The sequence below is a fragment of the Pan paniscus genome, chromosome 7 (genome assembly GCF_029289425.2).
Source record: "Pan paniscus chromosome 7, NHGRI_mPanPan1-v2.0_pri, whole genome shotgun sequence".
Lineage (NCBI taxonomy): Eukaryota > Metazoa > Chordata > Mammalia > Primates > Hominidae > Pan > Pan paniscus.
The window spans coordinates 45,192,091-45,480,448 of NC_073256.2; the positions used below are offsets into that span (position 1 = coordinate 45,192,091).

Consider the following 288,358-nt stretch of genomic DNA (forward strand, 5'->3'; position numbering starts at 1 on the left):
GCGTGATCTCAGCTCACTGCAACCTCTGCCTCATGAGTTCAAGCAATTCTTCTGCCTCAGCCTCCCAAGTAGCTGGAACTACAGGTGTGTGCCAACATGCCCGGCTAATTTTTTTTTAATTTTATTTTTAGGAGAGACGGGGTTTCACCATATTGGCCAGGCTGGTTTCGAACTCCTGACCTCAAGTGATCCACCCGCCTCAGCCTCCTAAAGTGCTGGGATTACAGGCATGAGCCACTGCACCTGGCCTTGCCTCTCACCTTTTATTATGGATTCCAGCAGTTAGTGAGGAAAGCACCGCATGCTAGTCCAGGACTGCGCCATCTCTTGGTTGCATCCAAGACCCTATCTCTCAGGAGAACAAGGAGGAATTGTGAGAATTCATGCCCAGGCCTAGCTGCCTAGAGGCAGAGAGAAGGGCTCTCAGCCCGATCCCCCACTCTGGCCACTTTTCTCGCCCACTCCCTCCCACTGCGCCCACTTTTGACGTCCTGCACCACCAGTCTCTTGTCCTCTCAGTTTTCTGGCCATAAGCCTCCACCTAGCCTGTCCTCCACACCCCACCAGGACCCCATGGCAGGTACTTCAACTCTCTCGCGAGTTCCCTCAGTTTCCTCGAACCCATGTCTTCCCACTGTGAAACCAAGAGGTGAATCTGATGAGGTCCCCCACTGCCAGCCTGCCCTGCTTGATTCGGTCACTTGCATATTGTTACTTTTTTCCCCAGGTAGCTGAAGGCTGCACTGCAGAACGCTGGAACTTAACCCTGCTGGCTTCCTTAAGGATAACATTTATATGTCACCATGGTAATGGCCGCTTAAGTTATTTTTCAGGAATCTGGGGCTGCTCCTGTCCAGTTCAAACCAGCTGAAATCACTTACTGACCCTTCAACTGGGCCTGTGCAAGTGCCCAAGAGGTGGCTTTTTGATGTCAGAAGGACAAAAACTCCATCCTCAGATATGCTAATACCACCGTTTTCTGAACATGTGTTCAGTGAAGTGCCATGAACCCCAACTACACTTGTGCAGAGCACTAATTACTTCATTTCCCCAACTACCAGTCACCTCTGCCTATGCCTTAGACCATCCCACTTTGCTAACCCACACATATCCCTAAGCCTTATTTTGGGGAGGTGAATTTAAGAGCTGTTCTCCCACCTCCTGACTAGGCTGCCTTGTGAATAAATCTTTTCTCCTTTGCCAAACCTGCTGTCACAGTGATTGGTTTACTGCTCAAGGGCAGAAGCAACCTGGTCAGTGTCAACTGTACCTGTACAACAACTCCCCCAGCCATAGTAGGTTGCAGGTCCTGCCTGCTCTGTCTTAATCCAGAGCACCAACTCCAAAGGACAGGGACAGCCTGTACAGCGAAGAATCTTCTGACTCTTGCTTGATTGCTCCCTGGTGCTAGACCTGTTGTGCCAGACCATGAGGAATGGGAATTCATGACCCAGCCCCAGGGCCTGGCCTCCCTCCTGGCCATGGCTAAATTCTGTGAGGCCCCAGTGCCACTGTGCAAAGGGGCTCTGGAAATCCAGTGATTGCACCTTGTCTTCTTTTCTCAGCTGTCATCTACATATTGTCCCTCTGGGCATCTGTCCTCCTCTGTGCTCCTTCCTCTTGACAAAACCTCCCACTCTCAAACTCTATATGTGTGTTTTGTGATCAATAAATGCACTCGTATTATTCAATAAACTTCCATCTTCTCCGTGCATTCTCTCCCACCTCTTTGCCTTAAAAAACCCTGATCTTTTTTTCTAAGACATAATTCATCCTTAGTTCTCTCAGTGGAGGTTTCTCTGCATCTCACTGTCCACATTCTTCAGGGCAGGGGAGGCTGACATGTTGCTCAAGCCTCCATCCTTCCTTTGTCCTCTGCCACCTGGTTACACCACTCTCACACTGCACCCGGCTGTTATCTACTGATGTCGGGGGAGCTGCTGCTCATTCATGGAAGACTTTGGTATCAAACCATGCATAGGTTTCCTCTCCACCATGTCTGTCATCAATTCATCAATAGAAGTTATTAATACTTCAATACCTATTAAAGGGTGGATCACCCAGTCATTAGCCTTTCAATTTTGGGATGCATTCTTTTTTTTTTTTTTTTTGAGATGGAGTTTTGCTCTTGTCACCCAGGCTGGAGTGCAGTGGTGCAATTTTGGCTCACTGCAACCTCCACCTCCCGGGTTCAAGCAATTCTCCTGTCTTAGCCTCCCGAGTTTACAGGGATTACAGGCACAGTAATTACAGGTGAGTTTACAGGGAGTACAGGGCGCCGGGATTACAGGTGCCCGCCACCACACCTGGCTAATTTTTGTAGTTTTTAGTAGAAACGGAGTTTCACTATGTTGGCAAGGCTGGTCCTGAACTCCTGACCTTAGGGAATCCACCCGCCTCGGCCTCCCAAAGTGCTGGGATTACAGGCATGAGCCACTGCGCCCAACCTTTTGTTGTGATGCATTCTCTACGCTGTCTCAGCTATCCACTCCCTGTGTTCTATTCCCCGAGATGTTCTATTTGCTGAAATCACACATGCAGGCACCTTGCTCTCTGTCAATCCACCAGTCCTGTTGGGTTTGTTTGTTCAAGCACTTCCACTATGTCTGTGCTTTGGCAGCCCCAGGACCTCTTGTCACTGTCCCCTCTGTGTTCCCCCTGCTCACCAGCTTCCTCCTGTCTTCCCTTTCTGCCCTCCTTGGATTCCGTGGGATATCATTTCATTCACTCTCATACCAAGAGCCCAATCCCTTGACCCTTTGTCCTTTCATTGTCTCTTCTTTGTCAAACTGCAGTCATAGATGAACCCAACCGTTCTCCACTCTAGCTTGGGCGTGAACCACAGAGTTCTGCTTGAGAAAATGGCAGAACTTGGCAGGTTGTTCTCATGACAAAATAATGGTCACTGACTTCAACTTAACACTGTGCCCTGAACACGTCCCAGGAATCCTACTGTGTTTTCTTCATAGGCTGCAGTTCTACTCTTTATATTTTGAATCTCTGTCCCTCTTTTCCTCATGTCTCCCTCGGGAGATGTCCTTGCCTCCCACTTCACGAGGAATATGTAAACCACCAAGCAGAAATGTCTTCAATACCCCTCGACCAGGGATAAAACTATTTGCAGCAACACCCACCCAACCTGTCCTCTCCAATTCCACCTGTTATCCAAGTCAGAGCCTCCCACCTTCTCAGAAAAATTTCTTATCTCTATCTTCAGTCCATTCAGCCCCTGTCTCTGCTGGCTCCTGGCTAATTTTATCAACACATAAGCATCTTCGAAAATCTTTTTTTTTTTTTTAAATCTTTTTTTTACAAAAAGCTGTCTCCTGAGTCTGCTTTTTTTTTTTTCTTTCTTTTTCCTCTCCTCTTCAGAGCTAGTTTTCATGGCTGAGGTGTTTACATTCACTGGGTCCATTTTTCCACCTCCCGTTTACCACTTAAGCTATTCAAATCCTGAATAACCACAAAATGACCTTCCTGTTACTAAATCCAAAGAACATTTTCCATCTTTATCTTACCTGGCCTTTTAGGGCGCTTGGTACAGTTGACTTCTCGCTTTTTTTTTTGATTTTCACATTACTGGTCATACTTTCTTCCTATCTCTCTGATGATTCGTTAGTGTTCTTTGCCAACCCTTTCCTCTCTAGTAAACTTGATATTTGGAGTCCTTTGGGGCTCTGTCCTTTGGCCCTTCTATTTCACTTCACTCTGCATCTCTTCCTAAGCAATTTCCTCTACTTTCACAGCCCTTTTCATCTGTGCGAATAACTCCCAAGAGGTCACTAGGTGATAATGACCTCTCTTCCAAGGTCAAACCCACATATCCCCAACTGCTACTCAAACCTCAGTTGTGTGGTTTATGGTCACCCCAAACACATGTGAAATATGTAACTCTTTGTCTTCTTTCCTTCACCAATCTGTTTCAACTTTAGTGTTTCATAAAGTGGACAGCACAAGCCATTCAGTTATTCCAAACCGAGAATCTAGTGGTCATCATCAATCCCTAGCTATCCTTCACTCATTCTACGTAAACTATCTCCAAGGTCCATTCATTCTGCCTTTTCACTAGTTCTCAAGTCTATTATCTTTTCTCTGTCCTTACTATTATTGTTCCTTCTGCTCCTCTGCCATTACTTTCAACTACCATTTTCTAGGTAACTAAAGAATCTCTTAAATGGTTTTATTGCACCCATTTGTTTGTTTTGTTTAATTTTTTTTTTTTTGAGACAGAGTCTTGCTCTGTTGCCCAGGCTGGAGTGCAATGGCACAGTCTTGGCTCACTGCAAACTCCACCTCCCGGGTTCAAGCCATTCTCCTCCCTCAGCCTCCCAGGTAACTGGAACTACGGGTGCCCGCCACCATGCCAGGCTAACTTTTTCTTTTTTTGTATTTTTAGTAGAGATGGGGTTTCACTATGCTGGCCAAGCTGGCTTCAAACTCTTGACCTCAAGTGATCTGCTCAGTTCAGCTTACCAAAGTTCTGGGATTATAGACGTGAGCCACTGCACCTGGCCTGTTTTGTTTAAGTTTTATTGGCTGAGGTATAAAGACAAAACATTGTACAGGGTTAAGGGTACAATACAATGAACTTTCTAGATGTATGGACCCACGTAAACAGTACCCCAATTAAGATATAGAACATTTCCATCGCCTAGTAAGTTCCTTGTATGCCTTTCCAGTCAATCTCTGCCACAATAATTCTAGATCCATTCTGGGGTAACCAATTTTCTGATTTCTAGAGCCATAGTTTAGTGTTGTCTGTTCTAGAATTAGCAGTTTATTTTTCACCATGTAAATTCCAGCTTAGGAGGCTCCTCTCCCCTGTGTATCTTTTCTCAAAGTGCTAACCATGACCCTGGCTCCTTCCATTCTCAGAAACCACTGTCCTCAACACATGGCCTTTAGCATTACCAGAAGAGGAAGAGAGAAAGAGATTTTTTAGCACAGGTTTGGAAATATATTCATCATTTTCGCTTACCTTCCATTGGTCAGAACTCACTTCATGATCCACCTACATGCAAATGGCTTGGGAAATATAGGCTTCCTGTGTGCCCAGGAGGACAATGAAATTGGCTGGTTAGCACTGAGCATTGTCTCTATCACAATAGAAGAGGGGTGATTCCCCAAAGGAAAATCAGTGTGAAAGAACTGTCAGAGGCGTTTGAACCAGAGCGACTCCATCTTGAATAGGGGCTGGGTAAAATGAGGCTGAGACCTACTGGGCTGCATTCCCAAGAGTTTAGGCATTCTAAGTCACAGGACGAGACAGGACGTTGGCACAAGGTACAGGTTACAAAGACCTTGTCGATAAAAGGATGTGGTGAAGAAGCCAGCCAAAACCCACCAAAACCAAGAAGGCAACGAAAGTGACCTCTGGTAGTCTTTATTGCTCATTATACGCTAATTATAATGCATTAGCGTGCTAGAAGACACTCTCGCCAGTGCCATGACAGTTTACAAATGCCATGGCAACATCAGGAAGTTACCCTCTATGGTCTAAAAGGGGGAGGAACCATCAGTTCTGAGAATTGCCCAACTCTTTCTCTGAAAACTCATGAGTAATCCACCCCTTGTTTAGCATATAATCAAGGAATATAAAATATAAAAATAGCCAACCAGCAGCCCTCGGGGCTTCTCTGCCTATAGAATAGCCATTCTTTAATCCTTTACTTTCTTTCACTTTATTCTGCGGACTCTCTCCGAATTCTTTTTTTGCGAGAGGTCCAAGAACCCTCTTTTGGGGTCTGGATCTGGACCCCTGTCATAACAGAACCACTGATAGAAGGCAACCCAGAGAATAATAAAGAAAATCTTGCACGAGGTGTATTTATAATGAGATGACTCTGTAAGACTGAGTTACTTCTTAAAATAGACTGAGGCTGAGACGACATTTGTGGGCAGGGTTACGCATCTTTGTATATTTCCACCTCAGCACGCATGGATGCTGGGCAGGAAAACACTACTGATGTCACTACCTTTGTAACTGCCCAATGAGTTCCCCCTGCCCACAGCACAAAGACCACAACACTGCAGTGAAGAGTTTAGTTGATGAAAGCCTGGCCACACTGATACAGGAGCCAGAAAGAAGTTATTTAGGCAGATACTGAGGGTAAAAGAGTCCTTGGCAGGGCTTCCTTTCTAACAAAAAGCAGCCCCCAAAATTATTTTTTCATAATTAAAAGTAACCTGAAAAATCGAGCTGCAAATATAGATAAGCAAGCTGCAAGTTTGCACGGGGAAATGCAGGCAGCTGCGTCAATAGAAAAGGGCTACCTGGGAACCAGGCATATCCAACATGGAGCCTCCATCTTCCCTTTTCTTTGTTACCACGTGTACAGTAAAGAGGGAGGCAACATGGCACCTGCCAGGTAGAGAACCCATCTGCATAATTAAAGATTAGGGTGGAGGCAGCTAGCTTTTCTCGCCCTAGGCGAATGGTACACTTAACCGTAATCAGTTTTTCCCACCCTAAGCAAATACACACATGGTCTAACCAATCTTTCATGCCCTATGTAAATCAGACTCCGCCTCCTCAAGCTCATCTGTAAAACCCCCTGCATTTCACCGCGGACTGGAAAACTCATACAGGATCCCTCTCTCTGCAGCAGAGAGAGCTATTCTCTTTCTTTTGCCTATTAAACATCCTCTCTCGGCTGGGCGTGGTGTCTCACGCCTATAATCCCAACACTTTGGGAGGCCAAGGAGAGCAGATCATGAGGTCAGGAGATCCAGATCATCCTGGCCAACATGGTGAAACCCCATCTCTACTAAAAATACAAAAATTAGCCGGGCGTGGTGGCGTGCCTGTAGTCCCAGCTACTCGGGACGCTGAGGCAGGAGAATGGCTTGAATCCGGGAGGTGGAAGTTGCAGTGAGCCCAGATCGCACCACTGCATTCCAGCCTGGTGACAGAGACTCCATCTCAAAAAACAAACAAACAAACAAACACTTCCGCTCTCAGCCTCACTCTTGGTGTGTCTGCCTCCCAGTTTTCTGTGACTGTGAGACAACGAATCTCGGGTACCACCCCAGACAACGAAGCCGCTTCAACGACATATGGGAGACAGAATTATTACTCAAATTAATCTCATTAAAGGCTTGTAGGTTAGGGGTCTTTCAAAGGCAGCTTGGGGAAAGGGACGGGGGTGGCTAGACAATGGGTGCTTGCTGGTGATTGGTTGGGTTGGAGATAAAATCAGGGAGTCAAAGCTGTCTTCTTGAGCTGAGTTACTTCTGGGTGGGGCCACAGGAGCAGTTGGCAGGTCCAGGTTGAGTCAGGGTGTCAGACATACAAAATACCTGAAAAGACATCTTAAAAGGCCATTCTACAATAGTGATGTTATTTGCAGGAGTAATTGGGGAAGTTACATATCTTGTGACCTCTGGAATAGTGACTGGCAATCCTTTATGTCTACACCTTAGCAGAATTCAGGCTCCTCTCTTCCTCCTAGCCCTGTGGTCTCTCATTAGCTTTACATAGGTGGCTGAGTTCTAGGGAAGGGCTATTATCATTTAAACTATAAACTAAATGTCTCCCAAAGTTAGCTTGGCAGCTTGAAGGCCAAAGGCAAGAGGGGGGCTGGCTAGATCAGATTTCCCTCATTGGCACAGTTTTATCACTGATACGATTTTTGCAAAGGCGGTTTCATCTTCAGATTAATTACAAAATTATGTACAAGGTCCAAGTGTCCCCCCACTAGATGATGATCTTAACACTTTCACCTTATGAAAAATGGGGAATAGATTCCCAAAGTGTTGCAGTTATCTACGCCAGGCTCCATGGATTCTAGCTGCATTTGAGGGCTCCCTGGCTCATGGCCTCAGCTCCTGACTCAATTGTCCTCAGTGTTTCATTGATAAATTCACAAATTTGAGACTGTCTCAAAAAAAAATTCTGATAAGTGTTGTGATAAGCTATAAACCATAAGATACATAATTAGGAGGATGCAGCTAACTGTGGGGATGAGAAAGACTTCCCAAAGAGTTCTCAAGCCTTCGTGAAATTGAATAAAGACAAAAACAGGGAAGTCTGAAACTGCAGCACAATGACCCACAGGCCCGTTCCATATGTGTCTTGGGCCTAGTTCATCTCCAAGGGCACTGATCTGGTCCTTGAACGTCAGCTTTTTATGTAAACTGTTTGAGGACCAAGGTGTGTGTGGACCTGCTGTTCATTCCCTGATGAGCTGATAGTGATAGTGCGTTCTATCAGTTTTTAGTGGCTTATTTGCACATCTGATCTTATTGAAATGTTATAAAGTTCATGGAGGGCTACTCCATTGGGATTATTATTGCTCTTTCTCGCCCTCATTCTTTGTTCTCCATCTTCCCCTCCACGCCCCACCCTGCCATGAGGGTTCCAGCCATTCCCAAATGAGTATTCTGTCCTTCAGGTCCTTATTTAGAAAAACAGTCATTGGCCTGGTTGCCTTTCAATATTTAATTCCACTTTCATAAGTGGAAATAAAGCCTGCTCTTGCCCCTTTCCTCCTAGATGACAGGAGTTAGGATAATATGGTGACCTAATTAATGGTAGTCTTGGTTGACAAAGTATTTGTCAGGTAATTTGGAATGACAGCTGTGGAAAGCTTACCTCTGGCGGCTTAGCTTAGTTTGTCCAGTAGGTGGCAGTAGTGTACAAGCTGTGCGAGAGCAAGTTCTCAAGAAGACAAAATGCAACTTCCGTTCCTGAGCAAGAAAAGGACAGAATGCAGTATCTGTTCCTAAGCAAGCACCCAGCCAGCTGTTTCTGGATGTGGACCTGCATTCTGTCCATGAGGAGACCAACAGGTGACTCTGAGTTTAGAAAGCTACGTATTAAACATAATGGTGTGTAGATTTAGCAAGAGACACTAAAAAAGTTGATTATTAGGGGCCAAAATCTCAGATCCCCTTATTAAGTAAATTGGTTTTCCTGATAGAGGCGTCCTGTGTTCAGATAGCGTTTGTGTGGCAGAGCTGACTGCAAGGAGACAAAGGCTTGCTGGGGCTTTCATAGGATGGTACTGTGCTGGAGTGGGCTATGTACACTACGATCACGCCGAGGCTGCAGGGAGCGAGCTTGCAGGTGTCTGGTGGTATAAGTCGGGCGCAGGAAGATTGTGAGTTATTTACACAGGAGGGCTGTGTGTCCTGGACCATGAAGAAAGGCAGACTTGTAGCTTGTTTGCTTCTTTTTGCTTTCCCCTGCTCCCACCAGCCTGACTTTTTCCCTAATGAGGACTTCACAGTTTGCAGCGTTGTCAAATTAGCTAACCAGATACAATAGGAGTCAGGCTTTCATTCCCTCTTGCAGCCTGTTTCGGTGCTTCATCTTAAAATCCTGTAGTTTCTCTCTCTCTCTCTCTCTCTCTCTCTTTCTCTCCCTTTCTCTCTCTCTCTCTCTCTCTTTCTCTCCCTTTCTCTCTCTCTCTGTCAACAGAGGCACTGTAAATTACCAGTGACTGGTCAAATTTGTCACCATTTTCTATCTTCTTCCCTCCTGTCCCTGAGTTTGGCTCTCGTACCCAAGCCTGGCTTTCGTATCACACTGGATGTATGGGGAATGAGGCTCAGCACTGTCACTGCATTTGTGTTATTTCATCTGATCAGTGTTGTGATGAACTATAAACCACAAGGACTCAAGGGATCCCCCTGCCTCAGCCTCCTGAGTAGCTGGGATTACAGGTATTATGATACCTGAAATAGGTAATATATTAGCTGCCTATATACTATTCATGCTGATTCATTTATCTGTACTAATTAAGACTTAGCACCTTAGGTGAATGGAACAGAGGCCAAACAAGCTTTTTAAAATAATGATTTAAAACAAAAGAAAAGTAATGTATGTTAAATGTAAGAACATATTTAAAAAGTAAAGTATCAGCATAATATTGGCTTCGTATAATGATTTGGGATGTGTTCTTTCTTTTTTAATTTAATGCAAGAATGTATTCAATGTATTATTTCCTCCTTAACTGCTTGACTGGTTGAATTCACCATTGAAACCATTTGGACCTAGAGTTCTCTCTGTGGGAATGTTTTTAAACTACAAATTCAATTTCTTTAATAGGCATAGGGCTATTTAGTTTATCTGTTTCTTCTTGAGTAAGCTTTGGTAGTTTGTGTCTTCCATGGAATTTGTCCATTTCATCTGAGTTGTTGAATTTATTGGCATAGAATTGTTAATCATATTTCCTTATTATCTTTTTAATATTAATAGAATTTTTAGTGATGTCATCCTCTCATTCCCAATGTTAGTAATTTGCATCATCTCTCTTTTTCTCTTTATCACAATGGTTAGTTTATCAATTTCGTTGATCTGAAAAAACTAGCTAATGGTTTAGTTGATTTTCTCTATTGTTTTACTGTTTTGCATTTAATTGATACTTCACTCTGATTTTCATAATTTCTTTTCTTCCATTTAGGACGAATTTAATTTGCTCTCTTTTTTCTAGTTTTCTGAAGTGGAATCTGATGTATTTTTTCTTTTCCAATGAAGGCATTTAGTGCTATAAGTTTCACTGAAGTTACTGTATTTGTTTTCTTTTTACCCATGAGTTATTGAGGAGTATGCTATTAAGCTTCGAAGTATTTGGGAATGATCCAGAGATTTTTCTGTTACTGACTTCTAAATTAAAGTCATTGTAGTTAGAGAACTTACATGGTGTGAACTTAAATAACCTTAAATTTATGGAGACATATTTTATGAGCCTAAATATGATCCATCTTGAAAAATGTTCCAAATGCACTTGAGAAAAATGAGTATTCTGCTGAGAGGGAATGGAGGGTTCTGTAAAAGTCGGTAGGCCAAGTTGGTTGATGGAGTTCTTGAAATATCCTAATGTCCACAGTGATTATTCATCTACTTGTTATATCAAGCCATACCAGCCTATTAGCTGAGAATGACTGGATCTGAAATTTTAGGGCAGCGTCAAAGTGGAGCCAGCAGCATCATTATTTGGTTTTCCACATTGTTGGGAGACCATCCCTGTAACATATTCCAAAGCAAATTTCTATAAAATGCCAGTCTGGGGAGATGCTCTGTGGAAACAATGTGATATAGGTCAAATGTGTATGAAGCACTTGGGGAGTTAGAATACATATATGAAAGCTTGTTTAATTTGGTTAATTATTTCTCAAATTTATTTTATCATAGCATCATTTTTTTACATGACACATAAAATCCTTCAGAACTAAAATTATTTGGGATACATTTAGAGAAATATGTAGATATGGCTAGTATCTAGTAGGTACTAGATACATTTCTGGCTTTTGTGGTCACATAGATACTTTTTATTTATAAAAGTATTATTACATTCCTATTTTAGTAAGTAGTTTTTTTAAAGAGCGGGTACCACATTTTAACAAATCTTAATGGGATGAACTTGTGGTTTTCATTTGCCACTACTGAAGTGACAAATGATATTAATTCATGGATATTATTTTCTAATGAAGCTGATATCAATTTGTGTAGAGTTGTATTTAGAATATTAGATCAATATCTATAGTTGAGACAGGTCAAAGGGTTTTTGAATGTGTATGTTAGTTTTGTCAGGCTTTGACACTTAAGGCTAGGGTAGCTTCTTAAATTAATTAGGATTGTTTCCATGTTTGTGGGCTGCAGAATAGTTTACATAACATAAAAATTATCTGTTTGAAAGCTTAAAAAGACTTGCCCATAAAACTGTCTGAGCCCAGAGCCATAATTAGATTATAAATGAGTGTAATTAAGGGAATGTTTGGTTTGTTTTACGTGTAAAGAGTGGAGGAAAGTTAAATACTTGACATGTGGGAGAGGCTTCCTTAAAGTAATAGAGCCCCTTGACACCAATTACAAGGAAACATGGGCTCCCTCTGTGTTCCCTCCCTCCCTTCCTCCCTCCCCTCCTCCTCCCTCCCATCCTCCTCCTCCTCTTCCTCCTCCTCCTCTTCCTCCTCCTCCTTCTTCTTCTTCTTTTCTCTCCCTCTCTCCCTCTCTCCCTCTCTCTCTCTTTCTTTCTTTCTTTTATCTCACTATGTCATCCAGGCTGGAGGGCACTGGCACGATCTTGGCTCACTGCAACCTCTGCCTCCTGGGTTCAGGTGATTCTCCTGCCTCAGCCTCCCAAGTAGCTGGGATTACAGGTGCCCCCCAACCATGCCTGGCTAATTTTTTGTATTTTTAGTAGAGAAGGGGTTTCACCACATTGGCCAGGCTGGTCTCGAACTCCTGACTTCAGGTGATCCACCCGCCTCGGCCTCCCAAAGTGCTGGGATTACAGGTGTAAGCCACTGCGCCCAGCCTGACTTAGGGTTTTCTTTCACCAGGGAGATAAACACAGGATTGATCAGGTATAGCTTTATGTAATTGATCTAAGCAATACTTTGACCAAGACAGAAGCCCCTGGCTACATCTTTACCAGCAACAGAAGAAATTAAACCCTTCTTAGTCAGGACTAGAGAACTTGACACTGTCACAAAGTGAGTAAAACTGAGAGAGGCTGATGGGAGCAGAGCATCCCATCTATGCAGGAGAATCCCTGTCCCGGAGCAAGCAGGAGGCTGATGGGAACAGAGTATCCCATCTATGCAAGAGAATCCCTGCCTTGAGACAAGCAGGACCAGCATGCGCCAAGGTGCATGAAATTCCTGTGATAAACATCCAGTTATCCATGTTAAGACGAGCACCTTGTCATCACCCAGCCAAGATGTTCTTCTTTACGGGCAAGTCAATTCCTGTTGCCTGTTTCTTTTCTTTCTTTCTTTTTTTTTTTGAGACAGAACTTCACTCCCGTTGCCCTGGCTGGAATGCAATGGCGTGATCTCTGCTCACCACAACCTCTGCCTCCTGGATTCAAGTGATTCTCCTGCCTCAGCCTCCTGAGTAGGGATTACAGGCATGTGCCACCACGCCCAGCTAATTTTGTATTTTTAGCTGAGACAGGGTTTCTCCATGTTGGTCAGGCTGGTCTCGAACTCCGGACCTCAGGTGATCTGCCTGCCTCGGCCTCCCAAAGTGCTGGGATTACAGGCATGAGCCACTGCGCCCGGCCTCCTGTTGCCTGTTTCTTAGGGTCCCCTTTGTGTATTTGAAAATTAAAACATGAACCTGGGGCCTTTCAAGTGAGAATATCTCCTGGCTTCAGGGTTGTGACTTAACCTCTTAGTAGCCATCTCTATTTTATTTTATTTTTAAGCATGTCACCACTTTTAGGTGTGCAGTTCAATGGCATAAAGTATATTCACACTCTTGTACAACCATCTCCACCACCCATTTCCAGAACTTTTTTCATCTTGTAAAACTGAAACTCTGTCCTCATTAAGCACCAGCTCCCCCTTCCCCCTGGCCCCCATTCCTGGTAATCACCACTCCACTTTGTCTGTATGATTTTGACTACTCCAGCTATCTCATATTAGTGGACTCATGCAGCATTGTCCTTCTGTGATTGGCTTATTTAATTTAGCATAATATCTTCAAGGCTCATCCATGTTGTAGTATGTGTCAGAATCTCCTTCTTTATCAAGGCCGAATAACATTTCATTGTGAGTATACACCACATTTTGTTTATCCGTGCGTTGGTCAATAGACACTTGGGTTTCTTCTGCATTTTGGCTATTGTGGGTAATGCTGCTATGAACATGGGTGTATAAGTATCTGTTTGAGTGCCTTCTGTGAAATCTTTTGGGTATATACTTAGATGAAATTGCTGGATCTTATGGTAATCCTACTTTCAATTTTTTGAGGAACCACCATACTGTTTTCCATAGCAGCTGCACCATTTCAAATTCCCACCAATGGCACATAAGGGTTCCAGTTTCTCCACATTCTTGCCAACAGTTGTTATTGTCTTTTTTTTAAAATTTATTATTATTATACTTTAAGTTTTAGGGTACATGTGCACAATGTGCAGGTTAGTTACATACGTATACATGTGCCATGCTGGTGCACTGCACCCACTAACTCGTCATCTAGCATTAGGTATATCTCCCAATGCTATCCCTCCCCCCTCTCCCCACCCCACAACAATCCCCAGAGTGTGATGTTCCCCTTCCTGTGTCCATGTGTTCTCACTGTTCAATTCCCACCTATGAGTGAGAATATGCGGTGTTTGGTTTTTTGTTCTTGCAATAGTTTACTGAGAATGATGATTTCCAATTTCATCCATGTCCCTACAAAGGACGTGAACTCATCATTTTTTATGGCTGCATAGTATTCCATGGTGTATATGTGCCACATTTTCTTAATCCAGTCTATCATTGTTGGACATTTGGGTTGGTTCCAAGTCTTTGCTATTGTGAATAATGCCACAATAAGCATACGTGTGCATGTGTCTTTATAGCAGCATGATTTATAGTCCTTTGGGTATATACCCAGTAATGGGATGGCTGGGTCAAATGGTATTTCTAGTTCTAGATCCCTGAGGAATCGCCGCACTGACTTCCACAATGGTTGAACTAGTTTACAGTCCCACCAACAGTGTAAAAGTGTTCCTATTTCTCCACATCCTCTCCAGCACCTGTTGTTTCCTGAATTTTTAATGATTGCCATTCTAACTGGTGTGAGATGGTATCTCATTGTGGTTTTGATTTGCATTTCTCTGATGGCCAGTGATGATGAGCATTTTTTCATGTGTTTTTTGGCTGCATAAATGTCTTCTTTTGAGAAGTGTCTGTTCATGTCCTTTGCCAAGTCAATCCTAAGCCAAAAGAACAAAGCTGGAGGCATCATACTACCTGACTTCAAACTATACTACAAGGCTGCAGTAACCGAAACAGCATGGTACTGGTACCAAAACAGAGATATAGATCAATGGAACAAAACAGAGCCCTCAGAAATAATGTCACGTATCTACAACTATCTGATCTTTGACAAACCTGAGAAAAACCAGCAATGGGGAAAGGATTCCATATTTAATAAATGGTGCTGGGAAAACTGGCTAGCCATATGTAGAAAACTGATCCCTTCCTTACACCTTACACCTTATACAAAAATCAATTCAAGATGGATTAAAGACTTAAACGTTAGACCTAAAACCATAAAAACCCTAGAAGAAAACCTAGGCATTACCATTCAGGACATAGGCATGGGCAAGGACTTCATGTCTAAAACACCAAAAGCAGTGGCAACCAAAGCCAAAATAGACAAATGGGATCTAATTAAACTAAAGAGCTTCTGCACAGCAAAAGAAACTAACATCAGAGTGAACAGGCAACCTACAAAATGGGAGAAAATTTTCTCAACCTACTCATCTGACAAAGGGCTAATATCCAGAATCTACAATGAACTCAAACAAATTTACAAGAAAAAAAAACAAACAGCCCCATCAAAAAGTGGGGTTATTGTCTTTTATTTACTTATTTATTTATTTATATTTGTGACAATAGCCATCTGAATAGCTATATCCAATGGTATAATTTATTGTAGTTTTTGTTTGCATTTTGTGAATGATTAGTGATTTTGGCATGTTTTCCTGTGCTTATTGGACATTTGTATCATCTCCACATCTTAGAGATGATGTAGATTTCTACCCACTTAGAGGCGAGTCGATTTCTACCCACAATAGCACTCCAAGACCTATGCATGAGGCTCTCCAGAGATAGAAAACCCTGACCAAAATCTGAAAAAAAATCTACTCTTTTTAAAAGACTTTCAAAACTTGAACAGAGAGGCAAAGGGTTTGAAAGTTACTGGAGTTCAGCGATAGCGTACAGGAAACAGTTTGGTATATTCCTGCTTCTTATGCCCCTGGAATTTATCTTTCCTAACGTTTAACTCCATAATTCTTCTTTTGATTCTAAAGTTTGTTTAATATTTCCCAATAAGCTTCTCTGTACTCTTGCTTTGAAAAGTTAATCAGAATGTGTTGCTCACAATAGATGAGCCTTAGCTACTCTAACCTAGGATACATTTCATCCAGGGAGTGTCACTGAAATTGATCACCACCAACAAGCTAGCATCGTTGTTTTTCATGGCTAAGAGTAGGCTGCTGTCCAGATCCAGGCAGATAATTCACACCTGAAACGACTGTGTAAATTGAATACATGCTTCACTAAACAGTGGCTTGAAATAAGCGAGGAAAACTATACTGCAATAGGATATTACTCACGAAAAATTTTGTTGAGATGGGAAGTCTTTTTACCCTATGATGGACAAACACTAAAAATTCAGAAATGACATAAGAATACTCAGCTTTTAAAAGTTATGTTTTAAAAATTCCGTTTTTTTTTAAAGAATTGTGAGAATCAGGAAAAATGAGCAAAAGGATTTCTGAAAATATGTAATTAGCGGAGAAAGACTCAGAAGAGAAAGGAGGTCAAAAGAAAGACACTAAATTATTCTAAGTGTAATGGTTTTATTGAATAGACTGACTGCCACAGGGCCCAAACAGAAAGTAACTTTGTGTTTCCTCCAAGACCGGCTTCAGAGATAGCAGTTCTGAGGGTCTCCTTCCTGCTCTTTGATGGAATCTTCTACATCAGTGGTCCCCAAACTTTTTGGCACCAGGGTCCAGTTTCATGGAAGACAATTTTTCCATGGACAGGAGATGTGGAGAGATGGTTCAGGATGAACTGTTCCACCTCAGATCATCAGGCATGAGATTCTCATAAGGAGTGTGCAACCTGGATCCCTCGCGTGCATAATTCACAATAGGGTTCATGCTCCTGTGAGACTCTAATGCTGCTGCTGATCTGACAGGAGGTGGAGCTCAGGCAATAATGCTTGCCTGCCCACTGCTTACCTCCTGCTGTGTGGCCCAGTTCTTAACAGACCACTGACCAGTACCAGTTTGTGGCCCAGGGATTAGGAACCCTTGTCCTACATGACATGTAACACTTAGGCTGCTTTAAGTACCAAAACCAAATCCCATTTTGATGACTACCACCTAATTTTACAAATGAAAAGACCAGCCCCAAACTCCACATTCAACTCCACATGTTAACTTCCCTCCCAATTCCAGGCTGATCCCCGGCTTGGAAACTGTCTTAGTTTGCTCAGGCTGCCATTACAGAGTGCTGTAGACTGGGTGGCTGAAAATACAGAAATTTGTTTTCTCCCAGTTCTGGAGGCTGGAAGTCCGAGATCAAGGTGCTGGCACGGTTGGTTTCCTCGAGGCCTCTATTCTTGGCTTGCAGATGGCTGCCGTGTTCCTGTGCCCTCACTTGGTCATCCCTCTGTGTGTGCCTGTGACCTAATCTCCTCTTCTTAAAAGGACAGCAGTCATATTGAATTGGGGTCCATCCTAATGCCCTCCTTTTCCATTAGTTAATTCCTTAAAGGCCTTATCTCCAAATGCAGTCACATTCTGAGATACTGGGAGTTAGGATTTCAACAAAGGAATTTTGGGGGACACAATTCAGCCCCATTATAGGATTCACAGTGAGGAAGGCGGCATGGTCACATTCTCTATTTCTTATTTTTTCCCTCACTTCCTTTTGTCTCTGTTGTTTTCAAGGTCAGAGGAAGGGAAAGGGAGGCTAGAAGAAAGGATCAAAAAGTATTTTTTTTTAAACTTAAATGCTATAGTGCTATAGTTTGCTTTTAGCTAACACTGGCTTAGGATGGTGAAGACATTCTCTGTGGCAGGCATTTAAATTCTGGCTCATCCATGGGGTGCAGGTGTGGCTTCTTCAGAGACTGACCTGTGGGCTGGGGGAGATACACTGTTGATGTCCCTGAATGAGGGGTACACTGTGTGGCTGGTATCTTGCACACTCAGCCCCTGTGCTCTGGCGTACACCCTACAGTCTCTTGGCTTGCATCCCCCCATGACAACTGGCCCCTTCTTGGGCTGGGTACCTTCTGCAGTGTCCACTGGAACATAGAAAACTTATATATCCCTGGGCACTGCTCTGTCCTTTGTCCTGCAGCTGTGGACTGCTCCAGAAAGACTCCAACGTCAGAAGTATTTAGGCAAGAAGTATGTGTGTCTCTATGTTTCACGGATCTGTTAAACTTTGAGAGACACCCGTCAGTCACCCCAGGAGTCCCCTACTGTGCTGTGCTCTGATGCAAGCAGATGGGCATCAGATGCAAGAATTGCAAGTTCTCACAGCTTAGCAAGTATCCTAGGCAGTGAGGAGAACCCATTCTCCCCCTACAGGGCATCTGATGTTTGGGAAGTGTTCTGGGTCTCTGCCTTGGTTTGGAAGGGGGTAGAAGGATGGAGCACACAGGAGGAAGGGAGGAAAAATTCCCTGGTGCTCCATTCCAGGCCAACAGCTCACTATTCCTGGGAGCCCTTACTCCAAGGAAGCTGATTTTAAAGCTTATGTTCTCCTAGGACTCCAAGGCAAGGACATAAAATTTGGCTGGGCTTCATGAAAACTGAGACTCTCTTTCTTTCTTTCCTTCTTTCTTTCCTTCCTTCCTTCTTTCTTTCTTTTCTTTCTTTCTTTCTTTCCTTCCTTCTTTCTCTCTTTCCTTCCTTCCTTCTTTCTCTTTCTTTCTTTCTTTCCTTCTTTCTTTCCCTTCCTTCCTTCCCTCCCTCCCCCTCCCTCCCCTCTTCCTTCTTTCCATCCTTCCTCCCTCCCTTCCTTCTCCTTCCTTCCTTCCTTCTTCCTTTCTTTCTTTCTTTCCTTCTTTCTCTCTCTCTTTCCTTCTTTCTTTCTTTCTTTCTTTCCTTCTTTCTTTCCCTCCCTTCCTTCCTTCTTTCTCTCTCTTTCTTTCTTTACTTCTTTCTTTCCCTTCCTTCCTTCCTTCCCTCCCTCCCCCTCCCTCCCTCCCCTCTTCCTTCCTTCCATCCTTCCTCCCTCCCTCCCTTCCTTCTCCTTCCTTCCTTCCTTCTTCCCTCCTTTCTTTCTTTCTTTCTTTCTTTCTTTCTTTCTTTCTTTCTTTCTTTCTTTCTTTCTTCCTTTCTTTCTTTCTTTTCTTCCTTTCTTTCTTTCTTTTTCTCCCTTTTCTCCTTTTCTCTCTTTTCTTTTCTTTCAAGGTTTAGGGCTTTGCTATGTCTCCCAGGCTGGAATGCCGTGGCACAATTATAGTTCACTGCAGCTTCAAACTCCTCGGCTCAAGCAATCCTCCCACCTCAGCATCCTGAGTAGCTAGCACTACACTTATGTGCCACCAGACCTGGCTAAGTTTTAAACAATTTTTGGTAGAGATAGGGTCTTTCTGTGTTTCCCAGGCTGCTCTCAAACTCCTGGCGCTCAAAAGATCCTCTCACCCTGGCCTCCCACAGTGTTGGGATTATAGGCGTGAGCCACCGTGCTGTGCCTGGCCTAGGGCGGGGACACCTCTCCTGCTCTCAGGAATCATGCATCTCTGGCTCTGCCTCCCTCTCCCCAGGTAGACCATTCTCCTCTCTGAGCCTGGTTTCCTCTGTGACGCACTGGTAGTTTGGTTTGCAGGTGGCTTTGCCTTGGTCTGACACAGACCTCAACTCTTCATGACCTGACTGTTGGATTCCCTTCAGATCAAAGTCTTACTTGATGTGTCCCTAATTCCAGATGCTAAGACCAGGGTTTTATCTGGCCTCACGCGGCCCATATGCTCAGGTGTCCACATGTCCTATCCTCCATGCCCAGGGATGGTGTGTGCTTTGGTCCAAATGTTTGTGTCCCCAGAATCCATATGTTGGAACCACAAAAAGTGATAGTGTTAAGTGGGGCCTTTGTGGGGGCGGGGGTGGGGGCAGTGATTAGGTCATGGGCCCCACCCTCATGAATAGGATTAGTTCCCTTACACAAGAGGCTTGAGGGACCCCTTTTGCCCTTCACCATGTGAGGATGCATCAAGAAGGCACCATCTTCGAAGCACAGAATAAGCCCTCACCAGATGCTGAATCTGCCAGTGTCTTGATCATAGAATTTCCAGCCCCCAGAGAAATACATTTCTGTTGTTTATAAGTCTAAGGTATTTTGTACCCTGTTGTATAGCAGCCTGAATGAACTATTTGTACATCACACAATACAAAGTGATCACCTACTAGATGAAGGATACAGGTCACTGTAGAAAGTTCTCTGTATGCCCCCAAGTCGAGGGTGAGCAGAAGGCTTCTAGTTCAAAAATCTGGAAAAGGAGAAGGAAAGAAAATTGAAATGCCATTGGCATATCAGAAATAGGAGTCCCTCCACCCTCTTCCCACTCCTGCCTGCTTGTCCTAGGATTTGGTTGTGTTGTTCTAGTGCAGGTTCTAGGATTGAGGAAGCCCAAAAAGTGAAGGAACATGGCTCCAGGTGATTAGATTGAGGCCAGAGAGCCTGGAGCAAAGGAAACAGTTCAGGTTCAGGTGAGGTCTTCACATGGAGGATCTCAGCCAGAAATACCCTTTATTCATGCAGCAACCGAGGGCAGCATAATGGTATTTAGAACATTGATATGTGGAGGAAACAGTTTCCTTTTAAGGTTTGCAGACTTCCTATTTGATCTTCCATTTGCTATAATTAAGCCTTCTTATGATGAAAGTTCCTGCATATGGGGAGTGTTAGAAGGGCCATTGTATTTGCCCAGATGTACTGAGAAAGAGACATGTTCATTGATGTATGCTTTTCCCAAGCATAGAACTGGGGTTGTGTGGGATTAAGCCAGCATCCGCATGAGCCTAAACGAGAAAGCCTGACAGTTCTCCTTGTCATAATCCTTAAGTCACTTTGCAGAAGAGACAGTCAAGCCTTTTCCTGGTGAACCCTTTGACATCCCCCGAATGCTGGACAAGCTCTCAGTGGACACACTGATTGCTGTCTATGACCACATTTCCATTTGCTGTATTGATTGCCCAGATCTTTGGCCCTCATGTAACTGAATATCCCCCTACTTCCCCAGACTGTGGGTGTGAAAGAGGTCACTTTAAAATGGACACCCTCATTTTGCCAACTTCATATTCCTCATGTGCTGGTGTGAGACTTTAGCCTCTTCCAGTGCCCCCTCAGTTATTTCTGGGAGTCTCCGAGATTCCTCCCATGGGTTCTGGTGCGAGTCAGCCCCTCTGTCTCTGGTGGAGCTCCATCACCCATACTGGAAACCACCTGTTTTCAGCACCTCTGTCACTGGCTGCCACCTCCAGGACTGCCTGGTGTCAAAGTTGCCCGTGGTGGGGGGGGCACTGTGGGGCTGCAGGTGGAAGAATTACGTTTTTCCCCAACTCCTTCACTCTTGCATGGTGGGAATTTATCAACGAAAATGGCTCTCCACCTCAGCTGCACATTGGAATCACCTGGGAAACTTTTTTTTTTTTTTTTTTTTTTTTTTTTTTAGTATTTATTGATCATTCTTGGGTGTTTCTCGGAGAGGGGAATGTGGCAGGGTCATAGGATAATAGTGGAGAGAAGGTCAGCAGATAAACATGTGATCAAAGGTCTCTGGTTTTCCTAGGCAGAGGTCCTTGCGGCCTTCCGCAGTGTTTGTGTCCCTGAGTACTTGAGATTAGGGAGTGGTGATGACTCTTCACGAGCATGCTGCCTTCAAGCATCTGTTTAACAAAGCACATCTTGCACCGCCCTTAATCCATTTAACCCTGAGTTGACACAGCACATGTTTCAGAGAGCACGGGGTTGGGGGTAAGGTTATAGATTAACAGCATCCCAAGGCAGAAGAATTTTTCTTAGTACAGAACAAAATGGAGTCTCCTATGTCTACTTCTTTCTACACAGACACAGTGACAATCTGATCTCTCTTTCTTTTCCCCACATTTCCCCCTTTTCTTTTTGACAAAACTGCCATCGTCATCATGGCCCGTTCTCGATGGTCGCTGTCTCTTCCGAGCTGTTGGGTACACCTGCAGAAAGGCTGTCACTTCACACTTGGAAGATTGCACAGCGGCCAGGCAGAGGTGCTCCTCACATCCCAGACGGGGCAGCCAGGCAGAGGCGCTCCTCACTTCCCAGATGGGGTGGCCGGGCAGAGGCGCTCCTCACTTCCCAGATGGGGCGGCCGGGCAGAGGCGCTCGTCACATCCCAGACGATGGGCGGGTGGGCAGAGACGCTCCTCACTTCCCAGACGGGGCGGCCGGGCAGAGGTGCTCCACACTTCCCAGATGGGGTGGTCACCTGGGAAACTTTACAGATACTGATGCCTGGGCCCTGGGAATCAGTGTTCTGACTTAGCTGATTTGGTATATTGCTGGACCTCGGGATTTTCAAAAGCCATCCAGATTCTAACATGGCTGGGGTTGAGAACTACTGTCTTGTGTCTTAAAGTATGGTTTGCAGTTCAGCAGTACAGGCATCCCCTGGGAGCTTGTCAGAAATGCAGAGTCTCAGGCCCCACCCTGACCTATGGAATCAGAGTCTGGTGTTCACAAGCTCCCCAAGAGAGTTGCATGCATGTGACAGTGTGAGGAACACTGGCTTCGATCATGAGGACTGTCATCCCAAGTCACAAATCAGCTGACAGCGATCAGATGGGTTCTGTTGGAGTAACATAAACACCTTAATGTGTTTATGCCTTATTGTGTTGAAAAATACCACTCGAGTCTCTCCCCTCTGGAGGAGTGGTGGCTCAAAGCTGAGGGGACTTCCTGAGAATTCTTGGCTCCCCTGACTCTGCACACTTCTGCACTTGTTATGGAGTGAATTGTGTCCACCTCCAAATTCTTATATTGAAGCCCTACCCTCTAGTACTTCAGAATGTGACTATTTGGAGATAGGCTCTTTTTAAAGGGGCAATTAAGGTAAAATGAACTCATTAGGATGGGTCCCAATCCCATATAGCTGGTGTCCTTATAAGAAGAGAAAATTTGGACACAGACACACCTATAGGGAAGACCATGTGAAGAGGCAGAGAGGAGAAGATGCCCATCTACAAGCCATATAGCAACCTCAGAAGAAACCAACCCTACCAGCACCTTGATCTTGGACATCCAGCCCCCAGAATAGTGAGAAAATAAACTCCTGTGGGCCAGGAGCCATGGCTCACACCTGTAATCCCAGCACTTTGGGAGGCCGAGGTGGGTGGATCAAGGTCGGGAGTTTGAGACCAGCCTGGCCAATATGGTGAAACCCTGTCTCTACTAAAAATACAAAAATTAGTCTGTCTCTACTAAAAATACAAAAATTAATCAGGCGTTGTGGCGGGTGCCTGTAGTCCCAGCTACTTAGGAGGCTGAGGTAGAAGAATCGCTTGAACCTGGGAGGTGGAGGTTGCAGTGAGCCAAGATGGAGCCATTGCACTCCAGCCTGAGTGACAACAAGACTCTGTCTCAAAAAAAAAATAAATAAATAAATAATGGAAATAAACTCTTGTGGTCTAAGCTGCCCAGGCTGTGGGCCCTTTGTCACAGCAACCCTAGCAAACAAACACAGGGCCCCTAAGAGCTTCACAAACCCTTCTCTGGCTGTGGCGTCATCTCCTGTTCTCCTTACCACCCTCTTTTTACTTGTTTCCTTACAGCTAAAGTAAGCTTTGTTGGCTCTGCTTGTGCTCTTAGGAGTTCAAGAATTTGCATCCAATCTGACAAAAGTGCAGATTTGCTCTGCTCTGTCACTTGGGCCCCACTTCTTCTGTCTACAAAACTTTCATATTTGGCCTTTGTATCCAGCTTCTTTCACTTTGAAGAAAGTCTTCAGTGTTCTTCTGTGTTGCAGCATCAGTACTTTATTCTGTTTATATCTGAACAATATTTCATTGTATTCATCTATTACATTTTGCCTGTCCATTTATCAATCAATGGGCATTTGTGTTGTTTCCATTTGGGGGCTATTATGAATGAATAATGTTTATTCATGTACAAGGTTTTGTGGGGACATATGTTTTCAACTCTCTTGGGGCATATCTAGTAGTAGGGTTACAGGACCATGGGGAGTGACTGCTAATGGGTGCATGCTTTCTTTTTGGAGTGATGAGAATATTCCAGAATTAGAGGTGATGGTTGCACAACTTTGTAAATATGTTAAAAGCCACTGAATTGTACATTTTAAGGGGTGAATTTTATGGTATGTGAATCATATCTTAAGAAAATGTATGAGAAAAAACAGGTGGAGTAGTGGTGGCAGTGGCTGGGGTTTTATGAGCGTGGGAGTGGTACGCACTATTGCTAGGGCCACTTTGGGAAGACAGGCAAGTGGCTGAGGCTGAGGGGGGCAGGCTATTTTAGTCTGGGCTGGCAGCTCATTTGGAAGTATCACGCTGTATTGGATGCAACAGTACTGTATGTGCTGATAGCCTTCCTCATGGTGCTTTTGTAGGCCCACTTTATTTATTTGTTTATGTGTATCTATTTTCCCCTTCTTTGTTAGGATATAATTGACAAATTAAAGTTGTGTATCTTTACAGTGTACATGTGATATTTTGATACATGTATGCCTCATGAAATGATTAAATCAAGCCAATTACCATATCCATCATCACACACACTTATTTTCTTGTGGTGAGAACACTTAAGATCTAATCTCTTCACAATTTTCAAGTATATAATACAACCTTATTAACTATAGTCACCCTGCTGTACAATGGATCTCCAGAACTTATTCTTCCTGTCTAACTGGAACTTTATACCTTTTAACCAGCACCATTTACCCGTTTCCACCGTGAACGTGATAGCCATACACTTGACTTAGCCCTTGAAGTGAGTTTTAATCAACCCCAGTCACCACAGGATTTTTTAGTTTTAGCTTTTCCTGTTTGAGATTGAAAAGCAATAGGTTTTTTAAAACTCTCTAAGTCCCCAATTTCTGAACTTCCTCTTTTCCCTTTCATGCTTGTAAACAGTCAAATGCTTTCTGCGAGCTCCTCTATTTCTTGCTGTCCATTGTCAGATGAAATGTGCAGAAACCAACATACACAACTAATGCTTTGGTTTCCACCTCTTCTAGACCTTAAAATCCATTAGGCTCATTGTTGGCTTTCCAAGTTATTGAGGGCAATGCCATGTTTCGCTACTGCTGAACATGGATCACTTTCTTTCCACTTTCCATGAACAGTTTCCTTGGTACCAATAATTCGACTGCTAAGTTAGTGCCACATATTTTTAAGTTTTTGTGACGGTAGCAACCCTCTTCTAGGTACCAATTTCTTTATTAATCAAGAGAGGTTTACTGTAGTTGCATTCCAACATTATCAGTATTTTAACACAAAAAATGTTTATTTCTCATGCGTCCATGAGCACCACATATGGCAAATTGTGCCCTTCCTCTTAAAGTGAATGCCTTGAAATGACACACGTCACTTCTGCTTACATTTCACTGGACAAAGCAGGTCATATGACCACACCTAACTTAAAAGAAGTAGAGAGGCAGCACTGCACATCACACGTCTGACTATGTCTTTACCTTGAACCATGATATATATATAATATATATTTATATTTTTATATAAATAAAAATATACTTATATTTTTATATAAATAAAAAAATGTATATTTTTTTGAGACAGAGTCTTACTCTGTTGCCCAGGCTGGAGTGCAGTGGCACAATCTCGGTTCACTGCAGCCTCCACCTCCCGGGTTCAAGTGATTCTCCTGCCTCAGCCTCCTGAGTAACTGGGATCACAGGCGCCTGCCACTACGCCTGGCTGATTTTTGTATTTTTTAGGTAGAGATGGGGTTTCACCATGTTGGCCAGGCTGGTCTCGAACTCCTGACCTCAGGTGATCCACCCGCCTTGGCTTCCCAAAGTGCTGGGATTACAGGCATGAGTGACCGTGCCCAGCCTCATGATTGATATTTTGACTGGTGTATTATTTTGCTGGACTGTGATAACAAAATACCACAGATCAGATGGCATAAAGGAATCCTGGGCATAGAATTCTAGTTTTAAAATGACTTTTCTTCAGCGTTTTGAAGACATCACTCCACTACCTTCTAGTTTTTAGTGTTGGTGTTTTACAGGCTCCAATGCCATGCTGATTACAGATAATTTATCTTAATCGATCCGTCTGGAAGCATAAGATCACTATGTGCCTGGTGTTTTGAAATTCCACAATGATGCAAATCCATTTTCAACCACTGGTCAGGCCTTTCATTCTTGCTTCACGGTTGTAATGCCCTCAAATCTCTTTGAGGGTCTTAATGATTACTTTTTCAGGCTTTCTTCTTCTTGAATAGTATCTGTTTCTTCTATATTGATCTTTTTCAGTTTTTTTTTAATCTTTATCTTCTATGTTAGAGGCTTTTCTCAGATGTTTGGCAATCTTTGCTTTTGGTCATATTTAAGAGGTACTGGAATGTTTGCTAGAAGCTTTGAGGTCATACGTGGGACTTGTCAATCTGAGTGTCACTCTAAAATGACTGAGCCGGGCTGTTTAACTGACGGTGCTCTTATGAGAGTATCTTTAATATTTTCCTCTTTAGCTGCTCAAATTCATGCCTGGAAACTAAGGGGCTGGCTCTTTCCTTAATCTTGCTGGCCTGAATTATGCCTTATGTCCAACAGTACAGAAACACTGTGTCATCTTCTTCAGTCTTTTTCTAAGGAAAGGGAGGGCCAATTGCTCTGCAATGCACAGGGAAGTAAGAAATCAGTATTTTATTGCTTCTTAAATAGATTTTCAACCAGCCCTCCTTTTTCTCTCTCACTTTTTAAAAAATTTACTTTAAGTTCTTGGATACATGTGCAGAACATGCAGGTTTGTGTATATAATTGCCATGGTGGTTTGCTGCACTTATCAAACCATCATCTAGGTTTTAAGCCCTGCATGCATTAGGTATTTGTCCTAATGCTCTCCCTCCCCTTGTCCCCCACCCCTTGACAGGCCCCCGTGTGTGATGTTCCCCTCCCTGTGTCCATGTGTTCTCATTGTTCAACTGCCACTCATGAATGAGAACATGTGGTGTTTGGTTTTCTGTTCCTGTGTAAGTTTGCTGAGGATGATGGTTTCCAGCTCCATCCATGTCCCTGAAAAGGACATGAACTCATTCTTTTTATGGCTGCATAGTATTCCATAGTGTATGTATGCCACATTTGCTTTATCCAGTCTATCATTGATGGGCATTTGGGTTGGTTCCATGTCTTTGCTATTGTAAATAGTGCTGCAATAAACATACCTGTGCATGTTTTTCTTTTCTTTTCTTTTCTTTTTTTTGAGAGACAGAGTCTTGCTCTGTTACCTAGTCTAGAGTAGTTCAATCATAGCTCACTGAAGCCTTGACCTCCCAGGTGCAAGAGATCCTCCCATCTCAGCCTCTTGAGTAGCTGGGACTGCAGGCATGCACTGCCATGCTCGGCTGATTTTGAAATTTTTTGGTGGAGATGGGGTTTCACTATGTTACTCAGGCTAGTCTCTAATTCCTAGCTTCAAGAGATCTTCCCGCCTCAGCCTCCCCAAGTGCTAGGATTGCTGATATGAGTCATTGTTTCTGGCCAGGCCTCTATATATTATTGCCCCCTGAACACACAGCATAAACTTTTCTACCCCGTGGTGCACGGGCTTGTGCACACACACAGGTGTGTACATAAGTCTAGGGCAGTGGTTTTCAACCAGGGAGTAATTTTTGCCCCTTCTTGCTAGGAGCATTTGTGACTTCCGGATATAGTTTTTGGTTGTCATAACTGGGGGTGGACACTTTTGACTCTAGAAGGCAGAGGCCAGGGATGCTGCTAAACATCTTACAAGGCACAGGACAACCTTCCACACAAATAATTATCCAGTCCAAGATGAGAGTAGTGCCTTGGTTGGGAACCCATGATGGAGAAACCATGTATTTGGGGCCTCTTTCACTTCCAGCCAAGGTAGAGTACAGGAACAAGATGTATACTCCCACCTGAAAAAGACTTTCAAACTAGACAAAATATATGAAACACTGGTTTTCTTGCTTTCTTTTTTTTTTTTTTAAAGAGATAATCTTACTCTGTTGTCTAGCTTGGAGTGCAGTCATGTGATCATAGCTCACTGCAACCCTCCCACCTCAGCCATTACTTAGGCCCATGAATTCACTATCAGGAATAATTCTATTCCCATAAAACAGAGTAAAAATCTCATAATTCATATGCCATCAGATAGAATATTCAAAAAATGCAGGTTCACCTCAGTACTGAGACAAAATGTGGTATATACATATGGTAAAATATTATTCAGCCATAAAAGAAATGAAATTCTGATACACGCTACAACATGGATGAACCTTGAAGATAGTCATGAATAATGAGTGCAATAAGCCTGTCACAAAAACATAAATATTGTATGATTCCACTCATACATTATGAATGTAAGGTATACATACCTCATTATGAATTGCATTGCTGAACTTGCAGATGGGGGTAGGGGACACCTACTGAAGGGTGATACAAAGATTATGTCAGTTTCAAAGGTAGGAATCTGCGTAATTACGGGACTTTTTAAAGCTGGGCCCTAGGTTAATCAAGGAAGGTTTCTGGAGAAGGTGACTTTCAATCAGACACCTGCCTTCTCAGCATCTTTTAAGGTAAAGAATTAACATTTATTTAGTGTTAGGTACTGTTCTAAGCACTTTGCATGTATTTACCCATTTAATGATCACAAAACAGTATGAGGTATATAGATTAGGAAACCGAAGCACAGAGAGTTTAAATAATTTGCCTAAGTTTATACAGCTAGAGGGTGACTTTGCTGGGAGTCAAACCCAGGCTGTCTTTAAATCCTGTGTTCCTAGCTACTAGGTTGTTTTTAAATCCTGCATTCCTAGCTACTAGGTTGTCTTTAAATCCTGCGTTCCTATCTACTGGGTTGTCTTTAAATCCTGCATTCCTAGCCATTGTGCTACTTTAATAACATTAAATACACGTAGCAGTAAATTTTGGAATAGATGTAAGTATACCGCATTTTATTAGAGTTTTCAAATGGATTTAATATAGTTTTAAAATAGAGTGTTAAAAAAATTATGATTTCATAGTTTTTAGGGCAGTTTTGCAGACACCAAGAGTCAGCATTCTGTTTGTCCACCAGAGGGCGCCTCCAGCACAAACTCCAAGTCCACGGTTAGCCTCCCCGTGGTTCCCATGGCGGGGGATTGGGTCTTTGCAGGAAGCTATCCATGAGAGTAGCCAACCTCACACACACAGACAACTGTTCATCTTTGACAAAATTCACAGGTACCCAAACATGCACAAAGGAATTGCTACTTCCAAATAGCTTGCATGTGCCAGAGACGCTAGAAAGGAAGGTGTTCTCTCACTAGAGTGTTTTGTTTGTGGCTTTTCTCAAGGGGAGAAAACTGGGCAGGGAAGGGGACCCAACTCTGACCCTCAGTGACGATTGTGTCCTATGTCCAGATGTCCTTCTGTGCTGCCTAAACGGATGTCCTATAGGCAGGCGCACACTCGGCTGGGGTGATGGGGGCCCAGGAGGCAGGCCAGGCAGGGATCTCCCAGCATAAGGAAAATGTCAAGACATATTTGGGGCTAAGAGTGTGCCCCTTGATGAACACCCCCATTTGTTAATAAATCAACCGTCCACGCCTGTGCAGTGCCTCAGGTGGGGAAGGAATTTCCCACGATAAGCTAAAAAGGGTGGGATTTGGAAGGGCTGCCTTACTGTGTTGGAGACTGTTGAAGGAAACCGCGGAGTAGCTATTGTTGGCCTCGCTCTCTCCCTGTCTCTCTCTCTCTGTGTGTGTGTGTGCGTGTGTGTGTGTGTGACTTTATTGTATCACCAGGCAGGAGGCAGTCTGTGAAAAATCTGCTCCAACAATAGTAAAGGAACGTGAAGGAGCTGAAAGAGTAGAATTTGCAATGCTGCAAGCATACAAATCAAAATAAAATAAGGATAGTTCAACAAATATACCTTTTCTGATAATTGTTTATAGCATTGACCATCACTTTATAGGTTTGAAGATATATTATCCAGAGAAAATGAACATTAAGGCAGCTTGGAGAGACTTTAAAATCCCAGTGCATACTTTCTTTCTTTCTTTTTTTGTTTTTTGTTTTTGAGACTGAGTTTCACTCTGTGGCCCAGGCTGGAGCGCAGTGGCGCCATCTCAGCTCACTGAAACCTCTGCTTCCCAGGTTCAAGTGATTCTCCTGCTTCAGCCTCCCGAGTAGCTGGGATTACAGGCACACACCTCTACGCCCAGCTAATTTTTGTATTTTTAGTAGAGATGGGGTTTCACTATATTGGCCAGGCTGGCCTTGAATTCCCGACCTCAGGTGATCTGCCTGCTTCGGCCTCCCAAAATGCCGGGATGACAGGCATGATCCACCATGCCCAGCCTCAGTGCATACTTTCAAAAGTTCTAGGGATTGAAAGGGAGTTTAAAACACACGTTCTCCAATCTCTTTTTGATGCCTGAGTTGTCTCTGTGACAACACCCTCCCATAGATTCTCTGGCCTATGCCTGAGATCTTCGCGGTGCCCACCTGTCATACATACAAGGCATTTCCTTCCATTTTGGGTAACTCCAAACCCTAGAAAATAAAGTCACCTTTCATTTGTATCCACTAGTCTTAGATTTTAAAATAATCATCACTAGTATACACTGAATACCAGGAGCTGGTTCAGGTGTGTTTTATTTAATCCCCTATATATTTACCCCTGTAGGTGCATGAGTCAGATCTGGTTGCCATCCCAAGCTACTATAGACTGGGGGCTTCGACAACAAAGAGTGTATTTTCCCACAGTTCTGGAGGCTGGGAAGTCTGAGATCAATGTTCTGGCTGATTCTATTTCTGAAGGCTTGAAGGGCAATAATCCTATCAGATCAGGCCTCCTCTACCCCAGCCCTCACTTAATCTCATTTCACCTTAATTACTTCCCTAGATGCCCCTTCTCCAAATACAGCCAGACTGGGAGTTAGGGCTTTTTTTCGGGAAGTGCCTGCAAGGGATTGATTTGCCCTCTCATGCAACGAGTGCTGTGGTTAGGACTGAAACCCTATCTGCCTGATTTCCCTGTATGCCAACTGCCCTGTGGTCCTTATTCTTGGAAATAACCTTGGACTTGAGACGACCTGGGGCCAAGTCCTTGCAGTGGGTGCTTTTGTCCAGCCCAGTTCACCAGGACAGGAGACCCGATGGGGATTTGGGGACACAGCCTTATATAGAAACAAAATATCCTTTTTTTTTTTCTGGAGTGGGGTTGCAGCAGGAGGGGCTGTGGCCAAAGTAATCAGGGACTCAGAATATTAGTTTGCTCAGACTGCTATAATAAAGTACCACAGACTGGGTGGCTTAAACAACAGACATTTGTTTTGTCACAGTTCTGGAGGCTGGAAGTCTGAGATCAAGGAGCCAGCAGGGCTGGTTTCTCCTGAGGCCTCTCTCTTTGCTTTATAGATGGCCACCATCTCCCCCTGTCCTCACGAGGTCATCCTTCTGTGCATGTCTGTGTCCTAATCGCTCCTTTTAAGGACGTCTGCCATATTGGATTAGGTTCCATCCGAATAACCCTATTTTAACCTAATTACATATCTAAAGACTTGATCTTCAAATAGAATCACATTCTGAAGTACTGGGGGTTAGGACTTCAACATATGAATTTTTTGGTGAGGGGAGTGGAGGGGGTCACAATTTAGCCTATAACACTTAGGGAGCTGCATTTTCACAGTCTTGGCCAACAGAGGACACCAATGCTTGTATCCCCGCTCCTAGGAAGGGGCAGGTGAGATCTGTCTCCCTTGCAGAATGCTCCTGGATGCACAGCCTGTTCCGCCTGGGTATCCCTGTTTGCTTGTGTATCCCATCTACTTCCATATGGCAGGGAAAGAAAAACAACTTTTAATACAATAAAAGGCTGTGCTCTCTTTGAACCGTGGGGTTGTTTTTCTGTTACCAGAAAACACTTTTTTTTTCTATCCATTAGATAGCATCTTCTCTGTGTGCTATTTACCTTTTCTTCTAGCCCTTGCCTTCTCTCTCCTCCCATCTGGCAATTACCAGTGAAGTTACATAAATTGGTCTCCTTACCCATCATTATACACAGGAGTCGTACCCAGCCTGCCCTGGGTACAAGCTGTCCTCTGAAAAGGAAGTGGACTTACCAAACTGCATCACTACAGGACTTTAGAAATATTTGAAGAGAGATAAACAAGCAGCCATGAACTTGCCACACCAGAACAGATGTCCTCATTTTGCATATTGCTGGCTGTTTCTTAGTTGCATGCTTATAAATAAATTTTGCTTCAATATCTGTGAGGATCCAGTCAGGGAAACAGAAGCTAAACTAGTTGTTTTAACAGAGAAAATTTAATACAGGGAATTGCCCTAACAGGGGCTGGAGAATTGAAACAGCAGAAAGCCATGAAGGGAAGAGGTGAGATGATCAAAACACGGAGCTTGGTGGAGGGTCTCTGTGCAGCTGGGGCTCAGATCTTTGAGAAGGGGGTCCTGCCCAGCAGCTGCTGGTGTCTCTGAGGTGGCACATGAGGCTGGCTCTGGAAGTCTGGAAAGAAGGTAGACGCTGTAGTAACTGCTGCCACCGCAATGGAGTGCCATGTTTTCTTCTGATGCTACGTTCTAGGAATTTTATAGTTTTGCATTTTATATTTGGGTCTATAATCCACTTTGAGTTAATTTTTGTGAAAGATATAAGGTCTGTGCCTTTTTTCTGTAGCATCAGAAAAAAAATGGCACTCCATTGCGGTGGCACTCCATTAAACATGCATTTAATATACATAACCTACTGAACATCACAGCTCAGCCTAGCCTGCCTTAAACACGCTCAGAACACTTACATTAGCCTGCAGCTGGGCAAAACCATCTAACACAAAGCCTACTTTATAATAAAGTGTAACTTTTTTTTAACTTTATTTTTTTCATGTAACTTACTGAATACTGTGGTAAAAGTGAAAAACAGAAGGGTTATATGGGCACTTGGAATACAGTTTCTACTGAATACCTGTCACTTGTGCACCATCATAAAGTTGAAAAATCCTAAGTCAAACCATCATAAGTCAGAGATCGTGTGTGCAGAGCAAGAACTGGGTTGCTGGGAAGGGGGCCAGCTCATATCCACCTAGTTATTAAGAGCCTCCACTGCAGTGGATGTCCTAGAGTGAGCATTCGTACGGGGCATGCATATCTCCACTACCTCTGCTTATTCTCAGAGATCCAGCCACAGATGCCCTTGTCATTAATTTTCCAATCCTGTTCTCTCCAAGTCCCTAACAAACTGCCAAACCACTAGCCACTCCCCATGAGTCAGTGTAACTGTACCTTTGGCTACCTCTTCTAAGATGTACTGATTGAAGTTCCTCCTTCTGTCTTTTGGGGCACTCCTGATTGGGCTACAATAAGCAGCAGTCCACTTCCCATATTGTGCAGAACTAGCTGTAAGAAAGGTCAGAGCCTTCCTCCCTCCTCAATCAATGAGTCGGAAGGAACTCCCCATGAGGTTGTAGGAGTGGACTGAGGGAGAAGATGCAAGAACAGGAGCAGCTGTCAGGGAGTCCGAGATAGATGCTCATGCAGGTCACCTGTGCTTTCTGCACCTGCTTGAGCTTCATTCATTAGCCATTTCTACCTGGAAGTGTCCAGCTCTGGTCCTGTACATCCCCTGCTTTATGAGTCACTGTGTCAGACAGCACCCCATTTGTGATGAGACGCTCAGGCCACATAACCATATGATGTCCCATGGTCAGGTATTCAGTCCCTATCAGGTGTGTTGCAAGGCAGGAGCCACTTCTCAAAAGGAGAATAATTACCTGAAGAAGAGGGCAAGGCTTTGCTCCTAAACCTTAGATCCCTGCATGACAATTGCCCTGCTGCAGTTGTCAGAGGTATCACACTGCATTGCTAGTTTCCATAGAAACTTCAAGCATTGTGGATATTCTGGGTCATAAGGCCCAAGTGACAGTGTGGTTTTCTCTGAAGGCTGAACCTGCTGCAGACACCTTCTCGCCTCTGGTCCCTGTTCAATACTGGAAGCCTAATGGGTAAATGGGTCAAAATAGCACATTTAATGTGATATGTTTCCTCCAAAATTAGAAAAGGAGACCCACCAGATAGCAGCAACTTGTTTTCAGTGATAAGAGGAGAAAGGTACAACAATTTTCACTTTGAATAGGATACCCCAATATGCTCTGTTTGGACTCAGGACTCATCTCCCATCCTCCAGCCTGCATTTGTCTTCTTCCTATGGTATCCAAGGAAGTCACTATTTCCTGTGCGTCAGGTCTCATCTGCATAACACTGCCAATATAGTGGACCAGTATGATTTTTGTAGGATGTAAAGACTGTTAAGATCTCTACTCTGAGGCAAAAAAAAAAAAAAAAAAAAAAAAAAAACCTGGAAAGCATACTGTTGATTCTGCCAGTTAAAACAAATGGCTTCTGATGCTCCTTGGAAATGGGTGGAAAGAGAACTAAGCACCTGGCACATTGGGTGCTACATACCAGATGCAATGAGTTGTGCTGATTTGCTCCAGGAAAGTGTTGGCATCTGGAGCAGCAGCTGCAAGGGAAGGCAGCATCTGCTTAGGTTTACAATAATCCATGTTCTCCAAGATCCGTCTGCTCCTGACAGACTCAACAGATCTGTAAAATGAGCAAAGTGATAAGTATCACCACTTCTTCCTTCGAGTCTTTGATGGTGGCCTTAATTTCTGCAGATTCTCCTAGGGATATAGTAAAGCTTTGGGTTTCTATCCTAGCAGAGGGGATGTTCCAAGGCCTTTCTGCTAAGATAGAAAGTAGTGCTCATCGTAGGGATCAGAGAGCCAACGTGGGCATTCCGCATACCACATTGAGTGTGGTGACTCTGTGCATCCGGGACATGGAGAAGTGATAGTAGGGATGTCCTTGTACCTACTGGGCCTGCTGTGATTTGGACTTGAGCTAAAACTCCATTTGTCAGCTGACTATTAGACCATTCCTTCCACTTTGACTAGTAGATCACATGGATGTTTTGGGTCCCTGGGAGCAAGCACCAGTTCCAAGCTAGGGTCTTGGAATGCACAAAAGGTCCAGAGATTCTTCTTTCTAGTGCATGATCACCATTTCTTAAGGTTGCATACCCTTTGGGAGAAGGCATGGAGCAGCACATACTTGTGACAGGGTTGCAGGGGCCTTCCTTAAGGTGACTTCGTCTCTTCAATGAAGGGTCTGTGAAAGGGCTTGTGTCTAGAAACTGGAGGAAAGTTTTTCCATTGGAGTGATGCAAGACTCCCCATTGTGGCGACTCTGCAGACCAAGAGCTATGTTAGTAGGCTGTCCATGCACTGCATTCCCAGGGACACTGTGATCCATGAGCCACCTTGTACCAAAGATCTGTGCGGATCCCATTCACCAAGTCGCTCCTGCTGCTCATCACTCTAGATGTGCCCACCTTGTCTCTGACAGTTAAGTGCTGCCATTGGCCTCTGTTGGTCATCTTCCTTCCTGAAATCTGGGAGCCCATCTTAGTAGAGGCATCCTACAGGGTCACACTGGGATCCGGGAGATGGGCCCCAGAGAGCTTTGCTAGGACACTGCTGCTTTGCCCACTGCTGTGATTCTCAGTGTCATAGTCAAGAGAATGCCCTCTTAGGGGATGAAGAAGGGGTGAGGCTTGGTGTACAGGTTGCGTATGATAAATCCAGCCCAACATTACCATATCCATAAGCTTTTGAACTCTGTCCTTTACATTATACCAGGAAAGTTCTGGAATCCCAACCTTGGTGAATATAGGCTACCACTAAGTTATAATCTCCCAGCCAAGCAGACCATTAGAACTAATCTCAATTACAGTAGCTAACATGTTCAATCCCACATGTCCAGCGGTTTGGCCCCTATGTACTGATAGGGGTCTTAGTACTACTTAGGGCTACTTAGTACTTAGTACACTTAGCCCTGTCTCATGCTGTGTCCTCTCCCCCTTGGTCCACCATCCCTACAGTTTACTCCTACACACGTTGCAAAGTTTAGAGGAGCACAATTTGCATTCTATTCCTTGGCCAAGAGAAAAAGGCCGGGGAGTCTTAGTTGGAGTCCACGAGGCTGTGGCTGACGACTAATCGAGTAGCATGGTAATCCTTTGTTTTACTGCCTTATATATGTTTTGCATTTATAAGTCCAATTTACAGAAATGCCTCGCAGGGTGAATGAAAGTGAATTTCTTGGAGGTCCCATGAGGACTGAGTGAGCCACCTCCTGCACCTGTGCTTTCTGCCTGGCCAGCGAGAACAATATCTAGAGGCTTCTTTGAAGGCTCACCTTAGTTAGGGCTGTTGGACAAACAAAATATGTCAATGTCTTCATTTGAGAGGGCACAGAACTTTGAAAACAATTTTTTAAGGAGACTTGAATGGAGTAGCTGGTGTGTAGTTTGCAAAGCTTTGGAGAAGCTTTGAAGCTGGCCCTAAACAGTGCAGGCCAACACATTGAAGGCTTCTTTGAATGCTGGGTGTCCAGGGCTGTTAATGCCTTACTTGCACCTGCTATGAGGCTCAAAATAAAAACAACAACAACAAAATGAAAACAAAAAGTAGATCTCTTGATTAAAGGAAAATGGAAGGCCACTGGTGTCAACATGTTGATTTCAGTCCTCATATCTGACAGTAGTATTTGTATACTTCTGTCTATACTTGTTAAATCTCTAATAAATACATTTTCTTGCTAAAAACTTATACATAGCAAATTCTTACCAGTTTATTAGTTATAATTGGACTTTCTGTATGCAAAGGTAAGAATTCTTTGCAATGTCAAGGAGAACTGAGACACTTCACCTCTCAAAATGTGCTATTGCATTAATGCGGATAGGTTGGAAGCATTTGAGAAGCCTATTGCAAACCTCAGCTTGTTTATAAGAATTTTACAGAACTCTAGTTCATACAAGCTCATACAAGTCATACAAGCTCTATTGCTTAATTCACTTCCTAGACAGTGAAAGTGAAGTTTGTAACCATCTGTCAGAAAGTGATACAGTTAGGAAAATGTAGTTATATGTCAGCTAACTCCATTTCACTCAACAAACCGTATAATTAACACAGGTGTGTTCACAGGAAACACAGTGAGTGTTGGTCTTTGCTTAATGGAGTCTCAAGAAGACATTTTCAATGCTACAGGAGGCCTTTTCTTTCCCCTGCTAGAAAATCATAGTCTTATGACATTTTTTGGCAGTATGTGAAAATACAAGGAATTGATGGTGTGGATTCCTTGACACTTTAGGGAGGACTGCAAAGGGTTCAGAGCTTTGCTTCTAGTTTTTGATGGCATGAGATGCCATTTAGAAGCTCCTCTGAATGCTCACTGCAGCCAGCTTTTAAGTACAATGAGTTTGTTTGCTAACTATTATTATTTTGATATTAAAAAAATCAAACGGCTACTATTGGATTGTTTGCTTTTGTGGATCGCTAGGACTTTCAAGTAGAACTTAAATTCCAGTTCTAGAAATCCAGATAAACATTTAGAAGCTTCTGTGCATATTTGTGGAAGTCAGGGATGAGTTCAAGTTAGAGTGCACCAACAAACTCCTCCATTTCTTCAGCCAAAAGCCCCTGCCTTCCTCATAGAAAGTACACCTCCATGGGACACCTGAAATGGATTCCTTTCAACTTGAAGCTCTGTGAAATCAACGTTTGGAAGTGTCTGTGCTTGGTGACTATGCTTATGGCTGAAGTGCCACAAAATATTATAGAAACTGCTTTACTGACACTTACACCTCTGATAGCACTTAGTTTGTGAGAACTGGAGTTGGGGGCTCATTTATAAATATTAACTGTTGGAGGAGAGTTCAGAGTTTCTCTCTACACTCTCTCAGCTTGGTAAGGGCTGATTAGATTTAATGATACAGACGGGGCCACATTTGCTCTCGGGTGGATTTCCTCTATGTTCATAGAGTCTCTCTGGGGTGAATCCTATGACGTGTCTATGAGAACCAGTTGAAAGCACAAGAGATTCCAGTACTAAACATTGATAACAGTGTCAGCAACCTTCCTCTGTCAATGCTGTAAGGCCAGGGTTGAAATTTAGCCAAGTTTTATGCTCGTTGATTCCTGACCCTCACTACTTACTCCAATTTCACTTCTTAAAAATGTGGTCACTATCTAATATTCTTCTTCTTTTTTTTTTTTTGAGATGAATCTCGCCCTGTCCTCCAGGCTGGAGTGCGATGGTGCGATATTGGCTCACTGCAACCTCCACCTCCTGGGTTCAAATGATTCTCCTGCCTCAGCCTTCCCAGTATCTGAGATTACAGGCACCCGCCACCATGCCCAGCTATTTTTTTATTTTTTATTTTTAGTAGAGACGAGGTTTCACCATGTTGGCCGGGCTGGTCTCGAGCTCCTGACCCCATGATCTGCTCGCCTCAGCCTCCCGAGTTGCTTGTGAATTGCCTTTGTTCCTGGTTTAGGTGGCATGAAGCATTGAAGCTGTGCTTTCACTTCCTAAGATTAGAACTAGGACACTGGAGACTGTGTCTTTTGATTCTTCTTTCTGAGAATTCTTTCAAATAGCTTCAGGTCCACTTCCTGTAAGCAAATTAACATTTTGACTGTGAGATTTGCACTGGCCTTAACGAAGTATTCATGATGCAATTGAAAGCAATTTAGCGATTGCTGTAGTGAGTACTGACAGAAATCTTCAAAATGTCTAGCCCTAAACTACAAGAGTTTGTTTGGAATGGTTATCTATAAAATGTCAACGAATCACAACAGCTACTTGTTTCAAGTTTTTGAAAGCAAAGTACAGCAGCCTTGAAAGTCCTGAACTGGAGGAAGAAAAAGGAATCAGAAGAGTCAGTAGAATGACATTTCCTGGCTTTTCTAAAAAAAAATAGGCCTCAAAAAAAATTAGCCGGGTGTGGTGGCGGGCACCTGTAGTCCCAGCTACTTGGGAGGCTGAGGCAAGAGAATGGCATGAACCCGGAAGGCAGAGCTTGCAGTGAGCCAAGATCACGCCACTCACTGCACTCCAGCCTGGGCGACAGAGCAAGACTCAGTGTCCAAAAAAAAAAAAAAGAAAAAGAAGAAATATCCATCCATCATTTTCAATACCTAGGATATGAATTTAATCACATGGGGTGGCTTAGTTCTCCCCAAAACTTGAAGGAATCCTCACCAGCATCTCCTACATGTGTATTTCCTGTGAATAAAATGGTAGCAGCACTTAAGCAGGGAAATGAAGCTTTGATCATGCATCAGCTTCAGTACCAGTGATAGCAAGAAACAACACAGGTACACCCCAATATTTCTCTTGTTGTCTGCTATTGGTTTCTGAATAACAGCATTTAGTTTTTTTTCTCAATCTTGAAAGCCTGAGCAGCAGCTCTGCAATGTGAATCTAGCTCTTAAAGTTTTTGTAAGAAGCAAGAAGTGACTATAACTGATGAAATGTATTTAAGTGTGTAGCAAACTCAAATGCCCTCTAGGTGGAGTATTCACAGACACTGGCAGAAATCTCTAATAGGGCTGACTTTATTTATAAGCAGGCAGTGCATATTGAAACTGATGTCTTGGCTCTCTGTGCATCTTTAGGGAAGCAACACCAGCTGTTCTTTGGAAATTTGCAAACAAACTTGCAGTTGTTCTCAGTAGTTCATAGCAGGTGAAATAAAGGAGATATCACCAATCGGATTTGGGGGAGTTATGTGCTTTGGTTCTGTTGAGCTTGTTGGCAACCCAGTCTCCTGAAATCTTGCAACTAGTACATTTGGAACATACTATACTATTACAGCAATAGTCTCTCTTTTTGATGTTGTAGGCTTTCTTTAGTTGTCTGGTAAACTCTGATTGCTTGTTCATATTTAAATATGAGGCAATAGAAAGACTGACCTGGATCTTGGTGGGAGTGGACGTGGCCTGCTAACTGGGTGAGAGGGCGGGGGACAGTCATCACATAAGTGCCCTCAAACTTTGTCATTGTCCTTACAAGGCTGTAGGCAAGGTAACTTGTGTCCCCTAGTTGATGTTTTTCTTTTTTTTCTTTTGCCTTTCCCTGTCATGTATGTGTGAGAGGAGACTGTAGACATCTAGTTTCTTTGCTGCTTTGTGGTGGGGTGGTGAACTTGGGCATACACAGACCTTCCATTAACGCCCTGTCTCCTGGCCTATCTTTCCTGCTTTCCCTGCACTCTGAGCCCAGAGTCTGCAGGGTAGGTCTGTGGCTTCCAAGGTTGGGTTCAAAGCCATGCATGCTCAGCTTTCCTTCACTGGCCACACCCCTCCATTTGTATCCTGTCCTTCAGAGGTGTATTGAGGTGCCTTATTTACTGGTGAACTTCTCCCATTCTCTTCCTAATGCTTTAAAAATTGGCTGTAAGCCTATTAGTAGCAGGATGGTGAGTTTCTAAGTAAGTAAAATGAAGGATTTATCATTCTGCCACATTTTGGGTGATGGCTCAGTTACTTCAAGGAATCCATGCCAGCTATTAATAGCAAACATAGTTCATTAAAATCAAAGTACAGGCAGGGCATGGTGGCTCAAATCTGTAATTCTAGCACTTTGGGAACCTATGGTGCTTGGGAGGCTGAGGCAGGAGAATTGCTTGAGGTCAGGAGTTCAAGACCAGTCTGGGCAACATAGTGAGACCCTGTATCTTAAAAAAAAAAAAATAGCATAACCTCACCATGGTATAGTTGAAATGGAAAGGTTAGCATGTAGAAGTAGCCTTCCTACTTTTGTTTTTATTATCTTCCTGTAAATTCATTTTTTCCTACTCAATTGTGCAATATAACAACCTTATTTGAAACAGTTCCAGCTGGGATTCTGATGCTTAATAGGTGCTATGCTTTTTTTTCCCCCCAGCAGATAGCCACTAACAGAATTGCAAATTAAAAACTTAAAGTAAGATTAATTATTATCCTCTGTTTTATTCACTTGATTTAGTTATGTTAGTGAATATGAGGGCCTATAGATTTGGAAATTTATGTCTTTAAAAAAAATAAAAATAGATCCCTGACCAGCATTTCTTTTAATATGTTAATTAGCTTAAAAATAAATACCTTTCAGTAAAATATAAGAAGGAATTCTAGACGGCTAAGAAACATATTAAAATATATTTAAGCTCATTAGTAGTAAAATGCAAATTAAAACTAATAATAATGAGGTATCTTTTGCCTATAGAGTTAGCATCAATTTTATAGAATGATAACACTCAGTGCTACAAGGGAGCAGACTGAAAGGAGTGGAAACAGATGTTTCTGGGGGAAACTTTGGCAATAAATATGAAAAGCCTTAATGATGCATATGACTGTATCAAATGATTTTGCATTTAGGAGCTTATCCTAAACAAAGAAACACTCATGTTTGAAAAAGATATAACTGAAAGAATGTTCTAATAGTGCTATTCATTCAGCAGAAGTCGGGACCAACCTAAATATCAAAAAATGGGAAACTGCTATAATCCCTTATGGTATACATAAATGGAAATCAATATAGCCAAAATAATGTAGAATGTTTACTAACTGGAAAAATTCTCATAGTACATAGTTCCAAAAAAAGATAAAGCCTATGGGAGAATATTGCTAATATGATTTCATTTTTGCCTATTTAATTATTCATTTATGCCAAAAAAAATCTGGAAGGTTGTGCAGGCAAAGTTTATTGTCAGAAAGAAAACAAAATTTTGTTGATAGATTTTATGTTTTCAGAGCAGTTTTGGTTTATAGACATGTGAACAGGAAATACAGAATTCCCATATATCTGTTTATCTCCCACCCAGTTTCTCCTATTATTAACATCTTGCTTTAGTGTGGTACATTTGTAATAGCTAATGAGTCAATATTGATATGCTATTATTAAAGTCCTTGGTTTACATTAGTGTTTGTTCTTAGTGTTATATATTTTATGGACTTAATAAATGTATAATGACGTGTATCCACCATGATGGTATCATACAGAGGAGTTTCCCTGCCCTAAAAATTCCTGTGCTCCAACTGTTCATTCCCCACTCTCCCTAAATTTCTGGCAACCACTGGTCTTTTTACTGTCTCCATAGTTGTCTTTTCCAAAATGCCATAAACTTGGAATATGTACCCTTTTCAGACTGGCTTCTTTCACTTAGCAATGTGCATTTACAATTCCTCCATGTCTGTTCATGGCTTGATAGCTCATTTCTTTTAACCACTGGCTAATAATAGTCCATTGTATGGATGTCTCAGTTTGTTTATCTATACACCTGTTGAAGGACATCTTGGTGACGTCCAAGCTTCACAACTATGAATAAAGCTGCTATAAACATTAATGTACACTTTTATGTATGTGGACATGAGTTTTCAACTCATTTGGGTAAATAACCAGGGAGTGTGATTGCTGGATCATATGGTAAGAGTATGCTTTATTTTGTAAGAAACTGCTAAATGTCTTCCAAAGTGGCTGTATCATTTTTTTATTCCCACCAGTAATGAGTGAAATTTCTTACTGCTCCACACCCTTGCCGGCATTTGGTGTTGTAGTATTTTGGATTTTAGCCATTCTAATGTGTTATGTAATGATATCTCATTGTTGTTTTGATTTGCAATTCCCTAATGACATATGATTAAGCATCTCTTTATATACTTATTTGCCATCTGTATATCTTCTTTGGTGAAGCATCTGTTCATATCTGCTGCCTATTATTTGGGTACTTGTTTTCTTATTGTTGAGTTTTATGATTTTTGGGGGTCTATTTTGGATATCAGTTCTTTATCAGATATGAGTTCTGCAAATATTTTCTCCAGGCCTGTGGGCTTTGTTGTTTTATTCTCTGAACAATGTCTTTTGCAGAGCAGTTTTTAATTTTAATGATGTGTAACATAACAATTTTTCTTTTACAGATTGTGCTTTTGGTATTATATTTAATTATCATTGCCAAACCCAAGGTTATCTAGATTTTTTTTCTGATGCTATGTTCTAGGAATTTTATAGTTTTGCATTTTATATTTGGGTCTATAATCCACTTTGAGTTAATGTTTGTGAAAGATATAAGGTCTGTGCCTACATTCATTTTCTTTTCTTGTGCCTGTCCAGTTGTTTCAACATTGTTTGTTGAAAAGACTACTTCTGCTTCATTTTATTGACTTTGTTCCATTATCAAAGATCAGTTGACTATATTTGGATGGGTCTATTTCTGAGCTCTCTATTCTTTTCCATTTATCTGCTTGTCTATTTTTTCACCAATACCACACTGTTTTGATTAGTCTAGCCTTTTAATAAGTCTTGAAGGGTAGTGTCAGTCCCACTTAGTTCTATTTTAATTTTGTGTTGGTTATTCTGGGTCTTTTGCCTTTTCATGTAAACTTTAGAATCAGTTTGTCAAAATAACTTGCTGGGATTTTGATTGGAATTGCATTGAATCTATAGACCTAGGTGGAGAGAACTGACATCTTGACAATATTAAGTCTTCTTATTCATTGCTATGATTTGAATATGTCCATCATATTTTCATGTGTTGGAAACTTAATTGCCATTGTAATAGTTTTATGAGGTGGTGTCTTTCAGAGATGACTAGAATGGATTCATGCTGCTACGTGGGAGCAGGCTCGTTATTGTGGGAGTGGGCTCCTGATAAAATGATAAGTTTGGTCCCACTTCTCTCTCTGTTTCGTGTGCTCACTTGCCATGTGATGCTTTCTGTCATGGCATGCCCCTCACCAGATGCTGGCGCCATGCTCTTGGACTTCCCAGCCTCCAGAACTGTGATCCTAATAAATTTCTGTTCTTTACCAATGGCTCAGTATGTGGTGTTCTGCTATAGCAGCAGAAAATGGACTAAGACATTCATATAAATGGAATATTTTTCCATTTATTTAGATCTTTGAGTTCTTCCACCAGTATTTTGTAGTTTCTTCACATAGATCCTGTACGTTAAAAAATTTATAGCTGTTTCATATTTTGGTGCTAATATAAATAATACTGTCTTTCAAATTTTAAATTCTAATTATTTCTTGCTGGTAACAAACTTATTTCTCAGAGATCATAACCATATCAGAGGATGGGAACAGACATCTTCTCTCTTACCTATCAAGTTGTTAAATAAAATATTTTGTAGTAGTTGAATTAAAATATGTGTCAAAGTTTCATTTTAACATTAATGTAAAGGAAAAAACATTAATATATTAAAAAAACTCACTTTCAGAAGGCACATTTTAGGGGAAAAGAGAATGATCAGATAGTCATTTTTAAATTATATACTAAAAAGTTATAGAAAAAATAAAAGAATATTTGTCCTAAGAATTTATTGTCCCAACTGGCACACCTTTGAGGGAGCAAGGGCACACTATTAATGATTACACTGAGACAAACCTGGGACTGTCCCCTGCACCCAGTGATGTGTGTCCACTAGAATCTTGATGGACAGTCAGTGCAGATCATGATTCATGATTTCCCAGAACAGGTCTTAATCCCATTAAAGTTTATCAGAAAATTGTGTAAGCATTTTTATCAGGAATACTATTTTTCTTTCACGATGAACTGTGAATTACACCATACAAAAAGGTTCTGTCCCATGCTAGGCTTAGCATAATTTTTCTTTGACATTGCCTTTTGATCCTTATGGAGTCAGCTTCTGGTAGGTGTCTAGGAGTCCCTTATCTCTCTGGTTTCTCTTCCTCTCCTTCTTTTCCCCATATCTCTCTGCCCTCTTCCTCAAGTTTCAGATCCTTGCTAGTGGTACTCCATCTTAGGATTTCTTAATAGTATTAGGAATAATAACAGCAAATTCTTATAGAGAGATTAACATATAACAAATATTGTTCTAAATGCTATCCATACACTTACAAGAGTCTTTTGAAGTTGATACTGTACGTATCTCATTTTAGTTAAGGAAACTTACGCACAAAGAGGTTAAACAGCTTGTCTAATGTCACAGAGCTAATAAGTGGTAGATTTAAACATAGCAGCCTGGAGCTCCTACTTGTAACCACTTTGCTATCCAGAGGAGCATCTTTCACACAAACGTTTCTCTTTCTCATATGGAACGCTTCTCACCTGGGCAAGGTAAAAAAGAAAGGTGGGAGTGAAGAGGGATGGAAAACCATTGGTCCACATTTAAAAAGATACACCTATCTTTGTCTGGTTGGGTTGCTAAAACAAAATGCTATGAATTGGGTGACTTGTGAACAACAATAATTCAATTTTCCACAGTTCTAAAAGCTGGGAAGTCTAAGATCAAGGTGTGAGCCGAGTCAGTTCGTGGTGAGGGCCCACTTCCTGGCTTGTAGATGGCAGCCTTCTCTCTGTGTGCGCACATGGCCTCTTCTTTGTGTAGCAAAATTATAAGGGGAGGCTGGACTGGTGGCTCATGCCTGGAATTCCAGCACTTTGGGAGGCCTAAGCAGGCAGATCACTTGAGGTCAGGAGTTTGAGACCAGCCTGGCCAACATGGTGAAACCCCGTATCTACTAATAATACAAAAATTAGCCAGGCATGGTGGCACATGCCTGTAATCTCAGCTTCTTGCAAGGCTGAGGCAGGAGAATCGCTTGAACCTGGGAGGCGGAGGTTTCAGTGAGCCAAGATTGTGCCACCCCACTCCAGCCTGGGTAACAGAGCGAGACTCTGTCTCAAAAAAAAAAAAAAAAAAAAAGTATAAGGGGAGTTCTAGTGTCCTTTCTTTAATTATAGATACAGTAATCCCATGAAAAGAGCTCTACTCTCATGACCTCATTTAATCTACTTATCTCCCAGAGACCCTACATCCCAATACTATCACATGGCAGGTAGGGTTTCAACATATGATTTTGGGGCAACATAAACATTCAATTCGTAACAACACCTTCACATATGATGTATCAAAAGAAGGTATGTGAATAAGTTAGCACTGGTTGTCTCTGTGTAGAAAAACAAAAGTTATATATTTTTGTCCATTTGTATTTGTCTTTAAAAGAGATTTTACTTTTATATAGGAGAACACATGTTATTAGAAGACGTTATAGTTTAATAATTACTTAGAAGTTGCTTCTCTCTCAGTTTTGCATCGAGGTATGAAACATTCTCTCTGAATTCCAGAACAAAGTACTTACAACAAGCACCTTCTTTTAAAATAGGTGAAGTGATATTGTGGCATTCAAATCCACACTGTGTTGGCTGTGGCCTTTAGGGGAATTACAAACCAACTGAGCTAAGCTTTCATCCCAGGCGGGGAAGTTTCCTTCATATGTGCAGAGCATAATTATTGAATGCCCTTGCCATCCATTATTTCAGGTTCACTCCAGGACAAAGCATAGATCATCCCCTCTCCTATTAAAGAACAAGCAGAAGAGGCTTCTGGGAATTGCAATTAAGAGCAGCATAAATCAAACTGGAAAATTGCCCACAATTTCAACCATTTTGTTCAGATACTTTCCCCATCTCTCATTTTTGCTTGCTTTTTCTTAATTCTATTTGTTTTTGTTAACACAGGATTCAATTATGGAGGGATGCTTTATCTTTCTTTTATGAATGTAATAAAAGAAAAGAGAAAAGCTATAGAGCTAAAAAAAAAGCTGCATTAGGAGCCCACATATACCTAAAGAAAAAGACAAGCAATGAGGAAGTTTTCACAGAGGACAACAGCAGAGATGGCTGAAGCTATTCCCCAAAGGTTGCCAATCTCTATGGTGTTATTGGTGTTACCTCAGAGGTTATTGATTTTCCTAGACACTAAGTCACATGAGCTCAGTACACAAAAAGTAGAAGTCTCATTTGGTATTGATTAAGTCTACTTGATATCAAAATAACCATTTACACTTTGGGAGGCTGAGGCAGGCAGATGGCTTGAGTTTAGGAGTTCAAGACCAGCCTGGGCAACGTGGCAAAACTCCATCTCTACAAACAACAAAGAAACAAAAAAACCATATAAATTATTGGAGAATGTAACTCAGCTCTGTGCACAAAACCCAATCCAACTAGTTTTGGGATCTCGACCTTCTGTATCCTATGTTCAGTAATTCTATTTAAGAACTTGGATCTCATGCTTACAGGATGGAAACCAAAGGCCATTTTCCCAAGAGGATCATTTTCTATGTTTTAAAGTCCTCTGTTAATACCTGAGCAGCCATTACATTTCTCCCTGGCTGAAGACCAAAGAAAAAAGAGGACATCTAAGCATTTAACTTCTCCATCAGTAGCACTGGGAATGTGTTGACATAGAATTTAGATCTTTTAGTTGTGACAAGTCTCATCACATGGAGACCTGGAGTTTTCAGGTTTCCCTTTCCTGAAGTGGGGACCTCATGCACAGTAAACAGGATCAGAAAATTATAAATGGTTTCTGGGTCCTAGAGAATCAGGCCCAGTCTTCTCGCCTAGGCTTTTTTTATTCAACTGGCCTTGTTCTACTTCTCAGCTCATTTGTTTGTCCCATCCCTGGAGTCATCACCATTGTTCTGCAGGCCCTCCATGTTCACTTCTGTCTTTACATATTCTGTAAGTGAAGAGGGGAACGGCTGTGTTTCTTGTAGGCATTCCTATAAAATTCTACTATCCTTCAGAATCCAGCAAAAATTCCATAATATGTTTTCTTTTTCTTTTTTTTTGAGATAGGGTCTTGCTCTGCCACCCAGGGTGGAGTGCAGTGGCATGATCACAGCTCACTGTAGCCTCAACCACCTGGGTTAAAGCAGTCTTCCCAGCTCAGCTTCCCAAGTGACTGGGATCACGGGCACACATCACCATGCCTGGCTAATTTTCAATTTTTTTGTAGAGACAGGGTCTTGCTATGTTGCCTGGGCTGATCTTGAACTCCTGGGCTCAAGCGATCCTCTTGCCTTGGCCTTCCAAAGTGCTGGGATTATTATAGGCGTGAGCCACTGCACCTGGCTGCCGTATCATTTTTTTGATCATTCTAGTTTACACAATTCCTTTATTATTCAGAACCATGAAAAATTGTATTTGGGGGTTCATTACTCAGAACAGAATTATTTATTTATTAATTATCTGATTTATTTATTAATCCAAGAAAATGATATAAGCCCCTACTGTCTGCTGTGCTCAAAAGTGGATGCAAAAATGAAAGAGATGTAAATCTTCTCCTCAAGAAGCTTGGAGTCTCACTAAGGAAAGAGGAAAAGACAGAAAAAGGTATAAAGTAGTGTGGGGGTTTATAGGAAGAAGACTTGAGTTTTTTAGGGAATGGGAGGGGCCAAAGATAAATCAGCGGAAGAAAATATGACATCACGACTTTGGGATTTTTATCATGACTCCGCAGCTATCCAGCTACAAGGTATGCCACTTGATGTTTATTTGTGAACTTCTCAGTGCTAGCTAGAAAGTAGCACTTTTATTGTAAAATATAATACACACAGAGAAGAGTACATAAAATGGAACCGCATGGCTTAATGAACTATTGAGGTGAGCATCTATGTAACTACCACCTGGGACAAGTAATTGAATGTTCCTAGCCACCCAAAGGCTCCTACATGCCCCTTCTAGATCATGTTAGTCAGGATTTTCTAGAGAAACAGAACCTATAGGACACACACACACACGCATACACACACACACGCACACACACATGCACACACACAGATCAAGAATAAAAAGAATTGGCTTATGTGATTGTGTAGGCTGGCAACTCTGGAATCTGCAAATAGGCGTGCAGGTTGGAGACTGGCGGAAGAATGCCGCTAGAGTCTGAAGGCAATCTGGAGGCAGAATTCTCTCATCTTCTGGGAAATTCAGTCTTTTTTTTCTCAATGCCTTCGACTGATTGGATGAAGCCCTCCCACATTATGGAAGAGAATCTGGTGCACTCAAAGTCTACTGCTTTAAATGTCAGTCACGTCTGAAAATAGCCTTCACAGCAACACTTAGAATTGTATTTGATCAAATATCTGGGAACTTTGTGGCCTAGCCAAGTTGACCATAAAATTAACCATCACAGAGATCACAATTCCTTCCCTTCTTTCTTTGTTTTGCTCGATGTTTTCTTGAAACACTTTTTTTTTTTTACTTTTTAATTTTTGTGGGTACACTGTAGGTAGATATATTTATGGGGTACACGAGGTATTTTGGTACAGGCATGCCATGGGTAATAATCGCATCATGGAAAGTTGGGTATCTATTCACTCAAATATTTATCCTTTGCGTTACAAACAATCCAAGTATACTCTTTGTTATTTTAAAATATACAATTAAATTATTATTGACTATAGTCCCTCTGTTGTGCTTTCAAATACTAGGTCTTATTCATTTTTTCTAGCTATTTTTTGTGCCCATGCTTTATAGTTTTATCACCTATGTATGCATCCCTAAAATTTGCTTAACTTTTCCTATTTTGACCTTTATATAAATATAATTATTCAGAGTAAATATTTTTGTGTCTGGTTTGTTTTGTTGAAGATTTACTTTTTTTTTTTTAACTCTTTAAAGTCTGGGGGTACATGTGCAATTTGTTATATAGGTAAACATGTGTCATGGGGGCTTGTTTTACAGATCATTTCATCACCCAGGTATTAAGCCTAGTACCCATTAGTTATTTTTCTTGATCCTCTCCCTGCTCCCAGCCACCCCCCTCTAGTAGGCTCCAGTGTCTGTTTGAACATTTAGTTTTTAAGATTCATCCATGTTGCTGTATGTAACAGTAGTTCCTTCATTTTCATTGCTGTATAATATTCCATTGAATGAGCACACCACAGTTTATCCATTTTTTTTGACCAGTCTATCTATTCTTCTGTGGGCATTTTGTTTTCACTTTTGGTCTATCCAACCGTAATGCTACTCTGACCGTATCTTAGAGTGCATAGACATGCATTTCTGTCCAGTAATTACTTAGGAATAGAATTGTTAAGTTATAGGGGGTCTGCATCTAAAACTTGGTGAGATAATGACAGACTATTTTCCAAAATAATGGGATCCATTTACTGTCTCACTGGTGGTATGTGAGAGTTCCTCTTCCTCTCTCTTCTCCTTTTCCTTTTCCTCCCCCTCCTGTTTGCTCACTTGCCTACCGTGAGTCACGTACTGTACCCTCTTACATACTTTATTTCATCTCAAGCAGTAGTGATATTTTTATAATAATGGTCAGTAAATATATTGTCAAACCGATTGAGAGACTGAATTAGTGACTCAAATATTTTTCATGTCCATTAGGGTGGTAGCTTGAAATAAATAAAATATCATCATGCACTTAGTTATTTTGGGGAACGTGAACATTTTCAGGCAGATTTTAATTCTGCTTGAGGATTGCCTAAGAGAATTGCATACGTGTGACAGTGCATGTGTATGTGTTTGTGGGACAAAGTGTGTGCAGCACTAGGTCACGTCCTGTGCCCGGGGCACTCCCATCCCTAGTTTATGGAATGATAACAGAGACACCGCCATCATCTGCAGTGCCCCTTCATCCACCTCTCCTCTCAGCTTCTGAGGCTCCTTCTTCCTTATTGCACAGATCCCATCTGCAGTAAAGCCAGGCTCTTGCTCTCCCCAAGAAGTGCTTCAAAATTTTCCATGTTCTGGAACTCTCTTGGTTCTGCATTTATCCACTTACTTCTCTTTAATTCATCTTGTATCCCACTCTTTCTGGGCCTTGATCTGCACTAATTAATCTGATGAACAATTTGGGTTCCAGTGCTTTGTTTGAGTCTTAAAACTCTACTACAATGATTTAAAAGAAATATGGTCACATATAGGAATTTTTCTGTGTAGTGGAGATTTCCAGTTTTTTTTCTTATTTCCTGAGCACTCATGATGTTAGTTACTGTTGATTAAACTGCTGTAATTTCCATAGAGTAAATGACAGCAAGAAGATTGGCCAATAATTCCATCGTGTATTTTAGGTATTCTTGAGAATGACAGAGAGAAAAATATGTAAATAAATGCAATATTTCATAAAATGAGAAAAAAGCACAGACCACAAATGAACATGGGTACAACATTCAGGGGTTTCAAACATATTAATTTACATTGGTCTTTTTTCAGATGAGTAAGCTGTACTCTTTGAGTTCAAATGACTTGTCCAAAATCATCAGCCAGCAGTTAAGAAAACTAGGTGTTCTAATTCTTTTTTTTTTTTTTTTAATGGAGTCTCACTCTGTCACCCAGGCTGGAGTGCAGTGGCGCGATCTTGGCACACTGCAGCCTCTGCCTCCCAGGTTCAAGCGATTCTCCTGCCTCAGCCTCCTGAGTAGCTGGGATTACAGGCACATGCCGTCATGCCCGGCTAATTTTTGCATTTTTAGTAGAGACAGGCTTTCTCCATGTTGGCCAGGCTGGTCTCGAACTCCTGCCCTCAGGTGATCCGCCCGCCTCGCCTCCCAAAGTGCTGAGTTTACAGGCGTGAGCCACTGTGCCCAGCCTAGGTCTTGTAATTCTAAATCCACCCTCCATTTAATATTCCTTATCTTAGCAAGAAAATGTGAAGAAATAACATTACACTATTGTGATTGTTGAGAAGTAAAGAATTAGAATTAAGGAATTAATTTTTTTGTTTATTCTCAGTGTCAGCTGCTTTACATATGTTTCTTATTGTCACTCAAGCCTTCACAATAACCATGTGAAGGAAGTCTTATTAGCCTCACTCTGTTTTTTATTTTCCTTCATAAACACATTTAATGACTGGTCACGTACTGCATATTGCATATTAAGAGAATTTCTAGTAAGACATGCAGAGACTAATGCTAGATCAAGTCTTGCTCAGCCCAATTCTAGTTTATTATATTATTATTTTTGTTGGATCCCAGGTGCACAGAATTGGGTTAATCATAATCTAGAATCATATTCTTTTTTTTTTTTTTTTTTTGAGACCTGGTCTTACTCTGCTGCCCAGACTGGAGTGCAGTGTCATGATATTGGCTCACTGCAGCCTCGACCTCCCAGGTTCAAGCCATCCTACCACCCCAGCCTCCTGAATAGCTGGGACTACAGGCATGCACCACCATTCCTGGCTAATTTTTAATTTTTTTAGAGATGGGGTTTCGCATGTTGCCCAGGCTGGTCTTGAACTCCTGGGCTCAAGTGATCCAGTCACCTCAGCCTCCCAAAGTGTTGGGATTACAGGCATAAGCCACCACACCCAGCCTAGAATCATAATGCTTATAACTGGACCATACGTGGTCTACTTTTATTTACATGGTTGGCTATGTGATCTTAATGTGATAAACACCCTGAACCCACCACCGAAAACAAAAGCTAAGATCTTGATAATAACTGCATCTAGTGAGAAGGTTTCTACTTCCATCTCCCTAATTCCTCCCCACTGAGGTAGCCCCCATGCTGGATCCTGTGTCCATCATTTCCTTGTGTTCCTTTTTACACCATCTCACTTTTTATAATGAATGTTATTTTGCTAAGATTCATCCATATCGTAGGTTGCTATAGTTCATTGATTTTATCTTCTGTTATATTCCATTGTGCAACTGTGTCAAAGTTGATACACTCTCTAGTTGGTGAGCATTTGGGTTATGTCCAGGATTTTACTTTTGTGATGGTATTGCTATGCACATTGTTGTGTGTGTGTGTGTGTGTATGTGTGTGTATGGTATTGCTTGTGTTTATCTCTTGTACATGAGTACATCTTCTCTTGTATATATTTCTAGGAGTTGAATTTCCAAGTAGTCACAGGTTATATAAATGTGCAACTAACTATAAAAGAAATGCATCCAACAGTTTTTCAATGTAGTTGCACGCATTTATACATCTAGGACTGATTTATAAAAAGTTCCATGGCAATCGCTTGAACCTGGGAGGTGGAGGTTGCAGTGAGCCAAGATCGCTCCACTGCACTCCAGCTTGGGAAACAGAGTGAGACTTCATCTTAAAAAAAAAAAAAAATTCTATGGCTCCACATGCTGTCCAACACTTGCTATTGTAAAACTTCTATATATTTTTTTTCTCACCAAATTGGTGTCAATGGCATCTTATTGTATGGTTTAGATTTCCCTGAACAGGATGATGTTGAACATCTCTGCGTGTTTATTGGTTCTGGGTATTTCCTCTGAGGTGAAGTGTCTCCTCACTTTCATTTTACAGAGGGGGAAACTTAGGCTTAAAGAGGGTAAGGCCAGGTACAGTGGCTCGTGCCTGTAATCCCAGCACTTTGGGAAGCTGAGCAGGTGGATTGCTTGGTCCCAGGAGTTTGAAACCAGACTGGGCAACACAGTGAGATCGTGTCTCCAGAAAAAATTAAAAAATTAGGTGGGCACGGTGGCACATGCCTGTAGTCTCAGCTACTGGAGAGGGTGAGGTGGGAGGGCGTCGAGTCTGCAGTGAGCCATGTTTGTGCCACTGGACTCCAGCTGGGGTGACAGAGTGAGACCTTGTCTACACATAACAACAACAATAATAATAATAATAATAATAATAAATAAATAAATAATAAAATCCACTCCCTCTCCCCAGAAAACCAAAACCAAAACCAAAGAGGTTAAGTACCTTGACTGAAGTTACATTAAGTACCATGTGGTAGACCTGGACTTTAAACTCACGTATGTCAGAATATAAAACATTTGTTTTCTCCAACATCTGATATTGCTTCCTTCCATGGAACTGGTGTTTGTTTGTTTGTTTGTTTGTTTGTTTGTTTGTTTTGACAGTCTCGTTCTTTTGCCCAGGCTGGAGTGCAGTGGCACAATCTTGGCTCACTGCAGCCTCTGCCTCTCAGGTTCAAGAGATTCTCCTGCCTCAGCCTCCTGAGTAGCTGGGATTACAGGTACCTGCCACTGTGCCCATCTAATCTGTGTATTTTTTAGTAGATATGAGGTTTCACCATGTTGGCCAGGCTGATCTCGAACTTCCGACCTCAAGTGATCGTCCGCCTCAGCCTCCCAAAGTGCTGGGATTACAGGTGTGAGCCACTGCACCCGGCCATGGGACTGGTTTTTAAATAAACATATCAGAAGTCACTCACTGAAATAAGTAATTTATCTTAAAGGACCCATTTTAGAAGTCTATCCCATTATTCCCAAAATGAGGTCATTCTTAGAACAATTTATAGTTTTTTTTCACAATTTTTACCATTTCAAACTGTCAGTTTATAAGACTTGTAAGAAAAATAAATTAAAATTTTCTCACTTTCTTTGGAATCCAAATGACAGTTCCCAGATAGTTTATTTGCTTCAGGAACCAGGATCGTTCTGAATAACTATTAGTTGTTTCCAAAAGTCAAACCCACTCTCTATGGATGGATATTTACTACCACTGAAAATACTGAAAACACATGTGCCTCATGGGCTCATTTCAGTGGTTTTCCAGTTGTGTCCCTTGAGGTGCTAGCATTTGTGAACATAACTGAGGGTCCCCATGGGGTAGAAGCAGCTGTGTGCCTCATTTTAACTAGACATTTTTTATTTTCTATATTGGGCTTGCATATATTATTTATTTTGGAGGAAAAGGAGTTGCTAAAAATCAATTTATGAGATGACTTTCTTGAATCCTTCAGCCCCTTCCAGCACTTTCTCCCACTCCTCTGCTTGATGTCTCTTCATAGCATTTATCCACCTAATGCATTTCTTTGGCTGCTCATCAACTCTGTACCCACTAGAATATTACCTCCGTGAGTGGGGAGCTTTGTTTTGCTGTTGCACCCTCACACCTAGAAGGGTGCCAACATAGAGTAGATGTGTAAGAGGTATTCAATGAAAGAAAGAATGAAAGATGTACTGAGTTGCCATTGCTTTTTGAAGCAGTGAGGGGGCTCTTCCACACCCTCATGTCATCTTTGTCAGCTGTTCTGCCTCTACTCACAGGTAGTAAGAGGAAGAGGGATGGTGGCAAGGGAGATTTCACCATAAGACCTTTAACCCACCCCCAACCCCGCCCCCTCTAGATTAAGCATTCTCTGTGGGAGTCAGAGACTAAAAGAACTCGATAGCAGTACATTTTGGGGATTGTAGTTTTATATGTTCTCCATCTATTCCCGCTATCAGAGAGCCAGGTGCTGGAAATAAAATTTTGATGACATTTTAGCTTAACAGAATCACATCGGATAAAAGCTTCCTAGACATGGAAATTGATCCAGAAGCTGAATATATCAACTCCTCACCAGCTGCATATTTGAGAATAAAATTCAGCCAGCACCCCAGTGGAGAGAGTTCAGGGACAAGGACAGTCCACACACCTTAAATCTTAGTAAACATTGAGTCCAGTTGGATATCTTCTCTTTATTGAATAAGTCAATAGCAAATATTTCATCATGGGGCTTATGAAATCCTACTGCAAAAGATGGGAAAGAAAACATCCTCCTGAAGATTCTGATGGAGAGGAAAATCTGAAACAACCTGCTGTAGAAGTAGAACATTTCAGGAAGTAATTTGCATAATAGGATGCAAGAAGACATGGCTTTAGTGACAAAGGGATAGAAATTTATAATGGGAAAACATGCTGCAATGAAAATCTAAGAGGATAAGACAAAAAGACAGGTGGATAAATTAAGGAATTACTGCAAAGAAATTAAAATGCAACAGCTGAATTACAAGCCACACTGAAGGCAGATTGGACACGAAAACAATGGAGCCACTGAAGTGGAGAACACATGTGCTAATCTCTTCTGGAATGCAGAGAAAAAGTACAAGGACTTTTAACCATGACGATGTGGGAGTGGATAATAGCTATCGAGGATAGCAAAGTGAGAGTCAAGCTCAGAAATTTGGATATTCCCAAGGAGGAATCAAACCAACGGAAATGGAAGCAATCATCAACGATTTGAACTAACTCTCCTAAATTTGTTCCAAAGAGGATGTATTTATTATATTTGAGGAAAAATCAGTGAAATGTCTCCCTCCCTCTCCTTATGGTTCTTATGTTTGGAGCAGTGTGATGGAGTGAGGTCCATGTGCTGAGGGTCTCAGGTGGTACCATCTTGGAAGAGGAGTGCATCATAGACAAGGAATGTGAGCCGACCACATTCTCTGTAGTCTTTCTAGAAGGTCCAGTTCAATGGCTTCTTGTTTCTTTCTTCCTTTTTTTTTTTTTTTTTTTAGAGACAGTGTCTCTCTGTCACCCAGGCTGGAGTGCAGTGGTGCGATCATGGGTCACTGCAGACTTGAACTCCTGGACTCAAGTGATCCTCCTGCCTCAGCCTCCTGGACTACAGGCATGTACCACCATGCCCAGCTAATTGTTAAATTATTTGTATTTTTTTTTTGTAGAGATGGGGCCTCACTTTGTTGTCTAGGCTTATCTGGACAAGTGATCCTCCCACCTCAGCCTCCAAAATTCTGGGATTACAGGTGTGAACCACAACACCCAGCCAGTATCTTCTTGTTACCTTTAAACTGCTACAGTTTAGTCCTACCTAAAATTCAGTCGCTACGAATTTTAGGAATCATAGGGTTCTCCAGAGAAATGGAAGCACAAAGTTATGGCTTTATCTATATCATTTATATTATAAGGAATCGACTCATGACATAATAGGAATTGTCAACTGCCAAGATCTGCAGGGTGAGTTGGCAGGCTGGAGACCCAGGAGAGCCAGTGGTGTAGTTCCAGTGTGAAGGTCAGCAGGACCAAGACCCCATGTTTCATTTTGTATCTGAAGACAGGAAACAGCTGATGTCCCAGTGAAGGGTCAGGCTTTTGGCTCTATTTAGGCCTTCAACTGATTGGACAAGACCCACCCACATTAGCAAAGGCAATTTAATTTACTTAGTTTCCTGATTCAAATGCTAATGTCATCCACCCTCACAGTGATACCCAGAATAATGTTTGGGCACCCTGGGGTCCAACCAAGGTGACACATAAAATTAGCTATCATAGAGCCCTTTCCTGTCTCTGATCACATATGCCAATTCTTAATGCCTTTAATCTTCTGTGCTTGGATGAGGGAAGGGACCAGAGTGAATTTGAAATAGCTCAGAAACACAGGGCCCAGGTCTCCTCTATGTCTCAGTGGCTATGAATTTTAAGAATCATAGGGTCCTCCAGAGACATGGAAGCACACATTTGTGATTTTCTCTATATGATATATTATAAGGAATTGGCCCACGACATAATGGAAATTGACAAGTCCCAAGATCTGCAGGGTGAGTCGACAGGCTGGAGACCCAGGAGAGCCAGGGGTATAATTCCAGCCTGGGGGCTGGCAGGCTCAAGACCCTGGGAATTGGCAGGGCCTCTGAGACACTGTTCATAAAGAAAAGCATCCCTTGGAGAATCAAATCATAAAAACCCACCTCCCTTCCAGACTCTGGCAGGTGGGCCCCGACTGATAGAGTTTGCCTCTGGGAAGTGTGGGCTGAGCTTCTGACACAGCAGCAACATTCAGGTCAAACACACAACACTGGCATAGACACCTGTTACTTAGCCTTGACTGCATGCTGAAACTCCTGAGGAGCCTCCGAAAATACAGATACCGGGGTCCCACCCAGAAATTCTGGATTAATTAGTCTAGATATGGCCTGGACATTGGAATTTAAAATAATTATAAACAGTAGTATTCACTTTTGTGAATGTCTATACGTTTTATCATATGCACCGATTCATGTAACACCTGCCACAAACAGGATGCAGAACAATCCCAAGACTCCAAAGTTTTCCCCAGTGCTGACCCTTGGAGCCATTGTAGCTTGTTTCTTCAATAACATGAGGGCTGCTGCTTTCTTAACTGAACAAGAAGGAACATTGGATCAAGACCCAAGGACATTCCAACAGTAGATCCAGAAAGGCGACCCAGTGTGGAAAGAAGATAAATCATTTTTTAAAGAAAAACAGGTAATGCAAATGATTGAAAAGCTAGTCCAGATAGAAAATATCCTAAAATGGGAGTGTTCTACGAGTTTAAAAATAGGGAACAAGACTTTCTTGGCAAAGAGCAACATCCGATGACATGCCAGAGCCTCTAATGGCCGTACTTAAGGGTTTGCACATAGGGGAGGAAATAAGACACCATTCATTCAGTCCAAATGAGTTAAATTATGATTGCTGCCAGATGTCCCTAGGCAAAAACAGGATTTCAAGCAAATGAAGGCTGTCTCTCTCTGTGGCTCTTTTTTTTTTTTTTTTTTTTTTTGTAAAATCATCTCTGAACTAAGACTATTATTACAACAGCAGGATTCTAATTAAGGTGCTGTCGACCACAGAGCCAATTCACCATGGGGGGTTCTCAGAAAGCTCTGAGGGTAAAATTTATGGGACTTTATGGCATTCCTCTGTGTCAGGGCTTGGGGAAAGTTTCTCTTGGACAAATGACAGCCTCATCTCCCTCTTTTGGGAGCTGATTGTGAAGACAGGATTCTCTTCCTTCCCAGGATATGTCCCCCTCTTCCATCTCCTCAGTGCGTATCCTTCTCTTGCTACCAACCCCAGCCCACAGGCAGCACCAGGAAGAGTGCTGAAATTAGGCATGAGTGGAGGATAATTGCTAGAAAGTCACTGGAGCTCATCAGTGTCCACAGCGCCATATGCAAATGCATTTCGGGACAAGATTCATAGTTGAGTATTCTCTAATGGAAGTAGAAGCCTCTCTGGGTAATACTAGGAGGCCAGCAATATGAAAACTAAGCTTCATAATTTAATTTAACTGCCTCTTTTGGACTGCAGAATGCATCAGGGAATTCTGCAATATTACAGTTTTGGGCTCACCTAAAAATAGCCAGACTGGGGACCTGAGACTGCACAAGTATCTTTCTGGCTATGGGGTGCTCGGCTACTTAGCCACCCACATTGTCAGTGGTAGGCTTGGGCAGGTACAGATTCTGTTCAACAGGCTGAGACTAATGTTTTTCCTACTCTCTGAGATCCGCAAACTTGTGTATCAAGAAGCAAGAGAGATTGCAGTCCTAAATGTCTATGATTGATCAAGGTAAAGGAACCGAGATCAAAAGCCAGAGCAAGGCTAAGTGTGGTGGCTCACACCTGTAATCCTAGCACTTTAGGAGGCCGAGGCAGGCGGATCATGAGGTCAAGAGATCGAGGCCATCCTGGCCAACACGGTGAAACCCCGTCTCTACTAAAAACACAAAAATTATCTGGGTTTGGTGGTACACGCCTATAGTCCCAGCTACTTGGGAGGCTGAGGCAGGAGACTTATTTGAACCCGGGAGGTGAAGGCTGCAGTGAGCTGAGATTGCAGCACTGCACTCCAGTCTGGGTGACAGAGCGAGACTCTGTCTCAAAAAAAAAAAAAAAAAAAAAAAAAGCGAGAGCAAGAAAAAACGGATCCGATGTTCTAAAACAGGGTTTGGTGTTCTCAGTTCTGGCACTTTTGGCGTTTTAAGTAGGACTCTCCCTCAGATTGCAAGATATTAGCATACTTGGATCCATGTCCTAAATGCAAATAGAAGCTCCTCCCAGTCCTTTTGACAGCTCAAACCTAACAAACCAAACAACCCCATTCAATCAACCAACCAGCCGCTCAACCAACCAACCAGACAAATTCTGCACCCATATGTTTCCAAAATGCCTTGGTTGGGAATTACTGAATAACAGAGAATTTCTGGGAAGGAAGACTTACAGGGAATGACCCAAAGTGATGATGGGCTTGGGTATCACATCTTCTTACAGGGAAAATAAGCATTTTTACTCATTAGAAATGTTGTATGTTCATTACAAAAATTTAAGCGATACAGGAGTGCATGAAGCAAAAATATCTGTAATTCCCCCGATAACCACATTTGTAACTATAAACAGTGAAAGACATATCTATATTTGAACTCAACAATATCATTTCAAGGACTTACCCTACAGAAATAGTATCACTATTTTGCAATGACAGATGTGTAAGACCATTTGTTTCAGACTGGCTTATAATAGCAAAACAGTGGAAACAACCAAAATGTCCGTTTATAGGGAAGTCATTGAATAAGTTATGGTGTGTGCATGGAATAAACACAGTGTGGCCATTATAAGTGGCCAAAGTTGATGTTCACATCTAAAAATTTATCCTTCATCTATTATTAAATGGAAAAGCAGTCTAACGCAGTGGCTCACACCTGTAATCCCAATTGGTGATACTGTTGGGATGCTGAGGTGGGAGGCTTGCTTGAAGCCAGGAGTTCAAGACCAGCCTGAGCAACATAGCAAGACCCTGTCTCTACAAAAAATTAAAAAATTAGCCAGGCATAGTGGCATGCATCTGTAGTCCCAACTACTTGGGAGGCTGAGGCAAGAGGATTGCTTGAGCCGAAGAGTTTGAGGCTGCAGTGAGCCAAGATTGTGCCACTGCACTCCAGTCTGAGTGACAGAGCTGTCTCAATAAATAAATGCATAAATAAAAATAAGTAAATAAAAAGAAAAAGCAGGATATAGATAATTTCACATAGCAGATTTCCCTTTTCGCTTAAAAATGTGTGTAAATATTTATGTGTGTGTGTTTCTGTGTCAACTTTGGAGTCAGGAAGGAGAGGTAGCAAATGGAAATGGAACTTCCTGGGGTTGGGATTGAATGGGGCACAGAGGCGCATGGGGAAAAAGGATGACTCTTGCCTTAACACACTTTTTAAAAGTAGTAGAATTATTAATAACTTTCATTATTTGTGATTAAAAATATCGTTAATAATATTAATGTTTTTGTTAAATTACGTAATAGCACAGGAAGATGAATTTGTTATAAAGCAAAGTTGAACATAAGTGCTTAGCACATAGTAGATACTCAGTGACGTTTATTCAGTAAGTTAGAAACAGCAGAAATCAAGCTGAGCATTTTACCTGGGGCTCTTAAAAAAGTGACTTTTTAAAGAAATTAAACTTTTTATTTTGGGATAATTGCAGATTCACATGTAGAATCTAAAGAGACATCCCAGATACCCTTCATCCGGTTTCCCCTGGTGGTCCTATCTTGCAAGACTATAGCACAATATCACAACCAGAATATTGACATTGATCAAACTCATTAATCCTATTCAGATTTCCCCAGTTTTACCTGAACTCATGTGCGGGTTTAATTTCGTGTGTAGGTTCCTGTATCCATGACCACATTCCCATCACCACGGGGATCCCTTTGTTGTCCTCTTAAAACCACACCAATGTTCTTAGCAGCTTTGTCTTTAATAGCCTACATTAGAAAAGGCCCAGGTGTCCTTCAGTAGTGAAAGGTTAAACACACCATGGTACATCCATACAATGGGATACTACTCAACTGTAATAGGCAGTGAACTATTGATACATACAAAAACCGGGATGAACCTCAAGGGAATTATGCTGATTTAAAAAAGCCAATGCCAAAAGTTTACACACTGTGTGGTTCCATTCATATAATATTCTTTTTTTTTTTTTTTTTTTCTTTGAGACGAAGTCTTCAGCTCTGTTGCCCAGGCTGGAGTACAATGGTGTGATCTTGGCTCACTGCAACCTCTATCTTCCAGGTTCAAGCGATTCTCCTGCCTCAACCTCCTGAGTAGCTGGGTTTGCAGGCATGCGTCACCAGGCCTGGCTAATTTTTGTATTTTTAGTAGAGACGAGGTTTCACCACATTGGCCAGGCTGGTCTTGAACTCGTGATCTCGTGATCTGCCCACCTCAGCCTCCCAAAGTGCTGGGATTGCAGGTGTGAGCCACTGCACCTTGCCCATACAACATTCTTGAAATGGTCAAATTATAGGGGTGGAGTCCAGAATACTGGTTGTTAGGGGTTAGCAGTAGGGGTAGTGGGAGAGAGGTGAGTGAGATTATAAAAGGACAAAAGGAAGGGTCCCTGTGAGAATGGAACTGTTTTTAAGTATAATTATATTCCCCAGTGGATGTCTGAGACTGGATAGTACTGAACCATATATACATATTATGGTGAATTTCTTTTTCCTTCTTCACAATTTCATGGATAGAAGATTCGTTCTTCCTGTGGGTCTTAGCAACCTCAGTAGATGATTTTTTTTTCTTTTCCTGTGAAGTAGAGAACTTTCACCTTTGCCCTTAAAGGAAGCATTTTATGGCTTCTGTTTGGCATATCCAAATTTCCAGCATCACTACTTTGATGCTTTGGGGCCGCAAGAGCACAAAACAAGTGTAAAATGAGGGTGATTTGACCATGAGCACTATAATGCTGTGACGGTGGTTTCGATAACCTGGACGGCTCCTAAGTGACTGACGGGGGGCACATACAGTGTGGATACACTGGACAAAGCGACAATTCACATCCCAGCAGGATAGAGTGGGACAGGGCAAGATTTTGTGATGTTAATCAGAACGTTGTGAAGTTAAAAAGTTATAAATTTTTTATTTCTGGAATTTTTCATTTAATATTTTCAGACTGAGGTTGACAGTGGGTAACTGAAACCATGGAAAACAAATACATGGATAAGGGAGATGTTATTGTATTTTTAAAATGAGAATTTATAATATATATATTTTTCATAAATTGGATTATATTATATGTATTCTCAGGCAATTTATTTTTCCACTTAATATGTATTAGCTATCCTTTCATGATACAAGGATATCGCCTTTAAAAAATAGTTACATAGCATTTCATAGAAAGGCTGTATCATAACTTTTTTTTTTTTTTTTTGGATAGAGTCTTGCTCTGTCATCCAGGCTAGAGTACAGTGGCGTGATCTCAGATCACTGCAACATCTGCCTCCTGGGTTCAAGAGATTCTCATGCCTCAGCCTCTAGAGTAGCTGGGACTGCAGGCACGTGTCACAATGCCTGGCTAATTTTTGTATTTTCAGTAGAGGCAGGGTTTCACCATGTTGGCCAGGTGGTCTTGAACTCCTGACCTCAAGTGATCTGCCTGCCTCAGCCTCCCAAAGTGCTGGGATTACAGGCATGAGCCACCTCGCCCAGTTCATAACTTATTTAATCAACTCACTATTAATAGATTAGTAGGTTGTTCATATTACAAATAGTGCTGCAATAAGCATCTTTGTAAATATAGTTTTGTGTATTAGAATGACTTTGGGTATAGAATAAAAGTGTATAGAAGTGGAATTGTTGGGTCTGGGGACAAGCACATTTTAGCATTTGATATAAATTTACCAAATCATTATCCAAAGTAGTTATGCTAATTGATGTTCCTACCAATAGTATACACATGTCTACTTCCCCACACTTACATATTAATTTTAAAAGGCTTGTTCATCTACAGAAGCAGCAAACTCTATTTACAAGTAGGAGCATGAATAGGACTATGTTCTTTTATACCGTGCCTTGTTCAATCAGTAGGGTCTTCTCCCAGCTGGATGAACAAAGCCTATGGGAGCCCACCTCCAGCTTCAAGAATGATCCAGATTATGTCAGGCATTTTGTTTGGCAAACCCAGGGAGGTCTCAGTCCCACTGCAGAAGGGAGAGTGTGGCACAGGTAGAGTGGTAAAGTGCAGTGGCTGGCCTCGGTAACTTCCCACACCGCATTCTGCTTGCTTTTGTCTTCTGCTCTGATATGGTTTGGCTGTGTCCCCACCCAAATGTCATCTTGAATAGTAGCTCCCACGATCCCCACGTGTCTTGGGAGGGACCTGGTGGGAGGTAATTGGATCATGGGGATGGGTCTTTCCTGTGCTGTTCTCTTGATAGTGAACAGGTCTCACAAGATCTGATGGTTTTATAAAGGGGAGTTTCCCTGCAGAAGTTCTGTTATTATCTCCTGCTGCCGCCATGAAAGAAGTGCCTTTCACCTTCCGCCATGATTATGAGGCCTCCCCAGCCACATGGAACTGTTAGTCTATTAAACCTCTTTTTTTTTCCCCCAGTTTTGGGTATGTCTTTATCAGCAGTGTGAAAATGGACTAATACATGCTCTGTGCTCTCCTTCCTGGCTCTCCGAGTCCTGGGTCCATGGTCCCTCAGACTCTCAATTGTCCCCTTTCAGATGTGATGACCAACTTCTCTCTCTGACTTACTGGGGTGGAGCCCTTGGCCAAGTCTCCATTCTGCACATCCTCCCAACTTTGGTGTCCCTTGAGCCTTCCTTGGAAAACCCTCTCCAGCCTGCATTGGACACAGACTTTGAGTTTGGCATGACTTAATTGGAGTCCCAGCTGTTCCCTTTGGCAGATAGTGTGAACTTTGCACAAGGTTTGCACAACTGAACAGGTCTCACAAGGTGGTATTTTCTGCAACAAAGAGAAGCTCTGTTTTGAAAATAATTTTGTCCTTCACTGTAAAATGCAGAAATAGCTTCCAGCATTCCCAAGGCCAGCATTGGGGCTTTAAAAATTTGGAGTGCCATTGTTGAGCCCCTGTGCTGACCAACTTCGTGGACTCCTGTGGGGAATGGGGAGGAGACTCAGGCACTGAGCCAAGTAAACCACCCTGGGCTACCTGACCTTCATCAGTACTGAGAGATAAGGAGGTCAGGAATTAGTCGTGTTTCAAAGATGAAGAACTTGAGGTTCAGAGAACTTAAATGAAGGTTGCAAAGCCATTTAGTAGCTGAAGTATGATTAGATTCCAGGACTTCTGAGTCCTAATCCCCCAATCCATCTCATAAATACTACCATTCAAGTCTTCCTCATACTATTTCTGGATTAATGCATTCATTGGCCTCCACGATAACATTTTGGAGATTCAGTTGACATCACCTCCTTTTGACTGATTTCTGAACCAAACGAGAGATGGGGCCCAGGAGTTAGCCAGCCTCAAATGGGTTGGCTCATGGGTCAGTCCCAAATTAGCCAGGTTTGCTCACATAGTCACAGGCAGCCCTGATAACCCCAGGTCCCCCTGTAGGGACCTACCTTTGCAAAATTTAGGGCATGGAGGAGCTGAGCAGAACCCCCACGGAAAGGCTAGAGAAAGAGGTTGAGGCTCCAATGTTGAGCTTCTTGATCCAAATTTACTGTACACTTCTGCAGCCCACAGCGGGGAGTGGTGGAGGAGGCCAGAATATTGCTCTAATGGCTACCCCAACATGGAGTCAGGAAGGAATCCCTTCCACCTCTCAGTAATACAGAACTTTATTGTCAGCTTCTCCCCTGTCCAAATCATTATATTAATGTCAGATTAACCTTTCTGAAGTATCTTTTTTTTTAAGTGTAGAATTTCTCTGAAAACCAAATATACATATTTCCGCATTTTCTCTTACATCAAGCCAAATCTCTCTAGACCCCTCGCTGCCCCACATGCCAATTTACCACTGAATTCCAAGGGAAACCCTCTTCTCCTGCCAGGTCAGGTATCCTACTATCTCCACGTGGGCTCTGCTCATTCTTGCTTTTACATATTTCCTCATTTTTTCACTCCACATGAAGTGCCTGTCTCCTATCTCCTGCCCTATCAGAGTCTTCTTATCTTTAGAACACTAAATGAGGGCCAAGTTTCCCCATGAGACTTCCTGGACTGCCCCAGATCACACTCATCTCTCCCTTCTCTCATACCTCTTTGGTCCTTTTACCTAGTTCTCTAGGGCTAAGGTCATAATTATTATTATTTTTGTTATGGGCTAGTACTAGCATTAAATCACTTTAAAGCAAAATCATTTTTTCGTATCCCACCAATGTGACCATTTGTTATATTTGCCTATCCAATAACTGAATCACTTGCCCTCTTATTTTGGGAGAAACCTTATTATGTGAATCTTAGTGGAGGGCAGGGATCCACCAATGGAAGCTGAAGGGGACAGAAACTCTTATTTTCCTTCTCTCCATGCCTTGCAGACAGAGTGGGCAAACAACATAACCTTAGTCATCCTGGAATTTTGGATTTGCAGAGTGAGCTGTCAAATTGTTCAGGGTGATGGTGGTAGCACTGTCAGTCTAGCACAGGGATGATTATCCACTGATAACCACTGTTAGTGGCAGCAGAGGAATTGGAGCCAGGAGTGGGGTCCTCCTTTGACTGATGTTGTGATGTGACTTCATCTACATTCTCCTCTGGACTCCCTTGATGGATCTGCTCATTTTCTTAGCCTGGTTGTCCAGACTTCCTGCCACTTCTCTGAACTTGGTGATAGCCTTTTAATACATTTTAAGTTAGAGTTGGCTTCTGTTGCTTGCAGTCAAGAATCATGCCTGCTACACTTCACACTGTCTAGCACATGCTGAGCTCAATTAAGATGTATTGACTTTACTTGGACCTGCATCAAATGGTCCAGCCCTATATTAGGAGCTGGAGTGAATTGTCAGAATAAAGTTGTCTAAACCATGGCACAGCAATTATTTGAAAAGTGAGGGATTCGACCAATGAATTCCCTCAAGTTTTCAATTTGTTTGAGGGAGTTTTCTTCTAGAGTTGATGGCATGACTGTAGATGGATAGAAGTGCGGATGGAAGGTACTGATTGTTTAGCATCAGAAATTTTTATTGCATGTTTGACTTTGAAGGTTAGACTTGGGGGGCTGGTGGACTCTATTGCTTTGGGCTGCCCAAGGTCAGCTCTGGGATTCAACTCTTACCTTCCTTATAAGCTAGTAAGTTAGTCTGTTACTGCTTCATGGAATCTGGCAGAAGACACAAGACTTTTGGGTCAGAGACAAGGGACTTTATTACTCATGGCACGTACTTATACTAAAAAATTATTTGGGCCGGGCGCAGTGGCTCACACCTCTAATCCCAGCACTTTGGGAGCCCGAGGTGGGCAGATCACGAGGTCAAGAGATCGAGACCATCCTGGCCAACATGGTGAAACCCCGTCTCTACTAAAAATACAAAAATTAGCCGGGCGTGGTGGCATGCGCCTGTAGTCCCAGCTACTCGGGAGTCTGGGGCAGCAGAATTGCTTGAACCCGGGAGGTGGAGGTTGCAGTGAGCTGAGATTGTGTCACCGCACTCCAGCCTGGCAACAGAGTGAGACTTCATCTCAAAAAAAAAATTATTTGTTGGTTATTGGAAATTAACACTTAACTGGGTATCCTGTACTTTTATTTGCTAAATCTGGCAAATTTAGGCAGAGCATACTACATGTACATCATTATGTTTGTATTAGCTGGTCGTCAGGGCCTCTATCCTCGGCATACCAAGAAAGACAGACAGGAGCACAAGAGACCCAAGGGGCAGTGGTGGTGGCACTTAAGGCAGCTGAGAGACTGCAGGCATCTGTGGGCTATAGCCAAACATGTGCTTTTCATTAGTGGGTGCATAGGCTCCTGGTGACCTGTGCTCAGAGCCAGCAGCAATGGCAATGCCTCCTTTGCACTCAGCACCTACTCTGTGCTTGGGGGTTCTAGGCAGGGATGAAGGCAATTGTCTGATATTTGAGCGACAAATGTCTTCTTTATTTTGGTTCCCCCCACACCTTTCTTTCTTTTGCTCTTCGAGCCATTACAAAACATTTAAAACCAATTCTCTGCATTACATTTCTCCTTGGATTATTTATAGTGACATCTCTTTTCCTGGCTAGACACTGACAGATACAGGTACAGTGGCACATTCTTGATTTATAAGCCTATGAATTGTGGCCCACTTCTCAGCATGTAATGGAAGAATGAGAAATGCTACTTAAAATGAATTAAATTTTTGGTGGAGATTCATAGTTACAGGCACAGGATAAAGTTATCCTAAAATGAATGGGAATCAAAGACACTAGGGGATGTCACAGGAAAACTTTTTTGAGCCAACTGTTAAAAAACTGTGGTATTCAGTGAGACATTATATACAGCTCAGAGAAGAAGGCAGTGGAACATAGATTATTATACCAAAAAAGTTTATTTTATTTTCAGTGCACTTCCATTCATAGTATTAATCACAGTATCAAAGTGTTATTCTCTTCTATAAATCTCCCCAAATGATGAAATGAAATACAATATCACATTCGTAGGAGATGAGTATTTCAGCAGTGTGAGCATAAAAGTAAAAATGAATATTCTACAGTCATTGATTCAACAGTACTTATTATGTGTTATGTGCAAAGCACAGGGTATAAGGCTTGTATTAGTAGAGTTAAAGTGACCTTCCAGATATAGTACATCAGCATAAACATAGTGATTCTCAAGGGAATCTCAAATCTTTTCTTTTAGAATCTATGAGCTTGATCTCTCAGATGCTCTCAAGCATAACTCATAAGAGCTGATTGCATCTGGGAAGTGAGTTGAGAACATAAGACACCAACTGATATTAACATTGCTACCAGGTTGGCTAATAAATATTGCTTCATTCATGGCTCCTGTTTTAGCAGCTGCTAGAGGAAGAGTACTCCCCCCAGCTCACCTTCTGACTACCACCAATACAAAGGGGGATTCTGGAAAAACATCTCACCTAAACTATAGGTAGAGCAAACCTGCTTGAAGATTTAGTGGTTCCAAGTTTCCCAGTCTCTGATTTTAGGGGTCTGTGATTTTAGGGATCTACTCATTTGTAGAGTCAGGGCCAACTGCTACCCCTGTGATGGTTAATTTTATGTGTCAACTTGACTGAGCCACAGGGTGCCTAGACATTTTATCAAACTATCCTGGATGTGTCTATAAGGGTGTTTCTGAATGAAGTTAACATTTGAATCAGTAGACTGACTAAAGCAAATTGCCCTCCCTTGATGTATGTGGATCTCATCTAACCAATTCAAAATATACATAGGACAAAAAGGCTGAATAAGAGGGCACTCCTCCTGCCTGACTGATGAGCTGGGACATAGATGTTTTCTAGCATTCAGACTCTACTGAAACATCAATTCTTTTTGGGTCTCAGGCCTGCTGGCTTTCAGACTGGAACTTAACACCATCAGTTTCCTGGTTCTTAGGTCTTCAGACGTGAACTGCAACTACACATGAGCTTTCTTGGGTCTCCATCTTACAAACTGCAAATCTTGGGACTTCTTAACCTCTGTAATCACATGGCTAATTCCTTGTAATAATTCTTTCTCTTTCTGTATATATGCATCCTATTGGTTCTGTTTCTCTGGAGAACACTGACTAATATACTCCCTAAATCAAAGTAACAGAGGTTCCTTGTAGGGGAGGGAGGATGCAAGGAGTTTATGAAAAGATCATTCTACCTTGAGCTTAAAATATGGAGAGACAAAAAAGAAACATATGAAAAGTTAAATAATATAATTGAAATAATTGCTCAAATACAAATAAAAAAGGTGTTAAATGTCAGTGCAAGAGTCCTTTAAATGGAAGGTACAAACAAGAAATACATGTCCTTCATGCATTTATCATCAGAGAAGGTGGGATTTGGAGAAAGTGGGATTTCAGATGCATCACAAAGAAGGAATAAACAGAGAGATGACATTCTAAGGGTGGATGTCACAGAGGAAATTGTAGCACGGCAATGAGTAGATATTAATAATTCTGGCAGAAGTGTTGATTTGACGTAGGGGGAATAATGTTCACAGATGCCTGCTGTCCCTCAGCCACCTGCTGATTCTGCCCCCACTGCCCCCACAAGTCTCTTATGCTCCTGTCTGCCTTTCTGGGTATGTCCCCAAAACAAGGCCTTGGCCAGGTGTGATGACTCATGCCTGTAATCCCAGCACTTTGGGAGGCTGAGGTGGGCAGATCACTTGAGGAAAGGAGTTCGAGACCTGCCTAACCAACATGGCGAAACCCCATCTCTACTAATATATAAAAATTAGCTGGGCATGGTGGCGTGAGCCTGTAATCCCAGCTACTTGGGAGGCTGAGGCAGGAGAATCACTTGAACCTGGGAGGAGGAGGCTGCAGGGAGCCAAGATCACACCCCTGCACTCCAGCCGGGGTGACAGAGTGAGACCCTGTCAAAAAAAAAAAAAAAAAGGAAAACAAGGCCCTGACTACCAGCTAACACAAGTATGCTGAAGATGTTCCTGCAATGTGCTGGGCCTACATTTGCCAGTTTTAGCAAATAAAATAAAGACTACCCAGTTAAATTTTAATTTCAGATAAACAATATATAATTTTTCTTTTTTAGTAAAACTATGTGCTATGAGTAATAAAGTCCTTTGTCTCTGACCCAAGAGCCTTGTGTATTCTGCCAGATTAAAGATTGAAATGCAGACTGAGGTCAGATTGTGGAGGGCTTTGCAATTAATTGCAAGTGTCTGAAATTAATATGATAGGCTCTATATTACTACTGAAGACTTGCCTTCCAAATGATACTTGAGAGAAATTAGTTTGGTGGATGTAGTGGGTTGATGGTATACCCCTAAAAGATGTCCCCATCTGGAAATTCAGAATATAACCTTATTTAGAATAAAGGTTTTTGCAGATGTTATTAAGTTAGGGAAGGGGTCCCCAGCCCCCAGTTCATGGCCTGTTCAGAACCGGGCTGCACAGCAGGAGGTGAGCGGTGGGCAAGAGAAGCTTCATAATTATTTGCAGCCTCTTCCCCTTACTCACATTACTGTCTGAGCTCCACCTCCTGTCAGATCAGTGGCAGCATTAGACTCTCATAGGAGTGCTGAACCATAATGTGAACTGTGCATGTGAGGGATCTAGGTGGCACACTCCTTATGAGAATCTAATGCTTGATGATCTGTCACTGTTCCCCATCACCCCATCTAGTTGCAGGAAAATAAGCTCAGGGCTCCCACTGATTCTACATTATGGTGAGTTGCATAATAATATATTACAATGTAATAATAATATAAATAAAGTGCACAATACACATAATGTTCTTAAATCATCCCCAAACCATCCTTCACAACCTGTTCTGTAGAAAAGTTGTCTTCTGCAAAACCAGTCCCTTGTGCCAAAAAGGTTGGTGGCCCCTGAGTTAGGGATCTTGAGATAAGATCATAGGTTGGGCCCTAAATCCAATAACAGATGTCTCTATAGGTGACAAAAAAGAAGACACACAGAAACACAGAGGAGAAGGCCACGTGAAGATGGAAGCAGAAGTTAGAGTGATGCAGCCATAAGCCAAGAAATGCCAGGGAGGAAGTTCCTCTACCCAGGAGAGAGGCATAGAACGGATTCTCCCCAAGAGTCTTCAGAAGGAAACAACCCTGCCCACACCTTGACTTTGGACTTCTGGCCTTCAGAACTGTGAGTGAATAAATTTCTGTTGTTTTAAGCTTCCACTTTGGTGATAATTTCTTACAGCAACCACAGGAAATAGACGCAGTGCAGTGTAGGTAGGCTGTACATGGCAATGAGTCTGGTGATGGGCAGATAGTGAAGAGTAGGATATTTTGGCAATCTGAGTTATTTCTGTGAGTTCTATTTGATCAAGGACCATAGTTTCTCTGTGTTGATTTTTCATAAACTCCATCTACATAACATGAACAAGACTGGTTAAAAAATAAAAAAAAAAAAGCGGGGGGTGGGTGCAGTGGCTCAAGCCTGTAATCTCAGCACTTTGGGGGCTGAGGTGGGGGGATCACCTGAGGTCAGGAGTTCGAGACCAGCCTGGCCAACATGGTGAAATCTTGTCTCTACTAAAAATACAAAATTAGCTGGGCATGGTGGCGGGTGCCTGTAATCCCAGCTACTTGGGAGGCTGAGGCAGGAGAATTGCTTGAACCCAGGAGGGAGAGGTTGTAGTGAGCTGAGATCCTGCCACTGCACTCCAGCCTGGGTGACAGAGTAAGACTCTGTCTCAAAAATGAAAAACAACAACAACAACAACAAATTTAAAAAATGCAAATAGTTCGAATTTTAGGTAACATGAAATCCAGATTGTAGTAGAAATTTTTTTTAAAAACTTCAATATTTGTAATTGTTGTGGTTAACTAAATTTATTGAGACTACAGTTGGCCCTTGAACAACATGGGTTTGAACTGCAAGGGTCCGTTCATATGCAGGGATTTATTTCCTCAACCAAATGCAGATTGAAAATACAGCATTTGTCGGATACAGTGGCTCACACCTGTAATCCCAGCACTTTGGGAGGCCAAGGCAGGCAGATTGCCTGAGGTCAGGAGTTCGAGACCAGCTTGGCTAACATGGTGAAAACTCGTCTCTACTAAAAATACAGAAATTAGCCGGGCCTGGTTGCACATGCCTGTAATCCCAGCTACTCGGCAGGTTGAGGCAGGAGAATAACTTGAACCCGGGAGGTGGAGGTTGCAGTGAGCCGAGATCCCACCACTGCACTCCAGCCTAGGCGACAGAGCAAGACTCCATCTAAAACAAACAAACAAACAAACAAACAAACAAACAAACAAAAAGAAAATACAGCATTTGTGGGATGTGAAACCCATGTATAGTGGGTTTTGCAAGGCTGACTGGGTGACTTGAGTATGCATGGATTTGAGTATGCATGGGGTTGGTTGGGGCTGGAACCAATCCCCCACATATATTGAGGGCCGACTGTATCTCTTTAAGTGGATGAATCCCTAAGGCCTAACGCTCCACATTGTCGTATTTTGCCGCCTCTTCCTTCTTAATGTAGCCCACCCCCATGGTCATTCTGGAGGAATCTGTAGAGAGCTTCTGTATGTAACTGATATATAGAACAGAGGAAAGATGCTCTGTTGAGTGGGACAAGGTGATTCAATCTTGTAAGTGAAAATGGCCCAGGCCAGTGATGACACCGATGACATCCACAGTAACTACCTTTTTGAGAACTGGGAACTGTTGTAGACATTCTTATGCACCATTCTGTTTTATTCCCTCAGTGGCCTGTGAGGTATGCTGTCATGCCCTATTGGAGAGGAAGATATGAAGAGGCTTTGAGGGGTTAAGCAACTGGTCAGCATCACACAGCTAGTAAAGGGACTTCTAGAATTTGAACCTCAGTGTCTCTGACTCCAAATCTTTATCTAACTCGTAATCAGCACCCTATTCTCTCTCCTCCTTTGAGTAATCATATAATCACAGACCTGCAGAGCCTTCATGTTGGAAGTGCCATGAGAGATCGCCTAGATTAGGAGTGAGGTTTGTTTACATACCAAGGCCTCACAGTATGATTTTTATCTGATCTGGGGCTGGGATCCAGTGTTTACCATGAAGACACCTTCCACAGCCCTTTAGTTTTGCAGAGGCAAAGATAGCCTCTGGTGATCTGCATGGACAGGATTTAATTGCTTCCATTTTTCTTTTAAGAGCAAAGAGCTTTCTAGGAAAAATAGCAGTATTTCAAAGGTCAAGTCTGATGGCTTGTGGGAAGAGCAGGAGAGATTGATTTATGGGGATTGGAACAGAAAACATGGTGTCCGGATGGCAATGAGACAAATAAAATACCAGGGCTTGGCTGACTGTATTCAAATTCTTGTCTGTGTGAGCCCTGGCTAGGGAGGGCTCCAAATAATGTTCAAGTCATTTAGTTGGAGACTGAGACTGGCATTTGCAAGAAGGATAGAAAAATTTAAAGCTAGAGTGGACAGGAAATAAAGGATACTTTGGTTAGGATTAAAACTGGGACTCTACTTAATTTATTCATGCAGTCAACAGATCTTTTTGAGCCCTTGCTATGTGCCAGGCATTGTACTGGACACAGGAGAAACAATGGGAATTCCAACTTATGTGGTCCTAGCCAGGCTGCACGGAGCTCACAGCCAAGTCAGGGAGACAGATGTTGGCCAAATAAACACAAATTAGTTATTTAATAACAATTTAGTAAGTGCTGCAAAGAAGTACAGGATGCTATAGGAATGCATATGAAGAGGCTGTGACCCAGTCTTGGGGTCAGGGAAGGGGTTGGTGATGCTTAGGCTGCTGTCTGAAGGATGTGTAAAAAAGGCTTAGTGTGTGTGCAGAGGGGGAGCTTTCCAGACAGAGAGGAAGGAGCAGCTAGGTTCAAGGAGTTGGAAGGCAGAGAGGGGTGGAGAGCAAAGAGGAGGGGATGAGAAGCTGGATCAACAGCGGTCTTGTATGGATTTTGGATTGTATCCTGAGAGCAATGAGAAGTCATTGGGGGGTTTTAAGCAGGGACATGATTGATCTGGCAGGAGGCCAGGGAGGGATTTAGGCCAAATGCTCATTGGTAATGATGAGCTGTCACTTGCCAGGCCTTGGACTTTTTGCCTAAAATGGCTTGGATGCCAACAGGGATACCTGTGGACAAAGTAGGATGTGGGGTTTCTGGGTCCTGCCCACCTGCTCAACAGAATTGTAACCAACCCTACCTTATGGGTAGCAGAAGTATCTGCCCCGGGGCCTGGAGTTTGTGCAGCAGAGCTTCTCTAGTTCCTGCCAGGGAGTGATCTGGATACTCTGTCTGTGGCAAGTTCCCATTGGAAGAGACAGGCACTTGTAGTAGAAGTTCTCAGAGGAAGGTCTGGGATTGCTGGAGATGAGCAGCCAATTCTAGGGCCAGGGCAGAATTGGTCTGAGCAAATCACCTACCTGTAGGCAATTTCCCCAGTGAAGCAGGCAAGGGCTGGTCTTGAGTTGAACAGAGGTTTCCTTCAAAGGCCACAGTGGACTCAGCTCAAATAGACAGCCCTTCAGTGCACAGGCTACAGGGTGAGAGATGTTGCTTCATTTCCTTTTGTCCTGTTCCTTAACCCAGCTGGCAGATTGCCGTGGTGCTCCATAAGAAATAGATTTAGGGCCAGGCGCAGTGGCTCACACCTGTAATCCCAGCACTTTGGGAGGCCGAGGTGGGCAGATCACTAGGTCAAGAGATTGAGACCATCCTGGCTAACATGATGAAACTCCGTCTCTACTAAAAATACAAAAATTAGCTGGGCATGGTGGCACACGCCTGTAGTCCCAGCTACTCGGGAGGCTGAGGCAGCAGAATTGCTTGAACCCGGGAGGGGGAGGTTGCAGTGAGCTGAGATTGCACCACTGTACTCCAGCCTGGTAACAGAGTGGGACTCTGTCTCAAAAAAAAAAAAAAAAAAAAAGAAATAGATTATAGATTTAGGTGGAAACTACTGTAATAGGGAACAAAATGCTCATGTTTCTAATAAGCTTGTGATGTTTATCCAAGGACTTGAATCTAGACAGTGGCATGGCTTTCTGAGGAGGCATAATACAGACTACAGATGCTCAAGGCACAGGCTTGGTGGTACCTAGAGCAGCAGAGGCACATAGTTTAGACAGATTTAGGGTTTGTTTTCTACTTAGAGACATAAGGGGAAAAGCACTAACATGCATACAGTGCTTCTTATGTGTGTAAGCCCTTCTCATGTGTGGTTTCATTCACTCTTTCTTTTTCTTTTTTTTTTTTAAAGTCTGGGTTTCACTCTGTTACCCAGGCTGATGGCATGATCACAGCTCATGGCAGCCTCGACCTCCCGGGCTCAAGTGATTCTCCTGCCTCAGCCTCCTGAGAAGCTGGGACAACAGGCATGCACCACCATGCCTGGCTAATTTTTTATTTTTTGTAGAAATGGGTTTTCACTATATTGCCCAGGCTGGTCTCAAACTCCTGAGCTGAAGCAATCCTCCTGGCTTAGCCTCCCAAAGTGCTGGGATTACAGACATGAGCCACTGCACCTGGCCGTGTCATCTCCTTTAATCTCTACAACTACCCTGTAAGGCAGATGCTACCGTAGCATCCTCATTGTACAGATGAGGAAACCACAACAAAGAGTGGATACTTTACTGTGAGTGTCAGAACTGGGATCTGAACCCAGGGGTCTGATGCCAAAGGCCATGAGGTCACCACTCTCTAGAATAAAGAACAGGGCACTGGGCTTGGGGCCACCCATTCTGGAGAGTGCATCGTATAAATGGCAGAGGGACACTGTGTCATTAGCCAGAGCACACACCCTGGCTTTGAGGTACCAGGGACTCAGGGATCAAGAGGAAGATGGAGATTGAAAATGTAATCTTAAAGCCTTTGTTATATTTAGAAGACACAGAATAAGAGATCCTCAGAAATGGCCCGTGAACTAGAAGGGTCACTAAAAATTTTAAGTAATCACAATTATTTCAAATGCCCCTTTATGAGAGAGGAGTTAATTGATAGAGCTTCTGCCGCACACACACAAAACCCAAGCTGGGTACAAATTCACCCTTTATTGTGTGGTATCTCTCAGATAAATTTTAGTTCACAACAGCAACCCTTTTAGATTTGCTGATAGCCTGGAAAGAGGGAAACCATGAATTATTTTCTTTTTTCTTCTCTCCATTTTCTGTCTACTTCCTTCTCTGAGAATCACCAATGGCCAGCTATGCTCTACACCCAAGACTAGATGTGTGCAGACTGGGCCCCACCTATCTGTGGGATCTCCAGCCAAATAAGGGAGGGAGTGCTTGTTTTGGAAGCTGCTGCAGAGGTCACATCTGGTTCTGAAATTGCTTCTGTTTTCCAAATTCTGAGACTGGAAGGAAATGTGGAGCTTTGGAAATGCGTGACTCACGGGCTGCTAGGGCTGACTGGCCCCAGTTTTGGAGGTGCTGAGGGAGCTTCACTGGGTCCAGGGCCCACCTCTCAAGACCCAGGCACCAGGCATCTTCCACTGGGGCCGAGCAGCTGCAGCAGCAGGACACGGGACTGGGAGCTGTTCTGATCCATGCTGTGCAACTTACATGACAAGGATAGAGGGAGATTCATTTTGTAAAGCCTTGATTTCTCTATGAATATAAGGCACTGAATTGATAGAGGAGTGAGTTTAAAATTTTATATGGTGATGAGCTATTTTATATCTGGAGTACATTGAATTAGTTTATCTGCTGCGTCTAGTGAAATGAGACAACTGTGTATAATTGGAAGTGAAAAATAAATGAAGTGGCTTTTTGATTCAGTATTCATTGTGACATTGGGATAAATTTAATTAAAAGATTTCTGGGGACAACAGACAAGACATCTGTAAAAGTTCTAAAGACTGAACTCCTCCCTCATTCATTCCATGTGGATTTATAGAAGCAGTGGCAAGGATTGAAAGTCAGCCACCTGGATTTGCTGGAATAATTAGATATTAAAGAAATTTAGAACTCTAATCTTACATCTTCACCAAACTAAATTTCAGATTGAAGAAAAGCGTTAAATATAACTCGTACACTTACAAGGATGAGACAAAAACAGAAGTAAAAATCACATAACAACCCAGGACTCTAAACATAACCCAAATCAGAAATCATAGAGGAAATATTCACAGATTTGATTTCCAAAAAATTCAAAATAAAGCAAAGCAAAACAAAAGCACATTATGTCAAAAGACAATATAAAGAAAATTCAAGGATAAACAAAACGCTTGGAAAATATTTGCAGCCTATGCAATAAAGGGTTGAATTCTTTAATATATAAAAAGCTCTTACAATATAACAAGGAAAGGCAAACACACAGTGGAAAGAGAGACAAAGGGTGTAAAAAGAATTGAAGATGTACCTATTGTCAATAAGTTTATGAAGTGACGGTCCATTTTGCTAGTAATCAAATATGCTTAAATGGCAAGGTGTCTGTTTAGTCTATCAGAAGACAAAGAAGAAAATAGAATGATAGTATGCAATGATATGAGGATATGGGGACATCTGTACTAATTTCAAACATTGTTATTGGAAAGTTAAATTGACATAGGTTCTTGGGGATGGGGAGAGATTTGTTAAAGGATCCAAAATTACAGCTAAATAGAAAGGGTCTAGTGTTCTATAGCACTCTAGGATGACTATAGTTAACAATAATATTTATCTAGTTCAAGTAGCTAGAAGGAAGATATTGAATGTTCCCAACACAAAGATATGATAAATGTTTGCGATGATGGGTATGCTAATTACCCTGATCTGATCACTAAGCATTGTATGTTTGGAAACATCGCTATGTACCCCATAAGTGTGTACAATTATTATGTGTCAACAAAAAAATATTTATAGTAAAAAAAAAAACCTAACGTGTGTTCTTCTGGAGAGCAATGTGGCCATCTGTATCAAAGCTTACAATATGCGCATGATAAGTTTTACTTTCATTTATTAATCTTAAGGAAGTAGGAGTGGATATATGCAAAGATTTAGCCATGAAGTTATTTATGGAAGTGTTTTATAATAGGCAAACATTGGAAATAGCCTAAATAAGCAACGATGGGCATTGGTTAAGGAACTCATGGTATGAACATATAATAGAAAATTCTATAGCTATTAAGAATTATTTCTGTGTCATTTTTGTTGATTTTACAATATGTGGATAATGATTAGGCATATAAGCTCTGAGGTCAGCCACCTGGTACTGAGCCTAGGCTCCAATTCTTGCTGGCTGTGTGCCCTTGAGCAAGTTACTTAACCTGTCTGTGACTTGGTTTCTTCATCTGTAAATTAGAGGCATGTAGTAGTACCTACATCCTAGGTTGGTTATAAATGTCAATTTAACTAAAGCACTTAGAATAATATTAAGCCTATAACATTAGCCTGAGGAACATTAGCTATTTTTAGACTATTGCTAAGTGAATAAAATAAGCTACATTTTTGTTAAATATACTTTGTGTATGCAGAAGAAATTATTTATTCAGGAGTCTAATTGCTAGAAGAATTTTAAAAATTGCATTGCTCTAAAAGATTTTTTTACATGTTTAACTATGTAATGGAACCATATAAAGTTACAGAGCTTGGGGAAAGAGTGATCCCATGGGCTGCAGATGATAATGGGATGCTGAAGGAATAGCTGTGCTGCAAGAAAAATGTGTGTGTGTGTTCTTAGAGATTACACACACGCATGCACACACAGGCATACACACACCAAACACGGGCCAAAATGTTCATCAAAATCACTGTATCTCTGTATTATTTTGGTATTTTGGAAATAAGATATCTAAACTCCAAAAAACATAAATTTTGAACAATTGGGGTTTGGGTAAGTGCCATTCTTCTCTAATATGTCTATATCTACATCTATATCAAATGACAAAAATACAGAGTTCATATATCCAAAGATTAACAGTGATTATCTCTGCATGGTGCTTTTAGTTTGTGTTTTTCTATGTTTTCTATTTTAGCATTTGTTTTTGCAAAGAAAAGCTATCTGATATGGTTAGGCTTTGTGTGCCCACCCAAATCTCATCTTGAATTATAATCCCCAGGTGTTTACGGAGCGACCTGGTGGGAAGTGATTGGATTGTGGGGGCAGTTTCCCCCATGCTGTTCTTGTGATAGTGAGTGGGCTGTCATGAGATCTGATGGTCTTACAAGCGTCTGGCATTTCCCCCGCTTGCACTCTTTTCTCTCTTGCTGCCTTGTGCGAAGGCCAAATCTTGCTTCCCCTTTGCCTTCCACCATGATTGTAAGTTTCCTGAGGCTTCCCCACCCATGCAGAACTGTGAGTCAATTAAACCTCTTTCCTTTAAAAATTACCCAGTCATATGGTTTGGCTGTGTCCCCACCCAAATCTCATCTTGTAGTTTCCATAATCACTGCGTGTCATGGGAAGGACCAGGTGGAGATAATTAAATCATGGGGGTGGTTTCCCCATCATGTTCTCATGATAGTGAGCTAGTTCTCACAAGATCTGATGGTTTTATAAAAGGCTTCCTCTTTCATTAGGCACTCATTTTCTCCCCTGCCACCCTTTGAAGAGGTGTCTTCTGCCGTGATTGTAAGTTTCCTGAGGCCTCCCCAGCCGTGCAGAATTGTGAGTGAATTAAACTTCTTTCCTTTATAAATTACCCAGTCTCAGGTATTCCATAGCAGCATAAGAATGAACTAATATGCCCAGTCTCGGGCGTTTCTTTATAGCAGTGTGAAAACGGACTAATACACTATCTTTGATAAAAGGGGAGTAACTTTGCAAAAGGTTCAGGTGGGTCTTTAGTGCACCTGTTGACATCTTCCCTCAATGAAAACCACAGCTTCTATCCCTGTTCAATTGGTTGTTTACGGGGCTAGGAGATCCTATTCATGCCTCTCTAACCTTTTACCCCACTCATTCTCTCTCACTCCATCCCCAGCAGGGGAGGCTCTAGTTTGTTCCTAGACCATGTGCCACTGGGTTGGGGGTGGTGGCTCCTCTGGGAGGGGTGGAGGGACTGTGAGCAGAGCTGGGCTGGATGCACAGCTGTTCTGGCTCTGGGCTCTTGGCCCTGCCTGGGTTGCTCTGTGTGGCTTTTCTCTCCCTTCATGAGGCTGGGGTGGTTAAGCATTTGGAAGGATGTCCACTCCACAGATCCCCACTGAAAAAGATGTTCTACAAAGCCTGTGCAGTTCACTTCAGCCTGCCTCCGGTCCTGAGTAAAGAAGAGCTCATTGTTCATGATGCACAGGCTGGGTTACAGGGAAGGAGGTGAGGTAGGAATAGGGACTGAGTCTTTTCTGTCCCTCAGAGCCCAGCAGAGACACCTGTGCCATGGCAGGGGGTGTCCTAAAGCATTCTATAGTCCTGGGTCTTTGTCAGAGACAGATCAAGGTAAGTGTGATGTTAAGGGGACTGGAATTTGGGAGATGGTTCTCTCCCAAATTCCTAAGTAACTGACTGCCTTCAGGAGTACTGTACTGAGCAGCACTAGCACCTAGGCAGTCACTGAGCAGACAGTACCATCCGCCTGCCTTTCAGGGTGTCTCATCACCCACTCATTCCAGAAGCTGGCAGGATGTAGCTCAGGTATCCACTGTGATGGACTTGGTGACCTTCTGGTCTTCTGGCCCCATGAACTTCCCTCCAGTTAAATCTCCCCTATCTCTCACCACTCTCTCACCTTCTGACACAGGGACCTAGGTCTTCTTTCTGACCCTCAAGACCTTGGTCAGAGCAGGCGTGGGCAACTAGAGTGACTTAAGAATGCTTGACTCTTGATGACACCATGGCCAGTTCTGGAATCTGTTGTCCTGGAAAGAGGTGTGAATGGTGCTGTGAAGTCCACTCAGACTCCCAGACCACTTTGTCATGGAGTGAGGGAGAGGGTGGTGTTGATGCTGGCTCCAGGCCACATGCAGGTATGTAGTGTCTTCCCTGCAATGGCCCCTCATCACCTGCATTCGTCGCCTGCATTCCTCTCCTTCTCTGGACTCTGACCCCTTTGACAGCTTGGACCTACTCTCTATTCCCATCCTTATATTCGGATTCAGATTTGTTTCTATAACCTCTTTGTCTTGATGTCTGAAGCTTTCCTTGTGGGCAGTGGTGGTAGATGTCCCTTGTATGGGGACCCACACGTGGATGTGACTCCTGTTCTTGAAACAGCCCCTCCACATCCTTGCCCAGCCCTGGCTCCACCCCCAGCCTTGTCCCCTTGCCCAGGAGGAGAGGCCCAGAGCAGAGATACAAATTCCTCTAAATTAATGTATGAATCTGGCCAGGCATGGTGGCTCACACCTGTAATCCCAGCACTTTGGGAGGCTGAGGTGGATAGATCACCTGAGGTCAGGAGTTCGAGACCAGCGTGGCCAACATGGCAAAACCCTGCCTCTACTAAAAACATTAAAAATTAGTTAGCCAGGTGATGGGTGCCTGTAATTCCAGCTACTTGGGAGGCTGAGGCAGGAGAATCACTTGAACATGGGAGGCAGAAGTTGCAGTGAGCTAAGATTGTGCCACTGCACTCCAGCCTGGGTGACAGAGCAAGGCTCCGTCTCGAAAAAAAAAAAAAATTTATGAATCCAATGCAGTTTGAATCAACATCCTAGTGATTTTTTTTTTCTGGGAATATGGCTAGCTAATTCTAACTTACTAAAATTGATCTAGTAGATGAAGTGATTAAGACTAGTCAAAAGTTTTTCAAGACAAAAAAAGTAATATGAGAACTTGTACTGCAAAGTCAAAATATCCTAGGAAGCCATGGTTTCTTGCTCATAAAATGGAGAAAAAAATGCTTCCCTGCAGGATTTTTTGAAAAGATAATAAGGCATAGTGTGTAAAGTTCATGGGAACTGATAAATGACGGTGGAGATTATTTTATTCTTGATGTAGCTTAGATAAATGTGTGGGGTTGGGGGCACAGTGAAAACAGCACCTGCCTTCTCATGTCTGCTGGTGAACTAGGAAGGACTTCTGGATGGGAAAGGGGAAGCCGTTGGTGTAGGACGCAGATGAGAAAGAAAAAACTCTAAGCACCCTCAGCTGACTTAATGGACCCCCTCTTGGCCAAGAGGACCCCAGATAAACCTTGGAAATTACATTCCCAGCCATGACATGATGAGAGGTTGAACACATCTCGTTGTCCCCCATCCCTCGCTAACCACCATTAGGCTTTCTTCCCCAAGGGCTAAACAGAAACCAGCCCTTTCAAAAGACTGCACCACTGAGTTCAACCAACCACCTGGTGCTGCTCCTCCCTTTTGCAGTTTTGACAAAACAACCCCACATTCCCTCCTGAAGAGAGACCACAGACAACGGGGTGGTTCTGTCCAGTCTAGGGAGGAGTGCAGTGAGAGCTTTCATGTCCTCTGCTTCACCTTTGACATCAGAGGTCCTAAAACTCGCATGACCCTTGCATCATGCTAAGGCTGCATTTTTTTTGAACATAGTCTCACAGGGAAGCATGAAGCTGACTTGCACATGAGCATGCTTCTCCTCTCATAAATATTCATGACTCCTTCTGTAGCTTATTGAATGTGTATATCTGGCCACCTAATTTAGCATGAATCCCTGTCTTATGCGTGTTTGTGGGCTTACGGGGGTTGGTACAGTAAAACACCCTTGAAGTTCCTGTTTCTGGCTTTTGGTTGTAAGCTCTGGTTCTCAGCCTGCATGTTGCAATGTTTTATGAGAATCAAAGCTTTCCTTTCCAAATTTATGAATCTCGTCATTCTTCCACTGACACAGAGCATGACAAAGGTCTAGAATAGCAGCTGGAATTGTACTGCTGATCAAGGACACGTGTGGTTGAGGGCCTAAATCAGACAGGAACTCACTGATAGGTGTTGTATTACAGGGTGGATTCCCTAGCGGTTTGACCCTGAGCAAATTACTTAACCTCTTTAGACCTCTCTTCTCTAATATGGAAAATGTGAATTAATAACTACCACCTATAATATTGCTCCAAACAGCAAATGGTAGTGCATGGAAAGCATTTAGCATTCTGCTTTGGTTTGTTGTTGTTGGTCTTCCAATACTACCAAATTCTCCAACTCTCTGGACACCATCTGGGTGCCCTATAATTTAACTCAATTCTGATGCTACCAGGAGTTAGTGTGGACCCCACAAGACTGCCCCCCATTTCAGATGCCAGTTGCAAGTGGTGGGTCCCCAGGTCACCTACAACTTCTGTCTGACTTGGCAACAAATTGGGAGTTTCCATAACCTCCTTCTTAGATTTGATAATTTGCTATAATGGCTCATAGAACTCAGGGAAACATTTGCCTTATGTTTACCCATTTGTTATAAAGGATACACCTCAGGAACAGCTGAACAGAAGAAATACACAGGGAAGGTGTAGGCCAATGTGCATAGAGCTTCCACAATCTCTCAGGTTACAGCACGCCCCTAGCACCTGGATGTGTTCACACATCCTATCTTGTTGTTTAAGAGTTTTCAACAGAGCTTAGTCTCTAGCACTCTCTCCTTTTTGGAGGTTGACTGGTGAGGCTGAATGTTTCCATCCTCTACCACTTAGTCTTCCTGGCAACCAGCCACATCCTGAGGCTCTCTAGGGGTCCCACCTTAAGTCACCTCGTTAACATGAACTCAGGTGTGACCGAAGACACTCCTCTCACTCTAGAAATTACAAAGGTTTCAGGGGCTCTGTGCTAGGAACCAGGAACAAATACCAAATATATTTCTTATTATCTCACAGAGTATTGCCTGGTATGTAGGGAGTACTCCACGAGTGGCAGCAATGGTTATTTTTGAGGCAGATCATTGGTTTTGCTGTGCTTTGCAGGGAAAGGGTGACTGAACCAGGAAACTGAGGGCTCTTGTGGTCCAGATCTAAAGCAAGAGCTCCAGACTGGGTGAGGAAAGAGGTAAGAACAAGATGGGAGATTCAGAACACACAGGCACCCAGGGAGAGAGGGATGATTTTCTTAATATTTCCAAGTGTGCTAGTAGTCACCTACATGGCCTTCAGTCTATTCTGGAGGCAATCTCAGAACGATCTGGGCAGGAAATTCTGGGCCTAGAATACCTGGGACATGATCTTTAAGGGCAGCTGGGGTGGTTCTCTGGCCTCGTGAGTTCCTTGCCATATCCAAGGTGAGGTTCCTGAATGTCAAGGTACCATGCAGGGCCTTTACTTGCCTGGGCTGAGGACTCTACTGCCTGTCTAGACAGCTTCTAACTGTAGCAAACTAGAAAAGGATGCTTGTCTGTCAGAGTTGTTTTTCTTCATTTTCTGTAGAGTCTTTCTCATGTGATTGCAGTCCAAAGCAGTGCCTGGGGACCTCGTGCCTGAGGCATGAAGGTCTTGTCTTTCTGGCTTTGTCCTCATGTCCTCTTTAGGTTTACAGTGGCAGGCACACTGTGACGATGTGAGGATGTCTCTTCTAAAAATGGATGCGAATTCTTCTCAAACCTCAAAGTTCCCCACGGTCTGCACGGGACTGAGCTTGGAGAGGAGAGCCCCTTTCTTCCCTTAGGAAATCCTTATCATAGAGTGGCAGGATCCCCCCTGCCCTTCATGTGGATGGCAAGCAGCGATTAAATCAGCATCTCTCCAGTCACTGGCTAACAGGGAGCAAGGGGATTAACTGGTGCTCATTTTGCAAGTAATTAAAAAATGTGTTACCATGATGAACTCTGGGAAGAAATTTTCCGGAAGCAATATTTACTATTTGGAGAATTTCAACTCTGAGTCCTAAAAGAGCCTTCCAAGCAGCAAGGCTGGAAGTAGCTGCAAAAGGAATAATAACTTTCAACACTGGTGTCCATGTTTTACTGGGGCTGGGTCTCTCATTGGCTTCCTCATCAGAAAGCAAAAACATCAGATTGTCTCAGCTGTCTTATGGTGTCACAGAATTAGGGGATACTTAATGTCGCTGAGCATAGGAGACTGACAGTGCTTGCTTTGGGAACTGGAGGCTGGTGTAGTGACCAAAACTCTATGTTCAGGGATGCCCTTAGTCTAGATATTCTGTCATGTTTCTAAAACCGTGTACTTTGATTTCAGGATGTTAGAATATTATCAAAGGTGGGTAGTGAATGTGCTTTTGGAGAAAAATCATATGAAACATTTTAATAGGTGCTTTGTTATACAAGATGGAGAATTTGAAAAGCCATGCTCTAATTTAGGGCAGCATTTGAATGTTTCGCATCGTAGCAAGTTTCTCTTCTTTGCAAGAAGTGAGTTTGCTATATGGAGAGAAGAAATATGATGCTGGTCCTGGACAGCTGGAAACAGAGCAGGTGCTTAATTGTGCTATGCCTCAGTTTCCTCATCTGTAAAAGGAACACACTTTGGGCTGTGAAAGCTGACTGTGAAGAATAGATCAGACATTGTGTGTAAAGTGCCTATCCTAAGGAGTTGTTTGAAGCCACCTAATGCATGCCCTGGTTGCTGACCCTTTGCTCAGCTCTTGGGTCCACCTTTCATAGCTTCTTGAATCTCAGGATATCTGCTGGTTTAGACCATTTGCAGGGATCTAGTCTCTCCACTTTGCTTTATTGCTGGCTCTTTGTCCTGTCCTGAATTTTGCTTCCTACCCAACTTTGGGTCACACCATTGCCCTGACCTTTCCTATCTCCCTTTGTGCTCCTTGTTAGGGTGAGTGTGTCCCGCCCACTCCTCAACTTTTCTTCCATCCATCTCATGATGAAGGAGTAGCTTAATTCGATTGGTGAATCTGGAATAAATAAACTGGCAGGCTCAGCTCTAAGACCCCTTTTGTCCTTTTGGGATGAGCTGCTTCCAGGGAGCAGCAGTTTCTTTTAGCTTTCCCAGGCTGTGTCACCCTTGGGCAGACTCCTCCACACCCCACCTGGTATGGGTACCCTGGTTTTGCACTGCTTATAGGGCAGCCCCTCACAAAGCTCATTTGCCCACTGTTATCAGCTGTTTCCTTCAACTTGACTCTTTACTGGGAATAAAACTGAGAGTCTAGTGTCTAGGGAGGCATATTGGTTAATAAATTGGTCTCTGGAGTTAAAGTACCTTGGTTCAAATCCAAGCTCTGCCACTCACTTGGAGTGAACAATTTTTGTGTGTGAAAATTTTGCAAACCCCTAAACCCCACTGACCCTCAGTTTTCCTTCTGTAAGAGGAGGGAAACAATAGAAACTACTTCATAGTTCTGTTGGGAGCATTATACGAGTTAGTATATGTACAATATTTGGAACAATGCCTGCCCCTGGTAACTATAACTGAGTGTTGGCTAACTGTACGTATCAGTGTATTCAGGGCTTGCCCAGGGAAGGTGGAGAAGAGCACCACTTAGGCACTTCAGAGACCCATTCCCAGGTCCTGTTCCTCTACAGGTACCCTCAAGGGTGGCTTCAGAGCCAAGGCCCTCCTGACCACACCCCAGCACCTGCCTTTGTCATGCTTCCCATGTAAGTCCACTTAATCCATGTGGGTTACTTCCCTAGGTTTCAAATCGATTATTATCTCTGCTGGAGGAGTAGGGAGCAAAATGAAAATGGAGCATTTGTCTCCTTCTCTGTCATCAGTTACCATCACCCCATTCCCCTAGACCATGGGCTACCTCCTACTCATTCATGTTGTGAATTCAAAGAGTGCTAGGATGCCCCATCTTTTTTTTACCCCAGCCTTCAAAAACTTCTGTCTGCTCTGGATTTTAACCTTTAGGAAATCGTTCTTGCAGATACAAACCACTGTTTGGTAATGATCTTTGGTAGATCAAGACCAATGGGTCTTCCATTGCTCTTTAGTTGGTTCCTTTAAATGCTGAGCTCTTTTGAGAGCCCCTCACCTTCTACCCCTTCGACAGCGATTTACTACTTGATCCCTTTTCTCATTTGGAAAACCTTTATTAACCAATGGCTATGGGCTGGGTGTCTATGGGAAGGTAAGATAACTGCCACAGAAGAATGTGTAGTCCAGTGGTGCTTAAACCGTGCTCCATGGTGTACTATGTACCCTCTAGAGGCCCCTCACCAGTCACCATGGAGAGAATGTGTGTGTGTGTTGGGGGGGTGGTTCTGAGTGGTTGGGGTCTTACCCCACTCCCAATATCTGTCCAGCCCTGCTGTTTTTCTTTCTTTTGCATATTGAGCTTCTGAGCAAGATTTCATCCACAGAAAGGATTGCACTGTTAAAAAAGATTAAAAAAAAAAAAGTTGGGCTGGGCACGGTGGCTCACGCCTGTAATCCCAGCACTTTGGGAGGCTGAGGCAGGCAGATCATGAGGTCAAGAGATCGAGATCATCCTGGCCAACATGGTGAAACTCCATCTCTACTAAAAATACAAAAATTAGCTGGGCCTGGTGGCGTCGGCCTGGTGGCACATCCCTGTAGTCCTAGCTGCTTGGGAGGCTGAGGCAGGAGAATCTCTTGAACCCGGGAGACGGAGGTTGCAGTGAGCCAAGATCATGCCACTGCACTCCAGCCTGGTGACAGAGCGAGACTCTGTCTAAAAAAAAAAAAAAAAAAAAAAAAAAAAGTTGAAAAACTATTGACCTAATTTTTTCCACTGAATTTATTCAGCATGGCTTTTTATAGTGGTTTCACCCTCCCAGCTTGCATTTGGCCAACAGGATGACCTGGCCAATGTCTTGGCACCAGTCACCTATGGACTCAACCAGAGAGGACCTCTGAAGCTGTCCCCTCAGCAGGTGAGGGTCACCTTTTGTATTGGAGAAAGATGTTTTGTGGTCAAGGTTAGTATTATTTGCAATAATAAGTAAATAAGGAATTTGTTAGGGGAGGTACCACACATAAATTGACTCTGAAGGCAGTCTCAAAACAGTTTCAAAAATGTTTTAGGCAGTGACAACACTACTGAAATACACTCATGGCCCCTAAAAATACTAGAAGCTCTAAAATAAGCTCTCAAAGTTGTTTTGTAGGACTCATAATATCAAACTATAACTTTCCAAAGGACAGGAGACTGGACTTTTCTTTAACTTTGTGGTGTGTTTGTTATGGCAACAACCCACGGATCTAAGATAATCAGGGGCTGATGGCTCAATCACTGATCTATAGAGATGCATCTAATATAACCAATCAATATCTGGCTCATTCTGTTTTTATAAAGATATTTATGCAATCCACATATTTGCATGTTCATAGAGCATTTCTGGAAGATGTTCTAGCATGTTAGCTTCATAGAGTAAGCCTTATGTTTTTCTGTTTTGTTCACTAATGTGGTCAAAGATGATGCCTGGCATGTAATAAATTTTTAATAGCTATGCATTGAATGAGTAAACTCACAATAAAATGGTAAGGGTGGTTACCTTTAGGGATTAGGACTAGAGATTGGTGAAACTATTACTTTTCAATTTATATCCACATATGGCATTTATATGAAGACGGCAGGAAGACTGTCTGCTTTTCTCTTTGTATTTGCTCCTTTACCCACAGAGAGGAAGAAATTTCTGCCTTTGCTTTCACTGCTATCTTTTGGCCTTAAGACTCCTCCATGGCCAGCCCAAACCAAAAAGGAATGCACAGTCTGGCTGGTTGTTCTTGGACCATGTATTCTTAGTGGGCAAGATTCCACTCTTCCTCACTCATTTCCTATCTCCATTGATTTATGATCGGGGCCCCCCTTCCAGAAGAAGACCTGGTCATGATTCTACTCTCAATTTCAGCTTTTCCATTAGTGTTTGGTTCATGGGGCTAGAGGCACATGAGCATTGAAATTTGTCCTTGTCTTAGTTCATGTGGGCTGCTGTAACAAAATAACATAAATAGGTGGCTTATACACAACAGAAATTTATTTCTCTCAGCTCTGGAGGCTGGGAAGTTCAAAAGCAAAGCATTGGCAGGTTTGGTATCTGGTAAAGGCCTGTTTTCTGGTTCATAGGTGGCCGCCTCCTCGCTGGAACCTCAGATAGCAGAAGGGACAAGGAAGCTGTCTGGGCTGGGGTCTCTTCTTTTTCTTTTTTTTTGAGACAGAATCTTGCTCTGTTGCCCAGGCTGGAGTGCAGTGGCATGATCTCCACTCACTGCAGCCTCTGCTTCCTGGGTTCAAGCAATTCCCCTGCCTCAGTCTCCCAAGTAGCTGGGACTACAGACATGTGCCACCATGCCCAACTAATTTTTGTATTTTTAGTAGAGACAGGGTTTCACCATGTTGGCCAGGCTGGTCTCGAACTCCTGAGCTCAAGTGATCCACTGGCCTCAGCCTCCAAACATGCTGGGATTACAGGCATGAGCCACCACACCCAGCTGGGTCTCTTCCTGTAACGACAAAAATCTCATTCATGAAGGCTTTGTCCTCATGACCTAATTACTTCCCAAAGGCCCCACCTCCAAATAGTTTTACAATGGGAAAGATGTTTTAACATATGGATTTTGGAGGGACACAAACTTTCCTTCTGTGGCATTCCTCAAACCTGGATATTTTAAATACAAGCAAGTTGGGTATAGGAAACCCTGAGTGAGACAGAGAAGCTCAGCAGAGATGCTTTAATTTTGGGAACACAGCTCTCCTGGTGATTCATAAAAATTCTAAGTTGTAGGCTAAGTGCAGTGGCTCATGCCTGTAGCCCCAGCACTTTGGGAGGCCAAGGCGGGCAGATCACCTGAGGTCGGGAGTTCGAGACCAGCCTGACCAACATGGAGAAACCCCGTCTCTACTGAAAATACAAAATTAGCCAGGTGCAGTGGCGCATGCCTGTAATCCCAGCTACTCAGCAGGATGAGGCAGGAGAATCACTTGAACCCGGGAGGCGGAGGTTGTGGAGAGCCGAGATTGCGCTATTGCACTCCAGCCTGGGCAACAAGAGCAAAACTCTGTCTCAAAAAAAAAAAAAAAATTGTAAGTTGTTTCCCATTTGGCTCTTGTCCTTCTAGGTACAGTTTCTGCAAATGAGGCCTGCAGTGTGGTATGTGATAGGATTCAGAAACCCAGAGCCCATCCCAACTTCATGATACTGCAGTGTTTTTACTTGTTTAGTTTACCATGTGCAGATGTAATTCTGAAATGAGTATATGGATCAGAACATAATAACATGTGAGGAGTGAGTAGGAACAAAGTATTTTTTCCTCCACCTACACAACAGAATAAAAGAGTTGTTTTTCATAAATTCTGTTGAAGGCAATTTGTATTTATAAACAGGAGAATTAATAATAATAATAGGCTGGCAGGATGATTTGGCATTAAGAGGCCTTTTGTCTAAGAAAACTAGTTCATAGAATCATTAAATACTTTGGTTAAAATTGAAAAGTAAAGGAAGAGAGTTATCCCCAAAGCTTTGGTGTCTGAAGCAGAGACTTAACAAATTCAGTATGGGTGAGTGTAAGGAGTAAGTGCTATGTAATGACCAAAAAAAGGATTGTAATACTGCCACACATATCTCAGAAAAGTTGATCTACTAGGGAATGTGTGTGGATGGACACTTTTGCTGTTCTGAGATGTCTGTGATCTGTGCCAATAGGCATCAGTATTGTGTTAACAATAACAGCAATTGCAACAACAACACCTAAGACTCATTGAATGTTTATTATGAACTACACAGACATTCTTTACATGTATCCGTCCAGTGAGGAAGCTTCTATTATTATCTCGTTTTACAGATAAGGAAATGAACACTGAGGTAGGCTTAGGTCACATGCTGCTAAGGGGCATGGGTGGGATCAGTGGAGTGTTGAAGTTGGCTTGTACAGGCTCTTGAGAGCTGACTGTGCACACCTCTTCCCAACAGTGTGTTCAACAACAACATGTCGCTACCTTGAATTTGGCCATTGTGGGATAATTTACACCTCAAAAATTGACAAAATGCCACACATCATGTGGCAATTTTGTTTTTTTTTTTTTCCAGAGAGCTCATTGGCAAACATTCTAACAAATCACTAGATAGGATTCAAACCCAGGCGGTTTGACTGGAGAGCATTTTGGCAAAGATGCATGTTTTCAGGCCAAAGTATTGATAATGGTATTAACAATTTTCTTATTGTGTGAGCCACTTTTATTGGTTGGTTTTATAGATGAGCTTGAGGAGGCGGTGTCTCATTTACATGGGGCATAGTGGATTGGTTGGACCAGGTGTGCTATTTACATAGTACCAGAGGAGGCTGGCCATCCCACCCTAATCTTTTATTATGCAAATGAGGTCTTTACCTGGCCTGTGCCATGTTTCCTGCACATGTGGCAACAAAGAAAAGGGAAGGGAAAACCTCCATTTTGAATATAACTGGCTTCCAGGTATCCCTTTTTTATTGGTACAGCTGCCGGCATTTACCTATGCAAGCTTCAAGCTTGCTTATCTATGCCTGCAGCTTGATTTTTCAGGCTGCTTTTTGTTAGAAAAGAAATTATTTTGGGGCTGCTTTTTATTAAAAGGAAATTCCACTGAGAGCTCTTTTGCCCTAACTGCCTAAATAATTTCTTTTTAGCTCCTGTATTACTATCAGTTGACTTAGATGCCAAGGACTTTGGGTGGAAAATAATGATCCCTCTTCACCAGGAAGCAGATGCTCACCTTTGTGGATAGTCAAAATGACAGCCACAAAAACCCCCTAGCAAGATCACCGAGAAAAAGAACAACCTGTAATTGCTGAGTGCTAACTATATGGCAGGCATTTCCTTAAATCTTTACCTTCATGGTTTTATTTCATTAGCCCAGAAGCCCTCCAATGATGCGCAGTAGTCATTGTTCTCATTTTTGAGAAGAGGAAATGAGGATTTGGAGATGTTGAAACATTGGCTTGAGATCTTCTAAGTGGCGAGTGGTTGAGGGAATTTGGAGCCTGTAACAGCTGCCAGACAATCTGACTCCAGAGTTCATGTCCCCAAGGAGGAAACCACATTGCTGAGGAGTCCCACTGAGGGAGTGGGGCCGAAAGGGTAGCCCTGAGGCTTCCAGGTTCTGAGCCCATGGCTAGAGAAGAACCTCCATCAAAGAACTCCATCAAAACACAGCTGTGTTGTCTGTGATCTTCTCTGACCTCGGCCCTCATAACCTATTGCCTTGGCTATGGGTAACTTAATATGTCCTGTCTTGAACACATCCAACATTACCATGTGCCTGACTTCTAATACCACCTTCCCCTGCTACCTGCCTCTAAACCTGATGATCCAGGTGTATTCTGGTCCTTGCCCGTATCTTGAATGTGGCCCCTGTACACCCTATGTCCAATCTACCCTATTTATTGTTATTTGTTTTGAAGTATACTTTCTATTTTTTTTTAAGTGAGGATATAAAAATGAGATTCTTGAAGAAAATAATAAAGTGTTATCTTTGGAAGGTAAACTTAAAGGCACCTTATATTTTGCTCTTCCTATACTTATTTACTTATTTCCTACATTTTCTATAATGAATGAGTTATTTCTATCACAAAAAAATGCTACTTACAAACGGATAAATGAAGACAGTCTTAAAATACATCTTAATACCTATTCATCCAAAAAGCAAAAGACAGTTTGCAAATTATTACAATCTACCTCATTTAGCCTGCTGAAGACACCAATTTTCTTTGCACTACCCACTCCATTTCTCAAGAGACATTAACAACACACCATGATTGAAAAACTAGGGTGTTATGTGTTTAAAGAAAGAGGTTTAAAATATTTTATTAGAGAACACATATCAATATTGAACAACACTTAAATAGATGGCATTCATATTAATAAGGACAATATAAATTCTTATAATTTGAACAGTCAGTTTGTTCAACAAATAAAATAAATTCATTTTTATCAGTGGGCATGATCCATGAAGTATATTTTTTCAATAATTTATTCATCTGCTTAGTACTATATACATTCATTTTCTTTGAAAAGAAACATAAAATCAACGTGATTGTTTATCACATCACATCATAAACAGATGGACCTGTAAAAATGGCGTGTAGAAAATTCAGAAACACTTAAACAGCACATTCCAAGGATACTGAGTCCATTTAAGAGAAATTAAACTCTTTGAAGCCATTGTAGTCAGCCTGGGTGTCATATATATTCATTGATACAAAATGTTGCCACAAATTCAAGTATAATGATTCACACACATAAATATATTATTCTGACATAGAAGAGAATGCTCCCTTGAATAGTATAGCGTGCATACCAAACTCTCAGCACGATTCAGATTAACTTTTTTTTTTTTTAAATGGAAGGAAAGGTAATGACATTGTCAACTTAGTCGACCAAATACCAAACCTGGAGAAGGTGGATGTGGTTCACAAACACTGCACAGTTAGAAATTGCACCTTACATGGAATCTTATTTGTCACAACAATTGTTAAAGGTTACAGAAAAACCATAGCAGCTAAAACCAGCCAGTCAGCCCACATTTGCTTCTCTGGCAACGTGGAAATGCTGTGTTTGTATTTTAAACAAATGTAACAAGGAGACAAGCAGAAACGCTGCAGCAAGCCAGGAAATGTCACCGGGTTCATGGTTAAATGGCGTCAGCTTTATTTACTAAAGTATAATTTTAATTTCACAGGCAAAATGAACCTCCAGATTTGTTTTCCTTAGCCCCAGCAAGTCAAGTCCTTCCTAACTGTTAGTTGATTGCAAAAGTGCAGCTTCAAGTCTGTCCCTTTTGCTTTCATTTCCCCCCTGCCCCACCTCTGCTCCATCAGGTTTGTAACACAAGCAGACACTGTTTCATACGCTTCAATGTAGCGTGAGCTGTGACCCTTGGATGGTGTGAAAGCCAGCCTTTGGGGATATTATAGTGATTCAGTTATTTTCTGTTTTTTCTTTTTGTTGCTGTTGTTGGAAAAACTTGTTTTTTAAAAACATGCTGCATAACATCTTCTTGCTAAAAACAATTTCTCAATTAGTAGGAACACTGAATTGCTTTGTATATGATTTGCTTGTTAAGACGTCCAAAGCATTTGGTTATTCTTAAGAATTAAGCACTTCCCTTCTTGAGCAAATATTTATTCGTATGAAGAGAAAGAAATAGACGTCCTTTTTTTTTTTTTTTTTTTTTTTCTGTTTAGCCATCCCACTGTAATGCTGCACTAAGCCTTTAGAACAAAGAGAATCACACAACTGGGAAACCAAGGCTTTGTGATTTTCAGCCAAGCCAAACATGGTCACTCTGTCAGGAAAGCCTTGGACTCATCCCTGACTGGCTGTTTCAGTGAGTTCTTTCTTGGCTTAAAAAAAAAGAGTGAGAAGAAGAGCAGTTGTGTGGTTTGCCTGTGGGGACTTGGGCAATGGGGGTTTGTAGAGCCAAGTGGCCACCATGATAAGCGAGACTGACTTCCCTGTGCCCCGACATTTGGGAGGAGGCAGCACCCCCAGCACACGCCTGAGGTTCACCAGCCCCTGGGCCTTGGCACAGATTCCTCCCTTCTTTGCCTGGAACAACTGTTTCTGTTCCCCACCCCATTGTGTCCTCCAGGATTCACCGTAGAGATCACCACTTTTGATAAGCCTAACTCTGCAGCCGGCTGAGGCCCTTCACCAAGCTCCCATGGCACTGTATTACCATCACAGGTGCTTGGAGGGCAAGGACTATGTCTCTGCCCTTGTTATTCTCCACCCCCTGGACTTGGCGCTGGAGCACAGTAAGCCCACACTGAATATTATAGAGTGAATAAAGAAATGAGAGAGCAGAGACTGCAACAGCAGCTCTCTTTGAACGAAGGGGATTTTGTTTTGCAGCGTGATTTTCATGTCTATGAATGTTCTAGAATTTGAGGGACACTAACTTTTACAAGTTAAATGTGCCTAACTTTTTTTTTCTTTTAAAATATTTGATTCTGAAAAATTTCAAACATGCACAAACATGGAAGAACGGCATGTGGCCTTGCCTGCCATTCTTATTTCATCTATCACACTTGCTTCCCCACTTTTGGCAATACAACTTTAAAGCAAATTGCAAACATACTTCGATATGCACTTACCAGTTAAGGACAATGCCATTATCACATCCAACAAAATTTAAAATAACGATCTAATTATCTAACATCTAATAGGACACAGCCTATGCTTAATTTTCTCCAATTACTTCAAAAATGCCTTTTTACACTTTGTTTCCATCTAAATGAACAAGGCTTGTACAGTACACTTGATGAAAACATCTCTTAAGAATATTTTAACCCATAAAAGTTCCCCTTTTTAAAATCCCATTTACTTATTGAAGAAACTGGGGTGCCTTATGGAATTCTTCACACCCTACACGTGGCTGATGATTCTCAATTAACTTTTAAGAATGAAATGGGGGAGGGAGGTTGTATGAAACTGATTTACAAAAAAATTGAGCTATTTGTCCCTGAAGGCTGTTTTCCTCTTTCCCTTTGCATTCATGATCATTCCTTAAGTTACTGTTTTTCCTGTATCAATAACAGTAACATGTTGGATTTGTGCCTTAGTCAGATGGATGCTTGATAAAGAAGTAAATCCAAGTGTCAGGCAAGGCTCCTGGGCTCCTGGGGTGGATTCCAAAGACAGTGGGTCGCAGGACCAGTGGTGGGTTTCATGCTCCCCTTCCTTGGGCAGTAAGGACAACAGTTGTGGACGGGAAGCTGGCTTCATGTCATGGGTGTGTGTCCCTTTAAAACACAAGGTAGACTAACATTTAATTAATCATGCATTTTTAATATCCTAGGCATCATGCATCAATGTGATCACAATTTTATCCTTTTGTAGAGTAAGAATTCTTACTCCAAACCCAATGTGTCCATTTTTCCAAGTTCAGACTTCAGTAGAGCGGGTTCTCAAGTTGAGGATCCCTCTCATTTCCTCATTAGCCAGGCTGGTCACATTCTGCTCCCTGTGAGATGATGCTTTTGGTCTTCTTTCTCCAAACACTGAAAGAACTGAACGCTCTTCTTTTTAATTTGGGCCAACACCAATCCGTTCATCCTTGCAGCTGCTTCTCAAAATCCAGAAGACTGAAATAGCCATAGACTGTGTTTATATAAAGCAGAGTTGGGCCAAGAACCTCATCCCCGAAAGTGACTTTTTTCCTCTCTTTAAAATAAGTTTGAGATTCTGAGTCACGAGAGACCATTTGGCAGGGAGATGGCAGCAAGTCCCTGCCAAATTCAGCCTCCAAGCATGGCTGACTACCCCGTCAGCCTGAGTCGTGGTGAGCTGAGCTTGCAGTGTGGACTTCCCTGTGAAGCCACCTGCCTAGAAGGCTGCTGGAGACCACTTAAAGGGTGCCCCAGAGATGTCTAGACTCGACTGGCAGAACCTGAAATTAGAACTAAGATTGTGACCTGGAGCTTCCATGAGAGTCTGGAAGTACAGCTTCAAGTCTGTCCCCTTTGCTTCCATTCCCCCCACCCCCCACCTCTGCTCCATCAGGTTTGTAACACAAGCAGACACTCTTTCATATGCTTCAATGTAGTATGAGATGTGACCTTTGGATGATGTGAAAGCCAGCCTTTGGGGGTATTATAGTGATCTTCAATTTGCAGTGAAGTCAAAACGACCTCTGTTCATGATTGGGAATTTGTGGTTTTGGCTTGTAAACATTTACTTCCAGTAGTTGCCCAAGCCAAGAGGTGTTCATCCCATATTTCCTTAGATGATGTTACATCTTAGTTTTGCTTCAAATGCTGTACGGTCTTCCAGTGGTCAAAACTACTTCTCTTTCCCATAACATCATTTATATAAGCACATGCACGCACACACACACAGGCAGACACTCACACCTTTTCTATAATGACTGCATTTTATGTAGCATCTTTCATAGGACAACTATGATAACTTAATATACTTTCTATTGCTAAGTAAGTAGCCAATGTGAGGAAGATGACAAACGCCAGCCTTGGATACTCTTGTTCTGGGCTGTCTACAATTCAGAGAGCTTGGTGGAAATCTTCAAAGTAGTGTAGTTTGCTTGATTTTTAAAAGCTAAGACAAATTTTCCAGGTGGGGATATTTCCAACCCAAAGAAAATAGTGTGGTGTGGGGAATAACTGAGAGTTGGGATTTGGTGCCTAGCACTTTGAATGTAGGAATGACAGGACCCGAGCCGCGGTGCAGCAGGTGGTTTGTGACCTGCTTTCTAATTACAGAGAAATGAATGTCTTCAGGTGGGGATGACCAGCTCCTGGAAATGTAAACCTGAAGTGAGATAAAGAGCAAAGGAAAGTGAAGGGCTTATTTTCTCTCTTCCTGCACATGGCACTTTCAGTGCTTGAAGATACTTTAAAGGTGATCTAATTTGTAGTTGCGTCTTATTTAGATGGCATTTGAGAGGGGAAATGAAGATGGGAAAAGAGTGCTAGCATTTATAGGGGGCCTACTATGATTTTATAGCTTTATCAGCTCATAAGGCATTTCATGTACACAATTGTTTCTGCTAATCCCATTTCACAGGTGAGGAAAATGGCTCAGGAGAGGTCACGTGATTTGTTCAGGGCCACTTAAATAGGTACAGAGATGGGAACTGCAATGAAGCCCAGGCCCGTGGCTCCCAGTCCATCATCGGTCTTCTCTCAACACCATTTTCCAGGTCCTTCCAGTGCCCTTCCTAGCATGGGCTTTGGGGTGGAGTTGGGAAGGTCACGTTTAGCAAGCTAAGAGGTGAGCACAGGAGAACGCCAGGAGAACACACAAGAGAGCGCAGCTCTTTCCAGTATTTCTCTTTTTCAAAACTCCCTGCAGACTTGACTTACTTTCCTCTTCTCATATCCATAATGTTGTATTTATTCTCTGGGAAAATTTTTTTTGTAATGTGATTATGAAATCTCATACCTTACCATATCATGTGCAAAAAGCTTGGCATGTAGTGGATACTCTGAAAATACAATTTTTACTATTTAAACTTTATCTTTGTAAATCATCATGGATGCATTATAGGCAGCAAAATGATTTCGTTGTCAGGAATATTGGGTTAAGTTTCTGTGTTAATACTGGAGAGTGAATTGCTTGTGACTTGTTATACCCAGAGATAAAAATAGTTTGTTTTCCCTCACATCTGATGAAGAAAGCATGTGTTTTTGATTCAGCTTTAAATACTGAGGCAGAATTTCTGTTGCACAAATGTCAGCTCTCACTTGTTGAAGTTTAGGTATCAGGGTTGCATATGGTATTCAGAAGAGGAAGACGGGGCCAGACAAGCCGCTGGGAATGGAGATGAAAGCAAGCAAGGGACCTCAGTTTTTATTCAATTACTTCCCAATAAAAGTATGACTCTTTTTTTTTAAAGTATGTAGAAAACTAGCAATGGATTGTTATTTAAATATTTGTAATGCTTGCTTTGATCTTCAAAATACTTCACGGAAGTACTTTTTAATAGCCTTCCTACTTGTCGGATTGAATTTGGGCATCCTTATTTGTAGATTCAAGCTGTCATTCAGCACCACATTCATCAAGGTCTCCTCCTTCTCTGCTCTTTACAACCACTGTCACCTCTGTTATGACTCCAGGACTGACTCGGGGAGGCACTGTGGGGCACGAAGTACTCTGCCCGATGCTCAGCTTTTGATTAATGGGCCACAGCCCTCCCATCCCTTGAGACTTCAGTTAGCCGAACTCTTTTCCTTAAGAAAGATAAGGCTGCATTTAGCAACAGGAATGAAGACAGGGGAGGAGAAGAAACGCAATTTTTAAAGATAAATCAATAAGCCATTGCTACAGTTATTCAAACTTGGTTTTGGATGGCTTTTGGGCTTGAATAGACAGAATACTTTTGTAGGCTTTGCCTTTTGAGGTGATTTTCCCCCTGTCGTTTCTAGATTGGACTGAAGCTGGTGCATCACGTGACTCTAGATAGCAAGGATGTTCTGATGTGATTGATATTGTGGAACCAGACATACTTGCAACCTGAGAGTCCCCAGGGAGGAAGGAGGCAGATAGGAGGCCACAGCGGCATGGCGTCTTGCCCAGAAAACACAACAGTAGGTACTATGCAGTTAGAACAGTCCTGATTCTTCCAAATGAGGATAAATGCTCCTCGCTTCTCAGCAGGAACCGGGACAGAAGAGAATATATCACTCTGTGTCTGTCAGGGAACACTGTGAGGCAATACAAGGGTCTTGGGTTGGGTGATTAAGTGGAAATGGCATGGGATTTTTCAAGAGGCACAAGGTGTCCAGGCCAGGATGCCCTGAGACCAGGCAGAGTGGGTGGCAGGGCAGCAGGACCGTCTCATTGTGCTCATGAAGGCTTAGGCTTTAAGAGTGGGAGGTGGTCTTCAGAAGGTCGAAATTAAGAGAGCTTTTAGCAGGGCCTGGCTGTCTACATCCTCATATCAAATCCAAACAGTGCAGCTTCCTTTCCTCTTTTCTGTCTTTCTTAGACTATGAGAAGAGTAGAGGAAAACTACATGAGGCTCCTTGGCACCCATTTTTCAAGCCAGTCATGATACAGGGCAGACAGCACTGACATACCCTTAACCCACCTATCACTGGCACGGGTGCCCCAGGGTGATCACAGGGCTCTCATGTGGTCCTCAATGCCCCAGTTCCCAAGATTGGGCTCTGCTGTTGGTTCTTATCCCATCTTGTTCTGCCTCACCCTCCTCTCAGAGTCTAGGGTCTGTCCTATTTAATGATGGGGCTCTGCTTCCTCAGGTGCAAATGTCTCTGGGTAAGCATATGCTCACCTGACTCGAGATGGCTGTGATTCCCCACTGCTGACCTGGGGTTCCCCACTGCTGTGCTCTGCACCCCTAACTGGGATCTTACTGTCCCTTAGAATCCTCAGGGTCATCAACTTGAGCCTTTCTGGGTGGATCTTCTGATGTTTCCAGGTCCCTGGGGACTGGCCTCCCAGCTGCTATCTGTAACTAGTGGTTGGATCTTATTACTTGTTCTTCTGTGCACCCCTCTCTCCATGCCTGCTTAGGGGCTGGAGTACTCTCATGGGCATGCTAAGTGACAGACCATTGCTGCCATCCAGGAGTTCTCCTCTAGTTGAGAAGACAGAACTTATATAAGTACAGTATATACAAGGTACCCTTTAAAATACTTTAAATAGATACTTTAAATAGATATAGACTTTTAAAAACAACAGAAAAACAACAGAGTACAGAATTAGTTGCCAAATACATTCTACAGACAATTGCTGTAAGAACTTGGAGAGAAGTTGGGATGATCAGAAAGGGTCGAATTTAAACTTCTAATCTGGGAAAAGAATTATGGATAACATTTTGTATGGGCAGAAATGAGAGAGTGAGGAGGGAGTCCTTGTGGGCTCAAATGAGTCTCCCACAGATTCCTATGTTGAAGTCCCCAGGACCTCAGAATGTGACTGTATTCGGCGATAGTGCCTTTTAAGGCATGGTGTGGTTAAATAAGGTGATGAGGGTGGACCCAAATCCAATAAAACCGGTGTCCTTATAAGAAGAAGAAATTGGGACAGAGAAATGCAGAGGAAAGACCAAGTGAAGACACAGGGAGAAGATATCTATCTACAAGTCAAGGAGAGATGCCTCACAGGAAACAACCAGCCAACGCCTTAATCTTGGATTTTCCAACCCCAGAATGGTGAGGCAATGCATTTCTCTTTTTGAAGCCACCCCATTTGTTATGATTGGCTAGGACACTGATATGGCAGGGCTACAAATGCATGGAGCTGTGCTGTATCTGCAAATGCAGGAGCATACTCGTTGGGAGAAGATCCTTTACTTAAAGCAGAAAAGTTCCTGGAACAAGAATATGATAAGTTGGCAGAAGGACTCTGTGAACAAGTTCCAGTAGCAGATGGGCTGCTGGGGACAGGGACGAAGAGCAGAGCGCCAGAAGAGAAAGAACACCCTTTGCCTGGTTGACAGTTTTGCTTAGGGTATACATTCCGATGGGTTAAGCATTGCTCAATGCTAACATAAAACCAGGTTTACTTTATGGGATTAATCAAGGCCTTGAAGGCCCTCAGGCACTCCTAAGGGGGAAAGTCAAAAAGAAAGGAACAATAAAGGAAAGAGACAGAAGATGCAGAAGAAGAGAAAGAGAAGGTTACTTTGCTGGGCTCAGTAGAGACTTTTGAACCATCAGAGAGTGGTAAGAGGTGCACACCAGGGAGGCTCATAGAAATACTGCAGCCACCCACTCTGACCACCAGCTCTTTTCTAAAATGTGGCTGCACGTTGTTTGTACCTTTCACTTGGAAGTCATTGTGTAAGAACAGGAAGGCAGCACTGCAAGCAGAGAGTAAAAGTCACTGGGGGCCTTCAGAATGTCCTTATCCTCCTGGCACTGTCTCCTGCCCTGGGCTCTCTGGAAGCTGTGGGCCTGGAGCTCACAGAATCAGGCTGACCTGGGAAGAGGATGGAGTTGCTGAGAGCAGCCCCATCTCGTCACTCAGAGCTATGCGTGGAGCATGGATTCCATGGGAAATGGCACCCTCTGGAGCAAGGGCACCCACCCCAGCTTCTTTCACTGTTTGTAAGTTTAGCAAGAAGGGGAGAGTGGAATAATGGAGAGGATGGGATCAAGAAAGGAGATGGGAAAGATGAAAGGGCACAGGACCAAGACCAAACAGGGGACGAAGAAGGGAAGGGAGGGAAAGCTGCCACGAAGCATCAGCCAAAGGTCGCAGATTACTTAATGGCCTCAGTATTTCCAGGTTCTTCCATATCAGTTCTGCACCCACCACCATCCACGCCCCATCTCAGAGCTCTGCTGTGGAGCCTCCTCTCTCAACACTGTGAACACCGTGCCCTTGGCTGCAGGAACTGCACCTTATTTCTGATTGGGAGAGTCTTTCTCTTCCTCGTTGCCCATTAGGACTGGAGAGAGGAAGGAAAAAGAGGTCCCTCCAACAAGTGTGTCAGCTCAGGGAAACATGAATCTGGTATTCCCAGGGGAGGGCTAAATATGCTTCCCCATAGTAATATCATTTCTATTCCAGTTAGTCAAAGGAAAAGGAAAAATAAGAAAAGAAGGAAGAAGTAGAGGAGGAGGAGGAGGAGGAGGAAGAGAAAAAAGAAGAGAGAAATTCTGCATCCTGTCATTTGGAAATGCCCCTCATACCCAGCCTGCTTTCTGAACCCCATGGCTCTTCTTGGTGAGCTCCAGGCAGGCCCTCAAATGCCCTGGTGTGGGGTGCCATGTCCAGGAGGCCTTCCCAAGGAGCCAAGTGTGGCCCTGAAATTCTCTTGGGGTCCTCTGGGGACTTCCACTTGGGCAGGTCCCAAGGGTCTGGGAGAAATTTCAGGTTGGCCTTGGTCAGGAGGTGTGTATTTATTGTTGCTACTCTTAGGGTCAGCCAGATTGTGCTGTGGGGGGTTCCCTGATGAGGTGAGGAGCTGAATGATATTGAGGCTACCTGGGCCCCAGTGGACCTTTCTGCTCTACAGACGACAGCAGTGGGGGTGGCGGACGCTCACCTCTTATCCTGATACCGGCTTGGAAGGTCACAACAATTCATGGAGTGGGGCCACTTTGAATATGGACTTGCCACTTTATCCAATGACTCATGAAGGTTGAGAACATGAATTTAGCCAAGTGGAGTTGTGTCAATGGCATATGAAAAAAATATTTGTATGTGGAACACCGAAACCCATTGTTTAGCATCATCTGTACTACACTGTTAGCTAGTAACGGCATAGATCATGACGGCAAATTACGGCCCATGAGCTCACTCCAGCCTGCAGCCTGTGTTTTTGTTTGTTTTGTTTTGTTTGAGAGAAGAAGGGTTTTTACATTTTAGAGGGTTGTCCCCCTCCCTGCAAAAAGTCAAAACAGATAAGAATGTGTGATAGAGACTGTATGACCCCACAATGCCTAAAATATTTACTATCTAGTCACATACAGAAAAGGTTTGCAAACTCCTAATATACATTAAATAGATTTTTATTTTTTGGTTAATCTGGGAACATCCTCCCCCTCCCCCATTTATAACAATGCCTCTTGGAAAAATGCATTCTTGACTTTGAAACAGATGAACTTGAACTCTATCCAGCTTATAAGCTGGGGACTCTCTGTGCCTCTCTGTGTTTTTCATGCCAAGTGCAGGGCGGGGTGCAGGAGAGGTTGTTTGCTGCTGCTGATGACCAGTGGGTATGCAATGACCCACAGGCTGACCGGGAAAAGAATTATTTCCCAAACTCCCTTTGGGACCTCTACGTTCCTGAGGACATTAAGGTGGCAATCACTGCCTTACATGTCACCCTGTGGAGCAAACCAAGAGCCTCCTGCCCTGCCTATTTCCTTGGCTCTGCTGCTGCCATCTAGGGAGAAAGAACAGAATCACATGTGCTTGTCTGTCAGTCAATGACAGAAGCATAGACAAATTTGCCCTCAGCCCCTAGAACAGTGGCATGCTGCCCAGCCATGGCAGAGATAAGGCAGGAGAGAAAGTGCCAATAGAGCTGGAATTATAGGTCAGGGACAAATGAGTGAGATATGAACGTCAAGAGTGTCGAGAAACACAGTGGACCTGGGAAACATTGAGGTGTCATGGAAAAAGGAGTCGGAGGCTGGATTTGGGGATATTCAAAGAAACCCTTAAATCTCCCACCTCCTCTTTTCTTTATATGCTAAAGTGTAGGTAATAATCTCTTCCTTCTCCTTCTACTGCACAGGGATGACTTAAGATAGGCACAATTACTTTGACAAACATAAAGTGCTATATAAACGGACAGAAACATTAAACTCAAGTTGGGATTTTCTGTCTTAGCTTTCTCTCTACTGCATTTGAATGCACCTACAGGATCCGGCTTTTGAAGAAGCCAGTGCCATCATTTTTTTCTCAAAATACAGTGTACATTTGCTCTTAGATTTTCTGCCTAATTAAGTCTGTAGTTTTTATAGTTTAGTAATAATCATTTCCAGTTTATAACGTGGCTGCACTGAATATGATACAGAGAAAAAGTAAAGTAATAACTTCTGAGCCACACGAAAAGGAAAGGCAATTATTTTGTCTTTTGAAATGAATAAGCCACAGTCTTTAGGGCAGTTCCTTGCTTATCAGTTGCAGCAAGCCATGACTCAACCATCCTGCTTTAAGCGATGTCTATGGCAAATCTTCCTGCTCCTAAACCCCTCTAACCCCAAACCCCACAACCTTCCTTTTAGGTGGGAGAACCAGTAATCCATGTTGCAGCAGCAAAGCAGAAATGACAATTTCCTGAATAGAGCAGATAAGGCCCATTCTCAACCCCTCCTCCACATTTGGGTCTGGGAAGCATGAATGAGCTAATGCTGATGGGAGCAGGGCTGGTGTCCTCCACTGAAATCCTAACTTGCTTTTGTCAGCCCAGCCCCACAATGATCATCTCCACTCATTCTGCTCCCAGGAGTTCTGGAGGGCCAGGAGGCCACAGCTGCCATTGCTTTCTGAAGATGGTTGGCACCACAGCAGCCTGGCTCAGCCCAGCTCCCCAGCACAGTCTGCAGATACGGGGCAGGTGCAAACAGTGTTCCAACTGGGCTCCACTGGAGCTGTGCGCAGGTGGTTTCATAGTTAAAAGTCCTAGTAGGGTAAAAAAATCAGAGTAACTGGTAAGCATACCTCTGATGTCTCCATATTTGCCTCCTCTGCTTTCTTTTCACTTGGTTTTTCCTTGGAGAGTTTACCTCCCATCTGCTTCAGTGCCCTTTGCTAATGAGCAGAGCTCTTTCTTTAATTAAGTCAACAAGTATTCATACACAGAGGCAGCATCTTTTTTGGCCAAAGGACCTGAGCAGACCAGACCCAGAAGCAATTGAGAAAGTTTGTCAAGCTCTGATTAAGTAGCTGTGATCAGAGTGAAAAATTACCTGCCCAAGCAAATAGTTCCTAAAATGTTCTCACTCCCAGGTCTTAACCATGAAACCTACTGGGCCAGAAGGTTGGGATATCCAGTTTTCACTTGTGAAAAGAAATTAGGAACAAGTGATGTCACATAATACATAGCCATAGCTTCCAGCTGACTCCTCATTTGCAGACTGCCTAGGTCTCCAGCTACCTGGAGATCAGCATTCTGAACCCTTTCTCCACGGTGGCATCATAAAATTCACATGCTTGATATGCTGTCTGTAATTCTTGGTGAAATATCTACAATCCATTCCCCTCTGTCCAAACAAAAAAAAGTTGGAATACAGGTGAGTGAGAGTGAGTTATGTTGTATTTGCTTTCATTTATTTTTAAAACGGATGTACTTCCCAAAAGTGTTTCTATGAACTGTGGTTGGTCATCAATAACTTCAATACAACACCCGATAGGTGTCCTGTCAGCAACTGCATTTTACTGTTCTTGGCCAATGTGGCCCCTTCTGCATTCTCTTCTATGCCCATCTTCCCCCAGCGTGCCATAGTATGTACTCCTTGCAAGGCCTTAATCACATTCCAGGCCATTAACTCCTAAAAATGTGATGCAGTCTGACAGAAGTGCAGACACCAAATTCTTCCACAGATGCCCTGCTCTTGGGTTTGACTGGGCTGGAGATTTGGCAGCATGTTTGCCATGGTTAATTTGGAGGCAAATCTCAAGGAAACAGAACATTAAAAAGTTTGGATATGGCTTGGCATCCTCAGCACACCCAATCCAAATGCGAAAACGTTTACCCCCATTCTCTTGAGGAAGGGGGGCTATGGAAAATGTGCAGGTTGAGAATAGGGAGACCCAGGTTTAAATCATGGTTCCCCTTGGCCTTGGGCAAGTCCTTAACCTCTTACAATGATCAGATTTTTATCTGTAAAATAGGGGTAGCAGAGTTTCCAAGGAGTTTAGAGGCAATGGGTGCAAAATTCCCTGAAGATGCCTGGCACACTGTAGGACCTAACAAAAATCTTAAGAGAATATTTATTTACCCAAACACTACTGTCTACCATGGAATATTTATTTTTGAATATTTTGGAGAGTGTTAGATATGCTATGTGACTACAAGCAGAAGCCCTCTTGGATAAGACATGAGAGAGGCAAAGGAAAGAAAACTGACGAGTAAAATGCTTTTCTGAAATCCTTGACATAGTCTGGGGAAATTTTTGAATAATGAGATTCAGGGTCTCTCTTAATGCATGCAGTTTGAGTTGCAGAATAAACTCAAATTTTCCCTATCCCATAATGTCAGAATAAACTCAAATTTTCCCTATCCCATAATGTCACGTTGACTTTTGTGATGTTTAGACAATCCCAAAGCAACTACTTTTTATAACACATTAGAGAAGACATCGCTACTCTGGGTAAATTCCTCAAACTCCAAATAGAAGCAGTAAACATGTGAGTATAAATATGACAATCATTTGCTAAACTGCAACAATTTTAGATATTTTTTGGCATGCCTAAAGGTACAGAGATTTAGGGGGAATGAGCGAAAAGTAATTCAACTCATATATTCTTTACCCCACTTTGACTAAGTTTTGGGTGATGTTATCAATTTCTTGTAAATTTGGTGTATCATGCTATGGGAAAGGAAAAAAATGTTAAAAGTTTACCTCCCTGGAGAGAGGGGGCTGGAGAAGAGTGTAGCAGAAAATTATTTACGGATAGTTTTACATGGATACAATTGTCATGGCTTTAATCCGTTGACCGAAAGATTCTCTAGTTGTTTATTTTGATTAGATGTGGCATTAGTGCCAGATTTCCTGTATTTCTAAGCTTTCCCGTATCTAAAATTTAATGTGTCTGTAAAGGTGTTTAAAGGATCATCTCAAACATGGAACCATAATTTGTTGAAGAAAAACGATAATCGTTCTTCCTGTTGGGACGCTCTTCCTGTAAGGGGGAGTGGGGCAAGTGATTTTCTTATTCAGATACTGGACCAAGCTCTTGTCAACAATGAAACTGATCTTTCCTACCAAGGCCAAAGAGAAGCGAGGGTTTGCATATTCAAGTTCTTCCTAGATGCCTGCCTCTATAATAGGACATCCACATCTGGCAGAGCTCTTATGGGACACAGAGAGAGAACAGAAGAGTCTAAAAATCCGGCCAACATCTCAGTGCCAGAATCCAAGTTCTGAACACAAGGCTGAATATGTATCTGGCCAGTAAGAAGACACTCTTCAGAAAAAGGCTGAAAAAACAGTCACACTCCAGGTCTAAATACAACCTATAACAAAACCCAAATCCACATGCAAACATACCCTCCATTGCAATGTGGAAAGAGATTTGGTTTTAAGAAGAATTTAAGGAAATTATCATTTTGCTGCAAGAGAAGAAGAAAAAGATGTTGAGGCCACTACTCTTGCTGTGAAGGTTACAGCTGCTTTGAATTTGTTAGAGGAAATTACCCTAATAGAGGAAAGAGGCCAGGCAAATGGTCTTTAGTTTTAGACCACTGATTGTTGTCGAGAATTATTCCAAAAACTTAAATTCTATTTTAAATCCTTATTGTGAAAAGACAGCCATATTTTAATTTTTACATATAGTTACCATCTTCATCCTTAGTAATCTATAGCTTGAGCAGCCCTAATCCGAAAATCTGAAATCTGAAATGCTCTAAGATCCGAGATTGTTTGAGCACCGACATGACGCCACAGGTGGGGAATTCCACACCTGACCTCATGTCTAAGGGTTGTAGTCAAAAACGGTCAATTAAAAATATTGTATAAAATTACCCTCAGGCTATGCATATGAGGTGTATATGAAACATAAATGAATTTTTTGTTTAGACTTGGGTCCCATCCCAGAGATATTTGATTATGTATATGCAAGTATTTCAAAATTTGAAAAAATCTGTAATCTGAAACACTTCTGGTTCCAGGCATTTCAGAAAAGAGATACACAAGTTCTGTACTGAGTTATTATCGTTTACCAAAATTTGGTATACGTAAAGCAAAATATAGCATGTTCCCCAAGCTCTTGCAGAAAAGTAGGAATAGATGAAGTTGAGTTGACTACTGGATCTTTTTCCAGAACAAATGGGCTTCTATCAAAAAATGTTTGCGAACTCCTGCGTTAGACAGTTCTTTGGTGATCCATCAGTATTGTCTGAAGCTAAGCATTAGTATTTTTCAAAGTTCGGGAATAATGTACTTGGATCATAAGGCTCATTCCAACATGCCACAGGTGAAGCTCATTCATTATGCAATAGTGAAGCAGATAAGAAGTAATGGGAGACAATCTTTTGCCTTTCAAAATATTATAAGCTCTGGATTTTCATAACAGAGTTCTGGAACAGGTAAGTGATTTGTCAAGAAAGGCTTTTGTAAGCCATGTTGAAATGGCTGTGCAGTAAGTGAACAGCCTCTATCTTTGCAAGAAATTAACAGCCACACCAACCTCTTGATCTTTAAAGATATTAGAGAGAAAGCCTATCATCATCTGATCTTGGAACTGTTTAATGGATTTTCTCTCTAGTAGTTAAATTGAAAGAATGATGCTCAGGTCTACTGTCTTCTCTTGGGAAAAGCCATACCACCCTGGTTGGTTCTTTCAACCCTCTCCTGACCCAAGGATAGAGAACACTACATTCCAAGACATCATGAGTGCCCCTCACTCTCATCTTTGGGAAATGAGGAGCAGCATCCATTCAAAGTGCAGTCAAAGGTAAACCTCACTGCCAAGTTTCCCTCAAGCTGAGAAATTGGATGTATCAGAAAGGGTGGAGTTTCAGAACTTGCTCTAAAAATAATGTGTCTGGATCTCGGCCACCATCTTAATGCTCTTCCTCTCTAGGCCCTCTCCCCATAAATGTCAAATGTGGCTGTCAGTAGGTTGAGCCTGAAAATAAAATCCCCTCACTTCCATCAAGAAATAGCTCCAAACTTAGAGTGTGTGCTCAAAATATTCATGATGAAATCATAATCCTATATTTATAGTCTTTTGGATTGTGCATGAAATTCTGTTTCCCATGGTGGTTTTCGTTGAAGCGGGCACAGAGTGACCAAGAAAGCATTAGCTGCAGGGAAATGCTGTTCCGTATCGTTCTGAACTGGTTGGTTGTGAGACACCCTCCCTCTTCCCTGTGCCCTACTCGCTGCCTGATGAGTTGGGTCTACCCCCCACCCCATTCCCAGCAGGTCCCCTCTTTGATTGGTCCTGTCTTGTCCTCCAAGAAGAGCTGGCCTTCCGAGAAGGAAGTGGGGTGGGTACCTAAGATTATTCCCCTTTCCTCTGCATCTTTCCTGTCCTAGACTTCCTCCCCGTTCTCACTGAGGGAGATGGTGTGGACCTTAATGGTTGGAACTTGATGGTTCTTGTCAAGGCTGGGGGTTGAGGGCCCTACACAGCAGCAGACCTGCAAAAAGCTTTTACTTCTCACCCGGGCTGTGGTACAGGAGGATTGGTCTTTGGACACTGTAATCCTGGCAGATCCACGGGGCATGGAAGAGAAAAATTTCCATTCACAAACGCCATCCGTCTTGGAGATCCTGTAGAAGGTCTCTCTTGATCCCACGGGGATGCGCACCATGTCCTTGTGCTGCCCTTCCACGGCCTGGCTGGGCGGGTGCAGGGTGTAGCCCAGGGCATGTTTGGAAGACTGCTTTCTGCGGAGACACTGGATTCTCAAGACATTCTGAAAGGCCTTTTTGAACTCTTGGCTGGAGCATGGGTATATGATGGGGTTGATGCAGCTGTTTAGATATCCGAGCCAAAATACTATTTTAAAAACTGTTTCAGAGGGCTTGAAATCAGGGAAGAAAGACCCTGGAAGAAAACACACAGATTTATACATATTATTTGAAAGCCAGCAAGCCAATTGGCTAGGAAAACAATCAAACAAACATCTTTCTGTATTTTTAAAACGGTTAAAATGATCCCAAACACATATGAGTTTCTCACATTTGACTGACTAGCTCCTATGACAGTCACCCTTTTGCAATATCTTCAAAGACCATTCCTACTTGGTCCGTGTGTGTCATTAATTACAGGAGCAGGCCCAGTGGATAGGGTTGCACTGGCTCTCAGTGACCAACAGCTGCTGTGAAGTTTTACCAAATGAAAATGTGAAACTCAGACTGAGTCCACATATGTAAATTGTTTTGCCTAAATTGAAAAGTAAGTTGGAATCCATGCAAGTAATCCATATTAAAATTCGGTCATCTGAACATGCCCTTTATTCTCTGATGCAGTGTTATGCAACAGACACAGCCTCAGTGTTTATGAATTCCTCCCCTCCCAAACGTTAGAATTATGGATTTTGATGAGAATCTCAACTTTACACAATATTGGCCTTGCCAACGTTGGGCCAGTGATTCTTAATCACTTTTCCTAGATGATGTCTTTTGATGTCACCGTGAGCTCCCTTTGTCAATATCCCTCGATGTCTCCCAAATGTGTGTCTTTGCTTCACATTCGGAGTCCTCCACAGCCCCTGGTCTAACCAGCTTTCTAATATGACTAGTTGCTATTTTTTCTCTAGCCAGACTCACTACACTTTTTCTCCAGGTCATTGATCATTTTTTTTTGTCCTCTCAAGTTGGGCCACTGTGTCCTTGATGCCCTTTTCCACCTTCTCTACCTACCCAAACCCTACCCGTTGATGTGCATGGCAGGAACCAGGCCTCAGGACCCATCACATCCTGCGCAGAGACTGCCACAGGGCATTTGGCAGCAGAAGAACAAAACTGTGAAGTCTTAAAACGGAACAACCTTAAGGATTATCTCCTCCAATTACTCAATTTACAAATTTAAAAAATGCTTATTTAGCCTTTTCCCAGCTGCCGCCAAGATGCTCTGCCCTTCTGAGCTGAGGCTGCTTTGGGGTCAGGCCCTCACTGCATCCAGCACTAGCACTACTCAGGGCAGCCCAGCCTTGCACTTGTCCACGCCACGGACTCCATCTCAGAGCTTGCCTGCACCGACTCAGCCCTCGTTCTGCATAACGCTGAGGGGATCATCACATAGGATAAGGTCAATGTCGTTTCTAAAGCAGCTGGGGTAAATGATGACGGCTTTTGGCCTGGCTTGTCTGCCAAGGCCCTGGCCATTGTCAACTTCGGGAGCCTCCTGTGCAGTGGAGGGGCGGGGTGGGAAGACCTGCTCCAGCAGCTGGTGGTGTACCTGCGGGAGGTCTTGCCCCTCTGTCACTGTGGCCCAGGCCGAGAAAAAGAAGGTGGAAGCAAAGAAAGAAGAATCTGGAGTCTGATGATAATATGGGCTTTTTTTTTTTTTTGAGTAAACCTATTTTATAACATGTTCAATAAAAAGCTGAACTCTTAAAAATGCTTATTAAAGAGATTGTCACAAACCTCATAGCTACAATACTGATAAGAGTGATGGATAAAGAGTATGGGACTCCCAGTCCAATGTTCTTTATTCTCTGATTCTCAGACTTCCAAGGGCTTTTACTAAAGGAGGTTTATGAATTATGAAATCCCAAACGTCCCTCTTCACTCCTTTCAGAGAAATTGCAAAATAACATCTTGACTTTCCTTCCACCTCCTTTCTTTTCTTTCTTCGTTCCCAAGCTCCTTTTCCTTCTCCACTGGCTTTTAGTCACAGCTTCGTGTACAGTTGGTAGAATGGCTTTGGGAAACTCCTATGATGCCTTTGGGCCTCCAGTTTTCTTATCTGAAAAAGGAGTATGTTGAATGGATGATTCCTAATGGCCCTGAACAATTTTTTTGTTGCTGTTGTTTCAAACCTAAGGTCTTGATTTTATGTCTTTCTTTTCCTCTCTGCTCTGCGGACCTATCAGAGCCGTGACAAATTGCTGGTGCTCTTAAAATCCATTCTGGCAAACAGTGCTCTGAGATTAAGTCAAAAAGCTCATCAATATAAACAAAGAGTAAACTTAAATACTAAAGAACCCAAAGAAGACACAATAGTGTGGTTGTTGATGGGAGCATTTATTACCTCTGAAGCACACTGCCTGCTAAGTTCCATGTGTCTCAAATTCACACACACACACATACGATGGGTGTTTATTTGGAAAACATGTAAAGTGAGAAAGTTTTATTCTTTAGCTCTAAAGCTTTTCATGTTGTCCTATAATTATAATAAAGTTTACAGTCTTTGAATGCCTGATTTGAAACAGGCAAGGCACTGTGCTGAACACTTTCCATATGATTTAATCATCATTAGTAACATGAAGAGTTATGTGACTCTTCCCTATTTTACAAATGAAGAAACTGTGGCTTAATGAGTTTGAGTAGCTCAACTGAGGTCACTCACATAGTTACTGGTAGGTTTGAAATTAGGCAGTGTGATTTCAGGGCCCATGCTCCTTTGTGGAATCTCCAAATATATTGCAATAATACATCTCTTAGGAGGATGGCTGATGGGGAGTGATAAAGTGTGCAGCTGGGGGAAGCTGAATTGGAAAAATGCTTTTTTGAACCTCATCTGTGATGGAAAAAATGGCTAATGCCAACATGACTGATGGTTTTGTGCAAATGCGGTCAGTTCCAGAAAAAAATTTGTCTTACATTATGATACCTATATATTGTCCAATATTTCCTACTAATAGTGACAGTGATGTGATTAAGGAAACCCATTTCACAAAGACCTGCCTGGGCCTGTGCTTAATGACTACAAGAATGTCTGAGCTGAGCACACTGAAACCCACCTTGTCTGGGAATGTCACTACTCTGTAAATCAGCGAGGGAGGAGAGGGTCGTTTCCTTATTTGAAGAATTTCAATTTTTAAAAAAGAAAAAAAAATATGCGCTATGAATGTGAATGCTGATAAATATGGTTTGAGAGTCTTGGAACTTCCCATAATTCCTTCAATTACACTCATTCTGCTTACAGATCCCAGTTTTGCACTCGTAAATCTCAACATTTCCTTTTAGTCACTTCCTTTCCATCCCTTCTTTCCTTGCGTGGCCCTGCTCTTAATTCCAGGTATGGCTGACCCAGAGCCAAGCTCTTGGGCCCCCCCTCTAGTCTCTTGCTGTGTTCCAGTCTTCACAGGTGAATCCTGGCCTCCCCCTCTCTGTACCCCACTCAAAACACTCATTTCTTCAACATGGCTCAGGTATAGGTATAGGGTGAGAAAGAGAGTTGATTAAAACTAATTTACACTAAGATCTGAATGTCAGATAATCTCTAGCCCTAACCCCAGGAATATTTTCTTTTTAATCCAAGCAAATCTCTAGATTTTGGCTTATGCTTCCAGGCCAGAGACCTTCCTGTAAATGACAATGTTTGGTTTATCCTATTAAGTGTGTGACAGCAGCCAGATGTGTTTAAGCCTAGCACGGATTTGCATGCTCCCAAACTGATAGTTCCACCAGGGGCAGGTTGCAGGATCCATTCTCATGCTTGGAGTATTCTTCCCTTGTGATGGGGAACAGGTGCTGGGAGCCATGTGATTTTCTCTGAGCAGCTGCTGACTGGCTGGGGTTAGATGAGAGGCTCATAGCTGTGCTTCCTTCAAGAACTTTCCAAAGAGTGAGAAAAGACAGCAAAAGGGCTAGGCATGGTGGCTCACGCCTGTAATCCCTGCACTTTGGGAGGCCAAGGTGGGCAGATCACTTGAGACCAGGAGTTTGAGACCAGCCTGGGCAGCATGGTGAAACCCCATTTCTACTAAAAATACAAAAATTAGCTGGGTGTGGTGGCATGTGCCTGTAGTTCCAGTTACTCAGGAGGCTGAGGCAGGAGGATTGCTTGAGCCCGGGAGGTAGAAGTTGTAGTGAGCTAATGCGCACCACTGCAGTCCAGCCTGGGCAACGGGAGTGAACCCCTGTCTAAAAAAAAAAAAAGGACAGCAAAAGAACTGCTCCTCTCCTTATTGACATTATTCCCATCCACGTATTTCTTCCTTCATTTTTCCTCTCCTAGAAAGGAGAGATGGGGCTGGAATTGGGCTTGGAAAGCAGCTGCATGGCCCCAAACCCTCCTCCTGCTCTCTCCTTCTCTGCCCAAACCTTCCCCGTCTGGTGCTATTTTCTCTGAACTCTGCATTAGTTCTATCCCCAGCCTCCATTCTTCCCAAATCTCTTTCTTCCTGAGGACTGGCAATGTTTTTAGGGTGGGAAGACAGCTGGAGAATGCTTGTTCCTGGCCTCCACCCATCAGGACCTAGAGGGTCAGGGCTGAACCAGCCTGGTTCAGCAGTGGGTGCCTCTGACCCAGTCACTGTGTGGGGAAGTCCATTCGAACAGCCATCCGGCCAGCTTTGCTCACTCATGGAGCTCCAGAATCCAGTATAATGCTAGAGTCTTGAAGGCATTCTCTGAGTTTTTGCTGCATGAATGGCCGACCTTCTGACAGACGGATGGACTGACTGACTGAATGAATGAATGGCTGTGTCTCTGTGTTCTTGCCATGGTTCTTCTTCACAGTGTGGCTTGGTTTTCTTTTCTGCTTGATGGCTGTAGCCTCATATTATCTCCCAACCCTGCCTTCTTTCTGCTGTCTCGTTCTCCTTTTTTTTGCCCACCATTTCAGTTCAGTCATTTGGTTTTTTTGTAATGTTATTTTACTACCATTTTTTCCTTGCTCTATCATCTGGCATCAGACCCTCTAGTTTTTCTCATCATGCTTCATAGGAAGAGCCAGACTTCCAAATCACCCACATGAGAATAGGGGCTCCTATTTCTTTGGTCACCGTAGCTATGGTTTTCTCCTCAACAATCTCTGCTTCAAGAAGAGCCAACAGCTCCTGACTTAATCCCCTGAACACCTTGCCCTGCAGCTCAAGCCATCCTTTGCATGTGAATTTGCCTGGTTTAACTCTTGGGCTTTGGAAAATCCCCACACCCTAAGGATTCTTCCTGTCACTGAGTTTCTTTCCAACGTTTGGTCTGCTGCAGAATTTCTGCCTCTTTCCTGACCCTCCGGACACCCTGACCAACTTACGCTGGTCAGACTGAGGTGGATCGAACAGGAGTTTATGGCCAAACACCATCAACATTCTCATTCATGGAGATTCAGAATCCTCACTTCCACTGTAAAGGCCTCTAGATGCCAAGAAGAAATTGAAACGAATAATTTAAAATGTTGCCTGTATGTCTTTCCACTGAATGCTATATCCATTGGGAACATCTGACTTCATTTTTGAACTGGGGCTCATCTAATAGGCTTATGAGGGGGCACTAGGAAGCATCCCAGTAAAGGCTTGGCCACTAGAGTCACCTTTTATACTTATAAAATTACAGCAACGTTTGCCTCAATGGCTCCAATACAAGATAAAACCATTTTCTTCCTGCCCATGCTGGTCTCCTCCATGAATTTGATACACCGGTGAGTGCTATGGTTAGCTTCAAAAGTCGGTGAGAGTAGGAACTGAGTTCTCGAATTCCCATCCAGCACTGGTCATTAGGGGGTTCCTCCTTAGTTCAACTGTTTCTCTCAGAATGAGGGTGACTTGATATGGAAGCTGAAAGCTGTGAGTCAGTCTTCTTGGTTCCAGCCTCCAGCTTCTGTGCTTCATTTTACCCCCTGGAAACTTGACATCTTAGTGACAACTTTGAGAAATACTGGGCTATGGTAAACCCTACTTAGCTGGAGTTGCATAAGGCTAAAATGTGAAGACTGGCAGGCACTTAGAGATCAGCGCTGCCAACCTGTCCTTTATATGTGAAGACAGCAAGGCTGAAGACGCGAGTAGTTCCCCCAAATCACACAGCTGGACCCAAACTCGGCTCCACCTCACCCATTTCCACTCCTGATCTTTGTGTGCCATTTAGCAACCCTACGATGACATGGAAGTGTTAATGGCAGTATGTCCAGCTTTCACTGAATGACAACAGGTTTTGCAGAGATAAGGAGAAAGAAGAGAGGGGAGTAGTATCCTCAATAATTGCATTATTTTAAAAGTCAGAGTGTGCTGTTCAGAAGGGTTTGTCAGCAGGGCCTTACATTCTGAGAAATGGAGTTTGAATGATCTCAATTTAAAAAAATGTGGACTCCAAAGAAGAAGCTAATGTTACATGACCATGGGAGAAAATAATCTTTAATTGTTTCTCCTTGTTCAGCGAGTGGTCTCTCCGATGTGCCTGGTACACATCCAATGAGCAGAGGAGAGAGACAGGCTGCCACACCAACAGGCCAAGGAGCTCCAGTGCCAGTAACATTCAGGCCAGACCCAATGGCGCCTTCTTACCAGGAAGAAAACTGCCCCATCAAATTAAACCCCAGAGACAAGCTGTAGAGTCAAAGTTTAAGAGCAGACCAGAGTCTACCAGATGCCTTTGTGCTGAACTACTTTGGCCTGAACCCTCCTGGGGTTTATGTGGGGCCACTTGGGCAGCTCTCAGTCAGCAAGAAGTTTTTAGATTATCTACCTTAGATGGTGACCAGGGCTCTCTAAGAAGGTGGTCAGAATAACCATGGACTGTAACCTTAGGCTTGCAACCTCAGGTTCACAGACAGACTTCCCATGACTGACATGAAATGTGTATGTCCAGAGATACATTTTCCTGGGAAGAGTCCTTAGCTTGTATTAGCTTCTCACAGTGCTCTCTGGTGATGGTAAAGATGGTTCAGCCTGGATCCCAGGTAGAGAGGACAAGCTGTACCCTGGCTGGGGAACCTCACTTAGCCCGTATGTCCTAATGATAGAATCAAGCTTACCAACAGAGCAAGCAGATGTGATTTCGGTGCCTCTTTGGAAGGACTTCGCTAGTCTTTTTTTCCCCTATTTAACTGGGGCCTGAAATTGTACAGCTCTCCATTCATGTATCTGAGTAAAGTCATGTGTATGCTCACTTGAGAGTGTTGGCATGTGGAGTCTTTTCTGAACTTTCTGGCAGAAAGCTTGAGTGGTTGGTAAAGTGAGGAAGGTGGCACTGAGCAGGAATGGAATTAGCTCTCCTCTTGCATGGGGTAAAGCATGGGAGCATGGCATGGGAGGGTACAGTGAGTAAGGGGAACCAGGCACACTGTGCTGGGCACACAGCCCCGAAGGAGACAGGCTCGGGGCACCCTGGGGGCCTGCCCAGTGTGGGATGGAAGTGCTGCCCACTTTTCCAGGGACTGAGGCACGTTGGTCTATGGTTACTGTGAAAAACCATTGCTCCTTCCAATCCAGGCAAGGAAAGAGGTCACTTGGGGAGATGTCCTCTCATCCCTCAAACTTCTGCAAGTGGCAGCTAAAGCTCTCCTGACAGGATCTGTCTGGCTGGCCAAGGAGAGCTCTGAGGAATCAGGAATTTCATCCTGGATGAGTCTGAGCTGCTGGAATTAAAACTTGTCAAATGGTTCGTCTCACCAGTTAACAAAGCCTAAGAAGCATTTCTCCTTTTAGGAAAAAGGAGCAAGTCCACCCAAATGCATGATTTGGACCCCAATGCCCATAAGAACGCTGGAAAGAGTAATAGGGGACCCCACATGTAGACATTTCTCCCTAGAAGACCTCCTTGTGTCGAATAAATAATTTGATTTGAAACACTCTCAGAAGATAGCAAGATTCTCTACCCCACTCCCTTTATTTAAAAGATTATTTGTTCAGGAAAAAGCTAGCAATAAGGAAGTCATCATGTGCTTTTATGGGCTGCTTCCTTAAAAGCAGATCTCCTTTCATAAGCCAGTGTATTTTCCAAGCCTTGTCAATTTTACTAAGGTCACCATTGTTTCATGAGTCTTCCATTTAAAACATTTTTATAATATAATAACCAACCCAAATATCCAACAATGATAGACTGGATTGAGAAAATGTGGCACATATACACTGTGGAATACTATGCAGCCATAAAAAAAGGATGAGTTCATGTCCTTTGTAGGGACATGGATGAAGCTGGAAACCATCATTCTCAGCAAACTATCGCAAGGACAAAAAACCAAACACCGCATGTTCTCACTCATAAGTGGGAATTGAACAATGAGTACACTTGGACACAGGAAGGGGAACATCACACACTGGGGCCTGTTGTGGGGTGGGCGGACGGGGGAAGGATAGCATTAGGAGATATACCTAATGTAAATGACGAGTTAATGGGTGCAGCACACCAGCATGGCACATGTATACATATGTAACAAACCTGCATGTTCTGCACATGTACCCTAGAACTTAAAGTATAATAAAAAAAAAATATATATATATATATAAATTTTTTTAATTGTGTCTGCACAAAATCTCTCCCTGAGACCACCCAGTCTAAAGAAGAGTAATCTTCAAACTCACACCTGCTGAATGGCTTATTTATTTCATGGTACATATCACAGTTTTTAAGTTTTCTTATTTACTTGTTTTCTTTGATTGTCTCATCCTCCAGAGCACAGATGATATGCTTTCCAGTGGTAGGAGACCAGGTTATCTCTCTCACTGTAGTGCAAGGTGGGGGCAGGAACCCAATTAACAGTTCCTGCCAGAAGAATATGTATCTAGTTCCTTCTCCCCTTTTTTTGCCTCTTAAATTCCAACTGGTCACCAAAACCCACAGGTGTCTTTCCTTGAAACACCTTCCAAATTTTCCTTCTCCATCACCTCCATCCCCAGCACTGCTGCATGGTGAACTGGTTGTTTAAAGCTGGGTGAGTCATTTTTCCCTCTTGGGCCTCAGTTTCCTCATCTGTAAAAGTAAAGACTTAGAACAGTAATTGATACTACCCCTTCCTATCTGTTAAGAGCAGATGCTTCTAGGCAAATGGAAATAGTCAAAAGGGGAAAACAGGCCCATGACAAGCAGGATGATGAAGGAACGTGGTGGAGAGATGGCCAGAAGGGAAGAGGGCAGGCTTTGGAAGGAAGAGGGGAACCTGAGGTTTTGGGGAAGGCTTTGGGAGGACACCCTGATGTCTATCCTAGAGGTTTACTTTGAGATCACGGAAAGGAGGGGTGGGAGGAGAATTCAAAGGCTGCTGTCATGCAGTGCGTCTGCATAGGGGCCCAGGCAACTCTGATTGCACGAAGCGGGAATGGAATTAGCTCTATTCCTGCTTGGAGCACAGCACGGTTTGGGCTGCTGGTCGCGTCAGAACTTGTGTGCTCCTTAATAATACACGGGCCACACACCTCCACATCTGAGGCCTGGGAGGCTAAGGCTGTGCTCATCTGGTCCTTTCCAAGGAGATAGGACAGAAAGGGAAGAAACCATGGGGGAAAATTCCCAGAAATAACTAAAGGGAGGGGAGGCTTATCAAGGGGCTCAGTATTGTAGCTAAGGGAACCTCATAACGGGGTATCTGCCAAGACATGTGTTATGCATTATCTTTTTGTTGCTGATAAGATCAAGTTCAAGCTCCTCACTCTGTCATTCAAGGCCCTTTATTATTTGGTTCCACCAGCCCTACACAACCTTCTTCATTCCTCATTCACTTAACACATAATTTACTTAGCACCTGCTCAGGCCAGGCACTTCCATAGATACTGGAGGTAGAATGGTCAGGAACATGCAAAGGTGTTTACCTTCTATGAGTGTCTCCAACAAATGCCTATGTTGGAGGCATTTGTTGTTCCAACAAATGAATTATGAGTTTCCAACACCAAGGCTTTCTTCCTGCTGCAGTAGACTTTTCACTCTAACTTTGTTAGTTCGCGAGGTGACCTCAGTTCCCGTGGCTGTTCTCTGCTGCACTCTTCTGCTCTTCACTCAGTGACCTGTCTCTCTCCCCTGTATCTACTCAAACTTGAATTTGTCCAATTCTCTCTGTCTTCAAGGCTGTTTTCAAAATCCCACTCATCCACGAGCCCTTCTTTGTTACAGTATAGCTTGCTTTCTTGCCATTTCCCCTGTGGATTTAGCACCAGTTTCTTTTCTTTATAGCAGGGAAACCCCTGGGCCACAGACCAGTACCAGTCTGTGGCCTGTTAGAAACCAGGCTGTATGGCAGGAGGTGTGTGGTGGGCCAGCGAAGCTTCATCTGTATTTCCAATTTACAGCCTCTCTCCATTGCTCACATTACCTGTCAGATCAGCAGTGGCATTAGATTCTAATAGGAGCACCAACCCTATCGTGACCTGCACATGCCAGGGATCTGGGTTCTGTGCTCCTTATGAGAATCTAATGCCTGATGATCTGTTGCTGTCTCCATCGCCCCCAGATGGGACTGCCTAGTTGCAGGAAAACAAGCTCAGGGCTCCCACTGATTCTACATTATGATGAGTTGTATAATTATTTCATTATATATTACAATGTAGTAAGAATAGAAATAAAGTGCACAATAAATGCAATGCGCTTGAATCATCCTGAAACCATCCTCCCATCTCCAGGCCCATGAAAAATTTGTCTGTCATGAAACCAGTCCCTTGTGCCAAAAAGATTGGGGACCACTGCTCTATAGCCCTTATCACCATTTTCTGTGCTTTACTTATTTCTATTTTTGGTTGCTTTTCTTGACTATAAACTCCCTTGAAGGAAGAGCTTCCTGTCTTTTTAATTTACTGCTGTATCCTCAACACCCATAATGGTGTACAGCATTTAGTAGGCTCCCAACAATATTGCTGAATGAATGACACATTCAATCCTCCTGGTTTTAGTCTCCTTAAAGATACACGCTCCTTCTTATCCTTCATTCGTGTCTCTCTAAGTGATCAATATGATTCTCAATGAATGCTTTTGAGCCAATAGATGACATTGGTTGATGGAAGAAAACAACATTTTGAACACAGCTCCTGCTTCAATTACTCACAGCTGGAGATAGATTCTCAACTGCAGAAACAGAGCCTGTCTTAACTCACATTCCAAGGAGATCTTTCAGATCTTCAAGACACTCACATTTACGTGAAAACAAGACCATTCTCCAAGTAATTTTATACAGCTAAGTTGCAGGCACTTCATAAAATGATTACTTCCAGTACTTATAAAAACATTTTATAGGGTCCTGGAAGAAGGGTTGAAGCCTATAATTCAGATGTGATAGTCATCATCTCCTCTCATATTTGTGGGATTCAAGTCCAAGGCCAAACACCACACATCTGAAGCAGTGACACAAACAACCAAAACTGATCTCCCAAGGAGGAAGTGTGAGGCTTTTTCAGGACTGTGTCCCTTCATATTCAGCTTAAAGGCTAAAGCAGGTTTAGGTCCTGATCCTTGCCAGAAAGGACACAGGTGAGTTGGCTGATGCTTGAATAGTCACAGGTGAACAGGGGAGCAGGAAAATGGGTTTTTGCTTCCAGACTGCTGCAAAGATGCTTAATCTGAGTGCTCTGGACAGTTCCGGGTCCTCTCCCAGGCCACTGGCTCACCCAGAGATATGGCCCTTGCATCTTCCAACAGCATCTTCTAGCTTTGTGCAAAGCAGGAATATGAATAAACCCTTGCTCTCCACTCCCAGCTCCTGCGCAGCTCCCTCCCCTGCCTGGATTAAGCTAGGGATGAAGATTGGCTATAGGTCTCTGCTCTTTCTCCCCAGCCACTTGGGTAAACAGTCCTAGGCTCCATCTGGACTAGAACACCTGACCAGGGCCTGACCTCTATCAGTCATGGGTCCTGTATTCAAATGGACATAATACATATATATAGGAATTTTAATAGCTCATTTAAAACATGCAAGATGTCTTTTTGGAAGCTATAATATGGCTTCTAAGTATAGCTGGGCAGACCAATTTTAACACGCAGAAAGGGATTGGGGCAATTTCCTCTTTAATTTTAAAAGGCAATAGAGTATGGTACTGTTTTGATTATAGACATTTTTGAAAATAGGAATTGGCCATGCCTTCCTCTTTCATATAAATGTCACATTTAGAAAGCTCAGCTTCGCTTGCAAGAGACATCCTTGCTCTTTTCAAACTTAATGAAGCCTTCTGCATTCTCATCTGAGAACTGGCTGGTACTTTCAGGGGGAAGATCAAGGTCAGGGCAGCTCATTCATTTCATACCTTTAGTTTCTTTCTTTTCCCTATGACTTGCAAATCTCTATGCCTAGACCATCTCTGCCACCTGAGCTCCGTCCTGCACACACAACTATTACCAGACATCCCTCCTGATGTTTCCAAACTATCTCATCCTTAACATCATCAAACTGAATTCACCATCTCCCACAAAACCGACTCTTGCTTCTCTGCTTCACTTTGGGCAGGCTTCCTCTCACTTGTCCAAGCCAGAAACCCACTGTCATCCTCAACCGTCCACTCTCCAACCTCTTCCACAACATCCAATCACCCAGCCCTGACTACAAAACCTGTATTCACTTGTTATTGTCCATTCCAGTTCTGGCCACCATCACGTCTAGCTAGAACCTCATATCAGTTTTCTAACTGGGCTTCCTGCTTCTGGTCTTATCTGCTTCCAACCCATTTCTCACACTCTTGCCAGAGAGATTCTGAGAAAGCAAACATGACACTATCCCTCCCTTGAGTAAGTCATTTCAATGATTCTTTACTGAATTAAAGACGAAGTATGAGTTATATATGAAAACTTATTAGGCCCGGGAGACTGAAAATTCACTTGGCTGGATAAGTAGGTAGTAGAGCATGGTAATCCAAGTGCCCACCCAGAGACTGTAGTCAGTGTCATAGAAGAGCAGAGAATTACATCCTCCAGGATGTGATCATTTGCGTGACTGTTAACTCAGCTGAGTGATGTGGCATCTTTTGTTCACTAGGATGTAGGTTAGCGTTATAGTGGTTGAGATATCAGAATTTAATTTTAAGAAATAAATATACATCTCCTATAAGGCAGTGTGTCCACTAAAAAACTCTTCCGAAGGCCAAAGAATATTCAGAATGAATTTCCAACTGTTCCAGAGATAGTGGTGACAATGATTCAGAAAGTTTTGTAAAACCTGGAAGACCCAAGACAGGCATAAAAATACCTGAAGGATCAACATGGGAAGTGGTAAAAATACCATTTGACATAGCAATCCCATTACTGGGTATATATCCAAAGGAATATAAATCATTCTATTTCAAAGATACATGCATGTGTATGTTCATTGCAGCACTATTCACAATGTCAAAGACATGGAATCAACCCAAATGCCTATCAATGATAGACTGGATAAAGAAAATGTGGTACATATATACCATGGAATACTATGCAGCCATAAAAAGGAATGAGATCATGTCCTTTGCAGGGACATGGATGGAGTTGGAACCTGTTATCATCAGCAAACTAACGCAGGAACAGAAAACCAGACACCACATGTTCTCACTTATAAGTGGGAGCTGAATGAACACATGGACACATGGGGGGAACAACATACACTGGGGCCTGTTTGGGGGGTGTGGTGAATGAGAGCATCAAGAAGAATAGCTAATGGATGCTGGGCTCAATACTTAAGTGATGGGTTGATCTGTGCAGCAAACCACCATGGCACAAGTTTACCTATGTAACAAATCTGCACATCCTGCAACATGTACCCCGGAACTTAAAATAAAAGTTGAAGAAAAATAGTCAAACAAAGAAACAAGTGCATTTGAGGCTGTCTCAGAAGGACTAATCCCTGGTACCCGTTGTGATTTTCTGTGACCTCACACCAGCCATGTTCCTAAGAAAAAGTCATTTCCCGCTGTCGGGATTCCCCTCTGAAATGCTCACCCAATATCTGCTCCAATTAGGTGATTAATTCAGAACATATCAGATCACCACCAATAATAGTTTCTGGATGTGCTGTTAGAGAACAATAGTGTTGGTCAGCAATCTCAGCACAGATGTACTAATTCCCCAGGTGGGCGTGGAAGCAGTAAAACTTTTACTCAACTGTAGTTATCAATTTCTCTCTCTCTCACTCACAGAAAAATGTTCATGAGAAGAAAAGAAAGCTGACACAGTTCGTCAAAGTGAAAATAATGAGACTCACTATTGTTGTTTATTCAGATTTGATTTTGGAGAGTTGGAAGAGTTTCTATCTCAAGATAGGAATTGGTGTTAGCAAGTGACTGCCTTCAGAATGTGTTAGAACCTGGGGATCTGGCATGACTCTATTTTCCTAAGTTTTTCATAAGGCTTATACTGTCTAAGAATAACTAAAGAAGAAGGCTGCTAGGGAGACCAACCAGGAGGCTAGCATATTGGTTTGGGGTCAGAGCTCTAACCGATGGCTGAAAGCTATAGGAAGACTGATTTGGGCTGCCCTGGAACTTGGCTTTACCATCAATGATACATGAAAAGTATCTCAGAATAGGCGGGATACCCACTCACTGAGACCAAAGACTGGGGAGTTAAGTACCACACAGCATCCTATTAAAATACTCTTTAGGGGACATTTAAATCCTGAAATTTTACAACTTACTGAGAAAGCAAAAATTATTGGTGGAGAGAAAGTTGATTGTTTTTTGAATGTTGAATGAATGAATGTTGAATGAATGAAAAAATTGAATGTCTTGCTTCCCTTTTAATATTGCAATAAGGTGTACATTAGAAGCATTTTAAGGGGCATATATATATAAGAATATGGATATATTATTGGACATGACAACTTATTTAGCATGATTTATCTGTTTCTGAGAATGAGACTAGTCTATATGTATTTCAATAACTCCTAAATTTTCTCCATTTAGCATTCATTACACACATTTTGATCTAATTTGTTGTTGAAGTCATTTATAATCACCTCATATAAACACTTAAGGCAACAAGAGCTGAGCTGATGTCTGGACTACAAATACGCAAGGATGTCAACATTCAGAAAAGATCAGGAACTTGCTCAGGGTTACACAGCCAGTGAGCAAAACGACTAGGTTAAAAACTCTGTTCTTCAGATTTCCAGTTTAGAAATCTTTCTTTTAATTGACACATTGATTTTTTTTTCATTTGCAAGAGTAGAAATATCCTCCAATTATTTGGGGGCTCTCAGAAACCCTACTCTAAAAAAACACGAATACATTCAAGCTGAGTATCTGCAGCTAGCATTCAGCCATCAAGCGAGTGGCTTCAGTCCTTGCTTATTTCAGCTCATGATTCATACATGCCTCTTCATGTAAATGTCTCACAGAAACCTCAAGGTTAATGTGTTCAAAATGACACATGCTAGTCTGCTTGATTCTGACATTTCCCATCTTTGTAAATTATATTTGGTATTCACTCACTGTTAAGAAAAAGTGACAATCAGTCCTGATGTCTTCTTGACGTCTTCAGTAGATCAGAACTCCTAGTATTGCCCCCGTCTTTCCACGTCTCTCCATCTCCATTGTCAGGCCCTACTCAGCCACAACACCTGTCACCTGTAAGTGCCTTCTTGTTGATCTCCTGCATGCCTGGGTCACCTTCCCTTTTCCCTAGGATGACCTTTATGGAATACAACTCTAATTCGGTGACATTTCCACTTAAAGGCCACAAACACTTTCCAGTACTCTTAGATGAAGCCCAACGTCCATAGCATGGGCCATAGGGCCATATGATCTGCTCTTGCCTTCTGCTCCTGGCCTGCCTTTCACTCTCTTCCCTATCCCCTGCTCTGGCCACCCTGATCTCTTTTTTATTTTTATTTTTAAATTTTTTTTTGAGATAAGGTCTCACTCCTCACCCAGACTGGAGTGTAGTGGCGCAGTGTTGGCTCACTGCAACCTCCGCCTCCCAGGCTCAAGCAATTCTCCTGCCTCAGCCTCCCGAGTAGCTGGGATTACAGGTGCACGCTACTATAGCCCAGTTAATTTTTGTATTTTTAGTAGAGACAGGGTTTCACCATGTTGAATAATAAGACTCATTATTGCAAGAGATGTACTCCATTGAGTACATCTCCTGACCTCAAATGATCCACCTGCCTCAGCCTCAGCCTCCCAAAGTGCTGGGATTACACAACCTGATCTCTTGATCTATGGAATACTTCTCTGCACCAGGCCCTTCACTTCTGCTCTTCTCCTTGCATGGAGTGTCCTCTCAACCTCTGTCCCCTCCACTCACCATTTATATCTTAGCTTAAATCACCCTTCCTCAGGGGAAAGATCTTTGATCCCCTTCCACCCATCCATATACCTCAGACTCCATGCTGGGTTGGTGGGGGGGGTCTCTCATTAAATGTTATCAAAGCATCCTAAACTTTTTCTTCATAGCTCAAGCAATTGTTCTTATTTGATTATGTGGGTGATGATTTGTTCAACTTATCTCCCTATGTAAATTTCATAAAGATAGGATTTGTGCCTGGTACATTGTAGTTGTTAAATAAGTATTTGTTCATGGATGAAATATTTATAGAGCACTTATTATGTGCCAGACATCATGCAAAATATTACACAAACATTATCCCATTTAATTCTCCCAAGAACATGATGTGACTGTATTACCAACCTCATCTTACAGATGAGGAAACTGAGGCTTAAGGAGTTTAATTTGCAACTAAGGAAAATAGCTGAGCTCAGATTCAAATTCAGGCTTCATGCCCAAACTCATGTTTTAAATTTCTAGACGATGCTATCTGCGAATCTGTCACTGCTTTGCTGGCTTTATAGTGAAAATAGTGCACAGAGCCATAGTACTTGAAGTTCAAAACAAAGACAATCATCAGAATAGCCAAGAAAATTAATCACACATTCCATGTCCTATATTTTCAGAAAGCAGAGACATGTGTAATTCAAATTATTAATACAAAAATAAAATTCTCGAATGTTAATAATTAGGTTTGTTCAGAATAGACATGTTTGGACATGGAAAAAAAACCCACACATACTATATTCTGTCTGAAAAGACTTTGACAAAATGCAACTAATAAAGTACGCCTAAAAAACAATCAGGTAAGATTGGTCAGAAAGTATGATCTGTTATGTATGACAAAATCTGGGTGAAAGTGTAGGAATAAAAGGAGAACTGTCATCTGTAGTTCTTGGATATGGAGAGAAGGGAAAAGTGAAGGAGAGATGATAACAGAAATAGTTACCATCTCGTGTGCTGCATAAAAATATCAATGCCTGACACAGACTTCTTAGTTCTTAGTACTTGTTCCCCAGGGAGGAAATCCCGACAGCTCACTTGGTAGTTCAGGGATGAGGGCAAGATTGTTCCCTTTTCTGTGCCTCAGTTTCCTGGCACACGTAAGTTCAGTGTCTGGCTGTAAGCATTTGCTCATTTGCTATCCCAGAGCTATGATCAGTTTCCTTCCTCTGCATGTAGCAGCTCTGCATCTACTTTCAGGGTATCTTCTCAGTCATTAGTGCTATCTTGTGTATTTTTTTTTTAACATTTGGGGATAATTTCCAAGGTCAGAAACCGGACATTGAGTACATCTTCCTGCAGAGATGCCCCTGGATGTGTGGTTCTGGTTTACACAATGGTTACCCAGATGCCACTCCTGTCAGCTGCTCTGAGAATCCCCAAGTATTTCAAGAGAATTTCTCTTATTCAGAGTGTTGGGGAAAAGACATATTCACAGAGAAATGTGCTCACATTTCTTGCATAGCCTGTTGTCCAATATTACCTAATTGTGACTACAGAAAGATAAGGTATAATTTTATTTATTTGGGATTCTTTTCAAGGCTAAGTTGAATCTAATCAGGTGAATAATAGGTGTGTTTCTACAAGTTGTGCTAAGTCTACTCTAGAGCTGAGGCCATATGTTTATTACATAGGATTTCTTGCTGGAATTTCTTCCATGGATACCTGGGCTTTCTATCACATCTGGCACTTTGTTTCTTCTTTTTGTCACTTTTAGAGAAAAAGCCTCCCAGAAATTAGACATAATTTTTGAAAAAGAGTTAGAGAAGTTTTTAAGTTTCATGATCTCATAACCCATGTGAAGAGTTCTTCCTAGCACCATGAGGGTGATGATGGTGGCACTAGTAATAGTAATTATAACAGTAGATGTAATTTATTAGTAATTTCAACTGTCCAGCAATGTGCTAAGTACTTTTCATGCACCACCTCATCTCCTCATATCAACCATGTAAGGTAGGCATTGTTTATCCCCATTTTACAAATGAGGAAAATTAGACTCGGGGAGTTTAATAATTTGCCAAAAAACAATCAGCCAATAAGAGTGAAGCTGGGTTCAAACCCATGCTTGCCTGGCTCCAGACCCTGTCCTGTACCTGCTAACACCGAATGCGCTACAACCCACTGCCTGGTTTCTCTACTGCTGTATAGTGCTGTGTGCTTATTGCCAAATTTTCACTGGCAAAATCAGATCCTGATTTAGACAACAAAACAAAGCAATTTGAATCAATTATTAAGAAATTTTATAGTTAAAAATATATACTTTTAAAATTTTACTTTAAGTTCTGGGATACATGTGCGGAACGTGCACATTTGTTACACAGACATACACGTGCCATGGTGGCCTGCCGCATGCACCAACACGTCATCCAGGTTCCAAGCCCCACATGCATTAGACCTATGTCTTAATGCCCCCGTTCCCCTTTTCCCCCCACCCCTGACAGGCCCCCAGGTGTGATGTTCCCTTAAATTGTTTTTTAAAAGGGTAAAATTCATATGGAACCACAAAAGACCCCAAATAGCCAAAGCAATCCTGAGCAAAAAGAACAAAGCTAGAGGCAACACACTACATGCCTTCGAAATATGTTGTGAAGCTACAGTAATCAAAACAGCATGGTACTGATGTAAAAATAGACACATAGACCAATGGAATAGAATAGAGAATCCCGAAATCAATCCATGCATTTGCAGCTAACTGATTTTCAACAAAGCTGCCAAGAACATACAGTGGGGCAAGGATAGTATTTTTGATAAATGGTGCTGGGAAAATTGGATATCCATATGCAGAAGAATGAAACTTCTAAACTCCTATCTCTCACCTTATATAAAAATTCACCAAAACAGTTTCAAAACTTAAATGTAAGACCAAAAACTATAAATATACTAGAAGAAAATATAAGGGAAATGCTTCAGGACATTGGTCTGGGAAAAATTTAATAAACAAGACCTCAAAAGCACAGGAAACAAAAGCAAAAATAGACAAATGGGATTATATCAAACTAAAAACCTTCCTCACAGCAAAGGAAACAAGCTATGCATCTGACAACAGATTAATATCCAGAATATAAATGAAACTTAAACTATTAAACAGTGAAAAATGTGATAATCCAATTAAAAAGGGAAAATAATCTGAACAGATATTTCTCAAAAGAAGACATACAAATGGCTAACCAATATATAAAAATATCACGAATCATCAGGTATATGCAAATCCAAACCACAATGAGATATCTTCTTACCCCAGTAAAAATGTCTTCATCAAAAAGAAAAAACATAACAAATGCTGGTGAGGATGGGAAGAAAAGGGAACTATTATATACTGTTGGTGGGAATGTAAACTAGTACAGTCATTGTAAAGAACATTATGGTGGTTCCTCAAAAAACCAAATACAAGTAGAACTACCATGATCCAGCAATCCAGCTACTGGGTATATAGCCAAAGGAAAGGAAATCAGTACCTTTAAGGGATCTCTGCACTTCTGTGTTTATTGCAATGCTATTCACGATAGCCAATATATGGAATCAACCTAAGTATTTATCAAAAGATGAATGGATAACAGAAATGTGGTATATATACACAATAGAATACTACTCAGCCCTAAAAAAGAATGAAATTCTGTCATTTGTGGCAACATGGATGAGCCTGGAGGACACTGTGTTAGGTGAAATAAGCCAGGAACAGAAAGATAAATACCACATGTTCTCACTAATATGCAGAAGCTAAAAAAGTTGGTCTCGTAGAAGCAGAGATTAGAATAGTGGTTACTGAAGGCTGGGAAGAATCGTGGGGAGGGGGATAGGGAGAGATTGGGTAAAGGATACAAAATTACAGCTAGATAGGAGGAATAAGTTCTAGTGTTCTATAGCACTATAAGATGACTATAGTTAAAAAGTTGTGATATATTGTTGGATGGCTAGAACAGTTTGAATGTTTCCAACACAAAGAAATGATCTTATAAATATTTGAAGTGATGGATATGTTAATCACTCTAATTTGACCACTATACATTATATATATCAAAACATCACTATGTGCCCCATAAATATAATATGTATGGTTATTTTGTGTCAATTAAAGAAATAAAATAAAAATAAATTGTTAAAAACTTCCTAACATAGAAATTATAGTGACTTTCTCTTTGGAATAAGTTTGATCTATATTCAGGCACCAAAACAGTTTGAAGAAGGTCATAGCAACCATGTTTAAAAATTATTGTGTCTTTTAAGATACAGAATTAATATATGCTAAATTTTTACAATCTGTGGTATCCACAATTGGTATGCCTCCCATGCACATATAGGTGCATGTGTACACACACATACACACACTCACACACACACACACAATACAAAAATCAACCATGATGCTACAATCTAGAAATAAGAACAGATTTTAAACAACTATGATTGTATTTAGAGCACATGCTTTTGACCAGCCTTTATGTAATATGTCATGAACAATTTGCTATTTTATTTTTATTACAGAACACAATTTTTCATGGCATCTTAGTATTTCATTGCATGAATATAACAAAATTTATCTACTTCTGCTAATTTGAATATTTTGGTTATTTCCAGTTTCCTCTATTATAAATAACTATGAAATAAATATTTGTGTGGATAGATTTGGAGTATTTTCTTAAGTTACATTTCTAGAGAAAGAATTCTGGGTCATATAATATAAATTTCGTAAGGTTTTTGATCCGTATTGCCAAATTGCTCTCTGGAGAGGATATACCTACTTATACTTATCCAGCAGTGAAAAGTAATGACAGTATGGTGATGATGATGGCAGTAAATTATGAGTGCCCACTGGGTGCTAAACTCCTAGAGCTTCACATGCAGCAGCTGATCTAATTTTCCCATGTGTTCAGTGAGGTTGGGTGCCACGAAGCCTGTTTTATATAGGTAGGTTTTATCTGCATAGGAACTAAGAAAGACATTCTTGCCAAAGACTACAAGGGTCTGCCTGACCTGGCCTCTGCCATTTGGTAAGAAAACATTTAACAGCCATGCCAAAGTGCTTTTTACTTCTTAAACTGCCCAGATTTTCCTAACAAAGCTTTTGTATTCATTCATGTTCCCTCTTCTTGAGATGTTCTTCCCTTGGGTTTGCAGGTCTAGACCTTTCTCTTTTATGTCTCAGCTCAGAGGCTGTTCAGTGAGGCTGGGTGCCACAAAGATGCATTTCCTAAACATGTAATCTAAAGGATACTTCTGTCCCTACTTCCCAAAATCCCTAACACCAGCCTCCCTATCACATCAGCCCACTGTATTTCTTTAATGGCTCTTGTCCTTTTCTGAAACATTTAAAAATTGTCTGTTTCACTTATGAAATGTAATTTCCCTAAGGACAAGGAGCACTAGAATGGAGCCTGGTAAACAGTAGGAATACAATACATGCTTGCTGGCTGATGAATAAATGCCCATATGAAAGGACAGCTACAAAGCAGCCATCAGGATTGGAACCCAAGTGCGCTTTTGAATCTTGCTTTAATCATTGCAATCTACAGAGGATGTCTCCTATCCCACCCTCAGCAGCAGTATGTATTTATTTGCTCTTTGCCAATTTGATAGGTAAAATATGATATATTTTAATATTTTATTAGTTATTTCTTTTCTGCTTTTGTTAATTACCTCTGCCCATTTTTTCCATTAGTTAGTCATCTTTTCTCATTTTTTGTACTTATCAATATTTGTATTAGACCTCTAAATATATCCTTGCCAGGTAAGAAAACAGGTAGAAAAGAAGAATACATGATTAATTTGATAGATGTAGAAAGACATTAAGTAGAATTCATCACCAATTCTAGATAAAATCATTTTAATGCATATAGACTGGAAGGACGTTCTCTTAGTAGCACAAAGAAGACCTGTAAGTTCCATCACAATATTTCACAAAGAACTACTAAAAACATAGACATTTAACTCAGTACTTTCTCACTCACACTTTGCCTTAGGTTCTTTATATAGTAAATGTTTACTTTGTAAGCATCAAATGAATTAATGTAGACAGGAATATATAGATCAGTGTCTGGCACATGGTAAGGTCATATACATTGGTGATTATTGTTATTACCACTATATAACATAAACAAGTAAAATAATGAGTTTGTAACCATTCATTAATTCTTGCTTATATTTTTAGTACCTCCATGCTCACCCTTTCATGAGTAAAATTAAGTATGAACATGTTCAAATTACATGTTTTGTATGAATTACAAAAATAAATGTAAATGGATTAAAGCGCTGTGTTAAAAAATAAAGCCTCTCACACTGAATTAAGAAAAAAATTGAATATATACTGTTTATGAAAGACACAAAAGACATGGTTACAAAAATAATATGGTTTGGAAATATATACTAAGCCTAGGTAAAAAAAATAAACTGAGACAGTAATATTAGTATTAAACAAAGCAGACTCCATGCCATAAAGCATTTCATGGAATAGACAGGATTATTTTAGGTTGATAAAAATGCTTACCAATAGAGCCATATTTATTAAATTTTATGTACCAAGAGATAGCAAATATGTAGGTATATGTATGTATATTTTTAAAATGCTTAAAAATTGATAAAATTTTACTTGAAGTAGATGACTAAGATACAGACAACAAAATATGTATCAAGTTTTCAGTTCAAGAGTAAATCAATGACAACTTAGAAAATACTGAAAATGAGAGCTTCATGCAAGAAGCCAAAGTTATTCTCCTCTGTGAAGTCTTAGATGGTTATATTTAAACAAGAAAGACACAAATAGCTTAATTTGGGCATTAGAGTAAATAAGTTGGAAAAGAACTACAAATTAAAACAAAGGAAGCAAAAATTAATGAATTAAAAAGCAGAAAATCATTAGAATTAATTAGTACATTTAAGCTGATTCATTGAAAAGACTTTAAACTGGACATGCCTCTGACAAGCCTGACCAGAAAGTAAGAGGAAGAGTATAATTGTTCATCAGTAATGAGAAATAATATATTTTCAGATGCTGAAAAAAGTGAAAGCAATTTCAAGTAAAAAATCGTATGCAGATAACATGAAGAATTTTGATAAATTTGAATTTGTCAAATTTTATTCAAGGAGAAATAATATATGAAAACTATAACGATTATAGAAGACACAAAAATTGACAAAATTTATCCTTAGAAACTGTTGGATCCAAATAATTTATATTCATGCTATATAAGTATTTTCAGAGTCTTTAAGTATGTAAAAATGCTTCCTAATTCACTTTCAAAGCTAGCATAATCTTGATCTCAAAACTGAGAAATAGAGCCAAATCAAAAGAAAACAAATAAAAAATAAATATGAACAACCCACTGTCACCACAAAACAAACAATCCCACAGACGTGTATCATTTAGAAATGAAGTTGAAATACAATAAAAGTTGTCGATTATATCTACCAGTCTATTAAGTAAAAACAAACCATGATCAAGTAGGGCAGGAACTGCCAAACTTGGGAAGTTTTATTATTAAAAACATTAGGGAATAATGGAATAATTAACAGGAAGGGAACACTTTCATTTCAAGGATTAAAGTTGTTACCTGAGGTGGCTCTTTTTGTATTCAGTGATACACCATTAGATTCTGCATCATTTTCATGCAACTTTATCTGTCTCTTCATTGTTGTCAGAATAAATTAAGAGAAAAAGTGAAATTTAGGAGGAAAGAAGACTGCTATCTCTGGTAATAGATAGTCTGTGTGGTTCTTCAGGCCTCAGAATTGTGGTTCATGAGTCTTGCATGAATTTTGGGATACAGGGCCAGATAGTAAATATTTTAGGCTTTGCTAGCTGTATGGTCTCTGTTTCTGTTATTCAGCTCTGCCACTGTAGCTTGAATGCAACCATAGTCATTAGGTAAATGAATGTGTGTGACTGTGTTTTAACAAAACTTTATTTGTGAACACTAAAATTTGAATTTCATATAATTTTCCTGTGTTACAAAATAAATTCCTCGTTTGATTGTTAAAAATTATTTAAAAATGAAAAAATTGTATTTAATTCATGTGGCCATACCAAAAAAAAGGAGGCAGGTTGGATTTGACCTATGAGCTCTAGTTAGCTAACATCTAAGGTAGGATTTATCCCTCACTTTAAAGGGAATTAAGAACAAAAGTGTTTCTTCTGTCCTTTGATTATTAAGAATATTATTATGAACAAGAAACAGATGTCTAAAATTACAATTAATGAACAATGTTCTAGAAGGTTAAGTCAATTTAATGAGAGAAGAAAAGAAAGCAGATATAAATAATGGAAAAGGCAACTTATTAAGACTTGTATCCTGTGTACCATAATAATTTGTTACCTGGAAAACAAACGGTGTATTTTTTTAAAAATCTTTTTCCTAACTTTGAATTCTAAAAAAACTAAGAAGCAATGATCAGGGCAGTTGCAATGAGTATTCCATTAGATTGTGTCCTTCAAACACCATCTCCTACTAAAAAGGACCAAGACTTCCTGGAGAAATGGCTGATTCCAGGTCTGGGCAGGAAACATACAAGAACAGACTAATTGCTACTGGTCAGGTGGCCACAAAAGACTGCAGTATCATGTCAAAAGAACTAAGGAACTAACTTAAATGAAAACCATTGGCCAATGATGAGACAATGTGAGACTCGATAAGCATTCACAAAGGATTAAAAATCGCTACAAGGATTAATAATGAGTTTCAATTAGTAAGATCTCAATGATGCTGGGGGAAAATAAACCTTCATTTATTACCTTTGAAGGAAACTAATAACTGCCTTATTATTTTGAAAACTGATAAGTAAAGAACCAGGCGTATATCCCACCTTTTCTTGTAAAATCTACACCTCAGTTAATCAAATGGTTGATGAACGGAAGTTGCTCCATCTATGTGTTTTCAAACTAATAAATGAAGGTGGAATGATAGAATATCGCCACTTTGCAACCCTAATAAATAAAATAAATTAATAAATTTAGGCAATTACTATAATTAGCAATATTTTGAAAAAACAATAAAACATTTTTTACCTCCTGATGGAAATACATACCATCTAAGCATTAGTTTTACCACAAACAAACAGGCAAAGTGATACAGCCTTCTAAGTCTAATAGCCAACTTCCAGGAACCATAAGGAGGAGAATATATTAAATGACACCACTGTGATTAAGTCAGCAAAATTCAGGCTATGGAAAATTGTTTATTCAAAGGAAAATTAAATAGAAATTCCAAGAAAAAGAAAACATAAGGGAGAACTTGCACAGGAAACAAACTTAGACATATAAACCATTCATACTATATGGACCTGATTTGGATCTCAATTCAAATAAAAAAGTTCTAAAAGTGTCCTAAGAAAATTGAAGATATTTGAGAATATAAAATTATTGTCAGCTTTTGTTTAGATATAATAGTATTATTGTTATACATTTCAAAAAAAGAGTAACGTTTAGAAGTAAATAGTAAAATATTTACAGATGAAATGACATGCTTTCTAGAATTTGCTTCCAAAGAACCTGAGTGGAGTGAGAAATCTGAATAAAATAAAACTGCCTATGAATTAGTTTACAATTATTAAAATTAGGTGATAGGTACATCAGCTTCATTACATGATTTTCTCTACTTTTGTATGCATTTGATAATATCCATAATAAATACTTAAAATATTAAAAAAGAATAAAAGCACATAACTAAAAAATAACTCACTGATTACCTACATTTCGTTACCTTCATCTGCATTTCCAAGTTTTTTTTAATAGCTTTCTTAAATAAGTCTGCTTTTTAATTCATCCTGCTTGAAAGCCAAATGCATTCAGGGCTGTGAAGGACACAAAGAGGTGGGATTTTGTTCCCGGTCTCCTGGATTCATTATGAACAAAGACTGGTAGAAATCCTACGGTAATTCACAGCCTACAGTACCGTGAAGACAAGGAGGAAAGATTCGAGGACAAATGTATCCTACACGTGGCCGCAGAGAACAGACACCATGGGGACATATGAGACAGTGAAGTGGAGGGTATTTTAAATGAAGGGGAATGATGCTAAAGGAGGGTCAGTGTAAAAGTGGATAGAGAGATGATTAATTTCAAAAGGGGGGTACAAGATGAAGGGACACCCCTGAAATCGGGCACAGGCACATAGATTTGATACCACGATTATCAGGCAGCCTCTGTAATGTGTGACCACAGGAAGCTTTTGCATATGGCTTTCTTTTAAAGGCAGATATGTTCAGGACATATTGGAGAGGTTTATTCCCTCACTGAGCAAATTTTTATAGAGATGAGACTAGAATGGAGAGTGAAATGAAGGGAGTCGTATTAGAGCATGAGTTCTCTCAATGTTCTCCTCCAAAGGGTCTGCAAGGTGAACAATATGTTCACAACGATACTAAGGCAGTATTTGCCTTTGCCACTATCATTCTGTTGTGAGAGTGGAGTGAAATGTTTCAGAGATGAAATGATGTGTGTTATTGTAACAGATTAAATGAAGAGCAGATATGAGGATTTAGCTATCATTTATAGCCAGACATCAAAGACACTTGCAAAAATGTAGAACAATATTACCCCCTCACTGTTTTAAATTTGGAAAATACAGTTTGTTTTAACAAAAGTATGTTATTTATGTTAATATGTAATGGGTTTATTATTTTTATTTTATTTTATTTTATTTTATTTATATTTAAAACAGCGTCTTGCTCTGTCGCCCAGGCTGGAATGCGGGTGCGATCACAGTTCACGGCAGCCTTCAACTCCTGGGCTCAAGCAATCCCCCTGACTTAGCCTCCTGAATAGCTGGGACTATAGGCATGAGCCACCATGCCTGGCTAATTTTTTGATTTTTTTGTGAAGATGGGGTCTCATTATGTTGCCTAGGCTGGGCACAAACTCCTGAACTCAAGTGATCCTCCAGCGCTGGCGTCCCAAAGTGCTGAGATTACAGGTGTGAGCCATCATGCCTGACCTATTATTGTTATTTTAAAGAAATTAATAAATTTTTTTAAATTTCTCAGTTTTAATTTTGAATATTGTAAATATCAACAGAGTCTACATACACAAAAACTCTTTAATGTCCTATATAATTTTAAGAGTGTAGAGGGGTCTTAAGACCAATAGGTCTGGGAATTCCTACATTTGAGTGTTTATTGAGGCTACAGAGAAGGGGGATTCAAGAGAAATTGCAAAGGAAAAGTGATCATGACATGATGTTTACATCAGTACATAATCGTTAAGCGCTCATAAAGTCCAAGGTCTTAAACATGAAGTAGAAGGACACAAGGTGTCTTCAGGTGGTCAAGGTGGAGGTCTGTTTGATTCAGATACGAATTGTCATCTGCATCGACAAGTAAGTTAGTCTTTTTTTTTTTTTTTTTGAGATGGAATCTCACTTGTCACCCAGGCTGGAGTTCAGTGGCACCATCTCTGCTCACTGCAACCTCCGCCTCCCAGGCTCAAGTGATTCTCCTGCCTCAGCCTCCTGAGTAGCTGGGATTACAGGTGCTTGCCACCACACCTATCTACTTTTTGTATTTTTAGTAGAGACAGGGTTTTGCCATGTTGGCAAGGCTGGTCTTGAACTCCTGACCTCAAGTGATGCTCCCACATCAGCCTGCCAAAGTGCTGGGATTACAAGTGTGAGCCACTGTACCTGGCTAGTCTTGAATAACTTCTAGTGACGTTGCAAGCGATTTGCTCTTTCAGAGAATTAGATGGGCGAGGTTCTAAATCTCACTCAGAAAAGCATGGTTTTTTTTTTTTATTATTCTTTAAGTTTTAGGGTACATGTGCACATTGTGCAGGTTAGTTACATATGTATACATGTGCCATGCTGGTGCGCTGCACCCACTAACTCGTCATCTAGCATTAGATATATCTCCTGATGCTATCCCTCCCCCCTCCCCCCACCCCACAACAGTCCCCAGAGTGTGATATTCCCCTTCCTGTGTCCATGTGATCTCATTGTTCAATTCCCACCTATGAGTGAGAATATGCGGTGTTTGGTTTTTTGTTCTTGCAATAGTTTACTGAGAATGATGACTTCCAATTTCATCCATGTCCCTACAAAGGACGTGAACTCATCATTTTTTATGGCTGCATAGTATTCCATGGTGTATATGTGCCACATTTTCTTAATCCAGTCTATCATTGTTGGACATTTGGGTTGGTTCCAAGTCTTTGCTATTGTGAATAATGCTGCAATAAACATACGTGTGCATGTGTCTTTATAGCAGCATGATTTATAGTCCTTTGGGTATACACCCAGTAATGGGATGGCTGGGTCAAATGGTATTTCCAGTTCTAGATCCCTGAGGAATCGCCACACTGACTTCCACAATGGTTGAACTAGTTTACAGTCCCACCAACAGTGTAAAAGTGTTCCTATTTCTCCACATCCTCTCCAGCACCTGATGTTTCCTGACTTTTTAATGATTGCCATTCTAACTGGTGTGAGATGGTATCTCATTGTGGTTTTGATTTGCATTTCTCTGATGGCCAGTGATGGTGAGCATTTTTTCATGTGTTTTTTGGCTGCATAAATGTCTTCTTTTGAGAAGTGTCTGTTCATGTCCTTCACCCACTTTTTGATGGGGTTGTTTGTTTTTTTCTTGTAAATTTGTTTGAGTTCATTGTAGATTCTGGGTATTAGCCCTTTGTCAGATGAGTAGGTTCCGAAACTTTTCTCCCATTTTGTAGGTTGCCTGTTCACTCTGATGGTAGTTTCTTTTGCTGTGCAGAAGCTCTTTAGTTTAATTAGATCCCATTTGTCAATTTTGGCTTTTGTTGCCATTGCTTTTGGTGTTTTAGACATGAAGTCCTTGCCCATGCCTATGTCCTGAATGGTAATGCCTAGGTTTTCTTCTAGGGTTTTTATGGTTTTAGGTCTAACGTTTAACTCTTTATTCCATCTTGAATTGATTTTTGTATAAGATGTAAGGAAGGGATCCAGTTTCAGCTTTCTACATATGGCTAGCCAGTTTTCCCAGCACCATTTATTAAATAGGGAATCCTTTCCCCATTGCTTGTTTTTCTCAGGTTTGTCAAAGATCAGATAGTTGTAGATATGTGGCATTATTTCTGAGGGCTCTGTTCTGTTCCATTGATCTATATCTCTGTTTTGGTACCAGCATGGCTTTTTTTAACCCACAAAGAAAAAATGCTTTCTCAAAAGGACTCAATATGTTAAGTAGATCTGAATATACTTATCCCTTTGCTTACACAAGTCATGAACTATGTCAGCTCTCACCTACCTCCTGCTTATTCTCATTTACTTTTGTTCAAAGGACATTTTCTTATTCCCAAATTATTTCCCCAGACAGAGATGATAATTCAGTATCTTGATGTTCATTTAATGCATGTGCATGGGAAGCCAAGTCATTTGACTATCAGGAGTCTAATGAAAAATAGAACTAGAATGGTATCTGCCTGTGAAAAAGACACAAAGTTTAGAGAATATACTAAAGTTTACAAAGAGAGGATTTTGGGGGTTATGTAGGTTACCATTATTAAATACCCAAATAAGATTATTTCTATAAGAAACAGTTTAAAACACCACTCACCTACCACCATCCCCATGCCAAAATTAAACACTCTCCTTGTGCTCCCACGAGTACTACAATTTTCCTCCTATAGTATTACCAACATCTCTGATGTATGACAGTTTGTTACATTTCTTTCTTTTTTCTCTCTCTGCCCAGGGATATCTTGCAGAGCAGGTATTTTGCTTTATTCCCATTTGATATCCAACAATCCCTTACATGGTACATTCTATCTAGCAAGTTTCAATAATGGATGTTGAATTTAATGAACTAAAAAAGCCCCGGATGTTGTCAAGATTGCATTTGTTTATTTAATGTATATAGTTGTTCAAAAGTTCATTAATGGGGTCCAGTTATGACACAGTAATGGGTATGATATACTCTTCTGCTGTAAAAAAAGAGATGTAATTGATTACAATATATGAAGTCCTTGTTTTTAAGCATTTAGGATTTTGATCCTCTGGAGAAGTAAACACATGAGATGAGCTCAATGTTACTCTTTCTCCTTCAGGGCATTTTCTAAATTGTGGCACAGAGAAGTTGTGCCCTAATGAAACTGATCTCTGGGTGGAGAAAACAGAGGTTGTCACCCAGGGAAACTGAGATGGGTGAAATTTGCAAGGCAAGGTGCCACAGAGGAGAGAGCTGTGCAGTGACTTCCAGTGAATCTGTGTGCTGGTTCTCAGTTAAACTACAGCCAAATATTTGAATCTATGGTCAAATATACCCAGTGCAAGCACAGGGTAATTGCCTACAAGAATACCAGTAGGTGGGTTCATTTGATTCTTTGAGGCATGGCCTTAAGCTTTGCCATTACTTTTAAGGCTAGAGCAATGCTGATCTAAGATATACTTTTCTGGGGTCTCAGCTGATCCCAGATTATGGAACAAGCTCTCTACTGTAGCTTGTTTCACCTTCAATGTGTCATGTATGACATCTGGAGTCTCTGTTGAGTTTGCAGCTCTCTGGGACAATAAGTGAATATTTTAGACTGTATGCCAGTAAATTAAACAAACTAAATGAATTGAACAAATTTCTTGAGGTACACAAATTTTCAAAAGTGATTTAAGAAGAAAGAACATTTGAATAAATCAATTTACATGGAAATGCACGTAATCTAGAATTGCCAATTCAATGTGGAAAAAATTAAGTTGGAGGAGTTATGTTACTTGACTTCATGATGTATTAAAAAGATTATCATCTGCTGGGCTTAGTAGCTCATGCCTGTAATCCCAGCACTGTGGGAGGCTGAGGAGTGTGGATCACTGAGGTCAGGAGTTCGAGACCAGCCTGATCATCATTGTGAAACCCCGTCTCTACTAAAAATACAAAAATTAGCCAGGCATGGTGGCGCATGCCTGTAATTCCAGCTACTTGGGAGGCTGAGGCAAGAGAATTGCTTGAACCTAGGAGGCAGAGGTTGCAGTGAGCTGAGATCGTGCCACTGCACCCTAGCCTGGGTTAGAGAGTGAGACTCAGTCTCAAAAAAAAGAGAAAAAATGATCATCATCAAAACAATATTACATTAGCATTAAGGACAGACTAATAGATGAATAGAAGAGAACAGAAACTCTAGGAACAGGCCAAGATGTGAAAAATGATTTTTCAAAAACAGTATAAAAGTAATTCAATGGAGGAAGGTAGCTCAATGGGGGAAAGTCTTTTCAACAAATGGTGTAAGAGTAATTGAATACCTATATGAAAAAATGACCATCCTTGAACCTAGAAGAAATGGACATATTCCCAGACACATACAACCTACCAAGACTGAATCAATAAGCAATCAAAAATCTGAATAGACCAATAACAAGTAATAATATCAAAGCCACAACAAAAAGTTTCCTAGCAAAGAAAATCCTGGAACCCAATCAATGGTTTTATTGCTGAATTCTACCAAATATTCAAAGAAGAACTAATACCAATCCTACTCAAACTATTTCAAAAAATAGAAGAAGAGGGAATGCTTCCAAATACTCATTATATGGGGCCAATATTACCTTGCTACCAAAACACATGAAAAATCATCAAAAAGAGACATAAAAAACCCCAAAACAAAATTACAGGATAATATCTCTGATGACCATTGATGCAAAAACCCTCAGGAAAACACTTGTAAACCAAATTCAACAACATATTAAAAAGATTATTCATCATAACCAACTGAGATTCATTCTAGGGATGCGAGGATGGTTCAACATATTCATATCAATCAGTGTGATACAGCATATCAATAGAATGAAGGACAAAAACTGTATGACTATTTCAATTGTTGCTGAAAAAGCATTTGATAAAATTCAACATCGCTTCATGATAAAAAGCCTAAAAAAATTGGGTATAGAAAGAACATATTCCAACACAATAAAAGCCATATATGACAGACCCACAGCTAGTATTATATTGAATTGGAAAAAGTGAAAGCCTTTCCTCTAAGTTCTAGAACAAGACAAAGATGTTCACTTTCACTGCCGTTATTTAACATGGTACTGGGAGTCCTAACTAGATCAATCAGACAAGAGAAAGAAAGTAAAGGCATCCAAATTGGAAAGGAAGAAGTCAAATTATCCTTGTTTACAGATGATATAATCTTATGTTTGAAAAAAATCTAAAGACCACACTGAAAAGCTATTAGTACTGATTTAAAAATTCGGTAAAATTGCAGGATACAAAAATCAGCAGCATTTCTATATGCCAACAGCAAACAGTTTGAAAAAGATATTTAAAAAGTAATTCTATTTACAATAGCTACAAATAAAATAAAATACCTAGGAATAAACTTAACCAAAGAAGTGAAAGATTTCTACAATGAAAACTGTAGAACACTGATGAAAGAAATTGAAGAAGACACACAAAAAGTGGAGATATTCTATGTTCATGGATTGGAAGAATCAATACTATTAAAATGTTCATACAACACAAAGCAATCTACAGATTCAGTGCAATCCCTATCGAAATACGAATGACATAAAATAAATAAACTTAAAATTTATATGGAACCACAAAAAACCAGAATAGCCAAAGGTATCCAGAGCAAAAAGATCAAAACTGGAGGAATCACACTACCTGACTTCAAATTATACTACAGAGCTATGGTAACCATAACAACATGGTACTGGCATAAAAACAGACATACAGACAAACAAAACTGAATAAAGAACCCAGAAATAAATTCATACATCTACAGTGAACTCATTTTTGACAAAGGTGCCACGAATATACACTGGGGAATGAACACTCTCGTCAGTGAATGGTGCTGAGGAAACCAGATACCCATATGCAGAAGAATTAAACCGGACCCTTATCTCTTGCAATATACAAAAATCAAATCAAAGTTGATTAAAGACTATGAAACTACTAAAACAAAACATCAGAGAAACTCTTCAGGACGTTGGGCTGGCATACATTTATTGAGTAATATCCCAAAGCACAGGCAACCAAAGCAAAAACGGACAAATGGGATCACATCAAGTTAACAAGCTTTTGCACAGCAAAGGAAACAATCTACAAAGTGAAGACACAATCCACAGAATGTGAGAAAATCTTTGCAAACTATCCATCTAAAAAGAAACTAATAACCAAAATTTATAAGGGGCTCAAACAACTCAATAAGAAAACATACAATAATCTGATTAAAAATGGGTGAAAGATATGAATAGACATTTCTCAAAAGAAGACATACAAATGGTAAACAGGCATATGAAAATGTGCTTAACATTATTTATCATCAGAGAAATGCAAATCAAAACTACAGTGAGTTATCTCACCCCAGTAAAAATGGCTTTTATTCAAAAGACAGGCGATGACAAATGCTGGTGAGGATGTGGAGGAAAGAGAACTCTCATACACCGTTGGTGGGAGTGTGAATTACTACAGCCACTATGGAGAACAGAATGGGGGCTCCTCAAAAAACTAAAAATAGAGCTACCATATGATCTAGCAATCCTACTGCTAGGTATATACCTAAAAGAAAGGAAATCAATATATTGAGGAGACATCTGCATTCCCATGTTTTTGGCAACACTATTCACAATAGCCAAGATTTGAAAGCAACCTAAGTATCCATCAACAGCTCAATGAATAATACAAACGTGGTACATATACACAATGGAATACTATTCAGCCATAAGAAAGAATGAGGTCCTGTCATTTGCAACAACATGGATGGAACTGGAGGACATTTTGTTAAGTGAAATAAGCCAGGCAAGGAAAGACAAACTTCTCATGTTGTCATCTATTTTGGGGAGCTCAAAATTAAAACAATCTGACTCATGGAGACAGAGAGTAGAATGATGGTTACCAGTGACTGGGAAGGGTAGTAGGAGGGCGAAGGTGGGAAATGGGGATGGTTAATCTAAACATACAGTTAGATATGAAGAATAATATCTAGTATTTGATAGCATAACAGAGTGACTACAGTCAGCAATAATTTGTTGTATATTGTAGAATAACTGAGGGAGTACAATTGGAATGTTTGTAAAACAAGAAATGATGAATGCTTGAGGTGATGAAAACCTCATTTATTCTGATATGATCATTACACAGTATATGACTGTATCAAAATATGTCATGTACTCCATAAATGTATCCTACTATGTATCCATAAAAATTATGAAAAAAGATGACTCTCGAACTATACTTATACTGTGCACAAAAATTAATTTGTATGGAGTCTGAACATAAACATAAAAGCTAAACCTATAAAGCTTTAAGAAGAAAACATCGAAAAATACCTTTGTGATCCTAGAGTAGTGAAATATTTCCTGGATAAGACTTGGAAAGTGATAAATGTAAAAGTAGATAAATAAGCTTGATCAAAATGCAAACTTCTCCTCATCAAAAGATGGCATTAACAAAATAGACAAAACACAGCCTACGAGACAATACAGACAATGTAAATTTCTAACAAAGTACTTGTATCCAGAATATATGCAGAAATGCTACAACTCAATAATTTTAAAAGTCCAATTAAAAACAGATAAAAGACTAGAATAGACACTTGACATAGGAAGATATACAAATAGCTGATGAGCACAGGAAAAGATGCTCAGCATTGCCAGTCATCAGGGACATGCAAATGAAAAGCATAATGAGATACTACCACATACCTACTACAATCACTCTGCAAAAGAATATTTTAGAAGTTTCCTTTTTTTTTTTTTTTTTGAGATGATTTCACTCTGTTGCTTAGGCTGGAGTGCAGTGGCAAGATCATAGCTCACTGCAACCTTGAATTCCTGGGCTCAAGAGATCCTTCCACCACAGCATCCCAAGTAGCTGAGGCTACAGGTGTGTGCCACCACACTTGGTTAATTTTTAAATTTTTTGTAGAGTCTGGGTCTTGCTATGTTGTCCAGGCTGGTCTCAAACTCAAGGGTCAAGTGATCCTCCTGCCTTGGCCTCCCAAAGTGCTGGGGTTATGGGAATAAGCCATGAATTTCTTGAGAAGTTAAATGTGTATCTGTCTTAGGACCCATTACTCTCCTTAATGCTTACCCAGGAGATATGAAAACATATCCACATGCAGGCTTGTCTATGAGTGTTCAAAGAGGCTTTATTTGGAATAGCCCCAAAGTGGAAACAGTCCAAATTTCATCAATACGTGAAAGTATAAAAAATTATACCTATTACTCTAGAATAAAAAAGAATAGACTATTGATACATGTGACATGCATCTCAAAATCATTATCATGAATGAAAGAAAAGAGGCCAGAAAGATTCATACTGCATGATTTTCTTCATGTAGGAGTCTAGAAATTGCAAGGTAATCTACAGTGATGGTAAACAGATCAGTATTTGCCTGGGGACAGAATCCGTAACTCCATGGATTCCATGGGTGTCAGAGTTGTGCTCTGACTTATCTGACATATATCACTATTTGATGAACAAATGATCATATAAAGTGAAAAATCAACCTCTAAACTAAGAGTTTGGGATCTAACTCCAGAATAACACCAGTAACCTCTGTGTGTCTCATTGGAAGAACATATGATGCTTCGAGGATGGTTATGTCAGAGAGCAAATGAGATGGTGTGTGAAAAATAATAGTAATTATAAGATCTGATAGAAATTTAATTTATTCTTATTGTTTGTTATTAATAGCTAGAGATAAGCCTGAAATTATAATTTCATAGCCCACCAGTGAGGGCAACGAAGGATTTGCATCAAAATAAGCTTTGGAGTCAGTCTCTCTCTCTCTCACATGCATACACACATACACACATGCTCGTATGCATGCACACACAAACATACACCACTCAGGTTTCATAGACATTATTTCTGGAGATAAAGAGTATGGCTCTGAATTTTGTTTCTAATGCTGTTGGTTGTTTGCATGCTAATTCTAGGCTAGGAATCAAATCCTAAAACGTCGGTTATATTGTGTCCCACTGTGATCACCAAAAATGGGGCTCTCACCTCTGCCTACCTGGCTCTTCACTTGAAGTCGCCTTCCTCATTTGTCCACTCTCAATTTACACCTATTGCCTCAGTATGGTTATCAATTGTGCTTTCTTACATTTTGAGTGTTATGAGCTAGACAGTAAATTAACATTGAATTAATATTTCTGGTTTGGATCTACAAGGTGGGAATTATTCCCACTTTAAAGATGAAGCAAATCGCTTGTCTACTACGCTACAACATTGTCTTAGAGAAGGGAGACCAAGACTCTGGGTAATACAAGACTGAATACTTACTGCGTGTCCACTCTATGCCCAGTACTTTCGAAACGCTTTCCATATATTAGCTCATTTAATTTTCCAAAAATGCTAGGAGGATACCAAGACATTAGTGTTATTACAGATTACAAAACAGGCATGAGAGGCTAAGTAACTTGCCCAAGGCCATGGAACAAGTGAGAGAGATGGAACTGGATTTGAACTCTGGTACCCCAGCTCCAGAGCTGGTGGGTAATAATTACTTGCTATGAAAAGTATTACAAGGCTTTCTTTTTTGTGTTGCTTCTACCTGGTACAAGAATCTTGATGAGCCAAGAGTTACTGGAACTTCAGTAAGCTCATTACTTGAACACATTTATTTTTAACCATTTTCCCCCCCACATAGATTTGGCATTATTAACAGAGCCAAAGCCAAGTGACGTTGGCCCTTGATAAAGACACAGCTTATCAGAGCCTGTGCCCCCTTCCCCCTAGGCATCTTCTATCACTGTTGCAGGTGCAGGCCCCCTCCACACCCACTCTGGAAAGCTGAGGGTTGTGGCTGGTTCTCCTTTTCTAGGACATTCCCTGAGGCCACTTCTGGCAGCCGCCAATGTGCTTGCTCTTCCTATTTTATCCTTCCAGGCATGTGGCAGCTTTACCTAATGACCGAACTCCCAAATGTTCCCATTCTGTCCTGCCTCTCTTTTCCCCTTACTCCAAGAATGACCCATTATGGGGAATTAGCACTGCCCTGTTTTTAACTGGGTTGCAATTCATGCAGCCTCCTAACTGCAAAATCACTTCCCTACAGCCTTCCTTCAGACAAGGTGGAACTGGCCCCAGAAGCTGGGTGTTTACACCAAAGATTTTTTTTTTTTTTTCGAAAGCTGCCTTCTGTTTTGCTCTTCCCTTACTGTATAACAGATAGCAGGGTGCAAAAAGCCCTTTATCCTGTTAATAGTGGCCTTAGGTAAGAAAAAAAAAAAGAGCATGATTCAAGTTTTCTGTGGCCTCTGGCTCAGTTGAAATGGAATGTAAGTGCAATGCCAGAGCCTGGTAAAAATAGAAACTCCAGTGTCCAGACTCCTCTCCAGATGGTGTGGGAATCCAGATAGCAACTCATCACTAAGGAGGGCCACCATTAATTAGTGGGAAGATGTCATGCCTCACACTGGGGAGTAAATGAAATGGCCTATAGCTTAGAATGGAACCTCTCATATCGCCAGAGAGTTCGAGGTTTCTCCCTAAGTCTCTTTACTCTGGCTTAACCGAGAGTTCGGTCATTACATAAAGCTGCCACATGCCTGGAAGGAGGAATAGGAAGAGCAAGTGCAGTGGCTGCTGCTAGAAGTGGCCTCATGGAACATCCTAGAAAAGGAGAACCAGCCACACCCTCAGCTTCCCAGAGTGGGTGGGGAGGGGGCCGGCATCTGTTATAATGAGAGAAGATGCCTAGAGGGAGCTGGACCCAAACTCTGATAAGCTGTGTCTTTACCAAGGGCCAAAGTAGCTTGGCTTTGGCTCTGTTAATAATGTCAAATTTATGTCGGGGGTAAAGTGCTATAAAAATAAACGTGTTCACTGAACGAGCTTACTAAAATTCCAGTAACTCTTGGCTTATCAAGTTTCTTGTATCAGGTAGAAACGACACAAAAAGAAGCCTCGTAATACTTTTCACAGCAAGTAACTATTACCCTTCATAAGAATCACAAATTTAACCCCTTTCCATTAAGCATAGCCTCCTAAAAGGAATTAGCTTTGGGCCCTGGGCAAGCCACTGAGCTCTGCTATTCTCCCCTTCTTTATCAATGTCATGAGGGTGATCATACTGATTTTCAGATTTTCACAGGGCTGCTTCTTTTGATAATTAAATAATAAGAAGATACAAGAATCAAGAAGAGTGACAAGCACATGGGTGGCTAAAAATATTAACTGAAGAAATCAAAGCAATACAAATGTTTGGCACCACTAAGTTGGAAAGAGTGTATGAGAACTGGAGGGAACCCCTCCGCTGGTCAATTTTTATTATTTGGAGTAAATTTCATCTCTCAGAGAAGCTGTTCTCAAAGATCATGTTGCATTGTTAATTTTGGTATCTGTCTCTCTTAATAGACAGTGAACCTTCAAAGTGGGGAGGACCATGTCATGTTCAGGTCTCATTATAGCATGTAGTGCATAAAGGTGCTTGGATGTTTATTGAATAAAAGAATGCGTGAAGATTTGGAATAATGGAAAACATTGGGAAGTGTGTTTCTTTTGGTGGGAATGTAGCATGATGCAAACTAGGAAGTTACTTAGAATGTCCAGGAAAAGACAGGAGAGGGCGGCGTGGGTGGAAAACAGGACTTGAGGAGTACTGAAAGAGACACACCAAAGAAGCCAGGACCCATCCACCTTATCTCCTCACCTATAAATTCTGCTCCCCTCCTCCTTTGCAAGGTCCAAGCCTCACAATATGGCTCCCTCTCTCCACCATCACCTCCTGCTCCTCTTTGGAAAAGGAACCACAGTTTCCAAGCTCTTTATACTAGACACAGGGCTATGCATTCTGCACTTATTTTTTCTAAGTTCATACTTTGAATAAGTAATACATTTATGTGGCTCAAAAATTAGAACAATATAACAAATTATACTCTAAGGTGTTATACCCTTGACTTTATTTCCCCTATCCCCCTTCAATCCCTAGACATAATCCTTTTAATTAGTTTCTTTTTTATTCTTCCAGTGTTTTATGCAAATATAAGAAGTATGTCTATATATTATTTACTTATGTTTCCTACACAAAAGATTGCATACTACATATACTTCTACATATTGCTTTTTCCACTTAATAGAACCTGGTCCTCTTTTCCCTATCAATGTGTAAAGATCTTCATCCTTTTTTATAGCTGTGTAGTATTCCATTGTATGTATTTAGCATAGTTTATTCAACTAATCTTCTAGTGCTGGATTTTTTTCATTATATACACTGTGGAAATGAATAACTAATAATTTTGAACAGTTTTTTGAACTTAGCCTTTTACCTGATTGTTGATGCCTTTTCTTCTTTGGTGATCTTGGCAATTCTTAGGACTCTATAGATCACTTCTATGCTGATGACAAAGCCCCATTGCGGTGTGCATCCCCTTTCCTGCTTCTAGCTGCCTTCCTGGTCTATTACAATGTGTTATGTCACAAGCATCTCAACAGCAACTCTAAACTTGACCTCATTTTCTCCTCCCACCCTCCTTTGCTTAGGAGGTTTTCCTAATGAAAAGTATACACTGAGATGTCACATTCTCTCTCCTACTCACCAAGATAAGAAACTTCAGTTGCCTGTGATTTCTTCTTTGCCTTGAACTCTACAACCATTGGGTGTAACAAACAGATTGTTTTCTTGCATAATATTTTGGACATATGTCCTTTCTTTTTATTCTTATTGTCATAAATAACTGATTTTTCCACTTTTCTCTTACATGTCCTCTGCAATAATCTAGACAGCTTTGGTAGGAAACATCTCACAACTTGGGTGGGATCATTTTTCTGCCATTAGAGGTATCCCAATGCCTAATGAAGAAAGTGTACATTGCTGTTTGTAATGAGAAACTTGCTTTCTCTTTATTGATGAGTGAGCTCTTTAGGAGGAGACACCTGCCTTATTTACTACAATACCCTTACCACCTGCCATGATGCTGGGCATAAGGTATGTGTTCAGTAAATAATTGTTGAATTTATCTCTGCAATACGATTTCAATGGGCATTTCCAATCTTATCTCCCATTATTCCCCTAAACGAACTTTACTGCCAAAGCTAATTTGAACTATTGTCCAGATATACTATTTAACTTTCATGACTTGGATTATGCCATTCTCTCTGCCTAGAATATTCTTCCCTCTGTCTCTATGTGCTACTCTGTTCAGGTACTGAAAAGCCAACAGTTTCCAAGACCCAGCACCTCTGAGAAGTTGTATCTGATTACCCTGAAAACACCGAGGCCCAAAAGAAAGCAACTTCCTCAGTAGAGGAAATGGAACCAGAACCCTGATTTCTCAGCTCTCATGAGCCTAGAAAGAGTAGAGACTCTAAGATCCAGAACTGCACATTTTATTTCCCAGTAAGCCATGACATCCTGCCTTGGAGGCTAGAATGATACTTGTCTTACAACTTTATTGGATAATAAGGAGGATCCCATGGAATGATGGAATTAGTAATCATTTATAAAAGCACAAAATCTTATAAACTGTAGTGAAGTATGTAGTGCATTTCTATTCAATTAAATAAACATGTATTAAACTCCTCCCTCTACTATACACTGAGCAATGTGCTACAAATGGAATGGTTTCTTTCCACAAAGCGCTGAGTAAGAGAAAGCTGTGGCATTATTGAATCTATTGATTTAGCCTCAATAAATGCAGAAGGATGTCATCTACTCACACGAAGATAAAAGGGTTACAATCATGGACATGGCTTACCTCTCTAAATAGCTCGCTATATAATTTTGGCAAAGTTCCTTGAACAATTTGGTCCTTAGACTTCCTAGGTTGTTCATGGAACTTTCTTCTTAGATTATTATACCCTGTTCTGTGTCTCAGTTTGCAATTTTTATCCCAGCAGAGGAACTCTAGTTCTAAGAGGGAGATCTGCCCTTGAAAACTGGCTGCCCTTATTACTTCCTGCCTTTCTTTTAACTGAGCTCCACTGGCTCAGACACATAATTTTTGTTAACCATGAATGCTTTAATAAACTCAGAGGTCGAATCAATAAAGCCAAGATTTTTGACCAATTGTGGTCAACACAAGTACCAAAGTAAATTTTTACAAAAGGGTCACCATTCAATTTCTAGTAATTCAGGGCAAATTCCACGTTGGGTTAATTTCATGCTGCATTTCTGAATTCCCAAAGCAGTTTCTACAGAATGTCATCATGACTATGGGTTTTTTCCCTTGATCCGTCCTAAGACTTGGTGACAGGCAACAAGCCTAAGACAGCCATTCTGTTTCACTGGGGAGAGAGATTGCATGTGTACCTGGAATGAAACCATCTGCTAGAATCTTGCAGCAGTGTGATAATGGAGAATAAAATGGAGAATTGTTCAAGGATCTTAGTTGAAGGTAACAGTATTTACGGGATGACCTGAAACAATTCAAATAAGAAAGCCAGCTTTAAGTAACAATATCCCACTGCTATGTCACACTAGTGAGGCAGCTCTGGCATGGTCCAGCTTAAAATATGGCTAGTGATTTGATTGTAAAATATTAGCTAGTTCACTGGAGAGCTGGCACAGGACTTTAGAGGAGACCTGGACTCATTTTTTCAGGTCTCACTCTTCAACCTCAGCATGCTCACTCCCATAGAATCATATATGACCAACACATCTTTGTTCCTTGGATGGCACTTTTGCAGTTATTCTTAATGAGCATGCTTCCTACTCAACTGACCCAAAATAGTTTGTAAGTAAAATAAAGAGAATTGCCCTAATTTCAACTATGATTAATCAATTAGTTGAAAAATCAATTACCTGAAAAAAAAAATCCAAGATTCACTTGGCATGACTTTTTAGTCTTTCATCATTTCCCACATTTGTGCTCCTGTGTTCAACCAGCTTTGGAAGTAAATTAATAGAAAAAGTTGAAGGAACTGCTTTGAATCCATACAAGACATGGTTTATCAAACAGCTCACTAGCAAACATAGACGAACTTTGGGTGCATTTCTTCATCATCATTTTTGTGTGAGGCCCTAGGGTGAGAAATAGAAATGAAGGCTGGATTCTGTCCATTTGGGTCTCACTGTCTAGCTGTCTTTTTTTTTTTTTTGAGACGGAGTCTCGCTCTGTCGCACAGGCTGGAGTGATCTCGGCTTGCGCGATCTCGGCTGGCTGCAAGCTCCGCCTTCCAGGCTCACGCCATTCTCCTGCCTCAGCCTCCTGAGTAGCTGGGACCACAGGCGCCTGCCACCACCCTCGGAGAATTTTTTGTATTTTTAGTGGAGACGGGGTTTCACCGTGTTAGCCAGGATGGTCTCGGTCTCCTGACCTCGTGATCCACCCACCTCGGCCTCCCAAAGTGCTGGGATTACAGGCGTGAGCCACCGCGCCCGGCCCTCACTGTCTAGCTTTCTAAAGACAAACTGGTATTTACACCAATCTCTCCTTGTCACTGCCACTAAACTCCAGTCCACTAGAGCCCACTCAGAAAACCTTTCTCAACTGATGGGAGCATAAAGTTTGAGATTTTGCGATCACTCTTAAATTTCTTCTATGTTTTAGATGGATATAACTTAAGATTTGTAAAGTTCCAAATCTTCAGATATAGAACATTTCCAGCACCTCAGAAGGCTCCCTCATGCTCCCTCCCTATAAAGGTAACAACTATTCCAATCTCTGACACTACAGCTTAGTTCGATCTGCTTTTGAACTTGACGTAAATGAGGTCACGCGGAACGTACTATTTGTGCCTGACTTTGTTTACTCAACATTACCTCTGCGTGATTCATTCACGTTGTTATATGCATCAGTGCTTTGTTCCTTTTTATTTATAGTAGGAATATAACACAATTTATTTACCTATTCCACAGGTGATGGGCACTGGAATAGGTAAATATTACAAATAAAGCAGCCAAAAACATTCTTACAAATATCTTTGGGCTGATATGTCTTTTCTAAAGAAATCAAAATTTCTAATTTAATAAATTATATGTTTTCTAGCTTGGAAGATGAAGACAATGAGATCTAATGAAATGAGAGGCTGAGAAAACTGGACCTGATTAGATGCATCCAGACGTAACCTGTGCAAAAACCATGTTTTTTCCATCTTCGACATTCTCATGCCCTCTTCTTCCTCCTCCTCTGCTCCCACTCTTAGCAGTGGCAACTCCTGCTGACCCATTTTTCTTCTGAGGCTTTTCTCATACTATCTTCATATTCTGTCAACTCATAACCACTCAGAAAATTTAATATCGAATAACTGATACTTAGGTTAAAATAATGGTTACACTACTCTCCTGAATAATCAAATAACTAATAGGTTTAAATAATAATGACACTACTTTCTTAAGGATATATGCTTATTTACAGAAAACAGGGATCTATCTCTGTGGAGAAATTTTAGAAGTCAGTAAAGTTCAGGAGATAGTTTTTTAGTGGGTAAAACTGATTTTCAGTACCAGAAAATCATAAAATGAACATCTTTCTTGTGAAGCCAGTTCTTAATACATCCAAAAAAGGGAGTTGCCTTTTTATTTTTATTTATTTATTTATTTATTTTCTTTATTATTATTATTATTTTTTTGAGACGGGGTCTCACTCTGTCGCCCAGGCTGGAGTGCAGTGGCACGGTCTCGGCTCACTGCAAGCTCCGCCTCCCGGGTTCACGCCATTCTCCTGCCTCAGCCTCCTGAGTAGCTGGGATTACAGGCGCCCGCCACCACGCCAGGCTAATTTTTCTGTATTTTTAGTAGAGACGGGAGTTTCACCGTGTTAGCCAGGATGGTCTCGATCTCCTGACCTTGTGATCCGCCCACCTCGGCCTCCCAAAGTGCTGGGATTACAGGCTTGAGCTACCACGCCCGGCCTGCCTTTTTATAATACATTTAATTTTTTAAAAATGCTGATAAAGACCTCTAGTTTGATATATAATTCTCAGAGTTGCGCTATCGTCTAACTACAATTTTCCACTGTGAATTTTAGTCATACCCTTCCTGTCAATTGAAAGCTAATGGACAGGTAATAAAAGACTACACTTGCATTAATAGTAAAACATACTAGGGAAAAGTTTTTCAGTTACAGTTTCAGAAAGTTGTTCAGTTGCTATGAGAGTGGAAACTAAATATTTGCTTCCTTCTATTACAAACACAGCAGACCAACCTAACCTAAGTCACCAAAGGAGCAGTTAAAATTATTTTCAGTGACATCGTGGGGCTAGGCTTTTTAAAGCAGGATTGAGAAGAAGGCAAAACAACTATAAGGTATCCTTTTGTTTTTTCTTTCTTAACCCACTCATCTAACTTTCTGCCTCATTGAGCTTCCTTTTTACAAATAATGAATTAAGTAAGACCCTACTTGCAAGAAAACCTGTGGTTAAAAGGGATCTTAATTCCTCTTGCCTCTATCCATCCATCCATCCATTCATCCATCCATCCATCCATCCACCTATTAATCCAGTCAACCATCCCTCAGATGCTTGGCTTGGATCCCAGGCTGGTGGGTTACACTGTGGACATCCATCCTATGCTTGAGTGTTTCCAGTGATACGGAATTCATACAAGCCAAGCAGCCGGCTCAGTTCTGACAAGGTAACAAAGTTGCCTAATTAGAAGGTAATCAATAGCTAGTTTTGATAAGGTGGCATTTTTTCTCATTATTTTATTTCCCTTTTTTTAAACTTTTTTTTCTAAACACCGGGAAAATAGGATATTAAAAACAAAAAGCAATTTCATATGTAAATGTCTTTTTAGACTAGGCTCAAAAACCTGGACACGGTGAAGGATGATGTTGACAGCTAACATTTTTCTATCTGACTTGGAGCAGGTGAAAGATTTCTCTACAAGTGACATGGACCTGCCAAGCCAAACCAGTGATCCTCAGGTCAGGCCAAGCTTTGTAACTTGGGGCCCACAGATGTGGTTTGTTTAGCTAGCACAATATTTTTAAAATAATGAGTTAGTTGCCAAGTTTTAAAATTAGACTGTTTCACATAAAATTTGAGTCTGGCTGATCCTAACAAAAAGAGGGTGCTTATTTATTTTTATAAAGTTTTTTTCTTAGCTTTAAAGGAGTGGTTTTAGTGATTACTATCTCCTATGGTGAAAAAAAACCACACTTCCTAGAATTAAATGATTCCTTTTTAAAATTTTTTATTTATTTATGTTTCTAGAGACAGGGTCTTGCTCTGTCGCCCAGGCTGGAGTGCAGTGATATGATCACAGATTACTCCAGCTTGAAACTCCTGGGTTTAAGCAATCTTCCCACCTCAGCCTCCTGAATAGTTGGGACTGCAGAATAGCTGAGACTTCAGGTGTGAGCCACCACAACTGCCTAATTTTAAAAATTATTTGTAGAGATGGGGTCTTGCTATGTTGCCCAGGCTGGTCTTAAACTCCTGGCCTCAAGGAATCCTATCACCTTGGCCTTCCAAAGGCCAAGGATTACAGCTATGTGCCACTGTGCTTGGCCAAGTGATTCCTTTCATTTAGCTTTAATTTTACTTCTGTTAAATAATTTAAATTTAACACTTCTTTAAAATAAAGAAATATATATCATCTGTTTTATAATTTTCTTTCTCTCCATCTATTTACTCATCCATCTACCCTTCCATCTGGAGAGATGTCTAGATTTGTGTTGGCCAAATGATAATGGTGGTTACTTTAGGATGGTGGAATTTTAGATGACCTTTAACTTTCTATTTTGTATTTTGCTGTGCTGAATTTTTAGTACTTAACATATTTCATTTTTATATAACATTAGTCCTTGTCATTTAAGAAGTCCTTTAAAATTAAAATATGTCTCTCTTCTTTTATCTCTTGAACTGAACCTTTAATGGATGTGATTAAGTGAAATCTAAATTAATGGTGAATGCCCTTTTTCAGGTAACAAGAAAAATGTGAAAATTTGAGCTTCCTTATTAGACAGGCTTCTCCCCTGATATCAATCCTTATGTATTTAACTCACTGTAGTAATTTAGAAAAACATGTTTTATTTCTTTTATTGGTCAATATAATTTAGATGCATGGGCCAAAGAATAAAAAATTTCCACTACCAAATCCTCACCAAGACTTACTGGGTTAAATCTTGTGGTAAAATATAATAGGATAACAGTCTTAAATAGACACTTGAAATCGCATGCAGATTTCCTTTTCTGGAAATAGGGCATTCTAGAATACTGAAAAATATTTTGCCAGAGAACACCTAGACAGAGTGGAAAAATTTGATAAGCTTTCTTTTACATGCACGGTTAGGTTTGCAAGATAGTAAAATTTTTCCAAGGGAGCAAAAAATTATCCAAAGCACTAAAACAAGAGGTAGCGAAAACTTAAGTATTAATGTAACACTGATTTCAAGCTACCTTATGGGATTTGTTGGTCTTGACAATCAAGTGATGTGGGTTGCATAAACCACATCAGGACAGAAGATGAGGCCTTGGGCTTACATAAAATTGGAAGGAATATAAACAGAGATCCCTACATGCAAGCTTGAACCCTCACAGAGCTAGGCCTTTAGTGAAAGGTAGATGACTAGGAACCTGATCAGTCTCAGCCTGGATACTGTTTGTGGGAGAGAAAGGTCTCTGTTGAGTACTGAACAAGAATAAAAATAAAGCATACCAAAACTTGTAGAATGCAGCCAAAGCAATAATTGGAAAAGTGCAGCCTCAAATATTTCTATCAGAGAAGAAGAAGGCTGAAAATTAATGAGCAAAGTAGCTGTCTGTGTTCCCTATAAAACCAAGAGTAAGGCAGTGAGTGATTAAGTGCTAATGCTTCACTGGAGAGGTTCCAGGGCAGAAGGAATGAGAGAAAAGGGAAATGAGACAGGGCAGGATGAGAAGCGAGGGAGGGGGCGTGTCCAGGTGCTGCTGGTTGCTTTATCATGAGCCTTGAAAAGTCGCTGGTTCCATGGCAGCTGTACCCATTTGGTCACTCTTTGGGATCTCCAGAAAGGCAAGACACAGAAACAGTGCCTCATAGCAGCATCCCGAGGAGGTGTCCCTCTTAGTGTAGGCCTGAGGGGGTGGGGAGGAGCAGCCCTACAGGATAGATGTAAAATCCCACCTGGATCTGTCTTTCCTATATTTCCTTTGGAACAAAAGCCTTAAATTGGTGTGGGAAGGACACAAACCCTGTCACCTTCAACGAATTGGAGAAAATCCACTGAAACTGGGGGAAGGCATGAGAAAAACCGTATTCCATGAAGGTGGGATAAACTTGCTGGGTTCAGACCTATTGATTGGGATCAAGGCAAATCACTGAGGGACTCCTCTCCTGAGACCCAAGGATGCAGTGCCTGCCAAGGACAGAGACTTAACCAGAGCATCAGAGCACACCCATGTGCTGCCCCTGGAACCAGTGTAGCATACATTGAGTAACAAGTAACAGTAGTCTATGGCTGGGAGAAGGGCAAAAACAACAAGAGAAGTGCTCATGGTGTATGTGTGTGTGTGTGTGTGTGTGCATCCACATTGTGTGCACATGCTCATGTGCACACGCCTAACACACTGAGGCAGCCTGCATGGCACCCAGACCAGAGCACCTGTGCGATCACACAAACACTCGAGTGGACACTGGCTCACTCACGCCTCCATGTGGCACCTCAGTGCCCACCAGCTGCTCAGTACCTTGTCCATACACACTTCTTGTAGCACAACGGGAAGACCTAAAGTGGAAGATGGAGAAGACCCTATGAAAGCCCCTGGCATGCCAGCCCCCATCCTACAGGAGTTTGAACCTCCCTCTCACTCATTGCAACAAACTAACTCAAACATGTCATAGACTCAAATGTAAAACTCCAAACTGTAAAACATCTAGAAGAAAATGTAGTAGAAAAATCTTTGTCATCTGGAGTTAGTCAAGGATTCTGGGGTTAAAGATTTCTTAACTACAACTCCAAAAGCATGACCCATAAAAGAAAGAAGATAAATTGGGCTTCATCAAAATGAAAAACTGTTATTTAAGAAGTCTGTGCTGAGAGAATGAAAGGCAAGCCATATACTAGGATAAAAATATTTACAAACCATATATCTGATAAATGACTTGTATTCAGAATATACAAAACCATCAAACGAAGTAATAAGAAAACAGACAATTCAATAAAAATAGAATTGAAATATTGGGACACATACTTCACCAAAAAGATAAGCAAATGTCAAATAAGCAAATGAAAAGATGCTCAACATCATTAGTCTTTAGGAAAATGAAAACTAAAGCAACAATGAGATACCATTTTACATGTATTAGGATGGCTAAAACCAAAACGAAAACAAGAACATCCTGACAATTTTGTGTACTGGATTGTTCATATATTGCTTAAAATAATGCAAAATGATACAACCACTTTGGAAAACAGCTTGGTGATTTCTTATAAAGTTAAACATACGAGCCGGGCACGGTGGCCCATACCTGTAATCCCAGCACTTTGGGAGGCCAAGGCAGGTGGATCCTTTGAGTTCAGGAGTTTGAGACCAGCCTGGGAAACATGCAAAATGCTGCCTCTACAAAAAATACAAAAATTAGCTGGGCATGCTGGCCGATGCCTGTAGACCCAACCACTAGGGAGGCTGACATTGGAGGATTGATTGAGCCTGGGAGGTTGAGGCTGCAGTGAGCTGTGATTGTGTCCCTGTACTCCAGCCTGGGTGACAGAGCGAGACCTTATCTCAGGTAAACAAAAACAAAAACAAAATAGGCTTATCCTACCACCCAGAAATTCATTTGCTGATGTTAACCCAAGTTAAATAAAAACTTGTTCATTTAAAATCTGTATGTGAATGTTTACAGTGGCTTTAGTTACAAGAGCCAAAATCTGGAATCAACACAGACATACATCCTTCAGCTGGGGATTGATGAATACACTGTGGTGTATCCACATAGTGGAATGTTACTCAGCAACAGGAAGGAACATCCCAACACATGGATGAATCTCAAACACATTACGCTAAGTAAAAGATGCCTGACTCCAAAGGCTACAAACTGTATGACTCCATTTATATGACATTTTTATAAAGACAACACTATAGAGAAAGAAAACTCAGTGGTTGCCAAGGATGGGGGTGGACAGACGGTTTGACTATAAACAGACATGAGAAAATTTCTGTGGGTAATAGAACTTTTCTGTCTTTTTTATGGTCATGGCATGTGACTGCAGAAATTTGACTCACAGAACTGGACACTACAAAGATAAATTTTAGTCTATATAAATGAAATCTTAATATTAAAAATGAAATAATATTAAGTCAAAAAGAATTCCATGGTATCTCACTATCCAAAGACAACCTTATTAACATTTTTTTGTTTGTAAAATTTTCTGAAATCATTTTTAAAAAACTGCACTTGCTGCTTCCTACACATGAACAATAGACCCAGAAAACTTTACAGATGAGTTTTACCAAACATTCAAGGAATTGATGGCTTAACTATCTCAAAGTAAAATACGTAGAAAAAGGGGCAAAATTTTTCTAGTTCATTTTATATGACTATAAATAAAAAGAACCAAAGAGAAATTCTGGAGCTGAATAATACATTAAAAAAGAACCAAAGAGAGATTCTGGAGCTGGATAATACATTAATACCTCTGGAAATGAGGTAGAGAGCATCAACAGCAGACTTGATCAAGGAGAAGAAAGAATCTGTGAATAAAAAGGCCAGTAATTTGAAGTTATCCAGAGAAGAAAAAGTAAAAAAATTAAAATAAAAAAAGTGAAGAAGGACTCCAGGATTTATGAAATGTTATCAGGTAAAATAATACATGCATAATGAAGAATCTAAGAGGAAAAGAGAGAGAGAGAGAGAAAGGGGCAGAAAGCTTGTTTCAAGAAAGAACGGTTGAAAACTTTCCAAAACTTAGAAAGGATGTGGACATCCAGACTTTTGATGTTCAGACTTCCACCAAAAGATCAACTCAAAGATGATTACACAGAGACACATTATAATCAAATTATTAAAAGTCAAAGACAAAGAGGATTCCAAAAGCAGCAAGAGAAAAGCAGGAAAATTCCATGAGGCTATCAGTGGATTTCACAGGAGAAACCTTGCTGGCCAGGAGGGGAGTGATATATTAAAAATGCTGAAAGAAAAAGACTGCCAACAAAGCTGTCCTCCAGAATTGAAGGAGAGAGAAAGACTTTCCCAGAGAAACAAAAGCTGTGGGAATTCTTCACCATGAAACTGCCTTATAAGAAATGATAAAGGGAGTTATTCAAGTTGAAATAAAGGGATACTAATAAGTAATTTAAAATCATATGAAAATATAAAACTCACTTTTACTCTAGTATAAAAGTTAAAATACAAAAGTATTAAAATATAGCTATGATAATTTATTAATAAATAAACAATACTAAAAGATGTAAATTGTGATATCAATAAATCAAACGTGTGTTGGGGGAGAGAAATTAGAGGGTAAGTTTTTGTACGCAATTGAATTTAAATTGCTATTAGCTTAAAATAGATTGTTACAACTATAAGATGTTTGATGTAAGCTTCATGGTAATCACAAAGCAAAAACCTTTAGTAGATACACAGAAGATAAAGAAAGGAATCAAAGCATACTACTACAAAATATCATAAAGAAAAATTGTAATATAGGAAAAAAGGAACTACAAAACCGTCATAAAAATTAATAAATTGGCAATAGTAAGTAGCTATCTATCAATAATTACTTTAAATATAAATGGATTAAATTCTTCAATAAAAAGACACAGAGCACCTGAATGGGTTTAAAAAACAAGATCCAAAAACATGCTGTAGAAGAGACTAACTTTAGATTTAAAGACACATCTGAAAGGGAAGTGATGGAAAAAAGATATTGCATGTAAGTGGTAACCAAAAGAGAGCAGGGGTAGCTATATTTACACCAGACAAAATGGACTTGAAGTAAAAATCTGTCACAACAGACAAAAAAGGTCATTATATAATGATAAAGGGGTCAATTAACCATGAAGATATAACTGTAAGTGCACCCAACACTAGAGCACCCAAATATATGAAGCAAATATTACCAAAACTGAAAAGAGAAATAGACAGCAATACAATAATAGTAGTGAATTTCAGTACCCCACTGTCAAGAATGGATAGATCATACAGATGAAAAATCAATAAAGAAATACCAGACTTGAATTATACTACATACCAAATGCTAACAGACATACAGAATATTTCATCCAACAGCAGCATAATGTATGTTTTTCTCAATTGTAGGTGGAACATTCTCCAGGATAGATCATATACTGGACCACAAACAAGTCTTAACAAATTTAAGAAAATTGAAATCATATCAAGTCATTTTTTGACCACAATTATTGTCAATTATTACCTCAATAGTGCTGGAAAAAAAGTGTACATCTAAATCTCAGCCCCAGGGATACTTTCTTGACTAAACATCATTGATCACCACAGGTTTACTTTGTCTCTCTTTGGCTGGATAGTACAGCCATTCTCTTCTCAGTGTAGACTTTTCACCACCTTCCCCATGACATAGACTGAGCATTTTCTGGCTCTTTGCACCTTACACTTTCTCACCTTACAAATCCATGCATTTGTGGGCACATGCACCATATGCCCATATGCCTATGCCAATATGCGAGCATTGTTAGACAGAATCGGCTTGATGACACTGAGATTCTGGGAAAATGCAGCTTCCATAGGTAATGAGCATATATATCTAGTCACATTAAAAAAAAATAGAATTTATTTTGAGTTAATTGTAGATTCATATATGGTTGTAAGAAATAATACTGACAGATTTAGTGTAACCTTTACCAGATGCATTAGGCCATTTTGTTGTTGTTGTTGTTGTTAAGACAGAGTCTCACTCTGTCGCCCAGGCTGGAGTGCAGTGGTGCCATCTTAGCTCACTGCAACTTCCACCTTCTGGGTTCAAGCGATTCTCCTGCCTCAGCCTCCTAGAGTAGCTAGGATTACAGGCAGGTGCCACCACGCCTGGCTAATTTTTGTATTTTTAGTGGAGATGGGGTTTTGCCATGTTAGCCAGGTGGTCTCAAACTCCTGACCTCAGGTGATCCACCCACCTTGGCCTCGCAAAGTGCTGGGATTACAGGCATGAGCCACCACGCCTGGCCACATTAGGCCATTTTAGTGTTGCTATGAAGAAATACCCGAGGCCGGATGAGTTATAAAGAAAGAAGTTTAATTGGCTCATGTTGCTGCAGGCTGTACAAACATGGCTCTAGCATTTGCTTCTGGTGAGGGCCTCAGGAAGCATACAGTCATGGTGGAAGGCTAAGGGAGAGCAGGCAATATCACATGGTGAGAGTGGGAGCAAGACAGAGCAAGGGAGTGGGGAGGCCTCAGACTTTTAAATAAGCAGACCTCGAGCGAACTGAGAACTCACTTTTCACCACGGAGATGGTGTTAAGCCATTCATGAGGAAGCCAACCCCCTGATCCAATCACCTCCCACCAGGCCCCACCTCCAACATTGGGAATCACATTTCAACACGAGATTTGGAGGAGGCAAACATTCAAACCACATTACCAGGTTTCATCCAATGGCAACATCTTGCAAAACTACAGTACAATATCACAACCAGGATATTGACAACGATACAGTCAAGATACAGAATAGTTCCATCCTGGCAAGGAGCTCTCAAGTAGTCCTTTTATAGCCATACCCACTTCCCTTCTGCCCCACCCCGATCTTCACTCCTGGAAATCACTAATCTGTTCTCTATTTCTATAATTTTGTCATTTCAAGAATGTTATGTAAATAGAGTCATACAGTATGCAATCATTTTGGGATTGGCTTTTTCCACTTAGCATTATTCTCTGGTACTTCATCTAGAGAATGTTGCACGTATCAATAGCTTGCTCTTTTTTATTGCTAAGTAGGGGTGTATTACCATTTGCTTAACCCTTCATTCACTGATGAATATCTGGATTGTTTCCAGTTTGGGGCTATTACAAATAAAGCTGCTGTAAAAACTCCTGTACAAGTTTTTTGTGTGACCATAAATTTTCATCTCTCTAGAATATGTGGCCAGAAGAACAACTACTGGGTTGAATGGTAATTGCATGTTCATATCTTTAAGAATTTGTGAAAGTCTTTCCAAAGTATGGTATCGTGGTTGAGAGAGAAAACTGTGGAGCCAAACCAAGAGATATCCACCACTTTTGAGTTGTATGTGTCTTGATATGAGAGCAAATCTCTCCAAGACTCAGCTTCTTTGTCTATAAAGCTATGCCTACTTCATAAAATGTTTTGTTAAATTGTCTGAGGGCTAAAAGGGATTATACAAACAAGTTCTTAGCATGCAACTACTCAGAACTTGAAATGTGGCGAGGATCATTGAGGAAGTGAAGCTTTTCATTTACTCAATTTTAAATCACTTAAATTAAAATAGCCATACATGGCTAGTGGGTACTATATCAGACAGCACAGATTTACATTGTTACAAAATGAAGATTACAATAATCCTCACAAGGTTGATGCAGAATGAAGAAAAATGCAAAAGAAAACTGCATGAAAGACATTGTAGTATACAACCTAAGGTGCTATTTATAGACAACAACTAACTCAAGGATGGTTTAGATACAGGCTGTTTTAATCTGTTCTCACATTGCTACAAAGGAATGCCTGAGACTGGGTAATTTATAAAGAAAAGAAGTTTAACTGGCTCATGGTTCTGCAGGCCATGCAGGAAGCATGGTGACTTCTGCTTCTGGGGAGATGTCAGGAAACTTACAATCATGGTGGAAGGGGAAGGAGGCACATAGCTGGAGCAGAAGCAAGAAAGTGGTGGGAGGAGGTGCCACACACTTTTAATAAACAAATCTCATGACAGCTCACTATCATGATGACAGCACCAAGGGAAGATGGTGTCAAACTATGAGAAACCACCCTTTGAGTCAGTCACCTCCCACCAGGCCCCACTTCCAGCATTAGGGATTACAATTTGACATGAGATTTGGGTGGGGACACAGATCCAAACCATATCACAGGCCAAGAAAGTTTTTCTCTCCTTTCCAACTGTGAACTGTAATTTTTTGTTATAGGCATTAACAGAAGAACAAACACCAGCAAGAAATGAACAAAAAATGAGGGAGGGCAGTGTCATGAAGCAAAATATGTGGCTAGCCTTTCTGCAAAGTGTGCTCTTGTCTGTGACACATGCTTTTTTGGCCACATGGTATAGTGTCTGCCTTCCACACTCTGTCACGTGCTGGGGGCTGGGCATGGGCGGTGACTTCCATCTGCTTCCTCATGGAGCACAGCCTCACAGAATTCATCATCAAGATAGGTCATGAATGGGAATGCACACCAGTGTAATATCTTTGTCCCTGGTGAGCCGTATCTCTGATACCTTCTAAAACGTTAGCTAGAGAAAGCAGAGGTGTTTCATTGACAGGTAATTATTGTTGTCTCATAAAAACTGAATTCTATGAAGAACAAAACCTTTCCTCCATCTTGGAAGTTGGGACAAATGCACTGGTTCGGGGAGCGCTGGGCTAGGGATCAGGCTGCTTGGGCTATCAACATATTTGTGTCACCACCTATCTAAGTGGCACCAGGAAGCCCACCTCCCTTTTTCCTATAAGACAGAGGATCAGGACTAGCTGGCCTAGGACCCCTACCAGGACCATCATTTCATCACTCATACTTGACACCTCATATTCTTGCAACTTCAAGGGCACAACCACTCTCTGATGTGTGTTATAATTATAGTTGTCAAGATGAAGAACCCGAGGTACCATAAGACTATGGCTTGGTCAAAACCCCACAATATAGTAAGACAGCGGCAGAATTGGAAATGAAATCTTCATACTCCAAGCCTTTCTTTGGGGCTTTGTTCCACGCTGTGTTACTCTGGGCTCATTTAGAAGAAAGTATTGCCCTGGGCTGGAAAATGGAGTGCCCAATGAATAGAGCTGCTTCTTTCTCCTCCCCCTGCCTCTTCTTGCTCAGCCCCCACACCTGCTATACTGGCCACTGTCTGGATGTAGTAGGAGAGAGAAGAAAAGCAGAACAAAATAGGTAGGGGGCAAGGAAAGAGAAAGGTATTAGAAAGGTAATAGAAAGGATGTATAATATTTTCCCATCTGTTCAGAAAGAAAGGCACTTAGAACTTCAGAAGAGCCAGCATTTTTACAGAATCACGAACAGTTTAAGCAAGCAAGGACAGCGAGGTGAAGTGACTCATCCTGGGTAACAGGGGTCTATTTAGTAAGTAAAAACTAATAAAGGATGGCAAAGCATAGGAATTAAGGCCAACTAGAGTCTCCGTGTCAGCCCTGTTGCATGCCCGCCGGGAAGCCACGGTCAAGGCAGCCTCCTTCAAACTTCGTTTTTCACATCTCTGAAAGGAGGCCATGATACCAACATTGTAAGGTTATCGTGAGGATCAAACAAGGTAATGCCTGTAACACAGCTGACCAAAATTTAAGAGCTTAATAGAAGAGAAAATTGATGAGTTTGGGCTAGAACCCAGATATTCCTGTTCAATCGAGTGCTCTTCCCAGTAGAACACGCTGCCCCTCCCCCTTCCTCCCTTTTTGCTCAATGCCAGCATGCTCCCTTAAGCTCTCTAATTAGCTAAATAAAGAGTGCAGACAGGGCCTATGTTAAAAAATGCTTTCTGAGCCAAGTGAAATCCCTAGGGAAGTGAAAAGAAAAGAAAAAACACACACATGGCCAATTACCATAGCATCATTTCATTTCCTCAGACTGACTAATACCCAGAGACAGTCACTTAAACACTAATTGCAGGAGAACAGGTAGAAATCATGTTAAATGAGCCCATCTTTATTCCTGGAAGAAAAGACAGCAAGACTCTCCAATGCATGAGTATGTCTGCCTCTTAATCATCTGCAGAAAGAGAAGGCAGCTTCCTTCTCTGATTGAACATTGGATTTTGATGGCATCGTAGTTCTTCTTGAACTAGCCGGCAGATCTGCAGTGTGGAATTGAGTTACCAGTGGAGCAACATGCCAGCTTCCTTCTGACAGCGTTTGGTTGTTCAGAATTCAAGCATGGCATAAAACAATGCCTGCATGCTCCAGAGAGACCCCCAGCCCCCACATGTCCCACCCTGAGCTTGCTAGACCTTCCAGGGCCTTGGTCCCCACATCTGTGTTGGGAGAGAGGAGACAGTTCCTTCTTTAGGGAATGGGGGTCATAGAGATATCTTCACTCTCTAGCTTGTTTTCTTCTTTCTGATTGTAGCTCAGCTCCTTTTCTTTTCTTCTCTTTTCTTCCTGCCTTTAACCATTCTTCCATGAAACACTCAAGTGGGAGAGTTTGGTTGTTTGACAAAAAATGGGGAGGGTGGGTAGGGAGGAAGATGGAGTTTCTTTGTTTTCTAATTCCGCCCTACTTCGTTTCCTATAAGGGGACCAGGAACACTTTTCACTGGTCATCTTGGGGCTTCTCATCCCCTAAAGGCCATATTACCCCAACTTCTAGTTGTCAGCTATCCTTGTCAAAATTTCCTAATTTTGATACTTATATCCCACTTATTCACTAATCCCAGGTCAAGCTTCACTTCCTCCAAAAAGTCTTTTTCAACTATGTCAGCCTTCACAGAGCAACTGTCATTCTTTAGGAAAAATCAAAATTTAGCTTGTAATGATATATAAATTGCACATGCACGCTAATTTATACTCTCCCTCCTGATTTAACAATCCTTAAGGAACAGTCTCTCTTGTATCCTGCGGGCATTCTGGTTCGATACTAGGCACAGGGTTGATTGCCTGTTTGATACCTGCTTAAAACAGAAAATCCACTTCCAAGTTCTGCACACTGGTGTTTGCATGAGGACATGAGCCCCATTCCTGGAATTCCTACAATGTCCCAAGTGCTGAGCTGGGCACTGGCCATGCCAAAAACACATAAACACATTCTGTCCAGAGAGTGCTTACCTCTTCTTCCTGAGAAGATGGCCAGCTCACTTACACACTGAGTTCATTTTCGTCATGGAGATCATGAACAGAGGGTGCATTCCAGCTGAGCTGGTACTTCCTGCCCCTCAAAGCTCAGCTCAAAGTGAGTTTCCTTCTGTGGCCTTCCTCAGGCCATGGAACCTTAAGTTTCTTCATTTTTTTCCCTAAGACAATGAAAAGAAGAATGCTACAGTAATTAATGAAAGTCTCATGAGTGATCTCTTGCATCTATTTCCAGTGGATAGTTGGGTGTTTCTGACTGGCAAGCAGTTCTCCTGCAGACCAAATTCAGGGACCCAGGCTCCTTCCACTTGTGGCTCTGCCACCCGCAAAGGCCTTGGAGTGACCTGCATCCAGAGGGCAATGGCAGGGTCACATTATGACTTTTATGGCTCCAGTGACTCTTGCCTTCATGGGCTCCTTCTTCCATGCAAAAAATTAAAAATTATATTTTATAACTCTATTGGTATAAAGATGACTATATTGTATATAAATATATTTTTTTGGCCAAAAAGTCTATTTTGTTATCTTGATTTTAAAGAAATAGAAACGTTTCCATGAGGCCTTAAAACTCTTGCGGACCTGTGCTCATCTTTGTGCTTACCTCCCAGTCTGACCCCTGCGGTGCTCATCGATCCTATGCCCTTGGATCCAGCATGTGCCACCTTGCTTTGCCTTCTTGGCATGTTCCTGTCTGCCTCCCCAGACAGACAGCAAGATCTTGGGTCTTTTGCTAGCTCCCTAGCACATTACACCAAGCCTTGCCTAGGGCAAGGGTCTCCCAGTCTGATTCCTGAATATGACCAGTAGGAGAGCTATCTGCCAACCAGAAACACCCAGTTCCCAACTGGAAATAGATGCAAGAGATCATCTCATAAGACCTCAGTCAATTACTATAGCATTCTTCATTTCACTATCTTAGGAAAAATGAAAAAACTTACAGTTACACAGTCTGAGGGAGGACACAGCTATGTACGATTGTGCCCGTTCTGCAAATCACTAACCCTCAGTTTCCTCATCTGTAAAATGGAGGGCAAGAACTGAATCTCCCTCATGGTACTGCGTGAAGAAGAAATTAGATGATTCATGCAATGTGCCTAAAATAGTATCTGGCACGTTGTAAGCACTAAATAAAGGTTAACCTTTTTATTATTATGACAATACAACAATGATTCATATTTATGAAGTACTTGCATTTTTCTAAAAACTGCCACAAGATGATAACATAGCTATAATCATAATGTCTCATTGCAGCCAAAACTTGTTTATGGGAAATGTTGAGGTTGAATGGAAATGTTAAAGACAGATGTGGATTTAAATCTCAGCTTTGCCACTTGCCAGCTTAGTGACATGTGATACTTACTTAATTTCTCTGAGTGTCTTAGTCTGTTTGGGCTGCTATAACAAGATGTCCTAAACTAGCTGGCATATAAAAAACAGAAACATATTTCTGATAGTTCTAGATGCCAGGAAGTCCAAGATCCAGGTACCAGCAGTTGCGGTGTCTGGTGAGGTCCACTTTCTGGTTCATAGAAGGCTCCTTCTATCCGTGTCCTCACAAGGTGGAAGGGACAAGACAGCTCTCTGGGGTTTTTCATTCTTTTCTTTCTTTTTTTTTTCTTTTTTAGCAACAAGAATGCTCAATTTATTTATTTTTTCTTAGCAACAGGAATGCCCAGTCTTGGGCTTTTTCCATAAAGACACGAATCCCAAACATCAGCGCTCTGCCCTTGTGACCTACTCACTTTCCAAAGGTCTCACTTCCTAGTACTATTACACTGGTGATTAGGTTTCAACATACAAATTTGGGGAGGGGTGGACACAAACATTCAGATCATAGCACTGAGACTCTGTCTTCTTACTTGTTTTTATTTTACTTTATTTTATTATTATTTTTTTGAGACAGGGTCTCACTCTTTCACCCAGGCTGGGTTGCAGTGGCGTGATCATGGCTCACTGCCCCCTCAACTTTCTGGGCTCCAGCAACCCTCCCACCTCAACCTCCTGAGTAGCTGGGACCACAGGCGTGTGCCACCATGCCTGGATAATTTTTATATTTTTGGTAGAGACAGGGTTTTACCATGCTGCCCAGGCTGGTCTCAAACTCCTGAGCTCAAGCGATCTACCTACCTGGGCCTCCCAGGGTGCTAAGATTACAGGTATGAGCCACTGCACCTGGCCTTTCTTATTTGTAAAATCAGATAATAATACCACTTACTTCACAAGTATTAAGAAACTGTTCTTGGAGTGCTTGACACCAGGCTGCCTTTTCTTTTTTTTCTTTTGTCGAGAATAAAGATGACTGTTTAAACAAATACCTCCTACTCATCCATGGTTACGAAAGCTTCAAGTCCTCATTAGAGACAAACTTTGGTGTTAGGCTCAAGAATGCTAGCTCCCTTCCCTTTTCCCTATCCCTGTTAAAATAAAAAACACTACACACCTAGAAGGATAACACATGAGTCCTTCCTCAGTCATTAACACCTTAACCTAAATGTGCTTCTTGTCTCCAGAGAGCAAGCTCTATCAGCTGGGGAAAGAAGGGAGGGTTTAAGAATGTAGGGCAGGGGCACAGGTCTGTGATGCCGAGGACTGATTTTGTTTCTGTTGATTTTATTTTTCTGTGATACTGGCATTCGCATAATATGACAACATTTTCTGGATTTTAGGGGATCACATTCTCTGTCGAACTCTCCTTGATTAAATGAAGTCACAGGGTGAATATTTCAATTATTTCAAGCCTTTGTGGTCAGTGATCTAGTATTCAATTGACCTGAACACTGAAAACAGTCATCATGCCTATGGCTATTTGCTAGGGACACGTGATAACCACATGCAGGAATTCTGGGTAAGAGCCCAGGACCTCATTCCAACCCTGCCTTTCCCAAATAACTGCTCTGTGAGCCAAATCGCTTAATCTTAGGATTCTTTTGTTTCTTCTTTATAATTTTAAAAAGCACAGTACCTGCTTTATAAGGTTTTATGCATGAGATGGTGCCCATCAAGTGTATAGTGGCTGGTGTGTGATAATTTTGTAAAAGCGTCACATCCCAGTACAACAGAGCCACATGACATACATGACTGCTGGGAGCTGGGAAACACACTAGGAGCAGTGGTGCCTTCCAGTTGTCACCAGAGCAAGCACTGAACCTCCACTCACAATGCTCAGGAGACTCACCTAATGCCAAAGCCAGGGTCTAGATAAATCCTGCTTGACACAAGACCATATAAAGACAGAGAGAAATATAGGCTGACAAAAAGTGGCTACAAAGCAAGGCAAATTCAAGTGGCTACTGGTGGCATGTATAAAACAGAACTGCCCTGGGAAAGGAACAATCAAAAAACAAGATGGTGCCTGGGGAACTTTCTCAAAAGTGAGGAAACAATAAGCTATGTGTGCTCCTTAAAGCAAAGATATGGCAAAGATCCCAATCCATCTCATATTTTTAATAAATATGTCATTCTAATAGAATTTTCCTTGGTACTTAAAATTAGATTATAAATTTTACCCTTAGGAGAAAATATAGTTAGGAAAAAGAAGGACGATTGAATGAATGACGAAAGGAAAAATAACAAGTGAACAGTCGGTAATATGATAATATGATAACATGCTTAAACACCTCTCAAAGAAATACAGCTACAAGTTACATAATCCTGGATTCCACATCTGGAAACAAGGAGCACTCCCTGTATTTGGAGTTTATTATAAATATAGGCAGAAAGGCTGCAATGGAATTCAGAAGGACAACCCAGTAGAAAATTGAAACCTGGAAAAAAAATCAGCAATTCCATAACACATCACTTATAGACAGCCCCACGCTGCCCCTGTTAAGTTTTTGCAGAAGAACATGAAAATCCTTAGCTAAGGTACAAACAAGCCAAGTAGAGGTCAACGCATTTGGGAAATAGTGGCTCCACACTCCTAAATGTCAAAGGTGTGTGTCTGGGGGGTGGGGGTGGGTGGGGAAGGTTTGTGGTATTTCAGGGAGAAGGAATGTCGGATGTTTGAAGACAGCACTAAGTGTATATTAGAGTGAGCACTGTCCTGGGCCTCTAATGGACTCCATTCTGAGATCTGTGTCAGAACTGTCAATAACCCAGCCTAGCCCAAAGCTGTTAATTTATCACCTCCCACCCAGAGCTGACCCTGCTTCTCAGATTGTTTCCAGGCAGGTCCCCTGCAGAGAAAGCCGAAGGATGGGTAGACACACAGGACTGGTATTAGAAGAGATGCTTCATGGTTTATTTCTTCTGCACCTGCCCTCAAAGCTTGAAGGCAGCTCTTGAAACCCTTATTTCCAAGAAAGGGGAGGAACTTGGCTGTGGTATTATGATGCTCCCTAAGATCTTGCAGTCTGAAAGCTGGCTTGGAGCCTTGTTTTCTTCTGCCATCTCCAGAATCCCAAATGTACTAATCAAGACTCCTTGTTCATGCTAGGATAACACATGACTGGACCACAGGGAAATAAATGGCCATGAAAAGATGACACCCTGAAGCCAGACAATATTCTCCTAACAAAGAAAGGGGAAGAGTTAACAGAGGGTTAAACCAAAGATGGTTTGGCTAGAGAGACAGCATAGTTGAACCTTCTCATCAGTTGTGGCTGTAACAAGAATTTGCAAAGATGAAGGTTTATTTAAGGAATTAACCAAGAAATAAGCTGTTCTGCCCACAGTCATCACAGCTGCCAAAACTCAAATTATTTTCTTACCCTGAGATGATCCTAGGGGAAAGCATGACTCAAGTTCTACCAGAGTGTCAACTACTCCCTCTGGGCTTATGTTAACTCTCTTGGAATATTAAAATCGTTTCTGTAGCCTGCCAGAACAAAGCTGGGTTGTTGCAGTAGCCTCCCAGATGAGGTTAGGGTCATTGCGGGCGGGAGGGAGTCTTTCTTACCTTTTTTCTTTTTATCTTATATACACAAAGTTCAATGACTGGATGAAAGCCCCAGATACTGGTCTGTAGAAGTGTCTTTGTTCTCATGGATGCACTGTTACTTCCTGGACTTTGGGGGACTGAGGTCTTTTATAGTTAAAGAAATATACTCAGGAGATTGGCCTGGTTGGGGCTCTGCCATCACAGTCTCTGGAGCTGTAACCTAATCACATATCCTTGGCAGCAAAGGCAAGATCCCCTGCTGACTTGTCAAACTCTCATATGGATGTTAAGAAGATTAAGATAATAGCATGCCTAACATAGCTAATAAGAGAGATTTAAAACAATTGGCAGAAACAGATTGAGTTATGAAATGCTTATTATGGATAATGATTCTGTGTCACAAAAACAGCATATAGGGTCAGCTTAATTTCACACACAAGTAAGGGGAGAAGAGATGCCAATGATGACGAGGCAGAGAGAGAGAGAGAAGGAGAGAGAGAAAGAGAGAGAGCCTGCTATGCCATGCCCAGTGCTCAAGTGGGCAGGCTGATACTGAGCTCTGCTGGGATTGCCCAGTACCAACCCCCTGCCCACACCCCACCACTGATCATGGCCAGTTTGGAAAGGGTGTAGAGGTTATGGAAGTGTCAGGTCACACCCAATATCCTAGACACTGGAGGAGGTACATCTGTGTCCAAATATCCTAAATAGATTTTCCTAAATTTGAGAATAGTCACTTCAATCTTTCTTCTTTCCAGCCTGGGTAGATCAGCCACATGCCAATTGTCTTCTTGTTTTCTTTCCAGGACAAGAAGAACATAGTTTCACTCGCAGGGAATGAAGGACCCTTTTGGGCCTTGGGGGGAACACGCTGCATGCAGCTTCCTTTCCATCCTTTCATCTTCTTTGCTGTCTAGTGCTCCTTGTCATGGTCTCTGGGGCTGTCAGCAGCCACCGCCCCTGCGCTTTGGGCTCCCTGCCCTGTGGAGTCCTGTCCTCCAGGCTGGCTTCCACTTCTCCCTAAGAGACACCTGGGCCTGGCCGTGTGGTTTGTAGGCTGGAGTGGGGACAGAGGCCTGCTGGTCTCACCCCACATTTCTCATCCATTTAGAGGAAGGAGCCACCTGAGAATCCAGGGACGCTCCTCTGGCTCACCAGCCTTCTCTTCCCCCTCCCAATCTCCCCTTCCTTTCACAAGGGAAGGGAGGAGATTCGGTTTGCAGCGAGAAATGTTGAAGTTGTGAACAAAGTCTTTGGAGTGGATTAGCCCTTTGATCTTCAGGTGGGATGCTCATGGTGAGAACAAGCAGCAGGCTGCTCTCCTGCCTTGCTGGTGAAACCGTGTCCCAGACCCCTGAGAAAGTGACCTGGCAACATCATTAAAATTGCAAGCACGCATTCCCTTTAAATCAGAAATCCCCCTCTTAGGAATCTCTCCCATAGAAGTAAAAGCATCTAGGTATAAAGGGACCTCTGTAAACAATGTGCACTCTTTGCGGAGGCAAAAGTCTGGAAACTAGATAAGTATCCTTGATAGAGGAAAGGAGGAATACAATAGACTACAGACACTGTTCAGAGAAAACTTAATGAAAACACTGGCAGACACAAATCAGGTTGTGGACATGTGTTTTCTTGGGAGAAATTAAGGAAGCTGAAGTTGGTGTATGGCACAAGAGATGAAGAGGGGTTAGTCGCTCCCAACAAACAAAAAAGAAAAAAAAAATGAGAAAAATGATGACACTTTAACAGTTCAAGCAGATTGTCTAGGGCAGGGAAGTAGACTGAGAAACAGGCTCTGGGAAGTAGACTCTGAGACGGAGGTTTGCCTGCAGGAGGATGTGCCCTCCGTGTCACACCTGTGGGGGAGGGAGGCAAGCAGGATGGGGTGGGAGGAGAAGCCGGGCTGCCATGCAGTCAGGACAAAAGCCTCAGCCCATCCCGGGGAAGGCAGCATTGCTCTGGACAGCTGCCCAGTCACTGGATGTTGGCTGCCCGCAGGAAGGAGGAGACTCTCATTTGCAGTGGGCAGCCACCAGGAGTGAGACACAGCTGGGAGCTGCCAGGCATTGGCCCTCCCAGCACCATAGGGAAGGGACACAGAAGGCACACTGCAGTGCCCATTGCACGGGTGCACGATCACATGTATGTATATTAGTAAAGTTATAGATATACGTGTGTGTGGAAATCGATAAAGGATGAGAGTAGGCAGAAGGAAAGAGGGCCTCTGATTCTCAGAGTATAAAATTTATTTCTAACACTAGTGAGTCTGAAGCCTCACTGGATCCCATTCCAGTGGGAAACAGACGAGACTCTCAGCCTGGGCAGTTACAGCAGTGACACTGGCTGGATGATTTCCCTTGACCTCGCCATATGGAAGCCATGCAACCCAGCCCCCCATCATCTTAGCTCCTGAGAACTCTGACTGCCTTCTATTTTTGAATGGGTTGGGAATAGAACCAAGGGATAAATTTTGTCTCCCTTTTGCTTGTCAGGGTTGGGTACCTTGAATATGGGTTCAAATTGGAACCAAAAATAAAATTCAAAGTAAACACCTCAGAAGGACACCCAGCTATCTCCATGGCAGAACTTTGCATAGGGTGCTGGAAAATTCAGGCAACTGCTCTGACCCAGCCCAAACTAAGAAGCTCAGCAATGACTCAGTCACTCCTCTTGAGAGCAATTAAGCTGCTATAAAACATGTAGGAACCTGATAAGTAGACATACCATCAGTCCCTAAGTCCCACCTTCTCCTAGCACCATATTGCTAAGGCAAAGCAGAGACAATTCATTCGGCTTGCATATTTTCCTCAAGACTGTCTTTCATACTTCTCTGAATGAGATTTTGTTTCTATCAGCAAGTGTTTAAGAAACTATGGAGAGGAAGAGGAGGCTGGCATATGGCTTCAAAATAACTTATTTCTGTTGATATGAAAAGAAAGCCTGTTATATTTCAATAGGATATCTTCATGTATTTAGCATTGTTCTGGAAATAATAGCTAATGCAATGAGCCAAGGAAAAGTGAGTTATATGTATTGAGAAGGAGGAGAAGCAGAGTTAGTAAATATTGATAATTTTTGTATGTCTGGATAACTCAAAAGTTATTAGCTGGAAAAAGTTATTAGTAGTATGTAATAAGAAAGCAGGAAGGTAGCTGGGTAAAGGTTAAATATATTAAAATCTATAGCTTTCTTATATGCCAGCATTAATTGTAATTAGAATGTAAATATTCTACTCACAGTAGCAACAAAACTATAAAATACCAAGGGATACATTTAATAAGCAATGTATACAATAAACAATAGAGAAAGCTACAAAGATGAACTGACTTGAAAGAAGTAATACATTCTGGGATCGAAGTCTTTAGGTTGTGAAGATATCAGTTTTATCCATTCTGATTTATAAATTAACAGCATTTCAACAAAGAGTTTACTTAGAACTAGACAAAATAATTCTAAATTTTACCTGGAAGAATAATTATAGGTGAAAAACTAAAATGAGATGGGTGGAAAGGGGGAGCTTTTCCTATTTGATATTAGGATGTGTTTTTAAGTTGCATTCATCTACAGATAGGAAGACCAAAACACAAATCAGGACATCTGCTGATTTTTCAGCCATTTCTGATGTTTCCAGACATGGAAATTAACATTCTCTCTTTCCTCAGTTGACCATAGATTCTCATGAGTGTTATTTAGCCTTGTAGAGCACAGCAATCTCCACCTAGATCCCACCAGCCCAGAAGAGCCATCAGCCCCTGCAGTCAGATAGTTCTTCACTTTGGACCTGTATTCCTCTGACAATACTGAGTGCATCTCCAAGGGCAGAGTATCAAAGCATGTCCTCTGGCTGGGTCTACAGGACACCAACATCTGGCAGAGAACTGACCCATCCAGTTGGAACTCTGGACTTTTTCCACTTCCACCTTTTGCTGGATAGGTAAAACATGCAGACTTCTATTTCAATTCTTCACTTGTTTCCTGGGATTTTTGATGCCACATATACCAAGCTCTCAAATCATCGTGTAAAGGGCCAGTTTTTCTCAAATCCATTGTGCACCATGATGTTTTTTAAGTGTATGAAAAATAAATAATAAACAATGAAATTAAAAAGAAAGCCAATGTCAAGCAAATACAAGCCCCCATTTTTATTACTACATTTCATAGAAATCAAGTTACTCTGTCATGTTGCCGTATATGTCCTTAAACACTTATTTTCTTTGGTGGCCTGACCCTTATCAACTGACTGCACCATTAAATAACTCATCACAAGGGAACTGGCTACTACTTTAGCTATTAATTCTTTATGCCTTGTGATCTAAGTAACAAGACAATCTTACATTTTTATAACACTTAACTTTTTGTAGTGTGCAAATTCTTTTCCTCTCCAACAACACTATTTTGAGGTAAGTGGGGCAGTTTTTACAAACCCAATTTCTCAGATAGTGTATTAGTCTGTTCTCAAACTGCTAGAAGGACATACCCAAGACTGGGTAATTTATAAAGGAAAGAGGTTTAATTGACTCATAGTTCTGTAGAGCTGCGGAGGCCTCAGGAAACTTACAGTTATGCTGAAAGGGGAAGCAAACAGATTCTTCTTCACAGGGCAGCAGGAGAGAGAAGAATGAAGGCCAAGCGAAGGGAGAAGCCCCTTATAAAACCATCAGATCTTGTGAGAACTTACTATCACGAGAATAGCATGGGGGAAACTGCCCCCATGATTCAATTACCTTCCACTTGTCCCTCCTACGACACATGGGAATTATGGGAACTACAATTCAAGGTGAGATTTGGGTGGGGATATACTCAAACTATGTCAGGTAGGAAATGCAATTCCTCATAGAGATATTCAGTGACATGGTCAAAGGGGTTACTGACAAAGCTGGAATGCACCCTGGAATGCCCTCCCTGATTCATTATTTTTTGTTATTTCCACTTCTTCCCCCCTGCTTTTCCAATGCATTTTTATTCATAGTTAAGTCATGATTCAGGGCTCCAGGGTGAGGATCACCATGTACCCAGGTTTCCCTTTGCCTGGGAGAAGGATGAAGGACGTAGGAGGGGTAAGATGCAGCCAGTTCAGATCTTTCCAGGAAATGTGCCTTTAGCCCAGCTGTCATGCTAGACTGAAACCCAGGAGCAGGGCAGAAGAACTTGTACACACACTGGTATCATTCACACATAGAGACATCACACCCTTCAGCGGTTGTTGCCTTCTCACAGAGGTGGAAATCCAGGAAGTTCTGCCAGCAGTTCCTAGTCTGGTTGGGGAAGCATCTGTCAAAACGGACAGTCTTGTAGTTCTTGATTTTGGTCTTCATGTCTTTTGCCAAGGTGCTGACTTCTAAAGATGCTCATGATGCCGCTGGTAGCTCAGTGTGACCCTCAGCAAAGACATCAACTTTGGACCTCATTCCACTCTTTAATGAATCGTTTGTGTCTCAGTTAATGGAGCTACTGATGACTGACTCAGTGAGTCTAATCCCATGACCCTGACTGACAAAGCATTGTAAATGCTAATCCTGCAAAAGTCCCTTCTACTGTTATCTACGCCTTGGAGAGAAAACCCACCAAACTGAACAATGATGATGTTCTTACACAGCAGCGCTGCATTAGGAAGAAAATTTCAAATAATCCATCACCTCGTGTGAATATTTCCACAAAACAGCAAATTTCACTAAAAACTCTCATTAAACACTTTAAGAAGAGACGTGTAGCGAGTTATTTAGGCTACATAAACCAAAACCAAAGTGATATTGTTGGTCTGGTAGTTCTTTCTTAAAACTGCAGGTAACACATATAAGAGCAAATAAGTAGCGTCTTATAGGCCAAGTTTACAAAAATAAACTACAAAGAGATGTGAGAAATTTTAAACAAAATCTCTGCTCATTGTTCAGAAAGAGATTCTCTTCTCTGTGCTCTTCAGGAGGGGCCAGCAGTGGTATTTGGGCTGGGTGGCAAGTGAAGGGGAGTGCTTAGGTCCCTTCAGACTGTGTGCCAGTGAATGCAGTTCCAAAGAGCTGAGAGAAGGGCAAACGACCAGCCCAGGAAGGCAGCATAGTACAGGGGAAAGCCCTTGGTTCCAGAATCCAAGGGTTTTGGTTTGAATCTCAGCTTTGCCACTGGGTAATGGGCCCACACCTCACTCTGCCTAATAGAACTGTGATTACTAAACAAAGGTAGATATACAATGGCTAGTATATAAGTGCTGAGAGATATTTGTCCTTGTCAATAGAAAAAAAAAAGCATATAGAATTCACCTTCCTCTACCAGGCATGTGCCTGGACCTCGTCAGGCTTTTTAAAAAAGCTTTTTAAATTTATTTTTGTCTGACATTGATTATGTGGAATAAAATATCTCCAGGTGCGGTGCAGAGTCTATATGAAGAAGCACAGATAAGAAGAGAAGTAGTCACATTAAAGTCAAATTAAGAGTCCTATTAAAGTTTACAATAGCCAGGCTGGGCATGGCAACTCACACCGGTAATCCCAGCACTTTGGGAGGCTGAGGAGGGCAGATCACTTGAGGCCAGGAGTTTGAGACCAGCCCAGCCAACACAGTGAAACCCCATCTCTATTAAAAACACAAAAATTAGCCAGGTATGGTGGTGCATGCCTATAATCCTAGCTACTTGGGAGGCTGAGGCACAAGAATCGCTTGAGCCTGGGAGGTGGAAGTTGCAGTGAGCCAAGATGGCACCATTGCACTCCAGCCTGGGTGACAGAGAGAGACTCTGTCTCAAAAAAAAAAAAAAAGCGTACAGTAGCCATTGGGCTAGATAGCCTGAGGCCTAACCAGTGCCCACAGTGGGGATGTGTTATAGCACAGGGAAAAAAGCTTTGCTTTATGAGACAATTTTGCAAGGGCTATTCTGACACACACCTGAGTGAGCTGACATGTTTGGAGAAGACTCAATGAGTAGAAGCTCAGTACCTCCCATGTATGCTCAGAATGTTCCCACTTTTACTGCCTTTGATTCCTATCTCAATACATTACTTTAGTCTCTACCAAAGTAATACGGAAGACAGAATTAGAATTGTCTTTCAGTGATTGTATGCAGTGCAATGTACAACCAGGACAATTCTGTTGTTTTTCCGGCTTGAGTTGCTCCAGTTGGCTGTCTATACCAATCACAAGACTTGTATTTCTCAGGACTGTGCAAAGTTAAGCCAAGTAGTTGAGTACAAACCAGGACAGGCGTTTAATGATACAGATGTTCTACAACGTGTTTTCTTTTTTTCAGGCACCAGAAATCTATGTGGTTACTTTCTTTAGTTTATAAGACCACATGTAAGTACTTTGGACAATTGATGTATTTTTCCTTTTTACATTCAGATATTTAACAAAGCAAGGCACAGGTCTAGGCTCTGTATGAATCTATATCTGAAGAAGCCAAGTTGGAGCAGCTTACAAGCAGATCCAAGTCACTGACACCACCTTCCGAGGCTTAGTGATGAGTAGAAAATCCAGACCCTTCACCCCGCTGCTCATCTGAAATAGAGGACAATAACTGGAATCTTTATGCTCTCCAATAATGCAGGACTTGACTTTGAGTCTCTTCAATTTAATTGAACAAATATTTATTCAGGACTTACTACTGTGCTTAGGCCCTGAGGATTCCAAGCTGATAAGACTGATTCAGGTTAGGCCTATGGAATACAATTTAGAGCTTACAAGATGATCACCTAAGCCACTTTCATCATTCAGCTGGTGAAGAACTGAGCCCTGGAGAGAAGGAAGCTTCCCAATGGCACAAAGCAAGGGAGAACCAGGGTCATTCAAAAATTTGAAATGGTAAAAATGTAGATGCCATTACTATCAAAAAAGTGGTAGAAGATAAAGGTACTGTGTGCAAGTCCCTATTCTGTAGCTTTGGGCTTAGATGTGGATCCATTCCTTACCCGGATACAGAGGAAAGGCCTCCCTCCTTAATGTCTGCATAGGGCCACCCCCTCAGGTAAACCACCAGTGTGTCCTCTAATGTGTTCCCTCAGCTCTGGAACCAGAGTTAAGGCCACCTGACCCTCACCATGTGACTAGCTCTATCCTGGACAAGTCAGATATTAAACCCAGTATAATGAAAACCAGGTCTTTACATTAGAGATTTTTGTTATTTCAATAGATATCAAGATAGACTTGCAAGCAAATTTGTGTATTTAAAGCATATGATATAATGATGGACTATGCATGCTAATTATATTAGAAAGTAATAAGGGTGCTAGTTAAGTGGTGCTTCACTTCTCTGTGAAGAATTTTTTTTTTTTTTTTTGAGATGGAGCCTCAATCTGCGCCCAGGCTGGAGTGCAGTGGCGCAATCGTGGCTCACTGCAACCTCTGCCTCTCGGGTTCAAGTGATTCTCCTGCCTCAGCCTCCTAAGTAGCTGGGACTACAGGCTCCTGCCACCACACCCAGCTCATTTTTTGTGTTTTTAGTAGAGACAGGGTTTCACTGTGTTAGCCAGGATGGTCTCGATCTCCCAACCTTGTGATCCACCTGCCTCGGCCCCCCAAAGTGCTGGGATTACAGGCGTGAGCCACCATGCCCGGCCTGAAGAAGTTTTTTGACTTCCTAAACTTCAAACTGGAAAACCAGCCTCCTCTGACTGTACCTGTACAATGATTTTGGTCCTTTATTGGGCTTAATTACATGCTAGTCTCCACCTTGAAGTCAGGGTCTGTTCCTGTCTGGCGACTGGTAGACTCTCAATGTTTCTTGAATAAAGTAAATAAAAGATATTTTGAGATCTTAGTCCACTCTGGGGTGGCTTCCCAGAAGAGAAAAGCTAGGATTTATTTTAAGAAATGGAAGTAATTTGGTGGAAGGAGGCATATTTCTTCCTTAGTGCCCTCAACAAGCCTAGAAAATAGGAGCAGGTCTTGGGGTGGGGTGGTGGGAAGGGTGTGGGGGGAGGAAAGGCACAAACTATGTGATTCCCCTATGGCTAGAGAGAAGCTCTCGGAGGCAGGCTAACTCTGCCAAGGTCAAGGAGCAAACAGGAATGGAAGCCTTGACCCTCGGTCCAGCCTCACACCACATGTTCTCCATAGGAGACACCTTTGTACGGAGCTTCGCACTGACCTTGAGAAATAATTTCCATCTGGATTTCTGGGTGAATCACAGGAAGGCAATCTGCAATTCCTCAAGTTTGCACTTGGCTGGGGTTGTCGAATCTATGTTGTAACCCTTATGAAACACTATTGCTCAAGAACATTCGAATGGATGCAACATTTGTAAATTAAAAGCCTGCTGCTTTAATTCCCTTCCAATGGACACAGTTAGACATATACAGAAGTCACAATTGGATGCAGCTGGAGGTTTGACTTTGAGAGGATGGGAGACTGGAAACCCCTGGGCATTTGGTCAGCACAGTAGCAGAGTGTTAGGGTTTGGGAAAGTAGCGGCTGGGTAGGAGAAGGTGTTGCATGCAATATTTTTCTTTCTGGTATTTGTCCCGGGAGATCCATATTGACACCTGAACTTTGTGACACAGCCGAGCCCTGCTCCACTGGCTTCTATACAAACAACATGATGCAAACCAGCTGGGGCCAAAGCAGTTACCATGGAAACCCTAGAGTTTGGTTTGGAAAGTAAAAGTAAAAGACATTTATGATGACCACAGCAATGGTTTGTACCAATGCACTTCTTGGGAAGTTTCTTTTTTATCCTGAACTTTAGCGTTCTTTTTTTTCTTGCCCTGTGGAATTTGGCAAAAGAAAAATTTAAAATCAGATTGGAAATATTACCTTCCCCATTAAATAGCTAAAACAGGAAGTCTTGATTTATTCAAACCATATTTGCTAAAGACAAATTTAACTCTAAATGGAGAAACCGCTTAAAGGTCAAGTTTTGTCTTGGATACTTTGAAAGAGTTGCTAAGCATTTTTGTCCCCTATGGAGGCTGGGTTGACACCAGGAGGTGTTATTTGTGTTATTTCCCCTCAACCATTTTTCCACCTCTCAGTAATGACAGGAGAATTATGGCTATAGAGAGCAAACACAGCCTTATGTGGGCATGATCACAGTTGTAGCAAGCCAGTCACGATAGCAGGAATAGGCTGGTTGCATGAGCGCACTGGGTGAAGAATACAGAGGACATTAAGGGCACCAGAGAGAACAGGTTCAATTTCTACTCTGTCACTTACTTGCTGCATGATCCTGGGCCAGTTACTTAACCACCCTCTACCACAGTTTCCTCAGGTTGGAAATGAGAATCAAAATGCCCAACTGCCCCCAAATGTTCACATGGATTCAGTGAAATAAAGCACATAAAGCACAAACTGAAATCCAAATGGAAAGCAATCACAAAAAGAATCCAGTGGAAGGGAAGTGGGAAGTAGCAGGCAGATAAGGCTCACAGGCTGGCTTCAAGCGACTGTTCCAGTCTCAGAGGACCACAGTCTCAAGGCCACCTACAGTTCCCTTTACCCCCCACTGTCTGAGCCACCAAAGCCTACCCCACTCTTGCACCTCCTTTCTTACTCCCTTCCAACTGTGAAGGCATCAGGCTTTCCCAGATATCCTTTGCATTCAAATCCTCTCAACCACCGCCTGCAGATTCTCCTCCTTCTGTACTCATTTTTCTTTTCTTGGAAAAAAACAAAAACAAAATTGGACCCTTGGTGGAGCCCTTGATGGTGACAGCACAATCTTTCATCCCTTTGCTTTGTCCTCTCAGGTCCTGGTTCTGTTCCTCACCTCCACTTTCATTTCCACATCCTCCATGACAAGCCTCCTGTCCCTAACATTCAGCTGAAACTGTTCCTAGATCCCAAACTCCTATCCTAGCACAAGAGAAAGCTGGTGGCATTCCTATTTAGTGACATCTCTTCCCAACTCTGCATCAGCTTTGATAGGTCACAAATGACCTCAGATTACTAAACACTATTTTTTTTTTCTCGTTTTCTTTCCCCTTGACTTCTCTGCTGCATTTGACATTGGCGCCACTTTCTCTTCACTAAAATTCTCTCTTCTTTTTGTTGCCAGGATTTTATGCTGTGGTGAGTCTCCCACTTTTCCAAAACGTTGTGCAATTTCTGCTTGTTTTTCTTCTGCCTACTCATGCCAACATATTCTAACATTCAGCCCTCCTTAGGAGATGACCCATTCCCTTAGCTTTGCTGTTTTCTATTCCCATGACCCTCATCTCAAGAGCTCTTCTTCACCAAATGCCAATTATTTCTGCTGATCTCTAGGTCAACCCTGTCCAACAGAACATTCTGAGAGGATGGAAATATTCTATGCCTGGGCTGTTGAATGCAGTGGACATTAGCCATATGAAGCTGTGGAGTACTTGAAATGCAGTTAGCCTGACTGCAGAACTGAATTTTTAATTTTATCTAATTTCAATTTCAATTTAATTTATTACATGTGGCTAGAGGCTACCATATTGGACAGCATAGTTCCAGATAGTTTCACTTAAACACCATCATTTCGGGCAAAATATGATCAATACTAAAGGTTTTCTGGAACCAACTCCTCTCCCAGCCTCTCTGTCTATGGACAACTACTCCCTACTGCATGCAAAGCTCAAAAGCCTCTTTTATTAATTCCACTCTGATTCCTCAGACGCAGTCTCTGATTCCCATTGATCTGCCTTGAAATATCCCTGTTCTCTCCCCGACCTTCTGTATTTTACTGCCACACCCCTGAGCAGGTCCTCATTCAAACCTAAACAGCCAGCCTGAATCTCTCACTTCAACACACCTTGCCATCACTGCAGACCGGATCTTATTCTAACACTGCTCTGCAATGTTGCTTCCCTGCCTCAAACCCCTAGTGGCTCCCCACTTCCTCTGATTTCATGGCCAAAACCTTTGTCTGGTTTTCAAAAAGACACCCGGAATAATATTGTCCCTGGTCTGGGTCAATAATATTGTCCCACCAAGTCTAGACAATAATATTGTCCCACCAAGTCTGGTTTTCCATGACTCTCTCTCTCTCCACACACACACACACACACACACACACACACACACACACACAAACACATACACACACCACTCAAGGATTATCTCACAAGCTCATGAATGTGCTGTGTTCACTCCTGTCTTGGAGCTTCTATTGGCTTTTCAAATCCTCTATTGGCTTTTCAAATTCTACCTTTCAAGACCCAGTTGAAGACTCCTTCCCTCTATGGAAACTTCCCTAATTAAGACCTGCCTGGCATATCTCCCCTCTGGATTCCTAGACCATTTATAATGAGTGTTATCTTGTCCTGATGACTATTGTTTCACGTGTGCTATCCTTTTCCCCAGATTAGACTTGAAGAAAGTGGCTCTTGTTCTTCCTGACCTCCAGAAGACTGAGCTCAGAACCGAGCCCACAGCAGATGCTCAGTGCTTTGTGAACATGTCTTGATTCATCAGCAAGTGCAGGATAAGAACTGGATGTGACAACATCTGAGAGCTCAGTGAACATTAGACTCGCCTTGTTAATAATTTACTCCCTTTGTCCCCTAGTTTCCTGCTCATCCCTCTATTTCTCCTGGCCCTTTTCAGCTTCAATTCCTCTCATTTGTCCACTTCTTCCCTTTGTCCAGTAAACCACATGGGCTAATCAGGGTTGGAGTAGAGAGTGTAGGATTGTCTATTTTCTCTTGGAACTGATGGCTGTGGTGAACACCTTGTTTGCCATATGATCAACATGGCTCTATGAGGCAGTTAAAACTATGTAGACAAAATTATTTTTGTCAGATAAAATGAGGATAAAAATACCTCCTCATCAAAATATAGAGGAACTATGGAATTAAATGAATAATGAGTAATGGGCTAAGAATATAGGATTGGATGTACCAGAATCACAGTGCAACTGCCTCATAGAAATGCTGGGCATTTTCATCTTAAGGGATGATCCAGAAGGGCAAAGTTTAAAACAAAGGAACTGATTCAAGTGCAATATTTTACATTGTGTAAATATCTGAAGGAATTCACAAACGGACCACGATGGCTGCAGAGACACAGTGGTAAAGTGCTTAATAAATTGGCGAACACGTGTTGTGCCATAAATGTTAGGTGCATAAAGCAAATTATGGTTATTTGTTTCCCTTTGTGTTTTTCTAATCAAAGATTTAAAAATCATGGGAGTTTTGAGCATCATGAGATAACGAGTGTTGTGATACAGGTCCACCATTCCTTTTCCAAAACCTTTGGTATTAGATGTGTTTTGGAAATCAGGATTCTTCAGATTTTATAAAGGTCATCTGGATCATATGTTGTATATTGTATACTACTACCAGTGAGATATGGGTCAGCACCCTACAATCAAACACACAAATATTTCTGCAACGCAACATGTAAAATACAAAATCTACAAATGGACTCACCTGAGTTCAGATTGAGTTCATTGCCAAATGAGTTCTGATAAGGTCAGATTTTGGCCCCAAATTATTAAGGGAGAGCTTGCGATTTTCAGAGCTTTTGAACTTAGGAATACAGACATTGTGTACCTGTCCTATTCTACATCATTTTCTTTAAAAAGAGGTAGTCTTTTTGAAAGTTTCTATTAAACTTTTAGAGATGTAAAAAATAGTGGGTAGTAATTACATAACTTACTACAAAGCTACAGTAATCAAAACAGTGTGGTACTGTCATAAGGATAAAGGACATATGAAATGTGGAATACAATTCCATTTGATGGAATAGAATTTAGACTCCAGAATGAACTCATTTATCTATGGTCAGTTGAATTTCGACAAGGGTGCCAAGACCACTCAGTGGGAGAAAGAATAGTTTCTTCAATAGATGATGCTTGGACAATTGGATTTCTACAAGCAAAAGAATGAAATTGGAAGCTTACCTCCTATCATGTATAAAAATTAACTCAAAATGGATCAAGGACCTAAGTGTAACTATAACTCTTAGGAGAAACTATAACTCTTAGGAGAAAACATAAGGATATATTTTTGCAACTTTGTCAGGGATGTCCAATCTTTTGGCTTCCCTGGACCACAGTGGAAGAAGAAGAGTTGTCTTGGGATACATATAAAATACACTAAAACTAACAATAGCTGATGAGCTTTAAAAAATTGGAAAAAATCATAATGTTTTAAGAAAGTTTATGAATTTTTATTGGGCTGCATTCAAAGCCGTTCTGGCCATGGGTTGGACAAGCTTGAATTAGACAATGATTCCTTAGATATATGACACCAAGAACACAGGCAACAAAAGAAAAAGTAGATAAATTGGATGTCATAAAAATTAAAGACAGCTGTCCACCAAAGGATACTATCAAGAATGTGAAAGGGCAACCCATGAATGAAAATATTTGCAGATCAAATATCTGACTAGGGTCTGGCATCCAGAATATATTAATAACCCCTGCAACTCAACAATAAAAAGACAAATAACCCAATTAAAAAATGAGCAAAGGATGTGAATAGATATAACTCCAAAGAAGTTATATAAATGGCCAAACATGCACATGAAAAGACACTCAGCATTATTAGTCATTAGGGAAATGCAAAGCAACATCACTAGAGATACTATTTCACACCCACTAGGATGGACATCATTTTAAAAAATGACAAGTAATGGTGAGGATGTAGAGAAACTAGAGCCCTCAAACATTGCTGGTGGGTGTGTAAACTGGGGCATTTGCTATGAAAAACAATTTGGCACTTCCTTAATTAGCTAAACGTAGAAGTTCCATATGACCGAGCAATTCAACTCCTAGGGGTATACCTGAAAGAACTGAAAACTGGTACTCAAACAAAAACTTGTACATGGATGTTCATAGCAATGCTATTCATAGTGGTCACAATGCAGAAATAACTTAAATGTCCCTCAATGGAGCAATGGATAAATAAAATATGGTACATTCCTACAAATAAATAGTATTCAGTCATACAAAAGGAATGAAGTCCTGAAACATGCCATAACATGGATGAAGCTTGATAACATTATGCAAAATGAAGAGGTATACACAAAAGGTCACATATATGATCCCATTCATATGCAGTATCAGGAATCAGCACATCCATACAGATTGATGGCTGCCAGGGACTTGGGGAGTGGGGAATGCCGAGTGATTGCTAATGGGACCCAGATTTCATTCTGGGGTCATGAAGTGCTTTGGAACTAGATAGTGGTGATAGTTTGATAACATTGCCAATGTATTAAATGCTACAGAATTTTACAATTTAAGATGGTTAAAATTGTGAATTTTACGTTATGTGAATTTAATTACAATTAAAACAAAGTGAGTAGACAAATATTGCCTCTTTGGGGACCTCAAGGCATCTGGAGACCTCAGGGTTTGTTTGGTTCATGTGTTTTGTTTTGTTTTGAATCACTAGCTAAGATGTTGGCAACACAGTAAACAAAATCTGAACGATAATAATAATTGATGTCTGCTTTAAATGTGCTGTTTCTGATGTATTTTTGTAAATTTCAGGAATTCCTGTAGCATAAACCAGAGTTTGTTAATCTTGGCACTATTGCCATTTTGGGCTGGTTAATTCTCTGTTGTGGGGGCTGTCCTGTGGTTGTGGAACATTCGGCAGCACCCCTTGTCTAACCCACACAATGCCAGCAGCATCTCCCACCCCAACTGTGACACTACGACAGAAAGAGGTCTTGGGCCAGGCGCAGTGGCTCATGCCTGTAATCCTAGCACTTTGGGAGGCCGAGGTGGGTGGATCACTTGAGGTCAGGAGTTCGAGACCAGCCTGGCCAACATGGAGAAACCCCGTCTCTACTAAAAACATACAAAAACTTAGCCAGGCGTGGTGGCAGGCACCTGTAATCCCACCTACTCAAGAGGCTGAGGCAGGACAATTGCTTGAACCCAGGAGGCAGAGGTTGCAGTGAGCTGACATCGCGCCATTGCACTCCAGCCTGGGCAACAGTGAGACATCGTCTCAAAAAACGAAACAAAACAAAAGAAAAACACTAACAAAAACAAACAAAAAGAAAAACGTCGCCAGACCTTGCCAAGTTCCTCCTGGAGGTCAAAATCACCCCCGATTGAGAACTACTAATGTGACCTCTTTAGGAAAAGTTTATTATCCTGGGATTTTATCCTCTTCTAAAGTTTCTTTTTAAAAACCCATTTGTGAGATTGTTCTTTAGTAATTTCCAAATGACAGCAAACTCATGAAACAAAACAACATGAAAATTCCAGGTAAATGTCAAAAACCTTTTTCCTTAAGAGGAACTAAACTACGCAGTCCACTTGTAGACAGTAGGTTTCTCACTGGCAACAAATGCTCTGGCAATAAGCTAAATGTGGATAGCACATAAAAAAAGTGAATGTGCAATGTTCCCTTTTCAAACCCTTTTTGGGCAAAGACGACTGCTCTGCCAGCATTCCAGTATAATGACAGCTCATGTGCCCTTTGTCAACCTTGCCTCCTTCTCCTTTGAAAATACAAACCACACTTCTTCCCAAACTTCTTCTGATACCATTTAATGAGTCTGGGATCAGATACTGTTAGCACAGAGAGCAACCTGTGCTCCAGAACCCCCTCAGCAGCCGCTGCCAGCAGGAAGGGAGGGCTGAGTGTTCAGGACGCAGGGTTCCCTGGCTGCTTCACCAGCGCAGTGCTGCCTTTATCCATTTTATGTCTTGGATTTCTGAGTGGGATTTATTTTGCACAAAGAGTTCTGAAGCTGAGAAGTTTGAAAGCCACTGGCTCAACCCAAGCCCCTCTCCTACAGATGAGGACACCGGAGTGCAGAGCGAAGGGCAGGACCACGTGTGATTCCAGGGCTTTTAACTGTAGCCAGGCCCCTTTCCTCTGTTCCAGGGAAGGCAGCCAGGCAGCTCCTGCAAGATGTCACTAATCCCTTGCGTGCCTCAGTTTCCTTATCTCTACATGAGCATAGCAACCTCCATCTTCCTGGCTACTTCTGGGATTTAAATTTGACACAGTAAGTGCCATGCAAGTACCACTAATATGGATGGAAAGTTTGTGTCCTCCCCAAATCCACATGTTGAAACCCTAACCACCAGTGTGATGGTGTTAGGAGGTGGGGCCTTTGGGAGGTGATTAGGACTAGATGATGTCATGAGGGTGAATCCTCATAATGAGATTCATGCCCTTATACAAAGAGGAAGGTACCAGAGAGCTCTCTCTCTCTCTCTCTCTTCATCAGGTGAGAATGCAGGGAGAAGGCAACCATCTGTGACCCAGGAGGAGAACCCTCACCAAGAGCCTGACAATGCTAGAACCCTGATCTCAGACTTCCAGCCTCCAGAGCTCTGAGAAGTCAATGTCAGCTGCCTAAGCTGCCCAGTCTATACCTGCCCAGGTATTCCATTATGGCAGCCTGAGCTGACAAGTCTACCGCTTGACATCACACACATCCTCAGGTGTGTGAATGGTTTCACTTCTTTTTTCCTAGGAAAAGAGTCATTAAACTCTACACGTTTCACACAATCCTCTTGTGATCACAGCCACAAGGGAAAGCTCAGCTTACTGAACTGTGTAGGGATTCTGTTACTGACTGACTGCACAGTTGTCTTCCTCTAACTGTTGAGAATCAAAGGCTATAGGAGGATGTGTCTGCTTTGTCTTGAACCACAAGCTTCTGAAGGACTGAAGGAGAGAATCGCACTGTGGGTGACTCACTTCTGCTTCACACTCTGATATCCCCATGAAAAGGAGCCTGCACACAGGCAGTGAATTCCAGATGGAGCTGAACTCTCAGGTCCTCTTTCTAAATTCTCAATCTATCTAAAAGAATACACATACAGGTGAAATTTTACCTCCCTGCTAAAAACCTTAGGGAAAGCCAAAGTTCATAAGCCAGAATCTCTGAGAAGTTTCTTGAAACTATAGCTTGGTTAGGACCAGCCTGAATAAAAAACTGATGAATCCTCGGTTCACATCAACAAAAGACGGGAAAGATGGAATGGCTCCAGTTGCTTCTCAGGAATAGCCCCAGGGGCTTGAGAGAGCAGAAACTGCGACACACACAGGATCAGGGACAGCTTATCAAAGGCAAATCTCAATGCTCACATCCAGGCAGGATGGGAAGGACCCTGAACTTTCCCAGGCAAGGTCAGCAGACAAAGGAGGTTCTCTACAACAGGTGCCCAGGCGGTCAGTCATGCCACCCGGAGGAGAGGGCACTACACACCCTGCACCAAACAGACAAGAGAAACAGCATTTGTTGTGCAAAATCAAAACATGTTACTTCCATCTCTTGAAGGATAAAGAGATCTGTACTCTGGCAGATTCGAATCACAACAAAGGCAATCCATTTCCTTCTTCCCTTAATCTGGATCTGAAAGATTTGAAGAGGAACCTACCCAGTTTCAAACAAAGCCCATTTCAAATTTTAATACCAGGTCACCCTCTATGAGGTTGAAGAAAAAGAGAAAAAGTACTGTTCCTATGAAAAGCTTCAGCTATTCAATAGAGGAGATTGATCCGAGGAATCAGAGCAAGTGTACACCTTTAAAATGGTGATGCGGAAGATGATCTCTAAATTGTATTCAAACAAGACTTAAGCAGCTGTTAGGCTCACAAAACAAGTGTAGGGGGTGACGAAGATGGACAGTGTGCCCACCACATGGAGTGGGATGGAGGGAATATGGAGATTGTGTATTACAAAAACCAAATAAGTAAAGTGGAACATGAACTTGAGAAATTCAAATGGAAATTTAAAAAAAAAATAGTAAAAAAGTAACTAATGAGAGAGAAATGCCAAAAAAAAAAAAAAAAAAAAAAAAAAAAAACAAAAAAAACCAGGGCAGCTATAGGAATTGAAATTCCAAGAGGAAGATCAGAGCAGAGGACATCATCATTAAAGGAGGCTGCCTTTGGCTTCAGAGCAAAAGGTGCACTGGATCTCAAGCAATAGCAATGAAAAGTTACCCCAAACAGAAGCCCCCAGTATATATACTTTTTAATTTAATAGAGAAAAAAATTTTATAAACATCTTAGTTGAAAAATAAATACACAAAGAGAGTACTTGACAAAAAAACAATAATCAAGGGGACCTCACGTCATTTATGAAGCATTAAATGCCAAGAAACAAAGAAGCAACAAGAGTATTTTGAAATGCAAAACAAACAAACAAACAAAAAAGAAAAACAAAACCGTCACTTGAATTCTATGTCACATAAGTTGTGTTTCATGTGTTAAGGTTCAGGCCTGGAAGGGTTGAGAAAATGTGTTCTGCTTATACCTTTTTTGTTGTTGTTGTCAGAGACAAAGTGTTGCTCTGTTGCCCAGGATGCAGTGCAGTGTGGAAATCTCGGTTCACTGCAACATCTGCCTCCTGAGTTCAAGTGATTCTTGTGCCTCAGGCTCCTGAATAGCTAGAATTACAGGTGTGTGCCACCACGCCTAATTTTTGTACTTTTAATAGAGACGGGGTTTCACCTTGTTGGCTAGGCTTGTCTCAAACTCCTGGCCTCAAGTGATCCGCCCACCTCAGCCTCCCAAATTGCTGGGATTACAGGTGTGAGTCACTGCACATGGCCCTTGCTTATATCTTTATAGGTAAAATTTTGTTTGGTGCTATAGTCTTCTCTAATATAATAATAAATATTTTAAACTTTGTGGGCCATACAGTTTCTGTAGCATCCACCCAAGTCCACCACTGTCGCATGGAAGCACCACAGACAATATGTCAATTACAGGGCATGGCCAACCTAGCTGGTAGAACTTTACTCACAAAAGCAGGCCATGATTTGCCGACCTCTGTTCCGTCTAGGAGATTAAGAAAAATCCAGAGCACAGGAGTGAGTAAGTCATAATATATAATAGGAGGACAATTGGTAAACTAAATTATAGAGAGATACAAAAGACAGGAGAGGCAATACAAAATTTAATGAAAATAATCTAGATTTAAAATGCACTATTTTATTAACTAAAAGATAGAGGTTTTAAAGAGAAGGGAAAAGAAGAGTGTGCTAAACTTCTCACCTTCCATGGGCAAAGGTGGGTGGTGGAGTAACAGAGAGAACTGAAGGTTTAAACATGCTTTTGAAAAACTCGAAAGTTATGTCTAGTAAAATTAAAAACAGGAGACAAGCTTTCCAAACCACCACAGAATTAAAAAGCAAAGAAAAAAGTTACCCGTTTTACGAAAGACTGAAAATAGTGAAAACGAAGGAAGCATAGAGCCAGAAAGCATATGATAAGTTGACAAAAATCACACCAAATAATCTGTCACAATAAATGAAAATTAGTTAAATCCTTATTAAGGACAAATACCCATATTAGAAACATGGATTATGAGAAATCCATTTGATGTGAAATACACAAGCTGCTATATAAAATGGTGAACAAATGTGAATAAAAATAGATTAGAGATTGAAATATTATTTTTTTAAATGTGCATATCCAGGAAAAATAATTAAATAGAACAAAAAGTCTATCTTTAAATGAAGATATTATTGATTTGATCTTTTATGCATGAAGCAAAAACATAAACATATATAAAGCAAAACTTGTTAAAAATGTAAGAAATAGTGGGAAGAAACCTGGTAGCAAAGGGAAACTTTATCATACCTCTCTCAATATTTGGCAAGTAAAGTATATAATAGATAATGGTAAGATAAATAAAGATTAATGGATAAAGAAGATCTGGAAAACACCACTATTAATGTTTAGTTAATATATACACTAAAGATTAAATCTATTGTGTGTTAATTATTGATTACATATTAAGTCATTAAGAAAATCTCAATAAGTCCCATAAGCTAAAAATTATTGAGCTCACACTCTCTGACCACAATGCATTAAATTAGAAATTACATTTGAGAAAGTGGGAGATAAAATTACCAATGATTTTCAAATGAACAAACAACAACAACAACACCACAATGAATCCTTTCCTGTCTACACAGGACAAGGGAAATATTAAAAGCAGGAAGACAGACTGATTGGATGACAGCACTGCCTACCCAAACATAAGGGAAGAAACTAAACTTTGCGTAGAAGCAAATGTACAGCTTGGATTGTTTTTAATCTTAGACAAGAAAGAATTAAAATATATGAACTAAACATTCTGGGTAAGCTAATATTGAAAAGCAAAATATAACCAGAAAATAAAAGAGAGAAATCTCTAGAGATTACATTAATGTACTGGAAAAGAGATTAAAATGACTAATAAATTCAGGACTTGGATTCTTTGAAAAAAACTAATAAAATATACAGGCTTTCAGAAAGTCTGAGTGACGACAAAAAGAAAGAAGAAAGATAGCAAAGAAATAAAAAGTTACAGAATTTCATGTAGAAGTCTATGCTAAAAACTTGAACCTCAATGAGAAGGCAAATGGAAAATACGAAAATAAAGATTATCAAATCTGACGATCAGAACAGACCACTATCCATGGAAGAAATAGAAACCAGTCTCAAAGAATTGCATCCATAAAAGGAGCTGGGCCCGAATGTTTTATAGGCAAGTTTTTCAAACCTTCAAGGAACACATAATTCTTACGGTATTTAAGCTGTTACAGTTTATAGAAAAAAAATGAAAAGTGTCACAATTCGCTTTATGAAATTAACATAAACGTGCTACCAAAATGTAACAAAGACAGTGCATTAACGTAAAACAATAGACTCATTTCACACAGAAACACAGATGCAAATGAGAAGTGAAATATTTCCTGTGATACAGCAACATGAATAAGGGTGATGTCACCTGATTGGGTAGAATTTAATCCAAGAAAACATGGAAAGGTTAATAATATGAAATAAAATTTTATCAAATCAATGTCAATGAAAAAAGATTATATTGATGGATATCAATAAAGCAAATGTTTAACAAAATTAAAAATTCATTTTTATTGAACAATACTAAAAATGCAAACAAATTAAAATACATTTTAAATCTAGATCTGTATAGTTTTGTAAACTCTAGAAAGATATTTCTTTGATATGATGGAGTATATCAATCTAAAACCAATGGACAGTGTCGTATCTGTCAAAATATCAAAGCAGCATTTCCCAACTTCATTGTTTAATCAGTTTTCCAGGAGATGTTAGCAGATGTGCTTGAAAGTAAAGTCTAAACAACAGTTCAAAAGTAGTTTGGGAAGTAAATGGAGTGACAAAATGAATCCAGAGTTTTCTTGGCAGAATGAATGTACAAGAATAGACAAAATAATTTTGAAAAAGAATATTCATCCAGGCCTTAAACTAGAGAATATTAAAATGTATTATGCAACCACAGCCATTAAAGTAATGTGACAGCAATACTAGAGCAGAGAGACAGATAAATGGAAAAGAAGCGAGCGTATTCCAAAATAGATCCAAAATTCTTTTTAATATAACAAATGTGGTTTTCCAAATAAGAAAGGAAATGATGGATTATTTGATAAGTCTTTTGAGACTATCTGGCTAACCATTTCAAAATAAATACTGTGAGGCATAATCTACCAAAATACAAACACGAATTCCAGGTAGATTACAAATGATGCTCTAAAAGAATGAGGAGGAAACAGACTTACATTGTGGAAGGTCTCTCTGAGCATCCCTGAGAAGGCACATTCCATGAAAAAACATGAAAATATTTGACTATATAAATATTTTAAATGTCTAAACATTTGCAAAAACCATAAAACAACAAAATGCAAATAACCAAGTGGAAAAGATAGTTTTAAATATGTATAAGGATTATAATATTTTAAAATATTCCTCATCTTTATTCTTTTCTTAGTAAATCTCTCTCTCTCTCTGTCTCTCTCTTTCTCTCTGCTGTCCACTTGGCTTTGCTATTCCATAGAAGGTGGATGCCACTCTGGAAAGGAGGAGGAGTGTCCCCTTTAGCCAGAACAAGGAAGAGGAAAGACTTCCCTGTCTTCCGTGAGGGACTGTGAGAAAGGTGGGGAAGAAGGTAGTGGAAAGAGGCAGTTGGCATTTGTTCTGAGCCCTCTCTCTCAACAAGAGTGGTAGGAATGCCTGAAGATTGGCTGGGCACGGTGGTGCATGTCTGTAGTTCCAACTACTCAGGAGGCTGAGAAGAGAGGATCACTTGAACCCAGGGTTCTAGGCTGCAGTGAGCCATGATTGTGCCACTTCACTCCAGCCTGGGTGACACAGCAAGACCATGTCTGGAACAAAAAAATGCCTGAAGTTAAAGCGGGGGGGGGGCGGGCAGAGGTGCTTTCTCCCATTCTCCATTCTGGGTGTAGTCAGTCCTTTCCATGAGAGCCACCATACCTGTTAATGTGGCAGCCAGTGTGGTGGGGTAGAGAGTGTGGTGTGGAAGGAACCCACTGGGCTCTCTGTGCCCTGAGACTGGGATGGAAACATTGTTGAGAATTAGGTGCAGGAGGTTGTCAAAGTTGTTCACAGGGCTGCAGGGACAAAGTGACTCCCTGGCCAACAGCAACAGAGCCAGTGTCACTGGAGCCAGGAAACAATGGAGTCATAGTCAAACCCTCTCTGACTACTATGACATTTGTAAGCCCCTAGGCGTGGTCAGTATCTTAGAGGGCGGATCTGAAAGGCCCTGTGCTGTGGTCTGAATGTTTGTGCCCCACCCCCGAAATTCCTATGTTGGAATCCTGGCCCCCAGTGTGATGATATTAGGAGATGGGGCCTTTGGGAGGTGATGCAGAAAGAGGCCCCAGGGAGCTGCCTCACTCCTTCCACCAAGTGAGCACACAGCCAGAAGGTACCATCCATAAAGATGAAGGTAGGTCCTCTTCAGACACTAAATCTGTTGGTACATTGAGCTCAGACTTCCAGCCTCGAGGATTGTGAGAAATAAATTCCTGTTGTTTACAAGCCACCCAGTCTATGGCATTTTATTATAGCAGCCTGAATGGACTAGGACACCAAGGCATCCAAAAGAGACTGAATATGCAAAGATGATGCATAAATTATTGGATTTGAATGAGTTTATTAAATTTAACTAAAAGTGTGTGTGCATGCATGTGTGTGTGTATGTGTGTGCATGTGAGTGCATGCATATGTGTATTTCCATGGAAGTTTGTAGAAAAGATCACATCCGTTTTTGGAAAATAAGCTACATCTTCTTGGCACATTTGCATATAGTGTGAGAAGACTGGCAACCCAGGATTTGTGATAAATAAGTAATTATTTATCTTCAATGTATAAAATGAGCTTACCGATAAAAAAAAAAAGACAGAAAAACTGCTGTATAAAAAGTGGCCAAAAAGCACAGATAGGAAATTTCACAAGAGGAGAAATATATAAAAATATAAAAATATAAAAAGAAATGTAAAAATATAAAAAGAAATATAAAAAGAAATGTTCAAATAAGAACACATGACACGGGGAGGGGAACATCACACACCGGAGCCTGTTGGGGGTTGGGGGGCAAGAGGAGGGAGAGCATTAGGACAAATACCTAATGCATGCCAGGCTTAAAACCTAGATAATGGGTTGATAGGTAAAGCAAACCACAATGGCACATGTACACCTATGTAACAAACCTGCACATTCTGCACTTGTATCCCAGAACTTAAAGAAAAAAATAAAAGAAGAAAAGAAAAGAAACATTCAAATAGCGAAGAAATAGAAAACATAAAAATGAAAAGCCACTAGGCAAGTGTCAAACTGGCAAACCAAATAGCAGGGCTAAAATACAGTAAACTTGTTAGACAAAGAAAATGCCTTAGAAAACTGTCCTCATATCCACCATGAAACCATGAGGTGACAGAACACAGCAATGACTTTGTTACTAAGTGACTAAGGATTATTACTCCATCCAAGTAATAACTCACCTGTCTATAGCCTGACTTGAAAGAGTCAGCTATTGTTCAAAGCATTGTTAGAGCTCATTGTTGATGTCTTCTGAGCCTGCAGCACGTTCTTTTGAAAATGATGGTAAATCTTCATTGACAGATTTGTCTTGTGGAAAGAGCCAAAATTAATTTAAAGCCAAGTCTGGTTATACTATTTCTGATCACGAGAAAGCTTTTCTCATAAATCTAAGCTCTGAAGGCAGTGACAAAAGAGGCATTCCAGAACGATGTGGCAGCTCACGGAAATAAGTTTTTTAAATGGCACGGTAGAAGGATTGCACTTGGCAGGATACAGCTCCCCTTGTCCTGCATAAAGGTCTCCCAACTGGTCTATCCACAATCTTGTTTTCACTAAGCCTTTGATAATCTTGAAATGCTGTATAAACTCTATCATGTCATTCCTACTCATCTTTGGATAAAAACACAAACTTGTATAATGGCTATAAAGCCTTGTTTAGTCTGGTTCTTCCCTTTCCAGCTTCACTGGACACCAGTTATCTCTTGGCCTCTTGTTTCTGGCCACAGTGGCCTTCTAGAAAGTCATTATGGACATTAAGCCAGCCCCACTAAAGTCTTCGCATGTTCTCTTCCCTCCCTCCCCATTTTTGCCTTTAAACACCTACTCATTCAATAGATCTGGACTTAATAGTCAAGCCCTCCTTCCCAGAAAGACCTTTCTACCCTCCCAGTCCAGGACCACCCTTAGCCACAGGACATATTTTCAAGGCACCATTTATGTTCCCTTCATTGCTCTGTACACGGTTTTCGATAACTTAGTGTGGCTATCTGATTAATGTCTATCTCCTTCTGGAGATTAGAAGCCTGCAGGGAGGCAAAGATCCCAGTTGGTTTTACTCAGTGCATTGCATGAAGCCTGGCATATGGGAAGTTCTCAATATAACTGATGGATTAAAGAGAAATGTAATTTGGCACACTTGTGAGGTCAGTGATCTGCAAGAGGACTACAATGATCTGCCCCTCTGTGTACACACTTGCTGCTCTCCCATCAAGAGATGAGTCTGTCTCGCTTCCCCTTGAACCTAGGCTGGTCTCCTGACTTGCTGTGACTGCAGAATGAAACAGCAGTGATGCTGGACCAGGTGTGAGCCTAGCTCTTCAAAGGCCTCACAGTTTCTGCCTTGGCTTTCTTGGGGGAGAGCTGCCATGCTATAAGAAGGTGGTTTAGAAGAGGCCACCAAGACTCACAGCCAGCTTCAATTGCCAGGCAAGCTGGGTGCTGATGTACTTTTGACCATAGAATCATGAGACATAGATGGCTGCTGCTTTAAGCCACTACCTTTTGGGATGGTCTGTGGTGTAGTAAGAGTAACTGAAACGCTGGCTTCTTATCTTAAAATAAATTCTAGCCAGGTGTGGTGACTCATGCCTCTAATCTCAATGTTTTGGGAGGCTAAAGAAAAAGGATTGCTTGAGGTCAGGAGCTCAAGACCAGCCTGGACAGCACAGCAAGATCCCATTTCTATAAAAATAAAATATAAAAATTAGCCAGGCATGGTGGTGCATGCCTGTAGTCCCAGCTACTCAGAAGGCTGAGGTGGGAGAATCACTTGAGTTCGAGGCCGCAGTGAGCTATGATTACCACTGAACTCCAGTCTGGGTGAAAGAATGAGATCCTGTCATTAAATAAATAAATAAAATAAAATAAATCCTAATGGCACTAGTTTTTCTTCGCACCATTATCTCTAAGAGGTGAACCTTTTCAACGAGAACTAGGGAACTGCTCCCTTTGTACCTGCAGTGAAGCAACCCTCAACCCCTGGTTATCTTGGGCATCCGCAGAGGGTTTGGGATTATCATATATCATTGTATGTACTTGTCCTTTTTCCTTGTCATTTTTCATATACCTTTGCTAGGTATCTAATTGTTCAGATGTTCTGCTCCATTAGGGCAGGGATTTATTTGTCTTTATCTCCAGTGATTCTATAGCTTCCTGGCAAACAGTATATGTTCAATGAAACTGCTGAATGAATGAATGAATCATTCTCTGCCTCATTGCCTCCACCTGATAAATCCGCTGCCAGCTGTGCCCTCCTCAAACATCCAATCTTAAAACACATTCTCCTGCTCTATCAATGTGCTGCCTTCTGTTCTTTTATAAACATAATCCTCAAATATTCTATGTCTATGTAAGCCACATCTCAGCCCAATGCTGCCTCCTTTGATTCAGTGGCAACAGCAATCAATGGCTTAGGTCCTATAATAACGCTGGGTTTTGTGTTTAAATCAGATAACATATCCAGAATTCAGACACGTAACTATGTTTTCAGTGAATGTTGCCTTTTCATCTTCTTTCCAATGCTTTCTATTTCTTAGAATGCCAAGGACATCCACCCCTCATGGCAACATCTGCATGTTGACATACATCAGTAATGGTCTGTGAATCATTTGAATTCTGGTAAGATGAACATTTATTACCATTTACTCTGCGTTAGGCACTATGCTGGGCAGCTGACCTACATAACATCCCCTGTCATATGAAAAAGAAAGCCTAGGTTTAAATCTCAGGCCAACAGTTTCTCCTTTCAGCAGCACACTGCCTCTGGAACTAGTGGGCTCTAGACAATGAGATGAAATCAACAAAGATGATTCATAGGCTTTAGATGCTGGAGCTTCCTGAGAAGCAGAGTTCTTATCCTTCCTTCTCTTTCGTAGGTTGAAGGCTGACACCGTCATAGTCTCTCTACTCATCTCCATGACCAAAATTTGCTTTTGAAAGCATTTGCTCCAAAGTATAAATGACTGTTAACAACTGCACATGGCACCCCCCTCCCTTGAAGGCATTCTGAATTTCAACCAAACATTTAGGATGCAAAAATGGAACAAGATTAGCAAGATTTAGACTTGGAAGCAGGCAAGTCAGATTCCTCCCAACAGTCATGCTATTCAATGCAGCAAGCAACCCAGCCTTAGTGGAGAGAAGCTTGGGAAAAGGGAACGTGAGACTTCTCACAATATACAGGAAGGACCTTTGCAGTGTAATAGCCTACTCACCTGATTTTCCTGGGTCAGTCCCTATTAAACATGGGTGTTTCACTTCTCAGCTGTGGATAGCACACTCATCCCTGCCCTGGTTTCCGTTTTTAATCTCTTTCCTCTCCCACAGCCTAGTGCAGACCGACAGCCCTTTTCTCCAAAACAGCACGTCATATTTAAGAATGTATGTCCCTTGAATATAATAATATGATAGTATATTTATTCTTCTGCTCACATTTTGCATGAAAAACATACTTAAGACAGTTAATAAAAAAACATATAACATCTTGTTGACGACCCAGCAGAAGTAGTGCCATCTTCTTTAAGTCTCTGCTCTGTCAATGGTCATGCATGTAGAAGCTTCTCAGTGACCTCTCGGCACAATTAACTGCTATATTCCTTAGCACAGTGTAATAATATCATTCTGAGCACCATCCTGAGCACCATGTAATAATATCACTCTGAGCACCTATGTCACAGACTTGCAATAATTGTTGACAATTTGTCTCCTTAACTAGACTGTGAGGCCCTTGAGGGCACTGTGTTTTATTCATCTTTTTTATTCTGTGTAGCTGAGAGCCTGGTGCTTATTACACAGCCAGTACATTCTTGGAGGAAATCATCTCTTACTCAATTGGTGTCAGGAAGAAATTGAGAGCCACAGACTGGCAGGTTCAGGAATCCTTTGCACTACTGAGCAGCTACTCAGACCCTGTGAACTGTATGTTCCCTACTTCCCTCCTGTCATATCACTTTTTTTTTTTTTTTTTTTTTTTTAGACAGAATCTCGCTCTGTCACCCAGGCTGGAGTGCAGTGGTGTGACTCAGCTCACTGCAACCTCTGTCTTCTGGGTTCAAGCGATTCTCCAGCCTCAGCCTACCAGGTAGCTGGTATTACAGGCGTGCACCACCATGCCCAGCTAATTTTTGTGTTTTTAGTAAAGACAGGGTTTCACCATGTTGGCCAGGCTGGTCTCGAACTCCTGACCTCAAGTGATCCGCCTGCTCAGCCTCCCAAAGTGCTGGGATTAGAGGCATGAGCCACCGCGCCTGGCACCTTACTAGGATTTAAAAGAAGCCCAGTGATTCCGAGGGCTCCTGTCTACCACCACTTCTCTCCACCACAACATCTTCTCCTCCACACTGCTGACTCCCTGGGAGAGCAAATCCAAGAGCGGGCTATGACTAGACAGAGCGTCCACCTCCCCTAGATGACTCCAGGACCCAGGCCATTGTTTCTCATCTTTATGCATAGCTCAGCCACCACCGCAAGCTCCAAACTCTCAGGCCACCCATCGTCACCTGGGCTCCTTCTACAACCTGGCTGTGGATGCTCCCTAACCTGACCGAGTCTGCGTCTCTTCACTCACACACTCTCTGGGACTCACAGTAGGTCCTCAGCATTGCCTCCTGTATCCCTCAGCTGCTTAGCTCTTAGAGAAAAACACACAACCCTCCTTCCTTCTGTACTTTAATGTTATGACCGTAAATCTCAGATAGGCCTTCAGGACTTCCCAGTGACTCTACCAAACTTCCATAAAATGTTTACTGTCCCACTCTCAAAAATGAATCTTTCACACCTTCTCTGAGGCTAAAACTGTCATCGTTCCCCATTCCTGACTCTCTCTTAGCTGATGATCTTGCTTCATGTTTCACTGAGGACATAAACATATCCTAAAGAGATCACTCTCTCTCTCCCTCTGTCTCTACTTGCCTCAGGGCTCACACACTTTGCTCTCCTTGTCACTTCCCAATGCTCCCCTTGGGCACTGAATCCCGTTGCCTCTTTTGCCTATCCCATCAGTGCCTCTCTCTATCCCATCGTTACCATCAGAATATAAATATCATGTCATATCCCCACCTCCCACCATTGAAAACTCTCTCTATACCCCTCCAGCTACACTGCATCTCCTAGCTCCACTGTATAGCAAAACCTTTCAGAAGAGTTGTCTATTTTCCCTGTTCCCACTTTTTTTATCCTTTGTTCTTTCTAGAAAGTACACAATCAGGCTTTTGGTTCCATCACTCCTCTGGACCTGTGAGCCTCACGTGCCTTCCTCCTATCACTAAAAACCTGCTTACTGCCAAATCTAGTGTTGGCTCCCAGTCCTCCTCTAACCTGACCTCTCAGCTGCATGTGACACAGCTGATTACTCCTGCCTTCTTGAAACATTTTCACTAGGCTTCCAGGACATCACATTCTCCTGATTTTTCTTCTCCCTGGCTACTCCTTTGCAATCTTGTTTGCTGGCTGTTTCTCCTGTTTTTCCTGACCTGACCCCCAGAGGCTCTGTTTTTTTTGTTTTTTTTTGTTTTTTTTTTTGTTTTTTGTTTTTTGTTTTTTTTTTAAGATGGAGCCTCGCTCTGCACCCAGGCTGGAGTGCAGGCATGATCTCGGCTCACTGCAACCTCTGCCTCCCGGGTTCAAGCGATTCTCCTGCCTCAGCCTCCCAAATAGCTGGGACTAAAGGTGCAGAGGCTCTGTTCTTATCTCTCTTTACTCTCTTTATCTTTTCTCTTGTCAACCTCTCCATTCTTGTAGCTTTAAAGATGTTGATATATCCCAAGTTTATATCTGTAGCCCACCTCCTCTCTAAGCTCCAAATCTATGTAAAGTATATAACTCCCTACTTGCCATCTCTACTTCCATGTCTAATGAATGTTTCTCAACACAGTGATACAAAAGAAAGGCTCATACTTCTCACTCCCTGCAGCCCCTTGCAACCACATAACTCTTTGGTTTTGCCAGTTTTAGTAAAGTGCATTACTATTTACTCAGCTATTCAGGCCCTAAACCTACCTATTTCTCACACCCTTGTCCACACTCATCAACTTTACCTGTAAAATAAGTGCTGAATGTGATCACGTCTTACCACCTCTACCTGTCTCACCTGAGTCCAAGATGTCATGACCTCTCTCCCCTCGACTTCTAATAGCCTTTTAACTAGTCTCTGCTTCTGCTCTTGCTCCCAAACAGCCAATTTTCCCCCCAACAACCAGAATGATCCTTCAAAAATATAAATGAGACTGGCCACTCACCTGCTAAACACCCTTGAATGACTTCCCACCACAATTAGAATAATATGCAAACTTTACTTTGGCCTAAAAGACCCCATATAACTTTGGTGTTGTCTATCTCTCCAATCTCTTCTTGAACTTGACTGCCCCCCCACTGTCTGTAGTTGAGCCATACTGGCCTCTGTGATCTTCATTGAACAGGTCAGGCTCTTTCCCATCTCTGTACTCGCTGCTCCCTCTGCCCAGGAAGCTCTTCTTTCCAGATCTTGCAAGCTTTGCTCTTCAGTCCAGTCAGGACTCTGCTCAAATATCACCCCTTTAGACAGAATTTTCCCCACTACCCACTAAAGCAGGCCCTCATTGTATTTGTCACTTTCTAGCCTCTCATCCTGTTGATTTTTTGATAGTGCATGTTAATCTTGACATTTTAGGATACAATCATTTGCTTATGTCTACCCTTTCCAAATGCAACTGTCTCATTGGCAAGGACTTTTCTGCCCTGTTCATCCAAAGTGCCTAGAACAGATGGTCCATAAATACTTGTTGAGCGAGCAGACGCATGAATACGTGTGCAAAGGGGCTCAGGTAAAGAGTGTAATTTCTATAATTTCAAAGCTGTGATGTACTTCCAGGAGCAGAGTAAGTAATAATGATGGGCAGGCACAATGGAAGGCCAGGTATTGGATTAAGGAGGGCCTCTCTGGCAGCCCTATAGGACAGACATTTCTGCAATGATAGAAATGACCTATATCTCTGCTGTCTAAAACAGTAGTCACTGGCCACGTGTGACTATGGAGCACTTGAGATGTGGTCAGTGGGACTGAGGAATTGAGGAACTGAAAGAATTTTATTTAATTTCAATTAACATTTAAATAGCTATCCATGGCTGGTGGCTATGGTATTAGAACCTGAAGAATCCCTTCCCATGGCTTGTGATTGCAGGATAATTGTGCATAACTCACTGAGTTGTCGAGGGGACTAATGAAATAAAAAGCTTAGGAAAATGTCTGGAACATAAGTGGCACAAAAAAATAATAGTTGCTATTACTCCACAGAGTTGCAAATTAAAGTACTTTAAGTATATGCCATTTAAATTAAGCTGTAAAGCACTTGAAATGGACTTTTATTAATGTTAGCCATAATGTTTTGTTTTTTAGAGTTGGTGGATAATCAATGTTTGGGTCTGTATTTGAGCTTACAAACTAAAAATAGCACACAACCATTTTGGGATCTCATTGAAGGAGATAGATGACTATTCCAAGTGGATCAGCTTGCTGATACTTATAATGAGCTAATTAATTTTGACAACAGCTAATTTAGCATCTGCAAAAATTGGATTTGTAACATTATGTGTACTGTATTATTTTCAAACAGTGTTATCTGCAACTTCCCAGATGATTTTGGATAAGAGAAGTGTTTGTTTCAATACTTATTATTAAAATAAAAAATAAGTATTTACTTATTGGAAATACTACGATTAATTATTTAAGGCTTAAATTGGTTTGGACATAAAATCATTTTTTTTTCTTAGTGGCTCACCATAATTCCTTCCATACTGAATCCAGAAAATAAAATTAGCGCAGATATAGAACATAAACAGACCATTATAACAAACCCTTATGAATAACCTAATGCAATAATAAAATCACACATTTGTCCAGAATAAGCATGGTACTTATTTTCAGGCCAAGAGAATTTGCATTCTGTAGCAGAGTGAAAATGGCATTCCACAGTCAGCCTAAGCACTTGGTGGAGACTCTGAGACTAGAGAGAGCAGATGCATTTAAATTGAACACGTGCTTATAGGCATTAAGAAAAGTTGACATTCTTATTAAAGAGACCAATTAATCTGCATCAGTTGGAAGCCACTTTACAGTTGAAAAAGTGCTCTAGGACCTAATATAAATGAGACTGGAGTAGAAAGAGAATGAAAATTCACTTTTCTACACGGGAGCCTTTTCTAATTGCCCTAGAGCTGTGCTGTTTGAAATGCTAATCCTTCCTCTTCCATCCCGGACTGGGAGTCTGGGGTAACAGAAGCCGAGGAGGGTGAAGACCCCCAGATGCTAAAGTGAGGGGTGTTCAAGACTTACCAATGGGCATGACTAAGAAGAAAGGCAGCCAGCAGAGGACGAAGCAGCCAACCACGATGCCCAGCGTTTTGGCCGCTTTCTTCTCCCGGGAGAACTTGAGGAGCCTCACTGAGAAGTGCGTCTTGGTCTTGGCGCTGGCCATCCCGCTGCCTCCTGCCGGGGCGTTTTTCCGATGGATGCGGAGCGTCACTTGCTCCGAGTCCGACTTGTCGGTCTTGAGGCCAGACTTGAGGCCCCGGCTCTCCCTCTTGGCCACCACGTAGACGCGGCAGTACATGACCAGGATGATGGCCAGCGGCAGGTAGAAGGAGCCCAGCGCTGAGAAGAGCACGTAGCCCGGCTCCTCGTTGATCTGGCAGATGGTCTCGTCCTCGGGGGCCGGCTGCCTCCAGCCGAACAGGGGTCCAATGGATATGACCAGGGAGAGTGCCCAGACGCAGAGCAAAGCCATGAGACCCCTCCTCTGGGTGACGATGGTTGGGTAGCGCAGCGGGTAGCTCACGCCGATGTAGCGGTCGATGGAGATGATGCAGAGGCCCATGATGGACGCGGTGCAGCACAGCACATCCACTGCCGCCCAGATGTTGCAGAAGACCCTGCCGAAGGCCCAGTAGCCTAGGACCTCGAAGATGGCGGAAAAGGGCAGCACCGTGGAGGTGAGCAGGAGGTCGGCCACCGCCAGGTTGACGATGTAGTAGTGCGTGACTGAGTGCAGGTGTCGGTGACAGGCTACGGAGAGGATCACTAGGATGTTACCCAGCACCCCGAAAAGAATGAGGCCCCCCAAGATCACCCCGAGCAGAATGGCCTTGGAAATGTTCACCGGTGCCGGCGGTTGGGTGCAGTTGGAGCTGTCGGAAGCATTTCCGGAGAGAAACACCATGGTCCCAGCTGGGGCCGGGCGAGGTCCGGCTCTCCAGGGCCACCTCCCGGGCTGGCGCGGAGGCGGGAGCGCGGGAGCCGGGAATCAAAAGGTCTCGGCTGGAGGGAGCCCTGCCAGGTGGGTTTGGCTGGGGGTGAGAGCGCGCGCGCGGGTGGGAAACAACCCTGGCCAGCCCTGGGAACCCTCAGAAGGCCACACGAAGGGGCAGGGCATTAAAGGAGACATGGCCAGGGGCGCGCGGGGCTGCCGGGGACCCTCTCCACCTGCCGGGCTGGCCTAGCCCGGGACCCGGACTCCCTCCCTACCCGAAGCTGGGTGCAAAGATCCAGGAGACTCCTTGCAACATGCAATTCCAGAATTACGAGAATTTGCTTTTCCGCGCTGTCTTATTCGTCCTGGCTGGGGGAAGATTCAGCATTCTGCACATGATTCGGAATTCAAAACTCCAGCGCCAGTCTCTCCCTCAAACCAGAGGATCAGCCGTCGACGCTCAAAGGCAGGGACCGATGGCATCTGGGCGCTGCTCCTGGCCCGCAGTTACCTACATTTTGAGCTGCCCCACCGAAGGCGCCTGCTCTCTCCAGATTCTAGGAGCACAGGCCAGGGGACGTGGGTGTGGAATATGTGCCGAGACCCAGGCGGCTGCGGGGCATCGTTTGACCGCGTCCACCTGAAAGAGCGCAAAGAGAAAGGCGGCTTTGAGCTAGGCGCCCCAGGGAAAGAGGCTGTGCTGAGCTTGACGGGTTGGGGGACACCAGTTGGGAGCCGGGTTGGTTCTGCGGTCCAGAAGCTGCTTCGCCCGGCAGCGGTGGAGGCGACTTCGGAGCTCATCTCGCGCCCCCACCACTGGGAACCTGCCTAGCGCACTCTACTGAGTCACCTCTGCCCGAGTTCAGGATCCGAAGCGAAAAACAAACAAAAAAACAAATCCCCAAAACCCCAGGCTCCAGCGCTCGAAGTCTGGACTTCGAGCGCAGGTACCACGAAATTAAAATCCTCGAAGCCCCGGAGGGGCGACTGCGGCTGGCGAGTGTGTCGCACGGATCCTAGCCGGGGAATTCTGGAGGATGTACTAGGTTTCCGTTAGAACAGGTTGCCTCGCAGTCACCTGGAGGGGGCGGCCTGGGAGAGGGAACAGCTGCGACCCAGGGACCTCAGGGCCAGGACCACGAGCACGCTCACTCTCACGCCGGTGGAATTCGCACTCGGGTGTGCAGAGCGCACCGGTCTGTCCACCAGCCAAGCTGGCTTGGGAGCCAGGTCCCGAGCGAAGCCGGGAGGGACCCGAAGACAGAAAGCGACCCAGGTCTGTCCATGACGCCTTTCCAAGCCTCACTATTGGCCACCCGAGGGGCTCCAGCTGCCAGCCGTAGCGGGACTGGCGGGGGACGGCGTGGGGAGGACGTCCCTCTGCAGAGGGAGCTTTGCAAGTGACAGTCACTGCGGATTTTGCAGGCGTAAACATTAAGCCGGCATGCCAGCGGGCAGGGGCCGCCTTCGATTTTCTGGGCTGGGGGCCACCATCTGCGTAAGAAACCTGGGTTTCCACAACTGCGAACCGACCGCAGGGACTCGGCAGGACAGCGCGGCGTGAGGAAGTGCCCACCTTGCCTTCTGGGGTTGGGCCCTGAGATGGGACCTCGGGCAAAGACTCTTGTTAAAATCGCAAGTTGGAGACCTCACAGGTGGTATTAAAAACGTGCCACTGCAGAAACCCTTTTCCTCCTACCTCGAGGGTGATAAACACAGGGTTAAAAAGACACTTGTTAAGTAGAAGGCAACTTCGCAGAAGATGTGAGGGAATCCGGCGGTGGGGTAGAGGGGCCGGTATAAAACCTGGTGGAAAAAGCGGGAGGCGCTGGGAACAGTGGGGGTTCGGTCTCACCAGACGGCGGGGGAGGTCTGCCCTCACCCACTCGACCCTGCGGGACGCCGGCCCCGGCGCACTCACCTGAAGCGCCGCTGCTGAGCCACCAGCTCGCGCGCGGGGGATGCGGACCCGGCTTCGGTCCCGGGAGCTGCCTGCCTGCTCTTCTCTGGAGGCGGAGAGGGGACCGTGTCTCCGAGGCACCAAATCCTTGTCCTTTTGCACCCGCTGACTCACCCCTCCACCACTGATGTCTTTAAGCTCCTGAACGGCTGTCACTTTACCGCATTTTTAAAAAAGAGTCAAAATAAGAAAAGAAAAAAAAAATGCAGATAACCGGTAACTCCACAATCACCCTTTTAATATTCAGCTCCCCGACACCAGAAAAGAATAGCAAGGAACTTTGCAGCTCTCGCTGACGTAACACAGGCAGTAGCCCAGCTAGTACCGTAATCTCCTGCTGCTACCGTATTACTCTACGGCAACAGGCACAAGTGCGTATACAGCTGTAATGTTTTCCTCTGGCCTAGAGGGGGTTGGGTTCTAGCGTTTCTTTAAAAAGGTTTGTGTGTGTGTGTGTGTGTGCGCGCGCGCGTGAGTGTGTGTGTGTGTAGAGTCATTTGTAGTAAATAACTTCTTTAAATGATCTGATTTTTAAAATAACGAAAAATTGACACCCTTGCTAGATATTGCTGTGTGTCTGGTGTGTTCATAGGAATGTGCTATAAGGTAACTTTGAACAGCTTGATTTGATTAACATTTGACCTAGGTTTTGTTAAGATCAAGAAGTATATTAAGAATATCGTAATTCTAAATATGCAAGTAAATTATAAGGTGTTTTAAATAGCAAGTAAAATCAGATAAAATTTGATAAATCTGATTGTAATGAAATTATATTTTCAGGAAGATAAAGTGGACATATCTAAACCTTATTTAATATGATTCACTTCTAATTTCTTTAGACAGATGAATTTTAAGAGCATTATGGCCACAGAGTTTGGTATTTTTTAAATGCCACACAATCTTTTCCAGTTTTCTTGAGAAAATGGTATCCTTTCAGGAGCGTTACTCTCTTTAATTCATTAATAGCTGGAGTATGAAAACTTAGCACCACCAGTCTTATTACTTTTTTCTGGTAAATTACATAATCTGTTTACCTTGTGATTGAATAAAGTCACATGTGTTTCAGAATATTGGGAACATAGAAAAATGTTTCCCACTCCAATTCCTACCTCCTCAGTCATCTTTCATCTTTATTGATGCAGACAAAGTGGAATGTTCTTATTTACTAGGTCTCCTTAAACCTAGGAACAAGGAGATAACTTTAAGCAGTGGTGTGCACTTAAATTCTCTCCTGTGAACAAAATCATATTAATATGATTACCTTTTCTAAGTGAGATAATGTTTGGGAGGCTCTTTTATAGCAGTAAATCTCAAAATGCCTCAGAGGAATGCCCATGAGAGGGTCAGTAAATCTTACGTCATGAAAGACCTAATATTTGTATTTATTTCTCTATTGTATACAAAGTCCTCCACCTCTGCCTCATACCTGTAGAGATAGAACTCACACCTAACACATTTGATTTGAATTTAATATATTTTTAAAACTGAATTTCGTGCCATAGGAGGAGCATCCTGGTTGAACAGACAGCTCCCCTTCTCATTACTAAGTCACCTGCTCTCTCTGGGATTCAGTCCCCTTAGGAGGAAGCTTGACCTCAATTCCCTGCACTTCTAGTACTTTATCATCAAATATGTGTGTAATGTCTGTGCTTCCGAAATCCCATCCATCAGAGGGATATACACTGTTTTGTTTTGTATTCATTAACCTGATGCTGTGAATGCAAATTCTTCATTAAGATGTGTTCCATGGTAGATAAGGGAAGCAGTGCTATCAGCAAGCAAAGCAACTGAAAATTGCTCAGCTCTGCAAGGTCGAAAATTACAAAGGTCTTTGTAACTCCCAGTCCCCACTCTACAACAATTAAGAATACACATAATCCACCCCTGCACCCACCTCCAATAATTAACTAGTTAATACTAAGATAAGGAAGAGCAGCTCTTCATGCTGCTAGCAGGTAGGTCTTTCAAATCTGCTTCTCAGCCTGTGACCATCAATCCTTGCAAAACGACCTCTCAGAACCAATTTTTCAGTCACCTACCATTGATTCACAAACAGAAAACTATCCATCTGTTGGTTACTCTTTAAAGAATAGTTGACGTGGACATCCCAGAAAGTGTCTGAGTTGGACACATGGGTAGGTGGAGTGGAGAGGAGTATGCTCTGGGGTCATAAAGATGCTATTCTGACCCTCCTATGCGACCATGGCAAAGCCTTGGTTTCCTAATTTTTAAAGGGAGACAATGAACCCCCACAAGGTTGTTATTAGTGTTGAAAGAAATTATGTTTCTCAAAAACTCAGCTCATAATATTCACTAACTCTATTATTAATCTTATTAACTCCCTTTCTGCTCATTTTGTATGCTACTTTATAGTGAAATATATTTCTAACCCAGGTAGTCCATGAACACTGGTAAATTCAGCTGGAGAATGTGCTAAGTGTCTTGAGCACTACACTTGAGCTAAGTGGTTTAATCAGAATGACCCAACATGGCTGAGTTGCAACAGCTGGCCCTGATCACCGGCTACTTCTTTTCTTCTCACTTTCCCCCTTGTTGTTTGTCTTGAGGGGCCATGCAAATGTGTGTGAACACCTCAGCCCCTACAGCCAGAAAGCTGCCTTCTTGGCCTCAGGCCTTGGGGTACACACATTTGTGATGTTGTCTACCCAGAGAGAATGGACCTGAAAGTGATTGTGTGGCCATCCAGGGCAAGGGATTCTGAGTCCCAGGGCATGGTCTAGAAAGGAGGGCACAGGCTCCAGGTGGGCATATCACATTAGTCCTGTGGCCAAAAGGAGTGAGAGCTGGACTCTCTAAAGCCTGAAACCCTAGCCGGGGTCCCTCTTGCCTGGCTCTGAGGGTGATACTCTGAAGACTTCCGGTGTGATGGAAATTGAAGAATCCCCTGAAGGGGTGGTTGTGGAAAGACTCATAAAATGATATTGCTTGATGTAGGATTTGTGGAATCAGCAGGATTGAGATTTGTAGACAAAAGTGAGGAAGGTGAACCATCAGCAGCCGCATTTTAGAGTGGTGTGTCAGGGATGCTGGGGGAATGAGTCTGATTGGAGAAGAGCTGAGCAATGGACATAAACCCATGCGTTGATTGGCAGGACTTTCTTAGTGACTAGTGAGGAACTCGGCAAGTGTGGTAGGCTTAGAGGTTTAAAAAAATAAAGAATCTGTCTATCATTCCCTTAGAAAACAATACACAATGGAACTAGGAGCTGTGTTCTGGAATTTATGATTGCAAATGACAGAGTAGAAGACTTAATGTTAGTATCTACCCCAAAGACTTGGCTTTTCAACTAATTCTCCTAAGGCTTAAGAAGTTAAAGAGGCAAGAAAATGAAAAACAATTCTCAGAAAGGTATTGATGCAGTATCAAGTCACAGCTCTCCAAAGAAGCATTGTGTTCTAATCCTTTATCGAACTGAGAACACTGCACAGCCCACAGATAATGCTGAGGGATGTCTTTGATGAGATAGTAATTCTGTCTTTGCCATCATTTGTCCAAATCTTCATTGCCCTGAGAAAATAACATACTCCAAGTCTTGGGAGTCATACCACCCCATCCCTACACTGTGGGACTATCATGGTAGGAATATGAGGTCAAGTCAGCCTATAGCTGATCAGCAAATAATTCCTTTAAAACAATAAGACTTTGCTCTTGCATAGCAAATCTCAGCTGAGGCATATCAATCAAATTTTTTCAATATCTTTGTCAATATCATCTGGAAATGGAAGTAAAAGAAAGTCAATATGTGTACCAAGTGCAGACACATTTTTATCTCATCTCTTCACTTGCTGATGGGCTGTTATAGGCACATTAAAATGCTTATTGACTTGTATTTAATTATAAAATTTATGCTCATAATAGCACATTTGGAAAAGTCAGACAGAAATGTATGAAAATAAAAATTATCTGTAATCCTGCCACTGGAGAAATAGCTACTGTTAAATATTTGTCATATTTTCTCATTTTTTGTTAATGTGTATAAATTATATACATGGAAAAATATATATACACATGTACATACCAGGAAATAGTTTATGTACATGTATTTATTATGCATACATATATATTTCACATATTATACATTGTATACATTATATAAAAGAGTGTAATCATACTGCACCTATAATTATATATCTTACTTTTTCACTTATATTATTTCATGAACTCATTCTATTATTACATTTATACCAAAACATGATTTATAAGAGCTCCACAGTGATTCTATTCTATGTATATGCTATTGTCTGAATCTTTGTGTTCTCCCCAAAATTCATATGTTGTAGCCTAAATTCCGAGGTGATGGTATTAAGAGGTGGGGTCTTTGTAAGATGATTAGGTCATGAGGGTTCCATCCTCAGGAATGGACTTAGTGCTGTTATAATAGAGGGAGCCTCTTTGCCCTTCTGCCATGTGAGAACACACAAAAGGCGACATCTATGAGGAATGGGCGCTTGCCTAGCATCAAATCTTCTGGCACCTTGATCTTGGACTTTGCAACCTCCAGAGCAATATATTTCTTTTGTTTATAAATTATCTAGTCTATGGTATTTTGTTATAGCAGCCTGAACAGACTAAGACACTGTATGTCATGACAAATTAAATATTTAAATATTCAGGCTTTAAAAAAAATTCTGATCTATAACTTGAACTGTGGTAAATCCTCTTATTTATTTATTATTTTACTTTAAGTTCTGGGATACATGTGCAGAATGTGCAGGTTTGTTACATAGGTGTACATGTGCCATGGTGGTTTGCTGCACCTATCAACCCCATCATCTAGGTTTTAAGCCCCACATGCATTAGGTATTTGTCCTAATGCTTTCCCTCCCCTTGCCCCCCATCCCCTGACAGGCCCCAGTGTGTGTTGTTCCCCTCCCTGTGTCCATGTATTCTCATTGTTCAACTCCCACTTATGAGTGAGAACATGCGGTGTTTGATTTTCTGTTCCTATGTTAGTTTGCTGAGCATGATGGCTTCCAGCTTCATCCACGTCCCTGCAAAGGACATGAACTCAATTCTTTTTTATGTCTGCATCGTATTCCACGGTGTATATGTGCCACATTGATAAATACTCTTACATATAACATTGTACTCCAAATTTTCCAAAAGATTAATTTCTGTAACTAAAATTAGAATAACAAAGGTTATGAACATTTAAGAGGTTATAACAGATATTGACCTCTAGAAAGGTTTTACAAATGTAGATGTAAAAATATAAACTCCCATTAGGAGTGCATAACAGAGCCTGTTTTTTGTTTTTTTACTTATTTATTTTTTGTCTCTTGCCAACTTTGTTTATAATAAACTAGACACGTACATAATATGTGTAAATAAAATAAACCTTAGGCAATTTTATAAGTAAAAAATAATATCTCATTTTTTAAAATTTGTATTCTTTAGTTATGATTTTATTTCTTTACGTTTATTTGGCATTTCTATGTATTCATTTGTGATTTGCTTGTCCATATTTCTGCTAGCCAGGTGATATGGTTTGGCTCTGTGTCCCCACACAAATCTCATCTCGAATTCTAATCCCCATGTGTCAGGGGAGAGATCTGGTGGGAGGTGACTGGATCATGAGGGTGGGTTCCCCCATGCTGTTCTTGTGATAGCGAGGGACTTCTCATGATACCCCATAGCTTTAAAAATGACAGTTTCTCCTGCACTCCCTCTCTCTCCTGCCGCTCTGTGAAGAAGGTGCCTTGCTTTCCCTTCACCTTTCACCTTATTATAAGTTTCCTGAGGCCTCTCCAGCCATGCAGAACTGTGAATCAATTAAACGTCTTTTGTTTATAAATTACCCAGTCTCAGTGTGAAAACAAACTAATACACCAGGATTTGGTCAGAAACTGCTGTAGTTGTTTCACGTAGGAAGGATTTAATACAGGGAATCAGAGGCTTATAATATTGCTGGGAAATATTGGGAAACAGATTAGAGAAAGCTACTGTTAACTTCTGGGAATTCTGAAGTGCAGGTGTATCAGGAAACCGTGCTGGTGATTTCAGCTGCCTAAAGCACCAATGATGTTCAGGTCACCCAGGAGATCCTGGCAGAACCTCACCTCTACTGTTGGCTGAAGTCTTCATCCTTGCACAACACTGTTACAGGGCGAGAAATGGCTTCCACTTCTCTTCCACTTTCCAAAATCTCACAAAATTCCTCTCATTGGTGAATTGTGACCCAGAATCCTGATGGCACAGATTATTCTAGCCTTTGCAATGCAGAGAAGAGCATAGAAAGAAAAAAAAAATGACCCTGAGTGGACAACAGACAATTTGGTATAATGTCCATTACCCATTTTGATATTGGTATTTTCCTCTTTTATCTTATTGATTTGTAAGAACTTCTTATGTATTATGGTGGCCTTGAAAACATGCCATTTGATCTACAGCAAGGAGCATAATTGACTTAGATTCTCTTAGATTTTGCTCTTCTGGGTCCATTCCTGCATTCATGCCACACTTTCTATAGGCTGTTCTCAACCAATGGCAAAGCAGGGCAAAGGTTCTAATGCAGGCTCATTACTGTAATATATGGGATTTCTTGAATTGGTGAATTTGTCTCAGGTCAGCTAAAACTTCCTTGTAACTGTGCAACAGTCTGACACTTTTCCTTCCCTTCTTCTTCAGAAGGTGTCAACTTGGACCATAGTCTGGAGGCTCTCCTTACCTTCTGAATTAGTCTGTTCTCATGCTGCTAATAAAGACAAACTTGAGATTGGGTAATTTATAAAGGAAAGAAGTTTACTCGACTCACAGTTCCACATGGCTGGGGAGGCCTCACAACCATGGTTGAAAGCAAATAAGAAGCAAGGTCCACATCTTACACGGTGGTAAGCAAGAGAGCTTGTGTAGAGGAACTCTCCTTTATAAACCATCAGATCTCATGAGTCTCATTCACCACCATGAGAACAGCATGGGAAGGACCTTCCCCCATGATTCAATTTTCTCCCACTGGGTCCCTTCCACGACATGTGGGAATTATCAGAGACACAATTCAGGATGAGATTTGGGTGGGGACATAGCCAAACCATATAACCTTTCCCAGCTCCCTCCCTCCTTGCCTTTACAGGCACTTCCTAGTAAATCTCTTGTATGATGAAATCTTATCTTGGTGTATGCTTTTTGGAGGGCCAAAGGTAACACATATATTATTATTATTATTATTATTTTTAATACTTTAAGTTTTAGGGTACATGTACACATTGTGCAGGTTAGTTACATATGTATACATGTGCCATGCTGGTGCGCTGCACCCACTAACTCGTCATCTAGCATTAGGTATATCTCCCAATGCTATCCCTCCCCCCTCCCCCTTCCCCACCACAGTCCCCAGAGTGTGATATTCCCCTTCCTGTGTCCATGTGATCTCATTGTTCAATTCCCACCTATGAGTGAGAATATGCGGTGTTTGGTTTTTTGTTCTTGCGATAGTTTACTGAGAATGATGGTTTCCAGTTTCATCCATGTCCCTACAAAGGACATGAACTCATCCTTTTTTATGGCTGCATAGTATTCCATGGTGTATATGTGCCACATTTTCTTAATCCAGTCTATCATTGTTGGACATTTGGGTTGGTTCCAAGTCTTTGCTATTGTGAATAATGCCGCAATAAACATACGTGTGCATGTGTCTTCATAGCAGCATGATTTATAGTCATTTGGGTATATACCCAGTAATGGGATGGCTGGGTCAAATGGTATTTCTAGCTCTAGATCCCTGAGGAATCGCCACACTGACTTCCACAATGGTTGAACTAGTTTACAGTCCCACCAACAGTGTAAAAGTGTTCCTATTTCTCCACATCCTCTCCAGCACCTGTTGTTTCCTGACTTTTTAACGATTGCCATTCTAACTGGTGTGAGATGATATCTCATAGTGGTTTTGATTTGCATTTCTCTGATGGCCAGTGATGATGAGCATTTTTTCATGTGTTTTTTGGCTGCATAAATGTCTTCTTTTGAGAAGTGTCTGTTCATGTCCTTTGCCCACTTTTTGATGGGGTTGTTTGTTTTTTTCTTGTAAATTTGTTTGAGTTCATTGTAGATTCTGGATATTAGCCCTTTGTCAGATGAGTAGGTTGTGAAAATTTTCTCCCATGTTGTAGGTTGCCTGTTCACTCTGATGGTAGTTTCTTTTGCTGTGCAGAAGCTCTTTAGTGTAATTAGATCCCATTTGTCAATTTTGTCTTGTGTTGCCATTGCTTTTGGTGTTTTGGACATGAAGTCCTTGCCCACGCCTATGTCCTGAATGGTAATGCCTAGGTTTTCTTCTAGAGTTTTTATGGTTTTAGGTCTAACGTTTAAATCTTTAATCCATCTTGAATTGATTTTTGTGTAAGGTGTAAGGAAGGGATCCAGTTTCAGCTTTCTACATATGGCTAGCCAGTTTTCCCAGCACCATTTATTAAATAGGGAATCCTTTCCCCATTGCTTGTTTTTCTCAGGTTTGTCAAAGATCAGATAGTTGTAGGTAAGTGGCGTTATTTCTGAGGGCTCTGTTCTGTTCCATTGATCTATATCTCTGTTTTGGTACCAGTACCATGCTGTTTTGGTTACTGTAGCCTTGTAGTATAGTTTGAAGTCAGGTAGTGTGATGCCTCCAGCTTTGTTCTTTTGGCTTAGGATTGACTTGGCGATGCGGGCTCTTTTTTGGTTCCATATGAACTTTAAAGTAGTTTTTTCCAATTCTGTGAAGAAAGTCATTGGTAGCTTGATGGGGATGGCATTGAATCTGTAAATTACCTTGGGCAGTATGGCCATTTTCACGATATTGATTCTTCCTACCCATGAGCATGGAATGTTCTTCCATTTCTTTGTATCCTCTTTTATTTCCTTGAGCAGTGGTTTGTAGTTCTCCTTGAAGAGGTCCTTCACATCCCTTGTAAGTTGGATTCCTAGGTATTTTATTCTCTTTGAAGCAATTGTGAATGGGAGTTCACTCATGATTTGGCTCTCTGTTTGTCTGTTGTTGGTGTACAGGAATGCTTGTGATTTTTGTACATTGATTTTGTATCCTGAGACTTTGCTGAAGTTGCTTATCAGCTTAAGGAGATTTTGGGCTGAGACAATGGGGTTTTCTAGATATACAATCATGTCGTCTGCAAACAGGGACAATTTGACTTCCTCTTTTCCTAATTGAATACCCTTTATTTCCTTCTCCTGCCTGATTGCCCTGGCCAGAACTTCCAACACTATGTTGAATAGGAGTGGTGAGAGAGGGCATCCCTGTCTTGTGCCAGTTTTCAAAGGGAATGCTTCCAGTTTTTGCCCATTCAGTATGATATTGGCTGTGGGTTTGTCATAGATAGCTCTTATTATTTTGAAATACGTCCCATCAATACCTAATTTATTGAGAGTTTTTAGCATGAAGGGTTGTTGAATTTTGTCAAAGGCTTTTTCTGCATCTATTGAGATAATCATGGGGTTTTTGTCTTTGGCTCTGTTTATATGCTGGATTACATTTATTGATTTGCGTATATTGAACCAGCCTTGCATCCCAGGGATGAAGCCCACTTGATCATGGTGGATAAGCTGTTTGATGTGCTGCTGGATTCGGTTTGCCAGTATTTTATTGAGGATTTTTGCATCAATGTTCATCAAGGATATTGGTCTAAAATTCTCTTTTTTGGTTGTGTCTCTGCCCGGCTTTGGTATCAGAATGATGCTGGCCTCATAAAATGAGTTAGGGAGGATTCCCTCTTTTTCTATTGATTGGAATAGTTTCAGAAGGAATGGTACCAGTTCCTCCTTGTACCTCTGGTAGAATTCGGCTGTGAATCCATCTGGTCCTGGACTCTTTTTGGTTGGTAAACTATTGATTATTGCCACAATTTCAGATCCTGTTATTGGTCTATTCAGAGATTCAACTTCTTCCTGGTTTAGTCTTGGGAGAGTGTATGTGTCGAGGAATGTATCCATTTCTTCTAGATTTTCTAGTTTATTTGCGTAGAGGTGTTTATAGTATTCTCTGATGGTAGTTTGTATTTCTGTGGGATCAGTGGTGATATCCCCTTTATCATTTTTTATTGTGTCTATTTGATTCTTCTCTCTTTTTTTCTTTATTAGTCTTGCTAGCGGTCTATCAATTTTGTTGATCCTTTCAAAAAACCAGCTCCTGGATTCATTGATTTTTTGAGGGGTTTTTTGTGTCTCTATTTCCTTCAGTTCTGCTCTGATTTTAGTTATTTCTTGCCTTCTGCTAGCTTTTGAATGTGTTTGCTCTTGCTTTTCTAGTTCTTTTAATTGTGATGTTAGGGTGTCAATTTTGGATCTTTCCTGCTTTCTCTTGTGGGCATTTAGTGCTATAAATTTCCCTCTACACACTGCTTTGAATGTGTCCCAGAGATTCTGGTATGTTGTGTCTTTGTTCTCGTTGGTTTCAAAGAACATCTTTATTTCTGCCTTCATTTCGTTATGTACCCAGTAGTCATTCAGGAGCAGGTTGTTCAGTTTCCATGTAGTTGAGCGGCTTTGAGTGAGATTCTTAATCCTGAGTTCTAGTTTGATTGCACTGTGGTCTGAGAGATAGTTTGTTATAATTTCTGTTCTTTTACATTTGCTGAGGAGAGCTTTACTTCCAAGTATGTGGTCAATTTTGGAATAGGTGTGGTGTGGTGCTGAAAAAAATGTATATTCTGTTGATTTGGGGTGGAGAGTTCTGTAGATGTCTATTAGGTCCGCTTGGTGCAGAGCTGAGTTCAATTCCTGGGTATCCTTGTTGACTTTCTGTCTCGTTGATCAGTCTAATGTTGACAGTGGGGTGTTAAAATCTCCCATTATTAATGTGTGGGAGTCTAAGTCTCTTTGTAGGTCACTCAGGACTTGCTTTATGAATCTGGGTGCTCCTGTATTGGGTGCATATATATTTAGGATAGTTAGCTCCTCTTGTTGAATTGATCCCTTTACCATTATGTAATGGCCTTCTTTGTCTCTTTTGATCTTTGTTGGTTTAAAGTCTGTTTTATCAGAGACTAGGATTGCAACCCCTGCCTTTTTTTGTTTTCCATTTGCTTGGTAGATCTTCCTCCATCCTTTTATTTTGAGCCTATGTGTGTCTCTGCACGTGAGATGGGTTTCCTGAATACAGCACACTGATGGGTCTTGACTCTTTATCCAACTTGCCAGTCTGTGTCTTTTAATTGGAGAATTTAGTCCATTTACATTTAAAGTTAATATTGTTATGTGTGAATTTGATCGTGTCATTATGATGTTAGCTGGTGATTTTGCTCCTTAGTTGATGCAGTTTCTTCCTAGTCTCGATGGTCTTTACATTTTGGCATGATTTTGCAGCGGCTGGTACCGGTTGTTCCTTTCCATGTTTAGCGCTTCCTTCAGGAGCTCTTTTAGGGCAGGCCTGGTGGTGACAAAATCGGTCAGCATTTGCTTGTCTGTAAAGTATTTTATTTCTCCTTCACTTATGAAGCTTAGTTTGGCTGGATATGAAATTCTGGGTTGAAAATTCTTTTCTTTAAGAATGTTGAATATTGGCCCCCACTCTCTTCTGGCTTGTAGGGTTTCTGCCGAGAGATCCGCTGTTAGTCTGATGGGCTTCCCTTTGAGGGTAACCCGACCTTTCTCTCTGGCTGCCCTTAACATTTTTTCCTTCATTTCAACTTTGGTGAATCTGACAATGATGTGTCTTGGAGTTGCTCTTCTCAAGGAGTATCTTTGTGGCGTTCTCTGTATTTCCTGAATCTGAACGTTGGCCTGCCTTGCTAGATTGGGGAAGTTCTCCTGGATAATATCCTGCAGAGTGTTTTCCAACTTGGTTCCATTCTCCGCGTCACTTTCAGATACACCAATCAGATGTAGATTTGGTCTTTTCACATAGTCCCATATTTCTTGGAGGCTTTGCTCATTTCTTTTTATTCTTTTTTCTCTAAACTTCCCTTCTCGCTTCATTTCATTCATTTCATCTTCCATTGCTGATACCCTTTCTTCCAGTTGATCGCATCGGCTCCTGAGGCTTCTGCATTCTTCACGTAGTTCTCGAGCCTTGGTTTTCAGCTCCATCAGCTCCTTTAAGCACTTCTCTGTATTGGTTATTCTAGTTATACATTCGTCTAAATTTTTTTCAAAGTTTTCAACTTCTTTGCCTTTGGTTTGAATATCCTCCCGTAGCTCAGAGTAATTTGATCGTCTGAAGCCTTCTTCTCTCAGCTCGTCAAAATCATTCTCCATCCAGCTTTGTTCCGTTGCTGGTGAGGAACTGCGTTCCTTTGGAGGAGGAGAGGCGCTCTGCGTTTTAGAGTTTCCAGTTTTTCTGTTCTGTTTTTTCCCCATCTTTGTGGTTTTATCTACTTTTGGTCTTTGATGATGGTGATGTACAGATGGGTTTTTGGTGTGGATGTCCTTTCTGTTTGTTAGTTTTCCTTCTAACAGACAGGACCCTCAGCTGCAGGTCTGTTGGAATACCGTGCTGTGTGAGGTGTCAGTGTGCCCCTGCTGGGGGGTGCCTCCCAGTTAGGCTGCTCGGGGGTCAGGGGTCAGGGACCCACTTGAGGAGGCAGTCTGCCCGTTCTCAGATCTCCAGCTGCGTGCTGGGAGAACCACTGCTCTCTTCAAAGCTGTCAGACAGGGACATTTAAGTCTGCAGAGGTTACTGCTGTCTTTTTGTTTGTCTGTGCCCTGCCCCCAGAGGTGGAGCCTACAGAGGCAGGCAGGCCTCCTTGAGCTGTGGTGGGCTCCACCCAGTTCGAGCTTCCCGGCTGCTTTGTTTACCTAAGCAAGCCTGGGCAATGGCGGGCGCCCCTCCCCCAGCCTCGCTGCCGCCTTGCAGTTTGATCTCAGACTGCTGTGCTAGCAATCAGCCAGATTCCGTGGGCGTAGGACCCTCTGAGCCAGGTGTGGGATATAGTCTCGTGGTGCGCCGTTTTTTAAGCCGGTCTGAAAAGCGCAATATTCTGGTGGGAGTGACCCGATTTTCCAGGTGCCGTCCCTCACCCCTTTCTTTGACTCGGAAAGGGAACTCCCTGACCCCTTGCGCTTCCCAGGTGAGGCAATGCCTCGCCCTGCTTCGGCTCGCGCACGGTGCGCGCACCCACTGGCCTGCGCCCACTGTCTGGCACTCCCTAGTGAGATGAACCCGGTACCTCAGATGGAAACGCAGAAATCACCCGTCTTCTGCGTCGCTCACGCTGGGAGCTGTAGACCGGAGCTGTTCCTATTCGGCCATCTTGGCTCCTCCTCCGGTAACACATATATTAAAGATATTAGAACTTTGTGATATTCGTTGCCATTTCTTCTTATCACAGACATTTAAAAAGAAAAACTTCATGAATTTATATAGAGAGTCTCTTCCCACATAAGTTCTTCCATAATCAGTATATAAAGTATCATATTATTTATACCTGGGTAACCTGTAAGCTTCATATATTTTGTGCAGATTTTATAAAATTTTACTTATTAGTGATTTTTCTCTATGATCAGGATGGTTGACCTCATGAAAAAACCCACAGGGGCTTCCTTACTTCTCTCTACTCAGGGAATTTTCCTAAAATTAACCTACATGAAGAAGATAAGAATTTGTACTAACTTTAAAGTCTTTCCTTCTGAAATGAAAAGAGTGAGTATTGATAACGAGCAGTCCCTCAATTTCTTCTGGCTGAGGAGCAGCAGATAATAACACTATTACTTTAAAAGCTTAAAATCAGAGTGTTTTGTCACTTTTATTGATGGATAAGCTTGAGTTCTGAATCAATATTCAGAGTTTCTCCAGTCGTGTTAATTTAACGGCCAGTTTATTTACTTTCTGAACAAAGATGTGGGACATGTATTGATAAAATGGTTTTGTTCCTCTGTCCAGCATCAGAAAAAGCAAAACAGAATAATTTTTTCAGTTCTTTTTTTTCTTACTTACTGAAACCACCTTTATTACCTTTCCTACTCCCTTGTAGCAGTCAAATGCATCCAATTATGAGGAATTAAGCCTATAAGGAAAGACACACATCAGAAGTCAGGCCAGTCTGATTTTATCAGAAGTACCAATTGTACCTGGGGAATCCTTGGAAAGAATGGTTGAATTATCAGCTGAGAAAATCTTGGGGAAAATAAACCTTGAAAGCTGGGGATCTAGTAATCTATTTTATATTTTCGATGACAAATGAGTTTATAAATATGAAGACAGAAAGTTATTTAATGATATAAACACTAGTTTAAACTAACATAGGGAGATTCATCTCCATTAGCCAAATTTCCAAGTATTCCTGTTATTGATTTCTAGTTTTATACTACTGTGATCAGAAAAGATACTTAATTTCATTTCAATCTTTTTACATTTATTCAGATTTGTTTTGTGATAACATATGCCTATTTTGAAGAATATTCTGTGTGCACTTGAGAAGAATGTGTATACTATTGCTATTAGATAGAATATTCTACATATGTCTGTTAGATCCATTTAGTCTAAAGTGTAGTTCTAGTCCAATGTTTCATTATTTATTTTCTGTCTGAAAATTCTGTCCTTTGTTGAAAGTGGGCTATTGAAGTCACCTAGTATTACTGTATTACAATGTGTTTTTCCCTTCAGGTACTTTAATATTTGCTTTATATATTTAGTTGCCCCAATGTCAGGTATGTGTATATTTACAATTATTATATTCTCTTGTTAAGTTAATCCCTTTATCATTAAATAACGTCTTTCTTTTTACATTATATAATGTAAATTATATAATTATATATGTAAATTACATCATTTATATATAATTATATATGTAAATTACATCATTTATATATAATTATATATGTAAATTACATCAATTATATATGCAAATTACATCATTATATAATGTCTTATTTTTTACATTTTTAACTTAAACTTTATTTTGTCTGAAGTAAAGTATGAGTATCAGATTACCCCTGTTCTCTTTTGGCTTCCATTTGCCTAGAATAATCTCTCCTATTTATTCACTTTCAGTCTATGTGTGTCCTTAAAAGTGAGGTGAATCTCTTGTATGCAACATATATTTGGGTCTTAAAAAATCAATTTAGCCACTCTACGTATTTTTATTGGAGACCTTAATCTATTTACATTTAAAGTAATTATTGATAAGTAAGGACTTAGCCACTGTCATTTTGTAAATAATTTTCTGTTTTGTATTTAATAGATATTTAGTTTCTTTCTTCTTCTTTTTCTGTCTTTGTGGTCTGATGGTTTTCTGTAGTGGGATGTTTTGAATCCTTTCTATTTATATTTTGTGCATCTACTATAGATTTTTATTTTGTGGTTACCATGAAACTTACACAAAACATTTTAGACTTAAAACAGGCTATTTAAAGCTAATAACAACTTAACTTTGGTTGCATACAACAACTTTGCACTTTTACTTTCTCCTACCCACATTTTATATTTTCAATGTCAAAATCAATATCACTTTGTAATTTGCTTCTCTTTATAGCTTCTTTCTGCTATAGTTGTTTTTAATAGTTTTGCCTTTTAATCCTTGTACTACAAATAAAATTCCTTTAAAAACTACCATTACAATCCCAGAATATTCTGAATATGACTCTCTATTACTTATCCCACTGAGTTTTGTGCTTTTGTATGTTTTATGTCGTTTATTAGCAGACTTTTGTTTTAGCTTAAAGAACTCCATTTAGCGATACCAGTAAGGCAGGCCTAGTGGTCATGAACTCCCTTAGATTTGTCTGGGAAAGCTTTTTTTTTTTTCCTTATTTCTGAAGTACAGATTTTGCAGGTAAAACTGTTCTTGGTTGTCAGGTTTTTGTTTTGTTTTGTTTCTGTTTTTTGTTTGTTTGTTTTTAACTTCAGCCTTCTGCATATATCACAGCACTCTCTTCTGGCCTGTAGGGTTTCTGTGGAGAAATCTACTGATAGCCATTTTAGGACTCCCTTATATGTGATATGTTTCTTATCTCTTGCCACTCTTAGAATTTTTCTTTGTCTTTGATTTTTGATAATTTGGTTGTTATGTGTCTTAGTGAACTCCTCTTTGGGTTGAATTTTACTGAAGACTAAGCTTACTAAACTTGGATTTTTGCATTTTTCTAATATTTGGGAAGTTTTCGGCCATTATTTCTTCAGTTATGTTTACTGGTTTTTTATCTGTCTCTTATCCTTTTGAACTCCTGTTATGAAAATGTTAGTTCTAATGAGAATACATGGACACAGGGAGGGGAACATCACACAATGCGGCCTGTTGGGGAATGGGGGAAAAATGGGAGGGAGAGCATTAGGACAAATACCTAATGCATGTGGGGCTTAAAACCTAGATGATGAGTTGATAGGTGCAGCAAACCACCATGGCACATAGGTACCTATGTAACAAACCTGCACATTCAGCACATGTATCAAGTAAAAATAAATAAATAAAATAAAATAAAATGTCCAAAAAAAAGAAGAAAATGTTAGTTCTTTTAATGGTGTACAATAATTCCTTCAGACTTTCTTCATTATTTTTAATTCTTTTTATTTTGGCTTCTCTGACTGAATAATTTCAAATATTCTGCCTTCAAGCTCACTGATTCTTTTTTTTTCTTTCTTTCTTTCTTTTTTTTTTTTTTTTAATGAGACAGGGTCTCACTTTGTCACCTAGGCTGGAGTGCAGTGGTGTGATCTTGGCTCACGGTATTCTTGACTTTCTGGGCTAAAGCAATCCTCCCACCTCAGCCTCCCAAGTAGCTGAGACTACAGGCATGTGCAACCACACCCAGGTAATTTTTTATATATATATATATATTTTGTAGCGATGGGGTTTTGCCATGTTTCCCAGGCTGGTCTTGAACTCCTGAGCTCAAGCCTTGGCCTCCCAAAGTGCTAGAATTATAGGTGTGAGGCACCACACCTTGCCTGATTCTTTTTTTTGTTTGTTTTTTTGGCTTGATTGAATCAGCTATTGAAGCTTGTTATTGAAGCTTTCCATTGAAATTTTTAGTTCAGTCATTGTATTCATTTTTAGAATTTCTACTTTTTAAAACAGTTTTGTTTCTATTTATTTGTCAAACTTTAAATTTGTTTGCATATGTTTTCCAGATTTTATGTAATTTTCTATTAGTATATTCTTGTGATTCATTGAACTTCAAGAGGATTTTTCTAAATTATTTGTTAGCCATTTCTTAGATCTTCATTTATTTAGTGTTCATTGTTAGAGCTTTATTAGTTTCTTTTGGTGGTGTCACGATTCTCTGATTTTTTTATAATTCTTCTGTCCTTGCATTGATGTCTACACATTTAAGGAGACAGCCACCTGCGCTGGCCTTTGCAGGTGTTATCGGCAGGGATAGAACTTCATTATTTAGTCTAGCTCTGATCCTGGATGGGCCAGCTTGTACCAACCCTGACCAGGCAGAGATTCCTGTCAGGTTCTTTAGTTGGGTGGTCTGCTGTCTTTGCTCTGAGGTCTAAAGAGACTACTGGCTGGGCTCCACCATTTGGCAAGGTACTATTGGCTGGTCTCTGCAAACAGGCCCAGCTGCTGGCTGGGCACTGCAATAACCATCCATTGGGCAGATTTGCAGTGTGTATTCCCTGGCCAGGTTGAACTACTGTTTGCATTTTGCAGCTGGGTAGGGCTGAAGGCTGGGCTTTGAGGTCAGGTGGAGTTACGGCTTAGGACGAATGGGTCCAGAGGCTTTGCTCCACAGAACTGTCTTTCTTTGCTCCACAGAACTGTCTTTCTTTGCTCCATAGAACTGTCTTTCCTTGCTCCATAGAACTGTATTTCCTTGCTCCATACAACTGCCTTTCTTTGTTCCATGAGACTGTCTTTCTTTGTTCCATAGAACTTTCTTTCTTTGCTCCACAGAAATGTCTGATTGAGACTTGTCTTTCAGCCTGGGTGGGGCTTTGGGTTGAATTCCGAGGCTTGCCTTACTTTTTTCGACTCCCAAGTGGAGAAAGACCAGCCCCTGTTCTCTGCTGAAATGTGCTGTGGCAGGCGTTTCCCTCCCTGAGTGGAGCCTTGGTTTAGGCTCTAAGGCTATGTCAACCTGCTGTTTGAAATATGTGGTTTGCAAATAATTTCTCCAAGTTTTTACTTTGTATTTTCATCCTCTTAACAAAGGCAAATGTTTTTAATATCAATGAGAACAGTTCATCAATTTTTTTTATTTTATGGATCATGCTTTTGGTGTCAAGTCTAAGAATTCTGTCTAGCCTTAGATCCCATTTTTTTCCTATTTTCTCTAAAGTTCCATAGTTTTAACAATTAACTTCTTAACATTGTTCCTTTTGGTTTCCATTAGTATTGGTTTTATTTCTTTAAACTAATGTATATTTTAATTTTGATTTCAAATTTAATTGCATTGGGATCATAACGTGTTACTCTGCCTTCTCTTCCATTAACTTTTGCTGTTGTTAAATTACTTTTCCCTTTTTAAAAAAACATTCTTTTTAATCTTATATGAACACATTTTTTGGGCACTTTAGACTTTAGCAGTTGAATGTTTTATAATTTATCTTTAAATTTTCTTTGCAAATCAAATGCTGTTATAGCAATAAAATAACTGAATTCCTACAGAAATAACTGAATTTCTACAGAAATTCAGAAATTAATTAATACCCCACAATGTTTTCGATATCTAGTGTTTTCATAGCCATTCAGTTCTAAATATTTCACACATTCCAGTATGGTTTTCTTTTTTATCTAGGAATTAATTAGCAATGCTATTTTCTTAGTATCAAACTTTAAACTATTATTTTAATGTTGATATGTAATTTAATTACATAGATATGTGGGAAAATCATCTATGTGATATGTACTCCATAAAATTTTTGAGACTCATTTTGTAATCTAGCATGTGGCCAATTTTTGAAATGTTTCCTATGTGCTTGGAAAACATGTATATTCTCTGTTTGTTGAGTCTGGGGATACCTGTACCACTATTAGATCAAACACGTTAATTTCGTTATGAGGATTTTATTTGTTCTCTCAAATTTTAGGTCTGCTTGATCCACTAGTCTCTGATCAAAGTGACCTAATGTATTTCAATCTGATGGCAGATTTACCATTTTCTCCTTATAATTCTTTTTTAATGTATGTTTTATTCCTGTAAAAATAGCAAACTTTAACAGTTATTTCACAGATGTTTTTTAAGTTTCATAAAATTTTCTTAATGTGTGTATATTTGAAAACATCCTTATTTCATGTCTTCTCTTGAAAGATAGTTTCATTGGTGATAAAATTCTAATATATTTCTCTTCACCATTTAAATGATTAATCATTTGTATGATGTTATTCATTTTTGCTGATGGTAACTTTGCTATTGCTGTAGTTATTATTTTTTGTAATAATCTCTTATCTCTAGTAGCTCTTAGGGTCTTATTTTTATCTTTTATGTCCTAAAGTTTCATAAAATGTAAATCTGTTTCTATTCTGTTGGATACTACTTGTGTCATTTCAAAATGAAGGTTCACGTAATTCTTTAATTCCTGAACATTTTCATTGATTATCTTTTGTCTAAACTCCTGAAATTGAAGCAAAATACACAGTGCTCCAACTGTAAATGTACAACTTGATAGATTATCACAATTGCCCAAGTATGAACTAGAACATTGCCAAAGCCCTACAAGCCTCCTTCATAGCCAATCATCCTCTTCCCCATAGGTAAACACTATCTTGATGTCTAATTTTATACTTATGCCTATTTTTGAGCTTTATGTAAATCATACAGTATATATTTGATCATATTTAGCTTCTTTAATTCAAGATTATATTTGTGAGACTTAATCATACTGTTTTACATGGATCATGCTGTTTCTTGTAAATCGTGTAGATCATTTACAGACACTGTTTATTCATTTATTTCTGTGTATGAATATACCAATTTTATGTATTCTTTATATTCTTAGTGGGCATTTAGATTATGTCCAGTGTTTAACTATTATGAATAATGTTGATATGAACATACTGTAAAAGTCTTTTGATGCATATGTACCTGAATTTTTATTTCTATGTCTCTTTCTAGAAAATGAAATTGCTGGATCATAGGACAAGTATAAATTCTATATGTTCTTCTTTAGTAAATATTGGCACATGCTTTTCCAAAGCAGTGGTAGCAATTACATCCCTATCAATAGTACAAGATTCTCTGTTATGAGTCTTCTTAGTTTTAGCCATTTTGGTGTGGAGAAATAGCTCATTGTAGCTTTAGTTTGCATTTTCCTTATTACTAATGAGGTTGAGCAACTTTTCATATGTTTATTGGGTATTTGACTATCTTTTTGTGTGATTTGTCTGGTTAGTTCTTTTTCTGAAATTTCTACTGTATTCTCACTACTCATTCAGCAGACTTGCTCTCCCCTCCAGTATACTCATATCTAAATCATAAACACATTTCAAAACTCATCCAAAGGTCACATTTTCTCTGATATTTTCCCTAATACACCCAGCCAAAATAGATCTATTTATCTAGCAGACTTTCCAAAATGTTTATGTAAGTGTTGGTAATTATCACTTTGTACTTAAGTTCATAGTTATTTGTATTTGTTTGGTCTCCTGCAATATAGCCAATGTGCCAGGGGACATGAACTGTTGGTATTATGTATGATTTCTAGCATAGTATTAGCTTGCTGCAAAAGTAATTGCAGCTCTCCCCACCAAAAGTAATGGCAATAACCACAATTACTTTTGCACTAACTTAACTCTTGGCTAAGGTGACTGTATGTTCCATTTTCTCAGGACAACCCAGGTTGATGCTACTTCCTGCTGGTCCTGATGGCCTGTCTAGTTAGCACTTCTTTCTGCTCTCAACATTACCCTGGTTTATATGTGGTGTTATATGGTCACCGTATTCATATTAGAATAAAAAAAAAACAAAAGACTTGACAGCAATGATAACTTAGCAATTAAATCGATATTTAGTGAGGGGAAAAGAGATACTTTTAAGTGACTTAAAAATCGTGGCGCCATTGGTGTAGTGAAGCCAGGAGGAGGAGATTTGTAATGCAGGTGCTAAATGTGATAAGTGTGGCTTGGATATGTTGAGTTTGAGGTCACTGGTGAGCAATGGGGTAGAACACAGAGTTATGCACAGAGTGTTAGATAGACGGGGGTGACGGAAGCCCTGGGAGTGATGTTGTGAGCCGGCTTTCATATTCCTTACATAGGGATTTAGCAGGGAATGAGACAAAGTTCCTGCTCTCGCAGAGCTTATGAGAATTAGAATAGGCACATTAGATAACTATTTATGAGTGATTTTATCATCTGAGGGATGGAACTGAGGAGAGAGTTTGGGAACAATAAAAACAAAATTGGGAAATGCTCATGTTTTCAGGGGAGCATGAGGATGAGGGCCCAGAGAATAAAAGAGCTGGCAGAGTTAAATGTTAAGCATTTCAAGGTTTTTAAAAGAAAGATGTGGTCTGATATTGAATGCTGAAGATTAAAATAAACTGGAAAATTGGAGATACTGTTTTATATTTTTGTATGCTTTTCATATTTTTAATGTTTGCACAAACAAAATACAACAAAATTTGTAATACATATTTTTGAAATAGGTATGCTTCATTATTGCATTGACCACAATTTGTTGAAGCTCTTATTTAACTTTTTTGGGAGACATACCTTAAGAGTCTATTGCCATACTGCCAGGAATATACCTGCTTTCACCCGAGAAATACCTTAAAAGTCTCAGGGAAAGAATAAAAAATTATTTTTTGTCTTGACTGTTGACCAAGTTTGGTGACAATTAGTAGGTGTTCAATTCCTAAATGTATTAAGCAAGAAAGCATTGTGGCCACAACCAGCCAGTAGCATTTAGTTAAATAAGCATTTCCTCCTTACCAAAGTATATTATATTAATTTTTAGCAAAATGTCAATTTCTCTTTTTTCAAAGAAATGAGTCATCACTTATTTTAATTTTAAGAGGACAAAATCTTTGGCATTTGAAAATTGACCTCTACAAATATGTTTTATAAAAATATATTTTTTTTCTTTTGTGGTTTTTAGCCTTGAATGTGGAAAGTTAGGAAACCACAACATTTTTTTCCTTAAAAGTAGTTTCCCACACAAACAAAATAATAGCTTCTAAGAAAAGTTAGAAGCTTTCTAATAATTTATAATTCAAACCAATTTTTTTTGGAGATTTTCCCACACTCTATCTATCACTGGAACTGTATATATACAAACTAAACCATAATGTCATCAGAGTAATTATGTTTCCTGAGAATTCAGTAGCATTAACAATAATAACAGCTAACATTTAAATAGAACTTATGGTTTACAAAGAACTTTCACATACATTATCTCATTGGATTCTTTGAGCAACCCTGTAAGACGCTTATCTATGACCCATGTTTTCACGATGAAGCAACTGAAGATTAGAGAAGACCAATGAGCAGGCCCAAGTCACACAGTGACTTGGAGGGAGAAAACCGGGTTTTCTGAACCTACATCATTAACTCTTCAATATGAAAACCTTCCATAAAATGAACTTACTATTGTGTTGGTAGTACCACCAAAGTAAAAGAATATTGCTAACCTTTCTCGTGGGTTGCTAAACTGGATCTTGTGGGCCAAATCCAGTTTTGCAGCCTAAATTTTTGTAGTAGAGTCCTCCAGCGCAGAACGCTTTTGTAATGCTTCTAATGCTTGTAAAAAACAAACAAAAAGCAAGCAAGCAACAGAAAACCAAACACCGCATGTTCTCACTCATAGGTGGGTGTTGAACAATGAGAACATATGGACACAGGGAGGGGAATATCACACACCGGGGCTTGTCGGGGGGTGGGGGTAGCTAGGGGAGGGTTAGCATTAGGAGAAATACCTAATGTAGATGATGGGTTGATGGGTGCAGAAAACCACCATGGCACATGCATACCTATGTAACAAACCTGCACGTTCTGCACATGTATCTCAGAACTTAAAGTATTAAAAAAAAAAAAAAGCAAGCAAACAAAGAAAAATATGCAATTGACATGTAGGTGACACACAAAGTATTCTATACTTACAATTTTGTTCTCTACAGGCAAGTTTTGCTGAACCCTGTTATAGCAGTGTAGGCATTGGGCATAGCAGGAGGCTTTGCTGGCAAATGCTCCCTCAGGCTGAAGGCTTTAAGGGGAGGGTTGTCTAGGCTGTTTTCAGTGCACTCTTGAAAGTGGTATACATAGCAGAATGAAACATCTCACAGAAAGTCTCTAGGAACTGACCTATGTAGTTTCTGAAGCTAGGGAGCTGAACCTGAGCAGAAAAGGGTAATTGGTTTGAATCCTGGCTTCCACTGGGCAGCTTCTGCCTACAGGGTCAGGTTTGCTGTGTATTTAGTATTCTACACTTGATATTGGGCATCCTTCAGCATTGTGTGTAGGAGAACAATTATGGAGCTCTCTGTATTTCAAAATTCTCCAAGAATTTTCTGGAATATTTGGTGTAGAACCCTATATCAAAGTAGCTTAAGGAGTATTTTTCAATAGTGAGCACAAAACCAGGTAGGTTTTCCCGTTCTCACTTTCTAATTCACTGCAGTTGTGTGAGAGCAGGTAAAGGGCATTAGGGAGTTGAATAGGTTTCCTTCCACTTGACATATGGCTTTAGTCTCTTATCTTTACCATTTAAAAGATTTAATGTAGGATGATGATTGCTAAAGATGGTATTTTAACAGTCTTTTATTAAATACCTACTCTGTAAAGACATTATGTCAAGTGCTAGGACCATGAAGATGAATGAGACACTCTACTTGTCCTGAAGGATTTCAAGGACTGACAAGGGTGGTGAGCATGTAAATAATTGCATGAACACATTATAGTAAGTATTAAAGAGAAATGTAATGGGCGTATATGCATGTATTTTTGGCACTGAGTATGTCTGTGTCTTGACAGCATGTAGCTCTTTTACTGCTAACGTGAATATTAGAGGTAGCTCTTTATCAATGACTGATCAGTAGAGGTCTAGTAAATTCTACAAATTCTATTTATTAGGAACAAAATATCTACCAGGCAGGCTTCTTCTCTTCCAGTTAAGAAGTTCTACAAATAAATGGCAAGTGGCACCAATACCAAAAACCATGTAAACCTCCAATTAGGTGTTGAACTAGGAATCCCACCACTGACTAGTGGCAACTCAGACAGGTACAACCAGAAATTACATCCGTTTGCTGTGTCTGCCTGAGAAAGTTACAAGGAACCCAGTGACAGTCCAGCTCCAGCAATCAAAGCAGCTATGGGAAATGGGTGTAATAATTGTTGCAGAGAAGTCCCTGGGGCACTGCTACATGGACAGGTATTGCTACATGACAGCTACTTGGGGTGGCTCTGTCCTCAGCATTTTGAATCACATGCAAATGTGACCTTCATTCACTGCCATTACGAGCTGCCTCTGCTTTTTTCACATGCCAGTGTTCTCTACCCACTTTCAGATGTCACAGCTTCTACTTTACCCTGGAGTAAAATAAGCTTCCACACCAAAAACAAGTCTCCCCCCAGCAACATATTTCCCTCTATACTCCAAGATTCCAAAAGGAGAATTTGCTACACTGGCCTCCAATCCCTGGGTATTGCTGCCTGGAGCTCACAGAATTACTCTCTCACGCTCTGGAGTTACTTTGGCTATCAGGACAGTTTGAGTTGTCCCAGGCTTCCAGATGAATTATGAGAAATTGGCAGTGGGAGAAGTGGTATCAAAACTAGAGAAAGCAAGAAGTGTTGATGCCAGGCCAAATTCAAATGGAAATAGTCATTCTCCTTTTAGGCCCATGAAAACTTAGGTTCATGCAAAGCATTCAGGGGAAGCCTTCTTTGACTGTATCACCCAACAATTATTTACTGGGTGCTTATCCTGGCTCATTGCAGCATATACCCACTTAGAATACCCTCCCCTGCAGAAAGACTACCTGGAGCTAAATCAGCTAGAAAAGTAAGAGGCATCTGTTTCAAAGGCAAAAGCAAAATTGATCTAAGACCCTTCAGAATTTTCATGTTTGTAGGAAGAAATGCAAATAGGTTCTAGTTCCAGTTTGTGAGGGAGATTATCCCATGCTGTGTTGCAAACAGCATGTACTGCAGGGAGATACAGTGATGACTGTTGACAGATGGACCATGACTTTAGGTGTGGGGGCATCTGGAATGGAATGTTCTCTGAAGCAGGAGAAATTCAGAGGTACCAAGTAAAAAAAAAATCTCCTTTACTTTTAGATTGTATCCGACTCCAGTCAATGTATTCCAATTCATTTTTATGGCAGGTTGTTAATGGAAGGCTGGGCTTACATTACATGCATTTGGGGTGAGTCTGGAGAAGGGAAGAACTGACCACCAGAAACCATTGAGGAAAGCAGGCTGTATTCTGCATTTCTTCGGACTTATCTTTGTGGAGTTTGATAGGAACCATGGATGTCTTTCCTGAGGCTTTCAACTTCCTTGTGTCTGAGACACTCCACAGTTACCCAAAAGCAGAGGGATCTGAAGGTTAATCCGAAGAAGACAAGCTCCTCCGTTGTCACTTTGTGTGAATTTGGGCAATTCACTCCATAACTCTTCATCTTTGCAGGCACAGATGACACCATATTTCTTTATTTTTTTGGTTAACACTTGCTCAAGCCCCCACTTGCCAGTCTTTATTCTCTAATCCAAATCTTCCCAAACCCAAGCTTTAGAAGTGGATGTTGATGTCCATTTAATGTCCTCACACTGTGCCCACCCAATGGAGAGTAGTGAATGAAAGCACAGACTCTGATCGGAGTTCCTGGGATTGAGTGCTGACTCCACTATTTACTACCTATCTGATCTTAGACAAGTTTCTTAATTTCTCTGTGCCTCATTTTTCTCAGTGATGAGGTATAGATAATAAGAACAGGTCTTTGTGATGATTAAACTAGTTTGTATACATGTCTTAGTCTGCTCTGGCTTCTATAACAAAATACTACAGACTGGATGGCTTAAACAACATACATTTGTTTCTTAAAGTTCTGGAGGCTAGGAAGTCAAGATCAGGGTACCAGCAGATTCATTCCTGTTAAGGACCTTCTTTCTGGCTTGCAGACATCTTCCTTCTTACTAAGTTTTCACATAGCAGAAAGAAATAGAGAACTCCTGTCTGATTAGTGTCTGACAAGGACACTAATCCCACACAAGGGGCTCTGACCTCATCTACATCTAATTATCTCCCAAGGGCCCCATCTTTTAATAGCAGCACATTGGAGGTTAGAATTTCAACATGCGAATTTGGTGGGAGGACACAAACATTCAGTCCATGAAAACATGTAAATTGGTTAGATTAGTGTTTGCTTAGAAAAATGTTCAATAAATAGTGTTTCTTATTGTTGCCATTCCCCTTACTTCTCCCAGCCACACAATTCATGATGTCACTGTTGATGGTCTGTTCTCTGCAGTCAGAAGGTGCCGACCTCTCTGTAGTGAGACCTTATTGGTCCATCCCTGTGATGGGAAGCCTCTAAGAAAGCCTACAAGGTTTCCTGCCTCCTAGCATTCATCCCCTTGTGTAGTCCCCTTTTCTTTAGTGTGGGATGGACCTAGTGACTCACTTCTAATAACCAGAATATGGTAAGTGATAGCATGACACTTCTGAGATTAGGTTACCAAAAGATAGTGGCTTCCATGCTGCTGTGCCGTAGCAAGGCCCATGAAGCAATGTACTGAGTGAGGACTTCAGTCAATAGTCAACAAAGAATTGAGGCCTACTGAGATCCTTGTGAACGAGCTTTGGAGTAGCGCTCCCTACCCCTCAATGGCACTTTAAGATGAGACCACAGCCCCAGCTGACATCTTGACTACAACCTCATCAGAGACTTTCAGCCAGGAGTACACAGCTGACCCACAAATACCAACATATAACAAATGTCTCCAGCCACTAATTTTGGGGGTAATTTGCTAACCAGCAATAAATCACTAATATATAGGTTGTCAAGGCTGTCTAAGGGCAGATGAGTGCCAAACTCAGCCAGTATGCTCCTACGTGGACTTTTTTCACATTGATGCTCTCATGTTCAGCTACTTTCCAACGATACAAACAAGGTAACAGGGGGTTTGGTCTGGAGGAGCTTCCAGCATCAGCATCATTGAAGAAACCAATCCTTTTATATGAAACCTTAGGTATTTATCTTGAATACTACTCTTCAGCTTGACTCCCACTTTTCTCAATGCAATTTATTTTAGGGACTTCAATGTACTTCCCTGTCTTTAGGTCTTGGTTGGAGGTACTTTGATCTAACAAATCAGGACAACCTAAGTTCAATTCTTGAGAAATTCTGAGTGGTTTTAGTTATTTCCCTCCCACAAGGGCCAGTAATTTCAGGGAATGGCAACCAAAACTTAGTCACAAAAATTTTTCTTATACTGAAATTCCAGAGCTTAAAAGAGCTACTCAGGTCTATAATAGTTCAAAAGACAGTGAAGTCCAACTTCTATTAACAAAAATAAAACCCATCCCACACAAACACACAATAAATTATACCTAATACATATGAGGGGAAATACTCATCTTTAGTGGGAAATAAGGAAGAATATTAAGAAAAGGCACAGCTGCTTTGGCCACATGGCCACAGTTCAGATCATGTGAGGTCCCCATGTGTGTGGTTGTGAGAATCACTGCTTTGTGGAAATCTAGAGGAATTCTTGAAGGGACTCTGTTGCTCTTGTTTTGAACCAGTCTGACAATCTTCAGCTTTGAGATGAAATATTTTGTACACTTATGTTTAATGTACTTACTAGTGTAGATTTAAATTTCTTATCTTACCACGTGCTACTGCTACTGTGTTTGTTTTTTGATTTTGCTTTCTTTAAAATTTATTGAGACTTTTTTATTCTACCTATTTCCTCTGTTAGTTTGGAATTTATGCACTGTTTTACTATTATTTTAGTAGTTACTTTAAAAATTCAACATATATATTTGACCTATCAAAGTTTCTGATAATTGATCCTTTTACTCTCCTCTGAAACAACAAAAGGACCCTAGAACGTTTTGCCTTCCTTTAATTCTTTCTTTGATTTTATGTTATTATTGTCATTTATTTCAGTTGCATATATAACATCCACATTAGATATTATTATTATTATTGTTATTATTATTATTGTTATTATTATTATTATTATTATTATTATTGTGGTACCATCTATGCTTATTTAAGTTTATCCTTATATCTATCTCTTTTGTCATTTTTCTCTTCTTTCTATATCTCCAACCTTTATTTGAGATTACTTTATTTCTGCCTAAAGAACATCCTTCAGATTTCTTTTAGTATAGGTTTGCTGGGAGCAAATACTCTCATTTTTGTGTATCTGAAAATGTTTTTAGTTCATCTTCATCCTCAAAGGATATTTTCAGCTGAGTATCAAATTTTACGTTGAGAGTTATTTTGTTTGAGTATTTTGAAGGTCATATTCTGCTGTGTTCTAATTTCTGATATTGCTGCTGAGAGGTAGGCTTTGGTCTGTCACTCCTTTGAACATAATCTGTCCTTTTACCTGTGGCTGCTTTTAAGATTTTCTGTTTATCTTAAGTTTTCTGCAATTATGCATTATGCAATATGATATACCTAGGTGTGAATTTCTTTTTTATTTATCCCACTTGGGATTTACTGGACTTCTTAAATCTATAGATTGAAGTCTTTTATTGGTTTTGAAAAATTCTCAGTCATTATCTCTTCAATTATTATCTGTATTGTTTTCTCTTTTACCTTCTGGGATTTTAATCAACTATATGTTAGATCTTGCCACTGAATTCCCCACATCTCTTCTCTCTTCTTTGTTTTGTCACTCTATGCATTTTTCTTGATAAAATTTTCTGACCTATGTGCTAGTTTACTAATTTTCTCTTTAGCTGTGTTTACTCTGCTATTAAATATGTTAACATAAGTGAGTAAATCTCTAGGATAACCACAAAACCGATAGTAAAACAGTGTGCACATTTTAAATTAAATCTTAATTTTGATTTTTTTTTTTAGTTCTAGAATTTTTGGGGGGAGGGGGTGGCAGTTATTTTCAACCATAAACTGTTATTTTATGTTGGAATACAAGAAGCAATGGAACAGTTGTTTGGAAGGTTTAGGACTAGGAAAAGTCTGGGAGATGGGAGGGAGTTTGGAAGCTGTTGCAGTTCTGACAGCTGAGGAGTGAAGTCCCAGGAGGCAGCCGGAGCAGGAAAGTGCAGGAAGGTGAGGTTGAGATTCACCACTGCAGAGAGCAGAGCAGGATGCAGGAGCACCGTGGAGGGACTCCCAGTCTGGAGTGATCTACTCTTTCCTATATTCCCTGCTACCTGTTGGGCCTCACAGGTCTGGGATAGGCACTAAATAGAACTAAGAGTAGCAAAAATCCCACAGCTGAAATTAATTTCTAATCCCCAAGTAAGACAAGGAAGCTAAAATTCTTTGCCAGAAGACAACATAGACTTATGAAAGTTTTGTGGTAAAGCAAAATCATAATAAATAAAAGTAATATTTTAATGTTACTCTCTCTCTCTCTGCATTCAGTATTTTGTATAATCCTTCAACCGTTCTACCTTCAGCAACTCTCACTATAAAAGTATAATGGGGAGATGGAGGCCAATAACTACCGAGTTTCAGTTTTGCAGGATAGATAAGCCTATACCTCTAATGTACAGCATGAGGACTAGAGTTTATAATATTTTATTGTACACCGGAAATGTTCATAGTTACCACACACACAAAAAGTAACTATGTGAAATGATAGTTATGTTAATTTGCTTGACTGTAGTGATCATTTCAGTTTGTATATGTGTATCAAAACATCATGTTGCTTTTTAGTTTTATATAATTCCATTTGTTTATCGCAGCCCTATTCACAATAGCCAAGATATGGAATTAACCTAATTGTCCATCAACAGATGAATGGATTAAGAAAATGTGGTATATATACACAGTGGAATACTATTCAGCCATGAAAAGTAATACATAATGTCATTTTATAAAAATAAGTATAAAACATTATAAAAATAATAAATATTGTCATTTTCTGCAACATGGATGAGCATGGAGGACATTTTGTTAAGTGAAATAAGTCACCAAAAGAAATTTAAACACCACGTTATTACCCATATATGGAAGCCAAAAAGTGGATCTAATAGAACTAAAGAGTAAAACAGATTACTAGAGGATGGGAAGGGTAGGGAAAAGGGAAGAATACGGAGAGATTTATCAAAGCACGTGTCCCCAATCCCTGGGCCATGAATCAGTACTGATCTGTGGCCTCTTAGGAACCAGGCTGCACAAGAAGGTGAGTGGCAAGTGAGCAAGTGATGGCTTCATCTGTATTTATAGCTGCTCCTCATCACTCCCATTACCTCCTGAGCTCCACCTCCTGTCAGATCACTGGCAACACTAGATTCTCAAGGGAGTGCAAACCCTATTGTGAACTGCACATGCGAGGGATCTAGGTAGCATGCTCCTGATGAGAATCTAATTCCTGATGATCTGTCACTGTCTCCCATCACCCCCAGATGGGACTACCTAGTTGTGGGAAAACAAGCTCAAGGGTTTCACTCATTCTACATTATGGTAAGTTGTGTAATTATTTCATTATGTATCACAATATAATGGTAGAAATAAAGTGCACAACAATGTAATGTGCTTGAATCATCCTAAAACCATCCTTCTCCATGGTCCTTGGAAAAATCGTCTTCCATGAAACTGGCCCCTGGTGCCAAAAAGGTTGGAGACTGCTGTATTAAAGGATACAAAACTACAGCTAGAGAGGAGGAATAAGTTTTAGTGTTCTACAGCACTCTAGGATCACTATAGTTAACAATGTATTATATTTTCAAATAGTTAGGAGGATATTGAATGTTCCCAACACAAAGAACTGATAAATGTTTGAGATGACGGATATGCTAATTACCATGATCTTATCACTTACATTGTATGTATAGCACATCACTATGTACTCCATAAATATATACAACTATTGTGTATCAATTTAAAAATTAACAGTTTCTAAAAAAACGAATTTGAATGTAATCCAATGGTTTAGCGGTTTCAGCAAATTTAAGTCTCTAGCTTGGCTTGTTATTTCAGCAGCCTATTCTGTCACTTAGTTCTAGACATTATGCCAACTCAAAGGGACGGGGTTGATCTTCAGCAGAGTCCTTCAGAGTCTCATATTATACATTTCATTGTGCCAAGTCATGTCTAACAATAATATTGAACTGCTTTTCATAAAGAAAACAATAAGATTTAGTGAAGGTAAGGATCTATTCTATTCTGAATCATTGTTGAAACGAAGTCCTGTGGCACCTGATTCCTGTAAATAGAAGAACCCCAGGAGGCGCATGTGTGTAATACTCTACTTTGATGAAGTTTTTATTGATGAAATCTTTCTTCTATATTCTGTATAAATAAAAAGGGTTACTACTCATATGAGCTGAGCCACAGTGGAAAGTTTCCTGCAAAGTCAGTGAAAGGTAACACGTGGATTACTGGGAGGATGTAAAAATGCAAGCGAAGTCCCCTGTGATGGCAGGAGGAAGCATTAGGTGCTAAAGTTGGACGCATAGAACAAAAATAAAACATAGGCTACACTAAACTGTGAGAATTCCTTAAAGTGCTCATAAAAATAAGCACATACACCTAGTTTGGGGCTTTTAACCCAGTACAGTAATACATACTGTATGTATTAATGTAGTGTATATATAAAATCTATAAAATGTAATTTTATGGTATTATAAATTATACCATTTAAAACTGTTATTTTCCTATCTCTTTAAAAAGTGCCAAGCATATCTCAATACATTTATATATGTGTGATATTGGTGGCTAGTTTGAGATAGTCTTTATTATGCTAATTAATTAGATGCTTCTTTATTTAAAGTTTGCAAGGACAGATGTTGAATATTGACTAATATCTTTTCTTGGCTTCTAATGAGACCACCATATGACTTTTCTCTTTTGCTTTATTAATGTGATTTGTGACAGTTGATCTCTTAATATTAAGTCAACCTTCTTTTCTTCAGATGAGGCTTCCTTGATACAATCTATTATTGTTTTGAATAATTGCTGAATTTTATTGTATTTTCTGCAGTCTTTCTAGTGCTATTATTTTCAGGCGTGGATATCAGAGTAAAACAAATTGGGAGGGTTTCTATCCTTTGTTATGCTCTGGAGCAGTTTAGACCATATGGGAATAATTTATTCTTTGAAATTTTGGAAGAACACATTTAATAGCTTTAGTAGCATCCCACAAATGTTAATATATATAGTGTTTTCATTGTCATAATCTGAATAGCTCTTTAACAATGGTATTGATCTCCTCTTTGATCTCAGCATTATTCAGAACATTGTCCAGGAGTTTGAGAATATATTTGTTTGTGTTTTTTGTTTTTATGTTACAAGTTTAGTTTTATTGCATTGCAGCCAATACTGTGGTCTGTACAATTTCTACTTTCTATATTTAATTTGTTTTGTTTTTATTATGGCTATTAAGACAAATTTTGTAAGCTTGAAAAGGAAGATACTTTTATGCTTAAATGGTAAAGTGTTATCTATCTAATAACTCTCATTAAGGATATTGTTCAAATGTTCTATATTTTGGATGTTAATCTGCCTTAGACTGAGGATGTATATTTGAAGTTATTCCACTACTATTTAATTTCTGTTGTATTTCTAGCAGGTTTTGCTTTATGTATTTTGGGTCAATATTATGTGGCAGAGAAAAGTTTGTGATAGCTGTATTTTAATTTTCATTATATATTTTGACAATATTAAATGACTTTTTCCTATATAACATTTTCAGTTTTGTGTTTCTTTTCATTTAGTTTGTTTACTAATATTAGTGTTTTTGTGTGTTTTTCATTTTTTCTTTGACTTTTCCTGTACAAATTTGAGTTATTCTTATATTTTATTTATTCTGCAATCATTTAGAAGTTATATAACATTTAATTCTACTATTGCTTACCTGTAAGTTTTAAAAATCGTATTTGAATCTATTTTTCCTAAACTCAAAGGAAACTTAAAACAATATTATTGTTTTCACAACACATAAACCATGAGATAAGACATTTTCGTATTTTATTTTTGCCACTACTGCCTCTACTCTTCTCCATTCTACTTCCTAAATTGAATTTATGGATGTTTAGACCCATATTATTACCTTTGTGTATGAATCACCTCTCTTAAAATGTTTTGTGTTTGTACTGATATCATTTAACTCAATCTGTATAAGATAGAATTTCCTGCCTTACTGTAGCTTTTTATACTACTTTATTCCCATTTATGAATTTAATGTAGTCTAGTTCCTGCAGGATAATTCTGAATAATTTTTTCTGGTTTAGTCTGTGGATGATATACTTTCTAATCTCTTGTAGATCTGAAAGTGTCTTTCTGTTATTCTTATGCACACATTTAAATGGAGTGCAGGATTCTGGAGCCACAATATTTTACCTCAAAACTAGATGTTGCTCCGTTGTCTTACAGTGTTTAGTGCTGCAAGGAAGTTTGATGTCCTCTTGATTTTCATTCTTTTGGAGGTGATTGTTTTTCCATCCAGATGCCTTTCTTTTTCTTTTCTTTTTTTTCTTTTTTTTTTTTAGACAGAGTCTCACTGGAGGCCCAGGCTGGAGTGCAATGGCGCCATCTTGGCTCACTGCAGCCTCCGTCTCCCAGGTCCAAGCAATTCTCCTGCCTCAGCCTCCCAAGTAGCTGGGATTACAGGTGCCCACCACCACACCCAGCTAATTTTTTGGATTTTTAGTAGAGACAGGGTCTCACTCTGTTGTCCAGGCTAGTCTCGGACTCCTGACCTCAAATGATCCGCCCACGTCGGCCTCCCAAAGTTCTGGGATTACAGGCATGAGCCACAGCGTCCGGCCATCATCCAGATGCCTTTTGGGCATTTTATTTGGCCTCGCATTTTTTAAACATTTGCTACGATGTCTTTGACGCTGACCTTGTAGATTGTAGACCCTTTTCATCTGTAGACTTAGGTTTACATTGCTTTGAAAAATTTTATTCTATGGTTTTAAAAAAACATTAGTACTCTTGTTCTATTCTGTTCTTTACCCTTGGGACTACAATTAAATATATTTTGTATATCCTTGTATTTCCTGCCACAGATTATATCATGGTCATTTTTCTTATTTCTTCTGTTTACTTACAGAAGTAGCTTGTCTTCTACTTCACTGATTAGATCTGTAGTATCTAATCAATATTCAACATCACATTGCACCTTTTAATTCAAAAATTGTAGTTTTCATCACAATTTTCTTTCCTGGTCTCAAACAGTTTATTTTTCAATGAATACGTGCTCTAATCTCATACCTGCAGTGCCCTTTTGAAACTGAGAACAAAGACTATGCAATTTCTTTAAAATGCCAGTTTCTGATAACAACTGTAGATTTCAGAAGATGACATTTGTTCCCCTTGATATGAAATACGGTGGTTTCAATGGCTTTCTGCTTAGTCCTCCCAAGGGAGGGAGGTCCAGGTTTACCCAGTGCTGGCTTATAGAGTTAGGATTTGATGAGTTTTGTGTGTGCGTTCTTTATTTAAGAATGGGTAGCTCTTGTCTCTTTTAGAGACTTTCAGTCTAGTTGGAGGAAGACAGGGCAGCTGGGCTTTTCTGTGGTTTACTTTACTACAGTCCTAGGTGGCCTCTCTTCTAGCCCCACTTCAATACTGGTCATTGTGCTTCCTCTGGGAGCCTGAACCAGGGATGGGGATCTCAGCAGGGAGCGAATCCTCAAGGAGACAGCTCCCTGCTGTGCTTCTTCTGGGTGGCTGCAGCCTGGGACAACATCCAGCAGATGCTGGTAGGGTGGAAATGTCACTGCCCATGCCCAACTCCCTGCAGGTGACACCAGGGCCTTCAGCACTCAACCTTTCTCCTCTGCATTACAGGATCTGAATGCAGTTTTGCTGGATTGTCTTCCACTTGTTTTCTGGGCAAATAGTACAGTGGTAGATCATTCTTTCCATTAAATCCCATCTCACTTCACTATTTCTAAATGACATCGTGAGTATTCTAGTGCTTCTGGAACATTTGTGTGTGTATAATCTTTCCCTGAACTCCAGCACTGGCTATTGACTTTTTTCTTCTTTGTGTAGTCTTTATAGCCATTTAAGCAGGAACTGGGGAAGAGCAATTTGATGTTTGTACACATATTATCCTCTCGGCTGGTCTTCACATTGTTTCTGAATGCTTTCTGTGACTCTCATGCATATTTCTAAGTAGACAGCACAGAGCTGGCATAAGTTTTATTTTGTTTTCGGCTGTCTGCAAGAGGCTCACTTTTTTTCAACTTTTATTTTAGATTCAAGGGGTACAAGTGCAAGTTTGTTACCTGGGTTTATTGAGTGATGCTGAAGTTTGGGGTACAAATGATCCTGTCACCCAGATAGTGACATAGTACCCAATAGGTAGTTTTTAACCTTGCTCCTCTCCCATCTTCTCACCTCTAGTAGTCCCTAGTGTCCATTGTTTCTGTCTTTAGGTCCACGTGTACCTAATGTTTAGCTTCCACTTATTAGTGAGAACATGTGGTATTTGGTTTTCTGTTTCCGTGTTAATTTGCTTAGGATAATGGCTTTCAGCTGCATCCATGTTTCTGCAAAGAATATAATTTCATTAATTTTTATGGCCACATAGTCTTCCATGCTGTATCTGTACCATATCATGTTTATACAATCCACCATTAATGGGCATCTAGGTCTTTGCTATTGTGAATAGTGTTGCACGAAATATGAGTGCATGTGTCTTTTTGATAGAATAATTTATTTTCCTTTGGGTATATACCCAGTAATGGGATTGCTAGATCAATTAGAAGTTCTCTTCCTAGTTCTTTGAGAAATCTCCAAACAGCCTTCCACTGTGGCTGAACTAATTTACATTGCCACCAACAGTGTATATGTTCCTTTTTCTCTGCAGTCTTGCCAACATGTTATTTTTTGACTTTTTAGTAACAGTCATTCTAACTGGTGTGAGACGGTATCTCGATGTGGTTTTGATTTGCATTCCTCTGATGATTAGTGATGCTGAGCATTTTTTCATATGTTTCACGGCCGCTTGTATGTCTTCTTTTGAGAAATGTCTGTTCATGTTCTTTGTTCACTTCACTATTTCTAAATGGTACTGTGAATGCTTTAATGCTTCTGGAACATGTGAGTGTGAGTGTGTGTGTGTGTTTCTGCGTGTGTGAATGTGACCTTTCCTTGAACTGCAGCATTGATAGTGATATTTTTCTTCTTTTCATAGTCTTTATAGCCATTGAAGTAGAAACTGGGGAGGAGTGATTTGATGTTTGTACACACATCGTCCTCTTGGCTGGTCTTCACATTGCTTCTGAATGCTTTCTGAGTTTCATGTATGTCTCTAAGTAGACCGCAGAGAGCTGGCCTTAGGTTTTCTTATATTTTCCACAGCCCAGTCAATGCTCTGCATATCATTTACATTTTATAAACACTGGAGGAATTGAATTCTAATGAAATCTCCCCCACTTCCCTACCCCTAAATCCAGGCTTTAAATATCAATATTTTTGCGGCTGGGATTCTTCTAAAATAAGAACTGAGTCTCTAGTTCTCTTTTTCAGTTTCAGGAATAAAAAGGTAATATTAGAGCACCAGATAAGAGAAATTTTCTGTAATTCATTTAGTAAAATAATTGGGTTAATATGCCTGGGTCTGTAGTATTACAAGTGAAATCCATGCTTCATTGCTTTCACACTGAGTGAATTACCCAGGGAAGCCAAAAAAATGAAAATGAGAATAACAGTCTCTCTTTCCCTAGCTTCTCCTGCTGTCCCTGCCTTCATATTCAGTTTGTGCCCAAAGAACAAGGCAACAGGAGAATACTGTTTAAATCTCTTCTGAAATGTTCACACAGATATGGTCCTGATAGCTGTCATAAAAGTCAAAACTAAGCCACTGAATTAGTTGAACAAGTCATCTGTGAAGGCCATGTCTGAGAATGTTGGCCTACTAAAGATGGCTAGCCACAGGAAAGACATCAATTATACCCAATTAAACTGGAAAATTATACAATTTTCCAGTTTTGTTTCTTATTTCCCTCCCAGTGATGGATACACCCACCTGATCACGGAGGTGAGCAGTTTGACTCTTGTTTTGTCAAGAGTCAGTGCTGTGGGAGTCAGCTTGGGCTGCCGTAACAACACACCACAGCCTGAGTGGCTTCTGCAACATTTATCTATCACAGTCCTGAGGGCTGGGAAGTCCAAGATCAAGGTTACAGTAAGATTTGGTTGTTACTGAGGCCTCTTTCCCTGGCTTGTAGATTATACCATCTCACTGTGTTCTCACATGGCAGAGAGAGAGAGAGAGAGAGAGAGAGAGAGAGAGAGAATGCATACTCTCTGGTTTTCTTCTTATTAAATACGACGTAGTTTTATCATTGCATCATGGTCACACCCTTCAACCTCATCTAAACTTAACTACCTCTGTATAGGCCCCATTTCCAAATACAGTCACATTGTGGGTTAGGGCTGCAACATACAAATTTTGGGAGGACATTATTCAATCCTAGCAGGTGGACTGGAGAATGCACATGTATGTGGGGAGATTTGGACCAGGAATTAGAAAGCTTCTTTTCTTCCCTGGTTCCTATATGAATTCAACAAGTCATTTCACATTTTGAGTCTTGTTGATCTCATATGGAGGATATGCATGTGACAATCGCAAGGCTCCTGCCAGCTGGGCCCTCCAGGGTCCTATGGTTCACGCTAACATTGCACACAGTCCAGTCTGTCCAGTGAGTTCAGCGGCCTAGCCTCCCTTATGCGTGCTGTACTTGGCCAGACAATATTCCTTTGTCCATAACATCACAGTGCCCAGAGAGCCCTTCTCTTGCCAGATTGCCAAATGCGGGAGGCCTTTCAGAATATCTCCATTCATCCATCCACCCATCTACTCTATAGTTTTCTCTTTTGCTTTGTTCCAGGTGCTGCTTTAGGTGCTGGGGATATCTGTGCTCTGATGAATTCCATGTTTTAGTGGATTTGCGTGGATAGAAGGGACAATAGCAAACAAACAAATATATAGTATGTCAGATGGTCATGAGTGCTTTGGAGAAAAATAAAGTAGGGTGAGAGTGAAATGTCCTGGACCGGATGGAAAGGTGGGAGGCTGTTATTTTATATCTGATGGTCAGAAAAAGTCTCTGTGCACATATGCAGAGGATGTGAGCTAGCCCAGCATATATGGGGTGCAGAGAGCCTGGGTGGGCAGGGCAGCAAGCACCTGCAGTATGCGTGGTGTGGCTGAGGAGAGTCAGCAAGGAGAGCAGTGAAAGGAAATAAGAAGAGAAAGTCAGGGTCCCTGAGCTGGCCAGGCTTTGTTGAGACTCCAGAGACTTGGGTTGCCTTCTCTATTTTGACCAGAGTTTATACTGTTCTTTGTAGGAGGATGGTTTGTTAGGACCTCACTCCTCTGTACCAGAAACAAAACTCTCTAGATTGATACTTTTAAAATGTAAATTGAATCATGTTAGTCACTTGCTTAAACCACTTCACTATTTCTTTTTCATTTTATTATATAACAAAATCAAAACCTTTCACCAGGACTCCCCACGGGTCCTTTCTTATCATCCTGACTTCATTTTGGCCCTGTTTCCCATCCCTGCATGGCTTCCTAAGCTCCAGTCACCGGGTCTCCTAGTTTCAAGAATGCTGCAAACTCACTTTCCCTCAGGGCTACTGATGCTGAAGGTTTCCCTGGCTACTCCTTGCTTCTTACTCTATGGGTCTCAGCTTAAATGTCCTCATCTCAGGCAGACTGAAAGCATCTCTTTACTAGTACGTATAATAATTTGTAATTACTTCTTTAATTTTTTCCCCTTTCAAATTTACACTTCTTGAGGGAAGGGACCACCTGCTGGCATTGAATCTGAGGGTCTGGAATGTGGTAGGTACTCAAAATATTTGTTGAGTGAATAATCAGTGGCTAGGGGAATTGAGTGTTTGATAGCATTGCCTGAAGTAGATGGGAATTTTGTGTGACTTTCCAGAAAAATCCAGAGAAGTGGATGGGTTCTCAGCCTTCATCTTCCTTCATCTCTCAGCAGCATGTTACTCAGCTGATAACAGCCTCTTCTAGATATGTAAAGCTCTCTTAAATTATAATTTTAGGCTGGGCATCATGGCTTATGCCTGTAATCCCAGTGCTTTGGGAAGCCAAGGCAGGTGGATCACTTGAGGTCAGGAGTTCAAGACCAGCCTGGCCAACACAGTGAAACCTCATCTCTACTAAAAATACAAAACTTAGCCAGGTGTGGTGGTGGACACCTGTAGACCCAGCTACTCAGGAGGCTGAGGCAGGAGAATTGCTTGAACCCAGGAGGCAGAAGCTGCAGTGTCGAGATTGTGCCACTGCAATCCAGCCTAGGTGACAAAGTTAGACTCTGTCTCAAAAAAAAAAAAATATATATATATATACACACACACACATACATACACACATATATAATATATATTTAATAATAGTTCTATTAAAACCAAAATCTTTTTCCTCATTAACAATAATTTGCACAATTTGATTTATTTTATATTAACTGTGTAAAGAAAGTATAGTTTGCTGACAAATAAATTAGAAATGACTGTGTTGTTTTGGTTTCAGAATGGAATGTATGTTAATATGTAGGTTGAAATGCAATTACTTATTACTGCACTAAAAATTGACAAAAACTGTCATGGCTTAAAAATCAATGGTTTTATTTTTATGGTTCTACATGATAAAACAAAAGATGATTTTTGGCTGCTGTGTTTAACCTTTCTCTTTAAATAACATAGTGTGTTATTCTTTGCATCCAATAAATGAATAGTCAGTTTAGATATATTCATTATTATATTTCATATTTTCAATTTTTTGAAAAGAAATTCATATATATTAATTTACTGCATAAGGATTTATATGCAAGTTACAGATACAGTGAATATCAACTTGAGATAAGGTTACAGAATTGTTATCATTTTGTTTCTTCTCATAAGTTACATTTTGACATTATCTTGTTTATGCTTTCTTTAGCAAGTGATCCATTATGGATACAAAAGGAAGACTCTAAGATTATAAGTAAAAGCAATTCAAAACTATCATGGCTAGTGGGGTTTACTTGAGTAACAAATAAATGAGACATAGGCTTATTTACTTTGAAATTCACTGGCCACAGCATACCTGTTCACTAGATACAAACTGAGATGTTAGCAAAATGTTCCTTTTTAAAAGGGAAAATACTTAAAATCATTGCTTTATTTATTGATTCATTAAACTTTGTTTCTGTTCTATTAACTCATTGATAAAAGTCGAAAGGAATAGATACTATTGTGGTTGTGAATGACATGAACCTTCTGGAACCTTTTGAAAGTCTTCCATTAAATCCCTATCAAATCCTCTAACAACCAACTAGGCAGAGCCAGTCAAAAGACTAATAAAGGGATTTAAGAAGGGGACACACTCATCAGATTTTCCTTTTAGACAAGTCACTCTGGATTGGACAATGAAGCCACTGAAGGCAGGAAAACACTTGGGAGGCAACGGCAACAGCCACTCAGGTAAAAGTGAGCAGGAATTTGAAGGGATGAGGTCAAGAGATTTTGAAGAGGCAGAGTCAACAGGACAAGGTGATTAAGTTGGAGGAGAGCAGGAAAAGGGATTAAGGTGTTGGGATAGACACTGGAATGTAAATTAGAGAAAGAATCCAGACATGGGAGCAGGTTTGGAGGGAGGGAAGATGAGTTTCCTTGGAATATGTTAAGTTTCAGTTGTTCATGGGCTTTACACATGGAATGGTACATGGCGCATGCACTATAATGACTTAAAAGCATAACCGAAGGGTAGCTTTTACGTTATGTATTTTTTATCCACATAAAAATAATTTGGATCTGCATGGGATGTTTTGGGGTATCAAAATAACTGGAAGGGGTGCTACTGACATTTAAAGTCAAGGGGGAGGGAGAGAAGGATGCTGAACTACCCTGTGAAACAAAAGTGACAGGCTTGCTGCACCCGTTTACCACTCAGCACCCTCTTGAAAAACAGTGAAGGTGCTGGTAGAAACCATAAGCCTCTGTAGACTTGGTAGAAAAGCACAGAATCCATCAGAATCTGTGTATATATGTATGTATGTATGTATCTCTATCTATCTACCTACCTACCAATTTATCTGTCATTATCTATCTACCTGCGCTTTAAGCAAGGGAAGCTGCTATTTAAGATTCTGCAGCTATGCCTGTGTCTACAGGTGATGACAGCAGGTCATCTTGGAGCATATTCTCTAGTATGATAAAGATTTGTTTTTTGTAGGTATATAAATACAAGACAAGAAGGCATTTTCTGTCTGAGTAAAGGTGTAAGAAGACGATGTGCACTTGCTTTTCTCTTTGTGACGTGGTAAATTCTGTCCCTCTCAAAACTGCTTGAGATCTACAAGGCTGTGGGAGGGGGTGTGGGCCAGGTTCACACAGATTTTGCATAAGAAACTCAGAGGGAGGAAAGGGATTAAGATCCTCCTAACCTCTTCTGCTCAGGTTAAAATAAAGCAATGATTTTACGTATTTTCCCTTTTAAAAAGGAATATTTTGCTAACATCTCAGTTTGTGTCTAGTGAACAGGTATGCTGTGGCCAGTGAATTTCAAAGTAAAATCAAAGATTTTTGCATAAGAAACTCAGAGGGAGGAAAGGGATTAAGATCCTCCTAACCTCTTCTGCTCAGGTTAAAAGTTAGAGAAATCTCTTTGCATATTCATGGTTTATAATAGTTTTAGAGACTCCTGGATAGGGTTTTCCCTGCAGGTAATATTACAATTATTATTCTTTTCTGCCAGGTCATCATTACTTAAACAAACAGGTGATTTTATAGCTAAAGGGGGAAAAAGGATATGTGTTAAGAAGTTAAATTTCATTTTTAAGTGATTGAGACATTTTCTTAAACTAATACAAAATGCTTCACATTTGTCACCTTTTTAGTGAAAGCACATTAGCCTAAGTTCACTACTGTGTGGCTACCTAGTGGAAGGAGTAAATCTCTGATCGCCACCGAGAGTACAAATTCACTTTGGAGTGGTGCAATATCTCAAGGTTAATGGGTAGAAAAGTTATAATTTAATGCTAAACCATCTAGTTTCTTGTGTTGTATGGGATAAAGGATTTTGGAATAAACATTCTCATAACATTGCTAAAAAAAGTTACAGAAATCTGTTTGTGTGAACCTGGCCCTAAACAAAGCTCTGGGGACAGCAAAGGGTAACAAAATTGACAAATAAAATGACTGTGGGCCTGGAAATAGTCATTACCAGTGTGCTGGCCCTTGCTCTGGAGTCTTAAGTGGTTGGTTCTGGGCCCCCAAGATGGCAGATATCCTAACTCTGTAGGTCTCTATTTGTCCACTACACATTGAAAACTTATGAGTGGACCCAGCCAACAGATCAAATAAATGCGTATCTCTGAAGGGTAGGCATCAGGCATTATTAGTATTACTGGAAAGCTCTCCAACCCAAATAATGTCAGAAAATACTTGAAAATCACATATGTGATAAGGGACTTATAACTAGAATATATAAACAACTCTTACAATTCAATAAAAAAGCAAGAAATCCAATTAAAAAATGGGAAAAATATCTGAATAGACATTTCTCCAGAGAAGATAAACAAATGGTCAAAAAGCACATGAAACAATACACAACATCATTAGCCATCATATGGGTTTTGTCTTTCATTCTATTACTGTGTTGTATCATATTTACAGATTTGCATATGTTGAACCATCCTTGAATCCCTAGGATAAATTGCACTTGATCATGAGGAGTGATTCTTTTAATATGTGCTATTGAATTCACTTTGATAGTGTTTTGTTGAGTACTTTTGCATTTTTGTTCATCAGGGATATTGGCCTATAATTTTCTTTTCTTATAATGTCCTTACCTGGCTTTGGTATCAGGATAATGCTAGCCTTGTAAAAAGAGTTTGGAAATATTCCCTCCTGTGATTGTTTGGAAGAGTTCGGGAAGGAGTGATATTAGTTTTTCTTTAAATGTTTTGTAGATTTCAGCAGTGAAGCCATCATGTCCTGGGCTTTCTTTGATGGGAAACTTTTTAATGACTGATTCAAACTCTTGTTATTGGTCTTTTTCAGATTTTCTGTTTTTTCAAGATTCAGTCTTCCTAGGATATACATGTCTAAGAATTTATCTATTTCATCTAGGTTATCAAATTTATTGGTGTATAATTATTCAGAATAATTTCTTATGATCTTTGTATTTCTGTAGTGTCAATTATAATTGTTTCTCTTTCATTTCTGATTTTATTTATTTCCCTTTTTTCCTAGTAAGCCTAGTTAAGGGTTTGCTGATTTTGTTCAGCTTTTCAAAAAAACCAACTCTTAGTTTCATCGACTTTTTTTCCTGTTGTTTTTCTAGGCTCTATTTTATTTTTTTCTGCCCTGATCTTTGTTATTTCCTTCCCTCTATTAATTTTGGGTTTAGTTGTTCTTTTTTTTTTTTTTTCCAGTTCCTTAATGTGTAAGACTAGGTTATTTCCGATCTTTCTTCTTTTTTTGATCTAGACATTTATTGCAGAAAGGCAATGTGGTAGATTTCATCCCAGCACCCCCCTCCCCGACCATGGTCTCTCGTGGTGGGCTTTGAGGCCACAATGAGCCCTGTTTAAATTCACAGGTGTGCCATAATTAGCCCCTGCTTTTTGCTGAAATGTGCTGTGATGAGCATCTCTCTCCCTAGAGGGGTCTTGGGGCCGGGTCTGAGGCTAGGCCTGGATCTAGGGATTCAAGCCAGGTAGAACTGTCCACCACTTCTAGGAGTGACCAGCTGAGCTTTTGCAGGTGGGCTTTGTTGTTGGCTGGTACCTCTCATTGGCACCATGGCTGGCAGGAGCACAGCTGCCATCAAGATCCTCGTGCTGGTTGTTGTGAACTCTGTTTCACTTCTATTCTGTGTTTCTACCTGACTCCGAGTTGTCTAGTGGTGCCATTACCCTCAGTGTTCTCCATGAGGTGAAACTGGAGGGGGCTTCCCAGGAAACATCTCAGAATGCTAGAGAAGATGAATGTCCCTTTCTGGTTCTCTTTTCTCAAAATAAAAACCATAAACCCTAGGGAATTCTCTCTTCATGGCACTGTGCCAATTTGGGAGAGAGGAAGCAAGGGGGGTGATGTGGTCAAAGTGAGACTTTTTCTCTTACTCTCTCTTGTGTTTTTTATTAAGTTCCATGGCCCACAAAGGTGTCTTGGTCTTGTTCTCATGTTTCAGGGTTTTCACAAGGTGTTCTTGTCTGTAGCTAGTTTCTAATTGGACTTTCTGTGGGGATCAAGCTACCTGGGACCACCTATCCTGGAATCTTGCTGATGTCACCGTTACGGAAATGCAAATCAAAACCACAGTAAGAAACTTCACACTCAGTAGGATAGCTAGAATGAAAAAGTCAGATGGTAAGTTTGGTGAGGATGTGGAGAAAGCAGAACCCTCATACACCACTGGTAGTAATATAAACTTGTACAGCCACTTGGTAGTTTCTGAAAAATTAAACATAAGGTTACCATGTGATCCAACAATTCCATTCACAGGTATATATCAAGAGAAATAAAAGCATATGTCTATACAAAACTTGGACAAGAATGTTCATAAAAGCATTATTTATAAAAACCAAAAAGATGAAAATGACCCAAATGTCAATCAACTGATGAATGGTAAAACAAAATGTGGTATGTCCATACAATGGAATATTACTTAGCCATAAAAAATGAAGTGCAGATACATGCCACAACTTAGATAAACCTTGGAAAATTATGCTGAATGAAAGAAGCCAGCCACAAAGGACTACACATATATCATTCCATGTGTATAAAATATCCAGAATAGACAAATCTATAGAGTCAAAAAGTAGATTAGTTGTTGCTTAGGGCTGGGAGGTTGGGGTGATAGGGAAGGTGGTGGATGACAGCTAAAGGATACTGGGTTGCTTTTTGAAATTATGAAAATATTCTAAAACTGATAGTGGTGATAATTACATGATTCTGTGAATGTACTAAATCCGTGGAATTGGATATTTTAAATGGAGGAATTGTGTTGTATGTGAATAAAATTCAGTAAAACCATTACTTAAAAAATAAAAAAGAAAGCTCCTGAAGTGATTCCAATGTTCCATGAGATTTGAGAACCTCCACCCTAATCTATTCTAACTCAGCCTGGTTCGGCAGGGAGTAGGATGAGGTGGGGTGCAGGCAGGGACAGATTTAAGTTCTTAAGTATTTGTGAGCTGTCACCTTAAGAAACCCAGTTATCTTGGGCATGAAATATCCTTAGCTGACTGCAATCCTGGGGTAGAGGACATGGTTCTCCCTCCCTTCCAGAATCCTGGCAGCTCTGGCAGACTGCTACACCAGCAGGAGCAGAAGGTTCAGTCTACTGTGTTACCTTAGACTTGGGGAGAAAACAGGGCCAAGTAGCACTAGTTCTTTACATACTGGTTAATACTGAATGACATAAAGGGTACGTATTAAGATAGGAATAGCTTAGACTACTTGCCAATAGTCCCTAATAGTCTATCAATCACACCTCAGCTGAAATCCTGACATGTCACGTGTACATGTATACACGGATAATGTCACTCAGGTAAATGCACAATGAGCAGACTTTGTTTAGTTAAATTTAATGATGCTGACATGGTGCTAAATCAATGGGCCAAAGTCCATCTGTTGAGTAGAATAAAAATCAGAGTTACAGAACTTTAAAGATGAATTATTCTTCAAGGAGCACTAAATCCAACTTATGTTTTTCTGACAATTAAACAGGGGCAGAAAAAGGTCAGCTGACTACCCCGGCACATTGCAAACATTTAAAGAGCTACTTTGAGGGCTCCTTCCATCTTGAGATGGTAAATGTAGCAGTGTTTGAGCACAGTCTATATTGCTGTCTTAATCTGGACCCTGCAGAGAAACAGAACCAATAGGATGGAAATGTGTGTGTGTGTGTTTGCGGTGTGTGTGTGTTTATGATTTATCATAAGGAATTGGCTCATGTGGTTGTAGAGGTTGACATGCCTCAAGATCTGTAGTAGGCAAGCTGGAGACCCAGGAGAGCTGATGGCATCATTTCAGACTGCGTCCAAAGGCCTGAGAACCAAGAGAACTGAAGGGAGAAGTTACAGTTTAAGACTGAGTTTGAAGGCAGGAGAACACTGATGTCCCAGCTTAACAACAGTTAGGCAGGAGAAGTTTCTTCTCAATTATCTTTGGATGAGGCCCACCCACATCAGGGAGGAACATTTGCTTTACTAGTCTACTGATTGAAATGTTAATCTCATCCATAAGCACCCTCACAGACACACCCAGAATAATGTTTGGCCAAATGTCTGGGCACCCCATAGCTCAGTCAAGTTGATGCGTAAAATTAACCATCAAAACTGCCTTTAGGTTCTGATGGATCCTGTGTTTACACAGGAAGTAGGATGTCAGTTCTCTATGCTATAAGGTTTGGTCTGTCAATGTTGGGCATCTGTGTGCACTCTCCTTGGCACCTCAGAGCAAGGGTTAGCATGGAGTAGAAAATTACAGAAGGGCCAGGAGGACATGCAGCCATTGTGGTCCTGTGAGAGAAGTGGAGCCTTAGAGAATGGCAAGATCACTGTGGTCCAGAGTAGTTAGAAGTTTCATGGAGGGGATGTGACCTGAATGGTGCCTTAAGGAATGATTGTACTTTTTCTGGGGAGAGAGGAGACAGAGAGGATCCAGTGGAAAAAGCAGCATGAACAGACACAGCATGAAGGAGTGGGTGGGGCAACAGGCAGGAAGCAGCCTGACTGCAACAGAGTGCATGCCGGGAAACAGGAAGAAGCAAAATGGGTAGATGTGGTCTAAGAAATTAGAGTGAAAGAATTAGACTTCACACCATAATAACAGGAAGCCACATTCTCAAGCCAGGCATTCATCTGATGGCAATGACATTCTAGAAAGGGTTGTTTGCTCTTCCAGTTAAATCCTTAAAGATGAATGGTTGTGACGTAATGGTCTCCAACAGTCCCCTTATTATCAGTCACCTAAAAAAAATTAAATTTATTTTACTTAAAATATGGTAATGGAAACTAATTCAGTAATAACAAAATTTGATTTTATTCTGTTCTTTAGATACTGAGAAAATTAAGAGCAAACTTTCCAGGCTTGTGTGAATTTCAGAAGAATATTCTCATTTTACATATGGCAAACTGAGGCAATGGTCTCACCATATAATATAACAATGTAATCTTATATTCTTAAGAACTGCTGTTAAGAACCACCATTTAAAATAAATTTTTATATTATGATTCTTTCAATAATATTGCTATTAGTCTTGTAATATACTTGTATTCTGGGAATACTTCTACTTACTTTTATACGTAGCCCAAGTTTGCAAGGAAAATACTCTCTTAATAGTTGAAAAATGGCAGTGTGCTACTGGCTTATATTTTACTAACACTGCTTCTCCCCAGTGCATGTTTAGGTGCAGAGCCATTTCATTATCACAGCAGAATAATTGCCATTTTCAAAGCCAGCCCTCAGAGCCAAGCAGTGAAATTGTAAAAATTCTTTTACAACTAGCAGTTGTGAGCTCTTACATACGTAGGGTGCACTTCTAGGACAAGCATTTAAGATACTTGGGGTCTTCCTCAAACCATTCTAACATTATCTCTAGCTACTAAAAATAAAACAGGTAAGTCAACTTTCAGGACCACATTTGTAATTCTTTTAGAAAGAATAAGAAGATGATATCTATGTAATATTTGAAGTTGAATTTGAATATGAATACCATATGATATGTGAAAAACTATGAAACAGGCTTAAATGTTTTAATACTTCCCATCAATCACACTGCACACTTTTTGACATCTTTTATGTTCCAATTGATATAGATGTAGAAATTTCCATCAGAGGCTTGGGGGAAAGTTATATATCTAAACTTATTGCTATTGTTCCTTCATGCTTTTTCTTCCTTATAAGGAAGTTTTGCAAGAAACTTCGTCCCAAGAGGTCATCTTCCCTGTAAAATGCGGCAAACACCCTTTTTAAAGATGAGAAAGGAGGGGGTTGAATTTGGGAGACGATGGTGTTCCAGAAAGGATGGAGCAATGCATGGCTGTCAAACACAGCTGCACACTAAAATTACCTGGAGCATTTTCAAAACTATTGATGCCTTGGTCTCATCCACCAGAGCTTCTGATTTAATTGATGTGTGGTGCAGCCTGGCATCAAGATTTTTCAAAGCTCCCCAGGTGATTCCAATGTGCACCCAAGGTTAAGGACACTGGGGTGGTGGCCATGGGCTTGAGTAACAGCTGGAGGGAGTCAGCTGTGTCGTACAGACTCCATGATCCTCCTTCCTGTGTGTGAAAAGTGGGAAAATACCAGCATTTTACAGGGCTATTGTAAGGATCAAATAAAAGGAAGAATATGAAATTTCACTGAAAACTATAAAGGGCTCAACAAGTGTTGACCTTCTCAGAGATATATTCAGACCCTTTTACTCCAAAAAAATAACAATCTAATTTGCACAAAAAGTCATGCTTCAATCATCTTTACAGAAAACAAAAGTCCTGCCAATTTTTGAAATAGTTACTCATCACCCTGGTAGGTTTTGGAAACTCACTGACCATTTTGTATAATAAGTAGATTTTATACTAACAGAGGAATATGTAAATGCTATTACGAAAACAGATATATTTAGCTGTTTGCATATATATATACACACACACACATACAGCTGTACATCTGCACATATACACACAAACAGCTAAATATATCTGTTTTAGTAATAGCATTTACATATTCCTCTGTTAGTATATTCCCCTTGGGGTAACTGATTATATATATATATATATATATGCACCCATATGGGAAAAACTGAACTGGGTGGGTAGACTAGCAGACTAGCAGTAGAATTTTATCTCTGCATAATTTGGGTGCATCGAGAAAAAAAGGAAGTCACTGATAGAATAAGGAAAATAGAGCTCACTACTAATGTGCAGAAATCTGCAAAGGAGAGGGAAATTGTTAAAATAAAAGTTACGGAAGATGAGAACATGGAGGTGATTGATGAAATTGACAACATGAGGGAGTTTTGAGACTTACACATGGGTAGTATCCAATGAGTTGTGGGAAATGAAATTCAAGGAAGATGAACTGAAAAATGAACAAAAATTCCCAAAAAGAGGAGTGGAGAAAAAGGCATCAAGGGGACTAAGACCCCAAGGGAGAATTTATTCATAAGATGCTGGAGTTAGCAGAGTATCCTTGGATACTGGTGGAAGTGACCCATGGAGGAAAGGCTGATGATGGAGAGATGGGCTAATTGCAGGAGTGAGATCCTTCAGAAAGGATGATGAGATGCTATCCTAAAGGAGTCTGACAGGAAAATGAATCATACATTTGTAACACGATAGAACACTGAGATTATAGATATGGATGTCAGCTTATTATAAATTTGAGGATGGGAGATTTTCAGCTTTATCAGTGAAGTGTGATGCAAGATCACCAGCTAAGAATGTTGGGAGTTGGACCCTCTGGGCCAGAGGAGAAGGTAGGAAATTTTGTCCTACAGTGTGGAAAACAGACTTATTAGGCAGATGAGGTAGAATTGCTGATGCGTGTTTAATGTCAATTTGTTGTCACTGGTCATGAATTTAATTTGAAGTGAGTCAGTCCTTTGGTCCATTCTTAGGCACAAGTGCAGGAAAGGTGGAGGTTTGGGTTTTAACAGGATGGTGGTTTTGTTCAGGGAGAAGAATGAGCGGAGTTGTTGTGTTAGCAAGTTTGGCTTCACGAAACACTGAGCACTTACCAGTTGGGTTTTGGTGGGGGAGTGTACAGAATTCTTTTATAGAACCTGTTCTTTCAAACGTCTCTTAATTCAGTGCATGACTTCCTCTCCCTAGCCAATAGCCAGATTTGGGATGCAGCCAACTGGGAAGCTTCAAACAGTCAGTCATCTCTAAGGGGCTTTAAATTATTAAAATATATCAGAAATACAGGAACAAACATCCTGTTTTTACATTTCTGGCATAGTGGACTGAACGGTGGCCCACCAAAATATATGTCCACCAGAACCTATAAATGTGATCTGATTTGGAAAAGTGGTCTTTACAAATGAAATTGAGGATCTCAAGATGAGATCATCTCTAAATCCAATGAAAAGTGACCCTTGTAAGACAAGAGAAGGAGAGAAAACACAGAGGAAAAGGCTATGCCAAAAAGAAAGAAGAAAGAAAAAGAAAGAAAGAAAGAAGGAAAGAAAGAAAGAAAGACAGAAAGAAAGAAAAGAAAGAGAAAGAGAGAAAGAAAGAAAGAAGTTGACCAGAATAGGCAAAATTACACATACTTAAAGTGAACTAATGGTTGCCTCAGGCTAGGGACTGGGATGGACAGTGACACCTAATGGGTATGGGGTTTCTTTTGGGAGGAATAAAAATATTCCAAAATTAGATAGTGGTGATGTAAAGCTTTGAAAATATACTAACATCATTGAGTTGTATACTTTAAGAGACTGAATGTATAGTATGTGAATTATTTCTCAATAAAGCTGTGAACAAAAGAGAAACAAATAAACAAAAAAGAAAACAGAGGCAGAAGTTGGAGTTATGCAGCTGTTCCAAAGAACAGCTGGAGCTACCAGATGTTGGAAGAGGCCAGGAAGGATTCTTCCCCTAGAGCCTTCAGAGGGAGTGTGGCCTGCCAGCACCTTGACCTTGGACTTCTGGCTCCCAGGACTGTGAGAAAATACATTTCAGTTGTTCTAAGCCACGACGTTTGTGGTAACTTGTTACGGCAGCCCCAGGAAGCAAACATAACTGTCAACATGGAAATAGTTCCTGCTCCCAGTAAAAGGAATGGTACCCCTAAGTAAACAGAAAAAAATAATAAAACTAGTAAACCTTGCCAGTGCTGACCTAGGTCTGTTGAGTGTATTTGTGGCATGCATATGACAACTTATAGGGCCCATCATCTGGCCAGTCACTGATCTTCAACTGTGTTAGTCTATTTTCATGCTGCTGATAAAGACACACCCGAGACTGGGCAATTTACAAAAGAAAGAGGTTTAACTGGACTTAAGGTTCCACATGGCTGGGGGGGTTCACAATCATGGTGGAAGGCAAGGAGGAGCAAGTCACGTCTTACATGGATGGCAGCAGGCAAAGAGAGAATGTACCAGCAGGGGAAATGCCAGATGCTTATAAAACCATCAGATCTCTTGAGAACTCACTCACTATCACAAGAACAGTATGGGGGAAACTGCCCCCATGATGCAATTATCTCCACCTGGCTCCGGCCTTGACATGTGAGGATTATTACAGTTCAAGGTGAGATTTGGGCAGGGACACAGCCAAACCATATCATCGATCAATCTGTTGACAGTTGCCTGAAAACGTCAGCAGAGCAGTCTGGAATTCTGAAATGAAGAGTGGATGGCATGGGGGTGGGACTCATTTTCTTATCTAAAATTAAAAAGCACTAATATCTCATCTGAGAACCTAGTTTTTTGAAAATTGAAAGAGAAAACTCGATGGAGAACGATTATGAAAGAAAAGGGAATGTTGTGTTAATTCGTTTTTTTTTTTTTCGGTGGAAGTAAATTAGCAAGTGACTCTGTTCTTCCTCCAGTTTCGAGTAAACATTCTTTGCACCGGATCTGATTCCTATCTCAGTTTGAAATAGAAATCAAAATGGAATAATATTTGACTTTTTGCTGTTTCAGATAATTAATGTCAAGAAACAATAACTGAAAATTGGTGGGATTAGAGTAGGGCTCTTTTCCATGTGAAAATGGAAACCTGGGATTTCATTGCTGCTGCTGACATCAGTCATGAGGCTCCTGCTCCATGGCCTGGTGCCCCTGACTGAAAATGGTGAGCACATTGTGCCATGAGAGCAGGAGTCCCAGCTGATCATTGCTTTCTCTCTCTGGCTTCCAATGTGTACAGAAGAAACTCAAAACGGCAAACGGGGGTCAAGCCCCAGTTTTGCTGTTGACAATATCATCATGGAGAATAGGGCTTGAACCTGAGCCTAAATGGGGCGTTTTCTCCTGCCTCTGTGTTTGAGATAACTGGCCATCCCCGAAGAGCAAAGGGCTGACTGCAGTTATCCACCCAGAGGCTAGAACAGAAGGATCAGAGGCTTGGCTGAGCTGTCAGAGGAGTGAGGGCCAGGGAATGTGCTGGTCAGCTCACCAAAGGTAAATTCATTGGGCTGGCCCCGAGGGTAATAACTGAACCGGATAAGTGAGCTGGATAAAGGGAGCCCTGGCTGTTTCTTTGAATGTGGCTGTAGAGAATATACTCAGCCTGTACCTACCTGCCCCCACTCCCACCACCAAGCCCACTAACCAAACTCACTGACTGAGGAGCCGGCTGGGGATAAAGGATCCCCCAACATGAGGCATAGGTGGAAAAACAGTCCATTTATTTTAAGGTTTCCAATAACTGCTGCTTCTCTGATTCAATATACTATAGGAAAATTGCTCATGGGAAAAAGTTATAAATGTGATGACTTAACTTAAAATGATCAAGCCGTATTTACAATCATCAATATCAAATGAGCGTTTATATTCTCTATGGAAACATGCCACTTGACAGTTTCTGTTGTCAAAGAGAATGTGTCAGAAAATCAAAACATTTTGTGAAAGCAAAAAAGAAAAAAAGAACCCAAAACAATAAAACAGATTTATTTTATCCTTAGTTGAGTAATGCTATCTGGTTATGTGATGAACTGTGAAATGATAAGCAATTCTAAATGAGTTTTAAATTCAGCACAAGTAATAAAGCCCTTAATATGGACCTAATGAAAGAGATATACAATTCCATTAATCACTGAAAGCAGTTTCTGGAAGTCACATATCTTGGGCTGCCCCTGCCTGGTCTGACATGAGGCTAGGCCATTTCAGAGCCTGTAATCCAGGGAAATCCTAGGAAGGGAAAGGAGATGTGAAAACAGGAGTTGAGTATTTATTATTCTCTGATACTATGTAGTTAAAAAACACCCCACCCCCTATTCCTCCAGCATTTTAGGGGCTCAAAATGGTAATGAAAAGATTCATTATGGGGCTGGGTGTGGTGGTTCATGCCTGTAATCCCGGCTCTTTGGGAGGCCAAGGCGGGCGGATCACTTGAGGTCAGGAGTTCAAGACCAGCCTGGCCAACATGGTGAAACCTGTCTCTATTAAAATTACAAAACTTAGCCATGCATAATCCTGAGTAGCTGGGATTACAGGCGGGCATGGTGGTAGGCACCTATAATCCCAGCTTCTCAGGAGGCTGAGGCAGGAAAATTGCTTGAACCTCAGAGGAGGAGTTTGCAGTGAGCCGAGATTGTGCCACTGCAATCCAGCCAGGGCAAAGAGGCAGACTCTGTCTCAAAAAAAAGAAAAAAAAGATTCATCATGATTGGGCATGTGAAGTAACTATTCTCTTGCAACCCACTTTCTTAACAGTATGTGCCACTTTTATCAGTTCTTTTCTAGAGATGCTCATCTCCATTTATGTTATTAAAATCTATCCATATAAAAGGAATTGATTTTTATAAACTTCAAGGTAGTAATTTAATGATTTTAGTAAAATTACTCCCTTAAAACTGTAAAACATTAGTGATTACCCTTCTCATATGAAGGACAGACCACAGACAATAATACATTTGCAAGAACAAAAGGAAACTGGAACTGGAAGTCACTTTGGTTGTATTGTCAGCCAACTGATGTTTCTACTACCTTTTCTTTACTGTTCCCATTAGCTCATTTGGAAACACATTAAAAAATTATTATTTTTTATTAATACTCCAGATTTTTACATACATATGGGGTACATGTGATATTTTGATTCATGCATACAATGTGTAATGATTGCAGTATTTAAGATATCCCTTACATCAAACATTTATTATTTCTTTGTGTTAGGAACATTTCAGTTAACAACAATATGTTGCATATTTCAAAACAGCTACAAGAGAAAATTAGAAAATTGAAGCATATTTTGATGACATACTTTTCTAGTTTCTTCAAAGGGTATGGATGGGGGATCTTTTCTGTTATCCTCACTGAAACAATGACATCCCTTTCCGTGAGAATTAATGCTTATTACTTATTACCATGATCCAGACGCTGGTCTTAGTGCTTTACATTTGTTAATTTATTCAATCATTATGATAAACTACACAAAGAAAGTGTATTAGGTCATTCTTGCATTGCTATAAAGAAATATCTGAGGGTGGGTAATCTATTTTAAAAAAGAGGTTTGACTGGCTCACAGTTCTGCAGACTGTATAGGAAGCATAGTGCTGGCATCTGCTTCTAAGGAGGACACTGGAAGCTTCCAATCATGGCAGAAGGCAAAGAGGGAGCAGGCTCACCACATGGCGAAAGCAAGAGCAAGATGGAGGAAGGTGCTGCACACCTTTAAACAACCAGATCTCATGTGAACTCACTCACTATTGTGAGGACGTCACCAATCCATGAGGGACCTGCTCTCATGACCCAAACACCTCCCACCAGGCCCCGCCTTCAACATTGGAGATCACATTTCAACATGAGATTTGCAGAAACAAACATGCAAAGGGTACTGTTTTTTATCCCGTTTTACGATGACAAAGGAGGGGCACAATGATAGATGCCCAGGTAGTCAGACTCAAGCACACGCTCCCACCCATCAGGCTACCCTTCCACTCTCCATCTTTATCTTCAAAGGCTGTTTTGTTCACGGGAATTCCTAAACTGTCTCTTCCCTTGAGTCCTCTTCCCATAAATGTTGTTGAGAATTCTCAGAAGGTTAAAGGACTTGCTAAAATTTGCACAGTGAGTGGAGCTGAATTTAAAACCAGGCCTTCTGATCTCAAATCCTATTAGCTTTAATAACATCACACTACTGGATATAGCTGAAGTTTTCAACTTGGGAGAAACTGGCTCTGAAACAAAATAGTTGGCACTATTTCACTTCTTTCACAAATAAAATCCAGATGGATTTCAGAATTAAATCTTGCAAATGAAACCATAAAAGTACTGCAGGAAAATTTTGGTGAATATTTATATAATCTTGGGGTGGCAAGGCCCATTCTAAAAATGCCCCAAAAGTAGGAAAGATAGATACATTAGATTTCATAAAAATAAAAAGTATGTAAAAACATTGCATACAAAAAAAGGAAAGGCAGGCCGGGCGTGGTGGCTCATGCCTGTAATCCCAGCACTTTGGGAGGTCGAGGTGGGTGGATCACCTGATGTCAGGAGTTCGAGAACAGCCTGGCCAACATGGTGAAACCCTGTCACTACTAAAAATACAAAAATTACCTGGGCGAGGTGGTGCACACCTGTAATCCCAGCTACTTGGGAGGCTGAGGCAGAAGAATCGCTTGAATCTGGGTGGCGGAGGTTGCAGTGAGCTGAGATCGTGCCACTACTGTACTTCAGCCTGGGCAACAGAGTGAAACTCCATCTCAAAATAAAATAAAATAAAATAAAATAAAATAAAAAGTAAAAGAAAAAAAAAAGGAAGGGCAAACACCTGTGCAAAAAAGAAATCCTCTCTTTTTATTGATTCATTCAAAAAAGATTAGCACTGGGGTAAAATGGAGAGGAAAGGCAATGTCCCTGACTTCATGGAGTTTATAATCCAAAGACAAAGTCAGACACTGATGAATATGCAATTACATGAAACAAAGGACCCCAGGGGACCCCGGAGATACTTTTTACATGCTCTCCAGGTGGGTTTTTTTCTCCTCACATGACTCTCAAGTAGGTGGACTTTTCCTTCAATCTATCCACTTATTTCTTGCGGAAATCTATTAATGTTTTTGACACCTGGATGCTACACTTCTCTAGTTTTTAGTACCAATATTTCAACTGCGCTGCAGTTCTGGGGACATTGCAGTTGGGTATAACAAAGGAGAGGTGGGTAAGCGAATAGTTTCTATCTGGAACCAGATTCTGCGTAACTTTAGCAAATGTATTCTGCAGGAACACTGCAAAGGGAAACTACGTACTGTCCAGCATAGCCCATGGCCTTTTGGGGAAGATTGGGACACTTCTGCTCTGACTCCAAGTTATTTCATTACAGCCAGAGGCAATTTGGCCAGGAAAGACTCTGACAGTGTTTCCACTAGGAAATATTCAGGCCTTCTTTCCTCTCTTGCCAGAAAGTACCCTCAAAGCCAAAGGGAAGAAAACAAGGAGCAGTAGTAAAGACCCGTTACTAGCAGGGAGAGTGCTTCCCTTGGCCTGTGCCCAGGGTGACTTGGCCATCAGAAGCACTAAGTTCTCAGGGTCTGAGCAGAGATGCAAGGGTCTTTATGTGAGAGGAGCCCATAGCTGGTGAGCCTCTCCAAGCCAACTCTATTGTCCCACTCCTCTAAGATAATGGATTTTAAAAATTGGCAGAAGGAGTGTGCAAATTCTTTTCTTGCTTCTAACTTGCTTAGCGTCAGGCTTTTTCTGTAACCTTTGAGTGAAATAAAACACAGCCTAAATCGTGGTCCTCAACTGTGAGTGGATTTCCCCCCACAGGACTTTGACAATCTCTGGAGACATTTTTGATTGTCATGACTGTGTGGGAGTTGTTGCTACTGGCATCTAGCAGGTAGAGGCCAAGCATCTGGCAATGCTCAGGACAGCCCTCAAGACAAGGAATTATCTAGTCCAACTGTCAGCGTGCCTAGATGGAGAAATACTGACCTAGGGATACAAATACTCCTTCAAACAATCTCTCAGAGCAAAAACAAAACAAAATAAAAAGGCACCAGGCTGGGTTGGTGAATATTTTGGAAAGAAAGAGGGCTTTGGTTTTATTTCTCATTTATTTTGCACAGAATTCTCAGACTTTTCACAAATAAAAGGGGAGTTATAGGCATGACTGGTGTGAAGTCAAAGTAACAGCTTTCACCATGACACACTGTCAAGTATATTTCTTGGACTCTCTCTCTCTCTTTTTTTTTTTTTGGTAATTCCCACTTCAAAACCCCAAATCAAAACTTATCTAAATATCTTTGGTAAAAATACACATCCAAGTTTTGCATTATTTGGATACTTACTCCCTCTAACTCTACAACGTTACATATTTTCCTACTGCATTTTTAACTTTCTAGCTAGCTTTAATGGGCATTTTATATTAACTCCTTCTGAAGTTTTTGTCCCAGAGGAAAAATATATTGACCTAATGTAATAGTGTATTTTACTATCATTTTAAAATTGTTTTAATTTGTGTGTCTTTTATCTTTATGGCCCACTGGTTTCACTTGTTTCTAAGTTTTATATGGTTTGGCTTAATTTCACAGATGCGTATAAATTTCCCTTTACTTGCTGTAAAAGTAACTGTGAATTATGAGCGTGTGCTCTAGTAAATGTTCACAGCTTCTCTATTAGGAATACTCAGATGACTGGGAAGTTACTAAAACTGGGGTTCCAATAAAAAACAGTGGATAAATGTTTAACTCCTTTAGCGTTGACTCCTTTCTGAAAGGCAAATTTTTAAGACCTCGGATTCTTTATATGTTAAATGTGGTTTATCATTAGGAATTTCATCTGGTTATGTGACAGGAAAGATCACTGACTTGAGCAGGATAGGATTTTATGGATTCACTTTTGTAAAATAGGTCTGGAGACAGGCAGTCTAGGACTGACGTGGTCTGGTGGCACCATCCGGTCATCTCAAATTGAAGCTCCTTACTTTGAGTTGCTTCATGCTCAGTCATGGCTTCTGCCTTCAAGATCCCCTGTAGTTCACATTGACTGGAACTCTAGACATCGCCTGCACGTTCCAGCACAGAGAAAATAAGAGAAACAGGACAAAAGGGTGGCCATGCCTTTTAAGGTGCTGTCCTAGCAGTCCCATGTCATACTTCTGCTAACATCTCATTGCTGGAATTTAATCTCTGTCAGGGAGGCTGGGAAATGCAGTCCTCGAACTGAGTACATTGCCATTTCCAATAAGACTGGGATTCTGTTACCAATGAGAAAGGACAGACTAGGAGTTATACAGTGAGCAGTCTCTGCGACAAGTATTTCCAAACTTTAAAGTTAAGGAACCATGTTTTTCCCAAAAAAATTGTATTTGGGTGTCCACTAATTTTCACTGCTTTCTTCTGACACTGATTTCTCTCTCAGCACTCCCAAGGTTCTGGAAGATTTCTATGGAATCTTAAGGGCACCATGGGTTTGAAAATCATTAGCTAAGATAATTTCCAAAGGTGTATTCTTTTTTAAAAATTCTGATTCTTTGATTTTGTTGATTTGTAGGATAAGTAATAGCTAAAGAATCACATTTCTCAGTGATTACGACAAACTTTAAAAATTATTTTTTATTTCTTTATTTTTGAGACAGGGTCTTGCTCTGTCACTTAGGCTGGACTGCAGTGGCATGATCACAGCTCATTGCAGCCTCGACCTTCTGGGATAAAGCGATTCTTTCACCCCAGGCTCCTGAGTAGATAAGACCATAGGTGCATACCACCATGACTGGCTAATTTTTAAAAAAATATTTTTAATTTTGTAGAGATGGGGTATCCTTATGTTGCCCAGGCTGATCTCAAATTCCTGGGCTCAAGTGATCCTCCTGCCTAGTTCTGCCGAAGTGCTGGGATTATAGGTGTGAAACACCACACTCAGCCATAACAAATTTTAAAAATTGTGGTTGTTAAATTATAGGTGTCAAAAACAATGTTTTAATTCAGTTTTCTTAATCTGAGCATTCCATTCATGGAACAATGCCCCCTTTTTCCTCCAGTCCTCACCAAGTTAAAAATGGATAAAGATGAATTGGGATTGGGTTAAATATATTTGAAGAAATCTTTGTATTTATTTATTTTTCTTTCCTGTTTTGCTCTTAGTAGTGTTGGCATAAGTTAATCGTTCTGAATATGTTCAGTAGTGTTTGAATCTGTTGTGTTTCCTGAGATCATTTGTAAGGCACATATTGTTCTCCCTATACCTTAAAACTAATTCCACTTTTACCACTAAACTAAGACGTTGTAGAAAGTATATGGTTGTTAACAGCACACATCCTTATACTCAAATATCATTTCTCTCACCTAATAGCTGTGAGATTTTGAGCAAATTAATTTCCTTAAAATATGTCTTCATTTATAAAAGTAATGATATCTATCTTGTTGACTTTTTAGGGTTAAACAAAAATAATGCATTGTAGGCACTTTATAAATGTTAGTTTCCTTTTATGAAGAGTATAAGTTACTCATATCATAAAAAAGCTTTAGGCCCTTCTCTGAAAATGAAGAACCAGAGGAAGATGGGCATAGGGAAGGAATCAGAACTATTAAGATGGTGATGGCTTGGTCTGGGAATTCATGTCAAGGAATGAAGGAGCCTTGATTATAGAATGCAGGTTAGTATATTTAACCTCACTCTTACATATAATACCATCATTTGTAAACACACACACACGCACACACACACACACACACACACGCACACACCACACTGTATGAATACAAATCATGAAACATCAACGGAAATGTAACAGCAAAAGATAATGTATGTTTTTTAGAATTGTACCCTGGTTGTGATTCTAAAATTTCTTGGCTTCAGAAAGTGGCATCGGTCTGATTCAGGTTTATTCTTGGCTCTCACATGAAAACAGCAGGCCCGGCCAAAGGCTAAATTATGAATCTTTCAAGTTTGACTTTGTCAAGCCTCCTCCTTTCAGCACCTTCCTTAACTCCAGGACAAAGTTGGGGTTGGGGGAAGAATGGGGAGGTGTTGACCAAAAAAAGATGAGGCTGTGTGAAGACATTTTTTCCAGCTATAGGGATGTGAGGAAATGATGCAGGACACACCATTTCTTGGGGTGCAAATTTCCTACTTTGAGAAACACTGCCTTAAGAGATAGCTGCAAAACATGTTCCCTTTTCCTGTAAGACTATAGCTGATGAAAGCATTTCACCCAGACCCGGATCAGTCAGAGGGAGTTCCAAAAATAGTAAAAGTATGTTAAGAGCATGTCTGTTGAGAAAATCACAAGATATTAGTCTCTGCAGCAGCTTTTCATCTCTCTTCATGTATCCTCTTCCTTCATTTATGAATATTTCTTGACTCAGCCTATTTCCAAGGGATTGATTTCACAATACCTGCAATCTCCAACCTTGCCAGCTATAGGCATTTAACCTCCAAGAGTTTCAGCTGGCTCGAGTCCCTGCACCAATATCAGAGACCAGAGTCTCCTGAGGTCTTGCCTCCTCATTCCTGGTATTTGGGGCCTGGGTTGATTTACTTCATATAAGTGAGTATCTGCTTTGGTTTCCTGCAGCGCAGCTCCTCTTAAGCCTGATCTTGAACTTCATTCAGTAAGCTGTGCTGGGGCCTCCACATGGTTGACCAAGATTAGATTTCTTTCACTAGGGAAAATCTCATCCTTGCCCCACCCAGGCAATCTAGGTGAAGTGTATCTCAAATGCTTCCTCCTACTGGAGGCTTGTGAATTTTTATTGTCTGGCCAACACTTGTATCAAGTTCTCTTCTATATTGCTATTGCTCCAACCATAAATAGGTTTGCTGAGCCATTTTGGGCACAGTGATAGGCATGGTTGGTGCTATGCTTTGAATGTATGTGTCCCTTCAAAATTCATGTGTTGAAACTTAAACCCCAAGGCGATGGTTTAAGAGGTGGGGACCCTTGGAATGTGATTAAGTCATGAAAGATTCACCCTCATGAGTAGTGATCTTAGAAAAGTGTTTGAAGCAAGTAACCTAGTGTCTCTTGCCCTTTGATCTCTTCTGCCGTGTGAGGACACAGCATTTGTCTCCTCTAGAGGATAAAGTAACAAGGCACCACCTTGGAAGCTGAGAGCAGCCCTCACCAGCCATGAAGTCTTCTGGCACCATGATCTTGGACTTCACAGCTGCCAGAATTGTGAAAAACAGATTTCTGTTGTGTATAAATTACCTAGTAGGTGGTATTTTGTTATAGTAGCAGGAACAGACTACGACAGTTGGTCACTCCCTTTGAGTGAGTTAGACGTTCCAGTAACAGCCACACAAGTCTGTATGACCACAGCCAGAATATCTCATGGCAAAACTCCTAAACAACAGTGCTCATTATAGCAGTAACTGCATTTGGACAATATAATTGTGTGGGTGAAAGATTGGCATACAAGATTAGGATCAGAAAGAACATTAGAGGAGGCTGATTTTAAATGCCATTTTCATACTGTGTTAAACTCCAATATATTTTTAGGTCAGTTTCTGGACTTTGCCTTTTACTCACTTGAGCTTTCAGTTGCTGCCTGCATCTTTACTACATTATCGTAATTGTTTGAATTAAATACAGTTTTAGTGTATTATAAAAACACTTTATACAGTATTTTTTCAAAATTTTCTTATGTGGATTTACTTGAGCTTAATTATTTGGGGAAATGTTTTCCTCTTCTGATCTCTTTCGTATTTTTGGCATTTTCCTCTGCATTACTGAGAAAATTTCTCAAGGTTTTATCATTTATTCTATTTGATGCAGTATTGATTCTGTTACTCTCTGGGTCTAAAGTCATTAAAAAAGTTATCATTCAGGATGTCACCACATCCAGGGTAGAATAAATAATATTACAAAATAATCTATTGTACTACAAACATATGAAACAACTTCAATGACAGTGGTGGGGGGAAAAAAAGCATTGACCTTACTACATGTGAAAATGAGTTGAGACTGTAAGACTAAAGGCAAAGGGAGCTGCACATAAACACTGTGCTCTAATTGATACAGTTGTTTCATATAGGGGTACAAATGAACAATTCTGATACCGCTACACATGTATACTGGAATTGAACAATTACGTAAATGGATGGCAAATGGTGGAAGTCAGGTTTTTCACTGTTGGAGTAGGAGGTTATAGATAAGCAAGGGAAGGAGAAGAAAAGGATCCATGTAGTAACTGATTAGATTTGTCAGCATCTGTATGAACTTATGTTTAGCTTAATACAGATGGGTACATATGGAATAGTTATAGATATGGGTATATACTTGAGTTACTGTATACACATATATTTTCTTGTTCTGTTAGCTGAGAGGAGGGCCTAGAAGCAATGGCACTCCATTAGCAATGAGCATTCCTGGCACCCAGATCTTGGTTTCTAATACCTTTCTCCAATAAAAGGAACCAGGGCTCTTTGGAGAAATAGCTGATTTTTGAACTTGGTAGGGAAGGAAATATACAAGATGAGCTTGGAGCATTGTATAGTGCCAGAAAGTAAGAAAGTGCTAAAACAAAAAATCCGCAATGATGGGGGTATGCCAAAGGGATACATGAATCAACTGAAAGAGCTTCCAATGGCCAAAGCCAGAACAATTTGAGCAATAAAATAAAGTATTATTGGATTATAACCAGAAGAACAAGACAAGATAAATATTTATGAGTCTATGTAAGAAAATGATTGAATAAATCATTTTCATAAGTCATTTCTTACATAAGACAATAAGTCTTAGGTAAGAAAATGATTGAATAAATAAATATATATGAAAGAATAAACAAATTGCCCACACAGAAGAATTTCAAATAATTTATGTGGATACTCTGCCCTCAAAAAGGTGGAACATAACTCCTCACTCCTTAAGTGTGAGCTCTTCATAGTGACTTTTTTTTCAAAGAATACAGTATGGATGGGAGGAAAGTAACTTTGCAGTGTAGAAATCCCACAAACACTACCTCAGCCAGCTGAACAGGTTCTATATCAACAATTCTAAATAAAGTTGGTCATATATTCTCCCTATATAAAGTGATAAAAATGATATTTTACCTCTGTGGTCTTCCTTCCCAAAGCACATAATCCCAGCTTAATCATAAGAAAAATAATCAACTAAATCCCAGTTGAGGTACATACTATAAAACACCTGACTAGTACTCTTCAAAACTGTCAAGGTTATCAAAACAAGGAAAGCCTTAGAAACTGTCAAAGAGCCTGGGGAGATATGATAAAACTATTGTGGTATCCTGGACAGGATTCTGGAATAGAAAATAAATATTAGGTAAATCTCAAGAGAATTCGAAAAAATTATGAACTTTAGTTAATACAAAGTGCGTTGATATATAATACAAATGCATTAATTGTGACAAAAGCACTATACTAATGTTAAGTGTAAATAATAAGGGAAACTGGGTGGGGGGGGGTATATGGTAGCTTTTCATACTATCTTTTTTGAAACGGAGTCTCGCTCTGTCACCCAGGCTGGAGTGCAGTGGCGCGATCTCAGCTCACTGCAAGCTCCGCCTCCTGGGTTAACGCCATTTTCCTGCCTGAGCCTCCCCAGTAGCTGGGACAAGTGCCTGCCACCACGCCCGGCTAATTTTTTTTTTTTTTTTTTTGAGACGGAGTCTCGCTCTGTCGCCCAGGCTGGAGTGCAGTGGCGCGATCTCGGCTCACTGCAAGCTCCGCCTCCCGGGTTCACGCCATTCTCCTGCCTCAGCCTCCCGAGTAGCTGGGACTACAGGCGCCCGCTACCACGCCCGGCTAATTTTTTTGTATTTTTAGTAGAGACGGGGTTTCACTGTGTTAGCCAGGATAGTCTCGATCTCCTGACCTCATAATCTGCCCACCTCGGCCTCTCAAAGTGCTGGGATTACAGGCGTGAGCCACCGTGCCCAGCCATGGCATTTTTAAATGTTGTCAGCTCTCTTACATCTGTCTCATCTTTCATTTTTAAATAGAATTTTGCCTTATTTAATTTCCTTGTGAAAGATACCAGATCTTATTTAAAATTTCGTTCCATTTCCTGTAAGTTTTAAAAGTATGTTCTCCAGACTTTCACATCTAATAAAAATAAAACAGGGACTGGGTTTACCTTATACTTGAAACATCCAAAATAAAAATAAGTAAATAAAACAGACAATATACATAAAACAATAGTTTTTAAGACACTATATCAAACAGTGAAGGACAGTGAACCTCAACAGATAGGAAACAAATGAAGTAAGCCCTGTAATTGTCCAAGCTTACTGCCTTGAGAGAGCATCAGAAAAAGGAGGGAGAACCCGGGGAAGCACGATAGGCTCCTTGAATTAAGGAAACATAGCTGAAAGTCCAGGTGGAACCTGACTGCTAGAGTTTGTAAGACAGAGTACTAGAGAGGAGAAAACTACACAGAAAGAGAGCACTGAAGCTCTCCAGAGGGTCCACTTTGAGTGTTCAGCATTGTATAGAGCAGCATATGAGAAAGAACATACTTGGGAGAAGAAAACTTAAAATAATTACAGGGAATAGTGCCTGATGTTTATCTGGGCCTGAAAAAGTGCCTGCCTCCAACAGAGTGGGAAACTTTATGATTAATGGGGTCATTGGATAGAGTACCAAGAAGGGTTTTGACTCAATAGTGGGAAATTATGATTACTATAGATAAAATGTTTCTTTGGTCCTGTCTAGCAAATCTTCATAGCAAGATCTGAAAGGATCAAACTATTTCCAAAATACTTAATTACATACCAGAACAAAGCTTGAGAATATAGAAATACAAAAAATATCCAGCATCCAACAAGGCAAAATTAACAATATCTGGTATCCAATTAAAGACTGCTAGATACACAAAGAAGCAGGGAAATATGACCCATTATGAAAAGAAAAATAGTCAATGAAAATCAACCTAAAACTAACACAGATATGGAGACTCAGCAGGCAATGACATTAAAAGAGTTAATATAACTGAGTTCGGCATGGTAACAATGATAGAGAAATGTAAGTTATTTTAACAATCTAAATGAAACCTCTAAAGATGAAAACTAAACAATGTAAGATGAAAAATGAAGGGATGTGATTAATGGCAGAATAGACATTGCAGAAAAAATATTATTAAACTTGGAGACAAAGCATCAGAAACTTTCAAAATAAAACAGAAAAAAAGTTTAATGAAAAGAACATCAGTAAGCTGTGAGACATCATTAAACAGCCTATATATGCAATTAAGTCTCTGAAAGAGAAGAGAGATAATGGAACAGAACAAAATATTTGAAGAAATTATGGCTGAATGTTTTCCAATTTTGATGAAAAGTATAAACCCATAGCTTCAAGAATCTAAACAAATTCCAAATAAAAGAAGCATAAAGAAAACTACAGTAAGGCATGCCATAATCAAATTTCTCAAAACCATTGATAAAAAAAGAAAGCTTAAAATCAGGCAGAGAAAAAGTATAAATTATGCATAAGAGAACAAAGATAAACACGAAAGATTTCTTTTCAGGAATAAATTAAGCAAGAAAGTGAAGTAACATCTTGAAAATATTGAATGAAAAAACTGTCAATTTAGAATTCTCTACCCAGAAAAAAAACTTTAAAAAATGAAGAGAAAATGGAGACTTTTTCAGATAAAAAAGAAAAAAAATTCATCATCATCCCTACAAGATACAATAAATTCTTTCAGGCAGAAGAAAAATGATAGAAGATGAAAACCTGAATATACATGAAAGAATGACAGGAAATAGAAATACTAACTACATTGGTGATTATACATAACTTTCTTACCATTTAAACATTGTTAAAAGATAATCAACTTTGTAAATAAAAATAATACCACCATATTTTGAGTTATACAACATAGGTATAAGTAAAATGTATGACAAAATAGTGTAAAGATCAGAAGGGGAAAAATTGTATATTTTTATGAGGTCATTTATATGCATATTATATTTTTATGAGGTCATTTATGAGTATATTATTAGGTCATTTTACTATATGTGAAGTGGTATAATACTGCTTTAATGTGGATTTTATTAAGTTACAGATGTATATTATAAACCATGAAACAAACAGTAAAATAACAAAATAAATAAATATAGCTTATATGCCAAAAAGGGAGTTGAAATATTTGATTAATACAAATTAAAATATATTATTAATCCAAAAAAGTAGGAAAGAGGAACAAAGAGTAGATGGGCCAAATAAAAACCACATAGGAAGATAGTAGCATTAAACCTAACCATATCACTACTTACATTAAATGTAAATGGTTCAGACAGTCTAATTAAGTGGCAGAGATTGTCAGACTGGATTAAAGTACCTCTGAAAAGAAACATATTTTAAATATAAAGACACAAAGGGGTTAAAGGTGAAAGAATGGAAAAGATACACTAAGCTAACACTAAACAAAAGAAAGTTGAAATGACTATAGTAAAATCAGATATAGTAGATTTCAAAGAAAATAATATTATTGGGGATAAAGAAGGTTACCTCATAATGATAAAGTGTTCAATTTATTAAAAGGGCATAACCATCCTAAACATTTATGGACCTAATAATAAAGCTTCAAAATACATGAAGCAAATTCTGATAGAGCTATAAGGAAAAATAGACAAATCCACGATTATTGTTGGAGATTTCTATACCTGTCCTTCAATGATTGATAGAACAGGTATATAGAAAATCAGTAAGCATATAGAAGACTTAAACAACACCATCAAGCAACTTGAAATTTATAGGATACTTTACCCAGCAACAACAACAAAAACACATATTAGTTTCGAGTGTACAGAAAACATTTATCAAGATAAAATATATTCAGGGCCACATGACAAGACTAAATAAATTTTAAAGGATTCAAGTTATATGAAGTGTGTTCCCTCAATTAGAATGAATTAAATAAAAAATTAATAATAAAAAGAAGGATCTTTTAACTATTTAAAAATATTTGGAAAATAAACTTTTAAATAATTCAAGGATTGAAGGGAAATCAAAAGAAATATAGAAAGTGTTTTTAGCTCATAAAATAAAAACACAGCATATAAAAATGTGTGTGATTCTACTAAAGCAGTATTTAGGGTGGAATTTGTGGTATAAAAACTGTATTATAAATACAACATAGCAAACTGTATAGTATATTGTGAATAGAGTATAGCAAACTATATTATAAGAGAAGAAAATTCTCAAATCAATGATCACTGCTCCAACTTGAAAACTGGAAACTAGAAAAAGAAGAGAAAACAAAACCCAAAGTGGGCAAAAATGTAATAATATCAGAGCAAAAATAAATAATACAGAAAACAGTTAAACAGTATATAAAATAATTAAAACCAAAAGATGATTCTTTGAGAAAAATAGATACAATTGATAATCCTCTAGAGAGACTAGAAGAAAAAGAGAGAACACATAAATTGCCAATATCAGAAATTTAGAGAGGTGATATCACAATAGTACCTACAAATATTAAATAGATAATGGAAGAATATTATGAACAACCATATATCAATAACTTCATCAGTTTAGATCAAATGAATAAATTCTTTGAAAGATGTAATCACCAAATGTCTCTCAAGAAGAAATACAGGACAACTTTTGGGAGGATGCCATGAGAATCTTCCTCTGATGGAAGCTCCACTCTGTACAGTTGTGGTCAAGAAGGCTTTCTTTTCTCCAAGTCGAGGGTTATGGCATCTCCCTGGAAGGAGAAGGTCGCCACCGTGTTATCCCTCTAGATCTTTGTTGTGGAGGTGAAATTCCAGACTTGGGCAGCCAAGAGTTTGAAGATCCCTTCTTCCACCCGATTCTCACTCATGGGGTAGAAGCTCTATTCCAAGAAAAAAGGTGAAGAATATGGGGGCTCTGATTATACTCATCCTAGCTTGCTCATGGGGCAGAATTTCCACACTAAATTAGGCGAGGTGAAATGACCAGAGACCACTGTCCCCACCCAGTACTGTACTCATAAATTCCATTGTCACTCAGAGAGAAGTGGGCCACCATTCCTGCTCCTGACTCCTGAACAGGGGCTCAGAGATTTTTCCCAGGAGAGAGACAGACCATAAGAAGAGAGAGCGCCAAAGCTCTCCTCAAAGGCAGAGTTTTAATTTAGAATAAAGTGTTGAAAAGTTAAAGTTAAAGGGCACTTTTGAAAGCAATAGAAATTTTGGTAGCAGGCAATTAAGAGGAAATTTGTAGCTTAATGAGAGCAACAAGGTAAACTGTAGGCCAGCTAGTTTATTGGAGAGAGTGAGCATTTCTGTGATTAGAAAAAAACTCAAAGACTAGCCTCAAAAATTGCTCCTGTGAAGATGCCTAAATGTAATTAATCAGACTGTGGAGCAATTTATGCTCCATGGCATCATCAAAACCGATAGAATAATCAGCTGGCAATTAGTGGAGCTAACAACTGGCTGTGATACAAACAGAGACAGACAGCCTAATGGGGAAAGAAATAGTCAAACTGCTGTTATCTCAGGATAACTGTGTTTTTCCTGGAGGCTGTGCTCGCTCAGTAAGGACATCAGAGGCTTCATACTTTGGGGGAAATATAATTAACTAAAATAATTCATTCAAATTATTAAACAAATAAAAATTCTGGAGAATGGGGAAAGGTGTGATAGGGTTCAGCATTCAGAGTTGCTGCAATATGTACTAAAAAAAGTACCATTTAAAAATATATAAGACATGAAAAAGCAGGAAAGTGTGACATATACTCAGCAAAAATTTGGAGCAACATCACTGTATTTCAATGGGATTAAGTATAAATCTGAAGTAGTTTATTTCAAGTTAAGATGTATATGGTAAACTCAAACAGTTACTAAAGAAATAACTAAAAAAAAGTTAAAGGATACTTGAAGAAATTAAAATGTTGCATCACAAAATATTCACTTAGTGTAAAAAAAAGCAGTAGCAAAGAAGTAGAAGAACAAAAAAGACATGAGACATAGAGAAAAGAAAAAGTAAAATGGCAGAAATAAACCCAACTTTATCAACAATAGGATTAAGTGTTAATCAATTAAATAATTCAAAAAAGGCAGAGAATGTCAAACTAGATTGGAAAACTAGGTTTAATTATATGCCATTTCTAGGAGATAAACTTTGGATTCAAAGATACAAATAGATTGGAAATAAAGGGAAGAAAAAGTTTACAGCATGCAAACAGCAACCAAAAGAAAGCTGAAGTGGCTATACCAATATCAGAGAAAATATGTTTTCAAAATGAACTTTAAAACAAAAATATTTTAAAGAGAAATATTTTTAATGATAAAGAATCAATACATTAGGAAGATATAACAATTACATATATAGATATATGCACCTAACAACAGAATCCTCAACACCAGATAACTAAAGAGAGAAACAGACAATTTTCACAATATAGTTGGAGACTTTAACACATTACTTTCAACAATAGATAGAACAAGTAGGCAGAAAAGCAACAAGGAAGTAAAAGACCTGAACAACACTATAAACCACTAGACCTAATAGACATGTATGAAACACTCCATCCCCAATGACATCAGTATACAGATTCTTGTCAAGCACACATGGAGAATTATCCAATAAATAAAATGGTAAGGCATAAAACAAGTTTCAATAAGTATAAAGAAATGGAAGTAATACAAAATTATGTTCTCTAACCACAATTGAATGAAATTAGAAATCAGTAGTGGAAAGAAATTAGGGAAACAACACATTCGTAAATAACAAGTGGATCAAAAAAGAATTATCAAAAAAGAGGAATTAGAAAATCACTTGAGATGAATGACTTTGAAGACACAACATACCATAATATATGAGATGCAGCTAGAAAAAGTCAGTGCTTAGAGGTCACTTATTGTTGTAAATGTCTATATTAAAAAAGGAGAAAGAATTCATATTAACCACCTAAACTTCCACTTAAAGACACTGGAAAAAAATCACAGCAAACCAAATTTAAAGTAAGCAGAACAAAGAAAATAATGGTGGTTACAGTGGAAATTAGTAAAATACAGAATAGGAAAGCAATACAGAAAATAAATGATTTTCAATACAGAAAAGAATAATTTTTATCATTTCATATATTTTAAATGATCAAAAAATTGAAAAATATTTAGCTAGATTAATCAAGAAAAAATAAGAGTCAAATTACCAGAATCAGGGATGAAACAGAAGATATCACTACAGATCTAACATAAATAAAAAAGTATTATAATGGAATAATATAAACAATTGTATGCCAAAAATTTAAGTAATTAGATAAAATGTACAAATTCTTAGAAAGACACAAACTATAGAAAATGACTCAAAAAGAAACAGAAAATTTGAATAAATCTGTAACAAGTTATAATAAGTGAAGAAGTTGAATTAATAATCACAAACCTACCCACAAGGAAAAGCCCAGGCCTAGATGGTTTTGCCAATGAATTCTAGCAAACCTTTAAAAAATAATTAACACCAATCCTTCACAAAGCCTTCCAAAAAAATAGACAAGAAAGGACTACTTTTCAGCTTATTTTAGAAGTTAGCATTATCCCAATACTAAATTCAAAATATCACAAGAAAATAAAACTGCAAACCAACATCTCTTATGAATATGAATGCAAAATCCTCAACAAAGTACTAGCAAACTGAATCCAGCAACATATGAAAAAATTATACGCTGTGAACAAGATGGATTTATCCCAGTGATGCAAGGCCGGTTTAATATCTGAAAATCAATTACAATAGAATATAAAACAAAAACCACATGATAATTTTAATAGATGCAGAAAAAAATGTTTAATAAAATCCAACACTCTGTCAGGATAAAAACAGTCAACAAATTAGGAATATATGGGAACTTCCTCAATTTGCAAAATGGCATCTATAAAAAAGCCACAGCTAACCTTAGAATTAATGGAGAAAGACTAGAAATGTTACCCTAGGATTGGTAACAATACAAGGATGTCTGGCCTTGCAACTTCTGTTTAACATTGTACTGGAGGTTTTGGCCAAGACAATTAGGCAAGAAAAAGAAATAAAAGGCACTGGAATTGGAAACAAAGTAAAACTATCTGTATTCACTGATGACATAATCTTTTATATAGAAAGTCCTAAGAAATCTACTTAAAAATGATCAGAACTAGTCAACAACTTCAGGAATATTGCAAAATATATTAATATACAAAAATAAATTGTATGATGGATATTCCAATTACCTTGATTTGACTACGTGAATGTATCAAGTTATCACATGTACCTTGAAAATATGTACATCTATTATGTATGTATCAATAAAAAAAGAAAAAATTAACTGTATTTTCATACACTTGCAATGGACAATCCAAAATGAAATTTAAAAAACAATTTCATGTGCAATAGCATCAAAAGAATAAAATATATATGTGTAAATTTATCAAAGAAGTGCAAAACTTTTACTCTGAAAATTACAAAACATTGTTCAAAGAAATTTTTAAAAGCCTTAATGATAAAACAGTCCATGTGCATGCATTAGAAGACAAGTATTGTTAAAATGGCTATATGCATCAAAGTGATCCAACTGATTCACAGATTCAATAAAATCCCGTGAGAATCCCTCCCGACTTGTTTATAAAAGCTGACTAGCTGATTCTAATATTTATATGGAATTGCAAGGAACCAGGATCGTCAAAACAATCTTGAAAATGAACAGCAAAGTAGGAGGACACAAACTTACTGATTTCAAAACTTTCTTTATTATTATTATTATTATATGTTAAGTTTTAGGGTGCATGTGCACAACGTGCAGGTTTGTTACATATGTATACATGTGCCATGTTGGTGTGCTGCACCCATTAACTCGTCATTTAGCATTAGTTATCTCTCCTAATGCTATCCCTCCCCCCTCCCCCCACCCCACAACAGTCCCCAGTGTGTGATGTTCCCCTTCCTTTGTCCATGTGTTCTCATTGTTCAATTCCCACCTATGAGTGAGAACATGCAGTGTTTGGTTTTTTGTCCTTGCGATAGTTTGCTGAGAATGATGGTTTCCAGCTTCATCCATGTCCTTGCAAAGGACATGAACTCATCCTTTTTTATGGCTGCATAGTATTCCATGGTGCATATGTGCCACATTTTCTTAATCCAATCTATCATTGTTGGACATTTGGGTTGGTTCCAAGTCTTTGCTATTGTGAATAGTGCCGCAATAAACATACGTGTGCATGTGTCTTTATAGCAGCATGATTTATAATCCTTTGGGTATATACCCAATAATGGGATGGCTGGGTCAAATGGAATTTCTAGTTCTAGATCCCTGAGGAATCGCCACAGTGACTTCCACAATGGTTGAGCTAGTTTACTGTCCCAACAACAGTGTAAAAGTGTTCCTATTTCTCCACGTCCTCTCCAGCACCTGTTGTTTCCTGACATTTTAATGATCGCCATTCTAACTGGTGTGAGATGGTATCTCATTGTGGTTTTGATTTGCATTTCTCTGATGGCCAGTGATGATGAGCATTTTTTCATGTGTTTTTTGGCTGCATAAATGTCTTCTTTTGAGAAGTGTCTGTTCATATCCTTTGCCCACTTTTTGATGGGGTTGTTTGTTTTTTTCTTGTAAATTTGTTTGAGTTCATTGTAGATTCTGGGTATTAGCCCTTTGTCGGATGAGTAGGTTGCAAAAATTTTCTCCCATTCTGTAGGTTGTCTGCTCACTCTGATGGTAGTTTCTTTTGCTGTGCAGAAGCTTTTTAGTTTAATTAGATCCCACTTGTCAATTTTGGCTTTTGTTGCCATTGCTTTTGGTGTTTTAGACATGAAGTCCTTGCCCTTGCCTATGTCCTGAATGGTATTGCCTAGGTTTTCTTCTAGGGTTTTTATGGTTTTAGGTCTAACATTTAAGTCTTTAACCCATCTTGAATTAATTTTTGTATAAGGTGTGAGGAAGGGATCCAGTTTCAGCTTTCTACATATGGCTAGCCAGTTTTCCCAGCACCATTTATTAAATAGGGAATCCTTTCCCCATTGCTTGTTCTTGTCAGGTTTGTCAAAGATCAGATGGTTGTAGATGTGTGGTATTATTTCTGAGGGCTCTGTTCTGTTCCATTGGTCTATGTCTCTGTTTTGGTACCAGTACCATGCTGTTTTGGTTACTGTAGCCTTGTAGTATAGTTTGAAGTCAGGTAGCATGATGCCTCCAGCTTTGTTCTTTTGGCTTAGGATTGACTTGGTAATGCGGGCTCTTTTTTGGTTCCATATGAACTTGAAAGTAGTTTTTTCCAATTCTGTGAAGAAAGTCATTGGTAGCTTGATGGGGATGGCATTGAATCTATAAATTACCTTGGGCAGTATGGCCATTTTCACGATAGTGATTCTTCCTACCCATAAACATGGAATGTTCTTCCATTTGTTTGTATCCTCTTTTAATTCATTGATCAGTGATTTGTAGTTCCCCTTGAAGAGGTCCTTCACATCCCTTGTAAGTTGGATTCCTAGGTATTTTATACTCTTTGAAGCAATTGTGAATGGGAGTTCACTCATGATTTGGCTCTCCGTTTGTCTGTTATTGGTGTATAAGAATGCTTGTGATTTTTGCACATTGATTTTGTATCCTGAGACTTTGCTGAAGTTGCTTAGCAGCTTAAGGAGATTTTGGGCTGAGACAATGGGGTTTTCTAGATATACAATCATGTCATCTGCAAACAGGGACAATTTGACTTCCCCTTTTCCTACTTTAATGTCCTTTATTTCCTTCTCCTCTCTGATTGCCCCAGCCAGAACTTCCAGCACTATGTTGAATAGGGGTTGTGAGGGAGGGCATGCCTATCTTGTGCCAGTTTTCAAAGGGAATGCTTCCAGTTTTTGTCCATTCAGTATGATATTGGCTGTGGGTTTGTCACAGATAGCTCTTATGATTATGAGATACGTCCCATCAATACCTAATTTATTGAGAGTTTTTAGCATGAAAGGTTGTTTAATTTTATCAAAGGCCTTTTCTGCATCTATTGAGATAATCAGGTGGTTTTTGTCTTTGGTTCTGTATATATGCTGGATTGCATTTATTGATTTTCATATGTTGAACCAGCCTTGCATCCCAGGGATGAAGCCCACTTCATCATGGTGGATAAGCTTTTTGATGTGCTGCTGGATTCAGTTTGCCGGTATTTTATTGAGGATTTTTGCATCGATGTTCATCAAGGATATTGGTCTAAAATTCTCTTTTTTTGTTGTGTCTCTGCCAGGCTTTGGTATCAGGATGATGCTGGCCTCATAAAATGAGTTAGGGAGGATTCCCTCTTTTTCTGTTGATTGGAATAATTTCAGAAGGAATGGTACCAGCTCCTCTTTGTACCTCTGGTAGAATTTGGCTGTGAATCCATCTGGTCCTAGACTTTTTTTGGTTGGTAAGCTATTAATTATTGCCTCAATTTCAGAGCCTGCTATTGGTCTATTCAGAGATTCAACTTCTTCGTGGTTTAGTCTTGGGAGGGTGTAGATGTCGAGGAATTTATCTATTTCTTCTAGATTTTCTAGTTTATTTGAGTAGAGGTGTTTATAGTATTCTCTGATGGTAGTTTGTATTTCTGTGGGATTGGTGGTGATATCCCCTTTGTCATTTTTTATTGCGTCTATTTGATTCTTCTCTCTTTTCTTCTTTATTAGTCTTGCTAGTGGTCTATCAATTTTGTTGATCGTTTCAGAAAACCAGCTCCTGGATTTATTGATTTTTTGAAAGGATTTTTGTGTCTCTATTTCCTTCAGTTCTGCTCTGATCTTAGTTATTTCTTGCCTTCTGCTAGCTTTTGAATGTGTTTGCTCTTGCTTCTCTAGTTCTTTTCATTGTGATAGCGTGTCAATTTTAGATCTTTCCTGCTTTCTCTTGTGGGTATTTAGTGCTACAAATTTCCCTCTACAAACTGCTTTGAATGTGTTGCAGAGATTCTGGTATGTTGTGTCTTTGTTCTCATTGGTTTCAAAGAACATCTTTATTTCTGCCTTCATTTCGTTATGTACCCAGTAGTCATTCAGGAGCAGGCTGTTCAGTTTCCATGTAGTTGAGCAGTTTTGAGTGAGTTTCTTAATCCTGAGTTCTAGTTTGATTGCACTGTGGTCTGACAGACAGTTTGTTATAATTTCTGTTCTTTCACATTTGCTGAGGAGTGCTTTACTTCCAACTATGTGGTCAATTTTGGAATAGGTGTGGTGTGGTGCTGAAAAGAATGTATATTCTGTTGATTTGGGGTGGAGAGTTCTGTAGATGTCTATTAGGTCCGCTTGGTGCAGAGCTGAGTTCAATTCCTGGATATCCTTGTTAACTTTCTGTCTCTTTGATCTGTCTAATGTTGACAGTGGTTTATTAAAGTCTCCCATTATTGTTGTGTGGGAGTCTAAGTCTCTTTGTAGGTCACTAAGGACTTGCTTTATGTATCTGGGTGCTCCTGTATTGGGTGCATATATATTTAGGATAGTTAGCTCTTCTTGTTGAATTGACCCCTTTACCATTATGTAATGGCCTTCTTTGTCTCTTTTGATCTTTGTTGGTTTAAAGTCTGTTTTATCCGAGACTAGGATTGCGACCCCTGACTTTTTGTTTTCCATTTGCTTGGTAGATCTTCCTCCATCCCTTTATTCTGAGCCTATGTGTGTCTCTGCAGGTGAGATGGATTTCCTGAATACAGCACACTGATGGGTCTTGATTCTTTATCCAATTTGCCAGTCTGTGTCTTTTAATTGGAGCATTTAGCCCATTTACATTTAAGGTTAATATTGTTATGTGTGAATTTGATCCTGTCATTATGATGTTAGCTGGTTATTTTGCTCGTTAGTTGATGCAGTTTCTTCCTAGCCTCGATGGTCTTTACAATTTGGCATGTTTTTGCAGTGGCTGGTACCGGTTGTTCCTTTCCATGTTTAGTGCTTCCTTTAGGAGCTCTTTTAGGGCAGGCCTGGTGGTGACAAAATCTCTCAGCATTTGCTTCTCTGTAAAGGATTTTATTTCTCCTTCACTTATGAAGCTTAGTTTGGCTGGATATGAAATTCTGGGTTGAAAATTCTTTTCTTTAAGAATGTTGAATATTGGCCCCCACTCTCTTCTGGCTTGTGGAGTTTCTGCCAAGAGATCAGCTGTTAGTCTGATGGGCTTCCCTTTGTGGGTAACCTGACCTTTCTCTCTGGCTGCCCTTAACATTTTTTCCTTCATTTCAACCTTGGTGCATCTGACAATTATGTGTCTTGGAGTTGCTCTTCTTGAGGAGTATCTTTGTGGCATTCTCTGTGTTTTCTGAATTTGAATGTTGACCTGCCTTGCTAGATTGGGGAAGTTCTCCTGGATAATATCCTGCAGAGTGTTTTCCAACTTGGCTCCATTCTGTCCGTCACTTTCAGGTACACCAATCAGACGTAGATTTGGTCTTTTCACATAGTCCCATATTTCTTGGAGGCTTTGTTCATTTCTTTTTATTCTTTTTTCTCTAAACTTCTCTTCACGCTTCATTTCATTCATGTTGTCTTCCATCGCTGATACCCTTTCTTCCAGTTGATCACATTGGCTACTGAGGCTTGTACATTCATCACATAGTTCTCATGCCATGGTTTTCAGCTCCATCAGGTCCTTTAAGGACTTCTCTGCATTGGTTATTCTAGTTAGCCATTCGTCTAATTTTTTTTCAAGGTTTTTAACTTCTTTGCCATTGGTTCGAACTTCCTCCTTTAGCTCAGAGTAGTTCGAACTTCTGAAGCCTTCTTCTCTCAACTGGTCAAAGTCATTCTCCGTCCAGCTTTGTTCCATTGCTGGTGAGGAGCTGCGTTCCTTTGGAGGAGGAGAGGTGTTCTGATTTTTAGAGTTTCCATTTTTTTTTGCTCTGTTTTTTCCCCATCTTTGTGGTTTTATCTGCCTTTGGTCTTTGATGATGGTGACGTACAGATGGGTTTTTGGTGTGGATGTCCTTTCTGTTTGTTAGTTTTCCTTCTAACAGTCAGGACCCTCAGCTGCAGGTCTGTTGGAGTTTGCTGGAGGTTCACTCCAGACCCTGTTTTCCTGGGTATCAGCAGCAGTGGCTCCAGAACAGCGGATATTGGTGAACCGCAAATGCTGCTGCCTGATTGTTCCTCTGGAAGTTTTGTCTCAGAGGAGTACCCGGCCATGTGAAGTGTCAGTCTGCCCCTTCTTGGGGGGTGCCTCCCAGTTAGGCTACTTGGGGATCAGGGACCCATTCTCAGATCTCAAGCTGTGTGCTGGGAGAAACACTACTCTCTTCAAAGCTGTCAGACAGGGACATTTAAGTCTGCAGAGGTTACAGCTGCCTTTTGTTTATCTGTGCCCTGCCCCCAGAGGTGGAGCCTACAGAGGCAGGCAGGCCTCCTTGAGCTGTGGTGGGTTCCACCCAGTTCCAGCTTCCTGGCCACTTTGTTTACCTACTCAAGACTCGGCAATGGCAGGCGCCCCTCCCCCATTCTCACTGCTGCCTTGCAGTCTGATCTCAGACTGCTGTGCTAGCAATGAGCGAGGCTCTGTGGGCATAGGACCCTCCAAGCCAGGTGTGGGATATAATATCCTGGTGTGCCGTTTGTTAAGCCCGTTAGAAAAGCGCAGTATTAGGGTGGGAGTGACCCGATTTTCCAGGTGCCATCTGTCACCCCTTTCTTTGACTAGGAAAGGGAATTCCCTTACCCCTTGTGCTTTCTGGGTGAGGCAATGCCTCATCCTGCTTCGGCTCATGCACAGTGTGCTGCACCCACTGTCCTGCACCCACTGCCTGGCACTCCCCAGTGAGATGAAGCCAGTACCTCAGTTGGAAATGCAGAAATCACCCGTCTTCTGCATTGCTCACACTGGGAGCTGTAGACTGGAGCTGCTCCTATTCAGCCATCTTGGCTCCACCCCGATTTCAAAATTTTCTACCAAGCTGTACTCTCAAATCAGTATTATACTGACATAAGGATAGACACATAGATCAATGAACCATAATTGAGAGTCCAGAAAAAAAGTATGTGTCTATGGTCAACTGACTTTTGACAAGAGTGCCAAGACTTCAATGGGGGAAGGGATAGTCTTTTCATCAAATGATGCTAGAGCAACTGAATAAATAACCAAATGCAAGGGAATGAAGTGGAGCCCCTTTCTTATATGATATACCAAAATTAATTCAAAATGCATTAAAGATCTAAATGTAAGAGCTAAAACTATAAAATTCTTAGAAGCAAACACAGGGATAAGTATTCACAATCTCATATTAGGCAATGGATTCTTAGGTATAACACCCAAACCACAAGCAACAAAAGAAATAATAGATAAATTGCACTTCATATACATTAAAACCTTTTGTACATCAAAAGAAACTGTCAAATGGTAAAAAAGCCACCCACAGTTTGGGGAAAAATGTCTGCAAACCATATACTTGACAAATGATTTGTATCTAGAATATGTGAATATGTTTTACAACTAAAATTTTAAAAAATGAAATAAACCAATATACAAACGGAAAAGGATGTGATTTAATATTTTTAAAAATATATGCAAGCAGTTAAAAAGCAGATAAAAAGATGCTCAACATCATTAGACATTAGAGAAATGCAAAACAAAACTACAATGATATACCACTTTGCACCCAAGAACATGGCTATACTAAAAAAGACACAACAAGTGTTGGTGAGGGTGTAGACACATCAGGACTTTCTACACTGTTGGTGAGATATGACCCAGGAATTCTACACCTAGACATATACCCAAGAGAAATGAAAATATATGTCTACACAAAAAGTTGTATCTGAATGTCCATAGCAACATTTGTACTCCAAAAATTGGCAATGATCCAAATGTCCATTAGTTAATGAATGGATAAATAAAATGTGGTATATTCATACAATAAAATATTTTTCAGGAATAAAAAGAAGGAAATACCGATAACTGTTTATCTTAGTAAATTTGTGCTACTATAAAAAATTACATAGACTGAATGGCTTAAACAATAAACATTTATTTCTCATAGTTCAGAGGCTGGGAAATCCAAGATCAAGGTGCCCAACAGATTGGTGTCTGGTGAGGACCCACTTCCTGGGTTGCAAATGGCTGTCCTCTCCTTGTATCCTCGCACGGTGGGAAGAAAAAGAGGAAGCAGACTTTCTTATGATTTTTATAAAGGCACTAATCCCATTCATGTGTGTTCCACCCTCATCTAATCATATTAATAATTACCTCTCGAAGGCCTGGCCTCTAATACCATCACATTAAGGGGTACAGTTTCAACATATGAATTTAAGGGTGGACATAAATGTTCAGTCCATAACACTGCTACACCATGAATGCAATTTGAAAGTGTTATGCTACGTGAAATAATCTCTTTACAAAAGACCACACATTGTATGACTCCATTTACATGAAATGTCCTAAATAGGAAAATCTATATAGAGAAAGCAAATTAGTGGTTGTTTAGGGTTGAACACGTGGAGGTAATTGGGGACTGAGTGGTAATGAGTATGAGGTTTCTTTCTGAAGCAATAAAATGTTCTGAAATTGGTTGTGATGATAGCTGCACAACTTTGTGAATAAATTTAAAACAATGAACTTGTATACATTAAAGAGGTAAATTACATGGTATATGGATTACATCTTTAGAAAATGGGTGGTGTGTGTGTGTGTGTGTATCAATAGCTAGCTAGCTAGGTAGATAAGTAGGTAGGTAGGTAGGTAGATAGATATAGCTAGATAGATGTAGGTATAATCTGAATAGCCCAACATTTATTTTAAAAATTTACTTTGTACTTAAACACCTATCTACAAATAAAAGTCCTGGTCCAGATGGCTTCAATGGCAAATTCATCCAAACATTTAAGGGGGAAATAATACCAAACCTACCCAAATTCCTCCAGAAAATTGAAGAGGAGGAATCACTTCCCAAGCCATTCTGTGAGGCCAATATTGCCCTCATATGAAAACCAAAGGCATTATAATAAAACAAAACCACAGATCAATATTTGACGTGAAACCTAGTGCAAAATCTAAAACAAAATTGTGGCAAATTGTATTCAACATATACAGAAAAGGTAATATATCCTGGCTGAGTAGGTTTTATTCCAGGAATTAAAGGATGATTTAACACTTAGAAATCAATTAATGTAATTTGCCATGTATGCATGTGTATGCATATGCACGCACACATGCACACACACACACACAACTATACAATCATCATAGTAGATGCAGCAAATGCATTTGACACAGTCTAAGTTTGTGCAAGTACACTCTGTGGTTTCACACAATGGCAAAATTGCATAATTTCTCAGAATCTATCCCCATTGTTGAGCAACACATGGCTGTATATCTTTGCCCATTCTTTTAATTTTAGGCTTTTCAACTTAGTCTGCTTTGAGTGTATCTCTTGTACGTACCATGGTATTGAGTTTTGCTTGATAAACCAGTTGAAAATCTCTTTTTTCTTTTTTTAAAATTTTCCATAAGTTATTGGAATAGAGGTGGTATTTGGTTACATGAGTAAGTTTTTTAGTGGTGATTTGTGAGATTTTGGTGCACTCGTCATGCAAGCAGTATACACTGCATCATATTTGTAGTTTTTTATCCCTTGCCCCACTCCCACTCTTCCCACCCCAAGTCCCCAAAGTCCATTGTATCATCCTTATGCCTTTGCGTCCTCATAGCTTAGCTCGCACACATCAGTGAGAACATACGATGTTTGGTTTTCTATTCCTGAGTTACTTCCCTTAGAATAATAGTCTCCATTCTCATTCAGGTCACTGAAAATGCTGTTAATTCATTCCTTTTTATGGCTGAGTAGTATTCCATCGTATGTATATATACCACAGTTTCTTTATCCACTCGTTGACTGATGGACATTTGGGTTGGTTTAATGATTTCACAATTGTGAATTGTGTTGTTTTAAACATGGGTGTCCAAGTATCTATTTCGATTAATGACTTCTTTTCCTCTGGATAGACACCCAGTAGCAGGATTGCTGGATCTAATGGTAGTTCTACTTTTAGTTCTTTAAGGAATCTCCACAGTGTTTTCCATAGTGACTGTACTAGTTTATATTCCCACCAGCAGTGTAGAAGTGTTCCCTGTTCACTGGATCCACACCAACATCTATTGATTTTTGATTTTTTGATTATGGCCATTCTTGTAGGAGTTAGGTGGTATTGCAGGAGTAACATGGTGTCACATTCTTGCAGGAGTAAGGTGGCATTAGTGATGTTGAGCATTTTTTCATATGTTTGTTGGCCTTTGTATATCTTCTTTTGAGAATTGTCTATTCATGTCCTTAGCCCACTTTTTGATGGGATTTTTTTTTTTACCAATTTATTTGAGTTCACTGTAGATTCTAGATATTAGTCCTTTGTCAGATGTACACATTGTGAAGATTTTCTCTGTTCTCTGTTTACTCTGCTGACTGTTCCTTTTGCTGTGCAAAAGCTCTTTAATTTAATTAGGTACCAGCTGTTTATTTTTGTTTTTATTGCATTTGCTTTTGGGTCATGAAATCCTTGCCTAAGCCAATGTCTAGAAGGGTTTTTCCAATGTTATCTTCTATAATTTTTATAGTTTCAGGTCTTAAGTTTAAGTCCTTAATCCCATCTTGAGTTGATTTTTGTGCAAGGTGAGAGTTGAGGATATAGTTTCATACTCCTACGTGTGGCTACCCAATTATCCCAGCACCATTTGTTGAAAAGGGCATCCTTTCCCCACTTTATGTTTTTGTTTGCTTTGTCAAAGATCAGTTGGCTATTTGGGTTTATTTCTGGTTTCTCTATTCTGTTCCATTGGTCTATGTGCCATTTTTATGCCAGTACCACACTGTTTTGGTGACTATGGCCTCTTAGTGTAGTTTGAAATCAGGTAGTGTGATGCCTCTAGATTTATTATTTTTGTTTAGTCTTGTTTCAGCTAGGTGGGCTCTTTTTTGCTTTCATATGAATTTTAGAATTGTTTTTTCTAATTCTGTCAAGAATGTTGGTGGTGTTTTGATGGGGATTGCATTGAATTTGTAGATTGCTTTTGGCAGTATGGTCATTTTCACAAGGTTAATTCTACCCATCCATGAGCATGGGATGTGTTTCCATTTATTTGTGTCATCTATGATTTCTTTCAGCAGTGCTTTGTAGTTTTCCTTGTAAAGGTCTTTCAACTCCTTGGTTAGGTACATTCATAAGTTTTTTTTTTTTCTTCAGCTATTGTAAAAGGGATTGAGTTCTTGATTTGAGTCTCTCTTTGGTTGCTGTTGGTGTAGAGAAGAGCTACTGATTTGTGTACATTAATCTTGTATTCAGAAACTTTGCTGAATTCTTTTATCAGTTCTAGGAGCTTTCTGGAGGAAAGCTAGGGTTTTCAAGATAAATGATCATATCATCAGCAAACAGTGACAGTTTGACTTCCTCTTACCAATCTGGATACCATTTATTTCTTTCTCTTGTCTGTTGCTCTGGCTAGGACTTCCAGTACTATGTTGAAGAGGAGTGGTGAAAGTGGGCATCCTTGTCTTGTTCCAGTTCTCAGAGAGTATGCTTTTAACTTTTCCCCTTTCAGTATTATGTTGGCTGCGGGTTTGTCATAGATGGTTTTTATCACACTATGGTATGTCCCTTGTAGGCCAATTTTGCTGAGAGTTTTAATCAGAAAGGGACACTGAATTCTGTTGAGTGCTTTTTTTTGCATCTATTGAGATTATCATGTAATTTTTGTTTTTAATTCTGTTTATACAGTGTTTCACATTTATTGACTTGCATATGTTAAACCATCCCTGCATCCCTTGTATGAAACCCACTTGATCATGGTGGATTTTGTTTTGATATGTTGGATTTTGTTAGTATTTTGTTAAGGATTTTAGCATCTATGTTCATCAAGGATATTGGTCTGTAGTTTTGTTTTTTGATTATGTCCTTCCCTGGTTTTGGTATTAGGGTGATGCTGGCTTCATAGAAGGAATTGGGGAGGGTTCCTTCTTTCTCTGTCTTATGGAATAGCATCATTATATAATGTCCCTCTTTGTCTCTTAACTGCTATTGCTTTACATTTGTTTTGTCTGATATAAAAATAACTACCCCTGCTTGATTTTGGCGTCCATTTGCATGAAATGCCTTTT

The 288,358-nt window shown here is 40.6% G+C and overlaps 1 protein-coding gene across 7 annotated transcripts; it reads right to left on the bottom strand.

Moving 5' to 3' along the window:
- Positions 1–16,350: 16,350 nt before the first annotated feature.
- ADRA1A (adrenoceptor alpha 1A) lies at positions 16,351–206,134 on the bottom strand. Of its 7 annotated transcripts, none has more exons than XM_063606673.1 (3): positions 202,891–204,704; positions 108,131–108,516; positions 16,351–19,969 (listed from the first exon to the last, which is right to left on the bottom strand). In XM_063606673.1, the coding sequence occupies exons 1-3, from the start codon at positions 203,771–203,773 to the stop codon at positions 19,904–19,906; spliced, it is 1,335 nt and encodes a 444-aa protein (XP_063462743.1). In that variant the 5' UTR covers positions 203,774–204,704; the 3' UTR covers positions 16,351–19,903. The 7 variants fall into 7 exon arrangements, with proteins under 7 accessions (XP_063462743.1, XP_063462746.1, XP_008975445.1 ...); XM_063606676.1 differs by lacking the exon at positions 16,351–19,969 and adding an exon at positions 86,192–86,553; XM_008977197.5 differs by lacking the exon at positions 16,351–19,969 and adding an exon at positions 205,725–206,134 and having other exon boundaries at positions 91,627–108,516; positions 202,891–204,443.
- Positions 206,135–288,358: the final 82,224 nt, after the last annotated feature.

Coding starts and splice junctions, on each gene's coding strand:
- ADRA1A (XM_063606676.1), bottom strand. CDS start 203,773: ATGGTGTTTCTCTCCGGAAATGCTTCCGACAGCTCCAACTGCACCCAA. Junction 108,517..202,890: donor CTTCTTAGTCATGCCCATTG/GTAAGTCTTGAA, acceptor GTTTTCTTCCAG/GGTCTTTCTTCCCTGATTTC. Junction 86,554..108,130: donor CCTCCTGTACCACAGCCCGG/GTGAGAAGTAAA, acceptor TTTTTTTTTTAG/ACAGAGTCTCGCTCTGTCAC.